This window comes from Pseudophryne corroboree, chromosome 1 (assembly GCF_028390025.1).
Source record: "Pseudophryne corroboree isolate aPseCor3 chromosome 1, aPseCor3.hap2, whole genome shotgun sequence".
NCBI classification, from domain to species: Eukaryota; Metazoa; Chordata; class Amphibia; order Anura; family Myobatrachidae; genus Pseudophryne; species Pseudophryne corroboree.
In genome coordinates, this window is record NC_086444.1 from 1,212,652,025 (window position 1) to 1,212,940,382 (window position 288,358).

General features: G+C 43.4%; 1 protein-coding gene and 1 pseudogene across 1 annotated transcript; both read right to left on the minus strand.

Moving 5' to 3' along the window:
* Positions 1–453: 453 nt before the first annotated feature.
* Positions 454–82,247, minus strand: LOC135051676 (vomeronasal type-2 receptor 26-like; annotated as a pseudogene).
* Positions 82,248–88,803: 6,556 nt separating this feature from the next.
* Positions 88,804–223,285, minus strand: LOC135051692 (vomeronasal type-2 receptor 26-like; the record flags this gene model as incomplete). Its single annotated transcript, XM_063957403.1, has 6 exons — positions 88,804–89,699; positions 174,290–174,413; positions 187,053–187,280; positions 192,742–193,608; positions 211,132–211,423; positions 222,648–223,285. Coding segments are annotated over 6 exons (3,045 nt in total), but the record flags the coding sequence as incomplete, so codon positions are not given.
* Positions 223,286–288,358: the final 65,073 nt, after the last annotated feature.

A 288,358-nucleotide genomic window follows, 5' to 3' on the forward strand; every position in this document is an offset into this window, starting at 1 on the left:
GCAGCTCACAGATCACTGGGTATGCTCCCAAAGTGATGGAAATGAGGGTGTGGCATATGATCGCAGCATTCCCATGAAACCACTCCCACTTTTACATAGGCCATGCCCCTTTTGTAGGCACGCATGGTTCTCCACACGAAGTAGCCCCACGAATAAGGGGTCGTGGATATTGGGAGGGATAATATAGTTGTTTTAACGAACTGTAGAAAGGGAATATCACTTTGTGTTATTTGGTTTGGATCAAGCTGTACAACATTCACCAGCCCACATGCAGCTTTATATACAGCTCACAGAAAGAAACTGAATTTTTTTAATCATTTTATTATTTATTCTTTATCGTACTATATATTTGACACTATATGTAGCTATATATTATATATATATGTATGTATGTATGTATGTATGTATGTATGTATGCGTGTATATATATATATATATATGTATTCACATGTTTCAATGATTACATATTGATATTTTGGTATTTATTTGAGGCTTGAGTAAAATAATATAACATTTTGGGAAAAATATACAGCCTAACAGTCCAGCACTTGAGGTCAATATGGAGAAAATCTCTACAGCCACCATGTTTTTTCCTTTGGTACTCAGATAGGCTGGGATCATTGCAATCCAGACGCTGCAGAACATCAGCATGCTGAAGGTGATAAACTTGGCTTCATTAAAACGATCTGGTAATGATCTGCCTAAATATGCTACAGTAGGGCAAGAAGCCCTAAATAAAAGAGAACAGCATAAAAGCCGATAGTGGAACCTTCATTGCATTGGATAATGGTCTTTCTTTCATAAGATTCTGTGTCCAGCTCCACAAATGGAGGAGAAATAGACAACCAACAAATGCTAATTATAATTTGTACAGATGATGCCAGTAAAACAATATAATAGCACAGTTTGCCTCCAATCAGCTTCCTCCAGGAGCTTCCAGGTTGGGAGGCTTTGAAAGCTATGCAGACCATGATGGTTTTGGCCAAAACAGAAGACACAGCTATGGAGAATATGATGCCAAAAACTATTTGTCGGAACATGCAAGTTCTGTCAGTAGGACGCCCAATAAACAAAAACGAGCAGAGAAAACACATGGATATGGAGACCAGGAGGATGAAGCTCAGGTTCCTGTTATTTGCTTTGACAATTGGTGTATCTTGGTATGTCACAAAAATCACAAATATTAGGACAGAAGTGATCCAAAGTAGACTGGAGAGAGAAGACAGAGCTACAGCAAGGGCATCTGAATAGTCCAGAAATTCTTCCGGTCTCAGGACACATTGATCTTGTCTGTCATTGGGCCATTCTATATCCAGGCATTTTATGCAGTTTTCACTGTCTGTAAAGACACAACTGTATATGTATTACATGCTGAATTCTAGCAAATTCCTGTTTTAGAAGAAGAATAAATAACATAATATCTGCTAATTTTAAAATTCACTAAAAATGGATTACTGTGTTGGTCACTGTAAAGTTTTATATTCACCTACTGAGCCTCCTTCATTATCAGAGAAATGATTAATAATCACTAATCGTAGAGCAACCTATATTACTAAAGACAAATTTAAAAAAATATTATTTTATTACCCGATAAACAGCTAACAAATGAACACGTCTTAAAACTAATATACAGTATATGCCATGGATCACCAAGTTCACCTCAAATTAGCTACATATGTATTGCTCTTCAAGAAGGCCAATAGTCTAATATATAAAAATGAAAATCTGTAATTCTATCCTTCTGTCCTCCTGTCTTTCTATACAAATCCACAGTTTACAAGCAAAGATCGTGAAATTTCACATACAAGTGTACGAAAACATGGCAGAGGCAACTAAAACAATTTGAGATCCCTAGCACCCCTAGGGGGGCAGAGAGAAAAACAAAGTATATCAGGAGATGGCATAGCCCCGGAATTGCAGGAGCAATGTACTCAAAAATTGGCACACATATGCCTTACAATCTGGCAACAAACACTGTGGGAGGAAGATACCCCTAGCACCCTTAGGGGTGAGCCAGCAGCACAGAGTATTTCAGCAGACAGCATAACTCTGGAATGCCTGCAGCAATTTACAACAAACTTGGTACACATATGACTTACACTCTGGAAACAAGCACTGTGGGGGTCAGAGACCACTAGCACCCCTAGGGGTGAGACAGCAGCACAGACTATATCAGGACATGCATGATATGTCAGTGATGACAGGGTTGCATGTGACAGGGCCAGTGACATGATGTGAGGAGGGGAATGCAGGTAGCGCAAACCCACACACTGAGTGTTATATAATGGAAGTAGCACAGTCCCCCAGCATCACAGAGTATATCAGGAGATATATAACGTGCTGCACTATATAAGAAACTGTAAAAAAAATTATAATTTCACTGGGGCACTGACATGATGTGAGGAGAGGAATGGAGGCAGCAGGAAGCCACAGACTGAGTTATAAAGTGGGAAGAGCAGAGTCACTTGGGTGACCAAAAAGGGGTCCGGCCACTACACAAGGTGCGCCAGGGAAGCAAGATATGCCAGTATAAGCTAGATCTCCAACCAACGTAAATTAACGAACAACTATCATTCTAATTTACCATCCTCATCCCGTACAGAAGCATGGGTATTCAGCTATCTACAATGTTATTTATACTGTGTGTTTAATGTTTTAATTTGTTTTTGGAAACAGATATTCTTATAATCACAGGCAAGGCTGGGTACTCCAGCTAGTAAATTAATAAAACTCAGGGTAACTTGGTGCCCAGTACAATGAATTTGTAGCTAAAAATAAAAAAAAATAAAAAAAATTGTATAACATAAAAAAAAAATCACAATCTTTGAATAACTGTCTGTATAACACTTATGTGATGCCAAGTCTTATTGTAGTTTAAAAAAGTTTACATTGTAAATTGTTGAAATATGTTTTCAATTTATTTTGTTACAGAATGAATAAGATAAATAAGACCTATGTGATTTTAAACACCTGTGATTCATTTTGAACTGACCCACTTGCTGTTTTATTGGCTAATGCACAACTGTCTTTGAGTATTTTTATTTCCCTCTGAAGAAACAGTCAGAGAAATATGTTCTTCTACTCGGACTCTTACCATTGAACCTATGGATTACGGTCATTCGGTTGACAAGACTTAGGTTGACAGTCATTAGGTCGACCATTATTGGTTGACATGCACTAGGTCAACATGGAAAAAGGTCGACATGAGCTTTCACTTTTTTAAACATTTTTGAACTTTTTCATACTTTACGATCCACGTGGACTACAAATGGGAACGGTAACCTCTACCGAGCACAGCTAGGCACCTTGCCCGAAGCATGGCGAGTGAAGCGAGCCATGTGAGGTGACACGGTGCACTAATTGGGGTTCCCAGTCACTTTATGAAGAAAGCGACATAAAAAAAACAAAAAAAAAAACTCATGTCCATCTTTTTCCATGTCGACCTTGTTCATATCGGCCTAATGACCATGTCGACATAAATCATCATGTCGACCTATTACCTGTTGACCAATAGTGGTTAGCTTAATGACTGTCAATCTAAATCTTGTCGACCTAATGACCCATACCCGAACCTAAAGTACTAATACAGAACATGATAGCACACTGTAAAGTCCACCTCTAAGGATTGTTCTACTTTACTCTAATTCTCATTTAGTTTATGCATTGGGTCACAAGCAATTATGTTTTATACAGTACCTCATGAGGTACATTTTGATCTTCTGGGTCAGAATGCTTTTATTTTTCATGTTTTTATTAATTTCTCCAAAATAGTATTATTATTCAATTCTGAGGTGCCCTGTTCTTTAAAACAAATGAGAGGTTTACATCAAAATATAAAAGAGAAAGTAACAATACTTTCAGTTATTGATGTGAACACAGGATTATTAATTATTATTAATCTTTTGTGGACCATTATTACCTGAGACAAAAATAAAAATTACTCCTGCTGACTTGAATATTTCCGTTTGGTCCATGCTGCTACATTCTGAAACAATGCTTATATTGCTTATTATAGATTTCTTTTACAGATTGTAACTAGCAGAACAGACCAGGCTTCCTATGAATAATTAACCAATGGTTTATACTGTACAAACCAATATTGTTAAGCCTATTGTTGAAATTGTGCCTCTATAATATGCCACACACAACGGCAATTTGATAAATTGAATTTATTGATTACTTTGTGATGGTTCTATCAAGTTACTTAAAGTTTGATTGACTATACCTGTAAATATTTTCATTGTTCTCTTTCTCAAGAAAATCGTTTTGTTTTGGTTCATCTATCTTTTTGTACCTTTCTTATGATTCCTTACAGTATATACTCTTTCTAAAATATTTGTCTGTGTTTTGCAGGTATACCGTATATAGGCCCTCATTCCGAGTTGTTCGCTCGTTATTTTTTTCTCGCAACGGAGCGATTAGTCGCTAATGCGCATGCGCAATGTCTGCAGTGCGACTGCGCCAAGTAAATTTGCTATGCAGTTAGGTAATTTACTCATGGCATTACGAGGATTTTTCTTCGTTCTGGTGATCGTAATGTGATTGGCAGGAAGTGGGTGTTTCTGGGCGGAAACTGGCCATTTTATGGGAGTGTGCAAAAAAACGTGGGAGTGGCTGGAGAAACAGGGGAGTGTCTGGGCGAACGCTGGGTGTGTTTGTGACGTCAAACCAGGAACGACAAGCACTGAACTGATCGCAGATGCCGAGTTAGTGTGGAGCTACTCAGAAACTGCTAAGAAGTGTCTATTCGCAATTTTGCTAATCTTTCGTTCGCAATTTTGATAAGCTAAGATTCACTCCCAGTAGGCGGCGGCTTAGCGTGTGCAAAGCTGCTAAAAGCAGCTTGCGAGCGAACAACTCGGAATGAGGGCCATAGCTCATTCATCCTTTTTTTGAAAATCACCTTTTTGAATATTTTTTTTTTCATACATACTAATTTAAAGTTGTATCTTAAAACAGAATACAATATATGTAGAGTGCACCTGTAAGAGAGATCTCCTCATATCCTTTCTTGGATAGTTTTATATGACTTTTTTACTGCTGTTGAGATTTGAATTTGGACAATTCCCTCACAACTACAAATCTCTGCACATTTCACCTATGACAAAGTGCAGTGATACAGTACTTGTTCTTTTATCTGCATGCTTCCCTCTGTACCTAGATGTTGTTATCCTTTCCAAGCTTTCAGATGCTAGGCTAGCAGAACAAATCTTAATTTCCCATACAGTATATCCTAGTTTGATAGTTTGATAAGTTTACATTTTTATTTGACAGATGGTCACTCCCCTTGTTGATGGCTCTTATTGTGTCTCCTAAGCCAAGGAAGGATCTCACTGTCTCTTATTCATATCATCCCATTTCCTTATTATAGTCTAATGTAAAACTATGGAATATATTGGCAGCTAGTGTTAGTATAGAGGGGGATTCAACCTGAACAAACTGGGTTAATGCCTAGGAACTTCGCCTGCATAAATGTGCATTTATATACACATCTACAGCTACAGTAGAACATCCACTTACTGACACTGTAGTGTTGGTGTCGCTTGATATGACTAAAGCTGGGTACACACTATAAGAAAATTTGTGCAATATAGTTATTTCCAACTGAAATTGCCAATATTCTTGTTTATATGAAGCACTTTTCCCTAATTATTTGTCAAATACCAGACATCTTTTTTCCTAAAATATTGACATCTTCACTCATTATGTATATTCTTTTTATTTTGACAGAAAAGTGCAGAGTGTACTTTCTTTGGTGAATTTATGCTGTTAGTGGTTTGAAGACACTCATCATATAGACAACTTGGCGGGGGAGGGGGTGTCTAATTAAATGCGATCCATTTTCTGCTGATCAAAACAGGATGATATCGCAACTTTTTTTTATAGAAGGTCCATTTCAATAGCCTGAAAACAGACCTGCGATTGCGCAAAAAAACATGGGATTGGGAATAAGTCCCCATTCCCATGTATTATAGCAGTTCTGGCAGCCGATTATTGCAGATTATGCTTTTGGGGCCTGAGGGACTCAAAGCATAATCAGCAATAAGTGACGGCATTGGGGGGAGGAGCTTGCTGCATCAGGGCTAATAGGATTGCCCCCGGTGATACAATTACCCATGGTCATCTACTGCTGGTAATTGGATACCTCTCTTGGAATAGAAAGGATTGTTTAGAACTAATTAATGCATAGTCTACTGTATATGCTGTACATCAGCCATTTTTAGGATAATTGGATTCAATGCTAATGATCAGAATCCTTTAGTTTGTAAGTATCTTACAGTAAGTCATTCAGTAGAATGGGCCTATCTGTGGTTTGGTGTTGAGAAAACCAAAGTCAGTTTGGTGTTGAGCCCACATATTTGCAGTGGATTACTGTACATTGTTTTACTTGAACCCTGTAACTAGGGTCTGTGTTAATGGTTATGTTACAGACTTTTTATCCATTACTAGGGGAACTAGTCAAGGATGGCAGCTTTTACCTGCCCTGTCCACAATGGCAATGGAACCTCTGACCTTTGCGATTAGGGTTGGCACAGTGTCTGCTGGTCTCTGAGAGGGAGGAGAGAGAAAGTTGCACATCCTGTGGATGACATGCTGTTATTTCTAGCTAATCCTGAGACATTTCTCTCAGATTCATCAACAGATTTGTCTATATCTCTAGTGATAAGATAACCTGTGAAAAGTGTAGCATCTTCATATGATACATGATTTTGTTATCCCAGCCCAGCTTCCTCTTCGCTTGAAGTGGGCAATGCAGTTCTAAAAATTTGGAGATCCAAATTTCTTATAATGCTATGGATTATTTTCTGTGTACTAGAAAAAGTTCATTAAAATTTAGTTACAGTACATCCAAAAAGTATTCACAGTGCTTCACTTTTTCCACATTTTGTTATGTTACAGCCTTATTTCCAAAATGGAATAAATTATTTTTTCCCTCAAAATTCTACATCACAATACCCCATAATGACAATGTGAAAAAAGTTTTTTTTAGATTTTTGAAAATTTAATAAAAATAAAAAACTAAGAAATCACATGTACATAAGTATTCACAGCCTTTGCCATGAAGCTTAAACTTGAGCTCAGGTGCATCCTGTTTCCACTGATCATCCTTGAGATGTTCCTACAGCTTAATTGGAGTCCACCTGTCGTAGATTAGGTTGATTGGATATGGTTTGGAAAGGCACACACCTGTCTATATAAGGTCCCACACTTGACAGTGCATGTCTAAGCTCATACCAAGCATGAAGTGAAAGGAATTGTCTGTAGACCTCCAAAACAGGATTGTCTCGAGGCACAAATCTAGAGAAGGGTACAGAAAAAGATCTGCTGCTTTGAAGGTCCCAATGAGCACAGTGGCCTCCATCATCCATAAATGGAAGAAGTTCGTAACCAGCAAGACTCTTCCTAGAGCTGGCCGGCTGTCTAAACTGAGCAATTGGAGGAGAACGGCCCTAATCAGGGAGGTGACCAAGAATCTGATGGTCACTATGTCAGAGCTACAGCATTCCTCTGAGGAGAGAGTAGAACCTTCCAGAAGGACAACCATCCCAGCAGCAATACACCAATCAGGCCAGTATGGTAGAGTGGAAAGACGGAAAACTCTACTTAGTAAAAAACACATGGCAGCCCATCTGGAGTTTGCCAAAATGCACCTGAAGGACACTCAGATTGAAGTCTTTGGCGTGATGCCAGGTGTTATGTTTGGAGGAAACTAGGCACCACTCATCACCAGTAATACACAGAAACAAATGTACAGATGGCGCTTCAATTCAAAGGTGCTGCAGTCTCCCAGCTGGGATGGTTATCAATTTCCCAAGAAAGTTCAGTCCTAATTCTGTGGTTTTGCTGGGGTGCGCTCCCTGGATCACTACGGGTATTAATCCACACAAAGGACTAATACCCGTAGTGATCCAGGGAGCGCACCCCAGCAAAACCACAGAATTAGGACCACTCATCACCAGGCCAATACCATCCCTACAGTGAAGCATGTTGGTGGCAGCATTATGCTGTGGGGATGTTTTTCAGCGGCAGGAACTGGGAGACTAGTCAGGATAGAGTGAAAGGTGAATGCAGCAATGTACAGAGACAGCCTGGATGAAAACTTGCTCCAGAGCTCTCTTGACCGCAGACTGGTGCGATGGTTCATCTTTCAACAGGACAACAACCCTAAGCACACATCCAAGATATCAAGGGAGTGGCTTCAGGACAACTCTGTGAATGTCCTTGAGTGTCCCAGCCAGAACCCAGACTTGAGTCTGATTGAACATCTCTAGAGAGATCTGAAAATGGCTGTACACCGACACTTCCCATCCAAGCTGATGGAGCTTGAGATGTGTTGCAAAGAGGAATGGGTGAAACTGCCCAAGATAAAGATGGAGCCGCACTCATCTAGTGTGGCTCCACTGCATACGAGCACTCCTGGCGTGACTAGGTGATCCGTCCACCTAGTCACACCAGGAGCGCACAGAGTCACTCCCATTCTAGTGAATGGGGTGCATGTGCATCATGGACGTGCACCTGTTGTAGACGCGGCAGTAGGCATGCCCGGGTGGGTGCGCCCATGCACAGACAGAGCCACGATTAGCGTGGCTCTATCTGTAGGTGTGCCAAGCTTGTGGCATCATATTCAAAAAGACTTGAGGCTGTAATTGCTGCCAAATGTGCATCAACAAAGTATTGAGCAAAGGCTGTGAATAATTATGTACATGTGATTTCTTAGTTTTTTATTTTTAATAAATTTGAAAAAAACTCAAAAAAACTTTTTCACATAGTCATTATGGGGTATTGTGTGTAGAATTTTGAAGGAAAAATGTATTTATTCTAGTTTGGAATAAGGCTGTAACATAACAAAATGTGGACAAAGTGAAGTGCTGTGAATACTTTCTGGATGCACTGTAATTAAAATAAAAAATAAAATTATGCACTGTTTAATTATCACTGTTGTTTTTTCTTGCTTTTTAATTAGATGAAGTGAAAACATTTTCATTTATAAATCATACAAATAAAATACTAATAATGGTATTATTAATAACAATACTATTAAAAATATTATTACTCAGCGCAAAAAAAGATTGCTATATATACCTGCCATATAGTAGGTCGCTAACCATACAATGAAGCTACTCCCATATGAGTTCTCTGAGGTGCTCACTAATAAAGTAAAAAATGGGAAAGGATAAATAAATATTATCACAAGGGAGCGCTATATGTTTTTCAATGGTTCAAATAACAATTTATTATGTAAAATATTTTAAAAGAATGTCTACTGTAAAATAGATCAATATATCCAGCCTCAGGTCTCTGGATCCTTGTAGGTACTCCGGATCACGTAGGTGCAGTGATAAAATCCCTTAAAGCATTTCTCCGTGCTTATTAGGTTTCATCAGGTGTCGGGTAGATGCAGCGGTACGTCTGAGTACACAGACGTACTGCTGCGTCTACCCAACACCAACTAATACATGCAATACAGCCGGCTGTGCTAAAGAAAACTAACAGCACTGGTGAGAGTTCGGTTTCAGCGGTGGGGAGGGCACACAAGAGTGGTATCTCATGGGGTGTTCTACACTGTGCGAGCCGTATCAAGTCACGTCGGCATGTCTGTCCAAAAAGACGATACTTGGCTCATTTCTGACTATCCATTTAACAGTCTCTCATTGGAGTTGCAAATAGCACCTGCAGTGTGCTTAAACAGCCTGTATTGGAGCTCCTATACACACATTGTCTGTGGACTCTACACTAAAGAACTGTGGTAACAGAGATCCTTTTATTTATGTGTATGTGATTATTATTGGTGTAAATTGCATTTTTTATTATATTTATCTATTTTAGACATTCTTTTAAAATATTTTACATAATAAATTGTTATTTGAATCATTGAAAAACATATAGCGCTCCCTTGTGATAATATTTATTTATCCTTTCCCATTTTTCATTGATAAATCAACATTTCTACCTATATATTTAAATGTGTTTTCCTAATATTATAAATATAAAACTATTTCAGCATAATTAAAATAATATATTTTACCAGTTACATTGGAGATTTCTCCTTTGGAACACGGGACACATTCATAGCAGCAGACTGGCTTTAAATTATTCTTAATTTTTCTGCTACCAGGAGGGCAATTTGGAGAACATTGTGATAGTGGCACCTGTTGAGAAAGATAAGATTCTTATACCCATGGTTCTCCTCCAGACACAAAGAATGGATTGCTAGTGTAAATAACAAGGTGCCAAAACATTCAGGGGGTGCAGTGCCGTAACAAAACATTTTGATGCTCTGTGCAAAAAATAGAATTGGTGTCCACCTCCTTCACATATTTAAAATAGGGAAAATTGCATGACAACGGTGTGCACCTAAAATTTATGGCTGTGGCTTCATGGATGCACATTACACTACCCAATAGGGGGCCTAATTCAGACCTGATCACAACAGCAAACTTTTTCTCTAATGGGCAAAAACCATGTGCAGTACAGGTGGAGCAGATATAATGTGCAGAGAGAGTTAGATTTGGGAGGGGTGTGTTCAAACCGAAATCTAAATTGCAGTATAAAAATAAAGCAGCCAGTATTTACCCTGCACAGAAACGATGTAACCCACCCAAATCTACAGTAACTCTCTCTACATGTTATATCTGCCCCACCTGCAGTGCACATGGGCCCTCATTCCGAGTTGTTCGCTCGGTAAATTTCTTCGCATCGCAGCGATTTTCCGCTTAGTGCGCATGCGCAATGTTCGCACTGCGACTGCGCCAAGTAAATTTGCTATGCAGTTAGGAATTTTACTCACGGCTTTTTCATCGTTCTGGTGATCGTAATGTGATTGACAGGAAGTGGGTGTTAGTGGGCGGGAACTGACCGTTTTATGGGTGTGTGCGAAAAAACGCTACCGTTTCCGGAAAAAACGCAGGAGTGGCTGGAGAAACAGGGGAGTGTCTGAGCGAACGCTGGGTGTGTTTGTGACATCAAACCAGGAACGACAAGCACTGAACTGATCGCAGATGTCGAGTAAGTCTGGAGCTACTCAGAAACTGCTAAGAGAGGTCTAATCGCAATTTTGAGAATCTTTCGTTCGCAATTTTAAGAAGCTAAGATTCACTCCCAGTAGGCGGCGGCTTAGCGTGAGTAAATCTGCTAAAAGCAGCTTGCGAGCGAATAACTCGGAATGAGGGCCATGGTTTTTCCCATAAGTGAAAGATTTCGCTTTTGCGATCAGGTCTGAATTAGATTCAGAGTCCGTTAGTCACATTATAATGCACAGTAGAGCCCTTTATACACATTACACCACACAGTGGAGCCTCTTATATCCATTTCACCACAGTCAGGCTCCTCTAATATGTTATGCCACAGAAGAGTCCCTTACACACATTACGACAGGTAGTAATGCGATATCTCATTCATCCATATCATTCCTCTCCCCTTGCAGTGTCAGAGAAAGTGTGTGGGGAAGGGGGTGTGTCTGTCTCTGTTCATCCCCACCTGCCCAAGGAGCAATAGTTCACTTACATTACTGCTGCCGACTCTGACACCTGGAAGTCCACCTTCGTAAGAGCAGGAGGGGGGCCAGAAACACACAGGGAATACACTCTTCATCAACAGTGCTGCAGCTGTCTGCATATACAAATGTGGCCAATCGGTGTGGCTGCAGACGGTGCACGGTGTGCAAAGCACCATCTGCACCACCCTAGTTAGGGTCCTGATTGTCAGTAATACATTCACATACTGTAATGAAATAATGACATCCTTGGGGGTAATTATTAAGGAAGGTCATGTTAAAAGTGAAGCAATGCATAGAGAGGAGAATTGAGGAGTTTTTATGGGCAGGTAAAGTTATTATACATTTACAGAGAGTGATGCATAGGGAGTGGGTTAAGAGGGGATATCCTCTCCCCAATACACCCTCTCTATGCCTCACTCTCTGTAAATTTATATTTACCTTACCTGCCCTTTAATAACCCCTCATGCTCCCTCAGTTTGTCTCTTTTATTTATAACCTAACCTTTCTTGATTATTTTACTCCCCCCTATCAAATTACTGCACTTACAATATGACATTGCATTTCACATATTGCATGGTGGGGATACAGACCGGCTGTCTGACTGGAAGCTGGAGTGAGCCCACAGATCCACTTTGTGATGCTTTTGCCACTGTCTGCTCTGAGCTCAAACACGCTGCCAACGGAGACAGGGCTGCCCATTTCCTTCCCTCCCTGCCTAATTGCTGTGGGAGCTGGCTAGACTGGGAGAGACATCGCACATCTTTCCCTGGAGATGCTGCAGGGCTGTGCGTCTGGAGACAGGGTAAGCCGGGAGAGGGCAAAACATACAGGGGGTAGCTGCCATGCTGCCTACGGTCTTCTATGTAGAGGTGTGCTCAGCAGAGAAGGAGACGAGTGCATGACTACATACATGGCAGCACAGCAGATAGTGGTGACGGTGGTGAGCAGCCCTGCGGGTGCTGCCTGACGGTGCACCCACAGAGCATATGCACCTCCACTGCATATGCGCTGTGTGCAGGGCACCTCAGGCACACACCTAATTAAGGCCCTGGGGGGGAGATGTATCAAACCTTCGAGAGAGATAAAGTGGAGAGTAATACAGTTCTAACCAATCAGCTTCTAACTGTCATTTTAAAGGTTGTGTTTGAAAAATGACAGGAGCTGGTTGGGTGGAACTTTATCTCTGTCCACTTTCTCTCCAAGGCTTAGTACATAGACCATCTCAGTGTCTGAAGTTCAGTATCTGTCTGTCATGCTCTGGAAGTGTGCAACCACGGGGATATTTATGACTGGATCACTGCAGCGGCAGCGATTGCAGTCTGAAGCCCTTTGAGGAGTACACTTCCATAGCTGGCCCAGTGCGCGTGTGCACCCCGGGAGGCCCAATGAGATGCTGACAGCCTCTCAGTGCTGCGATCACCTCTGCCTGATTGACAGGCAGAGGTGGTCGTGGGTTGGGAGGGGGCATGCCAACATTTGTGTCTGGACCTTTTGCGGGGGCGGGCCGCAGTGGCTGCATGACGTCACATGAAGCCACTGCAATCCGTGACACGGAGGGTAGCCGCCTGCCTGTGCAGCTAGGCTGCGCAGGCAGGGAGCTACTCAGTGGATGCAAAAGCTTGGGGGTAGGGCCTGACATGTGGGGTGGACTAGCCCTGTGCTGGGCGTCCCCCCCATGTCATAGTAAATGATCGTAAATGTGCTAAATTTAGCACATCTACGGTCAGATCTGAATCACCCACTTTGGAGAACAGAAAGGTACATGAAAGAAGAAAAGACAATAATGAATCTTCTACTGTATGCTTTCTGTCACACTAGCTTTCTAGAAATGGATTCAGTAACACCCATACTGTAATTAGTATGACCTATCGCTCTGCGAACAGCACAATAAATTATTATCCCTCACTATAATAATAAATGAATAAGCTCTCCCTCCACCTCAGCAAACTGTTAATCCCACCACAGCAATAAATCAATAGCTAAGCCAAGGATGTAGATATAATGGGTCTGACCCTCTCTATGCCCCAGTTATGCACCAAGCGATGTGCTTACCTCCTGATCTCTGCAGGCAAGGTAAAGTTTACCAGAGTGTTGCTACAGGTATACAGTATATACATACTAATAAAAGCAATCTAAATAGAGGTAGCTGTATTACTTCTCTCTCATTCTCCAGTTATCCCCTTAATGTTTGAAGTTCAAAATATATTACTACTCCATATATATATATATATATATATATATATATATAAAATTAGTAACCTTACTATAAGAAAATTTTATTTGATTTTTTCATCCAAAATTGATTCTTATGAAGGGTTATTTGATATGTCTAATACATTTATTTATATACCATTGATTACCCTATGACCTAAAAGTATTAATACTATTAAATTAGATTACGATCTGTTGAGACCTGAGGATGAAAAGCACTTGATATTTTAATGATACGCTTTGCCTGGTATTTATGTATAACAAAAGGTGACCATAATATGATTATTGAAATCTTAAGTATTATTCAAACATTATCTGAATGAATGATTATACTCACCTTATAAATATGAAGACTATATTACTAGTATATGTACCTATCCTCCTGAGAAATGCGTATACCCTATAATATGAATTATATATCATATACAGTATACTTTGTAATATCTATTAGTTTATATTGATTTATGTTTATATACATGTGTATATTTTATTGCATAGGTTCTCAAACTCGGTCCTCAGGACCCCGCACAGTGCATGTTTTGCAGGTAACCCAGCAGGTGCACAGGTGAATTAATTACTCACTGACACATTTTAAAAGGTCCACAGGTGGAACTAATCATTTCACTTGCGATTCTGTGTAGAGACCTGCAAAACATGCACCGTGTGGGGTCCTGAGGACCGAGTTTGAGAACCTGTGTTTTATTGCATAAGGCTTTTATTTTCTAAGATCTATACCCCTGAAGAAGTCCATAATAGAGGACAAAACATGTTGTGTTACTTTTACAACAGCCTGAAAATCCTGAGGGGCAATCCACCTATGAGCTCACAACCGAAAGGGTGAGGTGTATAACATCATACCCCGAGGGAACTAGCAGGTTACCGTATACGTAAATTTGGTGTATTGTGTGTACAGTGTTACTCTATATGTAAAGATTTTACAACCCTCTTTTTATCTATAAGAATAAACATTTTAACAATTGTTATTATTGATATTTCAAATACTTAAGGGTATCTAAGAAAAATCTTGTTAGTAATATTGGTGCACCTAAATTACCTTGTTTGCTGTTTCTGTCATTTGATCCCTACTAGCAGGGTTCACCATCAGGTTGCAGCCTACTTATTCCCAGTGCAACAAATAGGCTATTGTTGTGTATATATGTATATATATATATATATATATATATATAGATCAGAGGGCGCTAAACATAATAGAATATTCTTATAATCCACCATCCATTATATAAAGTTCTAATAAAAGCATTGGCTTAAAAATTTATTAACAGGCTCCAATAAAATCAATTCATTCCATAATAGTACAATGACATAACAGATTTATCTCTTTAACAGCTAATTCCGGGTATGATCCCTTGTTGCTGTAAGTTCAACGTGTAACAGAATGTCAATCAGAAGAACCCAATGCATTTCATCCCATGTGACTTCCTCAGGGGTACAAGATCTGAATGATAAAATAACTAAACAATATAAAATGTAAACATATACAATACAATTGGTAGTCTCATAAAGAGCCATACATACCAATTGGTTAGATAAAACATGATTAAGGTAGCTTGAAAAAAGTGAAAGCATCACTGTGAGTATTGATTCAGGTAAATCGAAAAAGACCAGTAGATGACTTGAAATAAGTGCCAGTATAGAAAAACAGATTGTGGAGGTGGGTGGTGTTGAAGTTAAAAAAAAATATATGTACCAGTATGTGTCTGAGTGATAAACTCTAGACAAGGGACTTTAAAGGGGTCTTAAAAACTAGACCAGATATCTGAATCTGACCCAAGATCTAAATCAGACCTATAATAAAGGATAATGAGTCTCAATTAGGGGGAAAAAAGATCCTCCTTTGATTTAATCCACCATTGTGAAGTGTGAAAAATATATATTATACATACCAAAATGTTGTGCAATAATAAACGGCACTGGACGTTAGAGAATGGTGCAAATTCCTCTTACAGTATAAAGGCTGAAGTGCCTAAAAAAGTTTATACATTGAATTCATTTTACTGAAATCTATTATTAAAATCCAAATGGATAATACACTAATGCTACCAGGATCTCTTGTATCTAAGTCCCAGGAGAGAATGATTACAAACTTATAATGAGCCTTAAAAACCATCATGGTACAAACAGAACAGTTAATAATCTTTTAACAATCATTGAAAAAAATATCCATAATTTAATTGGTCACTTGTACCCGATGCTATCGCTGCCCGTATAGCCGACCTGTGTTGTGTAAGCCTCACTTTCAGTTGACATTCGGTCTTTCCAACATAGTATAGCCCACAAGGGCATACTATGACATATATTACGAACTTTGTAGTGCACGTTAATGGCCACCTTATTTTCAGCCTCTTACCAGTCTGTGGGTGCGGTATGGTGTCACCAATAAGCATAAAGGAACAAGTTGTGCATCCTAAGCATTTGAAACATCCGTTCTTTCTACTTAGAAAATTTCTGGATGCTTTTGGTTGACAGAAACCTGTTGCATCTGTTTTGACAATCATGTCCTTGATGTTTCTGCTACGAGTGTAGCTGGGCATCAATCCATGGTTCTGGAAACATTTCAGATCCGGATCTGAAGTGACCAACCGATAGCCCGTCACTTTGCCTCCTTGCGACATAATCTGGCTAGCCTTAGATATAAAGCGGTAGACCATGTCCCTGCCTCCATACGCGGTGGTGACAGGGGCAAGAAATTGCTCCAATTAGAATCCAAATGGATTTTTAAGCTTGACTGTTTGGCTCCAAGGGGACTTAATGAAACCCTGGGGCTTATCAATTTTCTGTAATGGGGTGTTAGGCAGTACGAAAAATCATCAGGTGTACACATATAAGCTGGGGTCACAACATTTCTTTAATAGAAGGTATAGTCAGAATAGTTACCCAATTGCTTCCTTAGAAAGGCCGAGCTGAAAGGTGTTTTTGCGGCTGGCAAAAGTGCCATATACTATGGCAACCACAGTTCTTTACAAAATAAAAAATTATTTTTCTGTACTAAAAAGGTGAAAGAAGACATTTACATGAAATAGATAAGTGCCATTAGGTCACATTGCAGGTTTTTGTGTCACGCTGTCCAGTGCAGGTATTTTATTTACACATTGCACTTTTTAGGTCTACACATTTTGGTTTTCAGGCATACTCTAGCTCACATTGAGCGCATCTTTGTATGTATGTCTAAGTGTTTCATGTTATTACACAGGATTGTTTTTCACAATGTGTATTATACTTATCTAGTATCTAGATGTTATGAATTTAGGTATTGTTTATGTTTTTTCCTTCCTACATGACAGCTCGCGGCGATTCGTCATGGTAACCGACTGGCCCAGTTACGTCACTTCCTGACCTCTGGTAACGTAGAGACCGGAAGTGCGGGACAAGGGAGGTCTGGAACACCGCGAGGCACGCAGCTGAGTGTCATGGAAAGGGGGTAAGTGGCACTAATTGTTATATGTATTTATACTTGTACTGATGCACTTTATCACTGTCTGAGGAAGGGGATACGTCCCCGAAACGTAACACGCATTAAAACAGCATCCGCACATGGATGTTTTTTTCACTATTTGTGCAAGTCTTTGAGTGCCGCCTTCAACACTGTTTGTATATTTGGGTGGGCATGTCCCACAGGGAAGGCACCCTAGCAAGATAAACACAGCAGGAGTGCCGGAGCCGAGCAGTCGTATATATATATATATATATATATAAATAGAATCCAAGGTCCGGCACTCCCCACTTAGTAGAAAACTTGAGCCGGTGCCCTCACAAATGAAAAATATGAAACAAGCGCAGGTGCGGCACTCAGGCAAAGTAGCAGCAAGAATGACAGGCGGAGACTGTATTAATCAATCAACGTTTCAATATCCGAAAATATTGTCATCAGGATTCAATATTTTCGGATATTGAAATGTTGATTGATTAATACAGTCTCCGCCTGTCATTCTTGCTGCTACTTTGCCTGAGTGCCGCACCTGCGCTTATTTTATATATATATATATATATATATATACATATATATATATATTATTTTTTTAAAGTTGCAGCTTAATTCAAACTGCATGGAGTCACAGGGCTTACAGATGCACATGAACAATGCACAGTAGTGTAAAGAGTTTATTTTTTTTAGATTAGGTTTGTTTGATATTATGTACAGTATGTCCTGACAAAGGAGGCATTGCAGGCCCCTGAAATGTTGACAGTTCAGAATTAAAAGTATCTTTATTGCGAAGTTTCTGCTGAGCGCCATTTTTCTGGATGCTTGATGCTTGGGATATTTATTCCCCTGAATCGGTAACCGGAAGCAGCTATTTTATGGATATGCGAGTGGATTTAGGACTATACATGTATATATATATATATATATATATATATATATATATATATATACAATAGTTGTCCTGCCTGTTCTTCGCATGGCAGTTTCTGATTTTCAGTTATTTATATATATATATATATACATATAAATGAGTGTTAAAAATTATAAAATAATCTCTAGAGATGTACATTTGAGACGTCTTAATGTAAGTAAATATTAATCCATGGTTCTTGGCATTACCTGAGGAGCACCCATAGAAGATACTGTAAAAAGGGACAGGACTATTTTTGTAGTTTATTAAATTCTACACACTGGAGGTGCAATCCAAATTTTGATCTGATTGTCCATTTGGGCGTTATCGTTCATGCAACGCAAGTCATGCATCAGTAATGATGTCATTATGTCAGCCCTCTTTTTATCCCCTTAGGGGGGTTATTAAAATTCAAACTATGTAGTTTTTCTTTTTCCCATCTGAAGCATACAGTACCTATGGTATGTTAAATTTCAGCTTCCTAATATATCGGGAAGTAAAATAATTTGTGATAAGTGAGTGAGTGAGGGCTCTTGCATTTATGTATAAATATATATATATATATATATATATTTTTAAGTGACAGCTCAATTCAAGCTGCATGGAGTCAGAAGGCTTATAAATGCACGTGAACCTAGCAAACAAGGGTGAAGCACACAAAACAGTACAAACAATAGAAGAATATCTTTGCTTTTCACTTTGCAGCTCAACTCCACTGTGGCAATACAAAGTGGTTTTATTTTAATGTGTATGTGAATAATAACTACTTAGAGGTTCAATGCACACAGGTTGTGCAAACTTAAAATAATAATGTTTTTCTTCTTTTTTATTTTTTTACTTTTTTTGTATGTTTTTCTTTTTTTTTCCAAACCTGACAATGAAAATACAAAATGTAGTGCTGCTTGTAAAAAGCCACTTTAGATGGACACAGCACAGTCAAAGCAGCAGACTACAGTTATTTGTATGGTAAAACAAAGCATTGTGAAGTAACAATTTTCTAAGTAAGAAGAAAGAAGAAAAAAAAAGAAAAATAATCAATTGAAAAAAGAAAAGAATTAGAAAGAAAAAGTTAAAATTAAAAATAATGTTTAAGCTCTTTTTAGTGATTCTGCAGCTTTTCCGGTAGGTAGAGAAGCCAATTGCAGGAGTCTGTATTGTGCCGTAAAGGACCTCTCAAGCGAAGGTGTCCCTGCAGTCTAACCTAAGGTCCAGCATCCTGTAGCCGGTTTCTGTGTTGCCGGATGCTTTGTGGAGCTTAATGGTCTGTTTGCAGCTGGTTTCCTTGCAGCTGGATGTATCGTCTCTGTGCTGTATTACTCTACTCCTTCAAGTTTCTGCTGCTAGCTTTCCAACGCGTTTTGTGCATGTGCACTTAATCATGGGTGTCTTTCCTTCCTGTGGGGGCTGTATTTTTATACCAAGTTCCTTAAAAAAAAACTTCTTCTTAAACTTTATTTGTATTGCTAAAAAATGGAAGGTTTCTACAGGAAGTGATTATATAAAATTGGTGGAAACTGCATGGTAATTGTAATTCTTCATTTTTAAGAGGGTATTTTATAAAGAAGGAGGAACAAAAAGTAATTAAACAAAAAGAGAGAATAAAAATAGGAAAGAAAGGAATAAATCAGCATTGTTCTCTATATGTGGTATATTAAATGTAGTCATATAAAATATTTAAAATTCTTAGGTATAACATAATTTAAGTTAAAAGGTTGGAAAGGTAATATTTCTATTTTTATTAATCAGCAATTAGGAATGTCTTAAGGTCAATATCAATATTTAGTCCATTTGGTTGTAATGTATTTAAAAAATATATCCAATGTGTTTAATTTTTAATTAGGTCAGAACTCAGATCTCCTCTCTCCAATTTGCTGTTATTTCTGTATTCCTACGAATTTTACCAGTGATGGATCCTTATTATGATGTTCTGAGTAATATTGCGAGACACTATGTATCACCAATACAGCAGAGTACAGTGCAGCATACAGTAGCGTGCTGAGAGTGGAATGGCACTGAGTACCAGCTGCGACAACCATATATAGATTCAAAAACCCACGAGAATCCGATGCCGGGAGGATGAAGTTTGGCTTAAATTTGAAATATGAGCCTTGCAGTAAAACAAGTGTCAAGATTAGACCCAGATTCCCAAATTCAAAGACATTTGGATTAAAGGTAATCTAAACCGCTCATCTCTAAAATAATCATACTTCAACTGAAGGGGATGGAATTCAATTACCCACGCTCCATTTCCACTGTAAAAAAATTGTGGCAAAATCCTGTTTTACCAGAATTGTTTTTTCAGGATAATTCAATTATCCTATTTTTCTCTTTTTGCTACCATTTTACTGAAAAAGCACACAGGATCTGGGATAAGTACCAAGATCCATGTGTTTTCCAGATCAAGGCCATGAAAATATGGCACTTATTGCTGATTTTGTTTCTCTTTCCCCTGGGCAGGTGAAACAAAATCCCCAATAGTTCAGGCTATCGGATATAATTGAATTACCCCCCATCCCCACCCCAAGATCAATTAGCTACAGTAATTTCCACGGCTAACTAAATTCTTCCCTTAGACCTTTAAACTATTTTTTACTTCTCACCTTGTTTGTGTCCGTTTTCCAGATAATAACACTTGAATCAATGATAAATTGTTTATCTGGTAATTTCCATGGTGTGAAGTAACCCACAGTTATATCGATAGGAATCTTCCTTCGTTTCCCTAACCACATATAAATGTAGTACTCTGTACTCAATTCTCCTTTTTTATCAAAGTAAAACCTCTTCTCTTCTCCAACTTCATACTGAATCGATCTCAGGTATTTGTGTAACTTTCAATAAAACAGACATTTTTAAGTTCACATTGGTCATATATTTTACACGGTCACAATACACTGGTCCTGTAAAAAGAATTTTATCTCACATGATGGCAAGCAAAGCACCAGATCATACAGTATATAATATATATATATATATATATATATATATATATATATATAATATGACATTTTCAACAACTTGGACAGTTTTCTGAAATTCCACTGTATCAGAACTAAAATTTGTTTACAAATAACAGATAGAAAATGCATTGTGACAACGGGTGAGGTTCTGGTGATTACTATAAACAATCACAGAACTGGTTTATAGATCACCTGCCGAATGACTTATGGCTTCTAAGAGGTGAGACAGTCACCAAGTTCAGCTGCTGCACAACCACTAGGAAAACAACCGGCAGGTTAAAATAAACAAGCTCACACAGGAGTGTTATTTTATTTTTGAATTAATGTTTTTATGAACTCATCTTCTCAATTAATCTTTTTGTGATCATTCATAAATGAGTGTAATCTCTTTTTCTTTAACCTGAGAAAACCCTCAGACAGCAGTGGTAGTCCAAATGAGGAAAAGAAAGAAACAAACCTGAAAAATGAACCATCTACAGATGTTCTGTAACAAGCCTCCTCACTGTAATATGAGCATGGCTACATCTGTACATTCTACTGTATGAGTGGCAAAAATACATATTCTTCCTGACTCTTCCCCTCTAATCACATTACAAGATGCCAATAATGGTCACATTGCATTTTGTGTAATATCCACCTCTCTATACAATGTGGATAATAATATTATGACTACACATATAAGGCACCAACTGAAAATCTATTACATAAGAAACAATTACAAAGATGGGTAGAAGCACTAAATACAAATAAAATAAAATGTTCATAATGTATTACATCTTACAATTGTTCTTTGAGAAAGACAATATTTACTGTTTGTTTGAAGTTATTCAGTTTATATTGATAATAATAATAATAACAACAATAATAATACTAATAATAATAATAATAATAATAATAATAATAATAACAACAACCTTGTTTCTATAATCAAATGTTTCCACTTTGTACTCAGAATGCTGGTGTTCCTTAGATAACAGAATATCATCTAAAGCATGAAACATTGTCAGTAAGGCATTGTATAGAATAGGAAAACCAGTGTGAAATAAAAATGAGGTTATAGATTCATATCCTGAGCATCTGTGCAGTTTAATATCATATATCTCTCCAAACAGTGAATTTTTATGTTTATTTGGAGACAAACAGTGGAAACGTATTATCCAGGTATCTTCAAGGAACTTGTCATCTGGGTAATTGGATGGATGGATACTCTGTGTAAACTCTCTCATTGCAATTTTACTATATGGATTAACAAAATGTCTTCTTCTACTATTGTTCACTTCATCAGGTTCCAAATGATGTGTAAACCCTAAAGAAAGGTTAAATACTTTACTAAAACCTGTCTCATATTCATAATTATTGAACCAGGGAGGGGGAAAGATTATAGTCTTATTAGTTGCTACTTCCAATACAAGAAGCAAGTACAAAGATACTGATCCACAGACAACAATGACATTGGCTGAAGATCGTGAAATGATCTGTCGGTTTATGCTATTGTCAACCGTTGTGCCTTTATATCCAATGTCATGTAGACGGTTTTTAATATCAACTTTAGCTGTAAACTCAATACAGATGCCGTGACTCATAAGTAATGAGCTGAGAATGCTGCTTTCTCTGTTTCCACTGTCATCGTCAGTAGTGACAATTCCAATCCAGTTCCATGAAAAATGTTTCAAGAATTTTAAAACAGCAGAAAAGTAAACATGGTCATTATATGCGGTGCTGAAAAGATATGGAAACACATTCCTGTCTCGTAGCTGGGTCTGTAGCACCGTAGCTGATCTAGAAAGAATGGCACATCTATTAGGAAAGCTAAACAATGCTACTATATTTAAGTTTACGTATACATCAGCTGGTTATTTGACTTTTAATATCAAGAACAAATCCATTGTAATTAAAGGTTAATAAGGAGAAAATAATTATTCCAGAATTAAATGATGATTATCTGGTGATCATGAGCATTAAATTGAGTTAGTTATTTAATTTAAAAATTAAATATATCAGAGTACAGATCACAGTCGGAAAATGTAATTGGCTGTATATGCAATATTGGCATATTTACTTTATATTCAGTCCCATCATACATTTGCCCATAGCTATAGTTAAGCTCATTACTCAATAAACAGCAGAATTTATAACCAATAAAAGAGAAAGCTAATTAAACATTTTACATTGTTTCTGAAAAATCTGAAAAGGAACACCACTATGAAGGATTTGCCATAAACATATGGTAAATTAGCCAGCAGTAACCTTTAACATGAAAACACTAGTCCCTAACTCCACTACATAATTATTTATTTGTACATTTATATCCTGTAATTTGTATGATTAATAAGATTATATTACAGTACATGACTGTGCATTTATTTATTTTTTATTGTATTTTAGTCATATTTTTATATACAGTATAATATTAGCGGTATATCTGCACCACAATATCTCTGAAGTTTATACATATATACTGTACATTACTTTTACTTGAAATAGCAAAATGAGGATCATCATCATCATCATCATTATAAACAGTTATTTATACTGCAGCGCTATTATTTTACAAAGTGCCTTACAATTGGGAGCAAAACAGTAACAAAATTAGCAGTGGCATAACAGGTCCTTTGTGGGCCCCATAGCAACATTTTGAGAGGGTCTCCCTGCATTTAGATGCAATGGGAGACCAGTAGTAGGTATAGAAGTCAGCAGGTGTGGCCCCATTAGATCCCAGGTATAGACCCCAGGGGCCAAATGTAATAGAGTGAGAGGGTCTGATGAAGTCACTAATAACTGTACAGGTGGGGAAACATGTTAACATACTAATTACATCTATTGTGGGGAGAGCACAGACCAGCAGTGCAGAGCAGCAGGACCGTAGCACAGACAGATCAGCTTGCAGTCGATCTGTGGAATTGAGAGTGCTCAGCTGCCACTGCAGTGGGAGCACACCAGCCGCCATCTAACTTACTGGAAACTACTAATTTAGGTAGGAGAAGATTGTCCTTAATAGCGCTATCACCCCACTCTCATTAGTTATTGCAGTAACGGAGTGCAACTATTATTGGCAATGGTGAACATTGTCCTATAAAAGGGTATTGTGGAGAGTGGAACACATACCTCTAGAACAAATATTCCTCTGGATATGGCCATTTCTAAAGGACACCAGCACCAGGGGCCGTGAGGGAAATGAGAGACAGCTTTATTCCATGAAAGTGGTAAATACATTTTGGCTTGTATATACTAAAAAATCTTTTGACTCCCACATCATTCTGTGAGCTGTTACCAATTAACTAATTGTGGAAGATAATTTGCAACCTAGACGCCTGATCAATTTTGTTTTTTTCTTAATAGAGTGAGAGTTTCAAAAAGTGAGAGATTTGGTAAGGTTTTGCAGTTTTTTTTTAAGTGGCAATCATTTACACAACAAGATCAACCTGGTTTTGCAGTGTAAATGATTTTCACTTTAAAAAAAACTGCAACACTTTACCAAATCTCTCACTTTCTGAAACGCTCACTGTATTACATTTGGCCCCAGCTCTGTGTGTGTGTGCAGGTGTGGCTCTGGTACTGAAGCAGCTTCACCTGCTGCCAGCGCTCTGTTGCATACATGCAGGGCTGCATGTAGAGGGAGAGGATTATTGTAGTGCTGAAGCTTACTGACTTGGTTTAGGGGGAGTGGCAGTCTCGGGCCCTTGTGACTTCCTGGGCCCCATAGCAGCTGCATCCCCTGCGCCTATAGTAGTCACTCCAGTGAAAACCAGACTGGGTAATAACGGACAAGCAAAAGAGGTAAGTGGGTCCTGCTCACAAGTTTTCAATGTTAAGGGAAATAATAATACATAATAATAATAATAATAATAATAATAATTATTATTGTTATTATTACTACATATTACATATTACACCTGCCAGTTTTTTTGGGTTGTATAACCAATTCACATGGAAATGTTGGTCTAGAGTCAATAGAAAGGGAAAGTGAAAAAAAAAAAGAGAAAGTAGGTAAAGTTATGTGTGGACTGTATAGAGGGGATATAATTGTGTAGGAAAGTTTATGCAGGTGATTCTGGAGTTTGACGAGCTTGTCTGAAGAGATGAGTTTTAATAAACACTTTGAGTTTTTGAGACAATAGAAAAGTCATATTGAGCATGTGAGAGCATTTTACAGTGGTGGTGGTACAGCCCCAAAAAGTCCAGTAACCATGGATGAGAGCAGGTAAATGGTGTAGATGGAAGATGCAGATCTTGTTTAGGTTAAGAAGGTCCACCAGGAAGATATTTTGATATAAGTAAATAGATATAAAGTATGTTGGTGTAGTTTCTTAAGGTGCAAGCAAAAGTATAGTGGTAGAATTAGGTTAGGTGGTGGTAGTGAACAGAAATACTTTTTTCAATCAACACTAATAACAAAATACTGCAAATCTGTGTGTATGTAGTAGGGATGAGTGGGTTTGGTTCCACCCAAGAACTTCAAGCTCCGAGCCCAGATCCGAGTCCGGCTCGGGACTTCCCGCCAGACTCAGAAACAAGAAAAAGGCAAAATGTCATCATCCCTCTGTCTGAATCTTGCAGGTTTTGGATTCCATATAAACAGCCACGCGTCGCCACCATTTTCATTCTGGACTTGGAGAGTGAGTGAGACAGACCTCTGTCTCTCTCTCTCTGTGGGTGGTGGCATCGGGTGTGGTTAGTGTGTGCTTTGTAGGGGTGCTGCTGCAGTCACTGAGGTGTACCTGTGCTGTAATAGTGGTGTTGTCCTTGCTGTCACTGGTTGTCACTGGCTGACATTGGTGTTTCATGTGCTGCAGCTGTACATGGGTGTTGCTGTCCTGGCTATCACTGTGTTGTGCAGGGGCACTGTCCTCCTGTATGCTGGAAAATATAGGGGTGCTGCTGGCCCTGTATGTTGTAAAAAGTAAGGGCTGCAGTTTTAAAATTTAAAAGCACACTGCTCCTATATGCATTCAAATTTACGGGTGCTGCTGGCCCTGTATGTTGTTAAATATTACAAGCACACTGCTCTTTTATGCTGTAAAATATTGGGGGGTTGCTGTTCAAATAACATTACACTGGCCCTGTATGTTGTAAAAATATAGGGGTGCAGTTATTAAACATTTAAACAACACTGCTGTATGCTGTAAAAAATTGGGTACTGCTGGCCCTGTATGTTGTAAAAATTCAGAGGTGCAGTTGTTAAAAATTAAAAGCACACTGCTCTTGTATGATGTAAAATATAGGGGTGTTGCTCTTAAAATAACATTGTTGTAAAAATTCAGGAGTGCAGTGAATATCAATGTACATTGGCCCTGTCTTGTGAGCTGTAATAATTCTAGGGTGCAGTGAAAATCAGTGTACACTGGCCCTGTCTTGTATGCTGTAAAATTGCAGGTGTTGTGAAAATACAGGGGTGCTGGCACTGTCTGCGGTTGCGATGTCTAGGCCTGACCTTCACAACACTGTATAGAAGAGTAGGCTCCTACCACCATTTGCATGCCCCCTGCAAGTGCTGCTATGAGCACCGCCAGCCCAGTTGCTGATATTGAGATTGAGGATGTCACTGTAGAAGTACATCAGGATAAGGAAGATATGGATGTAGCTGGCGCTGTGGAGGAAGTCGGTGAAAAGGATTCTGATGGTGATGTGGTTTGTTTGAATAAGGCACCAGTGGTGACAGTTGTTGGCCATGGGATGAAAAAGCACATTGTTATGCCTGGGCAAAATACCAAAAAAGCCATCTCTTCAGTGTGGAATTATTTCTCCACAAATCCGGACAACAGGTGTCAAGCCATCTGTTGCCTTTGTCAATCCATAATAAGTAGAGGTAAGGACGTTAACCACCTTTGAACATCCTCCCTTATTTGTCACCTGCAGCGCAATCATCATAAGTTATTGTAAAGTTCAGAAACTTTGGGTAATTATATGGTTTTGTTTGAATATTATTTCTCTGTGAGGATGAGGATGTAAACACTGAAGGGGGGGAATCTGAGGATGATATCTTGTCACTGTAGAGCCAGTTTATGCAAGTACAAATTAATTGCTTCTTTTTTGTTGGGGGCCAATCAAGTGTTCATGTCCTGTTTATACAACATAAGGGTGGCTGGGAGGGCCCAAGGACAATTCCATCTGGCACCTCTTTTTTTTCTTTGCATTATGTGCTCTTTGAGGCCTATTTTTTAATCTGCCATCCTGTCGGCCACTGCAGTGCCACTCCTAGATGGGCCAGGTGTTTGTGCCGCCCACTTGTGTCGCTTAGCTTAGTCATCCATTGACCTTGTTGCACATCTTTTTTTTCTTTGCATTATGTGCTCTTTAGGGCCTAGTTTTTAAAACTGACATCCTGTCTGGAACTGCAGTGCCAATCCTAAATATGCCAGGTGTTTGTGCCGTCAACTTCTGTCACTTAGCTTAGTCATCTAGCGACCTTGGTGTAACCTTTTTGTCTAAAAACAATATTGTGAGGTGTGATGTGTTCAGAATAGATGGAAAATGAGTGGAAATGAATGATATTGAGGTTAATAATACCATAGGATCAACATTACCCCCAAATTCTGTGATTTTAGCTATTTTTATGTTTTTTTTTAAAAAATCACCCAGATCCAAAACCAAAACACGAAAGGGTGGTTTTGGCAAAACCAACCCAGATCCAAAACAAGAGCAGGGATCCAGATCTAAAACCAAAACACAAAACACTAAAAGTGTCCGCCCCCTAGTATGTAGTAAATAAAAGATTGGGAATTTTGTTCATATTTTTTGAGCAAAACATTTAAACTTGTAGCCATTGTCAATTACCCCAAAATACATTTTGCAAAGACAACTAAAGGGACAGTTAAAGTGATACATGCTGGTAGTTGTAGTCTTCAGTTTCATGCACATTGGTTGCTGTGTTGACAGGGGTTCAGTATGATTTACAGATTAACACAATACCGATGGTCCATAATCCCGACAGCCATTGACCTACAGTCACAATACCGACATTGTCAAAATACAGACATGTATTATGCTGACATATTTGAAATGCTGACATACTCGGAATACCGACATTTCAAATGCCGGCATGTCAAAATACTGGCAAGAGTGTTTACGGGTTTTTTGTGTCAATGTCGATATAGGTCAACATGAACACTGTCTAAGTGTTCTGCGTCCCCTCATATCTTCGGGCATGGTGCCTCATTGTGCACGGAACACTATTATATTCCCCCTCCAGGTCACTGGGATGGTAACGTATAAACAAGTCTGTTTTGAAACAAAAATTCCTTGAAAATGCATGTCTGCATTTTGACATGTTGGCATTTCAAATGTCGGTTTTCTGACTATGATGGCATTTTGAACATATCGGCATAATGAATGTTGGTATTTTGACTGTCAGTCAATGGCTGATGGGATTATGACCATCTGTATTGTGTCCGTCGGTAGATCAACTGCTAACCGTTGAGGGTACTTTTGACAGCAAAATGTGATAGTGTCAATCAAGAAATGCTGCCCCTGTATGTACTGTATACAGATAAATATGACTTATAAAATGAAACCTGCTACTAGAGGAAGTATTTTGCCTTCAAGTGTTTACTATCAAGTTGTAGATTTGGAAATCCAGAACTGGGTCCCACAGATTGGAAATAAAACAGGCTGAGTTAAAGTGGTTTGAACTCCACTGAAAAAGGATGGAGGATAATTATTTTCAAGATGTTATGTTGCAATGTGATGTTTCAGAAAAAGTGACATCTAAAAACAATAGCAGAATAAAACTAACAATGTGTGTGGTTAGTATATATTGCTGGAACTGCCAAGAAAGTACTATGGGCCCAATTCAGGTGCTGAGGCAAAAGTGCTGAAATCGCAGCTAGGCTGCATAGGCAGGAGGCTACCTTACTCATGCTAGTGTATTGCTGTATAGTGATGCATTCACATGTTAGTGGGAGGGCAGTACCCGGCATGCTGAGCGTCCTAGCCCTGTGCTGGGTGTCACCCCGCATGTTAAAGAAAAGACTGTAGCTTAGCAATTTTTTAAAAAACTACAAATGAAGATGAAATATGGCTTATGTCAACATGGTAGAATGTGTCCATATTTCTACATTTTTCCATTAAAGACGTGTATTATTATGAGCAGATAGATGATTTAAATAAGTTTGCTGAAGAAAAACTGTTGAATGAGCCATTGGTCGAAAAGTAACAGAGTGAATTTTCCTCTTTAAAAATATCAAATAAATACCAAATACATTTGGAAATTAAATATTTTTAAAAGACAGATCTCAAATTGGAGGTCATATCTGAACATCTTCAGGAGGCTGACATGTTCATAGTACATGCTGGAAAAAAAAACATCAATGATATGCTTCTTGCGAAGAAAGCGCAAGACACTTTTAAAATGCAACAAAAGTGAGTAGTAGTTCAGCAGAAAGTGGAAGTATTAAAACACTATGAAGTCATTGCAGAGTGATGCAACACACACACACAAAGAAAAGTAGCAGGTTTGAGGTCTAAAGAAAAATACTCTAGATTGTCCTAATGAGAAGCTCCAAGAATGTTCTTGGAAAATAAAGGAATATATCCACATGCCTAGACTATGTGGGAAAGATACAAAGAGTCAAATGACATGGAGATTGTATTCAATCAATTTTGATCAAATAAGGACATTTCAGTCCAACTTGGCAGCTACCAGAGCAACTATAGAGTGTTGTGCTAAAAGAAATATAGTTTTGGAGGAATTCTGCATGAAACAACAGAACAAATTCACATACACAAATGTGCTCAGGCTCATCATAGCTGCAATATATTTGCAGATGAGTACACGTCGAGGCAGTGATTACATGTGCCAGGGTGCAAACAGCCACACCTGCAATCATACAATGTATTGCCTATTCTCATGCACTCATTGGTGGGCAAGCTAATGGTGGCAAACTAGCCACACCTATGAATAGTGTGGGTGCAATCAGTTTAAACACATCTGTATGTGATTTGATTGTAGAGTTGCAAGAAGATAATATAAAACTTGAAAGGTGCACGTAAATAGTCCATGAGGAAATGAGTGTAAGAGAACAAAAGTATAAGTGTAAAATAAATATTGCAGAATATAAAATATCTGAAGAAAAGTTGGAACTTAATAAACTTGAAAATATGGAGAGCAATCTTGAAATGAAAAAAAAGTCACCTGGCTTCAAGAATGAACCTCTGCAATGGAGAAAAGTGCCATTTGGAAGTGAGAAGAGCAGAAAAGGAAAATAATTTGGACTACATTCTGAAATTTGATTCTGCCCATGTTTTTATGATTGATCCATTTAAAATTATTAAGTCAGAGCTGGAAAACTCCCCAAAATAACATGTCACAAAAATTGAAATGCCTTGCTGTGACCTTCAGCTACTGTACCTGTAATGAATGAAAATGTGCAGGTCTATCAGAGGGTTACAGTTTTCTACAATAAACTCTAATTTAAAGGTAAAAGAGATAGAGAAGAGGACAAAAATATTTATAGCTTCCCAGGATAAAACTGCAATGTTGCCATGTGATGAGAATGATAGTAATATGCCCAAGTCACATTTTTTTTGTAGTTGAAATCAGGAATTTGAATTAAGGTTCATATTAACTGTCATTATGAGAGTTTTGCTCCTTAACATATCACAGCACCTTTATGCAAACATATTGGAACTTTTAATAATAAAAATCAGCAATAAATAATTTTCAGGAGGTACTGTAAAGCATCAGGGGTAGTTGGGGTTTCATTAGAACTATACAAAAAAACAACAAACCCAATAGTTGATGTCCTTCTTATTTTAGATAATTTTAACAGCTTAAACGAGGCTGACTCTTTAACACAATCTATGCTAGAACGGAAGCCTCAAAAATTTAATTTCGTAAGCCAGGGAAGTATCCTTTACTATTTGACTCATATTCCCCAATTTCAATACTCTCAACTAATGTTAAAATTCTGGCAAAATTCTTGGCAACTAGACTTGGAAGCATCATTGCCCAGTTATTCACCTGGACCAAACTGAGTAATGCCAGGTACAGTAAATCAACATTGGTCAATTTAAGACACCATTTCACACAAATGCAGATCTCACATTGGACACCTCCTTTGCAATAATTGCTAAGTGGCAATATGTGTGGGAATAAGATAGATATTGAACCCAGCATTAACTATTTGGAAACTATTGGGTACTGTAGATTGTTTCACATATATACGCAATGTCCAAAACAAGTATTCACTCACCGGGGTCTTTTTCAATAAAGTTTAGTGTTACTTGCAACCTCTTACAGCATAGCAAATGAACGTTTTGGCCAGACACTAGTCTTTTTTGGGACAGAAACAGCACCACAGTATAGAACAAACAAACCTCATCCAGTGTGCTGTAGCTACTTAAATACCAGCAATAGCTCATCTGATGCAGGCTTATGTGGACACCTACAGGAAGTGACCACCTACCAAAAGTTATGCACTCACGGAAGTGATGTCACCCAAAATACATTTCTCTACACTCAGGAAGGAAGTGTGGCAACTGAAAGTATCAAGTGCAAAACATTTATTGGTCCTTCCACTAACTGGCAACTGGAAGTGACCAACAAATCTAGTGTAAAAAAATAAATAATATGCAGGGCAATATGGGAACATTAGCCAGCTTAACGGCACATCCATGCCAATGCCCAATATACTAACATATTTGGGCAAGCTCGCCAAGTGTATAGTAAAATAGCTGTTGCTGCAGGGGGTCAAAATAACGGACAATATAGTTATACAGGTAACCAAAGATGGACAATATAATGGTTACACATCAAGGATAAATGTACCAATCATACCATTGATCCCAGTTAACCGCGGTGGTAAATAATGTAGTAAACACACATAAAAAATACATCAGGCTGCCAGGCATTAACCAACACCTAACAATAAAGAGAAAAATAGAAAAAATGCATAACAATATCACAGACGGAAATGGGTTTTCTGCTCCTGAAATCAATTTCATTAGAGTAGTATTTGCATTAATATATTTCCAAGCAATGGATCCAACTTGCATCCAGATTTAGTAGGGCTAATATCCGATCCCCACCTCTCTTAGGAGGGGGATCCAATCAATCCTCATATAACGGACAGTAAAAATTGCTGGCCTGTTTTGAAGAAATGTGGTGCTACTGACTTTTCCGACTTGCCATCCATGTTTGCCAACTTGATAGATGATCTTTGTAGTGTCATCCATTCATGAAATATGCATGACATTTTCCCAACATACATTAGCCCACATTGGCATTTGATAATGCAGACCTCTTGAGCCATCTGGCACATCACGCGGTTTTCCGTCCTCTGTGTGAATGTGCAAAGTATATGCCTGGGATCAATTTCCTACAGGCTGTGCAGCCAGGCATCTGTAGCTTCCTCTCTGTTTAGTAAGCCAGTTAGTGGGTTGTGGCCTATTGAATTGCCTGTTTGTCCAGTAAAGTTTATCTTTAAGGTTGGGTGTCTCACAGTGAGAAGTGGTTATTCACACAGACTTTTCAAATTGTATCAGTCTCCAGCATTGGCTAAGACTTCTTAATCAATTTTTGTGCAATTCTAATGCTGATGTCATACTAGACACCAAGGATCATCCTGTCACTCTGCACATTTTCCTTTTTCTCTTTGCATATGCTACCTTCTTGCCTTTGTGAGGCATTTGTTTATAGTGTCAGTCTTATATATATGCTCCCCGAAGCATGCTTTCGCTCATTCCAATTTCCCCTTCTGCTACAACAGCTGCAGAATTCTGCAGTACTCTAAGGAACTGTTACACCGTAAGGTTGCTCTTAAATGTATCTGGATGATGACGAGTAGAGCAAAGCCGCTAGTTCCCACGTACCTGGGGAATATATGCATAGTCTCATACTTATGCATGTAGATGCTCACAAAGGCAGGGGCCAGATTGGAACCCATATCCATTCCTGCTAGTTTTAAATAATGGGCATCCTGACATAAACAAATGGTTTAGCTCAAGAAACTTCCTGAGTAGCAATATCATACATTCAATAGGCAGGCTGGAGTAGGGTCCCCTTAGCAATGAGTCACAGACTGTCTCAATAACATCCTTATCCAGTATAATGGTGTTAAGTGAGGAAACATCCATACTGGCCATTAGGCAATCTTTAGGTAAGTCAAGCATTCATAGGATACCAGTCAAAAAATCATATGTCTGATACAGCTACTGATGTTTTAAGCTGTAAGTAAAAATCTGATGCTGGACAGTAGTCTGTAACAGCAACACCTACTTTGAGATAATCAGCCACTCTGGTGGGTCTACTGGGATCCTATGTACCTTGGGCAGCATTAACATACAGATGGGTCCTCAGTTATCTTGGCTGTTTCTGCACCTAGATGGAGGTTTAGTTATGCCTAGGTAATAGCTTATTAAGAATGCCAAATTGATTTCTCACAAATATTTAAAATGCCCGCTCTAATATATATAATGCAGATGCCAGGCACAGCTTATTACCATATATGATAAAAGTGCGCTGTACATTGCAAAACACTGTATCCCATAAGAGAAAATAATACACCCACACATTATCTGAGTTACAAAGCTCATTGATATATATATTTGATATTAAAAAGGATATGGATTCAATATATATTACAAAGTACAGTATACCTATAGTTACATGGTTACACTCACACAGTAAGCAGTTAAAAACATACAATTACATAGAGTTACATGCAGTTACATGCCAGCGATACAATACCATTATCCTTAAGTTATATAGATTTGTCTTTCCATATCACTCTCTCTCTCTGTAAATAAATACAGGAACTGATCTGATAGCAAGTCCTCCATCATCCTCTCAGACCAAAAAGCAAGTCAGTGACCTCCTGTGCGGTCAGCGTATGTCTCATGTAGTTTATGGGGGAGGGGACTCATGATGAGTCACCAGTTCCTTTGTATATTCTGATCAGGTTCAGCCTTGAAGACATCCAAAGGGGCTGGCCTGAGCTTCCTGTCCACTACCTGTTTCTGTAAATGTCTATTGTTCTGATAAAAGTGATTTTAGCTTTTATACATGTAATCATAACTATTTGCTGCAATGTCCCACAACTTCATAACAAGTATCAAATTAATCTACATATTAAGCTGGCTGTTTAAATAGTAAATATGACAGGTCTATCTTGCTTCGTTCAAATAATACACATTCATGACATTAATTCATTAGATAATTTTAAATCATCATGATGTCTGGTGCTTAATATTATTATAGTTATGTACTGTATGAAATAAGTGTTGAATCCATCTCTGTGGCATGTCCGTGTAAATGTGTGTGTTACCATATATTGCTGTGCTCGCTGGGCGTATTTGCAAGTATAGCAACTTATGATGTGTGTAGTTTTTATGTTCTCTTTATGTAATTTTTTTGACTTTGACAGTCCACCCTTTGGCAGCAAACAATAACTACCTAAGAAAAAAATATTTCATACAATAATCGGTAACCTAGACGCAAGTATGTATGCATTTCGCAAATCAGACACTTCACTATATTTGGGGAAGACAGGGAGGAGGACGAGACATCCTCTGTATGCACTCGGCGGTCACGGGACCACTGGTTAGGTGTGGGACAACATTCAACCTATAGAGTATGCTGGGACAGTGCTTTGGCCTATAATGTCTGATTTGCGGTGAACATTTCACACATACATGTACCTACATCTTTGTACACTGATGTTTGGATTCGATTGAGGTTCTGCTGTGTAGATGAAATAGACACAAACAAATCGTGACAGTGACATATAAAATTTTCATGATCTACATATTCCTATCATTTTCTGAACATTGTTTCCATTTCTTGAACGTATGCTATTTCTGTTTAATCATTGAACAAGGGTTATAAGTAGTGTCCTTCCTAAATAACATAAACCTTCGGAGTTCGTGGAAAGCCACTCATAAACCTTTCTTCCACATATATTAATGAGCTCTTTATCTGCAATGTGTGAATAGCAATGTTCCTGATTACCTCTGAACTCCATAACTACTAGACCTTTGATTTTTTTTCTCTGATTTTAACAAACTGATCGGCTAATCCTGGGATCCTATAAGGAGATCACTCCATCTTATAGAAACAGTTCCAGTCCCAAACTCGACTCCTCATAAAAAAACCTCGCAAAAATAGAATATCCTGAAAGAAAATGTTTGTCAGCAGGAAAGAGAGAAAAGAGAAATAGAACAAAACAACTCTTGTTCATAACAAATCAATTACAGTGACTGGTCTTTCTGTAGTCCTTTAGTAAGCTCAGGTAGTGTTCAATAGTGCCTCCTCTCAGTCTTCACGGAACAGAGTCTCTGGTGATACGAGGTTCTCTTTGCCTTGCTCTTTGGACACACAGTTCACTTGGAACACAAAGTTCACTTTGCTCTCCACCTTGCTCTTTGAACACACAGTTCACTTTGAACACACAGTTACCACGAACACACAGTTCATAAACTCGATGAATGTGAGCAATAAACTACTTTGTCACAAGTTTTCTCCGGATCAGCGACCTTCTTGCAGTGGGACGAGTTGACCCAAATCTCTCTTTCAACGAACTTTAGTGCTGTCATCAAATCTTGGTATGGTCCTTCCCACCCATCTATTAGGCAACCTGAGCGTAAGGACAATCACACAATCTCTTGGTTCATAATCAGTTTCAAGTTCTTTTGTCAAATTCTCAAATGCTGGCTCATCTCAACAAGGTACTGTACTGTCACCTCATTGGTGTATTTCTGATCATTGTGCGGATCAATCATGACATGAGGTTGTCTTCCAAAAACAACCCAAAAGAAAGACACAAATACCAAAGCCAAAACAAATTTCGAAGAGGGTGATTCGTCGAGTGAAAATCTGGGAGTGGTTCCGAAGCTACATAATACTAATGGCAGTATCTATGATCACAATAGTACAATTTCAAGCTTTGCTCCTACTTCTAGGGGTACCATTATCTACACACAAATGTATGCGCAATTTTTCTTTGTGGTAAACACAGCAGCATCCATGGCGGCAGGAAATGCCTCTACCGAGTTTGAGAAAACATCAGTGCACACCAGTACATAACAATGATTCCTAAAGGGTGTTAACTGTACAAAGTCGATTTGTATTTCCTGAAAAGATCCGTCTACAGGAGGGATATGGGATGGCTCTGTTGGTATTGCTTTACCAATATTCTTCCTCAAGCAAGTAAGACAGGTCATTGCTCTCTTACCTGCATGAAAATAGAATCCTGGAGCACCCCAGTAGGCTCTCATCAGCCTGCACCTACCCTCTTTGCCTAGAAGAGTCAGACCGTGTGCCACCTCAGCTAGACTTGGAAGGTATGCTCTGGGGGCTACTGGCTTACCGTGTCCACCTGCCCACAGTCCTGAGGACTCCTTGCCATACCCCTTTGTCCTCCAGACTGCCTTTTTCTTCCTGAAGGGAACACATATTTTTGTATCTTAATTTAACTATCGTGTGTTTGTAATGTAGAGTACCATGAGCATAACTCAAAAAAAAAAAGAAACATCTCTAGAGGAGAGAAGGAAGAAGAAAATGAAAAAGAAAATGTCAGGTTTGCCATTTACCAACAGGCATATCAGTGTCTATACAAAATTTCCCTTCACCAGTATTCCCATTCTCCACCTTTTGTGCATGACAAGGCACACTGCAGTAATACTGGTGTCATCGTGCTGTTGAGATATACTGGGTTTGGGCAGAACTCTGAAGGACCTAGGAATGTGGAGTTTGAACTGTACTTGGGTCCATGTATTGTACCACCCTGTGTGAATGCAAAAGATGAAGAGTAAAACTGTAGAGAAACAGAATAGAGGTTGGTGACAGATGAGTTTGTATAGGTGAAGAAGATTTTATAAAAATTTGACAACTGGATTGGGCACTACGGGGAAGTTATTTTCTACTTGGTCTACTCCCCTTAAAAAAAATTCTGTGTGTCTTATCTCTACTGGGACTATCCCAGCCATCAATCCAGTGTCCTGTCTATCCTAAATTCATAGGGAACCTGGTATCTGTGAGATAATTTCCTCTACCTGTGATGGACATGCATCTAGGACAGCGAAATGTAACATTAGTAAGTTGCATTTATTCTGTTCTTCCCAATAACCGAAACGGTGTTTTCTATATGGCTCGTGATTCCTTACTATATGTCCCTTGGTCCCATCTATGTGTTTAATAATGTGACTTGTGTTTTCTATCTACGGGATCTATATTAACTATGTGTCCTACTACTCCTACAATATCTGGCAAAATTCCCTTCCTTCCTACAAGTGTAACATATTATTGACCATTAGGGATCTGGAGTTTGGACTGATGGGTCTTTCCTGTATGTGCCAGTATACTTACCATCCTCAACCTCTCCACCTGTTGGTCTCTGCGCCTAACACTATTCTTGTGATGTTTAATAGCACACTATCTAAAATTAGCTACTGTGACCCCTTTCCAATTTTGCAAGGAAGTCTGCACTCTGACACTCAATGCCTTATTGAGCCCATCCATTTGCACAGAGACAGCCACCTCCCATTTGCCTAATTAGTGTTTACCAGTGATCTTATCCAGATGGAGAGTTTTCTATTTCTGCAAGAGACAAAAAAAAAAGTTTAACAAGCTTCTAGGTCATGCAACGTATTTATTCAATCCTTCTCATCCCGTATTAAGGGTCTGTACATGGTCCAACAAACATTTCCGAGCTCATCTTGACTAGGGGCATTACTAGGAATGAATACTTCTTATATGGTAACTGAAAGAAATACCCTGGGGTTACCTTGTCTCTGACCGCTTTCCTACAGGCAAATACTAATGTGCGGACAGGTTTTTTTTTCTCCATTTCTGACGTTACTTTCTTGATTTCTTTTGTTTAATTTTTGGATTTTACTATATATGTAAACGAATGATACCATACTTACATGTTCGACTGGTCTCAGCCACTTCCCCCACAGCCTACTGCTTTTCTTTTACCGGTTGTATACTCCTCTGGGTACATGAGAAATGGCTGAAAACAATCAGGTCACCTTATCCTCCTAAATAAAACTTCAACATTCATTAGTACATATATAGGTTACAGTCATATTTTTCATATTTTTATTATTTTCTATAGTTTGTATGCTGGCCGTAACTGCTTCCACATCTACATAAGGCGGTGTACTTGCATTCTCTTTTTTTTCTACTTATTTATTGTTGCTACAAGTTCAAACAGTTCTTATATTCCCATTCTTGGCTTATATGATTTTGGTTAGACGTACCACCTGCAATACCTTGGGATTAAACTCACCAACCCCTCTTGCTGTCACAGGTTTAAATAATTTGTATGTCTGATGCTTTATTTTCTGTATTTTATCAGACATATTCTTCTCCTTAAGTTCTGCAATACCTTTGGTTTAAAGCTGCCCACCCTAGGGAATGGTACCCTATCTTTGTCAGTCACACGTTCCAATTCAGACAAAAAGTCTTAAATAATTTTCCTTGAAACTTCGCTGACCCCCTGGGCCGCGGCTCTTCATCCTGAACCCTGGTTAAACGTCCCTTACTTGAGCAACTGGCTCCCATAATTATGGGCCTTTTCCCACAAACACCAAAATATTCAATATAAGGTGATGGTGAAAGTTCTCCGAACGCTCTTCACCCGCTCACCGCCCACATTGGCCAGTACTACCATACACTGTCGATAGCGAAGGCAATGTACCCAACTTAGGGCCCTATGTGACCTATATTTACTGGAAGTTTTTAGGAATAACTTACCCTTTCCAGTAAAGTATCGCCCGTTGGAGATCCTCCTGAGAGAGACCAGCGAAAACTAACTATGCACTTTATTATACACAAATCACGCTTGCGTATGCTCTATACAGCGCTGATGATGCCACGATTTTACGCAAAAGCTCGAAAAAAGGATATCACGTTGCGCTATATATCACACCCACAAACGCACGGTCCAATTGCACAGCGTATAGGTACTTGTTACTTATCTGCCGTACGACCACTGGAATCGAATTTCAAGCTGCGAAACCTCAGCAGGAGCGTATATAAAAAAACTATATGGTTCACAACACAATTCACAATTCCCTACCACGCTCCAGTGTAAGTCCCTCACGACTTACGTATTAAACCTTATACTAATGTGAGTCAGCAGCCTCATGCCACCAAGTCTCCACTCACTTGATATACCAAACGACGGGATCCCGCATTATGGGGTTCGAATTTCACTCACTCCTACGTTCGCTCACTCAGGTATACTTGGTTTTTCTGTACAGAAAATTTGGATTAATTCAAGTTGGCAGCTTTACCCCCAGAGGCAATTGAAAAATATATTTATAAAAAAAATTGTTTTTATACTAAATTTCTTTAGAAACCGGGTAGTTTGGTGCTATTGTAGCATAGCTACTGTCCGTCCTTTAAACTAAACGAACTATTGTGTAATTTGTACTTAGCGACCATATTCTTACTCAATTTGCGTAAACACGCGACCATGCTTACGCCATGTGTGTAGCTCCGTACTTTGTCTGAGGCACGTGTACAAAACCGTACATCTGCAACAGCACAAATCATACAATTTCTATAAATGTGAGCAATACCAACTATAATTGCTCACTTAACACAATACACATTCTTTCTGTATAAACCCTCTTACTACTGGGCCAGAACTGCATTTTGTGATTTTACTCTTACTTCCTTAAATACTTATTTTAGTTTTAACTATATAGCAACAAAATATCTCCGGTTTTACAAAGGTCTATATGAATCTAGCAATGATCAATAATTTAAATGATATGATTCAGATTGGATAGCCATCTTGCAGAACATATATTGATATAAACACACACATAATTATAATATTATATATATGTACACCATTCACTGGTCTCCTATGAGACACCTTACTCATTCAGTGCTTCTAATTTGCATATCAACGCTATGTGCTTTTGGCTGCCTGTAAAAGTTGTTTTTCACTGCTAAGAGAAAGCATTTACACAGGTTAATTTGCATTTCAATGGCTATTTTATAGCAAGCAGAGTTGACTAAATCCTAGAGATAAAAGAAAAAAAAACTTTGTTTTCATCTGTGTGTAATACTTACATCAAGTATTCATCTCACTATTAACTTTCACTAGACCCCATTGAAACTATTTGTAATTGACTATGGCATGGGTTAAATAAATGCATTGGTAACTCAGAAATCATGTTTCATGTGACCAAGTAAAGCTGATTATTCTGAGCAGACTGAAAATCAGCTATTTAGAAAAATGACCTTCCCAAAATGAACGCTAAATGGCAGCTGCTCCTCCCCCTTCCACATCTATGAGGGTTACACAAAATGGTGGACAGGCCATGTGGTTAGTCCAAAATGGAGTACAGACCATGCGGCTTCCTTTGTCACAAAGAAATCACACATCATACAAGCACCCAAAGTTATTTTAGGCCTGAGTTAAAAATGAAAACTATATAAAAGCTATGCAGCAACTTTTAAATAAACTTTGAAACCTACTTAAACAGATAAACAATCCAATCTGAATCAAACACAATATGACTTATTTGAACCTTGTTTTGTAATAATAAAAATAAATTTTAGCATCTTAAATATTATGAGAAATGCATTGTCCCTTGAATTTCATATCAGCGTCTTACTAATACCACAACAATACATTAATGTGGATGTTGTTTTCATCAGCTTCTCAATGCGTCCATTGGAGCCGGTCATTTACAGCCGCATTTGTAATGTACAGTGCATCATTAAGAACGTGATATCCCATGAGAGCCCCATCTAAGAATGCCAAATTGATTTCTCACAAATATTTAAAATGCCCGCTCTAATATATATATTGCAGACGCCAGGCACATCTTATTACCATATACAATAAAAGTGCGCTGTACATCGCAAAACACTGTATCCCATAAGAGAAAACAATACACACACACATTATCTGAGTTCCAAAGCTCATTGATGTATATATTTGATATTAAAAAGGATATGGATTCAATATATATTACAAAGTACAGTATACCTATAGTTACATGGTTACACTCACACAGTAAGCAGTTAAAAACATACAATTACATAGAGTTACATGCAGTTACATGCCAGCGATACAATACCATTATCCTTAAGTTATATAGATTTGTCTTTCCATATCTCTCTCTCTAAATAAATACAGGAATTGATCTGCTAGCAAGTCCTCCATCATCCTCTGAGAACAAAAAGCAAGTCAGTGACCTCCTGTGTGGTCAGCTTATGTGTCATCTAGTTTCTGGGGGAGGGGACTCATGATGAGTCACCAGTTCCTTTGTATATTCTGATCATGTTCAGCATTGAAGACACCCAAATGGGCTGGCCTGAGCTTCCTGTCCACTACCTGTTTCTGTAAATGTCTATTGTTCTGCTAAAAGTGATTTTAGCTTTTATACATGTAATCATAACTATTCGCTGCAATGTCCCACAAGTTCATAACAAGTATCAAATTAATCTACATATTAAGCTGGTTGTTTTAATAGTTAATATGATAGGTCTATCTTGCTTCATTTAAATAATACACATTCATGACATTAATTTATTAGATAATTTTAAATCATCATGATGTCTGGCGCTTAATATTATTATAGTTATGTACTGTATGAAATAAGTGTCGAATCCATCTCTGTGGCATGCCCGTGTAAATGCGTGTGTTACCATATATTGCTGTGCTCGCTGCGCGTATTTGCAAGTATAGCGAATAATGATGTGTGTAGTTTGTATGTTCTCTTTATGTAATATTTTTTACTTGAACATTATATTGCTGTGTTTAATCACGGACATGCGCATTAGGCGCAAGCATGCAATACACATCTCCAGCACTGGGTGGCTAACTCTCACTAATCCAGTACTTTAGTTTGAATAGCGGCGGATTGATCTACAGTACAAGCTCTGGCAAATGGTCAGTGATGTCTGTAATGTTAATATACAGTCCTGTACTGCATAGTGTACACACAGATGGTGACCAATGGTCAGATGGAGAGAGTAAAAAAATAGTTTCTACAGACACAAAAGAACGTGTTAAAACACTTGTGTATGCAGATGCAAATAATGTGTGAAAAGAATAATGTAGCTCATTGACAGTGCACTAAATGAGTGTCCGAGTCCCCTAACGGCATAAACGAACACCAATGGGAAGGAATCACTGCTTACTTTTACACACTGTGGGCTAGCGGTGAAGGCTCCCACCTCCCACGCTGAAAGTCTTGGGTTCGATTCCCAAAGTGCTAATCTATGTTTTTTTTCCCTGACATTCACTTTATTCACTTTTTTTTTCCTGTGTAATCCATTGGAAAACATTCAATTTAAAGGTGCTCACAGGTTTCACATAAATCAGGGTACATCTGCAATAGCGACTCATTCCGCTATCTAAAATACACAGTTGTAATGAGCACACATAGACATACCAGTAAATATAAATTAGTGTATTCTAACGCGACTAACTGTTCGAGCAACACAGTACTATAGATCGTCGGCGTTAGAGAATCTGTGTTGTACTTTATAAGAAGGGATCACTGTACCATCTACACACCTATTAATACGACTGAAGTTCTCAATGTGATTTTCATATACAGTATACTGTAGTATTGTGTTGAACATTTGTTGTAACCTGAATTCCCTCCCTTTCTATAGTATGAACTGTGTCGGCTGGCAGGGGAAAGGGGGATAGGTGTAGTGGGAGGCGGTGGAAAATACAGTATTTGAAATATGAGCGTCCGAGTCCCCTAAAGGCATAAACGAACACCAATGGGAAGGAATCACTGCTTGCATTACTTTTACACATGAACTTTGATATTTTCCATGCAGCAACGTGGGCTAGTGGTGAAGGCTCCAGCCTCCCATGCTGAGAGTCCTGGGTTCAAATTCCAAAGTGCCAATCTACATTTTTTCCCCTGACATTCACTTTATTAATTATTTTTTTCTGTGTAATCTATTGTAATACATTCAATGGAAGGGCGCACACAGGTATCACATAAATCAGGGTACATCTGCATGAGCAACTCATTCTGCTATCTAAAATACACAGCGGTAATGAGCACCCGTAGGCATACCAATAAATATAAATGAGTGTATCCTGATGCAATTAACTGCTCGAGCAACACAGTACTGTAGATCATTGGTGATAGCAAATTTGTGTTGTTCTTTATGAGAAGCGATCACTGCTGTTGTACCATTTGCACATCTATCAAAGCAACTGCAATTCTCTATCTGATTTTCATAAACAGTACAGTATTGTGTTGTACATTTATTGTAACCTGACTTCCATCCCTTTCTACTGTACGAAATGTGCAGGATTCCAGAGGGGAAGGGGAAAGTGGGATGAGGTAAGGGGGAGGTGGTGGCTTAATATTGTGTTCCGCATATGGGCATCAAAGTCCCTTGGGAATAAACTGGAGTAAAGAGACTCTGTCAAAAATATGAATTGTCTGTCGAGACCCAAAAAATGAAACCAATATATTAATAAATAAAAATAATGTATACAGACACTAACAAACGTGTTACAGCAATGGTACATTGACGTTCGGTTTATGTGAGCTATTAAATTAAATTCAAAATAGGCTTAAAGCTTAACATATCCGGTTTTGAATGTCCAACCTGCTGAAAATCAGATTACTATGAAGGGGAGACACTTAGCTACCTTAAGATACCAACCCCAATTTTCTGTGACCCTCACAAGGCTCATGGTAAATGTTGGAACCCATGGTGGGTCTGAATTAATGGGCCCATTATAGTCTATGGGAAAATGGGTCCAATATGCATTCTGATATCTCTGGTATTGGGTGTCCCAGAGACTCGGGTCTAGTACCATACAAAAGAGGAGACTCTTGGCTTTCGGGGCAGACCAACCACTAGGTTATGTGACACTGCAAAGGGAAACAGCAAGCAACCATGATACAGGTCCCCTCCAGTTGTCCGTCCAACTTGCACGGGATGCAGGGTTTCCGGCTAAATAGAAAATAGAACTGTACAGAGATGCTAAGCACGGTAATTTGGCATCCAGGAACTTAAGGATCTTTTATCTCTCCCCATTACACTTATAAAGATAACACTTGCCACTGTAGCCATTACAGCAGAGAACAAGCTGTTCATGCTATTTAGTACTCAAATAGAAAATACTGTACAGATATACTGAGGACAGTGATTTGGCATTCAGGAACTTAGGGAGGAGCTTTGATCTCTCTCCATTATACTTAGAAAGATAACACTTGTCGCTGTACTTTACAAGCTGTTTGTGCTATTTAATACTCAAATAGAAAATACTGTACAGAGACGCTAAGCACAATAATTTGGCATCCAGGAACAAAGGGAGGGGTTTTTATCTCTCCCCATTATACTTAGAAAGATAACACATGTCACTGAATGTTACAAGCTGTTTGAGCTATTCAGTACTCAAATGCAAATAGACAGGAGGGAGGCCAGGTTACAACAAATGTGCAACACAATACTACAGTATACTGTATATGAAAATCACATTGAAAGCTTCAGTTGCATTGATAGGTGTGTAAATTGTACAGTAGCAGTGATCTCTTCTCATAAAGTACAACACAGATTCTCTAATGCTGATGATCTACAGTACTGTGTTGCTCAAACAGTTAGTTGCATCAGAATACACTAATTTATATTTACTGGTATGTCTATAGGTGCTCATTACCGCTGTGTATTTTAGATAACGGAATGAGTTGCTCATGCAGATGTATCCTGATTTATGTGAAACCTGTGAGCACCCTTAAATTGAATGTTTTACAATGGATTACACAGAAAAAAAAGTTAATAAAGTGAATGTCAGGGAAAAAAAACCCATAGATTGGCACTTTGGGAATTGAGTCCATGACTATCAGCATGGGAGGTGGGAGCCTTCACCACTAGCACATGTCGCTGCATGGAGGATGCATGAGTTCATGTGTAAAAGTAATGCAAGCAGCGATTCCTTCCAATTGGTGTTTGTTTATGCCGTTAGGCGACTCGGATGTACATTTAGTGCACTGTACATATTTTAAAGTCAATGAGCTACATTATTCCTTTCACACATTAGCTGCATCTGCATACACAAGTGTTTTAAAATGTTCATTTGCATCTGTATAAACGATTCACATGGGGGGTAATTCCGAGTTGTTTGCTCGCTAGCTGCTCTTAGCAGCATTGCACATGCTAAGCCACCGCCCTCTGGGAGTGTATCTTAGATTAGCAGAATAGCGAACGAAAGATTAGCAGAATTGCAAATAGAAATTTCTTAGCAGTTTCTGAGTAGCTCGAGACTTACTCACAAATAGCGATCAGTTCAGTCAGTTTTGTTCCTGGTTTGAAGTCACACACACGCCCAGCGTTCAGCCAGCCATTCCCCCGTTTCTCCAGACACTCCCGCGTTTTTCCCTGACATGCCTGCGTTTTTCTGCACACTCCCAGAAAACGGCCAGTTTCAACCCAGAAACACCCACTTCCTGTCAATCACACTCTGATCACTTCAACGATGAAAAATCTTGAAAAAGTTTTGTGTTAAAATACTAACCGCATGCGCACTGCGAACCATGTTCATGTGCATTTTTGCCTTAATCGCTCCATTGCGAAAATTGGCAATGAGCGAACAACTCGGAATGAACCCCATGGTGATTTGGCATCCAGGAACTTAGGGAGGAGCTTGTATCTCTCCCAATTATACTTATTACTACTTGATTTGGACATTCACATATCCCTAACTTCAATAGACCACACTGAATCTGTAACACGTTCGTTTGCATCTGTATATGCTGTACTATTTGCGTCTGTACTGTATATACTCTTATATACTGTATGACATACTGTAGCATAATGTAATGCACCAGTAAAGTATAGTAGTTCTTACGCTGTAGTTTAGTATTGTATTTTAATGGAGACCACATGCATGCACATTGGTGATTTTAAAAAGCGACATCTGGTGGATGATCTTAGGTATTATACTCAAAGTTAGCGCCAAACGCTCTGTGCGCCTACCTTCGACTAGGTGCTCCTCCTTGCGCCCAGGCACGCTGCGTATGCCCGATCGCGACTCAGCCAGCCAATAGGGCAGACCAGATATTCAGTCATTAGGAAACTTACAGTTGTCTCATCAATCCAGCTGTTGGTAATCGCCATAGAGGTGATCTGATCTATTTATCTTTTAATTCTTAGCAATGAGTTAAAGGCGACCTTCATAAACATTGTGGTGTCAGACAGCTGTCTGCAAATCTCTGCCATCTGCAGGACAACTACTTCACTCTTGTCTGTCTTTCTGATGACTATGCTGTTTTCCAAGTGTAATGACTTCAGAGCTTAACTCTTTCTCAGATTCAGATTATCAAAATGTCTTGCACCTTTTTGCTTACCCTTCATACCTCCGAATAAATCATTATGAGAATAGTCTTTATGCTCAGTTTATCTGACTGTGTGTCCTTATAAACAGGTTTTTTTATTTAATGGTGGTGTTGATTTTTTTGACCAGACCGTCCTTAAAGAATTCACATAACCTCAGTTTTCTATCAATTTAATTATGGTCAATAGACCAATCAAACTAGTTAAATTTGCAGATGGGAACTATGATCAGGCCCTTTAATTAAAGAGACCTGTCAATATCAGTTAAGCTGTGCTGGGTTAAATTGAAATTTAAGTCCTCAGGGACCGCCTCCTGCCTCTCAGATGATCTTTTATACCTCCTCTTACTTGGGTGCGGCCTGTCTGGGTACTGTTATTTTCCTCCTCTTGGGAGTGGGTTTCTACCCTAAAAAAGCCCCAGATGGTATAGATTATCAGTGCTTTCAGAGTCGAAGAGGGGGCCTGTGAGTGTTTTTAATTCCTGTGTTATTCTTGATGAAAGTTTCTGACTGACAAAAAACATTGACTAAAAGGATATATTTTTCACTTATTGTGAGTGCAACCTACTTATTTTATATATATATATATATATATATATATACATACATACACACACACACACACACACACACACACACACACACACTATATATGTAGCCACGCTCATTATGGCTACATCCAGGCATGTTTGTACCTTCTTTGCCATGACCACATGCATGTCTTAGATGAGCATGTATCCTAGATGCACATGAACAACAGAAGCAGCCCAAAACAAATATTATCAATTAACAAAAATATATGAATGAAAAAGAAAAGAAAATGAACAAACAAAACAGATTGACCGAAATGTAGCAGTATTTACATAGATGCATCTTATAATTAATATAATTAGAAATAACTGGGCTAGGATCTCTGAGATATGATCCACCTGAACTGAAAAAATTCAAGGGGATTCAGACATGCAGCTCGGATCTCCCTGCTAATTCCGGGCTTCACATCAAGGAAAAATATCATCAGCCAGTGTCAGACTCTAATGGAATTGTATTTCTTTATAAGTCCCTGTGGCAGTGATTCTGGTACCAGTTGCTGTAGTTCACGCTGCTGTGCATTGCCCAGCTATGCCTCTGCTAGTGGCTGATCCTTTGTTCACTCCTATATCCATGCTGCTGTGCAATCTGCTCTGCTCAGCTGTGCTGCTGCTAGTGGCTGCTCTTGTGTCCATCAAATCATTGCCTGCTCCTGTGTCCATCCAATGCAGTGGCTGCTCCTGTGCTGCTGTGCTGTGTTGTTCCCATACACTCCAGTAGCTGCTCCTGTGTTTAGTACTGTGCTGTGTACATGCACTCCTTTGCTGCCGATGCACCTGTCCGGTGTCCATCCATTCCATGTCATGCTGACACACTGGTTCTGTGTCCATCTACTCCAGTGCTGCCAATGCACCTGCCATACCCTTAGTGTGTATCCAAAACACAAGTACTATGATGCCGCAGGCCATACCCTTAGTATGTTTCCACAACACAAGTACTGTAACACCTCAGTTCATACCCCAATGTGTACTCATAACACAAGTACTGTGCTGCCTCAGGCAGTACCCTTAGTTTGTTTCCAGATCATAACACACAAGTACTGTGACTCTGCAGGTCATACTTCTCTGTATATCCATAACATACCAGTACTGCGATGATGAAGGCCATACCCCAGTGTGTATTCATAACATACAAGTACTGTGACTCGTATGGCTGTACCACACTGCGTTTACATATACAGTGTGACTCTACAGTGTCATTTGAGAACAAAGCTAAAAAAGTTAATAAAAAGTTTTTTATTAATTGTACAAATCATTGTGTGTGCTGTACCCCACTGCATTGATGTTCACATACATATAAGCACTGTGATACCCCACAGTGTTTGCAATAAAAAAGTAAACAAAATATATTTTATTCTATTGTTTATACTACTTCATGTTTGTCGATATGGATAATGATCAGTCGAGAGAAGAGCAGGAACAACATACTAGTGCTGGGGATGCTGTCTGCAGTCATGACAATACAATTCCTTCAACACCATCTACTAAAGCTGATGACCAAGGGCAAATAGGGCTCAAGTCAGGGCATCTAAAATCCCCTAAAAAATATATAGTGGTAAAGGGAAAAAAAACACTTCTAATAAATGGAAAGATTGGTGCAGAAAACTATATAATTGTCAACATGCCATTCACAACATAGTGGTAAGAAAAGGCTCATGTCTTGGCCTTTATTTATGACTGGTGAATTAAAAAATGTCAATGATATATCTTCTGACTCTCATGATGATGTAAGCCGTTGTAATACAGAGTCTAAAAGACGTGTCAAAAAAGGTAAACCACAAAGGCAGGAGAACAAACTGTGTGTCGAGAAATGTCACAAATCCCTGAGCAGAGTCTAAGTGTGTCCACAAGTGCTATGTGTGAGTCTGAGATGTCTGATATTGTACCCATAGAAAGCCACCTTCCACTATTTCTGTACCCTCTGCAAATGTGGGGGTGAGCAACACAAGTCAACATGCTGACAGAAATTGAGGATGCTTATGTGGAAGTGCAAGAGGATGTGGGGCATATTAGTTGAGCTGATGCCAGCCCTAATGATGATATTCACAATGAGGATGTTATTTGTGTAAGTCAGGCACCAGTGGAAACAGTCGTATTCCATTATAAGATGAATACCAAAAAATCCACCTGTTATGTGTTAAAATATTTTTACCTAAATCTTGAAAATACTTATCTAGCTTGTCTAGCCATCTGTGGTTTTTGTAAAGCCCAAGTAAGTGGAGATAGGAACCTTAACAAACTAGGAAACTCCTCCTTGTCACATTATTTGCAGCAAGTTCATGTTAAGTTCTTGGGAAATCAGAAACTGATGCTAAAAAAATAACAGTTAGCTCTCTTCCCTCAGCTATATCCCTGCATCTGAAATCTCTACTGCCAACACCCCCATCATAAAAATCCTCATTAATGATTGGAGGTAGTTCTACATTCAGGATAAGGCTAAGTGACTACTACCATATCCAGGATTCCTCAGAAGAATCTTCAGTGCTTAGCCTACTGTTTCTGCTGTTGGAGGTGGATCTTCAAACCAGAAGGAGACTAAGAATACTAGTAGTAGAGTTAAACAATAATTGACTTTAAAACAATCCTTTATGAAAGGATGCAAGTATTACAGATTCCACCCAGTTGCACAGCAGATCACTGATGCTATGATGGCTGTGCTGGTATTAGATCTGAATCCAATATCCGCCATTAATAGAGCAGGTTTTAGACAGTTAATTGAGATCTTGTGTCCACACTACCAAATTCCATCCCAGTTCCATTTTACTAGACAAGCAATACTGCATCTTGACTGTACCTGGACATTAAAATAAACAAATTATTGGCCTACCAAATTCCATTGTACCCACTGTCCATTTAACCACATATATGTGGACAAGAGGAACTGGGCAAACTAAAGAATATATAACCGTGACAGCCCACTGGGTGGATGAATTGCCTTCAGCAGCAGGAAGAGCAGCAGCATCTAATAAACGTCAGCTCATACAGAGGCAGGCTACTCTGCATCACCATCTTCATTAAGAGGCATACTGTAACACTTACAACCTATCAGAAAAACTAAGGGATGTCATAGCTAAAATGGCTTACCCCACGTGGACTTTCCTCAGCATTTGCGATTTCTGATAATGCCACAAATATTTGAAAGCATTAAAGCTGAATGAATACCAACAAGGGCCACATTTTGCTCACACACTCAACTTGGTGGTATAGAGTTTTTGTAAAAAATGACAGGGATGTGCAGGAGATGTTTCAGGACATTTTTGGCATTCTGCAGCTGCGTGCAGAAGACTGCAGTGTCTGCAAACTAGACAATTTGCTCTGCCACCGACACAAGAGGTGGTAACAAGGTGGAGTTCCACCATTTACAGTACATGGTTTAACATATGTAGGAACAACTAGAAGTCATCCAAAGCTATACAACAAGCCATGGCATTGGGAGAAGAGGGGGAATGTACAGATTTAGCCACACTCATCATTGCCGTGATGCGTATGCATGGGCATACTCATCATAGCAAGGCATGTACATGCCACACCATGACTAAATGCAGCCAGCGATCACACTATAGAAGTCTATGGCATGCGCATATGCACCCATGCATCATTGAAGCGGGAACACTAGTCACGCCTTTGCTGTGGGCAATGATGTACATACCTTACTGTACCATCTGTACCTTACTCAGTAGAGTGCGTAATGTTTTCCGTGTTGTGCACAGTGCTGAAACCATTTAAAGTAGTCACATGTGAAGTGAGTTCAGACACTGCCAACTTGAGAAAGGTAATTCCCCTAATTAGACTTTTGGAAAAGCAGCTTGAGAAATTGAAGGAGGAGATCAAACAAAGCAATTTTACTAAGTATGTCACACTTGTATATCAAGTTCTTTATTTGCCAAAGGTTTTCAATATCTTAAAATCAGATCACTACAATTTGTCGACCGTACTTGATCCTAGGTTTAAGTCATACACTGTGTCTTTCTTTCCAACTGACCCAGATTTTAATAGATGCAAGATGAGAAAGTTGGCAGTTCAAGTGGCACATGACAGGATAATGTCTCCTCCATCAATGTTTCCGGCAAATGCTGCTGCCAGGAAAAAAAAAAACAGCTTGCACAACAGACCCAGTGGTGATGCAGAGGAGTCAGTACAACTTTTTGACATCTGGTCTGGTCTAAAAGAATTGCTCATAATTAGTGATACTTCTTCCATAACTCCATCTAATATGGTCATCGTCCAAAGAATGGTGGAGGATTACTTAATCAACAGTGTACAAATGGGCATGTCACAGAGTCCCTTTGAGTACTGGAAGGAATAAATAAAAATTTTGAGGCCCTTGTACACACTTGGTTTACAATACTTAAACTGCCCAACCACCAGTGTGTACTTAGAAACAGTTTTCACAGTACAGAGATTTCTGTAAAGGTGGATTCCAGCGGGGATTATTTAATATTGTGTCAGGAAGATGTAAATTCTGAAAAGGGTGAGGATGAGGAGAACTATGACATCTTGCCACTTTAGGGGATGATTATTGACAGCATTGCTATCTTAATTGCCTCAACTGCCTTGGTAGCTTGTTTTGTTAGGCCCAAACAAATCAAGAACTTCAGCAACAAAATTGTCATTCAATGTCGCTGAAGTGCTAGGTTTAATAAACTGTGCATGTCCTTTTTAATATCTAACATAAGAGTGGATGGGATGGCCCAGGGACAATTCCATCTTGCACCACATTTATATTCTGCCACTGCTGTACGGCAATATTTCATAGATGTGCTATAAACAGTCATTTGTTTGTGCTGGTGGTCTGTAGCTAAAATTAGCCAGGCTGCCTTTGTCCATTATTGTTGAAAAATATTGTGATCTGTGAGGTGGTCAACAATGACTGGAAATTACTGTAACACTGTAGGAATAAAAGTATGTGATTTTATCAGTTTTTATCAAAATAAAGAAAAAATACAAATCCAAAACCAAAACACGAGGGTTGGCACACATCTCTAGATTTAATAATACATAACTGAGGACCAGCAATGGTCTCTGTATATAATATATACTAAAATAAATATAAAATTTGTACAAAGTCCCAACATAATAAATTCACATTCAAATCAAAAGCATAAACGCAAAGAATCAGGCAGTATAGAGAAAATAAGATATTAACAATATTTATAGGAAAAATGTAAGCCTAGAGGATCATTTAACCCTTTTGGGGTTACAGAATCTATTTTAAAGAGCCAATTAGACATACATTGTATTAATCGCCTTGAGCGATGACCACCCCTCACTAACATGATCTAACATTCTGTACTGTTTGGAAGACAGACTACTGTGTGCTTGGTAAGAAAATAATGTCTGGCAACAGTAGAATGATAAAACGGATGGGATGCAGCACAGATAGCCAATCCATGCAAAGCCATCCTCTCCTTAAAAGGATGTTCCATTTTGTCCACATAATGTAAACCAAAGTGACAAAATTTGATATAGATTACATTATGTGGAGATCATCTATGTTGGATCTTGAAGCATCTGCCAGATATTAGTTCTTGCCAGTTAATACCTGAATTTGTTTCTTGTAGTGTTAGAAGCGCAGCAAACAAAATTTGTCACCATATCTTTTGTCCCTTTGTTGCTCCTCATGGAATCCCTGGTCATTGTCTCATCATCTGTGTTTATTGCTTCAATCTTTGGCACACTTTCAGCTTCAGGAATATCTAGCATCACACGTCTTTGTGGTGTTACAATATTTTGCTTGTCTCATGAATCACAATGTGCCTTTAATTTAGAAGCCTTTTGTTACTGATGTCACATAATCTGTAAACTTTGCACTGATGACTGTATCCTAGTACAATGCATGTGATGGATTTGGCATCAAACTTGTGTCTTATTTCTTTGGTTATGTGAGCATATGCTGTACATACAAATACACGTAAATGACTGATAATTGTTTTTTTTTCCAGTCCACAATTCCAATGGTGTCTTTTCTTCGACAACCACTGTAGAGTAGGTGTTTAATTTATTAGACAATTGTGTTCTCAGATGGAGGGGTAGTAGGCTTGGTCCATGTGTTCTCATGGCAGAGGTGGGTTGAGGCCAGTGTTTGTGAAACTTGTTTTATTTGAGATTTTAGAGTATTCTAAAGTCCAAATCCAGTTTAACTCTGTTTCTAACTGTATCCTTGAAATACATTCTTTAAATGCATATTTAACAAATGTAGGCCAAGATCTGCCTTCAGGCTTTGACAATAATGTTCTTAAATACTACACCCTATCAGCTGGTGCAGGTGGAGGTGTGTTCAGGATGAGCATCTATCTAATTAACAGGGGGGCATTGAAGGTAGGATCACAGACAGATGCATACAAACTTTCTTGGGGTGCGAAAAGTGTAGCCAGAGAGAAATGGCAAACTCAGATATATAAACGTGAAGATGGTTTTTACCTGTGAAGAAAGGCAAGATGGGATTTTAATTCCGTCAAATGTATCCTTAACAAATGCAAGCCAAGCACTGGCTGAAGGTCTTGACAATAATATTCTAAAATTCTACACTCTATGGCTAGAATGTAATGGGAGCCACTAATGACAAAAAGTGTGATGTTTGTGGCTATAGCTGCAAACATCGGGCAGTTTGCAAAGTCGGCTAATGTATTAGCAGCCGCAAAACAAATTTTTCTGATGCTGCCAACTCTAAAGTAGAGTAGCCGATAAAAAGTCGGATCCAACAGTTTTTCCCATGTAAAAAATACAATGCGGCCTATGTAATGGAGTCCGATATTATAAGTCTGACACAAAAAAAATCTAAAACTCTCTAAAAATGTAGAAGTGTTTTTTGTTTTTGGCCGAGTTGGTAATGAAAATGTAGGAAAACAATTATAAGTACACTTTTCAATCACATTTGCACAAAATAAACACAGTATAAGACATGTTGACACTAAAAAAAAGACAGACTTTGATCTGTAAAAATATTAAGTCGCACAAGCAGATCCAGCTGAATCCAATGATGGCTATATTCTGTGTCTAATTGCAAGTGTTTCTGCAGAAAATGTTATGGTACAATGTTTTTCATAAAAACACTGTGACATTATTTTGGATGATGATACAGTCGCAATTATACACAGAATATAGTCATGCCACATATCATTATATTCAGCTGGATCTGCTTGTGCGTTTTAGTACATATATATGCCTCTAACAAACATTTCCGCATAATGTGGGAAAATAATGTAAAACTGACATGTACTGTCCATGGAGTTTTGGGAAATAACACACAGAATATAGCAATGTTGCCTTTCATAGGCTTCAGCTGGATCTGCTTGTTTGACTCAGTACACCCATTTGCGGTCAAGACCAATTTTCGGGGGGTTAAATGTGCAAAAAGATGAAGATTGCGTCTGTTTAGACTGACTGCAGCAAAATTATCCAGAGCAGAAATGCAATGCATATATGAATTAAAAACACTGATTCCAAAAGGTTTAAACAGTGAATTCAAATTGAAATGCATTCTCACCTGACTATGTTTATTATTATTTTATTTTATATACCTGCATTCCTACTCCTTTAAGTGGAAGGAGTTTTCTTATCTTGCTGTCTTTATATATATGTTTTTATCTGGATGTGTATTACTTTAAATGCCCTCCTATTTCACTGGGTAATGGTGGTGGAATGCATAACTGAAACACAAATTAATATTTCTTGTACTGTATCCTTTTAGAGGAAGTCATATGCTGGAATGCATATTTGGAATGCATGCTAGCCGCATCTGAGTTTTGGACTTCCAATCCGCGTCAATTCCGCTGCGTGGACAGGAAGTGATGCGTCGGAAAGAAGCAGATCTACCGCTTTTAGATTTCTCTCTGGGTGCTTTATAAGGATGGAACGGTGGACTTGTAGCCATGCTTCTGACGAAGGGCCCAATGCGGTCTGAAACGCGTATAGCCTGGCTTTCTGACATCTCTCATTGGGTATCCGTGGCACTTATCACCGGCACAGAGGGAAGATGTGGATTCCGTAAATACACCTGTACTACCATCTCTTATTCCAACTGCAGGACTCTGTGTGATGTATGAAGTGTTCCTGATATTCCATTGAAGATGTATTATTCTGCTTTATTGTTATAAATGCAATCTGTGATTAAATCCTTTCATGTTGTCATAGGTCGCTGCACTACTGCCTTTCTTCTGTTTGTGTCCTCCCTGCACATGCATATGTGAGGGAGACACAATTATTGTTTCAGAAAAAACATCAGAAAATTTACCCCACACCAATGGGACTCTGGGGGGTGAATTGTACATAAGAATATATGTGATCTTCTGACCATTCATGGGAGATTCAAAGTTCAGTATTCAGTTGTTATGTGGTTGTGGCTGCATTCAGTGTGCACTTATTCCTCTCACTCTGGTGTTCAAAATATGTTTAAATAGGAAGCGCTGGTCCATTACAAACTTTTTGTCCTGTTCAGTTTATTTAGGGTGCTGGATGAACACCCCGAATTTTTAACAGCACACATCTGTAACGTATTATCTCTATTATTTGCATACCTTGGCACACCTAGTTGAAGATGATGACAGGTAAAATGTATCTACTTATAGGCTAATTAGTATGTACAGTAATGTCTGATTATATCTACCCATGTTTTAAAAAAAACCTATGGGAATGCATTAAGAGATGTACAGTATACGCACTGGTAGCAGAGGACACACATATAGGGGTCTATTGTGCGGACAAATATTGATATCTATCTATGTTTAGCATTGGGCATTAGTCTAGTGCAGTGGTTCTCAAACTCGGTCCTCAGGACCCCACACGGTTCACGTTTTCCAGGTCACCCGGCAGCTGCTCTGTGTATCACCAACTGTCACATTTTAAAATCCACAGGTGACCTGCAAAACAAGAATTGTGTGGGGTCCTGAGGACTGAGTTTGAGAACCTGTGGTCTAGTGTATATTGAATAGCAGGTGTTTATACTAGCTTTTAACCCTTGCTGGATAACCAAAACCTTGGGGGCTGTACAACCAAACCTTGAGGTCATTGTGACACACTTGGAAGATTACTGATTACCAGGATATGTACACTTGTCTGGATATCACCCACAATTAGTGGTAACTATGGAAATATGTACTGCCTTTACAAAACAAAATCATTCTTTATAATCATATAGCAGGGATTAACTGGAACCTTATACAACAAAGGCTATTGGTATTAGTGCACTGTTATACTTGGTCCATTGCTCTATCATTTATACTTTGATGTGAAAACAAAAAACTTAAATTCAAGACAAACAGTATATACTCATTAATATTTCTGTAAAGTTTCTGTCTACCAAACTAAGGAACTATGGGCCTATTTCAGCATGGATCGCCATTCAGAGAAATTGCAGTTGTCTGCGAATAGAAAGGTGCTTTCCTGACAGGAAGTAAACACACCCCGTGCAAGTTTGTGAATGCATCGCAAATCGCTGTCCTCTCGCAGATGCATTCACAATTTCCTGGAACATCAAAGATTTTTTGCCGTCTGAGCAAATGTAAGTAGGTCTGAGGCTGCCGCTAACTGCAACTGAAATGGCCTGGAAGTGAAGTGCACTTACATCAGAGACCATCCACAAAAACGCCTGGACACGCCTGCACTTTTTCTGACACACCCATAAATGTCAGGTTTCCATCCAGAAATGTTAGCTTCCTTTCAGTCAATCAGCAGATACATTGCAAATACGATCTGTAAGCAATTTCTGTAGCATTCACAGGTGTTCAATGTGAATGCTAGACATGCACAGTCATTCGATAATCACTCAATTTGAGATTTCTCTAAATAGGGATCCATGTAGTATTAGGCCCTATTGTCCTGGACTTGTGTTCCTGTCAGATTCTGTTTTCTTTGCCTGCAAACCTAAGGAACTTCTGACATGCATCAGGATAACTTACACTTGTACTTTCTATAGTTATACAGGACTTTATTTGTATCTGCCTTGCCAAGTAAATCTGCACTGTCAGTGTATCTGCTTTGCCATGTTTTTATGACATGCCACTAATATCTACCTTGTCAAGTATATCTGCTTTGGGTAGTAACTTTCCAATGTCAAGAATATCAACCTTGCCAAGTAAATCTGCACTGTCAAGATATCAGCTTTTTCAAGTTTGTCTATGGTATCAACATTTTCTGCACGCCCCTGTCATTGTACAGTATATCCCCTCAATAAACATCATCCTGAATTTATTCCTACATTTTGTGACATTAGTGAAGTGTAATCTGAGACAAAACTGCAAAATGTCAATGCCATTTGATTGTGTAGGCAAGAAGTTCCCAAATGCAGTCCACAAGGCACCCCAATGGTCCAGGTATATCCATGCTTGGCCACAGGTGATTTAATTAGGACCTCAGTCAATTTAATTCAACCATCTGTGCTGAGATATGGATATAATTAAAAACCTGCTGCGGTGCCTTGAGGACTGCATTTGTGGACATCTGGTGTAGGCATATCTGGATCTGGATGGTCAATCTGGATGTGAGGTCCATCTGGATGTGAAATATGTGTTGTGGAAATTGTGATTGGCTGACAGTCATGCTGATGATGTCCTTGCTCATGTGTAATAGCCAATGAGCTGTGAGCAGCAGTGGATGTCTGGTTTGACATTAAACATAATTGACACTTTAAATATCAATGCTACAGTACATCAGCAATACCTCACTACTGCAAGCTACTCGCAGGCTGTTATACTGTTTTGTAGCCAATGTGTCCAAAACCAGTAATATTAAGGGGGTATTCAATTAATTGCCATTTTTTTCAACTACTAATTGTAAACAGGGTATTCAATTGAAGGTGTTTTTGCCCACTTTTGAATCTATTTTCACCTATGCCATTTCACTTTTTTAAATCAAATTGGCATGGGAGAAAATTGCGCAATAAATTGGGTGAAAACGCCAACAAATTTACCTATTTTGCCAGTGCTGGATTTTACAATCAGTTGAAAAAATGGCATGGGCATTGCATAGGTTACAGGTAAATTTGACCTAAAAACTGGCGAAAAGTGCAGTTTTTTCAACTGGTAAAAAAAAGACACTAATTGAATACCGCCCAAAGTCTCTGGAATTGTTGCTTTATAATATAGACTTTACTAACCTGTGAGTATCCATACACACTCATTAGCTGTGCTATAGGCATAGTTGTTTCTGATACATAATCTCCAATAAATCCTGCAATTTTTCCTTGCCTTGAACATAAGTAATTAGGAACAGTTCTACCCGGTCCAGATAATATTTGTATCACACTTTTTACAGCTTTCTTACAATGGTTGCAAGAATCATATAAGTGATATCCCAAAGTCACATTGGGTAAAATATGAGGATTTTTATTCACCTCTTCAATAGCAAAATGAAAATCCATAAAGTTCCTGTAATTGCTTAATAGGGGTCTGTGGATAAAGAAAATATTTTTAGCTAAATTATTTTTCAACTCACAACTTAAAATATTTGTATACCTACAGATGGGTCCACCGTTATCTTGGCATTAGTCGTGATCAGGCATACGCAGCGTGCCTGGGTGCAAGGAGATGCGCCTAGTCGAAGGGATGCGCACAGAACGTTTGGTGTTACCTTTGAGTGTAATATCTAAGATCATCCACCAGATGTCAATTTTTAAAATAACCAAAGCGCATGTGTGTGTTCTCCATTAAAATTACTACAGCGTAAAAACTACTTTATATGTGCGTCTCATTATGCTACATTATGCTACAGTATGTCATACAGTATATAACAGTATATACAGTACAGATGCAAATAGTACAGCATATACAGATGCAAACAAATATGTTAAAGGTTCAGTATGGTCTATTGATGTAAGGGATATGTGAGCGTCCAAATCCCGTAATATTAAGTATAATAGAGAGAGATAAAAGCTCCTCCCTAAGTTCCTAGATGCCAAATCACTGTGTGAATAGTTTATACAGATGCAAATTAACGTGTTAAAACACTTGTATATGCAGACGCAACTAATGTGTGAAAGGAATAATGTAGCTCATTGACTTTACAGTATGTACAGTGCACAAAATGAGCGTCCAAGTCCCCTAATGGCATAAACAAACACCAATAGAAAGGAATCGCTGCTTGTATTACTTTTACAAATGAACTTGTGTATCTTCCATGCAGTGACATAGACTAGCAGTGAAGACTCCCATCTCCCATGCTGAGGGTACCGGTTCGATTCCCAAAGTACCGATCTATATTTTTCCCCCTGACATTCACTTTATAATTTTTTTTTCTGTGTAATCCATTGTAAAACATTTGATGGAAGGTTGCAGACAGGTTTCACATAAATAAGTGTACATCTGCATGAGCGACTAATTCCGCTATCTAAAATACACAGCGGTAATGAGCAGCTGGAGACAAAGCAGTAAATATAAATTAGTGTATTCTGATGCAACTAACTGTTCGAGCAAAACAGTACTGTAGATCATTGGTGTTAGATAATCTCTGTTGTTCTTTATACAACTCAGTATTTTACTAAGAATTTGTATTCTCAATCACTGCTGACAATAGCCAAACACTGTCAGGAAAGCATAGAATTCATAAAAAAAAGGAGCTTTCAAATAGAATTGCTTTTGCTGGTGTGTTCAGATAGTCATGCACGGATCAGTGAGATCCGTGCATGCTTCTCTGTGGTAAAGGGTCAGAAATAGTTTAAAATGTAAGAAAAAAAATTGCGTGGAGTTCCCCCTCCTAAGCATAAACAGCCTAGGGCTCCTTGAGCCGGTCCTGGTAGTTTAAATACCGGGGGGAAATTGACTGGGATCCCCCTGTATTTAGACAACCAGCACCAGGCTCTTGGGCCAACCCTGGTTCCAAAAATACAGGGGAGATAAGACGTAGGGGTCCCCCATATTTTTAAAGCCAGCACCAGGCTCCACTAGCCAAAAAGATAATGCCACAGTCGGGGGACACATTTATGAAGGTCCCTGCAGCTGTGGCAATACCCCCCTAACTAGTCAACCCTGGTCAGGGTATCCTGGGGGAGTGGGGACCACTTAAATCGAGGGGTCCCCTTACAAGGCACCCATGGGCCTGGGGTAAAGCCAGGGGCTGTCCCCCCATCCCTGGGTGGTGGATGGGGGGCTGATAGCCTTTGTTTGCGTAAAAAAAAGAATATTGTTTTTTGTCGTAGAACTACAAGTTCCAGCAAGCCTCCCCTGCTTGCTGATATTCGGAGAACAACAAGTACCAGCCTGTGGGGAAATAACAGGCCCGCTGGTACGTGTAGTTCTACAACAACAACAAAAAATTTAATAAAAACAGAATGGATCCCCTTTTCCCAGAATGCTGGGATCCCCGTGACTGCTATCACTGGAGATCCCAGCAGTCAATCAGGGACTGCACATCATGGCGCTCTCCTGTTTGGCTGTGCGCTCCTGGCCTGTCAATCAGGCAGAGCACAGCGGCTAGAACGGAGCTTAGCGCAGCTCCATTCTAGCCTATGATTAGAACTTTGCGTTCTGCGGCTTACCACAGAGTTAATTGGGATCACTCTTGTGGGTGACCCCAATTAACTTTGCGGTTAGCCACAAACAGCAAAGTGCCCATCATAGGCTAGAATGGAGGACCACTATCCTCCATTCTAGCCGCTGCGCTCTGCCTGATTGACAGGCTAGTAGCGCACAGCCAAGCAGGAAAGCGCCATGGTGTGTGCTCCCTGATTGGCTGCTGGGATCTCCAGTGACAGGAGTCATGGGGGGTCCCGGCATTCGGGTAAAGGTGTTCCATGTGTCCACATGGAACCCCTTTAGTTGGGTGGAGCGTGATTACGTGTGGTTTTTTTTCCAACCCTTTGGATTACTACAGGACTGAAGAGGACCGAGCTTCCCCGGATGGTCCGTAAGTATAATTTTATTCCTTACAGGTACCCCGTGGATTCTACTGGACAAGTGGTCGTGATTCTCAGTGTGGGATGTAGGTAAGTATGTATGAGTGTGTAAGTGTGTTTGTTTGAATAAAATTATACTTTCAAGGTATGTGTGTTTTGTTTTTATTTGGGTGTTTATTTGTGATAGAACTACTGGTACCAGCGGGCCCGTTATTTCCCCACATGCTGGTACTTGTGGTTCTCTAAGTACCAGCTTGTGGGGAGGCTTACTGGAACTTGTAGTTCTATGACAAAAAACAATATTCTTTTTTTGCAGAAAGGCTGTCAGCCTCCCATCCACCACCCAGGGATGGGGAGGCAGCCTCGGGTTTCACCCCTTGTCCTTGGGTGCCTGGAGGTGGGACCCCTTAATTTAAGGGGTGCCCACTCCCCCAGGGTACCCCGACCAGGGGTTGCTAGTTGGGGGGATAATGCCATGCCCGCAGGGACCAGTATAAAAGTGTCCCCCGACTGTGGGATTATCTCTCTGGATAGTGGAACCTGATGCTAGTTTTAAAAAATAAGGGGGATCCCTACATCTTTTTACCCCCATATTTTTAGAACCAGGCCCAGACGCAGAGCCCGGTGATGGTTGGCTAAATACGGGGAACCCCTGTCCAATTTTTCTTCAGTATTAAAACAACCAGGGCCGGCTTAATTAACATTAAGAGCCCGAGACTGGTTATGCTTAGGAGGAGGGACCCCACACATTTTTTTTAAACACTTTTAAATCTTTTAATACTGTACACAATGAAGCCCTGCATGGATGTCAGTGATGCGGCCGGGCTTCATTGTGTTATGTCTGGCATAATACAATCATGGGGGATGGGGGTAGGGTGAGGCTGTTGAAAATACATTGTTTTGAAATTTGAGTGTCCGAGTCCCCAAACAGCATAAAGGGGAGGGAGAAGGGTGACGGGGGACGTGGGGATTAACCAGCGGAGGTTAGAGACGCTGTTGAAAATATGAATTATCTGTTGGAATCCAAAAAAAGCAACCAATGAATACAAAAATAAAAGTAATGTTGACAGACACAAATGAACGTTTTAAAGCAATGCTCCATTTACGTTCAGTTTACTGTATGTGATCTATTAAATTAGATTAAATTAAAATGGTCTTTAAGTTTAATATCTCCGGTTCTGAGGGTCCAATCAGCACAGAATTAGGTTGGTATAGGCGGGGAGATAATTAGCTACCAGAGGATACTAACCCCAATTTTCTATGACCCCACAAGGCTCATGGCAAGCGTTGGAATCCATGGTGGGTCTGAATTAATGGGCCCATTATAGTCTATGGGAAAATGGGTCCACTTTGCATACTTATATCTCTGGTTCTGGGTGTTCCAGAGACTCGGGAGTGGTACCATACAAAAGAAGAGACTCTTGGCTTTTGGGGCAGACCAACCGCTGTTTTATGTGATACTGCAAAGGGAAACGGCAAGCAACCGTCTGTCGGGTTCCCTCCAGTTGCTGCCCAGCTTGCACAGGATGCAGGGTTTCTGGTTAGATAGGAAATACTGTACAGAAATGCCAAGCACGGTAATTTGGAATCCAGGAACTTAGTCAGGAGTTTTTATCTCTCTTCATTATACTTAGAAAGATTACAATGGAGAAAGAAAAAATCTCCTCCCTAAGTTCCTGGATGCCAAATCACCGTCCTTAGTATCTCTGTACAGTATGTTCTATTAGGGTACTAATTAGCACAAACAGCTTGTAACATACAGCAACAAGTTTAATCTTTCTATGTATAATCGAGAGAGATAAAAGCTTCTCCCCAAGTTCCTGGATGCCAAATCACCGTACTTAGTATCTCTGTACAGTATTTTGTAGAGATGAGCGGGTTCGGTTCCTCTGAATCCGAACCCGCCCGAACTTCAGGTTTTTTTACACGGGTCCGAGCAGGCTCGGATCTTCCCGCCTTGCTCGGCTAACCCGAGCGCGCCCGAACATCATCATCACGCTGTCGGATTCTCGCGAGTTTCGGATTCTATCGCGAGACTCGGATTCTATATAAGTAGCCGCGCGTCGCCGCCATTTTCACACGTGCATTGAGAGTCATAGGGAGAGGATGTGGCTGGCGTCCTCTCCGTTTAGAGAAGAGAGAGACACAGTATTTTGAGGAGCATTATTAGGAGGAGTACTACTATACTGTATACTACTATACTACTTGCTGAAGTGATATTTATAGATTAGATAGTGTGACTGTAAGTGTATTATCTGACTTGTGGGGGAGACACTGACAGTGGGGAGCAGTTAGAGTCTGAGAGCAGGACTCAGGAGTACATATAACGTACAGTGCACACTTTTGCTGCCAGAGTCAGTGCCACACTGCCATTGTTGTGACCACACTGACCACCAGTATAATAATATATTTTGTGATTGTCTGCTTAGGCCTCGGAGTACTAGTTGCAAGTTGCAACGTGACCTGAAGTGACCACCAGTTTAATAATCAATCACCACCAGTTTAATATATATATATATATATATATATATATATATAATTGTATATAATATATATATATATATATATAATATTGTATACCACCTACCCGTGGTTTTTTTTTTTTTCATTCTTCTTTATACATACTACTATAGTAGCTTACTGTAGCAGTCTGCGGTGCTGTGCTGACCTGACAGTGTCCAGCAGGTCCGTCATCAGTCATTACATAATAAATATATATAGTACCTGTCCGGCTGCAGTACTAGTGATATTATATTGATTTCATCTCATTATCAATAATTTATCATCCAGTCTAGACTCTATATTAGCAGCAGACACAGTACGTTAGTCCACGGCTGTAGCTACCTCTGTGTCGGCACTCGGCAGTCCATCCATAATTGTATACCACCTACCCGTGTTTTTTTTCTTTCTTTCTTCTTTGTACATACTACTATAGTATAGTAGCTTACTGTAGCAGTCTGCGGTGCTGCTGAGCTGACAGTGTCCAGCAGGTCCGTCATCAGTCATCATTACCTAATAAATATATTATCTACCTGTCCGGCTGCAGTACTAGTGATATTATATATACATACATATATATATTGATTTCATCTCATTATCAATCATCCAGTCTATATTAGCAGCAGACACAGTACGTTAGTCCACGGCTGTAGCTACCTCTGTGTCGGCACTCGGCAGTCCATCCATAATTGTATACCACCTACCCGTGGTGTTTTTTTTTTTTCTTTCTTCTTTGTACATACTACTATAGTATAGTAGCTTACTGTAGCAGTCTGCGGTGCTGCTGAGCTGACAGTGTCCAGCAGGTCCGTCATCAGTCATCATTACCTAATAAATATATTATCTACCTGTCCGGCTGCAGTACTAGTGATATTATATATACACATACATATATATATTGATTTCATCTCATTATCAATCATCCAGTCTATATTAGCAGCAGACACAGTACGTTAGTCCACGGCTGTAGCTACCTCTGTGTCGGCACTCGGCAGTCCATCCATTATTGTATACCACCTACCCGTGGTTTTTTTTTTTCCTTTCTTATTTGTACATACTACTATAGTATAGTAGCTTACTGTAGCAGTCCGCGGTGATGCTGAGCTGACAGTGTCCAGCAGGTCCGTCATCAGTCATCATTACCTAATAAATATATTATCTACCTGTCCGGCTGCAGTACTAGTGATATTATATATACATACATATATATATATTGATTTCATCTCATTATCATCCAGTCTATATTAGCAGCAGACACAGTACGGTAGTCCACGGCTGTAGCTACCTCTGTGTCGGCACTCGGCAGTCCATCCATAATTGTATACCACCTACCCGTGTTTTTTTTTTTCTTTCTTCTTTGTACATACTACTATAGTATAGTAGCTTACTGTAGCAGTCTGCGGTGCTGCTGAGCTGACAGTGTCCAGCTGGTCCGTCATCAGTCATCATTACCTAATAAATATATTATCTACCTGTACGGCTGCAGTACTAGTGATATTATATATACATACATATATATATATTGATTTCATCTCATTATCATCCAGTCTATATTAGCAGCAGACACAGTACGGTAGTCCACGGCTGTAGCTACCTCTGTGTCGGCACTCGGCAGTCCATCCATAAGTATACTAGTATCCATCCATCTCCATTGTTTACCTGAGGTGCCTTTTAGTTGTGCCTATTAAAATATGGAGAACAAAAATGTTGAGGTTCCAAAATTAGGGAAAGATCAAGATCCACTTCCACCTCGTGCTGACGCTGCTGCCACTAGTCATGGCCGAGACGATGAAATGCCAGCAACGTCGTCTGCCAAGGCCGATGCCCAATGTCATAGTACAGAGCATGTCAAATCCAAAACACCAAATATCAGTAAAAAAAGGACTCCAAAACCTAAAATAAAATTGTCGGAGAAGCGTAAACTTGCCAATATGCCATTTACCACACGGAGTGGCAAGGAACGGCTGAGGCCCTGGCCTATGTTCATGGCTAGTGGTTCAGCTTCACATGAGGATGGAAGCACTCAGCCTCTCGCTAGAAAACTGAAAAGACTCAAGCTGGCAAAAGCACCGCAAAGAACTGTGCGTTCTTCGAAATCCCAAATCCACAAGGAGAGTCCAATTGTGTCGGTTGCGATGCCTGACCTTCCCAACACTGGACATGAAGAGCATGCGCCTTCCACCATTTGCACGCCCCCTGCAAGTGCTGGAAGGAGCACCCGCAGTCCAGTTCCTGATAGTCAGATTGAAGATGTCAGTGTTGAAGTACACCAGGATGAGGAGGATATGGGTGTTGCTGGCGCTGGGGAGGAAATTGACCAGGAGGATTCTGATGGTGAGGTGGTTTGTTTAAGTCAGGCACCCGGGGAGACACCTGTTGTCCGTGGGAGGAATATGGCCGTTGACATGCCTGGTGAAAATACCAAAAAAATCAGCTCTTCAGTGTGGAGGTATTTCAACAGAAAAGCGGACAACAGGTGTCAAGCCGTGTGTTGCCTTTGTCAAGCTGTAATAAGTAGGGGTAAGGACGTTAAGCACCTCGGAACATCCTCCCTTATACGTCACCTGCAGCGCATTCATAATAAGTCAGTGACAAGTTCAAAAACTTTGGGTGACAGCGGAAGCAGTCCACTGACCAGTAAATCCCTTCCTCTTGTAACCAAGCTCACGCAAACCACCCCACCAACTCCCTCAGTGTCAATTTCCTCCTTCCCCAGGAATGCCAATAGTCCTGCAGGCCATGTCACTGGCAATTCTGACGATTCCTCTCCTGCCTGGGATTCCTCCGATGCATCCTTGCATGTAACGCCTACTGCTGCTGGCGCTGCTGTTGTTGCTGCTGGGAGTCGATGGTCATCCCAGAGGGGAAGTCGGAAGACCACTTGTACTACTTCCAGTAAGCAATTGACTGTCCAACAGTCCTTTGCGAGGAAGATGAAATATCACAGCAGTCATCCTGCTGCAAAGCGGATAACTGAGGCCTTGACAACTATGTTGGTGTTAGACGTGCGTCCGGTATCCGCCGTTAGTTCACAGGGAACTACACAATTTCTTGAGGTAGTGTGCCCCCGTTACCAAATACCATCTAGGTTCCACTTCTCTAGGCAGGCGATACCGAAAATGTACACAGACCTCAGAAAAAGACTCACCAGTGTCCTAAAAAATGCAGCTGTACCCAATGTCCACTTAACCACGGACATGTGGACAAGTGGAGCAGGGCAGGGTCAGGACTATATGACTGTGACAGCCCACTGGGTAGATGTATGGACTCCCGCCGCAAGAACAGCAGCGGCGGCACCAGTAGCAGCATCTCGCAAACGCCAACTCTTTCCTAGGCAGGCTACGCTTTGTATCACCGCTTTCCAGAATACGCACACAGCTGAAAACCTCTTACGGCAACTGAGGAAGATCATCGCGGAATGGCTTACCCCAATTGGACTCTCCTGTGGATTTGTGGCATCGGACAACGCCAGCAATATTGTGTGTGCATTAAATATGGGCAAATTCCAGCACGTCCCATGTTTTGCACATACCTTGAATTTGGTGGTGCAGAATTTTTTAAAAAACGACAGGGGCGTGCAAGAGATGCTGTCGGTGGCCATAAGAATTGCGGGACACTTTCGGCGTACAGGCACCACGTACAGAAGACTGGAGCACCACCAAAAACTACTGAACCTGCCCTGCCATCATCTGAAGCAAGAAGTGGTAACGAGGTGGAATTCAACCCTCTATATGCTTCAGAGGTTGGAGGAGCAGCAAAAGGCCATTCAAGCCTATACAATTGAGCACGATATAGGAGGTGGAATGCACCTGTCTCAAGCGCAGTGGAGAATGATTTCAACGTTGTGCAAGGTTCTGATGCCCTTTGAACTTGCCACACGTGAAGTCAGTTCAGACACTGCCAGCCTGAGTCAGGTCATTCCCCTCATCAGGCTTTTGCAGAAGAAGCTGGAGACATTGAAGGAGGAGCTAACACGGAGCGATTCCGCTAGGCATGTGGGACTTGTGGATGGAGCCCTTAATTCGCTTAACAAGGATTCACGGGTAGTCAATCTGTTGAAATCAGAGCACTACATTTTGGCCACCGTGCTCGATCCTAGATTTAAAGCCTACCTTGGATCTCTCTTTCCGGCAGACACAAGTCTGCTGGGGTTGAAAGACCTGCTGGTGAGAAAATTGTCAAGTCAAGCGGAACGCGACCTGTCAACATCTCCTCCTTCACATTCTCCCGCAACTGGGGGTGCGAGGAAAAGGCTCAGAATTCCGAGCCCACCCGCTGGCGGTGATGCAGGGCAGTCTGGAGCGACTGCTGATGCTGACATCTGGTCCGGACTGAAGGACCTGACAACGATTACGGACATGTCGTCTACTGTCACTGCATATGATTCTCTCACCATTGAAAGAATGGTGGAGGATTATATGAGTGACCGCATCCAAGTAGGCACGTCACACAGTCCGTACTTATACTGGCAGGAAAAAGAGGCAATTTGGAGGCCCTTGCACAAACTGGCTTTATTCTACCTAAGTTGCCCTCCCACAAGTGTGTACTCCGAAAGAGTGTTTAGTGCCGCCGCTCACCTTGTCAGCAATCGGCGTACGAGGTTACATCCAGAAAATGTGGAGAAGATGATGTTCATTAAAATGAATTATAATCAATTCCTCCGTGGAGACATTGACCAGCAGCAATTGCCTCCACAAAGTACACAGGGAGCTGAGATGGTGGATTCCAGTGGGGACGAATTGATAATCTGTGAGGAGGGGGATGTACACGGTGATATATCGGAGGATGATGATGAGGTGGACATCTTGCCTCTGTAGAGCCAGTTTGTGCAAGGAGAGATTAATTGCTTCTTTTTTGGTGGGGGTCCAAACCAACCCGTCATTTCAGTCACAGTCGTGTGGCAGACCCTGTCACTGAAATGATGGGTTGGTTAAAGTGTGCATGTCCTGTTTATACAACATAAGGGTGGGTGGGAGGGCCCAAGGACAATTCCATCTTGCACCTCTTTTTTCTTTAATTTTTCTTTGCGTCATGTGCTGTTTGGGGAGGGTTTTTTGGAAGGGACATCCTGCGTGACACTGCAGTGCCACTCCTAGATGGGCCCGGTGTTTGTGTCGGCCACTAGGGTCGCTTATCTTACTCACACAGCTACCTCATTGCGCCTCTTTTTTTCTTTGCGTCATGTGCTGTTTGGGGAGGGTTTTTTGGAAGGGCCATCCTGCGTGACACTGCAGTGCCACTCCTAGATGGGCACGGTGTTTGTGTCGGCCACTAGGGTCGCTTATCTTACTCACACAGCTACCTCATTGCGCCTCTTTTTTTCTTTGCGTCATGTGCTGTTTGGGGAGGGTTTTTTGGAAGGGCCATCCTGCGTGACACTGCAGTGCCACTCCTAGATGGGCCCGGTGTTTGTGTCGGCCACTAGGGTCGCTTATCTTACTCACACAGCTACCTCATTGCGCCTCTTTTTTTCTTTGCGTCATGTGCTGTTTGGGGAGGGTTTTTTGGAAGGGCCATCCTGCGTGACACTGCAGTGCCACTCCTAGATGGGCCCGGTGTTTGTGTCGGCCACTAGGGTCGCTTATCTTACTCACACAGCTACCTCATTGCGCCTCTTTTTTTCTTTGCGTCATGTGCTGTTTGGGGAGGGTTTTTTGGAAGGGCCATCCTGCGTGACACTGCAGTGCCACTCCTAGATGGGCACGGTGTTTGTGTCGGCCACTAGGGTCGCTTATCTTACTCACACAGCTACCTCATTGCGCCTCTTTTTTTCTTTGCGTCATGTGCTGTTTGGGGAGGGTTTTTTGGAAGGGCCATCCTGCGTGACACTGCAGTGACACTCCTAGATGGGCCCGGTGTTTGTGTCAGCCACTAGGGTCGCTTATCTTACTCACACAGCTACCTCATTGCGCCTCTTTTTTTCTTTGCGTCATGTGCTGTTTGGGGAGGGTTTTTTGGAAGGGCCATCCTGCGTGACACTGCAGTGACACTCCTAGATGGGCCCGGTGTTTGTGTCGGCCACTAGGGTCGCTTATCTTACTCACACAGCTACCTCATTGCACCTCTTTTTTTCTTTGCGTCATGTGCTGTTTGGGGAGGGTTTTTTGGAAGGGCCATCCTGCGTGACACTGCAGTGCCACTCCTAGATGGGCCCGGTGTTTGTGTCGGCCACTAGGGTCGCTTATCTTACTCACACAGCTACCTCATTGCGCCTCTTTTTTTCTTTGCGTCATGTGCTGTTTAGGGAGGGTTTTTTGGAAGGGCCATCCTGCGTGACACTGCAGTGCCACTCCTAGATGGGCCCGGTGTTTGTGTCGGCCACTAGGGTCGCTTATCTTACTCGCACAGCTACCTCATTGCGCCTCTTTTTTTCTTTGCGTCATGTGCTGTTTGGGGAGGGTTTTTTGGAAGGGCCATCCTGCGTGACACTGCAGTGCCACTCCTAGATGGGCACGGTGTTTGTGTTGGCCACTAGGGTCGCTTAGCTTAGTCATCCAGCGACCTAGGTGCAAATTTTAGGACTAAAAATAATATTGTGAGGTGTGAGGTATTCAGAATAGACTGAAAATGAGTGGAAATTATGGTTTTTGAGGTTAATAATACTTTGGGATCAAAATGACCCCCAAATTCTATGATTTAAGCTGTTTTTTAGTGTTTTTAAAAAAAAACACCCGAATCCAAAACACACCCGAATCCGTCAAAAAAAATTCGGTGAGGTTTTGCCAAAACGCGGTCGAACCCAAAACACGGCCGCGGAACCGAACCCAAAACCAAAACACAAAACCCGAAAAATTTCAAGTGCACATCTCTAGTATTTTTAGTACAAATTAGAACAAACAGCTAATTAGTACCCTAATAGAACATACTGTACAGAGATACTAAGGACAATGGTTAATCCCCCCCTCCCCCCTCACCCTTCCCCTTTATGCTGTTCGGAGACTCGGATGCTCACATTGCAAAACAGTATTTTCCACAGCCTCTCCCTACCCTCATCCCCCATCATTGTGTTATGCCGGACATAACACAATGAAGCCCGGCCGGATCAGTGAGATCCGTGCAGGGCTTCATTGTGTACTGTTTTAAAAGAGTTAAAAGAGTTAAACAGTGTTAAAAAAAATTGTGTGAGGTCCCCCGTTCTAAGCGTAACCAGCCTTGGGCCCTGGTTGTTTAAATACCGGGGAAAAATTGGACAGGGGTTCCCCGTATTTAGTCAACCAGCAATGGGCTCTGCATCCAGTCCTGGTTCCAAAAATATGGGGGACAAAAGATGTAGGGGTCCCCCACATTTTTAAAACCAGCACCGAGCTCTACTAGCCAGAGAAATAATGCCACAGCCAGGGGAAACTTTTATACTGGTCCCTGTGGCCATGGCATTACCCCCCAACTAATCACCCCTCCAGGCACCCAAGGACCAGGGGTGAAGCCAAAGGATGTCCCCCCATCCCTGGTTGGTGGATGGGGTGCTGATAGCCTTTGTTTGTGTAAAATAAAGAATATTGTTTTGTTGTAGAACTACAAGTTTCAGAAAGCCTCCCCCGCAAGCTGGTACTTGGAATATCACAAGTACCAGCATGCGGGGACATAACGGGCCCGCTGGTACCAGTGGTTCTAACACAAAAAATACCCCCCAAAAAACAAAACACAGACCTTGAAAGTATAATTTTATTCAAACAAACACATTTGCACACTCATACATACTTACCTACATCCCTTTGCTGAGAATCACGTGCACTTGTCCAGTAGAATCCACGGGGTACCTGTAAAGAATAAAATAATACTTATGGACCATCCGGGGAAGCTCGGTCCTCTTCAGTCCTGTAGTAATCCAAAGGGTCGATAAAAAAAACAAAAACAAAATCCCACTCCATGCAACTAAAGGGGTTCCATCTGGACACATGGAACACCTTTTCCCGAATGCCAGGACCCCAGTGACTCCTGTCACTGGAGATCCCAGCAGCCAATCAGGGAGCACACGTCATGGTGCTCTCCTGCTTGGCTGTGCACTACTAGCCTGTTAATCAGGTGGAGCACAGCGGCTAGAATGGAGGATAGTGGTCCTCCATTCTAGCCTATGATGGGAACTTTGTGGTCACCCACAAGAGTGATCCCAATTAACCCTGCGGTTAGCCGCAGACCACAAAGTACCCATCGTAGGCTAGAATGGAGCTGCGCTAAGCTCCATTCTAACTGCTGCGCTCTGCCTGATTGACAGGCGAGGAGTGCACAGCCAAGCAGGAGAGCGCCATGACATGCGCTCCCTGATTGGCTGCTGGTATCTCCAGTGACAGGAGCATCAGGGAGACAGAGAGAGTGTGTAATCGAGAGAGAGACATTGGCAGTGAAGGAGAGACAGTGTCAGGGGGAGATGGAGAAAGAGAGATGGTGTAAGGCATAGAGAGACAGTGTAAGGGAGAGAGAGACCGTGTCAGTGAGAGAAGGGGTCGAAATAATAACAGTCACGGAGAGTAGCCTCCTGCATACAGATCATGTGCAGTAATTTGTGGTCACCCATCATGCATAATCAGGGCTGGCACTAGGCTCACTAGCACCCTGAGCGAGAAAATTTCAAAGTAACCCCCGCCCCCTATGTGATCCTGGAAAAGATGGCATGGCCTCGCAACTTTATATTGTCAAATTAGAAATAAATAAATATATATTTTCACCCCCTCTACAAACACAATTAGAAGCCTTATATATAATGTCCACAGTAGTTCCAGATACACATATGCCCCCAGCAGTGCTAGATACACATATGTCCCCCACAGTGCCAGATACACATATGCCACTAGTAATGCAGTGCCAGATACACAAATGCCCCCACAGTGCCAGATACACATTATCTGCCCCAGTAGTGCAGTGCCAGATACACATTATATGCCCTCACAGTGCCAGATACACATTATATGCCACCACAGTGCCAGATACACATTATATGCCCCCACAGTGCCAAATACACATTATATACCCCCACAGTGCCAGATACACATTATATGCCCTCACAGTGTCAGATACACATTATATGTGCTGCCACAGTGCCAGATACACATTATATGCCCTCACAGTGTCAGATACACATACACCCCGTATCGTAGTGCTCACTGCTACCAGACTCTCCTGCTGTTCCCATTTCTTGTGCTGTCACTGCTTCTGTGTGAGGGGAGGAGAGAACAGTGCATGCCTCTTCTGACCCTCAGTCTGGTCTCCGGTGGCCTGCCCCGCATCTGAAATCAGGCGCTGGTTTGTGAGCCAGACATAGCTCGTGGTCCAGCAGCCAATTAGGAACCGCCTCTTCCGGTCCACGGGCTAAGATTTCTGACAAACCAAATTTGAAATTGCGACTGGCTGACAGCCGCACTTAGGAGTTGGCGCCCAGTGCGGCCGCTCCAAAGGAACATGCCTGGAGCCGGCACTGTGCAAAATAATAACAGTCACTGAGAGATGCCTCCTGCTTACAGATAATGTTCAGCACATTGCAGTCACCCATTATGTAGAATGAGAACAGTCACTGAGAGACGCCTTCTGCATATAGATAATGTGCAGCACATTGCAGTCACCCATCATGCAGAATAATAAGTCACTGAGAGATGCCTCCTGCATACAGATAATGGGCCTAATTCAAGGTTAAACACAAATGCAAAAACATTTGCAGTTGCAGATAACACCGGTCAACACAAGTTTTGAGTCTGGGTTCGACTCTTATTTTTATTTCTTCCACATTACTAATTAAAGAAAAAATAGTTTTACCAGAAAAAGTTTGCTTTTGTAACTATCAGAACGAAATTACGGATTTTAGGAAAAATTCCATATTTGTATAACTTTATTGTATATAAAAATAAAACAAACTTTTGTTATGAATTTGAAATACTTTTATTTACATTTTTTAAACAAACAACTACTGTAACAGAATATATAAAAAAAGTTTAGAATTGAATATGATTCGTATTTCTTCTGTGATTATATGGACTTTCTTGTATTAGCCCACCTAATATAATCCCCTATCATACTCCATTTTTGTTACTACCAGTGGCGGATCCAGCAGGGGGCGATAAGGGTGATCACCCCCATAAGTTAACACTGCTCATTGTGACATAAGCAATCGCTCTCCATGCCCGCTCCCTGATCACCTGGTGTCAGATCTGGTGAGCCGGGGAAGGGCAGTGTGTCCGTATCCTGTACCCACCTCCCCCTGCTGCATTGCTTGCTTCCCAGCACGGTGACTGGTGAGAAGATCCACTCCCCATTCCAGGATCTCAAGCCATCCAAGGAGGTGCTGAAGCCTGGGGAGGACTCGGTATGTGGTACCTTCACCAGCCAGGGAAACAATAGGAAGAGCTGCACTGGCTTCAACAAACCGCTGACTGATCTTACCTCCCTCCCCACTGGCCCTGACCAGTGGCAGTGACCCCATGCACCTTCAATGCAGGGCAGCATCCACCTACTGTCCTCCATCATGTGGAGACACAGCATCAGCCAGAAGGTCAGTGCCTCACACCTCATCTGGTTGTCATGTTTCCAGGGGGAAGATGTTTTGCAGCAGCTGCCAATGATGTGTTTGGGGGCAATGTGTGGCATATAATGTGTTTGGGGCAAAGTGTGGCATATAATGTGTTTGGGGGACACTGTGTGGCATATAATGTGTTTGGGGCAAAGTGTGGCACATAACGTGTTAGGGGGACACTATGTGGCATATAATGTGTTTGTTGGACACTGTGTGGCATATAATGTGTTTGGGGGACACTGTGTGGCATATAATGTGTTTGGGGGCAAAGTGTGGCACATAACGTGTTAGAGGGACACTGTGTGGCATATAATGTGTTTGTTGGACACTGTGTGGCATATAATGTGTTTGGGGGACACTGTGTGGCATATAATGTGTTTGGGGGCAAAGTGTGGCACATAACGTGTTAGAGGGACACTGTGTGGCATATAATGTGTTTGTTGGACACTGTGTGGCATATAATGTGTTTGGGGCAAAGTGTGGCACATAACGTGTTAGAGGGACACTGTGTGGCATATAATGTGTTTGTTGGACACTGTGTGGCATATAATGTGTTTGGGGCAAAGTGTGGCACATAACGTGTTAGGGGGACACTGTGTGGCATATAATTTGTTTGTTGGATACTGTGTGGCATATAATGTGTTTGGGGGACACTGTGTGGCATATAATGTGTTTGGGGGACACTGTGTGGCATATAATGTGTTATGGGGACATCATGTGGCATATACTGTATTGACCGAAAATGGGATGACTAAGTGGGAGGAGCAATGAGTAGAGAGGGGAGGAGTCTGTATTAATTCTTAAACCGCCTCCCCTAAAAGATAAGTCTAGATCCACCACTGGTTACTACTCATTTACCTGTGCATGAGTTGCTTGCAGGCTGTGTTAAGCCTCCTCTACCCCAGAGACATATCTTATTTCTGTGCACTGTTTATTCTCTTATTTGTTTCATGTACAGTGATCTATTCTGCAGAACTACAGCTATATTATATGGACAATCCTTCTGGTCTGTATTGAAAAATGGTTTACAGTTCCAGAAATCTCATTGTCTGTGCATTGAGAGATGGACATGGTTTAGGTACAGTATCTGAATAGTTACACACTGCTTACGTGTAATAAGGGTCAGAATACCACTTGCTTTCCCCCTGCTTGTCCCCTTCATTACTTATTAAAAAACATACTTCTCCTTATATTGTCATACAAAAACTTTAATATTTATTGATCATTGTAAAAGGGACAAAAGCAAAGTTTTTAAAAAATAAACAAAGGTTTTGGTTATTTTTTATATAGAGAATCAGAAAATAGTCATTAAAATAAAGACTTTTGGCCCTCATTCCGAGTTGTTCGCTCGCTAGCTGCTTTTAGAAGCTTTGCACACGCTAAGCCGCCGCCTACTGAGATTGAATCTTAGCTTTGCAGATTAGCGATCGAAAGATTCGCAAAATAGTGAACAGAATAGCGATCAGAAATTTCTTTGCAGTTTCTGAGTAGCTCGATACTTACTCTGCCACTGCGATCAGTTCAGTCCTTTTCATTCCTTGTTTGACGTCACAAACACACCCAGCGTTCGCCCAGACACTCCCCCATTTCTCCAGCCACTCACGCGTTTTTCCCAGAAACGGCAGCGTTTTTTCACACACTCCCATAAAACGGCCAGTTTCCGCCCAGAAACACCCACTTCCTGTCAATCAGCCTCCGATCACCAGAACGAAGAAATTTCTTCGTTAAGCCATGAGTAAAATACCAAACTTCTTAGCAAATTTACTTGGCGCAGGTGCGGTGCGAACATTGCGCATGCGCAGTTTGCGGAAAATCGCTGCAATGCGAAGAAAAATAACGAGCGAACAACTCGGAATGAGGGCCTATATTTTTATGTTGACCAGTGTAATCGATACACTGCACATGCCTAAAATTCACAGAGCGCATGTCAGCCGCTATATTTGTGTATAGAACAGCGTAAAAATTGCCTCCACTGAATTATTCAGCAGACTTGCACGTAAAAACAAACCCGCAAGTAGACAAATTAAAAAAGATGTGGTAGAGGAGTGTCTGTGGGCAGTTTCTGCAAGTTTACAAAATCTGGTCGTGCACAGCGGCGATGCCTTTGCACTTCAAGAGTAGCGCCCGGCCAGCGCAGCTTTAGCGTGCTGACCGGGAGCTATTCATCGCTCCCCGGCCTGCGGCGGCTGCATGTGACGTCACGCAGCCACTGCGGCCCGTCCACAGTTCGGTCCGGCCACGCCTGCATTGGCCTGACCGCATCTACGAAACGGCGGCCAAATGCTGCCATTCTGCCTCCCTGCCCAGCGATCGCCTCTGCATGTCAATCAGGCAGATGCGACCATAGAGGCCCGACGGCCTTTGGCCATCTGGCATGTGCCGGCACATTGTGGCAGCGGCGCATGCACAGTTCTGACCCGATCGCACCGCTCCGATAAACTGCAGCGTGCGATCGGGTCAGAATGACCCCCACTTTGCAAGTCACTATATTGGCACCAGTTACATCCATGATTGACGTGATCACTTCACAATTAGCAAATAATCGCACACAGCTGATTCTGTTTAGTAAAATCACACACAGCTTGTGTGCTGCCTCACTATTTTAGCTGCAGGTTTGTGACCCTTAATAATCCTGAATTTCAGCTTTATTCCTTTCTTTAGCTTATGTTTTAAAATTTATTACATTACAATTAAAGACATTTGTTATATATACACATTACACTGTGTTTTTAGTTTAATTTACTGGAAACACTAAGGCAGAGATTCTCTTAGTGGAAATAAATGCTAACATACAGTACCTCCCAACATGACCCTCTCTAGGAGGGACACAATGCTCTGCTTCTGGATTTTCCTCTTAATGTATGATTGCTGATACCCATGTTCAGTGCTGAAAGTAGGGTGGTATGTGGTGGTATGGAGTACCATTAAGAAATATGGTGGTGGAACTCAGTACCACCAGCCACACTTACCTACTTGACCCTCTCCATGAGGGAGAAAATGCTCTGTTCCTGGACTTTCCTGGTAATGCATGATTGCCATCACCTGTGGTGAGCTAGGTGATGTATAAGAAAGGTGTTTCACCACAGGCGATGGCAATCATACATTACCAGGAATGTCCAGGAACAGAGCATTTTCTCCCTCATGGAGAGGGTCAGGTAGGCAAGTATGCCACCAGCCCACCACTGGGGCATCATTTCTAAGGGGCATAATTGTGTGTGGCACATAAATGGTGTCAGTGGCATAACTGTGTGTGGCATAATATGTAATAGGCATTACGGCGTGTGGTATAATATGTAAGGCATTACAGTTTGTGGCATAATGTGTAATAGGCATAATCATGATAATCATGATAGGCATGATAGGTGTGTGGCATAATGTGTAATAAGCATTACGGTGTGTGGCATAATGTGTAATAAGCATTACGGTGTGTGGCATAATGTATAATGGGCCTTACGGTGTTTGGCATAATGTGTAAGGGGCTTTGCAGTGTGTAGCATAATGTGGCCATGGCCCTATTGTCATGTACCCACTTCCCTAGTTTCATGTGAACCCGCTCATCATGACACGTGACCACACCCATTTTTACTATCAGTGCCACTAAAAAAAATGTTGTACTTGCACCACTGCCCGTGTTGAACAGGTTAATGGATAAGAAAGTTGCTTCAGCACAGGTGGTGGCAATCATACATTAAGAGGAAAGTGCAGGAGCAGAGCATTCTGTCCCTCCTGGGGGTATTTTTACTAAAATTCGTATTTTTCAGAATGAGTTTAAAGTTCAAACACGAATGACATTGAATGTGTAATTATGCAACTTTTTGAATTTATTACATCTCATTTACTAAGCTGCCGTATTTTACATTTTCGTGTTTTCCGATGTCGATGTCATTCGTATGTTTGGCAGTGTTTTACGGGAGTGAATAGTAAAACACTGCCGACATTAAAACAATGAAACTCGGCCGGATCTGTGAGATCCGTGCAGGGTTTCATTGTGCATCTTTAAAAAAAATAAAAATAGTTAAAAGTGGGGAAAAAAATGTGTGGGGTCCCCCCTCCTAAGCAAAACCAGCCTCGTGCTCTTTGAGCCGGTCCTGGTTGAAAAAATATGAGGAAAAAAATGACTAGGGTTCCCCCATATTCAATCAACCAGCACCGGGCTCTGCGCCTGGTCCTGGAGCAAAAAATATGGTGGACAAAAAGCGTAGGGGTCCCCCATATTTTTTACACCAGCATCGGGCTCCACTAATCAGAGAGATAATGCCACAGCCGGGGGACACTTTTATATAGGTCCCTGCGGCCCTGCAATTAAATCACTAACTAGTCACCCCTGGCCGGGGTACCCTGGAGGAGTGGGAACCCCTTAAAGCAAGGGGTCTCCCCCCTCCAGCCACCCAAGGTCCAGGGGTGAAGCCCAAGGCTGTCCCCCCCATCCATGGGCTGCGGATGGGGGGCTGATATTCAAGTGTTAAATACAAGAATATTGTTTTTTGCACAAGAACTACAAGTCCCTGCAAGCCTCCCACGCAAGCTGGTACTTGTCCTTTTTTTCTAATCCACGTACTTGGCAAAAAAACAAACCACATACCCGATCCACGTACTGAAAGGGGTCCCATGTGTGCAGTTGACCGCGAGTAACCTCAACCGCTGACCACAAAGTTCCCACCATTGGATATAATGGAGCGCCTATGCGCTACATTGTATCTTCACTGCACAGCCTCACTGACACTACAGGAGGTCACAGCCAATCAGGAGGGTGCCACGACGTGGCGCTCCCTGATTGGCTGAAGGGACCCTCTTTGACAGGAGTCAGGGGTGGTCCCTGCAGATGGGGAAAGGGGTCCCATGTGTAATCATGGGACCCCTTTCAGTGCATGGATCGGGTATGCGGTTTGTTTTTTTGTCAAGTACGTGGATTATAAAAAAAGGACAGGACACACTGGATTTAGGTGAGTATAATTTTATTTTCAGGTACCCTGGATTCGACGTTGAGACATGGGCCGCGTCGGCAGCTGAACATAGGTAAGTATGTGTGTGTTGGAATGTATGTAATAAATTTGTACTTTCAAGGTGTGTGTGTCCTGTTTTTATTTGAGTATTTTTTTTTCAGAAGAACTATAGGTACCTGCGTGCCCGTTTAACCCCTGCATGCTGGTTCTTGTGGTTCTCCTAGTACCAGCTTGCGGGGGAGGCTTGCAGGGACTTGTAGTTCTTGTGCAAAAAACAATATTCTTTTATTTAACACTTGGCTATCAGCTCCCCATCCACAGTCCATCGATGGCGGGGACAGCCTCGGGCCTCACCCCTGGCCCTTGGGTGTCTGGAGGGGGGACCCTTTGCTTTAAGGGGTTCCCACTCCTCCAGGGTACCCCAGCCAGGGGTGACTAGTTAGTGATTTATTGCCAGGGCCGCAGGGACCTATATAAAAGTGTCCCCCGGCTGTGGCATTATCTCTCTGACTAGTGGAGCCCGGTGCTGGTGTAAAAAATACGGGGGACCCCTACGCTTTTTGTCCCCCGTATTTTTTGGACCAGGCGCAGAGCCCAGTGCTGGTTGATATGGGGGAACCCTAGTCATTTTTTTCCTCATATTTTTTCAACCAGGACCGGCTCGTAGAGCCCGAGGCTGGTTTTGCTTAGGAGGGGGGACCCCACGCATTTTTTTCCTCATTTTACACTATTTCCCACCCCTTCCCACTGATAAACATGCACAGATCTCATGGATCCGTGCATGCCTATCAGAACACGGTAAAAAAAAGCAGGTCTGTTTTAAAACTGCTTTTTTTTACGAATTGTATTTTTTAACGGCAGTGTTTGGCTATTGCCGGCAGTGTTTGAGAAATACAAATGTTAGTAAATTACTGAGTTCTATCAAAAAACAGTCGTATTTGACCGATGGTGTATTCATTCGTATTTTTTTTCTTTGACTTCCAAAAAAATACGAATGCCCTCATCACTGCCGTGATTTGAGTTTAGTAAATTCCCGAGATGACACTTTAAGAAAAAACACCATCTCGGTCAAAATCGGGAGCTTAGTAAATATACCCCCTGGAGAGGGTCAGGTTGGGTGGTATGTGCTAATCTGCAATGAAACTGCAGTACTGTATACTGTAATTGATTTTAGCACTAGTCTTCATGGCTTTCAGTGTTACTCCTATTTTGTGTATTTGGTTTTCTTTTTGTTAGTTTGCACTGTGGGCATGTATTTTTTGCGTGTGCAGGTTTGTGTTAATTTTGCAATTGATTGCTACTTTGCCTTTGCTAATGCATTTGTTTTCAACCTTGAGGGGGGTACTCACGGAGCGATCACTGCTTAAAATCTAAGCAATCTGACTAGATTGCTTAGCTTTTAAGCACTATCGCTCCGTGTGTACCCCTCACACTGATTCTCAGCCTCAACCCTGAGGTTTTGCAAACAGGTCACATTTCTGGAATTTCTGTCTGTGGGAGCAGGTGGGAATTACTAACCCAGCAAAATACACTAACTCACCTGTGCATGATTTAAGATATCAAATAAACATGACCTGTTGGTGGTACATGAGGACGGTGGTTGAGAACCTTTGTTTTAAATACTTTCCCTAGAAGTCCAGGTCATTTGACAACTCCAAAGAAGGATACGTCTTTATACATGTACCTTAGTTTCTGCAATGTGATTGGTTAGTATTGTCAGTGTTTTTGCTTCCTTTCAGATATAATCTAAAGTTCACTTACCCACTACAAAACAAAAATCTCTGGTCTTTATGTGAGATCACAGTCAGCATGCCGTTAAGGGTTATTATTCCCCCAATTATAATGTCCCCATTTTTAAAGTATTTGTAGTCTTCTGTTATGTCTTCGAATTTCAGGTCACAGGCAGGTGATGAGGATAAGGGTTTGCAGAGTGTCTGGAACAGTAACATCACGCAGAGCATTACTGAATGGCAAGTTACCTGTGTTAGCAATATTTCTCTAGCTGGTACAATAACAACAAGGATAAAATGCTCTCTGTGATGCATTGCAGCCTCCAGCCTCTGTATATCAGTGTATGACAAGGCTTCCTCTTTTTATAAAGCATAGAGCATTACGTTATGTAGAAGATTTAATTCAGTCACACACTATTCTTACTTCCACCAAATGTATCTAACCTATAAACACAGTCATGGAAATAGTGGATTCTTTTTTTTTTACTTCTTTCATACTGTAGCCTATGAATAAAGTTTGCTTAGAAGAAAAACAAGTTTGAAAAATTATATTCTGCAGGAAAACATACTCCATATATCCATATACTGTACATCTCTCTCATATCAGGAGAATATATTAAAAAATAAATAAATAAAAATGGACATTCCATATTGTAATGTACATGCACTGAATTTCTATGCATGGAAAACACGGGTTTCTTTTGCACACAAATATTGGGCACATTTGTTTTACACTGCTAGTAAGTGCAGTACCCAGCTCCACTCAGGTGGAAGTCGGTGATAACGGAAGTCGGTTACCTATGCGTCCTTTTAGCTGCTGCACTGTCACAACAAAGGGAAGATTTTCTCCTAGTTATTGTGAAATCTCCACAAAACTGAACCGGTTAAAAAATTATTTAAAGCTCTTTGGCTCAAGGACTGCCAGCTGTAGATAAGAGCAAATTCACCCCTGAAGAAGTTATGCTGGTAGAAACTGTATATGGTAACATGAATATGCTGGTGAGGGCTCTAGCAGCTGTGAATTTGTTTCAGGCGAACCAGGTCAGGATGACTGGTAGGGTGGGGAGTGTGGGAATAGGGGCTGGTAGTGGTCTGGCACCTGAAGGGCTCCCTGTAACTCCCTCTGAGGTTAGGCCGGGTGCCGGTTCATATGCTAATTCTTTGGCGGCTCCTGGTCGGCCAAGTCCTGGTCCTCAGTTCGGGGTGAGTGGGGGTCAGCCCATAAAAAGAAGAAATGTGGTGCAGTTCAGATGGGTAGGGGATGGGGAGGCTCCTTCGAAGTCGGAGTTCTTAGGTATGATCTTCTCGCTGGGGTTTGAGGCTGTAGATCTTTTTGCATGCATTCACCCAGTGAGAAATCCAGATTTCGACCTGAGCTTCCTCTCCCTGAATAGCCTGCAGGCTTTTGTCTCCCGTTGGGAGAAAAATAAGATGAAGGAACCATATTGTTTTTTTCAAAGCCCACCATACCATCATGAGGCAGGACAGGGTTAAGATCACTGTGTTGGTGCCTAATGAATCATTGCCCCCTGCTGATGAAATATATTGTTTGTCTAGGTCTTGTACAGTACTATCTCCTTTGGTAAAGTTTGATCATGCTAGGGGGGTCTGGGGTGGTGCCTATTCGGCCTTTGTTAGGTTATATCAGGAAGGGGCTGAGACTAGACACATACCTTCTGCAGCTTACATTGGCCGTGATCGGCTCCAGTGTTTTTACCATGGGCAACCCAGAACCTGTCATAAGTATGGTGACTTCCGTCACCTCAGTAGCGATTGTGGGGTTATTAAATGTGCTTTGTGTGGCTAGTTGGGGCATGGGTCCCGGGAATTCAGCAAGATCAGGTGTAATCTTTGCGGTGCAGTTGGTCATCCCTACAGTCGATGCCCTGAGGCTTCGCATAATTATAGTGCAGGGGTGGAATAAGTGGTGCCGGAGGTTGGTCCTGGTCTCGAAAGTAGCGTACCAGTAACTATGCAGCATCAGGACATCTCGAAGAGAATAGAAGATGGTGGGAAAGAGAAGGTTTAGCTTGAAAAAGGGGAGGCATCCTTTCAGATTGTCAATAAAGGGAGGAGGAAGCCTAAAAAAAGGAGGCAGATGTTGTTTTCGCAAATAGGTTTGATGTCCTGTCTTCTTCTGATGATGAAGAAGAGGGGGAGGTGGTCATGGTTGGGGTAAAAGAATTATTTTTTGACCCAAATGTCTCAAAAAATAGAAAGCCAAAGCAGGCCTCTAATCTGTCAGTTGCTGGGAAGGAGGTTGTAGCTAAGGATAAACAGGGAAAAATGGGACAAGGTAAATTCCAAAGCAAAACTAAACACTTGGAAAGAAATGGTTCTCAGGGGGAGCTGGAGTGGGACCCTGTGGGGATAGAGTTGAGACAATCTGTAGGATCCCTGATAGATGTGGTTGAAGTAGCTCAGTGTCCAGAAGGGGAAGTCCCTCATTCTTCAGATGAGGTGTTTGTGGTTGATGAAACTCCTGGGTCCCCTGGTGGGGGTGGTCCCGGAGGTGGCTCCTTTATTAGTACCCCAAAGGCTGCTGATCCGGATCCTCCCCCGGACGAGGTGGTAAAGGAGGAGGGGTGTGTTGTTGGGGAGGGGATTGGTAGGAAGGGGTCCGAGAGTCTACTTAGTGAGACTGTGGTCCCAGTTGCTGATAGTGTGAGTGAGGAGGAGGAGGGGGAGGTGGAAGAAATCTCCCTGTCTGACGAGGATGCTATCCCTTTTGGGGTGGCATGTTATAAGTTTATTCCTCGGATGAGGACTCTAAAAGACAAGCAAAGAAAATGTGAATGGTATCCTACTTCTATAATCCAAGAAACATGGATCCCCAACCTATGGGATGTGCCATCATTAATGTGGCTTCCATGTTTTCCGAACATGCTCGTTTCTTGGCCTTTGATTTTTTCAATACGGTTGATGTTGATTTTTTATTTTTGCAGGAGACCAGGATAGGTGACCTGGCCACACTCCATCGGGCCAAGGGCCAGTGGAAGCGTGGGCCTTCCTTCTGGTATCTTGTGGCCGAGCCGTACGGTGGGTTGGCAGTGCTTTTTACTGATATGGTAAACGTGCATAGGAATTATAGAATTACAGGTAGGTAGGTGCATGGTTTTGGATATCAACCTGAGAGGACATGACCTGAGATTAATAAACATCTATGGGCCCCAAAAAGCTTGGGACAGGAAATGTCTTTTCAGGGAAATAAAACCATTTCTCTTCATGGCCCGGCAGATCGTCTTTGGTGGTATTTTAACACCGTCATTAGGTCAAAAGATAGGGAGTCACAAAGATGACCCTGGGCTATGATTCCAATTTTTTAGTTAGCATGATTAGAGAGGCTGGTCTGGTCGATGTGCATGTTCGCCATTTCCCATACCTCACTTGTTTCACCTATCATTGTGGTTGCCGTAGGTTTAGGATAGATAGATTTTTTGTTAAGGAGTCCTTGAAAACTTTGCCTCTTGAGACAAAGCCAGTAGAGTTCGCCGATCACGTTTTTCTGTGTGTTGCTTTGAACGTCTCAGAAAACCCTCAGAAAGGGTGGGGCCTTTGGAGTTTGAATTCTGGGCTCCTGAAGGAGGAGGGAGTTAGACAGTCCTTTAGAAACTTTTTTTTAACTGCAGGAAACACTTCTGGAGGCTGATTGGAGTAGATCTGAGTGGTGGGAGGAGTCTAAAAAGAGAACTCAAAGGTTTTTTTCAAAGTCTGGTAGCCAGGAGAAACTTGATAAAAATATGTATCTACCAGAGCTTGAGAAAGGAATGATATTTCTTGATCTCTGGGCGTGGGGATTGTGGGGAAATCTCCCAGGTGAAGGCTCAGATGAGAGAATATCAGTATAACAATCTGGCTTCTTTGATTTTGGAGAGGGCTTATGGAAAATACCACTCGCCTGACCCCTACCAGAGTTGCAGAAAATCAGTTGATTTGAGGGAGGTCCGGGGCCTGTTTGATGACCAGGATACTCTTCATCGAGACAGGGAGGGTATTTTGGGAGTCATCAGGTCTTATTACTCCGACCTTTTGTCTGAGCAGCCACTCATTAGAGAGAGGATGGATCGGTTCCTGGGGGAGACACCTGGGCTTGAGCAGCTTGATCCTTATTTTGACTCTTTGGGGAATGAAGTGACAGTGGAGGAGGTCAAGAAGGCTATAGACGGTTTGTCTATAAAAAAAATCTCCAGGCCCAGATGGGTTAACATCTGAATTTTTTAAAGTTTTCTCAGACATCTTGACTCCTCGTCTTGTAGAGGTATTTAATGAAAGCCTGGGTGAGGGAGTGCTCCCTTCCTCTATGAGATCCTCTGCTCTCATATTATTGTCTAAAGGTAAGGACCCAGCCCGTATTGAGAATTGGTGCCCCATCGCTCTTCTCAATATGGACAGAAAGATTCTGGCAAAGGTACTCTTTAATCAGCTGATGGAAGTTTCCGGGCTGTTACTTTCCCCGTCTCAGCATTGCACTGTAAAGGGTCAAAGCACCATTAGTGCTGTCCTTGGCATCCGGGAGGCCGTGGAGCCATGTTGTGCTTAAAAATGGGGTAAGTATTTGCTGGCGTTGGACCAGTCCAAGGCTTTTTACCGGGTTAATCATCAGTACCTGTGGGCTGTGCTGGAAAGGTATGGTCTTCCAGTAAGGGTGGTAGATTGGCTACGTGTCATTTACAATCAGGCTGAGAGCTTCCCACTTGTCAACGGTTGGGTTGTGCCCTCATTTTCGGTTGTCTCTATTGTCCGTGGGGTGTCCCCTGAGCCCCCTTCTGTACGTATTCACAATTGACCCCTTTGTGCGGAGGATCGAGTGCGGTACTGTTGCAGGGGTGCAGCTGGACCCTGGGCTACCACTGAGGTTGGCGGCCTACGCGGATGATGTTACTGTGGTCGTGTCATCTGTGGCAGAGACGCGTGACATGGAACGTCTTATCTGTGAGGCTTCATGCTCCAGGATAAATCAGGACAAGTGTGAAGCTTTCTGGACGGGGGAGGAAGGTGAAGAAATACTTTTCTTGTTCATTCTCTGGCTTTCTGTTCTTCACCTCCCCGTAGATTTTCTTTTTCTGTTTTTTTTTGTTGAGACGGTTTACACGTGGCTAAAAGGTTTCATAATTTTTTTCATTGCTTGTGGTTATGATGTGTCTTGTTTGTATAGTAGGTTGGTTTTGTCTAGATGATTTGTGTTAAGCTGTACTGGCAGTGTGTGCAGCCATACAAGCTTTGTTGCTTTCTGTTTGGTTAGCTAGACAACAATTCAGTGTATAATGTGTGTCTTGTTTTATGAATTTTACCATATTTATATAATAGATGTTGCAATTTTCTTATTAAAAAGATACCGACTCAGTTGATTTCAGGTGTCAAAATTGTTGCCCGAGACTCGTTAACCCTTGCAAAACTGCAGTTACTTATTCATAATATAAAATGATAGTATTAAGGTGCCCACTTTGCCAGCGTATTTCATGCCCACCCAGTGTTGGGCAAGGCAAAATACATGTGGGTCATATGCAAGTGACCTTAATCAGTTGATTTCAGGTGTCAAAATTGTTGCCCAAGACTCCTTAACCCTTGCAAAACTACAGCTACTTATTCATAATAGTAAATAATAGTGTTAAGGTGCCTAATTTGCCAGCGTATTTCATGCCAAACCAGTGTTGGGCAAGGCAAAATCCATGTGGGTCATATGCAAGTGACCCGATTCTGTTGATTTCAGGTGTCAATATTGTTGCCCGAGACTCGTTAACCCTTGCAAAATTGCAGCTACTTATTCATAATAGAAAATGATAGTGTGAAGGTGCCCACTTTGCCAGCGTATTTCATGCCCAAACCAGTGTTGGGCAAGGCAAAATCCATGTGGGTCATATGCAAGTAACCCGACTCAGTTGATTTCAGGTGTTAAAATTTTTGCCTGAGTCTTGTTAACCCTTGCAAAACTGCAGCGACTTATTCATAATATAAAATGATAGTATTAAGGTGCCCACATTGCCAGCGTATTTCATGCCCAAACCAGTGTTGGGCAAGCAATATACATGTGGGTCATATGCAGTGACCTGAATCAGTTGATTTCATGTGTCAAAATTGTTGTCCGAGACTCGTTAACCCTTGCAAAACTACAGCTACTTATTCATAATAGTTAATGATAGTGTTAAGGTGCCCACTTTGCCAGCGTATTTCATGCCCAAACCAGTGTTGGGCAAGGCAAAAACCATATGCAAGTGACCCAACTCAGTAGATTTCAGGTGTCAAATTTGTTGCCCGAGACTCGTTAACCTTTGCAAAACTACTGCTGCTAATTCAAAATAGTAATTCATAATATGGTGTATGTGCCCACTTTGCCCTTGTATTTCATGCCCAAACTAGTGTTGGGAAAGGCAAAATCCATGTGGTCCATTTACAAGTGACCCGCCTAAGTTGATTTCAGGTGTCATATTTGTTGCCCGAGACTCGTTAACCCTTGCAAAACTACAGCTACTAATTTAAAATATTAAATTATAATATGGCGCATGTGCCCACTTTGCCAGCGTATTTCATGCCCAAACCAGTGTTGGGCAAGGAAAAGTCCATGTGGGTCATATGCAAGTGACCCAACTCAGTTGATTTCAGGTGTCAAAATTGTTTCCAGAGACTCGTTAACCCTTTCAAAACTGCAGCTACTTATTCATAATAGAAAATGATAGTATTAAGGTGCCTACTTTGCAAGCGTATTTCATGCCCAAACCAGTGTTGGGCAAGACAAAATCCATGTGGGCCATATGCAAGTGACCCGACTCAGTTGATTTCATGTGTCAAAATTGTTGCCCGAGACTCGTTAACCCTTGCAAAACTGCAGCTACTTATTCAAAATAGTACATCATAATATGGTGTATGTGCCCACTTTGCCAGCGTATTTCAATGGAGGATAGAAGATCTTCTTAAAGGAGAAGTAACAGGTCAGTGAGAGCCAGAAATCTTGCTGCTTGGTAGGTGTCCAAATATTTATTTTCCACAAGAATATACAAGTAAATTGTTTAAAAATCATACAATGTGATTTTCTGATATATTTTTTTTCTTCAGATTCTGTCCCTAACAGTTGAAGAGTACCTATGATGGAAGTTACAGACCTATCTTATCTTTTTAAGTGGGTCAACTTGCACAATCGGTGGTTGTCCAAATACTATTTTGCCCCACTGTATACCCCCAGTGCCAGTTACACATGCTCCCGGTGCCAGTTACACATATGCTCCCAGTGCAAGGTACACATATACTCCCAGTGCCAGTTACACATATGCTCCCAATGCCAGATACACATATATGCCCAGTGCCAGTTTGTGCATATGTTCCCAGTGCCAGATACACATTTACCCCCAGTTCCAGTTACACAAATGCTCCCAGTGCCAGATACACACATATGCCCAGTGCCATATACACATATGCTCCCAGTGCCAGGTACACATATGCCACCAGTGCCATATACACATATACACCCAGTGCCAGATACACATATGCTACCAATGCCAGGTACACATATACGCCCAGTGCCAGTTACACGTATGCTCCAAGTGCCAGGTACACATATACCCCCAGTGCCAGTTTATAAATATGCTCCCAGTTCCAGATACACATTTACATCCATTGCCAGATACACAAATGCTCCCATTGTCAGGAACACATATACCCCCAGTGCCAGTTTATAAATATGTTCCAAGTGCCAAATACACATATACGCTCAGTGCCAGATACACATATGCTCCCAGTGTCAGTTAAACATATGCTCCTAATGTCAGGTACATATATACCCACAGTGCCAGTTACACATATGCCCCCAGTGCCAGATACACATATACAACCAGTGCCAGGTACTCAACACTGCTCAGCACCTCCACTGCCGCTGCCTGTGCTGTTCATGGCGCGATGTGAGGGTACGGCCTCCAGCAGGTAACTCAAGTCAGGCACCGGTTCATGAGCCAATAATAGCTTGCAGTCCAGCAGCTAATCAGGAGCCACCAGTCTGTGATCGATAATGAACTGACACCATTTTTATTTAACTGATGGGCCAGCTGGTGGACACCCTTAGGAGTAGGGCTCCCCATGTGGCTGCTCCTAAGGAACGTGCCTCGAGCTGGCCCTGATAGCATGTGATTGACATTCCCATGAAGCCACGCCCCTTTAACATAGGCCATGACCCTCTTTGGGTGTGCAGCTTCAACACGTCAGGGAGCCCCACGTGTTAGGAGTCCTATATGTTGGGAGGTATGGTATAGTTATTTTAATGAGCTATAGAAACGGAATGTTATTTTGTGTTATTTGGTTTAGATCAAACTGTACAATGGTCACAAGCCCACATGCAGATTGATATACAGCTCACAAAAAGAAACTGCATATTATTTATAATTTTATTATTTATTTATGTTTTACTGCACTGTTCATTTGAGACTATATATTTTCACATTTTAGTGATTACAGATGACTATTTTTGCATTCATTTGGGGCTTCAGTAAAATAATATAACATTTTGGGAAAAATATACAGCCTAACAGTCCAGCACTTGAGGTCAATATTGAAAAAATCTCTACAGCCACCATGTTTTTTCCTTTGGTACTCAGATAGGCTGGGATCATTGCAATCCAGACACTGCTGAACACTAGCATGCTGAAGGTGATAAACTTGGCTTCATTAAAACGATCTGGTAATGATCTGCCTAAATATGCTACAGCAAAACTTATCACTGCAAGAAACCCTAAATAAAACAGAACAGCATAAAAGCCAATAGTGGAACCTTCATTGCACTGGATAATGATCTTTCTTTGGTAAGAGTTTGTGTCCAGCTCCACAAATGGAGGAGAAATAGACAACCAACAAATGCTAATTATAGTTTGTACAGATGAGGCCAGTAAAACAATATAATAGCACAGTTTGCCTCCAATCAGCTTCCTCCAGGAGCTTCCAGGTTTGAAGGCTTTGAAAGCTATGCAGACCATGATGGTTTTGGCCAAAACAGAAGACACAGCTATGGAGAATATGATGCCAAAAACTATTTGTCGGAACATGCAGGTCCTGTCAGTAGGACGCCCAATAAACAAAAACGAGCAGAGAAAACACATGGATATGGAGACAAGAAGGATGAAGCTCAGGTTCCTGTTATTTGCTTTGACAATTGGTGTATCTTGGTATGTCACAAAAATCCCTAATATTAGAACAGAAGTGATCCAAAACAGAATGGAGAGAGAAGATAGAGCTACAGCAAGGGCATCTGAATAGTCCAGAAATTCTTCCACTTTCGAAACACATTGATCTTGTCTGTCATTGGGCCATTCTATATCCAGGCATTTTATGCAGTTTTCGCTGTCTGTAAAGAAACAACTGTATATGTATTGCATGCTGAATTCTAGCAAATTCCTGTCTTAAACTGACCAAACACCTAAAGATATATTGTCAAGTCTTGCTGGTTGGAATGAAAATCTGGTAATGTATGGGAGCAAATGACAATTGATCATATGCCCCTAAATGCCGTTAAACTGACGAAAACGGTCGTTCAGACAAATTGGTTAAATTAAATGGATTTAACCAATTTGTCTGATTTACCATTTTTGTCTGTTTTCCAGTGTTTGGGAGTAAATGATCAATTGTCATTTGCTCTTATCCATTACCAGATTGTCATTCCAACCAGCCAGATCGGACAATAACTCTTTAGGTGTATGGCTAGCTTTAGAAGAAAGAATGGATAGCATAATATCTGTTTATTTTAAAAATTACTTACATTGATTACCATGTTGGTAACCATAAAGTTTTATATTCACATACTGAGCTTCCTTCATTATCAGAGAAATGACTAATAATCACTAATAAGAGCGCAAACTATATTACTGAAGACCAATACAAAAAATTGTTCGTTTATTATCTGATAAACATCTAACATAAAATAACACTTCTTAAATGTCAATATACAGTATCTGCAATAGAGCAACAAGTGCACCCCGAATGGGCTACATATTTATTGTTCTTCAAGAAGACCAATAGTAAATTAATAAAACTCGGGGACAACTTGGTGCCCAGTACCATGAATTTGTAGATGAAACTGTGAATCATTTTAAAAAATAACACTTATATGATTCTAAGTATTATTGTAAATAGTTTTAAAAAGTTTTCATTATAAATTACTTAAATATGTTTTCTTACCAGTTATTTATATAGTGCCCACATATTCCGCAGTGCTTTCGAGAGTATTTGACTAGTCACATCAGTCCCTGCCCCAATGAAGCTTGCAATCTATTTTCCCTACCACATGAACATACAATCAAGCTAGGGTTTATTTTGTAGGGATCCAATTAACCTACAGATGGAGACGCGCTCATCTGAGGCGTTTTATCGCATACGAGTGCTCCCTGCATGACTAGGCGATCTGTCCGCCTAGTAACGCCGGGATCACACTGAGATGCTCCCCGAACCCGGTGATAGGAGCACCTTGGCACAGATGGTGCCATGATTAGCATGGCTCCGTCTATACCAGTTTATTTTTGGATTGTGGCAGGAAACTGGAGTATCCGGAGGAAACCCACAACGTATGGGGAGAATATACAAACTCCACACAGTTAGAACCATGGTGACCTCAGTGCTGTGAGGCAATAATGGTAACCATTACAACATCTGTACTGTTTTAAATTTATATTGTTACAGTATGAACATAATAAATTAAATGTCATTTAATGAACAATAAGGTTGTGTGTATTTAAACACCTGTGATTAACTTTTAACTGACCCACTTGCTGTTTTATTGGCTAATGCACAACTGTATTTGAGTATTTTTACTTCCCTCTGAAGAAAGAGAGAAATATGTTCTTCTACTTGGACTCTTACCACTGAATCTAGTAATACAGTACCTGATAGCAGATTGACGTCCACCTCTAAGGATTGTTATAGGATACTATACTCTAATTCTCATTGAGTTTATGCCTTGGAACACAAGCATTAATGTTTTATTGCTCATAAGGTATATTTTTATCTGCTGGGTCATAATTTCTTTTCATGTTTTTATTAATTTCTCCAAAACAGTAATATTGGCTGTACAGTATATGCCCTTCCCAAATTCATTTTTGAGGTGCTTAGAAAGTGTTGTGATTTGGAGGTGTGGCATGCAGGACTAGAATGGCGGATGCACTCTTGAGGAGCTTTTCCGTTGTCTACGTTTATTACCAGGCTTACTGGACATTAAATAACTCTTGCTTTACTTCTGATAGAAGGGAACCCCACTTAGTGTATGTGCCTTGTATTGAGCTGTAGCACATGGGTCCGAGTCATCTCTATAATGGCTGTGGGGTACAGTTGGTGTAGCCATCACTGAATGAGCCATCACTGACTGAGCCATCAAGATTAATTCCCAGGACACCACCATGCCTTCTGATTTTCTGCCTGGCCTCTAACTTCCAGAGGGCAGTACAGAGCCTTTCACTTGAACTTAAACTTCTGTGGTTATTGGATATCTAGACTCATGCTTCTGCTATCCACATCCTTTTCAAACCCCTCCCATCTGCTAGTCTCACCCGGGATTGCTGTGCTCTTCTTCCTGCAGAGTGGGAAATCCCATTGACTGTTATTAGCTCACCTCTTCTCTGGCAGTTTCCCTATCCTTGTGGCTTACTACTACTACTACTACTACTGAAATGGGCCCAATCAACTGCAGCTTGAGCACTCCCAGATTTATTTAATTACAAGTCTTATCTGTGTAGGATATCTTCTCCAGTTAGTACTCCCCTGGCTCCGAGCAAAGGTTGACAGGTGCCCTATCTGGAGTGCCCCTGTTGAAACTCATTTCTGTTAAATGTCTGGGACTTGTAGTACCATAGCTTTGAGAACCTACTAGTTGGGGTATTCATTACCTCATGACCTCTGCCCTAAATAATAACTTGCTCTCAGCTACATTGTTTCTACCCATCCTTAATCAATGTGAATTTCTCTCCCTTGTGCTCTGGTCATTGGTCTTTATAATTCCACAATGTTGCATGTATGATTTTGCCATCTACAGTACACTGAGACCGATTTTACATACAGTAATGAGGAACATTTGAGAACCCATATAATCTCAACAGTATGCCCTGCTAATTTATTCTTTAACCATACCTCTTTGATGACAACTATGCACCCAAAAAGGACTAAACCTGTCCCCTTTATCTTATTTACCACCCACACCTCCCATGACCAGGTGGTAACCAAATAGTCAGAGATATCTCTAGTGGTGGTTTTACACCTGACTCTACCCGCACTTTCTCTCCCATGTCCATTCCACCAGTGGATGTTCCACTTACAATCCACATGTTAGATCACATGCTTTAAGACTTCCTTGCTGACATCACTGTGGACCTCAGTCATTCAAGGGCAAAGTGGCAATACTGGGGGATCATATAAATCATCTAGAGAATAAAGTGAAGGAGCTGGTTGCTTCCCACAGTGATTTTATTTACTCTCAGAAATCAGTCATGGTGGAACTCAGGGCCTGATTTAGATTTGTACTTTATTGTACAGCCACAAAAACGTGGCTATGCAATAACCATAGAAAAGAAATGCAAATTCATCAGAAGGTACTGTATGTATAGGAAATAGTTGGCTTCTGCATGCATCTGTGAGATTCAAGTGCCACGCTCCTCCCCCCAAAATGCTGCATCATGCTATGGATAAGAGAGATGGGGGGCTGCAAGAGATAATGGAGTACCCATTCTCAACATTCCCAGGAGAGGTCTTAAAGTTAAACATGTGCAGACCCTAATCCATCGTATTTGTACATAAACCATTGGGTTTGCATGCAATCCAATTCAGGTCCTCAGTGTGGTTAAGAAAAAGCTTGCTGAATTTAAGGACAGGTCTAGAAGGAACAGCATCAAGTTCCTGAATCTGTATTAAATTATGCTCTCTAGGATTATGTCATGCATCTTTTCCAGAAATGATTTTATTCCATGGACAACCATGATCTGCTCATTGGTTGGTTCCACCAGCATTCAAATTGAAGATCTGCTCCTCAAAATGTGCCCTGAGATACCCTCCTCTGAGTGCATTTCTTTAATGGATGTCTTAATTGTTTACTGCAGGTTCATCGTAAGGCTGTTTCTTTTTGTAGCCCCTATGGTTAAATTACTTACCAGTGGCGAATGCAGGGGAAGTTTCTAAGTACCCAGAAACATGACCTGATATTTTTTTTTCTCCACAATGATTGCAAAGATACCCCCATAAAAATCCTGCATTTTCCTCTGCTTACCTTCAATATAAAAGGATTCACCTCCCCTGGCAAGAGAAGTCTAGATATTGTTGCACTTCAAGAGACATATTTTTATTCCTTGGCTCCCCCTTTTCATTTAGAGATCATCAATACCCTACTAGCTTTATGGATAATAATCCATTTAGGTGTAAAGGCATAGGCATGTTATTTAATGCTAACACACCATATACCCTTTGTCAACAGTCATCAGCATAGAATGGTCAATTCCTTGTATTGACTGGTACTGAGGATGATCATAAATTTACCTTAGCTTCCATATATGCCCCAAGTTCTTGACTGGTTCCTTTTCTTCAAAGTATTTGAGGAAATTCAGAAAATCTGTCAAGGTAGCCTAATTTTACTACTGTAGATGATTTTAAGTTGGTCCCCGATCCAAGACTAGACATCTTTTACCCTGGGGTAAAACTCCTTCCTCTCATGACTTAGGCCCCTTTCTTGCATTTAAAAAAACTTCTAGCTGATTTTTACTTGAATTATGCCTGGCATAGTCATCTTACTGATGAGAAGGATTACACATTGTGTTTGATTCATACTCCAGGATTTACTTATTCCTATTGGGCAAGTTGATACTTTTGCACACCAGCAGGTACAAAGCATAGTTCTACAGGAGTTAGTGCACAGAACGCAAGGCCCCCAGGGGTGCGCCATCACTGTCTGTCATTGCACCTGTTAAACCTGTTCCTGGAACCTGGATTCTGCATCAATGCGAAGTAGTGGCAGCAGGCAGCTACAGCACTTCAAAGAAGTACAGTGCCTAATGGTCACAGATGCAAACTTGGTCACATTAAAACATTTATCATTTTATTAAAACATATAATTTGAGTATATTAAAAAGTAATTGAATAAAGTGCACATAAGTGGCAACTGCCACATAAAATCAGATATAAATCAGAAGTGGTGTTTTTCCCAGTATTGTAAATCCTTATAGGAGGTTAGTAATGCATGGAACCTGTTCCTATAAAAGTCTCCTTGGGTTTAAGGGCCCAATGTCCTATCCGTGAGTTATAGTTACCACCAGTGTCCCTTGAGGTAATTAGGCAAATCTGCATCCGCAAACGGCTGTTCCTCAGAGGGTGGTAGATGTAAATCCTCCACGGTTTAATAGGAAATTCTTTAAGGGTCCAAAGGTTGGAAAACCACAGCGGGGGCTTGGTCCAGGTTCAATCCTTCCAGAGGCTGGGAAAAAACACTGTCAGGCAGGTCCCACCAATGCGTTTCGTTGCATACATGCAACTTTAAAAAAAAAAAAAAAGTTGCATGTATGCAACGAAATGGAAGATAGATTCCTGGCTAGAGGATATCCCTGGGCGTTAATACGATCGGCCCGCTTAAAGGCAGAGGCCACTCAGAGGGAAGCCTCAAAGAAATCCAAACACACCAAAGACATGTCTAAAATCATTCCTTGGGTGTGCGAATATGAGGTGACAAGTAGGGAAAGGCGACGCCAATTAAATCAGCTGTGGCCCATTGTAACAACAGATCAGGAATTAAAGATGTTACATGATAAACGCATTATGCCCAGTTATAAAAAAGGAAGAAGCATCAGGGACATATTAGTTAAAACTGACATGGCAAAATGAAAGCTAATCCCACACATTTTCTCACAAGACGCAACGGTTGCTTTAAGTGCACCGGTTGCACTACCTGTTCCCACATGTCAATAGGAACTACCATAGCTCATCCGTTCTCAGGAAAGTTGTACAAAATCAAATGGCCTCTTACATGCAGTACGAAGTTCGTCATTTACGCCATTATTTGCCCATGCGGGCGATATTATGTTGGCAAAACAGAATGCCAATTTAAAATCAGAATGGCACAGCACAGACTTGCCATTAGGAATGCTTTGGCATCTGGCAGTGGGGAACAGCCCGTGGCCAAGCATTTCGTGACATTCAGACATTCCATGGCCACATTCAAACACCGCATCATCGACCACGTCCCCGAATCAATACGGGGGAGTGATCGGGGACGCAAATTACTACAGTTAGAATCCATGTGGATCCATAGGCTTAACACTTTAAAACCTGGGGGGCTTAACGACAATTTGGGATTAATCAATTTTTTGTGAACGTGGTTGGGCCCAAGCTTGTCGACCCTATGTGTAAGACAAGGCAGCCCTTGTGGGCTCTGTGTTATTGTCACTTATAGTTTATTCCCAAAATATAAAGCAGTATTATGAAAACCTAGCTGCCATATAGATGGTGCCAGTTTTAGAATTTTTTTTCAGCAGGTTCTCTGTGTTTTTTTATAGCAGGGAGACCCACGGGTGCACATTGCTCTGCTTTGCACTTTCAGATGTTTTTAAATTTATGCTCAATAGAGTTTGCACTAACATTTTTAAATAGATGTTTTGTCACAGCATTGACCGTCAGACGTCATCTTAACATGTCACTCTTTATTATTTGTTTGTTTACATTGTTGCACAGTTGACAGCGGCTCCATGGTAACGCAATTGTCTCCCTTGCCAGGACTCGAGATCTCGCGGGATCGTTTGATATGTGAGAGGCAGTGTAAGTGACGCGGCCGTGGTATGACACTCGGGCAGTGTGTAAAGCCTCGAGAGGTAACCACGGTAACGCATCTTGCATTCGTGACATCACTTCCGGTTCCGCGGGGACGCGAGCAGCCGGGCGGAAGTTACGATAGGGCGGCCAGACGGACACGCTGCAGCTGCAGATTGGATGGGGACAGAGGGTAAGTGTTTGTGTTGTCTATTTAAACACCCATGTTTGGCACTTTTTGTTATCCTGAAGAAGGGGAACATGTCCCCGAAACGTTGATATGATTTGCACCATTTGCACAAATACATGATTGCTGTTTCAAGTCTCTGAGTGCCGCCTCAATTCTTTCCCTGCATGCCACCGGTTCTCGGTCGGGGAGGGCACCTGAGCAAGATTAGTCCAGCATTGGACTATATGGAGTGCCGGAGCAGTCGTCGATTCTATATATATATATATATATATATGAACTAAGCCTTCCTGACATACCAAAGATGTATGTGTGTTTGTTTTTTGGCCTTGGTGTTTTGTAAAGATTATGTCTGCTGCTCATGTGTTGTTGAGTACGCCAAGCATGTTTTAGATTGTAGACCACATTTATTGTCAATTTTTCATTGTTCAAAGCCACATGTTTGTGTTGCCAAACCGCAATGTAACAATACAAGTCATTAACTCACACATCCCTTTTTTGGGTTATGAAGAAACAGCGTAATGAGTGTATAAAAACACATAATGTTTACAATTAACATATTCATAATGTGTATACCTGATCATTGTATTTGTGACAAAACATGGCGTACTGAGGGGAAAAACAAAGGTCAAATTTAAATACATGTCAAATGACTCAATGTGACTAATGAATGATGACATTGTCTTAATGAACAAACATTACAGCCTAACAAGGACCTTTCCTTTTGGCACAAACCACACAATCATACTCAGGTATGACTAAACTGTCTTTTGGATGCAAACAATATGGCTAATTACCTCGGATATTGGATTGTAATTAGGACTGCATAATATCTGATTACAGACCTATAATTAATGATTTGTTGTTTTCAATTAGGCCTGTAAAGAAATAGGATGCTGACCAGTAACTAGTTAATGATTTGTTGTTTTCAATTAGGCCTGCAGATTTTATTACTGACCAAGCCATAAGGGCAATAGAATAAGGTCAAAAATCTCTGTGACCAACATTGTCAAAATATAAATATATTAAAAAAACAAGAATGATATGTATAATTGAGGCTGTAAACAATCTAGTTAATCATGAGTGTAATTACAGTATATGATGTTAAATTGTGGAAATAAGTGTCTGAATGGGCCTGTTAGGCTGACAGTGATTCCGACTACCAACATATAACAGAAAGCGTTACTTAAATGATGTACAAAGCTCTATTTCACTGTTGCTCATACACTGGAACTGACACTGTTTTCTCCTCCTACACAGATTGAACCCACAGAAGGGAACTCTATTTTTTGGGGTGCAATTTGGAGGCTGCAGTGGCTTTTCCAATCACATTTCTCCGTGTCCGGCTGGATATCCTTATTGGGAAGGTAACTGGGGTCATGCTCGGAGTTGTGTTTCCTGAGCTGCTGCTTGCTTGTCTAGGTTGGAGTAAACTGATGTTGTTGCTCAGGTTACTCAGAGTAGCATTCAGTTCTGTGGTTGCTGCAGTATGATTTTCTATTATTCTGCTGATGCTTTCTGTAATCATTTGGTTGTTTTCAAAAAATGTTGATGTAGTTTTGCTGCTGTCTGTGTTGTTCATTCATTACTCTTTGGAAAGTGTTCATCATATATGTGTTGTCCGCACACATTAGTTACATAGTATTGGTAATTCTTGTGACTTGAAAATCTAGGTGGCTACTATTCCTACTTATTCGGGAAAGCTGATGTGGCAGACTACCAAGAAATTGCATTTGTTTGCGCAGAAAATCAAGATTATTGGCCTGTTGGGTTGCCCAACTATTCAAAAAGGCCTGATCATGTGTTGTAGCGTGTGGTGATGTAGGACTCATTTGTGGTGCAGGTGTGGTTTGTGTTGGTGGCATACTCACAGGTGGCATTGTTGGTAATGTTGGGTCTATTGGCTGGAGTTGAAGGACAAAGGTTTCCTCCAATTATGTGTCCTGCAGGGTATCCGGGGGCATGTTGTCAGCATCTGTATGTGGTTTAATGGTACATCATTTTAGTTACAGTACACATATATTTGCAGGTTTTTTAAAACTTAATTTGGAGTAGAACATACTGTATATGATAATTAGGACTACAATTTTTTTTTTGTACGTTACCAACAATACTCCATTTACATTAAGGCGAGGCCTATGTGCCGCATTTTTTAAGAATTTTTGGTTTGAGTGTAAAATTTACTTAACTGGCTCAAAAATATACTACTTTCTCAGTAAATCCATTTTTGGTGAATATTTAAACAACACACAAATTTCCTAGGTTGGACTACATATATGAATGGAATGCCAGATCTACACAGTACATGTAAAGATGTAAACACTCAACATTCTTAAAGGATGCTAATCTGGGGAAGCTTGCACTTCTGCTTAGGGTGCCGACTTATTCTTGGAATATGCTACTCTATGCCTCAAGTGTACACACACACACACACACACACACACACACACACACACACACACACACACACACATATATATATATATGGAAAAAAGGGGATTCAGGAGAATACGCCCATAGTGTAAATCCGATTTATTTTTAAAACATATCAGTAGAACCAAATTACAGGTATGGATGTAATAATACCTTTTTGGACCCACACTTTGGGCCAGTTTATACGTAAAAGAAAACTCCACAAGGCTGGTGCATCAACCGCTGTGTCCAGACGCCGGGACCGTACACCGCGCTGCGTTCAGAAGCCCGTCCGGCCACCCGCAGCGATCACAGGGAGATGCAGAGACCGAGTGAGCGAGACGTCTAGCAAGCTCCGCCCCAACGCGTTTCGTAAGCACTTCGTCAGGAGTTGGCTTGCAGACGTCATCCAGACCTTGATATACTACTCCATATATTGTCACCAGCTGTTTGTAATGATTAACGGTGGATGAACAATCCTCAGTCCACCAGCAGTATATACAAGTTTTAAGATCAAACATAGTTTATAACAAATAGGTTAAAAATGTTGCTATTGGATTCATATACACATACATCAGTTTTGATTACACAAAATTTAAAACAATATATATAGAATTTATAAACAGCACATGCACATATATATCTCTGTCCTTAACTTTAAAAACATAATTAAACACATCATAAGCATAATCAAGAGTCACATGAGTGCCTTATTAAAAATCAATACACCCACATTGTGACCAAGTTTAAAACTTAAACATAATTTATAACCAACGATATTAATAATAGATTCCATACATACATAAGTTAGTTATAATTACACTGGGTCTAAAACAATACCTATTGGAGTTATAATACACACACGTGTATATCTATCCTTCACTATTCAGAGAATTACTTGGAACACATGATAGAGCACATCATAAGAATAATCATGTATGTGCCTTAGTACAGATCATCATACTTATAATGAGCAACAGAGGGAGACACAAACCCCTTTCTTGGAGACAACCTTTTTTATATTAAAGATGATTTTTTCTTTTTTTAAAAAGAAATAATAATTCCAACACCCACTCCACATATCAAATAGGGAGATTTTTAGCTATACCGACTATTCATTAGTCACATCAAAAACTAGACCAAATAGAAGATATTAGAGAAACATACATATATGTATAACCGCAATCAGCTCTGGATTTATGCAAAGATATATCAGCGAGATGGATAAACACTTTATCCTCATTTGACAATTGCTGTAGCGCAGGGCAAAGTTAATTCATATAGCATATTTGGTGTACAATACACTTATTATACCCATCAACTACTTAGTACAGAGAAAAATGAAGAAGAAGAAAGAGAAAAGGTACAAGGAGGATAGACATAGAGCTAAACTAGAATAATAATAATAATAACAGAGGTGTCTTATCGATCCCTAATAAAAGGAGTAATTTCATAGTTCTCGTTTAAACCATGTGGGATTAGTGTATTTAGTGTTAGGATCCAGAAAGTCTCCCTCCTGAGCAGTTGTTCGTCTCTATTGCCACCATCTTTACTTGCTGCTATATGTTCAATACCCGCAAATTTTAGGGTGGAAGGGTCAGCATTATGTCGTTCTGAGAAGTGTCGTGGAACGCTGTGATTCATCACACGATTTTTAATATTTCTCGTGTGCTCCAGGATTCTGATTTTTAATACACGTTTAGTTTTTCCCACGTACACGAGTCCACAAGGACACATTAATACATAAATACAGAAACTAGTATTGCAGTTTATAAAAGACTGAATGGTGTTAGGACATTTGCTCACTTTCCCCATTATATTTTTAGCCCCCTTATCAACCAGATTACATACTTTGCAGCAGCCACATTGGAAAAAACCTTTTATAGGACCCAAAAAGTGATCATTTTTTACACCCTGTATCTTTTGCAGTTTACTTTTAGATAATAGTGACTTAACAGTTCTCGCCCTCCTATAAATAATATCAGTTTTTTTCGGTAGTACAGGTCCTAGTATGGGGTCTAGCTGCAAAATGTGCCAATTTTTTTGGGCTATTCTTTCCAGTTCCTTTGTCCCAGAACTAAACTGTGTAACAAATGGGCAAAAAGTTTTTCCCTTTCCCTCATCTTTTTCTTTTTTCTTATACACCAACAGTGAATCTCGTTCTCTCTCTCTTGCCCTAAGCATGGCATTTTTTGTAAGCTCTTCAGGATACCCTCTCTCCACAAACCTATCTTTATACACCCCTGCTTGTTCGTCAAACTTGGAGAGGCGTGTGCAATTTCGCCGTAGTCTGGTAAATTGAGAGTAGGGTATGTTTTCTTTCCATTGTGGGAGATGGCAACTCTTAAAGTCCAGATAGCTATTGCTATCGACTTTCTTAAAGTGCGTATATGTTTCTATCTCCCCTGTCACCTCAAAGTTTTCCGTAGAGATTACCAAATCCAAAAACTCCAACTTATTCACACTAAAGGTGCCCGTGAACTTTAAGTTGTATGTGTTCACATTCAACCTCTCCAAAAAATCAACCCATTCAGTTTCATTGCCATCCCATACGATAATCAAATCATCTATGTATCTTTTATACATTATTATTTTAGACCTCATGTCACCCTTTAGGGTTTCCATTTCCCACTGTCCCATATATATATTAGCCAGGCTAGGGGCACAGATACTCCCCATTGCTGATCCGCACACCTGTTGGTACCATTCTTCCAAAAATGTAAAGTAATTGTACTTAAGCACAAATTCTAGACAGCTGCATATAAATTTGCATTTTGAATCACCCACTTCAGGATCATCCCTAAGTCTAGTCTCTACAGCTGAGACCCCTTTACTATGTGGAATGGACGTGTAAAGTGACTGCACATCTATAGAGCACCACCTATAAGAATCCTTCCATTTTAATTCTTTTAATATATGTAACACTGATGTTGTGTCTTGTATATAAGAATCCAGACTTGGCACATATTTCTTGATATAACAGTCCACAAATTCTGAAACCCTAGATGTTAGGGACCCGATACCACTGATAATTGGTCTACCTGGGGGGTGGGATAAGTTCTTATGGATCTTTGGAATGTGATAAAAGGTGGCCATCCGTGGATGCTTATTAAGCAAATAATTATATTCTATCAACGTAATACTACCAGTTTGTAGACCCTCTTTTAGTATCCCTTCTAATATAGTAAGGAAACTATTAGTTGGATCATCTGATAGCTTTAAATAGGATTCAGAATCATTAAGCAGTCTATATGCTTCTTCCACGTAATAATCGCGATCCATAAGAACTATCCCACCCCCCTTTTCTCTTTCTTCTTCTTCATTTTTCTCTGTACTAAGTAGTTGATGGGTATAATAAGTGTATTGTACACCAAATATGCTATATGAATTAACTTTGCCCTGCGCTACAGCAATTGTCAAATGAGGATAAAGTGTTTATCCATCTCGCTGATATATCTTTGCATAAATCCAGAGCTGATTGCGGTTATACATATATGTATGTTTCTCTAATATCTTCTATTTGGTCTAGTTTTTGATGTGACTAATGAATAGTCGGTATAGCTAAAAATCTCCCTATTTGATATGTGGAGTGGGTGTTGGAATTATTATTTCTTTTTAAAAAAAGAAAAAATCATCTTTAATATAAAAAAGGTTGTCTCCAAGAAAGGGGTTTGTGTCTCCCTCTGTTGCTCATTATAAGTATGATGATCTGTACTAAGGCACATACATGATTATTCTTATGATGTGCTCTATCATGTGTTCCAAGTAATTCTCTGAATAGTGAAGGATAGAGATACACGTGAGTGTATTATAACTCCAATAGGTATTGTTTTAGACCCAGTGTAATTATAACTAACTTATGTATGTATGGAATCTATTATTAATATCGTTGGTTATAAATGATGTTTAAGTTTTAAACTTGGTCACAATGTGGGTGTATTGATTTTTAATAAGGCACTCATGTGACTCTTGATTATGCTTATGATGTGTTTAATTATGTTTTTAAAGTTAAGGACAGAGATATATATGTGCATGTGCTGTTTATAAATTCTATATATATTGTTTTAAATTTTGTGTAATCAAAACTGATGTATGTGTATATGAATCCAATAGCAACATTTTTAACCTATTTGTTATAAACTATGTTTGATCTTAAAACTTGTATATACTGCTGGTGGACTGAGGATTGTTCATCCGCCGTTAATTATTACAAACAGCTGGTGACAATATGTGGAGTAGTATATCATGGTCTGGATGACGTCTGCAAGCCAACCTCCTGACGAAGTGCTTACGAAACGCGTTGGGGCGGAGCTTGCTAGACGTCTCGCTCACTCATCAGTGTTACATATATTAAAAGAATTAAAATGGAAGGATTCTTATAGGTGGTGCTCTATAGATGTGCAGTCACTTTACACGTCCATTCCACATAGTAAAGGGGTCTCAGCTGTAGAGACTAGACTTAGGGATGATCCTGAAGTGGGTGATTCAAAATGCAAATTTATATGCAGCTGTCTAGAATTTGTGCTTAAGTACAATTACTTTACATTTTTGGAAGAATGGTACCAACAGGTGTGCGGATCAGCAATGGGGAGTATCTGTGCCCCTAGCCTGGCTAATATATATATGGGACAGTGGGAAATGGAAACCCTAAAGGGTGACATGAGGTCTAAAATAATAATGTATAAAAGATACATAGATGATTTGATTATCGTATGGGATGGCAATGAAACTGAATGGGTTGATTTTTTGGAGAGGTTGAATGTGAACACATACAACTTAAAGTTCACGGGCACCTTTAGTGTGAATAAGTTGGAGTTTTTGGATTTGGTAATCTCTACGGAAAACTTTGAGGTGACAGGGGAGATAGAAACATATACGCACTTTAAGAAAGTCGATAGCAATAGCTATCTGGACTTTAAGAGTTGCCATCTCCCACAATGGAAAGAAAACATACCCTACTCTCAATTTACCAGACTACGGCGAAATTGCACACGCCTCTCCAAGTTTGACGAACAAGCAGGGGTGTATAAAGATAGGTTTGTGGAGAGAGGGTATCCTGAAGAGCTTACAAAAAATGCCATGCTTAGGGCAAGAGAGAGAGAACGAGATTCACTGTTGGTGTATAAGAAAAAAGAAAAAGATGAGGGAAAGGGAAAAACTTTTTGCCCATTTGTTACACAGTTTAGTTCTGGGACAAAGGAACTGGAAAGAATAGCCCAAAAAAATTGGCACATTTTGCAGCTAGACCCCATACTAGGACCTGTACTACCGAAAAAACCTGATATTATTTATAGGAGGGCGAGAACTGTTAAGTCACTAATATCTAAAAGTAAACTGCAAAAGATACAGGGTGTAAAAAATGATCACTTTTTGGGTCCTATAAAAGGTTTTTTCCAATGTGGCTGCTGCAAAGTATGTAATCTGGTTGATAAGGGGGCTAAAAATATAATGGGGAAAGTGAGCAAACGTCCTAACACCATTCAGTCTTTTATAAACTGCAATACTAGTTTCTGTATTTATGTATTAATGTGTCCTTGTGGACTCGTGTACGTGGGAAAAACTAAACGTGTATTAAAAATCAGAATCCTGGAGCACACGAGAAATATTAAAAATCGTGTGATGAATCACAGCGTTCCACGACACTTCTCAGAACGACATAATGCTGACCCTTCCACCCTAAAATTTGCGGGTATTGAACATATAGCAGCAAGTAAAGATGGTGGCAATAGAGACGAACAACTGCTCAGGAGGGAGACTTTCTGGATCCTAACACTAAATACACTAATCCCACATGGTTTAAACGAGAACTATGAAATTACTCCTTTTATTAGGGATCGATAAGACACCTCTGTTATTATTATTATTATTCTAGTTTAGCTCTATGTCTATCCTCCTTGTACCTTTTCTCTTTCTTCTTCTTCATTTTTCTCTGTACTAAGTAGTTGATGGGTATAATAAGTGTATTGTACACCAAATATGCTATATGAATTAACTTTGCCCTGCGCTACAGCAATTGTCAAATGAGGATAAAGTGTTTATCCATCTCGCAGATATATCTTTGCATAAATCCAGAGCTGATTGCGGTTATACATATATGTATGTTTCTCTAATATCTTCTATTTGGTCTAGTTTTTGATAGAGATGAGCGGGTTCGGTTTCTTTGAATCCGAACCCGCACGAACTTCACTTTTTTTTTCACGGGTCCGAGCGACTCGGATCTTCCCGCCTTGCTCGGTTAACCCGAGCGCGCCCGAACGTCATCATGACGCTGTCGGATTCTCGCGAGACTCGGATTCTATATAAGGAGCCGCGCGTCGCCGCCATTTTCACACGTGCATTGAGATTGATAGGGAGAGGACGTGGCTGGCGTCCTCTCCATTAGAATAGATTAGAAGAGAGAGAGAGAGAGAGAGATTGTGCAGACAGAGTTTACCACAGTGACCAGTGCAGTTGTTGTTAAGTTAACTTTTATTTAATATATCCGTTCTCTGCTATATCCGTTCTCTGCCTGAAAAAAACGATACACAGCAGTCACACAGTGTGACTCAGTCTGTGTGCACTCAGCTCAGCCCAGTGTGCTGCACATCAATGTATAAAAGCTTATAATAATTGTGGGGGAGACTGGGGAGCACTGCAGGTTGTTATAGCAGGAGCCAGGAGTACATAATATTATATTAATTTAAAATTAAACAGTGCACACTTTTGCTGCAGGAGTGCCACTGCCAGTGTGACTAGTGGTGACCAGTGCCTGACCACCAGTATAGTAGTATATTGTTGTATACTATCTCTTTATCAACCAGTCTATATTAGCAGCAGACACAGTACAGTGCGGTAGTTCACGGCTGTGGCTACCTCTGTGTCGGCAGTCGGCACTCGGCAGGCAGTCCGTCCATCCATAATTGTATAATTATATACCACCTAACCGTGGTATTTTTTTTTCTTTCTTTATACCGTCGTCATAGTCATACTAGTTGTTACGAGTATACTACTATCTCTTTATCAACCAGTGTACAGTGCGGTAGTTCACGGCTGTGGCTACCTCTGTGTCGGCACTCGGCAGGCAGTCCGTCCATCCATAATTGTATTATTATAATATATACCACCTAACCGTGGTTTTTTTTTCATTCTTTATACCGTCATAGTGTCATACTAGTTGTTACGAGTATACTACTATCTCTTTATCAACCAGTGTACAGTGCGGTAGTTCACGGCTGTGGCTACCTCTGTGTCGGCAGTCGGCAGGCAGTCCGTCCATCCATAATTGTATTATAATATATACCACCTAACCGTGGTTTTTTTTTCATTCTTTATACCGTCATAGTGTCATACTAGTTGTTACGAGTATACTACTATCTCTTTATCAACCAGTGTACAGTGCGGTAGTTCACGGCTGTGGCTACCTCTGTGTCGGCAGTCGGCAGGCAGTCCGTCCATCCATAATTGTATTATAATATATACCACCTAACCGTGGTTTTTTTTTCATTCTTTATACCGTCATAGTCAGTCATACTAGTTGTTACGAGTATACTACTATCTCTTTATCAACCAGTGTACAGTGCGGTAGTTCACGGCTGTGGCTACCTCTGTGTCGGCACTCGGCAGGCAGTCCGTCCATCCATAATTGTATTATAATATATACCACCTAACCGTGGTTTTTTTTTCATTCTTTATACCGTCATAGTGTCATACTAGTTGTTACGAGTATACTACTATCTCTTTATCAACCAGTGTACAGTGCGGTAGTTCACGGCTGTGGCTACCTCTGTGTCGGCAGTCGGCAGGCAGTCCGTCCATCCATAATTGTATTATAATATATACCACCTAACCGTGGTTTTTTTTTCATTCTTTATACCGTCATAGTGTCATACTAGTTGTTACGAGTATACTACTATCTCTTTATCAACCAGTGTACAGTGCGGTAGTTCACGGCTGTGGCTACCTCTGTGTCGGAACTCGGCAGGCAGTCCGTCCATCCATAATTGTATTACAATATATACCACCTAACCGTGGTTTTTTTTTCATTCTTTATACCGTCATAGTCAGTCATACTAGTTGTTACGAGTATACTACTATCTCTTTATCAACCAGTGTACAGTGCGGTAGTTCACGGCTGTGGCTACCTCTGTGTCGGAACTCGGCAGGCAGTCCGTCCATCCATAATTGTATTACAATATATACCACCTAACCGTGGTTTTTTTTTCATTCTTTATACCGTCATAGTCAGTCATACTAGTTGTTACGAGTATACTACTATCTCTTTATCAACCAGTGTACAGTGCGGTAGTTCACGGCTGTGGCTACCTCTGTGTCGGCACTCGGCAGGCAGTCCGTCCATCCATAATTGTATTACAATATATACCACCTAACCGTGGTTTTTTTATACCACCTAACCGTGGCAGTCCGTCCATAATTGTATACTAGTATCCAATCCATCCATCTCCATTGTTTACCTGAGGTGCCTTTTAGTTCTGCCTATAAAATATGGAGAACAAAAAAGTTGAGGTTCCAAAATTAGGGAAAGATCAAGATCCACTTCCACCTCGTGCTGAAGCTGCTGCCACTAGTCATGGCCGAGACGATGAAATGCCAGCAACGTCGTCTGCCAAGGCCGATGCCCAATGTCATAGTACAGAGCATGTCAAATCCAAAACACCAAATATCAGAAAAAAAAGGACTCCAAAACCTAAAATAAAATTGTCGGAGAAGCGTAAACTTGCCAATATGCCATTTACCACACGGAGTGGCAAGGAACGGCTGAGGCCCTGGCCTATGTTCATGGCTAGTGGTTCAGCTTCACATGAGGATGGAAGCACTCAGCCTCTCGCTAGAAAACTGAAAAGACTCAAGCTGGCAAAAGCACCGCAAAGAACTGTGCGTTCTTTGAAATCCCAAATCCACAAGGAGAGTCCAATTGTGTCGTTTGCGATGCCTGACCTTCCCAACACTGGACGTGAAGAGCATGCGCCTTCCACTATTTGCATGCCCCCTGCAAGTGCTGGAAGGAGCACCCGCAGTCCAGTTCCTGATAGTCAGATTGAAGATGTCAGTGTTGAAGTACACCAGGATGAGGAGGATATGGGTGTTGCTGGCGCTGGGGAGGAAATTGACCAGAAGGATTCTGATGGTGAGGTGGTTTGTTTAAGTCAGGCACCCGGGGAGACACCTGTTGTCCGTGGGAGGAATATGGCCGTTGACATGCCAGGTGAAAATACCAAAAAAATCAGCTCTTCGGTGTGGAGGTATTTCACCAGAAATGCGGACAACAGGTGTCAAGCCGTGTGTTCCCTTTGTCAAGCTGTAATAAGTAGGGGTAAGGACGTTAACCACCTCGGAACATCCTCCCTTATACGTCACCTGCAGCGCATTCATAATAAGTCAGTGACAAGTTCAAAAACTTTGGGTGACAGCGGAAGCAGTCCACTGACCAGTAAATCCCTTCCTCTTGTAACCAAGCTCACGCAAACCACCCCACCAACTCCCTCAGTGTCAATTTCCTCCTTCCCCAGGAATGCCAATAGTCCTGCAGGCCATGTCACTGGCAAGTCTGACGAGTCCTCTCCTGCCTGGGATTCCTCCGATGCATCCTTGCGTGTAACGCCTACTGCTGCTGGCGCTGCTGTTGTTGCCGCTGGGAGTCGATGGTCATCCCAGAGGGGAAGTCGTAAGCCCACTTGTACTACTTCCAGTAAGCAATTGACTGTTCAACAGTCCTTTGCGAGGAAGATGAAATATCACAGCAGTCATCCTACTGCAAAGCGGATAACTGAGGCCTTGGCATCCTGGGTGGTGAGAAACGTGGTTCCGGTATCCATCATTACTGCAGAGCCAACTAGAGACTTGTTGGAGGTACTGTGTCCCCGGTACCAAATACCATCTAGGTTCCATTTCTCTAGGCAGGCGATACCGAAAATGTACACAGACCTCAGAAAAAGAGTCACCAGTGTCCTAAAAAATGCAGCTGTACCCAATGTCCACTTAACCACGGACATGTGGACAAGTGGAGCAGGGCAGGGTCAGGACTATATGACTGTGACAGCCCACTGGGTAGATGTATGGACTCCCGCCGCAAGAACAGCAGCGGCGGCACCAGTAGCAGCATCTCGCAAACGCCAACTTGTGGCATCGGACAACGCCAGCAATATTGTGTGTGCATTAAATCTGGGCCAATTCCAGCACGTCCCATGTTTTGCACATACCTTGAATTTGGTGGTGCAGAATTTTTTAAAAAACGACAGGGGCGTGCAAGAGATGCTGTCGGTGGCCAGAAGAATTGCGGGACACTTTCGGCGTACAGGCACCACGTACAGAAAACTGGAGCACCACCAAAAACTACTGAACCTGCCCTGCCATCATCTGATGCAAGAAGTGGTAACGAGGTGGAATTCAACCCTCTATATGCTTCAGAGGTTGGAGGAGCAGCAAAAGGCCATTCAAGCCTATACAATTGAGCACGATATAGTAGGTGGAATGCACCTGTCTCAAGTGCAGTGGAGAATGATTTCAACGTTGTGCAAGGTTCTGATGACCCTAGTGGCCGACACAAACACCGGGCCCATCTAGGAGTGTCACTGCAGTGTCACGCAGGATGTCCCTTCCAAAAAACCCTCCCCAAACAGCACATGACGCAAAGAAAAAAAGAGGCGCAATGAGGTAGCTGTGTGAGTAAGATAAGCGACCCTAGTGGCCGACACAAACACCGGGCCCATCTAGGAGTGTCACTGCAGTGTCACGCAGGATGTCCCTTCCAAAAAACCCTCCCCAAACAGCACATGACGCAAAGAAAAAAAGAGGCGCAATGAGGTAGCTGTGTGAGTAAGATAAGCGACCCTAGTGGCCGACACAAACACCGGGCCCATCTAGGAGTGGCACTGCAGTGTCACGCTGGATGTCCCTTCCAAAAACCCCTCCCCAAACAGCACATGACGCAAAGAAAAATTAAAGAAAAAAGAGGTGCAAGATGGAATTGTCCTTGGGCCCTCCCACCTACCCTTATGTTATATAAACAGGACATGCATACTTTAACCAACCCATCATTTCAGTGACAGGGTCTGCCACACGACTGTGACTGAAATGACGGGTTGGTTTGGACCCCCACCAAAAAAGAAGCAATTAATCTCTCCTTGCACAAACTGGCTCTACAGAGGCAAGATGTCCACCTCATCATCATCCTCCGATATATCACCGTGTACATCCCCCTCCTCACAGATTATCAATTCGTCCCCACTGGAATCCACCATCTCAGCTCCCTGTGTACTTTGTGGAGGCAATTGCTGCTGGTCAATGTCTCCACGGAGGAATTGATTATAAATCATTTTAATGAACATCATCTTCTCCACATTTTCTGGATGTAACCTCGTACGCCGATTGCTGACAAGGTGAGCGGCGGCACTAAACACTCTTTCGGAGTACACACTTGTGGGAGGGCAACTTAGGTAGAATAAAGCCAGTTTGTGCAAGGGCCTCCAAATTGCCTCTTTTTCCTGCCAGTATAAGTACGGACTGTGTGACGTGCCCACTTGGATGCGGTCACTCATATAATCCTCCACCATTCTTTCAATGGTGAGAGAATCATATGCAGTGACAGTAGACGACATGTCCGTAATCGTTGTCAGGTCCTTCAGTCCGGACCAGATGTCAGCATCAGCAGTCGCTCCAGACTGCCCTGCATCACCGCCAGCGGGTGGGCTCGGAATTCTGAGCCTTTTCCTCGCACCCCCAGTTGCGGGAGAATGTGAAGGAGGAGATGTTGACAGGTCGCGTTCCGCTTGACTTGACAATGTTCTCACCAGCAGGTCTTTCAACCCCAGCAGACTTGTATCTGCCGGAAAGAGAGATCCAAGGTAGGCTTTAAATCTAGGATCGAGCACGGTGGCCAAATTGTAGTGCTCTGATTTCAACAGATTGACCACCCGTGAATCCTTGTTAAGCGAATTAAGGGCTCCATCCACAAGTCCCACATGCCTAGCGGAATCGCTCCGTGTTAGCTCCTCCTTCAATGTCTCCAGCTTCTTCTGCAAAAGCCTGATGAGGGGAATGACCTGACTCAGGCTGGCAGTGTCTGAACTGACTTCACGTGTGGCAAGTTCAAAGGGCATCAGAACCTTGCACAACGTTGAAATCATTCTCCACTGCACTTGAGACAGGTGCATTCCACCTCCTATATCGTGCTCAATTGTATAGGCTTGAATGGCCTTTTGCTGCTCCTCCAACCTCTGAAGCATATAGAGGGTTGAATTCCACCTCGTTACCACTTCTTGCTTCAGATGATGGCAGGGCAGGTTCAGTAGTTTTTGGTGGTGCTCCAGTCTTCTGTACGTGGTGCCTGTACGCCGAAAGTGTCCCGCAATTCTTCTGGCCACCGACAGCATCTCTTGCACGCCCCTGTCGTTTTTTAAAAAATTCTGCACCACCAAATTCAAGGTATGTGCAAAACATGGGACGTGCTGGAATTTGCCCATATTTAATGCACACACAATATTGCTGGCGTTGTCCGATGCCACAAATCCACAGGAGAGTCCAATTGGGGTAAGCCATTCCGCGATGATCTTCCTCAGTTGCCGTAAGAGGTTTTCAGCTGTGTGCGTATTCTGGAAAGCGGTGATACAAAGCATAGCCTGCCTAGGAAAGAGTTGGCGTTTGCGAGATGCTGCTACTGGTGCCGCCGCTGCTGTTCTTGCGGCGGGAGTCCATACATCTACCCAGTGGGCTGTCACAGTCATATAGTCCTGACCCTGCCCTGCTCCACTTGTCCACATGTCCGTGGTTAAGTGGACATTGGGTACAACTGCATTTTTTAGGACACTGGTGAGTCTTTTTCTGACGTCCGTGTACATTCTCGGTATCGCCTGCCTAGAGAAGTGGAACCTAGATGGTATTTGGTAACGGGGGCACACTGCCTCAATAAATTGTCTAGTTCCCTGTGAACTAACGGCGGATACCGGACGCACGTCTAACACCAACATAGTTGTCAAGGCCTCAGTTATCCGCTTTGCAGCAGGATGACTGCTGTGATATTTCATCTTCCTCGCAAAGGACTGTTGGACAGTCAATTGCTTACTGGAAGTAGTACAAGTGGGCTTACGACTTCCCCTCTGGGATGACCATCGACTCCCAGCAGCAACAACAGCAGCAGCGCCAGCAGCAGTAGGCGTTACACGCAAGGATGCATCGGAGGAATCCCAGGCAGGAGAGGACTCGTCAGAATTGCCAGTGACATGGCCTGCAGGACTATTGGCATTCCTGGGGAAGGAGGAAATTGACACTGAGGGAGTTGGTGGGGTGGTTTGCGTGAGCTTGGTTACAAGAGGAAGGGATTTACTGGTCAGTGGACTGCTTCCGCTGTCGCCCAAAGTTTTTGAACTTGTCACTGACTTATTATGAATGCGCTGCAGGTGACGTATAAGGGAGGATGTTCCGAGGTGGTTAACGTCCTTACCCCTACTTATTACAGCTTGACAAAGGCAACACACGGCTTGACACCTGTTGTCCGCTTTTCTGTTGAAATACCTCCACACTGAAGAGCTGATTTTTTTGGTATTTTCACCAGGCATGTCAACGGCCATATTCCTCCCACGGACAACAGGTGTCTCCCCGGGTGCCTGACTTAAACAAACCACCTCACCATCAGAATCCTCCTGGTCAATTTCCTCCCCAGCGCCAGCAACACCCATATCCTCCTCATCCTGGTGTACTTCAACACTGACATCTTCAATCTGACTATCAGGAACTGGACTGCGGGTGCTCCTTCCAGCACTTGCAGGGGGTGTGCAAATGGTGGAAGGCGCATGCTCTTCACGTCCAGTGTTGGGAAGGTCAGGAATCGCAACCGACACAATTGGACTCTCCTTGTGGATTTGGGATTTCGAAGAACGCACAGTTCTTTGCGGTGCTTTTGCCAGCTTGAGTCTTTTCAGTTTTCTAGCGAGAGGCTGAGTGCTTCCATCCTCATGTGAAGCTGAACCACTAGCCATGAACATAGGCCAGGGCCTCAGCCGTTCCTTGCCACTCCGTGTGGTAAATGGCATATTGGCAAGTTTACGCTTCTCCTCCGACAATTTTATTTTAGGTTTTGGAGTCCTTTTTTTACTGATATTTGGTGTTTTGGATTTGACATGCTCTGTACTATGACATTGGGCATCGGCCTTGGCAGACGACGTTGCTGGCATTTCATCGTCTCGGCCATGACTAGTGGCAGCAGCTTCAGCACGAGGTGGAAGTGGATCTTGATCTTTCCCTAATTTTGGAACCTCAACATTTTTGTTCTCCATATTTTAATAGGCACAACTAAAAGGCACCTCAGGTAAACAATGGAGATGGATGGATACTAGTATACTTATGGATGGACTGCCGAGTGCCGACACAGAGGTAGCTACAGCCGTGGACTACCGTACTGTCCTGTGTCTGCTGCTAATATAGACTGGATGATAATGAGATGTAGTATGTATAAAGAAGAAAGAAAAAAAAACCACGGGTAGGTGGTATACAATTATGGATGGACTGCCGAGTGCCGACACAGAGGTAGCTACAGCCGTGAACTACCGTACTGTGTCTGCTGCTAATATAGACTGGATGATAATGAGATGTAGTATGTATAAAGAAGAAAGAAAAAATAAACCACGGGTAGGTGGTATACAATTATGGATGGACTGCCGAGTGCCGACACAGAGGTAGCTACAGCCGTGGACTACCGTACTGTACTGTGTCTGCTGCTAATATAGACTGGTTGATAATGAGATGTAGTATGTATAAAGAAGAAAGAAAAAAAAAAACCACGGGTAGGTGGTATACAATTATGGATGGACTGCCGAGTGCCGAGTGCCGACACAGAGGTAGCTACAGCCGTGGACTACCGTACTGTACTGTGTCTGCTGCTAATATAGACTGGATGATAATGAGATGTAGTATGTATAAAGAAGAAAGAAAAAAAAAACACGGGTAGGTGGTATACAATTATGGATGGACTGCCGAGTGCCGACACAGAGGTAGCTACAGCCGTGGACTACCGTACTGTACTGTGTCTGCTGCTAATATAGACTGGATGATAATGAGATGTAGTATGTATGTATAAAGAAGAAAGAAAAAAAAAACCACGGGTAGGTGGTATACAATTATGGATGGACTGCCGAGTGCCGACACAGAGGTAGCTACAGCCGTGAACTACCGTACTGTGTCTGCTGCTAATATAGACTGGTTGATAATGAGATGTAGTATGTATAAAGAAGAAAGAAAAAAAAAACACGGGTAGGTGGTATACAATTATGGATGGACTGCCGAGTGCCGACACAGAGGTAGCTACAGCCGTGGACTACCGTACTGTACTGTGTCTGCTGCTAATATAGACTGGATGATAATGAGATGTAGTATGTATAAAGAAGAAAGAAAAAAAAAAACACGGGTAGGTGGTATACAATTATGGATGGACTGCCGAGTGCCGACACAGAGGTAGCTACAGCCGTGAACTACCGTACTGTGTCTGCTGCTAGTAGACTGGATGATAAATAATGATATAAAAATATATATATATCACTACTGCAGCCGGACAGGTATATATTATATAATGACGGACCTGCTGGAGTGGACACTGTCTGTCAGCAGAATGAGTTTTTTAATTTTTATAGAATAAAAAAACACCACACAAGTCACACGACGAGTGTACTTTTTCAGGCAGACATTCAATCACAATATACTATACTGGTGGTCAGTGTGGTCAGGTCACTGGTCACAGTGGTCAGTGGTCAGTCACACTGGCAGTGGCACTCTGGCAGCAAAAGTGTGCACTGTTTAATATGTACTCCTGGCTCCTGCTATAACCTATAACTGCTCCCCTGTCTCCCCCACAATTAAGCTGTGTGAGCACAGTCAGATATTATACATAGATGATGCAGCACACTGGGCTGAGCACAGATATGGTATGTGAGTGTGACTGAGTCACTGTGTATCGTTTTTTTCAGGCAGAGAACAAGAACAGAACGGATTATTAAATAATAATAAATTATAAAACTGCACTGGTGGTCAGGTCACTGGTCATCAGTCACTAGTATAACTCCTCCTAAGCTCCAGTAAGTAAATGAAGTGTCTCACTCTCACTCTCCTATCTATTTTAATTTCTAAACGGAGAGGACGCCAGCCACGTCCTCTCCCTATCAATCTCAATGCACGTGTGAAAATGGCCGCGACGCGCGGCTCCTTATATAGAATCCGAGTCTCGCGATAGAATCCGAGCCTCGCGAGAATCCGACAGCGTGATGATGACGTTCGGGCGCGCTCGGGTTAACCGAGCAAGGCGGGAAGATCCGAGTCGCTCGGACCCGTGTAAAAAAACATGAAGTTCGGGCGGGTTCGGATTCAGAGAAACCGAACCCGCTCATCTCTAGATTCTTATAGGTGGTGCTCTATAGATGTGCAGTCACTTTACACGTCCATTCCACATAGTAAAGGGGTCTCAGCTGTAGAGACTAGACTTAGGGATGATCCTGAAGTGGGTGATTCAAAATGCAAATTTATATGCAGCTGTCTAGAATTTGTGCTTAAGTACAATTACTTTACATTTTTGGAAGAATGGTACCAACAGGTGTGCGGATCAGCAATGGGGAGTATCTGTGCCCCTAGCCTGGCTAATATATATATGGGACAGTGGGAAATGGAAACCCTAAAGGGTGACATGAGGTCTAAAATAATAATGTATAAAAGATACATAGATGATTTGATTATCGTATGGGATGGCAATGAAACTGAATGGGTTGATTTTTTGGAGAGGTTGAATGTGAACACATACAACTTAAAGTTCACGGGCACCTTTAGTGTGAATAAGTTGGAGTTTTTGGATTTGGTAATCTCTACGGAAAACTTTGAGGTGACAGGGGAGATAGAAACATATACGCACTTTAAGAAAGTCGATAGCAATAGCTATCTGGACTTTAAGAGTTGCCATCTCCCACAATGGAAAGAAAACATACCCTACTCTCAATTTACCAGACTACGGCGAAATTGCACACGCCTCTCCAAGTTTGACGAACAAGCAGGGGTGTATAAAGATAGGTTTGTGGAGAGAGGGTATCCTGAAGAGCTTACAAAAAATGCCATGCTTAGGGCAAGAGAGAGAGAACGAGATTCACTGTTGGTGTATAAGAAAAAAGAAAAAGATGAGGGAAAGGGAAAAACTTTTTGCCCATTTGTTACACAGTTTAGTTCTGGGACAAAGTAACTGGAAAGAATAGCCCAAAAAAATTGGCACATTTTGCAGCTAGACCCCATACTAGGACCTGTACTACCGAAAAAACCTGATATTATTTATAGGAGGGCGAGAACTGTTAAGTCACTATTATCTAAAAGTAAACTGCAAAAGATACAGGGTGTAAAAAATGATCACTTTTTGGGTCCTATAAAAGGTTTTTTCCAATGTGGCTGCTGCAAAGTATGTAATCTGGTTGATAAGGGGGCTAAAAATATAATGGGGAAAGTGAGCAAACGTCCTAACACCATTCAGTCTTTTATAAACTGCAATACTAGTTTCTGTATTTATGTATTAATGTGTCCTTGTGGACTCGTGTACGTGGGAAAAACTAAACGTGTATTAAAAATCAGAATCCTGGAGCACACGAGAAATATTAAAAATCGTGTGATGAATCACAGCGTTCCACGACACTTCTCAGAACGACATAATGCTGACCCTTCCACCCTAAAATTTGCGGGTATTGAACATATAGCAGCAAGTAAAGATGGTGGCAATAGAGACGAACAACTGCTCAGGAGGGAGACTTTCTGGATCCTAACACTAAATACACTAATCCCACATGGTTTAAACGAGAACTATGAAATTACTCCTTTTATTAGGGATCGATAAGACACCTCTGTTATTATTATTATTATTCTAGTTTAGCTCTATGTCTATCCTCCTTGTACCTTTTCTCTTTCTACTTCTTCATTTTTCTCTGTACTAAGTAGTTGATGGGTATAATAAGTGTATTGTACACCAAATATGCTATATGAATTAACTTTGCCCTGCGCTACAGCAATTGTCAAATGAGGATAAAGTGTTTATCCATCTCGCTGATATATCTTTGCATAAATCCAGAGCTGATTGCGGTTATACATATATGTATGTTTCTCTAATATCTTCTATTTGGTCTAGTTTTTGATGTGATTAATGAATAGTCGGTATAGCTAAAAATCTCCCTATTTGATATGTGGAGTGGGTGTTGGAATTATTATTTCTTTTTAAAAAAAGAAAAAATCATCTTTAATATAAAAAAGGTTGTCTCCAAGAAAGGGGTTTGTGTCTCCCTCTGTTGCTCATTATAAGTATGATGATCTGTACTAAGGCACATACATGATTATGCTTATGATGTGCTCTATCATGTGTTCCAAGTAATTCTCTGAATAGTGAAGGATAGAGATACACGTGAGTGTATTATAACTCCAATAGGTATTGTTTTAGACCCAGTGTAATTATAACTAACTTATGTATGTATGGAATCTATTATTAATATCGTTGGTTATAAATTATGTTTAAGTTTTAAACTTGGTCACAATGTGGGTGTATTGATTTTTAATAAGGCACTCATGTGACTCTTGATTATGCTTATGATGTGTTTAATTATGTTTTTAAAGTTAAGGACAGAGATATATATGTGCATGTGCTGTTTATAAATTCTATATATATTGTTTTAAATTTTGTGTAATCAAAACTGATGTATGTGTATATGAATCCAATAGCAACATTTTTAACCTATTTGTTATAAACTATGTTTGATCTTAAAACTTGTATATACTGCTGGTGGACTGAGGATTGTTCATCCACCGTTAATCATTACAAACAGCTGGTGACAATATGTGGAGTAGTATATCAAGGTCTGGATGACGTCTGCAAGCCAACCTCCTGACGAAGTGCTTACGAAACGCGTTGGGGCGGAGCTTGCTAGACGTCTCGCTCACTCGGTCTCTGCATCTCCCTGTGATCGCTGAGGGTGGCCGGACGGGCTTCTGAACGCAGCGCGGTGTACGGTCCAGGCGTCTGGACACAGCGGTTGATGCACCAGCCTTGTGGAGTTTTCTTTTACGTATAAACTGGCCCAAAGTGTGGGTCCAAAAAGGTATTATTACATCCATACCTGTAATTTGGTTCTACTGATATGTTTTAAAAATAAATCGGATTTACACTATGGGCGCATTCTCCTGAATCCCCTTTTTTCCAGAAATTTGCTCAAGGAGTCCTGAGTGTTTTGGAGAAGTGCAGTGGTGGTGGTTCACCAGTGTAAACAGCCCAGGTGTGGAATCACCTGGGGACTGCAAACCATTAATTAAAGACTGACCAGCGCACCTGTACACCGTTCTTTGCCCAGTATCCTCTTGTTTGGACTCCAAGTACGTGGTTGCGGCAGGTGATACAGAGTTTCTTCTGTTTGAGGATTTTTTGGACTACATATACTGAACTTTTAGGTATCTTAAAAATGTTGCTGTTTTAAGAAAATGTGTGTTTTTTAAATGATTTTGGATCTTTCATTGCATTTAATTTTTGATTCCATATTTAGACATTGTATGACCAGTGAGATACTCGTTTTCATCTGAGTAATTTGTTACTGCTGGGTTTGATAATTTGTCTGGGTTATATTCCTTTGGTAAATATGTTTAGGAACAGTGATTTAAAGTCTAAACGTTTATTGGACTGTGAAAGACTGTTTTCAGAGTCTGTACCTGAGAATCCATCTCAAGCTGTCTCTGAACAAGAGAATGATACTGATATTTATCAAAGATTAGAGAAACTTTTAATTAAAGAAACCAAAACCTGGTGGGATATAGTTAGTTTAGAAAATTATATAAAATGTAAACGGGTACCGAGGGGACTGAGATTGAATAAAAACCCCATAGGATACACTGAAAATAAAGACTTTTTAAATAAGTGGTATAAAATTCAAGATGAGTGTTCGATAGAACTAATGAAATTATTGGTCAGTGAGAAAAAGAAAGGTTTGGAATCAGTGGAAAAGGATCTGAGAGATCTGGATCATGAACTGGCTCCTTTAAAAAGTACAGAAAGATTCAATCATATTAAAAAGGGCATTGACTTAAAAGTCACGGCCATAGAAGAGAAAGTCATTGAGACAAAATCTAAAAAGTATACTAGAGATAAGTTAGACTATCAAAAGGACCAGGTTCGTACCTGGAATATATCAAGAAATCAGATGAGACAGCCTGATCACTCCCTTGTTACCACTACACCTTCTAGGAGGAATAATCCTAATAGATGGAACTTAGAACGAGGGCCCTCCCGAGATCAGCAGGGATACTCAGGGAGTAAAAGAGCATATAATCGTGAACGACAGTGGGAAGTCCCTAAGAAAACTGCAAACTATAGAAAGTATAATGAAAGTCAGCATGATTATTCACACTTTGCTCATGAAATTAGATTTGATAAGTTACAATATACTAGAGAGAGGGAGAATTTTTTAGGACCAAGAACACTCACCAATCGTTATGGTCAAGAAAGAGAGTGGAACAACAGGGAGCAGGGCACACCTATGGGAAAAAAGCGAAGGCTAGGGGAAAGAGAGGAGGGCGATCTTCCAAGAAGGGAGTCAAAATTGAGGAATCCGCACTAGGTGAGACAGATAAAGGTATTTTTAATCTGTCAAAGTACACCCTTAATCCGGTGGAGAAGAGGGTTCTGTCTAAAGGATTATCATATGCCCCTTCTTCTAGTTTAAATAAAGTGAACACCTATATTGATTTAAACCTGTATATAAGGAATCTTACCTTGAAAAGGCACTATCTGAGGAAAAGTGATGCACCAATAAAAAATTGGGATCAGACTAAAAATGGGTCTGGTTTAAAACTAAAATCCACCTATTATCCGTTAGAGTCTAGAGGTCCTTATATGGAGATGTTTAATGAAATGATGAAAAAGGACTTGGAAACACTAGAGATTCCAACTAAGAAAAATAAGAATCTGACCAAAAATGAATATCAGGCTCTTAAAACTCTGGCCGCAAATACTGATGTGGTCATTAAGAACGCTGACAAGGGGGGTGGGATAGTTCTTATGGATCGCGATTATTACGTGGAAGAAGCATATAGACTGCTTAATGATTCTGAATCCTATTTAAAGCTATCAGATGATCCAACTAATAGTTTCCTTACTATATTAGAAGGGATACTAAAAGAGGGTCTACAAACTGGTAGTATTACGTTGATAGAATATAATTATTTGCTTAATAAGCATCCACGGATGGCCACCTTTTATCACATTCCAAAGATCCATAAGAACTTATCCCACCCCCCAGGTAGACCGATTATCAGTGGTATCGGGTCCCTAACATCTAGGGTTTCAGAATTTGTGGACTGTTATATCAAGAAATATGTGCCAAGTCTGGATTCTTATATACAAGACACAACATCAGTGTTACATATATTAAAAGAATTAAAATGGAAGGATTCTTATAGGTGGTGCTCTATAGATGTGCAGTCACTTTACACGTCCATTCCACATAGTAAAGGGGTCTCAGCTGTAGAGACTAGACTTAGGGATGATCCTGAAGTGGGTGATTCAAAATGCAAATTTATATGCAGCTGTCTAGAATTTGTGCTTAAGTACAATTACTTTACATTTTTGGAAGAATGGTACCAACAGGTGTGCGGATCAGCAATGGGGAGTATCTGTGCCCCTAGCCTGGCTAATATATATATGGGACAGTGGGAAATGGAAACCCTAAAGGGTGACATGAGGTCTAAAATAATAATGTATAAAAGATACATAGATGATTTGATTATCGTATGGGATGGCAATGAAACTGAATGGGTTGATTTTTTGGAGAGGTTGAATGTGAACACATACAACTTAAAGTTCACGGGCACCTTTAGTGTGAATAAGTTGGAGTTTTTGGATTTGGTAATCTCTACGGAAAACTTTGAGGTGACAGGGGAGATAGAAACATATACGCACTTTAAGAAAGTCGATAGCAATAGCTATCTGGACTTTAAGAGTTGCCATCTCCCACAATGGAAAGAAAACATACCCTACTCTCAATTTACCAGACTACGGCGAAATTGCACACGCCTCTCCAAGTTTGACGAACAAGCAGGGGTGTATAAAGATAGGTTTGTGGAGAGAGGGTATCCTGAAGAGCTTACAAAAAATGCCATGCTTAGGGCAAGAGAGAGAGAACGAGATTCACTGTTGGTGTATAAGAAAAAAGAAAAAGATGAGGGAAAGGGAAAAACTTTTTGCCCATTTGTTACACAGTTTAGTTCTGGGACAAAGGAACTGGAAAGAATAGCCCCAAAAAATTGGCACATTTTGCAGCTAGACCCCATACTAGGACCTGTACTACCGAAAAAACCTGATATTATTTATAGGAGGGCGAGAACTGTTAAGTCACTATTATCTAAAAGTAAACTGCAAAAGATACAGGGTGTAAAAAATGATCACTTTTTGGGTCCTATAAAAGGTTTTTTCCAATGTGGCTGCTGCAAAGTATGTAATCTGGTTGATAAGGGGGCTAAAAATATAATGGGGAAAGTGAGCAAACGTCCTAACACCATTCAGTCTTTTATAAACTGCAATACTAGTTTCTGTATTTCTGTATTAATGTGTCCTTGTGGACTCGTGTACGTGGGAAAAACTAAACGTGTATTAAAAATCAGAATCCTGGAGCACACGAGAAATATTAAAAATCGTGTGATGAATCACAGCGTTCCACGACACTTCTCAGAACGACATAATGCTGACCCTTCCACCCTAAAATTTGCGGGTATTGAACATATAGCAGCAAGTAAAGATGGTGGCAATAGAGACGAACAACTGCTCAGGAGGGAGACTTTCTGGATCCTAACACTAAATACACTAATCCCACATGGTTTAAACGAGAACTATGAAATTACTCCTTTTATTAGGGATCGATAAGACACCTCTGTTATTATTATTATTATTCTAGTTTAGCTCTATGTCTATCCTCCTTGTACCTTTTCTCTTTCTTCTTCTTCATTTTTCGCTGTACTAAGTAGTTGATGGGTATAATAAGTGTATTGTACACCAAATATGCTATATGAATTAACTTTGCCCTGCGCTACAGCAATTGTCAAATGAGGATAAAGTGTTTATCCATCTCGCTGATATATCTTTGCATAAATCCAGAGCTGATTGCGGTTATACATATATGTATGTTTCTCTAATATCTTCTATTTGGTCTAGTTTTTGATGTGACTAATGAATAGTCGGTATAGCTAAAAATCTCCCTATTTGATATGTGGAGTGGGTGTTGGAATTATTATTTCTTTTTAAAAAAAGAAAAAATCATCTTTAATATAAAAAAGGTTGTCTCCAAGAAAGGGGTTTGTGTCTCCCTCTGTTGCTCATTATAAGTATGATGATCTGTACTAAGGCACATACATGATTATTCTTATGATGTGCTCTATCATGTGTTCCAAGTAATTCTCTGAATAGTGAAGGATAGAGATACACGTGAGTGTATTATAACTCCAATAGGTATTGTTTTAGACCCAGTGTAATTATAACTAACTTATGTATGTATGGAATCTATTATTAATATCGTTGGTTATAAATTATGTTTAAGTTTTAAACTTGGTCACAATGTGGGTGTATTGATTTTTAATAAGGCACTCATGTGACTCTTGATTATGCTTATGATGTGTTTAATTATGTTTTTAAAGTTAAGGACAGAGATATATATGTCCATGTGCTGTTTATAAATTCTATATATATTGTTTTAAATTTTGTGTAATCAAAACTGATGTATGTGTATATGAATCCAATAGCAACATTTTTAACCTATTTGTTATAAACTATGTTTGATCTTAAAACTTGTATATACTGCTGGTGGACTGAGGATTGTTCATCCACCGTTAATCATTACAAACAGCTGGTGACAATATGTGGAGTAGTATATCAAGGTCTGGATGACGTCTGCAAGCCAACCTCCTGACGAAGTGCTTACGAAACGCGTTGGGGCGGAGCTTGCTAGACGTCTCGCTCACTCGGTCTCTGCATCTCCCTGTGATCGCTGCGGGTGGCCGGACGGGCTTCTGAACGCAGCGCGGTGTACGGTCCCGGCGTCTGGACACAGCGGTTGATGCACCAGCCTTGTGGAGTTTTCTTTTACGTATAAACTGGCCCAAAGTGTGGGTCCAAAAAGGTATTATTACATCCATACCTGTAATTTGGTTCTACTGATATGTTTTAAAAATAAATCGGATTTACACTATGGGCGCATTCTCCTGAATCCCCTTTTTTCCAGAAATTTGCTCAAGGAGTCCTGAGTGTTTTGGAGAAGTGCAGCGGTGGTGGTTCACCAGTGTAAACAGCCCAGGTGTGGAATCACCTGGGGACTGCAAACCATTAATTAAAGACTGACCAGCGCACCTGTACACCGTTCTTTGCCCACATATATATATATATATATATTTATTTATTTAGTGTGTAACCCATAACATTTGGTATGCATGTGGTTGCTGGTGTTGATCCATACGAGGATTAGTGGGTGGTATTGTTCTATGCTAATTATGTGTAAAGTGGGTTTAGTCAGTGTGGGGTATACTTTTTTTGATTTTCTACTCACCAGGCAGCTGAGGGGATTGCGGTTCCCGTTGTGGCGGACTCTCCAAAAGTTGGACTGGTAGCCTTGAGGACACATTGGATATGCATCGTTGTGGTGGAGATGCGGCTTGTCTAGTTGGGACATCAGGCCGGTGTCTCTTGTGGCCCTTGGGTTTCTGAGTGGCAGATCCCTGGGGAGTGCGCCTTCGGGAAATGTCCCATTGTCTGGATGTTCCTATGGAAAATGAAAAACATTAATGTTTCTCTGACGTCCTAGTGGATGCTGGGGACTCCGTAAGGACCATGGGGAATAGACGGCTCCGCAGGAGACTGGGCACATCTAAAGAAAGCTTTAGGACTATCTGGTGTGCACTGGCTCCTCCCCTTATGACCCTCCTCCAAGCCTCAGTTAGATTTCTGTGCCCGGCTGAGCTGGATGCACACTAGGGGCTCTCCTGAGCTCCTAGGAAGAAAGTATATGTTAGGTTTTTTATTTTCAGTGAGACCTGCTGGCAACAGGCTCACTGCACCGAGGGACTAAGGGGAGAAGAAGCGAACCTACCTAAGTGGTGGTAGCTTGGGCTTCTTAGGCTACTGGACACCATTAGCTCCAGAGGGATCGAACACAGGACCCGACCTCGTCGTCCGTTCCCGGAGCCGCGCCGCCGTCCCCCTTACAGAGCAAGAAGGTGGTCCGGAAAATCGGCGGCTGAAGACTTCTGTCTTCTCCAAGGTAGCGCACAGCACTGCAGCTGTGCCCCATGCTCCTCATGCACACCACACACTGCGGTCACTGATGGGTGCAGGGCGCTGGGGGGGGCGCCCTGAGCAGCAATATTAACACCTTGGCTGGCGAACTGACACCATATATAGCCCCAGGGGCTATATAGGTGTTTATTAACCCCTGCCAGAACTTTTACAATAGCGGGAGAAAGCCCGCCGAAAAAGGGGCGGAGCCATCTCCCTCAGCACACTGGCGCCATTTTCCCTCACAGCTCTGCTGGAGGGATCGCTCCCTGGCTCTCCCCTGCAGTCCAGCACTACAGAAAAGGGTTAAAAAGAGAGGGGGGGCACAAATTAGGCGCAGTATAAATATATTATGCAGCTATAAGGGAAAACACTCTCTATAGGTGATATCCCTGTGATATATAGCGCTCTGGTGTGTGCTGGCATACTCTCCCTCTGTCTCCCCAAAGGGCTTTGTGGGGTCCTGTCCTCTGTCAGAGCATTCCCTGTGTGTGTGCTGTGTGTCGGTACTGCTGTGTCGACATGTATGATGAGGATAATGATGTGGAGGCGGAGCAAATGCCTGTGAATAGGATGTCACCCCCTGCGGGGTCGACACCGGTGTGGATGGACTTATGGAAGGAATTACGTGACAGTGTCAACTCCTTACATAAAAGGTTTGACGACATAGGACAGCCGGCTGCTTAGCTTGTGCCTGATCAAGCGTCTCTCACATGTCATCAGGTGTCTAAAACGCCAGCTACCTCAGATGGCACACACAGATGTTGACACGGATACCGACTCCAGTGTCGACGACGATGAGACTAGTGTACCTTCCAATAGGGCCACCCGTTACATGATTGAGGCAATGAAAAATGTATTACACATTTCTGATAATACCCCAGATACCACAAAAAAGGGTATTATGGCCCTCATTCCGAGTTGATCGGTCGCAAGGCGAATTTAGCAGAGTTACACACGCTAAGCCGCCGCCTACTGGGAGTGAATCTTAGCTTCTTAAAATTGCGACCGATGTATTCGCAATATTGCGATTACTAACTACTTAGCAGTTTCAGAGTAGCTCCAGACTTACTCTGCCTGTGCGATCAGTTCAGTGCTTGTCGTTCCTGGTTGACGTCACAAACACACCCAGCGTTCGCCCAGGCACTCCCACCGTTTCTCCGGCAACTCCTGCGTTTTTTCCGGAAACGGTAGCGTTTTCAGCCACACGCCCCTGAAACGCCGTGTTTCCGCCCAGTAACACCCATTTCCTGTCAATCACATTACGTTCGCCGGAGCGAAGAAAAAGCCGTGAGTAAAAATACTTTCTTCATAGTAAAGTTACTTGGCGCAGTCGCAGTGCGAACTTTGCGCATGCGTACTAAGCGGATTTTCACTGCGATGCGATGAAAAATACCGAGCGAACAACTCGGAATGAGGGCCCATGTTTGGTGACAGAAAACTGCCAGTAGTTTTCCTGCATCTGAGGAATTGATATGAGGTGTGTGAGGAAGCGTGGACTTCCCCCGATAAGAAATTGATAATTTCTAAGCAGCATACCCTTTTCCGCCAGAGGATAGGTCACGTTGGGAAATACCCCCTAGGGTAGAAAAAGCGGTTACACGCTTATTAAAAAAAAAAAAAAAAAGTGGCACTACCGTCTCCGGATACTGCCGCCCTGAAGGACCTGCTGATAGAAAGCAGAAAACTACCCTTAAAGCTATATACACACACACACGGGCATTATATTGAGACCTGCTATTGCCTCGGCATGGATGTGCAGTGCGGCAGCTGCGTGGTCAGATTCCCTGTCGGATAATATTTATACTATAGATAGGGACAATATTTTGCTGAAAACAGAGCATATAAAAGATGCTGTCTTATACATGCGTGATGCACAGAGGGATATTTGCCGACTGGCATCACTAATAAGCGCTATGTAAAACCATTGCCGCCAGACGGGGGTTATGGACTCGGCATTGGTCGGGCGATGCCGATTCAAAATAGCACATGGAAGTTTGCCCTAGAAGGGGGTGGAACTGTTTGGGGATGGTCTTTCAGACCTCGTTTCCACAGCTACGGCTGGGAAATCAAAACTTTTGCCACAAGCTACCCCACAGCAAAAGTAAGCACTGTATTATCAGGTACAGTCCCTTCGGCCCCAGAAAAGTAGAGGGCTAGAGGCTCGTCTTTTCTGCCAAGAGGAAAAGGTAGAGGGAAAAAGCATCAGCACACAGCTAGTTCCCAAGAGCAGAAGTCCTCCCCTGCTTCCGGTAAGTCCACAGCATGACGCTGGGGCTGCTCAGGCGGACCCGGGTACGGTGGGGGCCCGTCTCAGAAATTTCAGCGCACAGTGGGCTCTCTCACAGGTGGATCCCTGGGTTCTTCAAACAGTATCTCAGAGGTACAGGCTGGAATTCGAGACGTCCCCCCCCCGCCGTTTCCTAAAATATGCCTTACCGGCAACTCCCTCTGCCAGGGAGGCAGTGTTGGTGGCTATCCAAAAAACTGTATTCACAGCAAGTGATTATCAAGGTACCCCTCCTTCAACAGGAAAAGGGTTACTTTTCCACAATGTTTGTGGTACCGAAACCGGACGGTTCGGTGAGACCCATCTTAAATTTAAAATCCTTGAACACATATAACAAAAGATTCAAGTTCAAGATGGAATCGCTCAGGGCGATTATTGCGAACCTGGACAAGGGGGATTACAGGGTCTCTCTGGACATCAAGGATACTTACCTGCATGTCCCCATTTACCCTCCTCACCAGGAGTACCTCAAGGTTGTGGTACAGGACTGTCACTATCAGTTCCAGACGCTGCCGTTTGGATTATCCACGGCACCGAGGGTCTTTGCCATGGGCGAGATCCAAGGAACAGTTGGTAAGGGGGTAGCACTTTCTCGGGAAGTGCTGCAACAGCAGGACTGGATTCTCAATTCCAAAGTCACAGCTGGTCCCGACGACACGTCTTCTGTTCCTGGGAATGATTCTGGAAACAGACCAGAAAAAAAAAAAAAAGTGTTTCTTCCAATGGAAAAAGCTGAGGAGTTGTCATCTCTAGTCAGAAACCTCCTAAGGCCTGGACAGGTGTCGGTACATCAATGCACACGAGTCCTGGGAAAAATGGTAGCTTCGTACGAAGCAATTCCATTCGGAGAGTTCCACGCAAGGATTTTCCAGTGGGACCTGTTGGACAAATGGTCCGGGTCCCATCTCCAGATACAGCAGCGGATAACCCGGTCGGCAAGAACAAGGGTGTCGCTGCGGTGGTGGCTGCAGAGGGCTCATCTACTAGAGGGCCGCAGATTCGGAATACAGGACTGGGTCCTGGTGACCACGGATGCCAGCCTTCGGGGCTGGGGTACAGTCACACAGGGAATAAAATTCCAAGGACTATGGTCCAAACAGGAGTTTTCACTTAACATAAATTTTCTGGAGATAAGAGCCATTTACAATGCCCTAAGCAAAACAAGGCCCCTGCTTCACCAGCCGTACTGATCCAATCAGACAACATCACGGCGCTCGCCCATGTAAACAGGCAGGGCGGCACAAGAAGCAGGAGGGCAATGGCAGAAGCCACAAGGATTCCCCGTTGGGCGGAAAATCATGTGGTAGCACTGGCAGCAGTGTTCATTCCGGGAGTGGACAACTGGGAAGCAGACTTCCGCAGCAGACTCCACCCGGGAGAATAGGGACTTCATCCAGAAGTCTTCCAAATGCTGGTAAACCGTTGGGAAAGACCACAGGTGGACATGATGGCGTCCCGCCTCAATAAAAAAGATATTGCGCCAGGTCAAGGGAATCTCAGGCGATCGCTGTGGACGCTCTAGTGACACCGCGGGTGTACCAGTCGGTTTATGTGTTCCCTCCTCTCCCTCTCATACCCAAGGTACTGAGGATAATAAGAAAAAGATGAGTAAGAACTATACTCATTGTTCCGGATGGGCCAAGAAGGGCTTGGTACCTGGAACTTCAAGAGATGATCTCAGAGGACCCATGGCCTCTGCCACTCAGACAGGATCTGCTGCAGCAGGGGCCATGTCTGTTCAAAGACTTACCGCGGCTGCGTTGACGGCATGGCGGTTAAACACCGGATCCTGAGTGAAAAAGGCATTCCGGAGGTAGTCATTCTTATCCTGATCAAAGCCAGGAAGGATGTCAGCCTGAAGTTCAGACGTTGTAAGGGAGTGCTGCATATTCAGCCCTTTTTTTGTGCCCCAGTGGCACCTTGGGATCTCAATGTGGTTTTGGAGTTCCTGGAATCACATTGGTTTGAGCCACTTAAAACCGTGGATTTGAAATATCTCACATGAAAAGTGGTCATGTGTTGGCTCTGGCTTCGGCCAGGCATGTGTCAGAATTGGCGGCTTTGTCATAAAAAAGCCCTTACCTGACTTTCCATATGGATAGGGCAGAGTTGAGGACTCGTCCTCACTTTCTCCCGAAGGTGGTATCAGGTTTTCACTTGTACCAACCTATTGTGGTGCCTGCGGCTACTAGGGACCTGGAGGATTCCAAGTTACTGGACGTAGTCAGGGCCCTGAAAAATTATATTTCCAGGACGGCTGGAGTCAGGAAAACTGACTCGCTGTTTATCCTAGATGCACCCAACAAGCTGGGTGCTCCTGCTTCTAAGCAGACTATAGCGCGCTGGATTTGTAGCACTATTCAGCTTGCGCATTCTGCGGTGGGACTACCGCAACCTAAATCTGTAAAAGCCCGTTCCACAAGGAAGGGGTCTCATCTTGGGCGGCTGCCCGAGGGGTCTCGGCTTACAACTTGGCCGAGCTGCTACTTGGTCAGGGGCAAACACGTTGCAAAATTCTACAAATTTGATACCCTGGCTGAGAAGGACCTTGAGTTCTCTCATTCGGTGCTGCAGAGTCATCCGCACTCTCCCGCCCGTTTGGGAGCTTTGGTATAATCCCCATGGTCCTTACGGAGTCCCCAGCATCCACTAGGACGTCAGAGAAAATAAGATTTTACTCACCGGTAAATCTATTTCTCGTAGTCCGTAGTGGATGCTGGGCGCCCATCCCAAGTGAGGATTGTCTACAATACTTGTAAATAGTTATTGTTACACAAATCGGGTTGTTATTGCGAACCATCTATTCAGAGGTTCCATTGTTATCATACTGTTAACCGGGGTTCCTATCACGAGTTATATGGTGTGATTGGTGTGGCTGGTATGAGTCTTACCCGGGATTCAAAATCCTTCCTTATTGTGTCAGCTCTTCCGGGCACAGTGTCCTAACTGTGGCTTGGAGGAGGGACATAGGGGGAGGAGCCAGTGCACACCAGATAGTCCTAAAGCTTTCTTTAGATGTGCCCAGTCTCCTGCGGAGCCGTCTATTCCCCATGGTCCTTACGGAGTCCCCAGCATCCACTACGGACTACGAGAAATAGATTTACCGGTGAGTAAAATCTTATTTTTTGTTGCACTTTTGCACTCAGAATAGATACTTGAAATGATACTTAAGTGGCACCGACCACTTCAGGAGGAATTAGGCTCCTCACGGGCTCCTCCCACTCAAAATATGCAGCAATAAAGGGATGGCCACCACTGGCTTGATGAGCAGACTTCGCCTCCTTGGCCATATTCGCATTGACATGGCGCTTGATGTCATAAAAGCGCTTGCGACACGTGTCCTCAGTCCGCTTGACAACACCCTCGCTGTTGACTGTCGCAACCACTTTTCCCCACGACACACTTGTCAAAGTCGAAAAATATCGTTATTCTCATTGCCTTGTACTAACCCCATGCACATGCCTGCTGCTCGTGCATTTAGTCTGCTGTACGTGCACATGTCCGCAAATTGCGTACGCTCGCTCTATGCGTATTTACGCTAGAGTTTATGAGCTTGTAGCGGGCGACTCGTTTTATAGTATATTTAACCAATATAATGTGTTATATAGGTAATAGTCCCCTTAATAATATCTGTAAGTATGTTTAGTGTAACTGGTTCATGGACAGAGAGAGTCCTCTTTGCATGATACAAAGGGTCAGACAGGGTCTGAGCGGTGGTGTTTAGTACCTAACTGAAGAGTATTTTATTAGAAACAATCCGGTGCTGGTTAGGTAGAGATTAATTACTCCTGCGTATAGTTATGTCTGTGAGTAGTTTATGGACATTTACTGTATTTGCGGTTCATTATCCATGCGGCGGGAATCCTGAGGATACCTCCCATCAGAGCAGTTTGAAATAGTCACAGCCCATTTGTTCAAACCAACCTATGACCTTTTGTTATAATGCGAAGACAGGTTCCTGTGTCCAATGAACAATGAGATTGAAGGACCATTGTACTGTTACTGTATGTTGTGTATATAAGGCAGCCAGCCTGGGCCAGCTCACTCACTTCTCTCCACAAGGTTTTCATCATTGATTAACTGAGAGCTGGTTTCCAGGACTGCGCTAGCGATCATTTCCACGTGTGTAAGTTTCTCTGTGACCATCTTATCCTCCTTCTGTGTTTTGCCATTTACTCTTTCTCTCTCTCTCACTGTTATTGTTTATGATTATGCCGCTATTGTATATTCATGTCTAGTTATTCTGTTTAGGTATTAATGTTAGTTTTGTAGTGTATAAGCTGTTAACTGTACTTTTTCCTTTTTACATACTAAGTATCGTCAGTAAAGGTGTTGGATCCTTAGCAAAGAGTGTGTGTTTCATTAGTTAGTACAGAGGGTATTCTGAGCGTCTCAATCGCCCACACAGCTTTTATATTACTAAGGTCAATAAGCGTTACGTCATTACAGTGTTACAGTACTAAGGTTTACAGTGTAAGCATATTCTGTGTTTAAAGTTTACAAAGGTTACTGTTTGTGTGTGCGCTCGCTGTGTGTATTCCGTACACCCAGTGCAGCATGTGTACGTAACTTGCGTACCACGTGTGAGGTCTTCATACGCAAATAGCGTACGAAGTGCGTAGCACGTGCACGTGGTTTAGCGGCCATTATGGCTACACGGTATTAGTAAATAGCTTATGTTATAAGATAAATAGTTAGCTTTATCAATTGGGGCCTTGTCCGTCCTCCACATATCCACACTAGCGAAAATACGCAGACTTTATCTATCAGCAAAGGGTGGGGGTATCCCCTGATACGGTAGTGCTGATTAGATAAGCATCTGCATCGCTTAATTGTAGGAGTGCTGGTGGAATCCGGAACCGGAAGGTAAGAACAGTACGCTATTGTCTTTTAAAACTGTTTATTTCTGTTTAATACACATTGCATACGCAACACACGCACACACCTGCATTTATTTTTCATTTGTGTACTTTCACATATCTCGCCTTCCTGTTTGCCATTTATCATTGATAACGTGCTGATAAAGATTTGTTGCTATTGGTAGTTAAAAATAAAATTTATACTTAAAGGAGTAATTATAAAGACACGCACACAGCCTGGCCTAATTAAAGGTTGATTAAGTGGAATCTGTGTGGTGTTCAGTAAATGATTATAGCTGTATATCATTTGCATTGATAAACACGTGATATTTGTATTACTGTGGACGTGTCGGGCCTGTGTACACATGTCCCTAACAAAGGGCGGGACAAGCGTACGCGACGCAAGGGCTTACACACGTAGCTTATATTACGCAACGGAGCGTACGGGTACGCCCACTTAATACAAAACACACGATAACATTGTTCTAGTAAGGCGATACGGAAGCAACGCGATAATAGCGCAAGTTAATCTCAGTGTACAAAATTTTAAAATCCTTCTCTTGTTGCAACTCCTCTGGGACTAGCCTGTGTTACCTGAGTGAAAGGAATTTTCTGTACAGAAAAAGTAAAGAGTATATGAGGTGAAAGAGTGTGTGTGTATATATATATATATATATATATAAGTTTCTCATTTTGTTTGGAACCCCCGGAAGTCGAGTTCTCGTGAGGTACATCCGTGAAAGTGATAGCGCGTGGTGGCTTGGGCGGCATCCCTTGTTAAATATTGAAGTAAGAACATTAGAAGCACAGTAGATTAGGAAGTCTACTGTAGATACAGACCAGGAGGTCCAGGTACAGCTGACTAGGAAGTCTGCTAGAGATAAAGTCAATACCCATATAGGCCATTACGCTCTGGCTGAAAGGAATTTGCAGCCGCAATTATCGATTCCGTTGGTCGCAAGGCGCATAAGTATAGATAATCATACGCAGTGCGATTGTACCGCATGTAAGTGTGTGCATTAGTTTGGAACTTGATACCCAGTACCAATTGCGTGCGCTCTGTGGGATCATAAACGCTATTTGTACATTCTAACGTGATTTGTGTAAAAAAAAAATATTTTAAGGGAGGTTCGCTGTTCACTCAGGAATTCTCTAACCACCGATACTTGCTGGGGAGGGTAACCTACTCCCACACGCCCCATTAAATAAAGGCGCATAGGGGCCCTAGGTTGGATACACAGCGCTGAGTCAGTGATTGCAGTATTGGCCAACGTGGGCGAGAGTGGGTGGAAGCACTCGGTTGACTTTCACCGTCGGCTTACCCCGGGCAACTTGGTTTTTGTAAGGGTTCGCTGAAGACCCTGATTTGAAGGTCAGGGGTAGTGAAAGCAACACCTGCAAAGATGGGGGCCAGTTGTTCAGGTAAGGGACGATCAACCCAGGTTCATGTTGATTTAGTAATCCGGCCAATAGGGTCGGCAAGGTATATCATGTGTGAAAAATACGGATCACACACAGAGGTTTTGTGCAATGAATGGGAAAGAGACTGTACATGATGTACGAGTAGGCAGTTTTAGTCCTGAGGTGTTACAAAATCTAAGGAGAAGGATATGTCTAATAAAATCCGCGAAGAGACGGATCAGACATTATGATTATTTACAATTATGGCAACAGGAAGGTAAAATACAGAGAGGATTGGCTCAAGCGGCTAGTTCAAACCCTATCAGGAAACTGATAGCCACCGCACCACCACCACCATACATGACTGGAGAGAAAGTGGTTACAGAGAATGGCACACTGGTGTATGATAAACATGCACTTAGTAAATGTATAGATGTTAAGAATAACGTAACTAAGATTGTTGATGCTAATACTAACCCGTGCAAGCTGTACCCTGTTTTAAACTTTCCCCAGGATTGCGACCAAGAAGATGAGCCCACCACAATATCGGCACTCTCTCTAGCAGCCACCATACAAGAGACTACAGTGGGCGTGTCCCAACCAGTAAGAGCAGTATCAAAGGCCCCTAGTGGAGGGACAGGTGAGGTTGTGTCGGCAGGTAAGTACGGTACAGTACACTATGCAGAAACCATTACACCACATGTTGTAGAATCAACTCAGAATGATGTTATTGAACTTAATCCCGTCAGGGTAATTGCGGTCCCAAATGGGAAAAACTGACACTTCAGGAGTCACTCCTGTCAGGAACATCGCCATGCACTGTCCCTTTTCCCGAACGGAATTAAGATCAATGATGTCTGAATTCCCTGATCCTAGGAAAGATCTAGTTGCAAGCCAGAAGTACATTAGAGAGCTAGGAAATTCTGTAGAGCCCAAAAACAAAGATTGGCGGACATTGCTGAGGGCATGTTTACCCCCCAATGTCGACTCAGTGAAATTTATCGCTGACTGTAGATTAGATGAAGAGGTACCCCTTACTGAGGAGTACAATCAAGATAATGTAAGAAGAATCAATTTGCAGCTAGGAGTATATTTCCCTGCTGTTGTTAAGTGGAACAATTTTTTTTCCATAAAACAAAAAGAGTGGGAAACTGCTTCTGAGTATTTCCATAGGGCACTGCAGGAAATGGCTAAGTACACTGGTATAGTAGACATCAAGACAAATGTACATCATAGGGAAGTAGCTGTTTCTGTGTTAATGGATGGTTTAAAAGAAACTTTGAGGACTAGGGTACAGACCACTAGACCAGATTGGAGAGGAATGTCAGTGGCTGCTTTGGGAGAGGCCGCTATTGGGCATGATCGGAACATCACCAGACACAGGGAGTTGCAGAGCGATAAGCTGATGGCCATAAGTATACAGGCACTTACCACAAGTCCACTTCAGCATACAGTAAGTCTCAGACCCCTGTGGGTAAGTCAAATGTGGTAACTTGTTATTACTGTCACAAAGAGGGACATTTTGCATGAGACTGTAGATTGAAAAATACATAAAAATCATATCAAACCCCTAGACAACGACATGACACACGAAATTGGGATCAAGGACCGCAGAGACGGAGTTATGAGCCATACGCAGGGGAAACAAGAAGGTATCCCCCAAGAAGAGACTGGCAAGTCTCTGACAATTCTCATTTACCCCCTTCACAGGTAATAGCTGGCAGCAAAATGCAGGGAGGTCACCACACACCATAGGGGTGGGGCCACACCTGTAGTCTGCAGCCAGTAAAATTGATTGCGAGCCTTGGAAGTGAACCCGAGGTCACAATTGATGTAGCTGGTAGATCTATACCTTTCCTTGTAGACACGGGTCGGCCAAGTCAGGGATAAATTCGACCGTGGGCATGAGAACCACTGGTAAAACAATTCCAGCCATGGGAGTAACAGGAGTAGTACAGCACTATCCTGTAAGCAAACCCGCAGAGATTACGATAGGGCCTTTGCATACCAAGCATTCCTTTTTGCTGGCTGCATCGGCTCCGACTAATCTACAGATGTAGCCACCTTTATCTTGAGTGGCCGCGGCGGTTGGCCCGTTCGACCATACGCAGCGTACTGTGGCGTAGCGAGGCGCGCCTAGCCACAGAGAGGCTATCTAATCGCACGGAGACAGACATTTGACGTTTGGCGTTACCTTTACGTGTAATACCTGCGATCAGCCACCAGATGTCGCTTTTTACAATCACCACTGCGCATGCGTGTGGTCTCCCGTAAAATACAATACTGACATACATAATAAGGACTACTTTACTAAGGCGTCTCATTACGCTGCATACAGCAAATACTGTACTCATTACGCTGCATTATTTAATACAGTACTGTACAGTATATACAGTACGACACCGACGCAAATACAGTAGTACAGCATACAGTATATGATCCATCTACAATACTTTATGAATACTGTATGTGAGCGTGCAAGTCCCGCAGACAAAACACAGTACTGTAAAACCAGTAGTGTACACTGTCGCAAATGGATGTGTGTTACAAGTTCACTATTGCCTCTCAAGATTAGGAATTTTCTACAGTGTTATCGTCCTAATCCCGTAGCCATTACAGCATAATCAAAACCAACGGATTTATACATTTGTCTGCGGCGAAGTGGTGAAGTGTTTCGCTTCCTATACTCAGAGTCCAGGGTTCGATTCCTTAAGTACTGTACGAATGCATGTTACTGTAGTTTTTTTCAGACACTTTATTATTTTTTTTATTCACATACTGCAAACCAGGGCATACAGTAGCTGCATGAGCGGTTCTATGCGATCGAGTCCGGTGTACCATAATCTGCAGGTTCTATGCAGGTTAAGGTACTATGCTCCGTACACAGTACACATACAATTCTGTAGCTGGGCAGACTGAATAGAAATGGCTACCACCTATGACTCCTTGCCCCACAGAGGCCCTAGGCTACGGAGCAAGTAATAGTCCAGATTGTACAGACTATGGGGCAATGCTGAATGAGCGTCACAATCCCCTAGCTAAAATACACAGTATGCATATTATGGTACACCGGACTCGATGACATACTGTAGCACACTGGCAAAATGGCCGCCGCCCCTGAACCCTTGTGCAGGTTATGGGGCTATGCTGAAGGAGCGTCACAATCCCCTAGCCAAAATACACAGGGGAGGGATAAGCTACTGTAGGATTGCATACAGTATTACGGTACACCGGACTCAATCGCATAGCACACTGTCAAAACGACCACTACCCATGAACCCCCACCTCCTGAACCCCCACCTCGTGGCAGGCAGCAGTTGGGTATGGAATGAGAAATGGCATAAGCTGTGCAGGCTACGGGGCGATGCTGAAGGAGCGTCACAATCCCCTAGCCAAAATACACAGAGATACTGTAAGCGAGGTCTATGCACATTACAGTACTGTACAGTACGTTACACCGGGCTCGGTCGCATAGCAAACTGACAAAACACAAGTTTTACAGTACATACAGTAAAGCAGGCCAAAGCTGCAGGAGAGTTTCTACTGTAAAGGTTCTATGCACCGTACGGTAATGTACACATACCTGTACAATTCTATAGCAGGGCAGACTCAATTGAAATGGCTACCGCCTGTGACTCCTACAGTAGCTCCTAGGAGGCACTCAGCTATGGAGCAAATAACAGCACAGATTTTGCAGGCTACGGGGCAATGCTGAAGGAGCGTCACAATCCCCTAGCTACAATACACAGGGGTGATAGAGATAATCGAGTGGCTGGAGGGGGGTCCCCTTGATTTAAGGGGCCCCCACTCCTCCAGGGTACTCCGGCCAGGTGTGACTAGTTGGGTATTTAATTCCATGGCCGCAGGGACCTGTATAAAAGTCTCCCCCGGCTGTGCATTATCTGTCCAGCTAGTGGAGCCCAGTGCTGATTCAAAAAATATGGGGAACCCCTACGCTTTTTTTGTCCCCCTTATTTTTTGCACCAGGACCAGGCGCAGAGCCCGGTGCTGGTTCTAAAAAGATGGGGGATCCCGTGTCCATTTTTTCCGTATTCCTTCCGGAATTCGACTGCAATTGCATATACAGTACTGTACCCCTTAATGTCACTGCTTACAGTATACAGTATTTAGACATGAGCTTGTGTACAGTATCTGTCATGAGGTGCTTTTTTCACTGACACTATAACTTTTTTCTATTGTGATATACTGTACTGTACAGAGGCGGCAAACTAGCCAAACGGGAATAATCAGCTTCTGCAGAATAAAATGAGATGCTACAGTACATGCCTATATTCTGTGAGTGACTGCGGCTCTATGAAATTAAATCAGAAAATTTAAATATGAAATGCATTACTAATGTGTGGCATTACTGTACTGTATGTGTATAAGGTGTACTACAATATTTTCTGGTGTAACATAAGGAAAGGGCACTACTGCATGGTCTAATGCAGTGGTTCTCAAACTTGGTCCTCAGGACCCCACACAGTGCATGTTTTGCAGGTAAACCAGCAAGTGCACAGATGTATTCATTACTAACTGACACATTTTAGAAGGTCCATACAGTAGGTGGAGCTAATTTTTTCACTTGTGATTCTGTGAGACCTGCAAAACCTGCACTGTGTGGGGTCCTGAGGACTGAGTTTGAGAACCTGTGGTCTAATGTAAATAAAGATGAATGTGGTGGGGTGTAATGTGAATAAGGGGCATTACTGTTAGGAGTAATGTGGTACTATGATATGATGTCATGAGAATAAGAGACACCACTGCATGATATAATGTGAATAAAGTTGCAGTACTGTGTTGTGTCATTTCATCTTCGGGTATTATTGTGTTACCATGCCCCTTCCCAGCAAGAACATACTGTACACTGTTTTGGGCTGGCACTAAATGTGCACATTGTTCTTATTTAGATTATAGGGGGTAGGAGCGCCAAAATGGGTGATGGTGCTGGGAAAGGGGTGCAGGGTTAGAGGCGGAACTACGTAGCATCTGTGCAAGAGGGCATCAGCCAAAATCTAGCCTAGGGCATCATGTTGGTCAGGTTTGGCTCTGATAATACTGTATACTGTACTCTTACTGTACTTTGCATTCAATACAGATACTGTTTGCACACAGGTTTTACATGAATCATTGGCAATGCTGCAGGAGTGTCTCATTAGGCAATCTAAAATATACCACGACTATGGGTGGGGCTACAGTAGGGAAGTTCTGTCACCATAAGCTGTCTGCTGTGTATAGCATATTTCCATCTGAGATGCATTTGTGTGTTTGTAATAAGAAAAAAACATTTTACTGTACATTTAGTGGATACAGTATTTCTCCCCCATAATGACGTATCATACTGTACAGGTACCCTCATGTACTGTACCGTACCATACTGTAAAATTGAATATTTATTGGAAAAACATCAATATTAATGTAAAAATAAAGTATTACAACATCCGATTCCATGTACTGCACTGATCAAAATGTACAGTACTCTTATTCAGGACTTATAAAACTGAAAATAACTGTTCATACAGTACACATCAATAACATTACTACTGTATAATATTCTACATTAGTTTATGCAATAATCAGACAAAGGCAATTTTATCATTTTTTTTAATAATGCACCAATTTAAAATTTTAAACAGAAAATACAGAACTACATATTTGTGGCTTGACCATTTCTTTCAACTACAACAGGTAATACTTTATACAGGTGATTTATATAATTATTACAATGTTCAGGTGTGAGTACTTCTAGCCAAAATTTCTTTATCCCATCCACCAGTTGCTGTTTTGTTGTTGGCTTTGCAACACTCCTAACGTACCTCTTCAATTGAGCCCACACTAATTCGATTGGGTTCATGTCTGGTGATCTAATTAAAAAAAAAAAAAAAGCGTATAGAAAAAATTAATTACAGTACATTACAGTAAATAGAGAAAATTAAACATACAATATTGTACTGTTTATTAAACAAAATTTTTTTTTACAGTACTAGAGTGCTATCCAAAACTTTACTTGTACACTGTTGAAAGAATACTCACTCTGGTGGTGTGCGTTCCCAATTCATACCTTTCTCTTCCATAAATTTGGCTGAGGCGGAGTGTTTAGGATCATTGTCTTGGAATATCCTATGGTGAGTTGGGTAATATTTATTCACAAATGGCACCATACATTTCTCTACTATTGTTTCTTGGAAATATTTCTTATCCATGATTCCTACAGAAATCAAAAAATGTTGTTCATTAATAAGCAACTCCTTTTATTGTGCAGTTACACGTACTCTACAGTACAACATGTATTTTTACAGAACACAGGCACAGAATAAAGTATAGTACTGTACTGTACCTTCGAAAAATAATAGGGGACCAGCTCCTAATCGTGATATGCCTCCCCATACATGGATTTTCAATGGATGCTTTGGGCGTGGTTTTAAAGAGATATGGTTACGTTTCCTGAATGACATTCTGGAGAACCGCTCAAGGGCAACAGACGATTCATCTGTGAAAATGACATCATCAAATGTTTCACCACTCTCAATCCATCGCCGTGCCTGTTCCACTCTCTTTTCTTTATTCACATCTCTTATCATTGGAGATATCCTGTGAAGAGCCAAAAATAATGAAATCAGATACAGTTATGAAATTACAGATTTACAGATTACTGTATATACAGTAGACTGTATGTGCAGTATACTGTATTATATACCTACTGTATACATTAAACTGTACATACAGTACATTAAGTTACATACAGAGTAATATATATATACATACTGTACATACACACAAACACACACACACAGTATACAGTATGTAATCATCACAATAAGCCGGCAATGCTTCATTGCTGTCTCTGAGTGCCTATACAGTAGGTATCTCTTTTGGGATAGAATACTGTATATACAGTATATACACACACACATACTGTATATAGTATAAAGTACACACTCTGTATAATGATTTATGGCATTATTATATCACGTATCAAGGGATTATTAACAGTGCATTTACTGTATGGTTTATACTGCTTTCAGTATTTTACCTTGTTGCGCCAAAGGTCCATCCCATTTTCCGTCGCATCCTTCTGATGCTGGTGGCCGATATGTCCAGGTCATACTTGGAATGGAGAATTCGTTTTATTTGCAGAGCAGTACGCTCATCATCCTCACGAGTTAGTTCCTCCACAATTTGTTGCACTCTCCTACAGTACAATACAGTATGAAAAATATGAATTCATGAACAGCACAATCACAGTTACAATTGATGAAGTTTTAATTTTATTTCAAAAAAATTGTTTATGGTATAAAGCAAGTCATTTAAACATTACAGTAGTGTACAGTACGTACCATGTGCATTTTGTAGGAAATACAAATCTGGGCGTTGTTCTCTCGAATGCATGATAGCGCACCGTTTCTAAAGTGACTATAATGCCACTTTCCTTGAGCCATGCATGGATCTCTTTGATGGTTTTATTTTCTTTTTTCATGTTGGCGATTATCTTGCTCATCGTTTTGTTGATAGTTACTGGCATGTTGTCCAACTATAATTCCTGTATGGAGAGAAAACATTTGTGAATACTGTAGTCTAAAATTTACACATCTGAAAATGCATAAGAGTTTTATGATAGAAGTTAATACTGTACATGTTTACTATCCAGTACCTGATGTTCAAATTTAAGTATTGTATACTGTACAGTACTGAAAATACAACTTCAGTGTTATGGACTGCAATTAGTTTCCTGTATGAAACAGATACAGTACAGTAAATAACCCTCCTTGGAAGTGCATGGGCCCTGTGAGACTTACAGTAGTGTACAGCATAAGGGTCGACTGACATGATGTACAAGCATTACATACAGTACATGTCAGTACTGTATGTAAATTCTTCAATTATTGCCTAACAACAATGCTGCTTACTGTATATTAAATACTGTAGGCCTAGAAATGTGCATCTCAATATAGTAGTTAAAAACACAGGGGCCTATGTGGATAAGCGAGTTCTATGCACACAAAAAATGGCCACCGACCGTGAACCCCCAGCACGTGGCAGCGCTCGGATATGTAGTGAGATACAGTATGGCATACATTTCACAGTTCAGGGGGCAATGCTGAAGGAGCGTCACAATCCCCTAGCTCAATTACATTGGGATAAGCGAGGTCTACTGTATGCACATTACGGTATACCGAGCTGGATCGCTTAGCAACCTGACAAAATGGCCGCCGACCGTGAACTCCCAGCACGTGGCAGCGCTCGGATATGTAGTGAGATACAATATGGCATACATTTCACAGTTCAGGGGGCAATGCTGAAGGAGCGTCACAATCCCCTAGCTCAATTACATTGGGATAAGCGAGGTCTATGCACATTACGGTATGCCGAGCTGGATCGCTTAGCAACCTGACAACATGGCCGCCGACCGTGAACTCCCAGCACGTGGCAGCGCTCGGATATGTAGTGAGATACAATATGGCATACATTTCACAGTTCAGGGGGCAATGCTGAAGGAGCGTCACAATCCCCTAGCTCAATTACATTGGGATAAGCGAGGTCTACTGTATGCACATTACGGTATACCGAGCTGGATCGCTTAGCAACCTGACAAAATGGCCGCCGACCGTGAACTCCCAGCACGTGGCATGCAGGTCATGTGCAATACACAAACGCCCACTGTAGTACTATTTTGCTCACTTACAGTACCGTACTGTAGGTTGCATTTAGCGTAAAGAATCGCTCCTGCAGATGTACTTTGATTTATGTGAAACCTGTGTGCATCCTTCCATTGGATGTACTGTATTAGAGAGAATTTTTTTTTTTTTAAAGTGAATGTCACGGGAACACATTAAAAATAAGGTTGGCACTTCCTTCCCATTGGTGTTGGTTTACAGTATGCCGTAGTGTACTCGGACGCTCATGTAATTGCATTTCAAAGGCACAGTATTTTCCATCGTCTCCCCCCTACCCCCATCGCCCTTCCCCCCTGGGGGCCTGCACAGGGAGGAAATTCAGGTCCTGTGCAATACACAAACGCTGAAGATCTACAGTACTGTTTTGCTCAGTTGGTAGCGTCAGAATACACTCATTTCATTCCCGCTGTTTAGGTGCATTTAGCGTAAAGAATCGCTCCTGCAGATGTACTTTGATTTATGTGAAACCTGTGTGCATCCTTCCATTGACTGTCTTACAATGTAAATAAAATAATACAGTGCATTATTACAGAAAAAAAAAAAAAAAAGAAAGAAAGCACATCAGGTCTCGAACCCTGGACTCCCAGCGAGGGAGGTGGGAGCCTTCACCCCTAGCCCACGACGCCTCATGAGAGATTTCCAATTTCATGTGTGAAAGTACTGCAAACAGCGCCCGGCCCCCGCCCCATTGCTGTTGGTTTATGCCTTAGAGGACTCGGACGCTCGCATTTGTAAAGCACGGTGTTTTCCTCCGCCTCCTGCTAGCCTGTTGCCCTTCCCCCATGGGAGCCTGCACAGATCATGCAGTAGACAGGGAGGGAATGCAGGTCATGTGCAATACACAAACGCCCACTGTAGTACTATTTTGCTCACTTACAGTACCGTACTGTAGGTTGCATTTAGCGTAAAGAATCGCTCCTGCAGATGTACTTTGATTTATGTGAAACCTGTGTGCATCCTTCCATTGGATGTACTGTATTGGAGAGAATTTTTTTTTTTTTAAAGTGAATGTCACGGGAACACATTAAAAATAAGGTTGGCACTTCCTTCCCATTGGTGTTGGTTTACAGTATGCCGTAGTGTACTCGGACGCTCATGTACTGTAATTGCATTTCAAAGGCACAGTATTTTCCATCGTCTCCCCCCTACCCCCATCGCCCTTCCCCCCTGGGGGCCTGCACAGGGAGGAAATTCAGGTCCTGTGCAATACACAAACGCTGAAGATCTACAGTACTGTTTTGCTCAGTTGGTAGCGTCAGAATACACTCATTTCATTCCCGCTGTTTAGGTGCATTTAGCGTAAAGAATCGCTCCTGCAGATGTACTTTGATTTATGTGAAACCTGTGTGCATCCTTCCATTGACTGTCTTACAATGTAAATAAAATAATACAGTGCATTATTACAGAAAAAAAAAAAAAAAAAGAAAGAAAGCACATCAGGTCTCGAACCCTGGACTCCCAGCGAGGGAGGTGGGAGCCTTCACCCCTAGCCCACGACGCCTCATGAGAGATTTCCAATTTCATGTGTGAAAGTACTGCAAACAGCGCCCGGCCCCCGCCCCATTGCTGTTGGTTTATGCCTTAGAGGACTCGGACGCTCGCATTTGTAAAGCACGGTGTTTTCCTCCGCCTCCTGCTAGCCTGTTGCCCTTCCCCCATGGGAGCCTGCACAGATCATGCAGTAGACAGGGAGGGAATGCAGGTCATGTGCAATACACAAACGCCCACTGTAGTACTATTTTGCTCACTTACAGTACCGTACTGTAGGTTGCATTTAGCGTAAAGAATCGCTCCTGCAGATGTACTTTGATTTATGTGAAACCTGTGTGCATCCTTCCATTGGATGTACTGTATTGGAGAGAATTTTTTTTTTTTTAAAGTGAATGTCACGGGAACACATTAAAAATAAGGTTGGCACTTCCTTCCCATTGGTGTTGGTTTACAGTATGCCGTAGTGTACTCGGACGCTCATGTACTGTAATTGCATTTCAAAGGCACAGTATTTTCCATCGTCTCCCCCCTACCCCCATCGCCCTTCCCCCCTGGGGGCCTGCACAGGGAGGAAATTCAGGTCCTGTGCAATACACAAACGCTGAAGATCTACAGTACTGTTTTGCTCAGTTGGTAGCGTCAGAATACACTCATTTCATTCCCGCTGTTTAGGTGCATTTAGCGTAAAGAATCGCTCCTGCAGATGTACTTTGATTTATGTGAAACCTGTGTGCATCCTTCCATTGACTGTCTTACAATGTAAATAAAATAATACAGTGCATTATTACAGAAAAAAAAAAAAAAAAGAAAGAAAGCACATCAGGTCTCGAACCCTGGACTCCCAGCGAGGGAGGTGGGAGCCTTCACCCCTAGCCCACGACGCCTCATGAGAGATTTCCAATTTCATGTGTGAAAGTACTGCAAACAGCGCCCGGCCCCCGCCCCATTGCTGTTGGTTTATGCCTTAGAGGACTCGGACGCTCGCATTTGTAAAGCACGGTGTTTTCCTCCGCCTCCTGCTAGCCTGTTGCCCTTCCCCCATGGGAGCCTGCACAGATCATGCAGTAGACAGGGAGGGAATGCAGGTCATGTGCAATACACAAACGCCCACTGTAGTACTATTTTGCTCACTTACAGTACCGTACTGTAGGTTGCATTTAGCGTAAAGAATCGCTCCTGCAGATGTACTTTGATTTATGTGAAACCTGTGTGCATCCTTCCATTGGATGTACTGTATTGGAGAGAATTTTTTTTTTTTAAAGTGAATGTCACGGGAACACATTAAAAATAAGGTTGGCACTTCCTTCCCATTGGTGTTGGTTTACAGTATGCCGTAGTGTACTCGGACGCTCATGTACTGTAATTGCATTTCAAAGGCACAGTATTTTCCATCGTCTCCCCCCTACCCCCATCGCCCTTCCCCCCTGGGGGCCTGCACAGGGAGGAAATTCAGGTCCTGTGCAATACACAAACGCTGAAGATCTACAGTACTGTTTTGCTCAGTTGGTAGCGTCAGAATACACTCATTTCATTCCCGCTGTTTAGGTGCATTTAGCATAAAGAATCGCTCCTGCAGATGTACTTTGATTTATGTGAAACCTGTGTGCATCCTTCCATTGACTGTCTTACAATGTAAATAAAATAATACAGTGCATTATTACAGAAAAAAAAAAAAAAAAGAAAGAAAGCACATCAGGTCTCGAACCCTGGACTCCCAGCGAGGGAGGTGGGAGCCTTCACCCCTAGCCCACGACGCCTCATGAGAGATTTCCAATTTCATGTGTGAAAGTACTGCAAACAGCGCCCGGCCCCCGCCCCATTGCTGTTGGTTTATGCCTTAGAGGACTCGGACGCTCGCATTTGTAAAGCACGGTGTTTTCCTCCGCCTCCTGCTAGTCCTCCATTCCCATTATGCATTAGCGAACTCAGACGCTCATATATTTTAAAAGCACGGTGTTTATGCATTGTACTGTACATTCTTCCTTTTACACAATTACTGTAGTTGCGTCTCCATACACATACTGTACTGTACAATACTCCATACTTTTTCCACCGCCTCCCGTTACGCCTACAGTATTGCCAGAGCTGTAGATCAATCCGCCGCTATACTGTACGATCGAAAGTACTGGATTAGTGGAGCATTAGCGACACAGTGGTGGAGATGTGTAATGCATGATGAGTATCTAGATCGTCTCAACGCGCCTGCCTGTGATGAAACTCAGCTATCGCATTAGCGTGGCTAGACGCCCGTCTCGGCGGAGAAACAGTCAAGATAAAGTTGGCTACATCTGTACTTGGGAGAGATTTACTGTGCAAAATGGGATGTGTCATATATTGTACTCCTGGTGGTGTATTCTTAGATATACCTGAGAATCACGCTCAGGAAGTGCAGGATATGTTAGACACCCAACAAAGGTTAATGACGCATATCTTTCTGTCACAAATAAGTGTCTGTCCGAGGTAGAGGAAATGATTTCCCAGATACCGGAATCACTTTGGACCAAGGATGGACAAGACACTGGATTAATGGCAAATGTATCCCCAGTAGTTGTACAAGTAAAAGCTGGTAGGATAGCTCCAAAAATCCCACAATACCCTCTGAAGCCAGAGGTGGAGTTAGGAGTTTACCCTGTAATAGAACGCTTGCTACAACAGGGCATTCTGGTAAGGATGTACAGCACTGCCAATAGACCCATCTTCCCTGTTAAAAAGAGTGGGGGGAGGGGTTACAGGCTAGTGCAGGATCTAAGGGGGATCAACAAAATAGTTGAGAGTCAATTCCCCGTAGTGCCAAATCCAGCTGTCATCCTTATGCAAATCCCTCCCACTGCCAAATCTTTCACTGTGATTGACCTCTGCTCCGCTTTCTTCTCGGTACCTCTGCACCCTGACAGTCAATACTTATTCGCATTTACATATAGAGGAGTTCAGTACACCTTGACTCGATTACCACAAGGTTTCATTGACAGTCCAAGTATTTTCTCACAGGCCTTGCATGATTGTTTACAGTCTTTTCAACCTGAGAGCGGATCAATATTAATACAGTACGTAGATGACTTGCTGCTGTGTTCTGATTCGCTCGAATCATCCTTGAAAGATACAAAACAACTTCTGTTTCATCTTTCAGACACAGGACACAAGGTTTCCAAAGATAAGTTACAATTATGCCAGATCAAGGTAAAATATTTGGGACACTGTCTGACACAAGGACTGAAACACCTCACCGCTGATAGAATTCAAGCAATTCATGACATGACTCTGCCACAAACCCAGCAACAGATTAGAACATTTTTAGGAATGTGTGGGTATTGCCGTAACTGGATCCCAGGGTTTTCCATACTAGCCCTACCTTTGCAGGAGATGGTCTCATCAAACAAACAGATCGGATTTCGCACACAGACGAGTCTGAGATGGCATTTGAAAGACTTAAACAGTGCCTAACGCAGGCACCAGCATTAGGTATGCCAGATTATGGAAACCCCTTTGAGCTGTACGGAACAGAGAGTGCTGGGTGCGCGGCATGTGTCTTAACCCAAAAGCATGGTGATGCCAGCAGGCCGGTAGCCTACTATAGCGCCCAGCTAGACACGGTAACGCGATCCCTCCCCACATGCTTGCGAAGTGTTGCAGCGATAGCATTGCTAGTAAGTAAAAGCGAAGATGTAGTGCTAGGACACAACCTCACAATTCATACACCACATGCAGTGTCAGCCTTACTGAATTCTGCCCAAACCAGACACGTCTCATCAGCACGGTTTACAAGATGGGAATTGGCATTGATGGCCCGTGTAAACATCACCATAAAGAGATGCAGCGCACTAAATCCTGCAACATATCTCCCAGGTGTGCCGGGACAGGCACAAAGGGTGGAGGATGAGAGTGATGGCGAAGGAGGATTTAGTAAAGACAATGACACACATGATTGTATGGAATATTTGACCCAAAATTTCACGGCAAGGCCTGACATCAGTAACAACCCACTGGAAGGTGTAGATTTTACTTTCTACACTGACGGTAGTTGTCACAGACAGACGGACTCGGGAGACCTGTGTACTGGATACGCAGTCATAGATGACCAAGGCATCATAGAAGCGGAACTCCTAGGCCCAACACACTCAGCACAAGTTGCTGAGCTGGTTGCCCTAACCAGAGCATGCAATCTGGCTAAAGGTAAAGCGGCCAATATCTACACGGATTCTAGATATGCCTTCAGAGTAGTCCATGATTTTGGGGCCCTATGGCGCCTCAGAAATTTCATGACGGCAGCTGGCACACCCGTAGCACATGCAGCCCACATCAAAAGACTTCTAACAGCGATACAGGAACCCGACAGAGTGGCTGTTATCAAGTGTAAAGCTCACACGTATAGCCAAGACCCGATAACACTTGGTAACAGCCGAGCAGACGAAGCTGCTAAATCAGCAGCCAGTACCCCCATACAGACAGACATCACACAACTGATGGTATTCAATACTGTCAACACACAGAAATTGTGTGAAATGCAACATTTGTGTTCACCACAAGAAAAGGCAGTCTGGAGGTCAAAAGGATATGGCCAGGAGTCCTCAGGACTCTGGACAGATGGACAGGGTAAGCCAGTGGCACCCAGAGCATACCTTCCAAGTCTAGCGGAAGCGGCACATGGGCGGACTCATCTAGGCAAAGAAGGAATGTGTAAGTTGGTAAGAGCTTATTGGTGGGCCCCAGGATTTTCTTCCCATGCGGGTAAAAGAGCGATGACATGTCTCACCTGCTTGAGGAAGAATATCGGAAAGGCAATACCAACAGAGCCATCCCGCATCCCTCCTACAGATGGCCCTTTCCAGGTAATACAAATTGATTTCATACAATTGCCACCTTGTAGAAATTTAAAATATGTATTGGTTTGTATTGACGTGTTCTCAAATTGGGTTGAAGCATTTCCCGCGGCCACAAATACCGCTGTGTTTACTGCAAAGAAAATTGTGCAAGAATTTGTGTGCAGGTATGGTATCCCTAGAATCATTGAAAGTGATAGGGGTACCCATTTTACAGGTGAAGTTTTTCAAGCAATGTGTAAGTTAATGGGAATTAATAGTAAGCTGCATACTCCGTACTGCCCCCAGGCGAGTGCGATAGTGGAAAGAGTAAACAGCACTATTAAAAACAAATTAAGCAAGGTAATGGCTGAAACAGGATTGTTATGGCCGGAAGCTTTGCCACTTGTACTATATAGCATCAGAACCACTCCCAGGTCCCCTCTAAATCTGTCCCCCTTTGAAATTCTGTTTGGTCGACAACCCCATGTTATGATTAACCCCCAGGATGATTTGAAGTGTAACAATGTAGTAACCGTAAAGTATTTGGTTAAGATGAGTAAGCAATTGAGGAATCAGAATGATAATCTAAAGTTGGTGATTCCTGATCTGCCAGACAGTAATTGTCATGACATTGAACCTGGGGATTATGTAATGATACAGAATTTTCTACGCTCAGGTTGCCTTATTGACAGATGGGAAGGACCATATCAAGTCTTATTAACCAGCACAACAGCATTGAAGGTTGCCGAGAGGGAGACTTGGGTCCATTCGTCTCATTGTAAGAAGGTCACTGACCCAGAGAGGTCCTGTGATAAAGAACAGACGGTAGATGTTGTATCACTGGAGTGTCTGTTCTGGGAAGGTTGAGACAACACCTGAGCGCTGAGAATAATAAGACCAGAGGCGGTTGTCGAGCCAGATTTCTTGTTCCCTTTTGTTATTTTCTCCAGTTCCCATCTCCCTCCTATTCTCCTCCCCCCTTCTTATTTTTCTCCTTTCCCTCCTCTAAGATGGACTTGCCACAAGAGACTGTGATCCGGATCTTCCTGTTGACCAGAGCAGTCTGTTTCGGTGAGAGTACCATGGAGGTCGAGAAAGGTTCTGGAATGGGTTCTGACGACAAGGATGGAGGCGTAGATTTCCAAGAGCAACACAATCACCGAGTAAAGGCGAGTATCAGAAAGCGATCTGGTAGCATTGACAATAGAAGAAATTGTGAAGGATTGCTAGCTAAAGAGAACTGCATCTGTAGGCACTGTGACAATATAGTTGAGGATGGGTGCATCAAGAAATGTCAGTCCAGTTTTAATATCCACATGGACCGGCATCCATTGAGTGACTATTACTCTTTAGTGGGTAAAGTGTTAAACCAGACAGACTGTTGGGTGTGCACTCAAGTACCTCAAGGTCATAGCAAATCAGGACTAGTAACATTCCCTTAAAAGACGGGAGAGGTACTTGAGTTAAATGGTGGGAGGCCGGTGGACAATAGGTTTAATATCGCTAGTCCTCCTAGTTTGAAGCTCCACCAGTATCATGTGGATAGGTCCTTAGTAAGCTTTAACATTTCCAATCCCCGAAAGCCGGGAAATTGGGAAGTGTCATGGAGTAATCAAACCATGACATTTTCACATAGAGCCGATAGAATGCCCATAGACACAGAACTTATACGCCAGATAGCCAACAGTGGAAAATATATCCGGTATAGATACACTCTAGGAAGTAGGACCATGCGAGTTGGAGAAGTATCACTAGGATACTGTGCACATATCATACAACCAGATACGTGTACTATACAGATGGGAGAATTAGTGTTAGGAGATTTCACATGGAAAGTTTGTAACATGGTAATGTCATACTCCGTCCCATATGTTCTCCCCGATGACGCATATTTCATATGCGGGAGAAAGGCGTATAAGTGGCTTGCCCCAAACTCAGAGGGATTGTGCTACATTGGAAAGGTACTGCCTGAAGTAATGACCCTGACTCATAACAATATGAAAGACATTCACCGCGGTGCCCAAGCTCCTTATACTCACACTCATTACGAGCACATCGTTAAAAGGCACCTGATAGAGAGGACAGAGCATCCGACTTCTGATCTGGTCCATGAATCCACCGGGATTCAATTCCTACTCGCGTTAGATATCACTCGTACCGCCAGAGGAGTGATACATTTTAGGTATAGAAACGCACTTGCGAATCTGATAGACAATATCACTGAAATGTATGACGACATGTTCGGGTATACTGGGAGAGAGTTACAAGCCTACAAAACAGAGCTGGTTCAGCATAGGATGATTCTCAATTTCCTCACAGCAGTGACAGGCGGGTATTGTGTCACCCTAGCAACTCAGTATGGTGTGAAGTGCTGCAAGTATATTACCAACAGCACTGAGGATCCGATCGAGGTCATAGACCAAAAGATGGATGACATTTTGCAATTGAAGTGGGAGTTCCGAAGGAGGCACAATCTCACACTCGCTGCTGTGAGTAATGAGCTGACCAGTTGGGTGTCATGGTTGAACCCACGAAATTGGTTCTCTGGTTTAGGAGAATGGGCCCAAGGCATTATCATGGATGTAGGGAAATTTATCTTGTGTATCCTGGGAGTCGTTATATTGATTGGTCTGATATTTAGATGCGTACGGACTCTAACGAAGTGTAAACGTAATACCAGAGTAATGAGTCTGAGGAGCGAGGACACTGTAATACCAATTGGTGTGATTTATGACCCAACGATAGAGACAATGTTGTGATGAAAATGTGATTCCACGGTCCGTTTCACCCGTTTCTCCTTTGTTTTCCTCCAAGGTACAAAGATATCCACTTGGAAGAAGAATTTGACAACCTCTTTTATACAGACCATTGATGAACTGTGTCACAGACACCCAATACTTTTAGTGACTTTTAACTACCTACTGGAAACCCGATACTTTAGAGACTGTAATTTTATGGACACTGAAAAAGCTTTTGTTCACCACTTACAGCAAAAGCATCGCGAGACATCAGACAACATGTACATCAGACAAGACATCAACAAGACCTCAATCGGCGACTGTATATTAAAACTCACATAGTTTTATGACTGCATTTATAACGATTGTTTCTTAACTTCATCTCTACAACCTCCAGGTAGTATCCCACATAAACAACAGGTCATTTTCACATACTAGCATCCACATACTCTCCCCCCTTCATGTATCATCAACTAATGTGCACCCCATTTGTTGCAACCAAAAGCCGAAAAGAGCTTTGACAGCCCATCCACAGACCCTTAATACGGGATAAGTAGGATTCAAATGTATACTTCGCAATACCTCGAAGCTTGATTTAGAACACATACGGCACAATGATAAATGACCCCTCTGACATGGATTCATACACACTTGCTTTTCTATTTCACTAGGTCATATCTTTCCCACCTTCTCCTCTCCTCCCTTTACCCAATCATAAAAAATGTATTTACATGATGACATATATTTTTCTGTTTGAATTGTTTAGGAAGTGGCAGTTATTGGTGACTGATAAAGGGTGGACTGTCAAAGTCGAAAAATATCGTTATTCTCATTGCCTTATACTAACCCCATGCACATACCCGCTGCTCGTGCATTTAGTCTGCTATACGTGCACATGTCCGCAAATTGCAAACACTCGCTCCGGCGAGTACGCACGGTATATGTGTATTTACGCTAGAGTTTATGAGCTTGTAGTGGGTGACTCGTTTATAGTATATTTAACCAATATAATGTGTTATATAGGCAATAGTCCCCTTAATAATATCTGTAAGTATGTTTAGTGTAACTGGTTCATGGACAGAGATATTCCTCTTTGCATGATACAAAGGGTCAGACAGGGTCTGAGCGGTGGTGTTTAGTACCTAACTGAAGAGTATTTTATTAGAAACAATCCGGTGCTGGTTAGGTAGAGATTAATTACTCCTGCGTATAGTTATGTCTGTGAGTAGTTTATGGACATTTACTGTATTTGCGGTACATTATCCATGCGGCGGGAATCCTGAGGATACCTCCCATCTGAGCAGTTTGAAATAGTCACAGCCCACCTGTTCAAACCAACCTATGACCTTTTGTTATAATGCGAAGACAGGTTCCTGTGTCCAATGAACAATGAGATTGTAGGACCATTGTACTGTTACTGTATGTTGTGTATATAAGGTGTCACGATCCGGGTATCTGGACGCCATTTCTTACCCATCAGATGCCTCCTAAGGCTGGCTCAGCGCTCCAGGACCGGATCCCATCTGTTATCCTAATGTTCACATTCCTGCATCCTCTCCTGTCTCTCTGAGACGCTGTCACAGTAACGCCTTATTACATCTGGCATGGCGTCTCCCGCGGCCTCCGCCGCCGTCCCTGAGCTTCTGCATGCAGAGTGTCAGAGTGGCGATTACGTCAGCCGCGGCCTCCGCTGTGTCCGCGTGGTTGGATGTGCACTTGTCAGCCTGGCGTCTCCTGTCTCCAGTGGCCGGCGCCGCCATTACTGTTTTCATTACCACATGGATTACAAACCAAACTTCCCTCCAAGTGTCTGCATGGGCGCAGCCATCTTGGATTCTGTCAGCTGATCATTTCCTCCAATCTGTTGTCAGTATTGTTAATCTGCATAATTGCCTAGCCAATCCCTTCCTTGCTGCAGGTATAAATACACTGTGCCTGAGCAAGGAAGGCGTCAGTGCTTTGGTTGTCAAACCTAGTTCCTGTTTGTCTCTCTCCTGTGATTGTCTTCCAGGTTCCAGCTCCTGTCTCAAGACTTCCACCATAGAGATCCGCACCAGCATTCCACCTGCGGTGTAGCCTGACTCTCCAATCCATTGTGGATTCATCTGTTTCCAGCTACAACATTACCTGCTTCCAGCTCAGCTTCCAGCAGAGTACAGCTTCCCTTAAAGGGCCGGTGTCCTTTCTACACTTTACCACTCTCCACCGGTATTATTATTTCTCCGCTCTCAAGTTCTACATTTCAGTTCATATTTCATCGCTCCCAAGTTCATTTATTATTTAACTGGTTCCAGCCAGTATCCACTCCGTGCTAACAACAGTCTGGTTCCAGCCAGTATCCACAGCAGCTGTTTTACCTTCAGCAACCCAGCTTTTCCTGGAACACCAGCTGGCACAATCCTGGGTTATCTCCATTGCTACAGTCGGGCCTGGTAAGGACTTTCCATCTAGAAGATCATAAGAACTATCTCACACTACCAGTGCCCTGTGGCTCCTGCCATCCTGTAGTACCCAGGAACTGTATTTATTATTTGCTGACTTTTACGTTTTCTTTTACTGCTGCTGTGTTGCGGAGTTGTCATAATAAACATCATTGACTTTTATCTAAGTTGTCGTGGTCACGCCTTCGGGCAGTTATTATTCATGTTACTTACATGTCCAGGGGTCTGATACAACCTCCCAGGTTCCGGTACATCTCAGCCCCTACAACTGAGGCTGCCTCCCGTCAGCTCAGGCCCTCAGTTGTGACAGTAAGCACTGACCTAATGAATCCAGCCGGAGACCAGGATCAAGCGGCCAGGCCGATGCAAGAACTGGCAGCCCGACTAGAACATCAGGAGGCTGCACAGGGCCACATCATCCGCTGTCTCCAGGATCTCTCTACTCGACTGGATGGGATTCAGACAACTCTCCGTGGATCAGGCGCATCTGGTGCGTCAACCACAGTGACTCCAGCTATAACCCCACCCACCTTACCCATTTCTGCTCCACGTCTTCATCTTCCAACGCCAGCAAAATTTGACGGATCTCCAAGATTCTGCAGGGGATTTCTCAACCAGTGTGAGATTCAGTTTGAGCTACAACCTGGCAATTTTCCCAGTGACCGTACAAAAATTGCCTACATTATTTCTCTTCTCAGTGGCTCAGCCCTTGATTGGGCATCACCGTTATGGGAGAGGTCCGACACCCTGCTATCTTCCTACACTGCCTTCGTGTCAACATTCAGGCGCATCTTCGACGAGCCAGGCCGGGTAACCTCAGCTTCATCCGAGATTCTCCGTTTACGCCAGGGGTCACGTACTGTAGGACAATATCTGATACAGTTCCAGATCCTGGCATCTGAACTGGCATGGAACGACGAGGCCCTGTATGCTGCATTCTGGCATGGCTTATCTGAGCGTATTAAAGATGAGTTAGCTACCAGAGACTTACCTTCTAAGTTAGATGAGCTAATCTCACTCTGCACGAAAGTTGATTTACGTTTCAGAGAGAGAGCAACTGAGCGTGGAAGATCATCTGCTCCAAAATCTTCTGCTCCTCCTCCTCGTCAACTGTCACCATCTAAAGATGAGCCCATGCAACTTGGCCGTTCCCGTTTAACTCCTGCTGAGCGCCGAAGACGTCTCTCCGAGTTTCTCTGTCTCTATTGTGCAGCTCCGTCTCACACCATTAATGCCTGTCCCAAACGTCCGGGAAACTCCAAATCCTAGCTCGCCAAGGAGAGGGCCGGCTAGGAGTAATGATCTCCTCTCCATCTCCTCAAGATTGTAATCTCCCAGTCTCGCTTCAAGTTGCTCAACGTTATCGGAACGTCATTGCCCTCCTTGATTCCGGAGCAGCTGGGAACTTTATTACCGAAGCCTATGTTAAACGGTGGTCCCTACCCACCGAGAGACTTCCTTCGTCCATTTCTTTAACTGCCGTGGATGGCAGCAAAATTTTTGATGCAGTCATTTCTTTAAGGACTCTACCAGTTCGTCTGAGAGTGGGAGTTCTTCATTCCGAACTTATTTCTTTTTTAGTGATTCCAAGAGCCACACATCCTGTGGTCCTGGGCCTTCCATGGCTCCGTCTTCACAATCCTACAATTGATTGGACGACTACGCAAATCCTGGCATGGGGTTCCTCCTGTGCTGAGACATGTTTGTTTAAAGTATTGCCTGTCTGTTCTTCCTCCCCCAGGTCGTCTGATGTTCCACCTCCTCCATATCAAGATTTCACGGATGTGTTCAGTAAAGCTTCTGCTGATATCCTTCCTCCTCATAGAGAATGGGACTGTCCGATTGATCTCGTTCCAGGGAAGGTTCCACCTCGAGGCCGAACTTATCCGTTGTCTCTGCCTGAGACGCATTCTATGGAGGAATATATTAAAGAGAACCTAGCAAAGGGGTTCATTCGACCTTCTTCTTCTCCAGCCGGCGCAGGCTTCTTTTTTGTAAAAAAGAAAGATGGTGGTCTGCGGCCGTGCATCGACTACAGAGGTTTGAACGACATTACCATCAAGAACCGTTATCCTTTACCCCTGATTACTGAGCTCTTTGACAGAGTTAGCGGAGCTACCATCTTTACAAAGCTGGACTTGCGAGGTGCATACAATCTCATCCGGATCCGTGAGGGTGACGAGTGGAAGACCGCCTTTAACACCCGTGACGGACATTATGAGTACCTCGTCATGCCCTTCGGATTGAGCAATGCTCCAGCTGTCTTCCAGCATTTTGTCAATGAGATCTTCAGAGACATTCTATACCATCATGTCGTGGTCTATCTAGACGATATCCTCATTTTTGCCAACGATTTAGAGGAACATCGTTTTTGGGTTAAAGAGGTTCTGTCCCGTCTCCGTGTCAATCATCTCTATTGCAAATTAGAAAAATGCGTCTTTGAAGTCAAGTCCATTCCGTTTCTAGGGTACATTGTGTCCGGTTCCGGACTAGAGATGGATCCTGAGAAACTACAAGCAATCCAAAATTGGCCGGTACCCTTAACCCTCAAAGGGGTCCAGAGGTTCTTAGGGTTCGCCACCTATTACCGAAAGTTTATACGAGACTTTTCCACCATTGTGGCGCCTATTACTGCTTTCACTAAGAAGGGTGCTAACCCGTCCAAGTGGTCTGAAGAAGCCATGCAAGCATTTCATCTTTTAAAACAAAGGTTCATCTCTGCGCCTGTTCTGAAACAGCCTGACATCGACTCTCCTTTCATCTTAGAGGTGGATGCCTCCTCCGTTGGAGTAGGAGCGGTGTTATCTCAGAGGGCTAAAGATGGCCATTTACACCCTTGCAGTTTCTTCTCCCGGAAGTTCTCCCCAGCTGAGCGCAACTATGCCATTGGCGACCAGGAGTTGCTAGCCATCAAGCTCGCTCTAGAAGAGTGGAGATATCTGTTGGAGGGAGCTTCTCATTCAATCACCATACTTACAGACCACAAGAACCTTTTATACCTGAAGGGCGCACAATGTCTCAACCCTCGTCAGGCCAGATGGGCACTTTTCTTTTCCAGGTTCGACTTTAAACTCCAGTTCTGTCCAGGCTCTCAGAATCGCAAGGCCGATGCCCTTTCCCGCTCATGGGAGCAAGAAAATGAGTCAGAGTCTTCAGACAAGCATCCTATTATAAATCCGTTGGCATTCTCCACGGTAGGGATGGACTCTACGCTCCCATCAGGGAAAAGTTTTGTGAAGCCGATGCTAAGGAAGAAGCTCATGCATTGGGCCCATGCTTCCCGTTTTGCCGGACATACAGGTATCCAAAAAACCCTGGAGTTTATCTCTAGGTCCTATTGGTGGCCAACTCTGAAAAAGGACATCTTGGAGTTTATTGCATCTTGCCCAAAGTGTGCCCAACATAAAGTATCCCGCCAGTCGCCTGCGGGGCAACTGGTTCCACTATCCGTTCCCCGTCGACCATGGACCCACTTGTCGATGGATTTCATTACAGACTTACCCACGTGCAACAAGTTCAATACCATCTGGGTGGTAGTTGACCGGTTCACCAAGATGGCACACTTCATTCCTCTCACCGGTCTTCCGTCAGCTTCCAAGTTGGCTCAAGTATTCATACAAGAGATCTTCCGACTCCACGGTCTTCCTGAAGAAATTATCTCAGATCGAGGAGTTCAATTCACAGCCAAATTCTGGCGAAGTTTATGTCAAGTCCTCCAAGTCAAGCTAAAGTTTTCCACGGCTTACCATCCTCAGACCAATGGTCAAACCGAGAGGGTGAATCAGGACTTGGAGGCCTTCCTCCGCATCTATGTGTCCTCCTCTCAAGATGACTGGGTTCAATTACTTCCCTGGGCCGAGTTCTGTCATAACAACCAGTATCATTCTTCATCTGCTTCAACACCATTCTTCACTAACTTTGGATTCCACCCTAAAGTTCTTGAGTTCCAACCGCTTCCAGCAACTTCTGTTCCCGCAGTGGATATCACCTTGCATCAGTTTGCCAATATCTGGAAGAGCGTACGATCAGCTCTGCTCAAGGCATCGTTCAGGTACAAGAAGTTTGCGGATAAGAAGCGTCGAGCAGTTCCTGCTCTCAAGGTGGGTGATCGGGTATGGTTATCCACGAAGAATTTGAGGTTAAGAGTTCCCAGTATGAAGTTTGCACCTCGCTATATCGGTCCTTTCAAGATTGAACAAGTCATCAATCCTGTTGCTTACAGACTCCAGTTGCCTCCCTTCTTAAAAATACCCAGGACATTCCATGTTTCCCTGTTGAAACCGCTGATCTTGAATCGGTTTCATTCCTCACTTCCTCCAACTCCGAAAGTCCAAACTCAACGAGGCGTTGAGTATGAAGTGGCCAAGATCCTGGACTCACGTCACCGTTACGGTCAACTACAGTATCTTATTGACTGGAAGGGTTACGGCCCTGAGGAACGTTCATGGACCAATGCTTCTGATGTCCATGCTCCTGCCTTGGTCCGGAGATTCCATTCCAAGTTTCCTCAAAAGCCAAAGAAGTGTCCTGGGGCCACTCCTAAAGGGGGGGGTGCTGTCACGATCCGGGTATCTGGACGCCATTTCTTACCCATCAGATGCCTCCTAAGGCTGGCTCAGCGCTCCAGGACCGGATCCCATCTGTTATCCTAATGTTCACATTCCTGCATCCTCTCCTGTCTCTCTGAGACGCTGTCACAGTAACGCCTTATTACATCTGGCATGGCGTCTCCCGCGGCCTCCGCCGCCGTCCCTGAGCTTCTGCATGCAGAGTGTCAGAGTGGCGATTACGTCAGCCGCGGCCTCCGCTGTGTCCGCGTGGTTGGATGTGCACTTGTCAGCCTGGCGTCTCCTGTCTCCAGTGGCCGGCGCCGCCATTACTGTTTTCATTACCACATTGATTACAAACCAAACTTCCCTCCAAGTGTCTGCATGGGCGCAGCCATCTTGGATTCTGTCAGCTGATCATTTCCTCCAATCTGTTGTCAGTATTGTTAATCTGCATAATTGCCTAGCCAATCCCTTCCTTGCTGCAGGTATAAATACACTGTGCCTGAGCAAGGAAGGCGTCAGTGCTTTGGTTGTCAAACCTAGTTCCTGTTTGTCTCTCTCCTGTGATTGTCTTCCAGGTTCCAGCTCCTGTCTCAAGACTTCCACCATAGAGATCCGCACAGGCATTCCACCTGCGGTGTAGCCTGACTCTCCAATCCATTGTGGATTCATCTGTTTCCAGCTACAACATTACCTGCTTCCAGCTCAGCTTCCAGCAGAGTACAGCTTCCCTTAAAGGGCCGGTGTCCTTTCTACACTTTACCACTCTCCACCGGTATTATTATTTCTCCGCTCTCAAGTTCTACATTTCAGTTCATATTTCATCGCTCCCAAGTTCATTTATTATTTAACTGGTTCCAGCCAGTATCCACTCCGTGCTAACAACAGTCTGGTTCCAGCCAGTATCCACAGCAGCTGTTTTACCTTCAGCAACCCAGCTTTTCCTGGAACACCAGCTGGCACAATCCTGGGTTATCTCCATTGCTACAGTCGGGCCTGGTAAGGACTTTCCATCTAGAAGATCATAAGAACTATCTCACACTACCAGTGCCCTGTGGCTCCTGCCATCCTGTAGTACCCAGGAACTGTATTTATTATTTGCTGACTTTTACGTTTTCTTTTACTGCTGCTGTGTTGCGGAGTTGTCATAATAAACATCATTGACTTTTATCCAAGTTGTCGTGGTCACGCCTTCGGGCAGTTATTATTCATGTTACTTACATGTCCAGGGGTCTGATACAACCTCCCAGGTTCCGGTACATCTCAGCCCCTACAACTGAGGCTGCCTCCCGTCAGCTCAGGCCCTCAGTTGTGACAGCAGCCAGCCTGGGCCAGCTCACTCACTTCTCTCCACAAGGTTTTCATCATTGATTAACTGAGAGCTGGTTTCCAGGACTGCGCTAGCGATCATTTCCACGTGTGTAAGTTTCTCTGTGACCATCTTATCCTCCTTCTGTGTTTTGCCATTTACTCTCTCTCTCTCACTGTTATTGTTTATGATTATGCCGCTATTGTATATTCATGTCTAGTTACTCTGTTTAGGTATTAATGTTAGTTTTGTAGTGTATAAGCTGTTAACTGTACTTTTTCCTTTTTACATACTAAGTATCGTCAGTAAAGGTGTTGGATCCTTAGCAAAGAGTGTGTGTTTCATTAGTTAGTACAGAGGGTATTCTGAGCGTCTCAATCGCCCACACAGCTTTTATATTACTAAGGTCACTAAGCGTTACATCATTACAGTGTTACAGTACTAAGGTTTACAGTGTAAGCATATTCTGTGTTTAAAGATTACAAAGGTTACTGTTTGTGTGTGCGCTCGCTGTGTGTATTCCGTACACCCAGCGCAGCGTGTGTACGTAACTTGCGTACCACGTGTGAGGTCTTCATACGCAAATAGCGTACGAAGTGCGTAGCACGTGCACGTGGTTTAGCGGCCATTACGGCTACACGGTATTAATAAATAGCTTATGTTATAAGATAAATAGTTAGCTTTATCACACTCTTCTTGCGAGATGTGACCTTTGCGGACTCACGGCCAAACAGCTGCCGATGATGTTGCATCAGCTCACGCACCAAAGCCACATTCTCTGCATTACTGAACTTAACATTGTGGCCAGTCTTAGTAGTGGGGCGTGGCTGTGGAGCTGCGGAACCATTACTGTCACTAGAGGCCGCAGCAGCAACCTCACCCAACTCCTCCACCTCACTAACCTCCTCCCTCTCACTCAGCCCCTTCATCTCACTCGCCACCTCCCTCTCACTCACCCCTGCCACTTCACTCATCTCCTTCCTCTCACTCACCCCCCCCCCCCCTCACCTCACTCACCTCCTCCACCTCACTCACCTTGACTGGGACATTGTACAGACAAACAGCAATTAACACTGAGAAGAAAAAACACCACAAAACACACTGCTCCACTACCACTGCACACCAACCACACACACACACACACACACACACACACACACACACACACACGCACACACGCACACACACACACACACACACACACGATGACAATAGACTTCAAACAAAAATGACAAGCACAAAAAATATGACAAATTCCAAACAAACTAGACAACAAGAATACCAAGACTACTTTCAAACACAATACAGCACTCAGAAACCACTAACCAACTCTCCAACACCACAGACCATTAACTCCCACCTCTCCACTAGCTAAACCCACAAGGTTCGGATGGTTTGGGGCATATTTATATGACGCCGCACAGACACTCCTCCATCTGAAACACAACCAATCACATTCTAGTGACAAAAATGAAAGTACGTAGATATGCGGCCGTGAAGGACAAAAAACACTGACGCAACTGAAAAATACGATTCTGTAAAAAAAATACAAAAATCCTCGGCCACAAATATACAAATCGGCCGCAAAATGAAGGAGAAAATTACAAATGACATCAACATCGGAAAACACGAAAGACTTTAACTCGGAAGCTTAGTAAATTACATGAACTAAATTAAAAAATTTGCAAAAAAACCACAAATGATACAAATCGAGATTAAACTCCCACCAAATTACCACAAATATGACTCTTAGTAAATATACCCCTAGGTCTGAGATGAAAGACAGCTGTGGAGCTATACTGTTTTTCTAACTGGTACCTATATGTCTGCAAAAGCACTTATCCTAATAAAAAGTACATATTTAAAGCAATGAAGTTATACATACTGTATACAAAATGAAGTTACACATGAACAAAAATGGCATCAATAAGTAGTTAAAAATATCAACCCATACAAGGGTGCATACCATCGATGTTGCAGCTGCCTATACCTTCTAACCTTCCTTTCATACTGTGTATCATGTTATCCCATTCAGTATTGCTCACCCATTGTCACTGTGATTATAGCATACAATGAGAAGCAGCATCTGATGGCAATACAGACTGATGTGTAATTGGTATTTTCTCTTCAATGTACAGAGGGAAAAAGGTGCAGGTGCACTATCTCACACTAGCTCAACCTGTAATAACCAGAGGTACTGTATTTAACATAATCCTGGTCAGGGCTATGAGCATATATGATTCCACCGGCTCTCTCAATGAGTAGTGTGTCCAGTAGTAGCTCTTGCCTAGGGCAAAAAGGATTTTTGCCTGCAGTGCTGCAGTTCTGAGGGGGCTGCTTCCACCACCTGATCCTCCCACTGGTGCCGTGTGGTGCGCCTGATGTCATTGTGCACCGCACGGCATTGTGGGAGCAGCCGCAGAGGCTAGAGGTCATAATTGACCTCTAGTGTCTGTGCAGTGTGTGGCGCTATGGGAGAGACATCATGACATTTCTCCCATAGATCCGAGGAGCAGCAGCCGGAGACAGAGGACAGCAACAGCGGTCGGGAAGCAGGAGCGTGGCTGGTGAGTATTTTTTTTTGTGTGTGTGTAAGTGCCGCTACTAGGGGCACAGCAACAGGGGGCACTACTACTGAGGGCACAGCAACAGGGGGCAATACTGCAGGGGCACAACTATTTAGGGCACAGCAACAGGGGGCAAAACTACAGGGGCACAATTACAGGGGGCACAGCAACAGGGGGCAAAACTACAGGGGCACAACTACTGAGGGCACAGCAACAGGGGGCAAAACTACAGTGGCACAACTACTGAGGGCACAGCAACAGGGGGTGAAACTACAGGGGCACAACTACTGAGGGCACAGAAACAGGGGGCAAAACTACAGTGGCACAACTACTGAGGGCACAGCAACAGGGGGCAAAACTACAGGGGCACTACTACTTAGGGCACAGCAACAGGGGGGCAATACTGCAGGGGCACAACTATTGAGGGCACAGCAAAAGGGGGCAAAACTACAGGGGCACAATTACAGGGGGCACAGCAACAGGGGGCAAAACTACAGGGGGCACAAGTACTGAGGCCACAGCTACAGGTGGCAAAGCTACTGGGGGCAAAGTTACAGCGGGCACAACTCTACTGGAGGCACAACTCGACAGGAGCAAAACTACAGGTGGCACAACTACTGAGGGCACAGCTACAGGGCTCAAATCTACTGGGGGCACAGGTACAGGGGGCACAACTCTACAAGGAGTACAAGTACAGGGGGCATAACTGTGGCCATGCCCCTTCCCTATGAAGCCACGTCCCTATTTATTGCTGCACGCCTACGGCTTGCACTAACCCTGTTTTACCTATCGGGGGGGGGGAAGCAAAGGAATCTTTCATCCTGGGTGCCACAAAGTCTAGAACCGGCCCTGAGTTTGTCTATCACCTATCACTGATCTCAACAGGACAAGTGGGACAACACACATAAGCAGAAACCAGCATTTACTACTTAACCCACTGGGAAGCACTGGAATTTAATCACCCATTTATTCACTTTGCAAGCAAATTAGTGGACCACACCCCTTAACCAATTTATTTTAGACGCAATTCACTTTATATTAAAACTGAACTATTTCACGTTTAATGGTGATTATTATTTACAGACACATGGAACCGCCATGGGCACCAGGTTCGCCCCTAGTTTTGCAAACCTATATATGGGACGTCTCGAGGATCAATACATCTGGGACGGACCCTATCGGGCGAACCTGGTGCTCTATGGCAGGTACATAGATGATCTTTTTATTATTTGGAATGGGGATTCTTCTTCTGTTACTGAATTTGTTGATTTTTATTAACTCTAACACGTATGGCCTCACTTTCACTAGCACACTACATAATACAGAGATCACGTTCCTGGATATTGCACTACACGCCAAGCATGATACGGGTGAACTATTGACAAAAACCTATAAGAAAAAGGTAGATTGCAGTTCCTTTTTAAATTTCTCAAGCTGCCACTATCGCCCTTGGCTAATGAATATCCCCAAAAGTCAGTATCTAAGGTTGAAGAGAAACTGCTCGAGTGACTCTGATTTCAAAGTACAGAGCGATGAGCTCACACAATCATTTAGGGAACAGGGTTATCCCCATGAGGTTTTGGATGATGCTCTCTCTCAGACTCTCATGAGAGATAGAGAAGAACTTATTTCAATGAGCGATTCTGCTACTCCCCCCTTGCCAACTCAAACTAGCGGGAGTAACATCAGGACTTTGCCATCTGTCCATCCCGCTACGAGCCGTGACATCCCGTGACGGAATCAGCACCAGCAAAAAAAGTCAGTCTCTACCTTCCCTCCTGCGGAATAACCTGCTCCTACAGACAGTGAAAAGTTAAGGCAACCCCCGTGGACAAACTTTCTATTGCCGAGGACGCTCGGCACCGGGGGCAGGACCACACCGCTGTATCTTGAAAGGAGGTAATTGGATATTTCAAAACGCTATTTACAGCCATCACATCTCTATACTCCTCACGTGCAACAGTTACTTCACTGACTGATACTAAGTTTCAAACGCTGATATTGTAACAGTGCAGCTTCTGAAGTTCAAGACTCCTCATAGAGGACAGCTGAATTTTTATAATTGCCTTAATGAAACTGCTGGCCAGCAACCAAATATTTATTATATAAAGTGCAATTTGTTATTTTAAGATATAACAACCTTGATGTTATTTTTAGTATTAATAAATTCTGAATACAATTACCGGCTCTGTACATGTTTATTGACATAATATGAACCCATGAGCGCTTGCCTCTTCCTTCTTTTGTTGTTTATTTATTGACTGCTGAGTTTAATCTTTCCCTGGTTGGTCCGTGCTGCTATAGTCTGAAACAATGTTTATATTACTTATTGTAGATTTCTTTTACAGATTGTAGCTAGCAGCACAGCCCAGGCTTCCTATGAATGTCTAACCAATGGTTCACACTGTACAAATCAATATTGTTAAGCCTATTGCAGAAATTAAGCCTGTATGATATGTCACACACAACGGCAATTTGATAAATGGAATTTATTGATTACATTGTGATGATTATATGAAGATACTTAAACTTTGACTATATCTGTAAATATTTTCATTGTTCTCTTTCTCAAGAAAATAGTTTTGTTTTGGTAAATCCATCTTTTTGTACCCCTCTTATGATTCCTTATATATTCTTTCCAAAATATTTGTCTGTGTTTTGCACGTGTATATAGGTCACTCTTAATTTTTTTTTACAATCGTCTTTTTTTGCTAAAAAAAATCTTTTCATGCATACTAATTAAAAGATATATCTTAAAACGGAATACAATATATGAAGGGATGATCAAAGGCGCCACCAAAAAAGACAAACTATCAAATACAATGTAATTTTGTGAACATTAATAAAAAATATGTAAATTACTGATTCATCATGTATCCAATGCATTCTAGAATCAGTCGTTAATGTCCAGGAACTCCCAAGATTATATGAAAAAAATAAAAATAAATACAACGTGTAATATTGTTTAAAATGAAAAATTCTTCATCAAGTGTCCAGAAAAGGAACCCTGATGTGCTGTGATACTTGATAGAAGAAAGTATAGGGTCTCACCACCACTTCAAATATATATCGAAGCATACCAAGAACTCACTGAATAAGTAATCAGAGAATCAGGGCCGTAACTATATGTGTGCCAGCGGTGCTTGGCACACTGCACAGTCGCCTTGAGGGAACAACTGACCGCATCCCCAAAGTCTGCGGAGGGCAATGTAATGAGTCAGACTGACTCATTACAAGCCATCTATACAGTGTGCTGCAGCCGGAGCAAGCATCCAAAGTGGATGTTTGCAGTGTGCACATGTCCTGACCCCCATGCCTGACTCCTGCCTCCTGTGTAATGCTACCTGGTTGCCGACTCCTGTTCCCTGCTGCCTGGCTCCCGGCTACCGCCTACTATCCCCTGCGGCCTGCTGCCTGACCACCCTCTGTCCGGCTGCCTGGATCCCGCATTATGGCACCCCAGGTGCATGGATCCCACACCCACTTTCCGGCTCCTGCCTCCTGACACACTGACAGAGGCAGGTCCAGCAGCGGTGGCTACATGAGGAGGAACTGGTGAGCAGAGAGGGGACTGACAGAGGAGAGTGCCAGGGTGGGGATAAAGAGAGTGAGAACATATGTGGCTTTGCCTGTATATGAGTACATGTGGCTGTGTGTGTTTTTATATGTGGCTGGGTGTGTGTGTGTGTGTGTGTATGTATGTGTGTACTGTATGTGTGTGTATATATGTGACTCGGTGTGTGTGTGTGTGTGTGTGTGTGTGTATATATATATATATATATGTAGCTGTGTGCACTGTGCATATATGTGATTGTGTGTATATATGTACATATGTGGCTGTGTGCATATATGTGGTTCTGTGTGTGGGGGAGAGGGGCACCATTGTCTCTTTCACCTCCGGGCATCTGGTATGTACTTACAGTATACCCCTGGCCTACCGTAATGTGTAAAAGGGGGACTCTGCCTGCTGTAATGTGTTAAAGGGGGACTCTGCCTGTCGTAATTTATAAAAAGGGGACTCTGCCGTACTGTGTAAAAAGGGGACTCTGCCTGCCATTATGTGTAAAATAGGGACTCTGCCTGCTGTAATGTGTAAAAGGGGCTCTACCTGATGTAGTGGCACTACTGTGCGGGGTAATTTTGAATAATGGAGACTACTGTGCAGCGTAATATGAATTGATATTATTTTGTGGCCACACCCCTTCACCATGAAGCCGCACCCCTATTGACCCTATTGTGAATAAGGGGGTCGCCAATGCTGTTTCTTGCACACAGCGCTAAAATGTCTAGTTACGGTGCTGCAGAGAATACACAAAAAGGTATCTTTTATCGGAATCAGGCACAACCCACAACTTTGATATATATGATTTTCATGCGTACCCACTCACATGTTAGTGAGATTAATTCCACATATAAAGGTATCTTTAAAACAAACTCCGACTTTGCTTGTTTATCTAAAGGTTTTTTATTTCTTCAAAATGTTAAAAAAGTTCAATACCAGTAACAATAAAAAAGAAACCGTATACACTGTTGGATGACAGTGATTGAATCCACAATGATCACTGGAGTCCTTTAAGTCAGATGTACAAGACTGTAGCACAAGTTGACATCTGGAATAACACTCATGTCAGACCCCCAGTTAACCTTGCAAACAACCAAAGACAATCCTTACTGTAAATAAAAAAGGATCCACTCTCTGCAAGCACCAACGCCGTTTCGACCTATTGTGGTCTTTTTCAAGGTGTGAGTGCAGAGTGTGGGCTACAGGTTATTTATACATATGTCACAGGAAGTTGGAAATTGTGATGCATGATGGGACAATAAAATGAAAACTTTATTTTAGATACACAGACGATTTTTAAGCAACTAGTAAACAAAACATATACTAAAAGATAGTGTAAACTGAAAAGAACAATTTGTGCAAGAAAATGAGATTATAGGGGTTCAATAAAGCACATTCCTGCTGGACCTGAAGTGTCCGCAGTTCACAGTGTGTTACACAATCCCAGAAGTTCGCACTGCGAATGTGTGACCAGATGTAGCGGTAAAATTAAAGAAGTGGAGACCGCAGCGTTCCACGCTGCATTCCACTCCTAAAGAAAGCCCTAATGCAAATGCGTGGTAAGCACTGAGCAACTGTACTATACATTTAAAACTCTCAAAGAGAAACAAAACATTGAAAAAAGGCTACCATAAATGCTACATTACACACTACATAAAAAGGATATGAATCTAGAACATGAATACAATATCATAAAAAGTATATTAAAAATGGTAGCATAATTAATATAATTAAAACAGATTAAATATTATCAAAGCTTTACACTGGTATATCAATAATGTTGTGGAAGGAAATCTCACTATTATATATCAAAGTACAGGAGATTGGGTCCAAAGATTTTTTTTTTGTTCTACACTACATTCTGTAAATGGTAAATGGTAAAAACATTTTGATTCAAACATTGTATTTCTTTTTTTTTTTCATATAATCTTGGGAGTTTCTGGACATTAATGATTGATTCAAGGATACATCGGATACATGATGAATCAGTAATTTATGTATTTTTATTAATGTTCACAAAATTTCATTGCATTTGATAGTTTGTCTTTTTTGGTGGTGCCTTTGATCATTCATTCATTTTCTTTGTTATTGTTTTCATCCATTACTTGTTTGGGCAGGTATCAAAGGGTTTTCATTGTGTATATACACTATTTGCACCAAAGTTTACCCTTTTCTTTAATTTCTTTATGGAATACAAATATATAGAGTGTAAGAGAGTTCTTCTCATGTCCTTTCTTGGATAGTTCTGTCTGACTTTGAATTTGGACATTTCCCTGACAACTATTAATCTCTGCACATTTTACCTCTGCCAAAGTGCAGTGATACAGTACTTGCTCTTTATCTCAGTACCGGGATTTTGTTATCCTTTCCAGGCTTTCAGATCCTAGCAGAACATATCTTCATTTCCCATATGTCACAACTGAGGGCCTGAGCTGACGGGAGGCAGCCTCAGTTGTAGGGGCTGAGATGTACCGGAACCTGGGAGGTTGTATCAGACCCCTGGACATGTAAGTAACATGAATAATAACTGCCCGAAGGCGTGACCACGACAACTTGGATAAAAGTCAATGATGTTTATTATGACAACTCCGCAACACAGCAGCAGTAAAAGAAAACGTAAAAGTCAGCAAATAATAAATACAGTTCCTGGGTACTACAGGATGGCAGGAGCCACAGGGCACTGGTAGTGTGAGATAGTTCTTATGATCTTCTAGATGGAAAGTCCTTACCAGGCCCGACTGTAGCAATGGAGATAACCCAGGATTGTGCCAGCTGGTGTTCCAGGAAAAGCTGGGTTGCTGAAGGTAAAACAGCTGCTGTGGATACTGGCTGGAACCAGACTGTTGTTAGCACGGAGTGGATACTGGCTGGAACCAGTTAAATAATAGATGAACTTGGGAGCGATGAAATATGAACTGAAATGTAGAACTTGAGAGCGGAGAAATAATAATACCGGTGGAGAGTGGTAAAGTGTAGAAAGGACACCGGCCCTTTAAGGGAAGCTGTACTCTGCTGAAAGCTGAGCTGGAAGCAGGTAATGTTGTAGCTGGAAACAGATGAATCCACAATGGATTGGAGAGTCAGGCTACACCGCAGGTGGAATGCTGGTGCGGGTCTCTATGGTGGAAGTCTTGAGACAGGAGCTGGAACCTGGAAGACAATCACAGGAGAGAGACAAACAGGAACTAGGTTTGACAACCAAAGCACTGACGCCTTCCTTGCTCAGGCACAGTGTATTTATACCTGCAGCAAGGAAGGGATTGGCTAGGCAATTATGCAGATTAACAATACTGACAACAGATTGGAGGAAATGATCAGCTGACAGAATCCAAGATGGCTGCGCCCATGCAGACACTTGGAGGGAAGTTTGGTTTGTAATCCATGTGGTAATGAAAACAGTAATGGCGGCGCCGGCCACTGGAGACAGGAGACGCCAGGCTGACAAGTGCACATCCAACCACGCGGACACAGCGGAGGCCGCGGCTGACGTAATCGCCACTCTGACACTCTGCATGCAGAAGCTCAGGGACGGCGGCGGAGGCCGCGGGAGACGCCATGCCAGATGTAATAAGGCGTTACTGTGACAGCGTCTCAGAGAGACAGGAGAGGATGCAGGAATGTGAACATTAGGATAACAGATGGGATCCGGTCCTGGAGCGCTGAGCCAGCCTTAGGAGGCATCTGATGGGTAAGAAATGGCGTCCAGATACCCGGATCGTGACAGCACCCCCCCCTTTAGGAGTGGCCCCAGGACACTTCTTTGGCTTTTGAGGAAACTTGGAATGGAATCTCCGGACCAAGGCAGGAGCATGGACATCAGAAGCATTGGTCCATGAACGTTCCTCAGGGCCGTAACCCTTCCAGTCAATAAGATACTGTAGTTGACCGTAACGGTGACGTGAGTCCAGGATCTTGGCCACTTCATACTCAACGCCTCGTTGAGTTTGGACTTTCGGAGTTGGAGGAAGTGAGGAATGAAACCGATTCAAGATCAGCGGTTTCAACAGGGAAACATGGAATGTCCTGGGTATTTTTAAGAAGGGAGGCAACTGGAGTCTGTAAGCAACAGGATTGATGACTTGTTCAATCTTGAAAGGACCGATATAGCGAGGTGCAAACTTCATACTGGGAACTCTTAACCTCAAATTCTTCGTGGATAACCATACCCGATCACCCACCTTGAGAGCAGGAACTGCTCGACGCTTCTTATCCGCAAACTTCTTGTACCTGAACGATGCCTTGAGCAGAGCTGATCGTACGCTCTTCCAGATATTGGCAAACTGATGCAAGGTGATATCCACTGCGGGAACAGAAGTTGCTGGAAGCGGTTGGAACTCAGGGACTTTAGGGTGGAATCCAAAGTTAGTGAAGAATGGTGTTGAAGCAGATGAAGAATGATACTGGTTGTTATGACAGAACTCGGCCCAGGGAAGTAATTGAACCCAGTCATCTTGAGAGGAGGACACATAGATGCGGAGGAAGGCCTCCAAGTCCTGATTCACCCTTTCGGTTTGACCATTGGTCTGAGGATGGTAAGCCGTGGAAAACTTTAGCTTGACTTGGAGGACTTGACATAAACTTCGCCAGAATTTGGCTGTGAATTGAACTCCTCGATCTGAGATAATTTCTTCAGGAAGACCGTGGAGTCGAAAGATCTCTTGTATGAATACTTGAGCCAACTTGGAAGCTGACGGAAGACCGGTGAGAGGAATGAAGTGTGCCATCTTGGTGAACCGGTCAACTACCACCCAGATGGTATTGAACTTGTTGCACATGGGTAAGTCTGTAATGAAATCCATCGACAAGTGGGTCCATGGTCGACGGGGAACGGATAGTGGAACCAGTTGCCCCGCAGGCGACTGGCGGGATACTTTATGTTGAGCACACTTTGGGCAAGATGCAATAAACTCCAAGACGTCTTTTTTCAGAGTTGGCCACCAATAGGACCTAGAGATAAACTCCAGGGTTTTTTGGATACCTGTATGTCCGGCAAAACGGGAAGCATGGGCCCAATGCATGAGCTTCTTCCTTAGCATCGGCTTCACAAAACTTTTCCCTGATGGGGGCGTAGAGTCCATCCCTACCGTGGAGAATGCCAACGGATTTATAATAGGATGCTTGTCTGAAGACTCTGACTCATTTTCTTGCTCCCATGAGCGGGAAAGGGCATCGGCCTTGCGATTCTGAGAGCCCGGACAGAACTGGAGTTTAAAGTCGAACCTGGAAAAGAAAAGTGCCCATCTGGCCTGACGAGGGTTGAGACATTGTGCGCCCTTCAGGTATAAAAGGTTCTTGTGGTCTGTAAGTATGGTGATTAAATGAGAAGCTCCCTCCAACAGATACCTCCACTCTTCTAGAGCGAGCTTGATGGCTAGCAACTCCTGGTCGCCAATGGCATAGTTGCGCTCAGCTGGGGAGAACTTCCGGGAGAAGAAACTGCAAGGATGTAAATGGCCATCTTTAGCCCTCTGAGATAACACCGCTCCTACTCCAACGGAGGAGGCATCCACCTCTAGGATGAAAGGAGAGTCGATGTCAGGCTGTTTCAGGACAGGCGCAGAGATGAACCTCTGTTTTAAAAGATGAAAAGCTTGCATGGCTTCTTCAGACCACTTGGACGGGTTAGCACCCTTCTTGGTGAAAGCAGTAATAGGCGCCACAATGGTGGAAAAGTCTCGTATAAACTTTCGGTAATAATTGGCGAACCCTAAGAACCTCTGGACCCCTTTGAGGGTTAAGGGTACCGGCCAATTCTGAATTGCTTGTAGTTTCTCAGGATCCATCTCTAGTCCGGAACCGGACACAATGTACCCTAGAAACGGAATGGACTTGACTTCAAAGACGCATTTTTCTAATTTGCAATAGAGATGATAGACACGGAGACGGGACAGAACCTCTTTAACCCAAAAACGATGTTCCTCTAAATCGTTGGCAAAAATGAGGATATCGTCTAGATAGACCACGACATGACGGTATAGAATGTCTCTGAAGATCTCATTGACAAAATGCTGGAAGACAGCTGGAGCATTGCTCAATCCGAAGGGCATGACGAGGTACTCATAATGTCCGTCACGGGTGTTAAAGGCGGTCTTCCACTCGTCACCCTCACGGATCCGGATGAGATTGTATGCACCTCGCAAGTCCAGCTTTGTAAAGATGGTAGCTCCGCTAACTCTGTCAAAGAGCTCAGTAATCAGGGGTAAAGGATAACGGTTCTTGATGGTAATGTCGTTCAAACCTCTGTAGTCGATGCACGGCCGCAGACCACCATCTTTCTTTTTTACAAAAAAGAAGCCTGCGCCGGCTGGGGAAGAAGAAGGTCGAATGAACCCCTTTGCTAGGTTCTCTTTAATGTATTCCTCCATAGAATGCGTCTCAGGCAGAGACAACGGATAAGTTCGGCCTCGAGGTGGAACCTTCCCTGGAACGAGATCAATCGGGCAGTCCCATTCTCTATGAGGAGGAAGGATATCAGCAGAAGCTTTACTGAACACATCCGTGAAATCTTGATATGGAGGAGGTGGAACATCAGACGACCTGGGGGAGGAAGAACAGACAGGCAATACTTTAAACAAACATGTCTCTGCACAGGAGGAACCCCATGCCAGGATTTGCGTAGTCGTCCAATCAATTGTAGGATTGTGAAGACGGAGCCATGGAAGGCCCAGGACCACAGGATGTGTGGCTCTTGGAATCACTAAAAGTGAAATAAGTTCGGAATGAAGAACTCCCACTCTCAGACGAACTGGTAGAGTCCTTAGAGCAATAACAGTATCAAAAATTTTACTGCCATCCACGGCAGTTAAGGAAAAGGAGGAAGGAAGTCTCTCGGTGGGTAGGGACCACCGTTTAACATAGGCTTCAGTAATAAAGTTCCCAGCTGCTCCGGAATCAAGGAGGGCAATGACGTTCCGATAACGTTGAGCATCTTGAAGCGAGACTGGGAGATTACAATCATGAGGAGATGGAGAGGAGATCATTACTCCTAGCCGGCCCTCTCCTGGGCGAGCTAGGGTTTGGAGTTTTCCCGGACGTTCGGGACAGGCATTGATGGTGTGAGACGGAGCTGCACAGTAAAGACAAAGAGACTCAGAGAGGCGTCTTCGGCGCTCAGCAGGAGTTAAACGGGAACGGCCAATTTGCATGGGCTCATCTTTAGATGGTGACAGTTGACGAGGAGGAGCAGAAGATTTTGGAGCAGATGATCTTCCACGCTCAGTTGCTCTCTCTCTGAAACGTAAATCAACTTTCGTGCAGAGTGAGATTAGCTCATCTAACTTAGAAGGTAAGTCTCTGGTAGCTAACTCATCTTTAATAAGCTCAGATAAGCCATGCCAGAATGCAGCATACAGGGCCTCGTCGTTCCATGCCAGTTCGGATGCCAGGATCTGGAACTGTATCAGATATTGTCCTATAGTACGTGACCCCTGGCGTAAACGGAGAATCTCGGATGAAGCTGAGGTTACCCGGCCTGGCTCGTCGAAGATGCGCCTGAATGTTGACATGAATGCGGTGTAAGAAGATAGCAGGGTGTCGGACCTCTCCCATAACGGTGATGCCCAGTCAAGGGCAGAGCCACTGAGAAGAGAGATAATGTAGGCAATTTTTGTACGGTCACTGGGAAAATTGCCAGGTTGTAGCTCAAACTGAATCTCACACTGGTTGAGAAATCCCCTGCAGAATCTTGGAGATCCGTCAAATTTTGCTGGCGTTGGAAGATGAAGACGTGGAGCAGAAATGGGTAAGGTGGGTGGGGTTATAGCTGGAGTCACTGTGGTTGACGCACCAGATGCGCCTGATCCACGGAGAGTTGTCTGAATCCCATCCAGCTGAGTAGAGAGATCCTGGAGACAGCGGATGATGTGGCCCTGTGCAGCCTCCTGATGTTCTAGTCGGGCTGCCAGTTCTTGCATCGGCCTGGCCGCTTGATCCTGGTCTCCGGCTGGATTCATTAGGTCAGTGCTTACTGTCACAACTGAGGGCCTGAGCTGACGGGAGGCAGCCTCAGTTGTAGGGGCTGAGATGTACCGGAACCTGGGAGGTTGTATCAGACCCCTGGACATGTAAGTAACATGAATAATAACTGCCCGAAGGCGTGACCACGACAACTTGGCTAAAAGTCAATGATGTTTATTATGACAACTCCGCAACACAGCAGCAGTAAAAGAAAATGTAAAAGTCAGCAAATAATAAATACAGTTCCTGGGTACTACAGGATGGCAGGAGCAACAGGGCACTGGTAGTGTGAGATAGTTCTTATGATCTTCTAGATGGAAAGTCCTTACCAGGCCCGACTGTAGCAATGGAGATAACCCAGGATTGTGCCAGCTGGTGTTCCAGGAAAAGCTGGGTTGCTGAAGGTAAAACAGCTGCTGTGGATACTGGCTGGAACCAGACTGTTGTTAGCACGGAGTGGATACTGGCTGGAACCAGTTAAATAATAGATGAACTTGGGAGCGATGAAATATGAACTGAAATGTAGAACTTGAGAGCGGAGAAATAATAATACCGGTGGAGAGTGGTAAAGTGTAGAAAGGACACCGGCCCTATAAGGGAAGCTGTACTCTGCTGAAAGCTGAGCTGGAAGCAGGTAATGTTGTAGCTGGAAACAGATGAATCCACAATGGATTGGAGAGTCAGGCTACACCGCAGGTGGAATGCTGGTGCGGGTCTCTATGGTGGAAGTCTTGAGACAGGAGCTGGAACCTGGAAGACAATCACAGGAGAGAGACAAACAGGAACTAGGTTTGACAACCAAAGCACTGACGCCTTCCTTGCTCAGGCACAGTGTATTTATACCTGCAGCAAGGAAGGGATTGGCTAGGCAATTATGCAGATTAACAATACTGACAACAGATTGGAGGAAATGATCAGCTGACAGAATCCAAGATGGCTGCGCCCATGCAGACACTTGGAGGGAAGTTTGGTTTGTAATCCATGTGGTAATGAAAACAGTAATGGCGGCGCCGGCCATTGGAGACAGGAGACGCCAGGCTGACAAGTGCACATCCAACCACGCGGACACAGCGGAGGCCGCGGCTGACGTAATCGCCACTCTGACACTCTGCATGCAGAAGCTCAGGGACGGCGGCGGAGGCCGCGGGAGACGCCATGCCAGATGTAATAAGGCGTTACTGTGACAGCGTCTCAGAGAGACAGGAGAGGATGCAGGAATGTGAACATTAGGATAACAGATGGGATCCGGTCCTGGAGCGCTGAGCCAGCCTTAAGAGGCATCTGATGGGTAAGAAATGGCGTCCAGATACCCGGATCGTGACACCATATATCCTATAACAAATTGCCTAAGACACGTCAAACCTTGTTTAATTCATAAAAGTTAGATACATTTAAATGTTTATTTGTAGGATATTCACTCCCCTTGTTGCTAAATCTCAATAAAATGTAGTTTATTAAAAAAAAAATATTAAAGCAATTATGTACTATTTTATTATCACTGTGTTTTATTACTATTTAGTTAGATAAAGCTAATACATCATCATTTATAAATCAACATTTCTACCTGGATATTTAAATGTGTTTTCCTAATATTATAACTATAAAACTAATTTATCATAATTGAAAAAAATATATTTTACCAGTTACATTGGAGATTTCTCCTTTGGAACACGGGACACATTCATAGCAGCAGACTGGTTTTATATTATTCTTAATTTTGCGGTTACCAGGAGGGCAATTTGGAGAACATTGTGATCGTGGTACCTGTTGATAAAGATAAGATTCTTAAACCCATGGTTCTCCTCCAGACACAAAAAATGGATTGTTATTGTAAATTACTAAGGTGCCAAAATATTCAGGGGGAACATTGCCATAACTAAACATTTTGGTGCCCTGTGCCAGAAAAAAGAATTGGTGACACCCCCCACATTTAAAAAAGGGACAATGCGTGCTGAAGACGTGCATCCAAAATTTAGGGTGTGGCTTTGTGGGGAAGTGGTGTGGCCACAGAATAGACCAATTCACATTACACTGTGCATTAGAGTCTGTTAGTCACATTACAGTGCACAGTAGAGCCCCTAATACACATTACATCACACATTGGAGCCTCTTATACCTCTTACACCACAGTCAGGCCCCTTAACATGTTATACCACAGACGAGTCCCTTATACACATTATGCCAGGTTAAACCCCTATATTTATTCCTCCTTATAATTCCTCTCCCCCTGTAGTGTCAGTGAAAAGTGTATGGAAAAGGGGTGTGTGTCTGTCTCTATCCATCCCTGCCTGCCATTGGAGCAACAGTTCACTTACATTACTGCTGCCGGCTCTGAAACCCGGTAGTCCACCTTACCAAGAGCAGGCGGGGGGGCAGAAACACACAGGTAATACAATCTTCCTCATCAGTACTCAGATATCCTCTCCAAAACCCCCTCTCTATGCCTCACTCACTGTAAATTTATATTTACCTTACCTGTCCATTAATAACCCCTCATGCTCTCTCCGATTGCCTCTTTAATGTATAACCTAACCTTTCTTGATCATTTTACTCCCCCTCAATGAAATACATGCACTTACAGTATGACATTGCATTTCACATATTGCACGGTGGGGTTACAGACTGACTGTCTGACTGGATGCTGGAGTGAGTCCATAGATCCACTTTGTGATGCTGGTGCCACTGTCTGTGCAGAGCTCACACACGCTGCCACCAGAGACAGGACTGCCCACTTACTCCATTCCCTGCTCAAACACAGCAGTAGGGCACCTAATACACTGGGAGAGACATCACACATCTCTCCCAGGAGATGTTACAGGCCTGTGCGGCTGGAGACAGGGTAAGGGCAGAACATACAGGGGGTAGCTGCAAAGCTGCCCGCGGTCTTGTATGTAGTGGTGGACTTGGCAGAGAAGGAGCCGAGTGTACCACTACATACATGACAGCAGGCAGCACAGCAGATAGTGGCAGCAGTAATGAGCAGCCATAGTGTGCTTACAGAGCATATACACTGCATATGCGCTGTGTGCAGGGCACCTCAGGCACACTCCTAGTTATCCTCCTTAGAAGGAGATGTATCAAACCTTGGAGAGAGATAAAGTGGAGAGAAATACTATACTAACCAATCGGCTTCTAACTGTCATTTTACAGGTTGTGTTTGAAAAATTTAATGTAGGAGCTTGTAGGAGCTGATTGGTTGGTACGTTATCTTTCTCCTTTTTATCTCTCTCCAAGGTACAATACATATCCCACTTAGGGGCCTATGTACTAAGCTTTGAGGAGAGATAAAGTACCATCCAATCAGGTCCTATCTACCATGTTACAGGCTGTATTTGAAAAATTACAGTTAGGAGCTGGTTGGGTGGAACTTTACCCCGTCCACGTTCTCTCTCTCCAAGGCTTAGTACTTAGAACCCAACAATGTGTGAAGTTTAGTAGCTGTCTGGATCTGGAAATGTTGGAACCCTGTATGGAGAACAGAGAGGTCCATGAAACAAGGAAAGACTAACAATGACTCTTCTACTGCATGCTTTCTGTCACACTAGCTAGCTAAAAATGGATTCAGTAACACCCATACTGTAATTAGTATGATGACATCTCACTCTGCAATCAGCACTTTAAATTATTATCCCTCACTATAATAATAAATGAATAAGCTCTCCCTCCACCTCAGCAAACTATTAATCCCACCACAGCAATAAATCAATAGCCCAGCCAAGGATGTATATATAATGGGTCTTACCCTCCCTATGCCCCAGTTATACTCCCAGCAATGTGCTTACCTCCTGATCTCTGCAGGCAATGTCTCCTTTAACAGTGTGTTACTGCAGGCATGGCTGCTGCCCAAGCCAGCTTCATCTCCCCTTACTGGAGCTGAAATAGTTGAAAACCATTGATGGTCACTTGTCATATCACCATCGATGGCAACTGTTGATACTAACTACAATGATGGTAATTCCTAGTGTGGCCGTGTTAAGCCTGCTGGGATGTCTCCAGACCATGACCCTGCCCAGCATCAGTCATTGAGGAGAGATGGTGCTGGAGAAGACAGCAGATGTGCCTACAGTAGCACAATGCTAAAGGAGCAGTCATCCTTGGGGATAAGCAGAGCAGCTGGGAGTGTTTGCAATGTTGCTATTGGGACCTTCTAGTTTAGCTATGCCCCTGAACCCAGCCATTCACTCTCAGTGAATTAATTGATTAGCTCTTACTTTACAAATAAGTAGAGATGTGCGCCAGACCATTTTTGCTAGTTTTGGGTTAAATTTGTCATCTGGTTTTGTTTTTTGTTTTTATTTAAATTGACAAAATAAAGCTAAAATCACAGAATTTCTTCCTAGAGTATCATTAACGTTAATAACATTTATTTCCACTCCAGCCAATTTTGACAACCTCACAGCTCACAATAAGGTGTCATATTCTTTAGGCCAAAGACTGCAGCAAGCTATCTGGTTACTGTTAGGTTTCAGACTAGAGTCTGCAGTTTTTCACCTTTGTGCCGGTTTCCGCAGCTCAGGGTGCTCTCGGTCGTCGGCTGCGGCGCCGGCCAGAAACCGTGATGCATGCTCCTGTTTTCTGTATAGATCACACTGTTTGGGAATGCATGGAGTCTACAGATGCTGGCAGCCATGTTCAATGTCAGCTGACTGCAAAAATGTCCAGTAGGAACCCCGGAGTACTCAGCTGACCACTCTGTCCAATGGCAGTCTGTCTATGGGTATATCTATAATATCCTGGAAACAGGAACTCATGTACATCTTCTTCTCTTTACAGTGTATGCTGAAGGCTCCAGGTTCAGGCTCCATCCTGTCTCTCCACGTGCTTCGCTATTGCATCTCTTCATGTGTAGCATTCATTTCTTCAAGTATCTCAAGTTCATCTGTTCACAAGTACCGTGTGCCATCAGTTAAACTTCATTAATTTCTTCAGTATCTCAAGTTTACCTGTTCAGAAGTACCGTGTGCCATCGGTAAAGCTTCATTCATTTATTCAAGTATCACAAGTTCACCTGTTCACAAGTACTGTGTGCCATTGGTCAAACTTAATTTATTTCTTCAAGTATCACAAGTTCACCTGTTTGCAAGTACCATGTGCCATCAGTCAAGCTTCATTCATTTCTTCAAGTATCCCAAGTCCACCTGTTCGCAAGTACCATGTGCCATCGGTCAAGCTGCATTCATTTCTTCAAGTGTCCCAAGTTCACCTGTTCACAAGTACCGTGTGCTATTGGTCAAGTATCATTAATTTCTTCAAGTGTTTCAAGTTCACTCATTTGCAAGTACTGTGTGCTAACAGTCAAGTATCATTCATTTCTCCTAGTGTCCTAAGTTCTCCTATTCTCAAGTATCATTTACCTTTTCAAGCATTTCAAGTTTATCAACTCTCAAGCACTGAGTATTCTATTTCAGTTTCAAGTGTGGTGTGCTTCAACCTATCCAGAGACTCTCTCACTGTTCAGTCTGCCACTAGTCAACTCCTTTAAGATTCCTCAGCTATTTTGAGTGCCTGTCCAGGGGGCCTCGACCTGCCTACCAGAATCAGCAAAACCCAAATCCCCATCGGAGGGAGTTACTGGTAAAAACCTTTTGGAGGTTTAGACTCTGCGCCTCTGGATAGGTCTCGCCAACACTCGGTATAGCAACACATGAGGAAGTCTTGCATTAATCTTCCTCATTTACTGTGGCAGCCTGATTCCGTAATCACATCCCATAAACCATTAGCTGAGTACACAGGGACCCAGGACGTGATAGTTACTAGGTGCAAAACACAGAACAGTTGACAGGCAAAGGCAGTCACAGGGTCGGAGGGGGTGTGCCAATGGGGTTAGAATGCCTTTGGTGGGCCGCAGGCGGGCAATGGAGGCATGTCTAGACCGTTGGGAGGGTGGGCCGCGGTGGCTGTGTGATTTCACATGCAGCTGCTGTGACCAGGAATGCAGCGGGTATCTCCATTCCAGTGCGCAGAAGCGGCGCAGGCAGGGAGCTACTCACAGATACAAAAGCATCACCATGGTTTTGTACCTGTGGAGTGGGGGCAGGGCCTGACATGCAGGGCAGACTAGCCCTGTGCTGGGTGTCCCCCCGCATGTCAGAGTAAATTATCGTAGATGTGCTAAAGCACATCTACGATCAACTCTGAATTAACCCCAAAGATCACTAGGTTAAAGTACACTAAACAGTACAAACAACAGAACTTAATTAAATATACAGATTTAGCCATGCTAACTTTTGCTATGATGTGACATGCAGCAACTTGGCTTGCTGTATTGCATGCCAGGCTGCGAATAGTCACAGCTCGATGCAGTATGCAGCAAGCCATGTTTCAGTGTGCCACGTCTCATCAAAGATGAGCATGGCAACATCTGTATATGTACAGTATATATATATATATATATATATATATATATATATGGAATTTAGAAATAAAAAAGTTATTGCGCCACTTGTGTTCACCAACGTTGAACCTGAATATAAATGTAAACAATAACACTCTGACACTCCCTTTAAAGGGCGTCTGCTTAACCCCTGACAGGGATGGCGGTTCCCTGTATAAGAGAATTCAAGGTAGATGGGGGGAAGGGGGTTTAGCGACCAATGGTGTCTAAAAGAATTATACTTTAGGTAAATAAATTAAAATACAATTTATTAGTATGTAAAATATAAAAATGACAAAAATTTTTCTAAAAAATGGGATAAAAACTATACATGCAAAATATAATACCAGTTAAAAATGAATAAATAGTAAAAAGATTCCTTAACTTGGTATGTAGTCACTGCCAGATAGCCCAACGCGTTTCGTCCTTAAGACTTCATCAAGGGGTGTTGGCAGACTGGGACCAGGCTTCTATTTATACCAATACTAATCTGATGCCAATTATGACATCATTTCCTGTTGATATCACATGATATTTTTTAACAGACTATGAGCTAATAATTTACATTAGTGAGTGATATAGTTATATAGTATAGGGGTTCTAAATGTGGGTTAGTTGATTAAATAGCAGGTTTGGGGTTCAGAAAACCATATAGAATCCATCAGAAGTTGCGCCGATGCGCTTTCCGCCCCACTTCCGGTTTTTCGGCGTCGCGTCACTTCCGCCCCACTTCCGGAAGCCGGACTGCGCATGCGCCCGCGACCTTCCGTTCTTCAGTTATCAAGGGAGCTGAGTGTAAGGTGCTTTGTTTTCCTCAGCGGCGGCCATCTTTGTAGAGACTTTTTGCTCATTTTCTCTATGCGGCGGCCATCTTAGTGGAGAACAGCAGTATTGACATTTATGGTATTTCTTGGCATAGAAGTGAAAAAATAGAGAAGGGGGATTAATAACAGAGACAGTACAGCGTTTCTTCTTTAAAATGAAAGAGCAACATGTAACCAAAAAGGATTTACCCATATGTTTTTAAGTGTATTATATGCATAAATACTTAAATAATAAATGTAGTAATAAAAACAATTGACTATATATATTCGGTGTTAATATGCATAATGCTTGCTGCAGGTTAAGGTGCAAATTAGGGCAGTGCAACCAGTGCTTATTGCATATTGTAGTGCTTAATGCAGTTTCAGAAAAGGGCAGTGAAATAATGAATCAGTTAATTATGCATAATGCTTGCTACAATTTAAGGTGTAAATTAGGGCAGTGCAGCCAGTGCTTATTTCATATTGCAATGCTTGGTGCAGGTTCAGATAGTGAGGAAAGGGGTAGTGTTCATGTGATTAAGGTCGTGCTTCGTGAAAAGTGATAAAATAATACAGCTGTTTTAGCTAATTAGTCAAGGTATCAACACTGACATGATCAGGTACTGTAACCTAACTAATTAAAAAAGCCTACATGAGCATGTCAGTGCTGATACCTTGACTAATTAGCTAAAACAGCTGTATTATTAAATTGTAGCAAGCATTATGCATAATTAACTGATTATGCATAATCCTTTTTGGTTACATGTTGCTCTTTCATTTTAAAGAAGAAACGCTGTACTGTCTCTGTTATTAATCCCCCTTCTCTATTTTTTCACTTCTATGCCAAGAAATACCATAAATGTCAATACTGCTGTTCTCCACTAAGATGGCCGCCGCATAGAGAAAATGAACAAAAAGTCTCTACAAAGATGGCCGCCGCTGAGGAAAACAAAGCACCTTACACTCAGCTCCCTTGATAACTGAAGAACGGAAGGTCGCGGGCGCATGCGCAGTCCGGCTTCCGGAAGTGGGGCGGAAGTGACGCGACGCCGAAAAACCGGAAGTGGGGCGGAAAGCGCATCGGCGCAACTTCTGATGGATTCTATATGGTTTTCTGAACCCCAAACCTGCTATTTAATCAACTAACCCACATTTAGAACCCCTATACTATATAACTATATCACTCACTAATGTAAATTATTAGCTCATAGTCTGTTAAAAAATATCATGTGATATCAACAGGAAATGATGTCATAATTGGCATCAGATTAGTATTGGTATAAATAGAAGCCTGGTCCCAGTCTGCCAACACCCCTTGATGAAGTCTTAAGGACGAAACGCGTTGGGCTATCTGGCAGTGACTACATACCAAGTTAAGGAATCTTTTTACTATTTATTCATTTTTAACTGGTATTATATTTTGCATGTATAGTTTTTATCCCATTTTTTAGAAAAAATTTTGTCATTTTTATATTTTACATACTAATAAATTGTATTTTAATTTATTTACCTAAAGTATAATTCTTTTAGACACCATTGGTCGCTAAACCCCCTTCCCCCCATCTACCATATATATATATATATATATATATAATATATATATATATATATATATATAACATTTATTTTTTAAAGTCACAGCTCATTTCAGACTGCATGGATTCAAATGGCTTATAGCATCACATGAATAAAGTGCACTAGGATGAAGTGCACCAAACAGAACAAAAAATAGTACCTCACTGTACTTTTTTTAATACTTTTTTTTAAAGTCACAGTTCATTTCAAACTGAATAAAGGCACAGGGCTTATAGATGCCCATGAACAACGCACAATAGGGAAAGGCACACAAAACAACTCAAAGAACTTATAAATATATATATATATATATATATATGTATAGATATAGATATATACTCACCCCTTGATGAAGTCAGACAGATGAAATGCATTGGGTGTACCTCATGTGACTCTCCATACTAAGATAAGCAGGAATCTCTCATGTTTAATTATTTTTAATTTTTTTGTACATCTATGGTTTTAGCTCTCTATTTATATTTAATGTCTTGCTATTTCCTTCCCTTTACTATAGTCCATCTCATTTTATTGTTGTATCCTTATATTTATTATTATATGTGGAAATAAATTACTTGTCAAAAATGTATCCCATTATTACCTATTGTTTAATGCCATTTCTTCATAGATATTTATATTTTAAGACATTGTAGGTCGCTGATACCGCTATCACCCCATTCCTATTTACTTTTAAAAGGCGTCTTACCTATGCCACATACTTAGGGGCTAGCTGACACCTTATAATAATAAGGAGTGTTTGTATTGTGTCATTAGCGACCATTTATTTGAATTTATCCATACTCACCTGTGACGCCGTACTTCTATTGCGCAATATATATATATATATATATATATATATATATACTGTAAGTCTATGCCCAGGGTGCTGCTGCCGCCATGGCATGAGGTGCTGCCACCGGCTCCAGTGACAGACACTAGAGGTCATAATTGACCTCTAGTGTCTGTGCAGCGCTGCTATTGGAAAAACATCATGAAATCTCTCCCATAGAGAGGACGGGCGGCCAGAGACAGAGGTCAGGGCAGCAGTTTTCCGGTAGCAGGAGCCGGGCTGGTAAGTATTGGGTTTTTTTGGGGGTGTTTGCAAGCAGCGCTACTACAGGGGTAACAACTACTGGGGGCACTACTACATGGGGCACGGCTACAGGGGTCACAGCTACTGGGGCAAATCAACTGGGGGCACAGCTACTGGGGCACAACTACAGGGGTCACAACTACTGGGGCACTTTTACAGTTGACAAAGCTACTGGGACAAATCTACTGTGTGCACAGCTACAGGGTGCACAGCTACAGGGGGCAAAACTGCTGAGGGCACAGCTACTGGGGGCACATCTACTGGGGGCACAGCTACAGGGGGGCACAAGTACAGTGGGATAATTGTGGCCATGCCCCTTCCCTATGAAGAAGTCACATCCCTATTTTTGGGCACGCACCAACTCTATTTTATCTGTGGGGAGGGCACCACAGGAAACTTTTGTCCTGGGCGCCACAAGGTCTAGAACCGTCCCTGTGTAAGTCTCAGCTCAATTCAAACTGTGTGGAGTCATAGGGTTTGTAAATGCATGTGAGTGAAGCACACTAATCAGTACAAACAATAGAAAAATATCTTTGCTTTTCACCTTGCAGCTTAACTCCACTGTGGCAATTCAAATGGGTTTTATTTTATTATGTGAATAATAACTACACCGGGGTACAATGCACACAGGTTGTGCATACTTGAAATAATCAATTTTTTTTACTTTTTTATTTTTTAACATTCTTTGTACATGTTTTTTATTATTTTTCACAACTGATAATTACAGCACACAATGTACAGTAGTGCTGTTTGTGAAAAGCCACTTTAGATGGACACAGCATATGCAGAAGAGTACAGTGCAGCATACAGCAGTGTGCCCCAATACAAACTGACTATACAGAGTACAGCTTGTAAATCTGGACACAGCGCAGCCAATACAGCAGAGTACAGTGCAGCTTACAGCAGCATGCTCCTATACACACTGTCTATACAGAGCACAGCTTGTGAGCCTGGACACAGTTCAGCCAATTTACGGCAGAGTACAGCAGCATGCCTCAATACACACTGACTATAGAGCACAGCTTGTGAGTCTGGACACAGTACAGCTAATAAAGTGGAGTAGAGCATAGTATACGGCAGTGTGAGACTATACACACTGACTATGGAGCACAGCTTGTGAGCAGTGGTGCCGAGAGGGTAGGGGTAGGTACTATTTACTCAGGCCCAGTCCTGATAAAGGGGCCCAGAGTGGGCCAAAGTCCCCCTCCCTTTCCTGGCAGCAGCACTTTCAGCTCTTTTCCACACCCCACCACACGCTGCTGTGTCCTGGGCTGCGGTGTGGTCAGGGAGTACTTTAAGTACTATTTTTTCTGTATTTTTTTCTAAGTGTGCAGGGCCATGCCTCCCATAATTAATTATGCCACATACCCTAAAAAAAGTACCTGGGACCAGGCAGTCTCGTTACTGCCCTGCTTTTTAATCTGGATACAGCAGAGTACAGTGCAGTACACAGAAGTGTGCTAAGAGTGGAATGGCACTGAGTAACAGCCACAACACCCTTATATCGCTACCAAAACCCACAAGAATCCAATGCCAGGAGGATGAAATTTGGCCTCGATTTGAAATATGAGCCTGGCAGTGTAGCTAAAACTCGGAATTGACCAGGATTCTCAAATTGGGAGAAGTTTGGAATAAAGGTAATCTAAACTGCTCATCACTACAAATAAGATCCCAAACCCTCACCACCATTACATTAAATTCTTGCACCCACCATAATACTACATTTATAGCCCAACACCTACCTCATTAAATGAAATGATTAACTTCCCCCACCCCATTCACTTCACCCTAGGATACACTACATGATTAACCCTTTACAACATAAATAAATAAAAAATCCAGCCCCTAAACAATACTAAATTAAATTATTTACCCCCACCACTTCAATAACTATCTCAGCACCCAACTTTATAATTATTAAACCTTGCTACAGTAATAAATGATTAGTGCAGCCCCCATCCACTTTACAATAAGAGATCCCTCACTTCCCCCTATCTGCACTAACTTACTTCAATCCATTTCCAGCATTACAGATGTCAGCAGTGGTGTATGACTGGTCCTGCAGACCAGAAGCATTTTGACTTATGATTGTACTCATGTGCTGAGGGCCCTCACATCATGCATTGGGGCCTCCCTTACCGATGCTGGCATCTAGTGGCCAGAGTCCATACAGCAGAACCCCCTATAAGTGCTCTCATTTGGAGCTACCATCTTTCCATTGACATTCTGAATGATGGTGCATGTGTGGTAGAGAACCAAGGCTGTGGCACAGTGTCAGAGTCTTTGTTATCTGTTGTACTGGTGCCATGTATCTGAATACATCATGGAAAGATGTCACTGCTGGTAGCACTTATCGTAGGGTCTGAAGCATAGACACAGTGGTGGATATCTCCTGATTGCAGGGAGTAGAGTGCAGGCTCCCCTGGAACCATGGTTCCCTGTGCTCTGTAAATCATTCAGCCATTATAGATACATCACTGCTGCAGGCAACCATAAAATCATGGTCAGAGTCTGTGGTCTTTGAGGAGAGGAGCAGCAGTGTCTGTGTTACTAGGGTAGATCACAGACAGCTCAGGAAAGTAGGGCAATATTAACAATGGGGCAGATGAAGCTCCAGCTCCAGGTCTCCACATAACTATAGGCCCACCATAATGGCAGCATAGCTAGCTGTCCACACAGTTTTAAAAGTCTTCTTGGTTTCTCAGAAAATTATGCAGTTTTTCTATTGTTATGTATTATGAGAGACAGTGAGGGGAGAGGAGTAACTATTGGAGGCAATGGAGTCAGCTGCCGCCGGGCTCCTGCTCTGAAAGGGGTAACACCTCTGCTCATTTTCTGTGTGTTCAGCAACATTAATCAATTAAGTTAATTGACAGCAGCCGGTATCTCTTATGTAGCCTACTCCCCCACTAGTCACTACATCTTACAAATCACACCATCTTTATTATAGATATACTGTTAGCAGACACCTTACTGATGAAGCTAGTTGCTTCTATAAATGAAGAATGAGAATTCTAGATATAGGAAGGAATTTTTACTGACAATTACAGGTATCTTCATATAGTTAGAATTCTCATACTTCCTATGCAAGAGCAAATATCTCCATCAGTAAGGTGCATGCTTCAAGTGTAATATGTTGTGGTTTCCAATCCTAGATATGACACTTGCAAATTAATTGTCAGAGAAATATTCAGCATTGTGATTAACTGAGCAGATCTATGTAGTGTGCAGTTGAACCCTATATAGATCTGCCTAGTTTCAATGGTTTTGAACTGACAATTAGAAATAGTAGATTCATATAGTTAGAATCTGCAGGCTTGCTATGCAGGAGCAAATAGCTCTATCAGTAAGGCATGGGCTCTAATCCTGGGTATGACTGTTAAAAAATGTGTGATTTAAATGACAATGAAATACAGGTTGAATATCCCTTATCCAAAATTCAAAATCTCACATTTTTGTGTCCCCTACTGAGATAATGACATATGTACTATATAAATTATCTATAAATATATATATATATATATATATATATATATATATATACATACACACATATATATAATTATATATATATATATATATATATATATTTATTTATAAATAATATAATATATATATATAATATTTATGCTATTTTCTCAGTAGGGGACCCACAAATTTTGGATTTTGAATCTTGGATAAGGGATACTTAACCTGTATATATATATATATATATATATATATATATATATATATGTATATATATATATATATGTATATATATATATAAAAACATACATAAATTTTTTTCCGAATGCTCCACATACACACACACACTCACACACACACACACATACATAAATATATAGTGTATATAAGGGGGGGCACCGATATTTAACTTGCCTCCGGGCAACTGGAACGAACAAATGCCACTGTGTGGGGGTTATAGTGCAGTGGTTAAGGCCACACCCACACAGCTTCTCCCCTTCTTATTATAGGCCAATTAAAATTTTAAGCATCTGCCTTTGTGGCCTTTAATCAGTTCCTGTGGATGGCTGTCCATTAAAATGGGCTCCTTCTATCCTCTTCTGTGCAGTGGTCGCTATTGCTGCAATGAAGTTCAGCAGCATCAATCATGTGTGGGTTGGTTCAAGGAACACAAGTCCTCTGCCACCCAACTCAGACTGGGGTACTGGTCATGTCCATAATCATGCAACTAAGACACACATACTGAAACTGAGGGGGGAATTCAATCACCTGCGATATATTTCCACTTTAAAAAAAAAAAAATTTCAGGCTAATGCAATCATCCCATTCTTTTTTTTTATCACCATTTTTCTGAGAAAAAACAGAATCTGGGATAGGTCCCAAGAGCCATGTGTTTTCATGATCATGGCCATGAAAACATGGAGCTTATTGCTTTTATTTATTCTGCACCTAAGCAGGTGAAACAAAATCCCCAATAGTGACAGCTATCGGGTATATCTGAATCACCCCCCATCCCCAAGATCAATTAGCTACGGTATTTTTAACGGTTAATTAAATTCCTCCTTTAGACCTTTAAACTAATTTTTACTTCTCACCTCGTTTGTGTCAGTTTTCCAGATAATCAATGTTGAATCGATAAAAAATTGTTTATCTGGTAATTCCCATGGTGTGAAGTGACCCACGCCTATATATTCAGGAAACCTCCATCCTTTCCTTAACCACATATAAATGAAGTACTCTGTACTCATTTCTCCTTTTTCATCAAAGTAAAATCTCTTCTCTTCTCCAACTTCATACTGAATCTTTCTCAGGTATCGGTGTAACTTTCAACAAAACAGACATTTTTAAGTTCACATATGTCACATATTTTACACAGTCACAATACACTGGTCTTGTAAAAAGACTACTTTGTAAAATAATCTATGGACCTTTGGGGTCATTCTGAGTTAATCGTAGCTGTGCTAAATTTATCACAGCTACGATCATTCACACAGACATGCGGGGGGATGCCCAGCACAGGGCTAGTCCGCCCCGCATGTCAGTGCGCACAGCGGCGATGCCTTTGCACTTCAAGAGTAGCTCCCGAACAGCGCAGCATTAGCGTGCTGGCCGGGAGCTACTTGTCGCTCCCCAGCCCGCAGCGGTTGCGTGTGTCATCATGCAACCGCCGCGGCCTGACCCCCAATAGTCTGGCCATGCCTGCATTGGCTGGAACGCATCCCCTAAACGGCAGATTAACGCTACCGTCCAGCCCCCTCCCGCCCAGTGACCGCCTCTGTCTCAGAAGCGATCGCTAGGCAGTGACGGCTGCCATGCGCCGGCACACTGCGTCGCCAACGCATGCGCAGTCAGATCCAATCAGTGCGCTGCAACAAACTGCCGTGAGTGGTCGGGTCGAAATTACCCCCTTTATCTCATAGGATGGCAAGCAAAGCACCAAATCATACTGTATATTGTATTATAATAAAACAATAGAGAACAGCGCTCGTATATATGAATACTCAGATATTAAATTCATATAACAATATATATTTAGTAGTTTAAAAAAATACATATGCAATAGTTTAAAAAAGCAATCATAGATAAATATATTCCTAGAAAACAAGATCTCACCCACTAAGTTGTATATATTATAGTCCAATAAAGTTTACAACCTGTTCCTTTTGTGCTGCCGGTATCATGAATGCATCAGGTTATGTCCATGAAAGTTTAACTGGATGCTGATCATGTGACCTTGTTTTTTCTTGAAATAAAACTACAACTCCTAAAATGCATCAGACGAAATCCACGGGAGATTGGCTGGGTGCCGATCATGTGATTCAGTTCACTCTTACATATTGATTAAATTTGATCACAGGGTGCTGATCACGTGACTAGATAAATTAATATAAAAACAATATACTAACTGTATAGTGACACCATATACCATGTGCTAAGCATCCTACGTGGTGCCAAACACGTGGTTGCTACAAAACAAATAGACACACTGAGCACTCAATTGGTAACCTTGTACCAGCTGATCAGAAATCCCAATGGAAGGGGAGGAGTACATGATCACATGGGCATGATGCAGGTGCGTGACGCGTCCTTAAGTCCCTGCAATGCCGATCACGTGATATGCGTTTTCCAACACTCAGTTGGGTAGTTCGTCCCACGTGATGAATATACCCAATGGAGAAAAAGCATTCACAATCATGTGATCGCTGTGTATGTTACATGTCCGGAAATAAACTGAATGGCCAGACTGTCAATTATAGAAGGTATTACTGTTCATAATGTTTACACGATTTTGATACTGAACATAAAAATAATTATTATATATAGGTCTGCCTCCTGATATATAGATTTGCTTTGTTGTTACTTAAAATCGCTAATGAGTTAATTATTAATTAATGATATGCTAATGAGAAGGGGTATATATATGTCCATTTGGACACAGTAGCATTACTTTGAAAAAGCTGCCACACAGAGCAGCAAAATGCGTTGGATGTGTACCCCACTCACCCACAAGGAACCTGAACCAGCTCCGGATTCGGCCCATCAAAAAGTGCATCAAGTGTCATAACTGAACAAAAACCTGCCTTTGATTGATGAGGATCTAATGACACAGAGGAAAAACACCACACACTACGTGAGGCTTAATTATCATCAACAGGCCTTTGGGAAGCTATTCCTGGAATGGGAAGCAAAAACCCGCATGTGAGAAGTTCTCCTGCACTAGGCACAATATTCCTCAACAACAGGCACTCAATATAGGGTCATCACCCTTGGACATCTAACAGCACCTTATGAGACCTAAGGACTGAGCCTCTCATGATACCGGAGCACAAAAGGAACAGGTTGTTAAATTTTTTGGACTAACATATATACACCTTAGTAGGTGAGATCTTGTTTTCTAGGAATATATTTATATAGATTTTTTTTTTAAACTCTTGCATATGTATTTTATAAGCAAACCATTTTAGCGCCTGTAAAACCAATTGGTAACCTGTTTCTGTATACTGTAATAGTTTACACTACATATGGGCAAAGTGATTAAGCAGACTTATCTCTAGATATGACATTTTCAACAACTTGGACAGTTTTCTGAAATTCTACTGATTCAGGGACTAAAATGTGCTTACAAATAACAGATAGAAAATGCTTTGTGAAAGCATGTGAGGTTTTGGTGAGAACTGTAAACAATCACAGAACTGGTTTAGAGATCACCTGCCAAATGACTTATTGCTTTTAAAATGTGAGACAGTCACCAAGCACAGCTGCTACAAAACCACTAGGAAAACAGTCAGCAGGTTAAAACAAATGAGCTTACACAGGAGTGATATTGTTTTTTTTTTCAATTAATGTTTTTATGATCTCATCTTCTCAATTATTCTTTTTTGTGATCACTCATAAACAAGTCTAAGCTCTTTTTTTTTTACCTGAAAAATTGCTCAGAGAGCAGTGGTCGACCAAATGAGGAAAATTAAGAAAAAACATTCAAAATGAACCATCTACAGATCTTTTGCAACTAGGGGTGTGCACCGGTCCATTTTTCAGGTTTTGTCTTTTGGTTTTGGATCTTTATCTCCTTTGTGTTTTGGATATGTATTGGTTTTGCCAGAACCTCCCTTGTGAGTTCTGGTTTTGGATCTGTATTTAAAAAAAATAAATTAAAAACACTTAAAATAACAGAATTTGTGGGTGTTTTTGTTCCTGTAGTATTATTAACCTCAATAACATTCATTTCCACTAATTTCCAGAAAATTTGACCACCTCAGAGCTCACAATATTGTTTCCACCCAGTTTAGGCCAAAAATAATCTTTCCATTTCAACTCCTCATTCACTTTCTCCAGCTGCTTTTGCAAAAGCCTGATGAAGGGAATGACCTGACTCAAGCTGACAGTGTCCTAACTAACTTCACATGCTGCAACTTCATAGGGTTTGAAAACCTTGCACAACACAAAAATTATTCTCCACTGCCCTTGACTCAGTTGCATTCCCACTCTATTCCCTATGCCATAGGTGAATTTGTAGGCTTGCATGGCCTTTTGATGCTACTCCATTTGCTGAGGCATACAAAGGATATACTTCCACCTCGTTACTACTGCTTCTTTTGATGGCAAGGCAAATTCAAGAGTGTTTGCTGGCACTCCAGTCTTCGACATGCAATTGCTGAATGTTCAAAAATGTCCACAAATTTTTCAGGCCACTGACAGCTTCTCCTGCATGACCCTGAAAAAATGTCTGCACCACCAAATGAATTGTGTGAGCAAAACATGGGATATGTTGGAAATTGCCCAGATATGAAGCTCTCACAAATTTGGTGGCATTGTCAGGTATCACAAAACCCTAGAAGAGTCCAAGTGGGGTAAGCCATTGTGCAATTAATTCCCTTTGTTTTTCTAAGAGGTTCTCAGCGATGTGCCTCTTACTGAAACCGGTGATGCACAGCATAGCCTGCCTCTGAATGAGTTGGCGTTTGTGAGATGCTACTGGTGGTGCTACTGCTGTTGTTGTTGCTGTGGAAGGCAATACATCTACTAAGTGGGCCATCATAGTCATATACTGTAGTCTTTAGTTTGCCCTGTTTCACTTGTCCCCATATTCATGGTTAAGTGGCCAGTGGATACAGCGGTATTTCTGAGGACACTAATAACACTTTTCTGAATGCTCTTGTACAGGTTGCGAATTGCTTGTCTAGTGAAGTGGAATCTAGATGGGATTTGGTACCAGGGACACAGTACATCAATCAACTGTCTAAATCCCACTGCACTAATGGCAGATACTGGATGCATGTCTAACACCAGAATAGTTGTTATGACCTCAGTAATTTGGTTTGAAACTGGGTGACTGCTGTCATAGTTCATCTTTCTTGCAATGGATTTTTGAACAGTCAATTGTTTTGTTAAACTACAAGTAGTCTTCCTGGTCCCCTTCTATATTTTTTAGAATTATAATTTTAGGCTTTTTGTTTTTAGCTTTTATTATTTTAATTTTACACGGGGGTGGAGCCCCCAGATGGATGGACATATTGCCCCTTTCAGATACAGCAGACAGAGCGCCCCTTTTTCTGATACAGCAGGCATAGAGAGCAACCCTTTTCAGATACAGCAGACAGAGTGCCCCTTTTTCAGATACAGCAGACAGAGCACCTCTTTTTCAGATTCAGCAGGAGAGAACCCCTTTTTTACATACAGCAGAGAGAGCACCACTTTAAGATAGAGCTGACAAAGAGAGCACCTGTTTTTCAGCTAAAGCAGACAGAGCACCCCTTTCACATACAGCAGACAGAGAGAGCACCTCTTTTTCAGATACAGCAGACAGAGCACCCCTTTCACATACAGCAGACAGAGAGAGCACCTCTTTTTCAGATACAGCAGACAGAGCACCCCTTTCACATACAGCAGACAGAGAGAGCACCTTTTTCAGATACAGCAGACAGAGCACCCCTTTCACATACAGCAGACAGAGAGAGCACCTCTTTTTCAGATACAGCAGACAGAGAGAGCACCTCTTTTTCAGATACAGCAGACAGAGCAGCCCTTTCACATACAGCAGACAGAGAGAGCACCTCTTTTTCAAAAACAGCAGACAGAGAGAGCACCTCTTTTTCAGATACAGCAGACAGACAGAGCACCCCTTTCACATACAACAGACAACACAGTACTGGAGATGGCCATGTCCATCCAGTACACTCTCCACAGAAGATGGCGCTGATGCACGGGGACTTTTATAGAATCCAAAACCCACGAGAATCCAACAGTAGAAAGATGGCATTCAGCCTCGCTTTGGGATCTGAGTAAGGTAAGGATGTCCCGAGCCAGACTCGGATCCCGGCTCAGATCGCAATGTCCCATTGGGTTTAGTTCCCAAGAACCAAACCTGCTCATCCCTTACTGCAACATGCCGCATCGCAGTAAGATGATCATGGCTGCACCTATACATACTACTGTGTGAGTGGCAAAAATATATATTCTTCCAGACTCTTCCCCTATAATCACATTATAAGATGACAATAATGGTTACATTGTATTTTCTGTAATATCCACCTCTCTGCAATCTTGATAATAATGTTAGGACTACACATATCAGGCACCAACTGAAAAGCTACAAACTGGTTACAAAGATACTGTAGGTGGAAGCAATAAATGCATCCAAAATAAAATGTCCATAAGATATTACATTTTAGAACCATTCTTTTGAATAAGACAATCTTTACTGTTTGTTTGATGTTATTCAGTTTATTTTGTTAATAATAATAATGATAATAATAATAATAATAATGATAATAGTATAATAACCTTGTTTCTATAATCAATTTGTTCCACTTTGTACTCAGAGTCCCGGTGTTCCTTAGATAACAGCATCTCATCTAGTGCATGAAACATTGTCAGTAAGGCATTGTATACAATAGGAGAACCAGTGTGAGATAAAGCTTTGGCTATAGATTCATTTCCTGAGCATTTGTGCAGTTTAATATCATATAACTCTCCAAACAGTGAGTTTTTATTTTCATTTGGTGACAAACAGTGGAAACGTATTATCCAGGTATCTTCAAGGAACTTGTCATCTGGGTAATTGTATGGATGGATATTCCGTGTAAACTCTTTCATTGCAATTTTACTATATGGATTAACGAAATGTCTTCTTCTACTATTGTTCTCTTCATCAGGTTCCAAATAATGTGTAAACCCTAAAGATCGGTTAAATATATTACTAAAACGTACCTGCATTTCATAATTATTGAACCAGGGAGGGGGAAAGATTAAAGTCTTTTTATTTGCTACTTGCAATGTCTCAACCAAGTACAAAGATACTGATCCACAGACAATAATGACATTGGCTGAAGATCTTAAAATGATCTGCCAGTTTATGTTATTGTCAACCATTGTGCCTTTATATCCAATGTCATGTATACGGTATTGAATATCAATTTTAGCTGTAAACTCAATACAGATGCCGTGACTCATAAGTAATGAGCTGAGAATGCCGCTTTCTCTGTTTCCACTGTCATCATCAGTAGTGACAATTCCAATCCAGTTCCATGAAAAATGTTTCAATAATTTTAAAACAACAGAAAAGTAAACATGGTCATTATATGCGGTGCTGAAGAGATATGGAAACACATTCCTGTCTCGTAGCAGTGGGTCTGTAGCTCCATAGCTGATCTAGAAAGAATGGCACATCTATTAGGAAAGCTATACAATACTATTTAAGTTTACATATAAATCCCCTTGGTGTTTGACTTTAAATAACAAGAACAAATCCATTGTATTTAAAGATTCATAAGGAGGGAAGAATTATTCCAAAATAAAATGATGATTATCTGGTGATCATGAGCATCAAATTGAGTTATTTGTTTTATTTAAAAATGAAATATTTCAGAGAACAGATCACAGGTGGAAAATGTCATTGGCTATATAAACACTATTGGCATATTTACTTACTATTCAGTACCATCATGCATGCTCATTACTCACTAAACAGCATAGTTTATAACCAATAAAACAAAAAGCTAATTAAACATTTTCAATTAAAATATTTTTTTCTTCTAATTTTAGTTTCCTAACATATATCTATGAACATATCATTGAGCTTTTACCAAGTCACACATCTTTCTGAAAAGTGAAACCACTATGAATTATTTACCATCAACATATGGCAAATTAGCCATCAGTAACCTCTAACATGGAAACACTAGTCCCTAAATCCACTGCACTTATGTTATTTGTACATTTATAACCTGTAATATATATGATTAATATTATATTATAGCACATGATTTTAGTTATACCTTATATATAATATTAGAGTTATATCTGCACCACAATATTATTGAGTTTTATACATATATACTGTACATTGCTTTTACGTGAAATAACACAATGATGATGATCATTATCATCATTATCAACAGTTACTTATACTGTAGCGCTATCATTTTACAACGTGTCTTACAATTGGGAGAAAAACAGTTACAAAACTAGACTGGATAATAACAGACAGGTAAAAGATGTAAGAGGGTCCTGCTCACAAGCTTAAGGGAAATAAGCATACATAAACAAATAAATACATAAATTAAAAAACACAGAGTGATATAAGTGTTAAAAATGTATGTAAGATGGTGATGCACCAAATTGGCTAATTTTATGAGCCTGCCCACCAATTGTCAAGGAGACCTCACTGGGCAGGTCCCTAACATTATAAGTTTTTGTCTCTGGGGTGTAAGGCATCCCTCAAACCACCCTAGGGCACCACACAAATAAAGGATAGCAGTGAAAAATCAGAGTGTTAGGAGCTGCTCAGTGTTAGAAAGAAGACAGCAGTGAAGTATCAGTGTTAAAAAAGTGAATGTAGCTGATCAGTGTTAGGAGTATTCAAAACTGATTCTGATCATGACTGAGAAGAGTGTGTTTAAAGTTACTGTCAAAGTTGAAAAATATTGTGATCCACAATGCCTTGTACTAACCCTATGCACATTCCCGCTGTGCGTGCACCCAGTCTGCCGTGCGTGCACATGTCCGCAACTTGTGTACAATCGCACCGGCGATTACGCGTGTGATATGCGTATTTACGGTAGAGTTTGTGACCTTGTAGTGGGCGACTCGTTCATAACATATTTGACCAATATAGTGTGTTTTGTAGATTATATTCCCCTTAACAATGTCAGCAAGTATGTTTAGTGTAAATGGTTCGAGGACAGAGGGATTCCTCTTTGCATGATATGAAGGGTCAGACACAGGTTGAACGGTGGTGTTTAGTATTCCGCTGAAGTGTATTTTAATAGTAACATTTTGGTGTTGGTTAGGAAGAGATTGCTCGCTCGTGCGTATAGTTGTGTGTAAAAGAAGTTTATAGACATTTACTATATTTGCTGTTCATTATCCATGCGGCGGGAATCCTGAGGATACCTCCCACCTGAGCAGTTGGAGAAAGGCACATCCCACCTGTTCGAACCCACCTATGACCTTTTGTTATAATGCGGAGACACATTCCTGTGTCCAATGAACAATGAGATTGTAGGGACCATTGTATTGTTACAGTATGTTGTGTATATAAGGACCCCCATAGCTGGACCAGCACTCACTTCTCTCTGCAAGGTTTTCGTCGTTGAAGGCTGAGAGCTGGTTTCCAGGACTGCGCTTGCGATTCATTCCCATGTGTGTAAGTTCTCTGTGGCCATTTTGTTATCCGTTTATGTTTGCCAATTATTCTCTTTCTGTTTACTTGTATTTTGCGATCGTTCGCTATTGTTCATTTTATGTCTAGTTATTCTGTTAGATATTGATGTTAGGTTTGTAGTGTATAAGCTGTAACTATTTTCCCCTTTTCATACTAAAGCTTCTTCTAAGAAGGTGTTGGAACCTTACCAGGTCTTGTGTATTCACCATTTATTATAATGGGTCTCTCTTAGGGGGAGATGTACTAAGCCTGAAAAGTGATAAATATCACTGTGATAAAGCACCAGCCAATCGGCTCCTAACTGCCATGTCACAGGCTGTGTTTGAAAAATGACAGTTAGGAGCCGATTGGCTGGTGCTTTATCACAGTGATATTTATCACTTTTCAAGCTTAGTACATCTGGCCCTTAGCGTGTTAACCGCTAATACCGTATACACATAGTTAAAGGTTTAAGCATTACACCGTTGTAATACATTGCAAAGGTTTTACAGTATAAGCATACCCTTACAGAGTTCATTTAAAAGGTTTAAAGGTTATTGACTGTGTGCACACTCGCTGTGTGTATTCCGTACACTCAGCGCAGCGTGTGTACGTTACGTGCGTACCACGTGCGAAGTCTTTGTACGCAAATAGCATACGAAGTGCGTAGCTCGTGCACGTGGTCTGGCGGCCATTACGGCTCCACTGTATTAGGACATAGCTTAATGTTTTTAGTATAGATTTGACTTTATCATTACCCACCATGGAACATGTCCAAAGCTGCCATCACCACACAGACTCAGGTAAACCATTGGATTTTTTGCTCTGCTTTCTGAATATAGATACAAAAAAATATCAGTATGCTCAGTCTGTAAAAATCAATACAATCCTGCCACTAAATATTTGAATTTCAGTTTAATAAATGAATTACCTTACTGGCCTTATATTTATTAAAACACTCACTAATATTATTGCTAATCTATGATAAAACATTTATAAAATGTGTGATAAAAGCACTTGGGAATAGTTATTAATGGGAGATATGTTTGGCCCAGGTTTCTGATTTATATTATTTAAATCCCCAGGAAAGTGTATGTGTCTGCGAAACAGGCTTGGTTAAAGTTTGGACTTTAGTGAAAGCTGGTTAAGGGTTCCTGGGAGTATGGATGGAGAAAGATGACAGGCTGCATTTTGATTATTCAGCTTAAGAGCAGGCTAATTAGTATCTGCACCTGTAAGAGGCTGATCTAAGGTGTATCAGGGCTTCGGGTAGTGTCTCACTACCTGGGGAAAAAGGCTGCAGGCTTGTTATGAGACACTGAGATATACTGACCATGAACCACGTGCCTATATTTGTGGTAGGGGCATTAGGTAAAACCACTCCAAGAGATGGAATCTGAATAAATTTATTTTGTGCCCAGATAGGCTAGGATTTATTTTTATGTTTTTCATTTTTTTGTACTGCACAATAAAACTATGTTTGGCTAGAATGCACAAAAACACTTGACTGGTGTACTGTTTCCTGGCTGCTGTGTGTTTGAAAGTGCCCATATTTTCAAGGAGAGGGCACTCCTACCTTGATCTTCTCACAAATTATATTATTATGTGTGATTTATACTATGCGTGGTTATTATGCTGTATATTATGGATCGGAGCAGCCCCAGAAGTGAGTGCAGTCTGTTTCAGAACTCTGTTATGTCATGTTACCTGGCAGAATCCATTCCCCACCACAAGGGGTCACAAGGCCTCCTGTTTGTAAGCTTCAGTTCTGGTCCCCTAACCAGGGGTGCTGCTTAGTTGACTCTGTTCTGTGGCAGATGTCAGGTGATTGATGATACAATTATCAGCATGAATCACACCTGATACCTGTGTATTTAGTCTGTCTGTTCCTAGCAGTCAGGGCAGGGTCATTAATATTTCCAAAAAATTCAAAAAGGTGAGAGGGGAAAGGGGAAAATGGTAAACATTAGGTCTAAAAATGGAGTAAAGGGAGAATACAGAGTATGTATATTCCAATCACTAAACCAACCACCTGTTCCTTTTTCTAAGGCCACCTGCTTGTAAAATACCTTAGGCATGGGTTGGTGGCAGTGCCGTAACTAGACATTTTAGTTCTGTGTGCAAGTAACGGCTTTGGCATCCCCCTTTATGTAAAATAGGGGCAGTGTGTGCCGTAGGCATATTCAAATTATGCCGCACAGTAGCACCACTACACCAGGTAGAGCCCCTTTTACACATTATGGCGGACAGATTCCCCTTCTTACACATTACGACAGACATCATCCCCTTTTAACACATTATGACAGAGTCCACCTTTTACACATTACGGCAGACAGCATCCCCTTATTACACATTACGGCAGACAGCGTCCCCTTATTACACATTATGGCAGACAGCGTCCCCTTATTACACATTACGGCAGACAGCGTCCCCTTATTACACGTTACGGCAGACAGTGTTCCCTTATTACACATTACGGCAGGCAGCGTCCCCTTATTACACATTATAGCAGACAGCATTCCCTTATTACACATTACGGCAGACAGAATCCCCTTATTACACATTATGGCAGACAGCATAGATAGATAGACAGACAGACAGACAGTCAGAATAGATTATACTTACTGTCTCCGCTGGCTAAGGCAGTCAGGCTCCTTGGTACAGCTGGTGGCAGATCACTGGCATGGAAGGAGGAGGAGGGACAGTGACTCAGGAGCTGCAGCAGCTCAATGTAATTGGTGGTGGTGCTGCTGCAGCTGTCCCTCTCCTCCACATTGGCTGGATGCCACCACTGTGAATGCTGGGATGAGGGAAGTGCATCCCAGCATTCACAGCGGTGGTGGCCAGCCTATGTGGAAGGAGAGGACAGCTGCTGGTGTGCCGCCACCAATTACAGTGCGCTGCCGCAGCTCCTTCCTCTTCCCTCCTCTTCCTTCTCACCTGCCCCCGGAGCTGCTCCTCTCTTCGATTCGGCACACACAGGTGGGTTGTAATAAATCAGTTTGACTCATTACAATGCCGCTGACTTTAGGGAATGCAGGCAGTTGCGCCCTCAGGGTGACTGCGCTGTGTGCCAGGCACACCTGTAGTTACAGCCCTGGTTGGTGGTGCTCCCCTGAGTCAGAAGCATAAACTGCTACTGTTAGAAGTAAAAATATTTTATTCACTCTTAATCTTTGTAAATTAAATAGAAATTTACTACTATTTGGTATGTATTAAAAGTAGAGATGAACTGTTTTCAATATTCTGCCTAGCAATTTACTGTAAATGTACAATATTATATATACATCAAATGTAATCATATTTGCATATACAAATGCACTAATGTGCAGATACATTTATTTTGCTATTTTTTTCTCAATTAAGCCCTCTTCTATAAGTATATATTGGTTGTAGCGAATATTTTTTTTTCACATCAAAGCATAATTGGCAGAAAAATGGACCAAGTATAACAGTGAACTAATAAAGGATATCAATATCATTTTATTAAATTAGGTTTCTGCTTAATCCCAGCTATATGATTATGAAGAATCAATTTATTTAGTAAATGCAGAACATGTTTCCATAGTTACCACTAATTGTTGTTAATATACTGCCAAGTGTATTCATCCTTGTAATCTGTAATCTTCCAAGTGTATCACAATGATCTTAATGTCTGGTCATACAGTCCCTTAAAGGATCTTAGATATTGAAAAACATTTCTATTGCATTACATTTGAATTGGGAAATACAGTACCTTAGGGAATTCAGCAAGGGTTAATAGCTACAGTAGTATAAACACCTGTTATTCAATATAGAGACAAACCCTACACAGATACAGTAGATGACAATATTTGTTTGCACAATAGACCCCTATATGTGGTCACACAAGTGTGTCCTCTGCTACCATGAGTATACAGCTCGTCATGCATTTCCATGTCTTTTTTTAAAACATGGGTAGGTATAATCAGATATTACATACTAATTAGCACCTTAAGCAGATACATTTTACCTGTCATCAAGGTAAAAAATTAAGCTTGCTTAGGGACACAAAATAAGTTCAATTGTAACACAGTGCAAGAACTACATATAGATGTCAGTGTATCTTCCAAATGAAGGTGCTGTGAAAGAAATGCAGACCAGCATTTTTGGATTAGTCTGTTTTTGCTGCCTGTAGTGATGTGACCAAGCTTGTTGGGTGAAACGTACATGTCCTCACAGGGTGTTATTTGCACACATTGCACATATGGCCCTAAGATTACTAGCTTATCCCCACAGTGACAACTATCCAGGTACACTCTTCTAAGGCTCTCTCTCACCAGTGATTGTAGTACTGCACTCTGCAATGTCAGCTTGATACCAGGGTGCAGGCACCGCTCTAACACTGGGGGTGATTCAGACTTGATCGTAGATGTGCTAAATTTAGCACATCTCCAATCACTTTCACAGACATGCGGGGGGATGCCCAGCACAGGGCTAGTCCACCCCACATGTCATTTTCGCCCCTTCCCCCACAGAAGTGCAAAGGCATCACACAGCGGTGATGCCTTTACACTTCAAGAGTAGCTCTCGACCAGCGCAGCTTTAGCGTTCTGGCCGGTAGCTACTCATTGCTCCTCGGCCCGCAGCGGCTGTGTGTGACATCATGCAGCCATTGTGGCCCCCCCCAGAGGCGATCACTAGACAATGATGGCTGGCATGCGCCGGCGCACTGCGGCGCTGGTGTATGCGCAGTTCTGACCCGATCACTGCGCTGCAAGAAACTGCAGTGAGTGATCGGGTTGGAATAACCCCCAATGTTGTGCTGCTAGTGAAAAGCCACTTTAGATTGACACAGCACAGCATATGTAGAAGAGTACAGTGCAGCATACAGCAGTGTGACCCTATAAACACTAACTATACAGAGTACAGCTTGTAAATCTGGACACAGTGCAGCCAATATAGCAGAGTACAGTGCAGCATTCAGCAGCATGCTTCTATACACACTGACTATACAGAGCACAGCTGGTGAGCCTGGACACAGATCATCCAATTTACAGCAGAGTACCCCACCCTCGCACAAGTACAAAAGCATCACAAAGCAGCAATGCTTTTGTACCTGAAGAGTAGCTCCCTACCGGCGCCGCTCCTGTGCGCTGGCAGGGAGCTACCCATTGATCTCTGGGTCGCAGCAGCTGCGTGTCACATCACGCAGCGGAGGCAGCCCTATCCCCTGCACGGTCTGGGCACGCCTGCATTGCTCAGATCGCATCCCTAAAACGGCAGCCCAACACCACCAGACCACCCCCTACTGCCCAGCGAATGCCTTTGCCTGTCAATCAAGCGGAGACAATCGCTGGGCAGGGATGTCGATCGCATTTCTGGCATGCACCGGCACACTGTGGTGCCTGCGCATGCACAGTTCAGACCTGATTGCCCGCTGTGTGAAAACGCATATCAGCAATCAGGTCAGAATTAGCCCCACTGCCAGCAAAAAATTCCTCTATTACTCCTTCAACCAGAGCCGACCTTAGGCATAGGCAAACTAGGCAATTGCCTAGGGCATTTGGTATGCTTAGGGGCACCAAGAGCTTCTGCTGATTAAAATGATATGCAGCATGCCTATATTCTGTGTGTGACTGCGGCTGTATCTGCATATGAAATGCTACGTTGCGTGGATTCCTGGAAACTACTGTAATGTAGCATTTCGTATGCAGATACAGCCACAGTCGCACACAGAATATAGGCATGCTGCATATCATTTTAATCAGCAGAAGCTGCTTGTGCATCCTAACCACATAGCAGTGCAAATAAGATGCATTTTCATAAACAAAAGGCGCCCAACGTTAGCAGAGCTGCCAGCTGACTCATGCCAGGCATCTCCTGCAGAACTAGCGGTGGTGCTAGGGGGCACCAGCCAATATCTTGCCTAGGGCATCATATTGGTTAGGGCCGGCTCTGCCTTCAACCCTAGCACTACTCATCGTCTTCTCATCCACTTTCTCTCAATATTATCCAGTTTTGCCAAGTATACTGTATCTGCCTTGCCAAGTACCTTTCTAATGTCAAAAATATCTGCCTTGCCAAGTACTGTAATTATGCACTGTAGAGAATATCTGCCTTGCCAAGTAAAAACTTTTTCTGCACTCCCCTTTCATTGTATGTCTCCACAATAAACACCATTCTGATTGTTTTCCTACATTTTGTGACTTTAGTGAAGTGTAATCTGAGACAAAACTGCAAAAATGTTAATGCCATTTGGTTATGTAGGTTAGAGGTTCCCAAACACGTTCCTCAAAGCTCCCCAATGCAGGGGTGGACTGGCCTACAGGGGTACAGGGGAAACCACCGGTGGGCCCCACTGCTCGGGGGCCCACATCCTCCTCTAGGGATCAGGTTCCAGACACTCAGCACTTGAATTATACACTATACATAGGTTACCTTATACTGCACAGGACTATGTATTACTCTATATATTTATCAAGGGGCCCAGACCATACACAATAAGTTGGCCAAGCCTCTAAACATGGGACCCAACCTCTGCATTTCCCTGGTGGGCCATTCACACCCCAGGCCAACACTGCCCCAACGGTCTAGGTTTTAAGTATATCCATGCTTGGTAACAGGTGACTTAATTAGTACAGATCTAGCCACACTCATCGTATTTTCATCTGTGCCTAACCGCGTCGAGCTGTGGCATTTGCTGCGCCCATTCATGTGACTGGGGAAGGTCGTGACTAACAAGGGGGGTAATTCAGACCTGATTGCTAGGCTGCGTTTTCGTACAGCGGGCGATCAGGTCTAAACTACGCATCCATATGCACCGCAATGCGCAGGCACATCACACGGGTACAAAGTGGATCGCCACTCAGTGATGGGTTTGCGCAAAAGATCCATTTGCACGGGCGTTTGCAAGGAGATTGACAGGAAGATGGCGTATGTGGGTGGCAACTGACCTTTTTTTGGGAGTGTTTGGAAAAACACAGGCCTGTCCAAACGTTGGAAGGGAGGGTGTCTCATGTTAATTCCGGTCCTGAACAGTCTGAAGTAACCGCAGCGGCTGAGTAAGTCCTGGGCTGCGCAGAGACTGCACAAAATCTGTACAGCTCTGCTACACATGAGTTCGCACACTTGCACAGCTAAAATACACTCCTCCTGTAGGCGGCGACTATCTGATCGCAGGGCTGCAAAAATCACTTGCTAGCGATCATGTCTGAATTGGACCCAAGGTGCGATCACAGCATGATATAGCCACGATGAGCATGGCTACATCTTTATCCTAGTCAATTTAATTTAACCAGCTGTGCTGAGCCATGGATATACTTAAAACCTGGACTGTTGAGGTCCCTTGAGGACTGCATTTGTGAACCTCTGGTGTAGGAATAAAGATGTCAAATGTGTTTTGTGGAAATTGTGATTGGCTGACAGGCATGCAAATGATGTCCTTGTTCAAATGTAATAGCCTACAGAGCCAATATTTACTAAGAATTCGAGTTTGTCCGTTTTGTGTTTTTTTTTTCTAAGTCCCAATCCGGTAATTCACTGAGCACCAATCTCGGCAGTGTTTGGGCTATTCGTAATGGTTTGAATGACAATGTTCAGAAATACGAATTAATAGACCATCGGCCAAACGCGGCTGTTATTTTATACAATACGGGTATTCACTATTCATTCGTATTTGGGTGTTAGTTTTTGAGTGCTCAATTGCGGTCGTATTTTTTTGCAAATCGGTAAAAAAAGCGGCAAAAAAAATAGGCCTGCTTTTTTCAATCGTGTTTACATGTGTTGCAACTCAAAAATCAATCACACCTGAATTAGGATGCCTATAAAAGGATCTTAGGCCCATTTCAATACACCTACACTCAGAAATGGCAGCAGGACTGTGGGCCAGTGATCTTTTGTGTGCTGTGGGATTCCTCAGACTCAGACATCAGCCTGTAAGTACCCAGGGCCAAGAAACTGAACATGGTCAGCAGGTTGTACAGGTTCCGTGGAGGCTGCGCAGGCCTCGTTTTTTTAGGGGGCGTTTAAACTTGAAGGCATTGTCCGATGATAAGGTCATACAGATGTTCCGTCTAAATCGTAACAACATTTTCCGTCTGTATGACCTTGTCAAACTGGGCCTAGACCCTGAGACAGCACGCTCTCGCTCTGTCTCAGACCTGCACAAACTCCTGGCTGTGTTGCACTTTCTGGCTATTGGCAGCTTTCAGGCTGTGTCTGGGGATGTCATAGGAATCTCACAGCTCTCATTTTCCAGAATCTTAACACAGGTGATGTATACCTAACTACCTCTTCTGTTTTATGTTTGTTTTAATTTCTCGGTGGCCAGTTCTGTCCTAAAATCTCATGTGTATTGTTCTTTAAAATATACACACAGGTGTTGGCTGTTTTGCAGCCCCACATCGAGGCCTCAATCTGCTTCCCTACCCAGGAGTCTCAGTAGCATGCCGTCAGGGTAGATTTCTATGAGCTGGCTGGCATGCCCAAAATGCTTGGAACCATAGATTGCACACACATTCAGCTGAGACCACCTAGGGGCAGGCAGCACATATATATACGAATCGCCATTTCGAACACTCCACAAATGTGCAGTTGGTTTGTGATGCAAATCTCAAAATAATGAGTGTTGTTGCTGGTTACCCTGGGGGCTGCCATGACTCCTTCATCCTCAGTCAGTCATCCCTCTTTGATAAGTTTGAGGACAGACAAATGCCAGATGGATGGCTGCTGGTTATGTAATTTGATATGTGTATGCCTGCGTATACTTTGTCCAAATACAGGTGCACATGTATTAACTTGTAGAAGGCATAAGGAAGTGAGAAACCAGTGATCTGTGCAAGGTGATAAAGGCACCAGCCAATCAGCTCCAATATGTAAATTAACATTTAAGAACAGATTGTCTGCTGCCTTTATTACCTTGCACATATCACTGGTTTTTCACTTCCTTATGCCTTCTACAGGTTAATACACAGTGTGTTACATATGTGTTGCTGTAGCTTAACATGAATCACGTTACTATATCTGTCTTTTAGGTGATGGAGGATATGGCTGTTTCTCTTGGCTTCTAACTCCATTGTCCCGACCTGATACACAATTACAATCATGCACATAAGTCCACACGGAATGTGATTGAAAGATGTTTTGGTGTGCTGAAATCTAGGTTTCGGTGTCTGGATAAGTCTGGTGGCCTTTTGTTGTATAGTCCCTCCAAGGTGACTCAAATTGTGTTCTGCTGCTGCTTTCTTTATAACATGTGTTTGCAACAACATCTGCCACATGTGGAGGAGGAGGAGGAGGAGGAGGAGGAGGAGGAGGAGGAGGAGGAGGAGGAAGAAATCAGCCAGCAAGCAGAGGAATTAGAGACATCTGGTGATACTTGGAGTACAGATGTAGGGAGGCAGGTTAGGCAAGAGATCATCACTCGCTATTTCTAAGGTAAGTTTGGTTTGCTTATTTCATTTGTTGTGTAATCATAAATAGATGTTTTGCCATTTGTATTGCCAAAACCATTACTCAGAATGTGTCTGTCTCCTGACGCTTTATGAAAAACAAATGTTGCATGTGTATTTTGTATATTTTTAAACTCAAAACAACAGATTATGAGTGGCATGCATTAAGTCTGGATAAGTGATCGTAAACTTGCAGTGCTAATTTCTTACAAGCCCACATAATCCAATTAGTATTTCACTTTATCATTGTGTGTAACATCCTAATGCACAGGTTCACAACCTCGGCCCTCAGGACCACACACAGTGCATGTTTTTCACGTAACCCAGTAGAAGCACAGGTGTATGAATTACTCACAGACATATGTTAAAAGGTTCACAGGTGGAGCTAATTATGTCACTTGTGATTCTGTGAGGTGACCTCCAAAACATGCACAGGGTGGGTTCCTGAGGGCCGAGTTTGAGAACCTGTGTTCCCAAAAAACACTCCTCAACATATAATATGTTAGCTTTGAGGAATACATGTGTCCCTATGTGTGTTTCACCATCATATTTAAGACACACAAACTTACTGTAATCAGGAATAATTTCTTTCCTAATGTTTGATGCAGTAAACTTGATGATGTGTAAGTAAATACAGTTTGCCACATGTATACATTATTATACACATTCTTTGATGTTTGTTTAAAAAGTACATATTTGTTTGTTTCAGCATCATGTGTAATAACATTCTTACTAATCTTTAACACACGCAAACATGTCCCAACAATACTGACATTCATTTTGTCAATGTTTATAAAAAATTCAAAGCCAACATATTAAAAGCTTTTTACGCAACTCAATTGTGTTCTTCTTGTAATGTTGTATAGAGAAGACAGGTAAAATATGTATCAATAACATTGTAATTTGGATTGTCTGCAGGAAAAGAGAATGATTGGAATCTAGAAAGAGTAATGATTAGAAAAAAATCAAGTGGTCAGTTTACTTCCTGCTAAAGACAATCTGCCTGGCTGGCAATTATTGTGTCTGCAGGAAAAGAGAATTATTGGAATCTAGAAAGAGTAATGATTAGAAAAAAATCAAGTGGTCAGTTTACTTCCTGCTAACATGTATGTGTGGCTCCATCAACATTTCCCTCCTCCAATACCAAAAAAAAAAATAGTAAAGAATAAATGTGCGTACAAATTTTATGTTGTTGTTTGTACAACTAATAATTAATGATGTTGTAAAAATTGTCAAGGAGCTAAGTGTTATATATTTTTAGCCAAACATACACTTACTAACTATTTTGAGTTACTTATCACAAATGTCTAACTTGTATTTTTTAACGTTTTTTTTTGGTGGCTGCTTGTCTTGCCCTTTCCCTTTAGCACTGTCATGTTGGCGTGCTCTGGTGGAGCGTCTTGGTGGTGATGAGACTGGCGTGATATTTGGAGTAGTCATACCAGAACTGCTGCTTGTTTGCTGTTGGTGCATGCATCTGAGTGTTTCATTCCGGTTAGTGAGGGTGGCATTGATTTCACGTGTAGCAGCATTTTGATTGTCTACTTTTCAGAATAAACTTTCATTCATCTTTTGATTGTTTTGAAAAATGTTCATATAACTTTGCTGTTGTCTGTGCTGTTCTTCCATTAGTCTGTGCTGTTCTTCCATTAGTCTGTGCTGTTTTTCCATTATGCGCTGTAAGTTGCCCATGACCTGTGTAATGTCTGTACGCATGAGTTCCATGGAATTGCCTATTCTGGTTGTTTGTTCATTTTGTCTACTCAGATTTCTTGATATTCTTCTGAGGTGAGATGGTAGGCTTGTAAACATTTGTGTCTGCCTACACAGGCAATCTTCATTAGTGGCCTGCTGTCTAGCCCAAATGGACCAAAACACCTGATCAGGGCCTTGTGTTCCTGGTGTTGTTGGGCTGTGTTGTGGTGGTGGTGTGCTTTGCTGTGGTGGTGTACTCACAGGTGCTGGGGGGCTCATTCCTTGCCTTAATGGCTGCATTTCTAAGATGTTTGTCTCCTCCATGTCACTGTGTTGCTGTTGTTGCGGAGGGATGCTGTTCCCAGGACTAGAAGCTGAAATGTTAAACAAATCTCCGTTAGCTATCCATATGTTTGAGAAATGTAAACAAATCACTACACATGGAACACATGTCATTCACTGTTGCTTTCAACTATTCTGCCTAGCAACATCATCACTCATAGCTTAAATACATACATATGCCTGTTTGTGGCAAATGTGTCTGGTTACTTAATTGTGAAAGCAAACACTTTAGTTTTATTGTAGCTCACACATACTCCACCATAAAAACACATTGGAATACATAATGTGTTACCTTATAGCTTTGATCAAACACACATAGTAATGTTTTTATATGTATTTTGCAATGTTACCTCAAACACACATGTGAAATTTGGAAAAACAACCTTACACACAATGTCATACTGTATGGGTCAAGTGGACATACATATCTTTACTGGATGTGGACAAGGCCATTTAGCTTGGATTCCATTTCAGCTTTTACTTACTGCGGTAAGTATTTAAGTTTTTGATGTGTTTTGACTTAATGCGGTTATGAAATATTTTGATTACGTTCTGAAATTTATCTCATTTATTTCAGTTTGATACTCACAATCAAGATGAGGGGAGTGTGGATGACATCTTGGAGGTGTGTCCAAAACTTGGAGTGGGGGGACAGAACATACGGGCGATAATCTTCATGGCGGGGTAGCCTGCTGTGTTTGGGCCGGGACATACGACCTTGCTTTCTTTTCGGCCACAGGTTTTTTGTGGTGATGTCTTACAGAAGTGCCACTTCTGCTGCTCCATACTTCTTTTGATGGACCTTTTAATGAAAGTGCAATTTTGTTATGGCCATTACTTTACAAGCATACCCTATACTACAATGGACACTTTACCTGCTTCCGCAGCGTCAACATCATCAGATGTGATAGGAGTTACAGGCCGACGAGTAGTACTGCTTTTTTCTAACACTGTATAAAATAAAATAAAATAAAATTTCATGCTATTGGGTATACATCCACCCATTATGCTTATAAACATTTATTCTTTTAGAAATGCTTGGTTTGTATAATAAAAAAACATAAGGACCGGAAAAACAAAAATAAAAAACATAAAACAATAAACATTGTCCAATAGACATATGCACTATGGCAAAATCAACACAGGAACACATGTACAGGACACTGACATAGGCCACAAGTAAAAAAAACAAAAAAAAAAACAACCAAAAACACACACATCTTAATTTTTTATTGAAAGGAAAAATATTACAGATGCAATATATAAATTGTTCTGTGATGTGGCACTCCAAAGACACATTACCACTATATGAGCCAAAAAAAATGTAGCAATTTTTTTAAAATTACACTGGAGTGTCGTGTCAGGGTACAAATACAAGCAAAAAATTATCAAAGAAATAGTGTTATTTGATTAAAAATGTAACATTATCTAATAATGACATTACACATGTAAGTGGTTTCCAAACCACTTTCCACTACTCCAGCCTCTAACATGACAACCACTGTTTTTTAAACATTGCACATGGACCACTTAAATATAAAACATAGTCACAATTTTTGTTCAAAAAACGCCCAAAAGGAAAACATTATTGCAGGACAATTCAGAGACACACCAAGTCCAAACTACACATGCAAAATATCTTTCAGAAAAACACATGACATACAATAAAGTAAGATGTTACATTGGCTTTTGTATAAAACATTAACCAAAACAATGTATTGGCTGACACACAGTTGAAGATGGAAGTAATATGCAATGCCATATGACACACATTTAAAAAAACAAAACAAACATAGAATGTAAATGCAAATACACATGCTCACCATTCTTCCTGGGCCGATCTGAATCCCGGACATGGGTTGCAGAGACAACTTCAGGCGGTATTACACTCCGCATGGGCTCCTCATACTCCAGATATCTTGCAATATAGGGCTGCCCACCACCGGTTTTCTGAGCCGATTTGGCCTCCTTGGTCATTTTGGACTTGACACGTCACTTTATGTCATAGTACCGTTTGCGGCACGTGTCCTCCGTCCGCTTGACCACCCCTTCACTATTGACAGCAGCAACAACTTTCTCCCACAACACTGTCTTCCTCAGTGTTGGCACCTTGGCGGACTCAGGGCCAAATATTTGCCTCTGATACTTCATCAGCTCACGCAGCAACGCCACATTTTCAGCAAAACTAAACTTTACATTCCGCCCAGTCTTAGTAGTGGTGCGTGGTTGCGGAGCACTCTGACTGTCACTATCACTTGAGGCTGCTGCAGCAACCTCACCCACCTCACTAACCTCACTAACACTCACCTCCTCCACCTGACCGACCTCCTCCCCCTCACTCACACCCTCCACCTCACCCACCTCTGAGTCACACATAATTGTGTGTCTAAACAGTTAACACAGGGAAAAAAAAAGACAAACAACACACTCATTCACTACCACTACACAACTCACACACCCACACACACCCACCCCCACACCCACCCCACACACACACACACACACACACACACACACACACACACACACACACACACACACAGACAAGGGACTATAAAGAAAAATAACTTGGACTAAAAATGAGACAAAACCACAAAATACAAGACAACAAGAATGACAAAACGACTTTCAAACACAATACCACACTCAGAAATCGCTACCACCACTCCTCTTCAAACCACAAAATCACCTACCTCCACAGCACAACCTCCCTCCTCCTCACCACTAACTAAACCCACGAGGTGCGGACGGTTTGGGGCATATTTATATGGTTGCGCACAGACACTCCTACCATCTGAAACACACCCAATCACGAACGGGGATGAAAATCGAAACTAAAGGTGAAAATGCGTCCGCGGAAAAAAAAAAACCCTGCCGCGTTTAACTTAGTGAAAAAAACAGCAAATCCAACAAAAACACGTACGCAAACGACAATGACGGCCGTAAATGTGCCAAAAAAACCGACTGGCATCGACATCGGAAAACACGACAACCATAAAGTCGACTGCTTCGTAACTTTGCGTATATGGATTCAAAAAGTTGCATGAAAATGCACCCGATACAAAACGAGTTTAAACACTACACAAACCGACTCAAACACGAATATTAGTAAATATTGCCCCAGGTGTGTACACAGGGTGAGATCCTTGCTATATCCGATTTTGACTGTGCAATTTCCCTTGAATTCCCCCAGAGCCCAGATAGCACAGATAGTACAGATTTTCACTATCTTTACTTGAGATTTTGTCTATGGCCCTCATTCCGAGTTGATCGCTCGCTAGCTGCTTTTAGCAGCAGTGCACATTCTAGGCCACCGCCTACTGGGAGTGTATCTTAGCTTAGCAGAAGTGCGAATGAAAGATTAGCAGAACTGCACAGGAAAAATGTCATGCTGTTTCTGAGTAGCTCCAGACCTACTCCTATCTTGCTATGACTGCAGTCTGTTTAGTTCCTCGATTGACGTCACAAACACGCCCTGCGTTCAGCCAGCCACTCACCCGTTTCTCCAGCCTCTCCTGCGTTTTTGCCTGGAACGCCTGCGGTTTTTTAGCACACTCCCTGTAAACGCCGAGTTGCCGCCCAGAAACACCCACTTCCTGTCAATCATACTACGAACACTCGAGCGACTGAAAAACGTTGCTTGAGCTTGGTTAAAACTACAAAGTTTTGTGTAAAAGTAATTAACGCATGCGCGCTGCGTACCATGCGCATGCGTAGAATTGCCGCTTTTTCACTTGATCGCTGTGCTGCGAAAAACGGCAGCGAGCGATCAACTCGGAATGAGGGCCTATGTACGATTTTGATTAAGTGCCAATTTTGACTATAATTTATACTAGATAGTACACTAGATAGTCAAGATTTATCTGACAGTGTGTACACACCTTAAGAGTTGAGAGCAGCAGTGGTTGTCTGGTTTGACATGAAAAACAATTAACACATTAAATATTAATGCTACAGTACATCAGCAATACCTCACTACTGCAAGCTACTCGCAGGCTGTTATACGGAATTTGAGCCACTGTGACCACAACCAGTAATATTCTGTCTCTGGAACTGTTGCTTTATAATATAGACTTTACTCACCTGTGAGTATCCATACACACTCAGTAGTTGTGCTATGGGCAAAGTTGTTTCTGATACAAAATCTCCAATAAATCCTGCAATTTTTCCTTGCCTTGAACATGAGTAATTAGGAACAGTTCTACCCGGTCCGGATAATATTTGTATCACACTTTTTACAGCTTTCTTACAATGGTTGCAGGAATCATATATGTGATATCCCAAAGTCACATTGGGTAAAATATAAGGATCATTATTCACCTCTTCAATGGCAAAATGAAAATCCACAAAGTTCCTGTAATTACTTACTAGGGGTCTGTGGATAAAGAAAATATTTTTAGCAAAATCATTTTTCAACTCACAACTTTTATTTTTGTATACTCATATTAACATGCATGGAAATTGAATTCAGCTGTATGACCTGATTCAGAGCAAGCTGGCCAGAAGTTCAATGCTGCATGGAAGCAACATTGAATTTCCGTCCAAATTCTAGGGGGGACATTCAGCAGAAGAGACGCCTCAGTAGAAGACATGCCTCGTGCATGTAATGTAACTGTGATCCCAGCACTGCAAATGACATTGCAAACTGGGATCCAACATCATGACCATCGGTTCTACAGAGTCAGCCTGTTGAGTAGGCCTCAGTTTGTGCAGCCGGCCAACGGAAATAGGAGGCCAGGAAGGTTGCGTGGTGACACACAGACCCTGGACTCTCCCCTCTCAGAAAATGGGGTGAGATGACCCCATTTACTGGAATGTAGCTCTCCCTCCACCCACTGCCCACCCCTCATCATCACTGCCTTTAAATCAGGCAGTTGCAGAGAGGGACTATGGGCAACATTGCAAGGATCTTTCTGCACTTTCACAGAACGGGCCTTGTGTAATACCCTGCTAAGTCTCTGCGTGCATGATACACACTATAATTTATAGTTATGGTGCTATTGAAAGTGATTATATGTATATTCAAATGCCCTCACAGAAGGGATACTAGAGTGCTACTATAATTGGAGAGAAATACCCCTAATTAATATGAAGGGGAGTTGACACTGGCCCCACCACCGGGACCATAGCTAATAAGTTCCCAGGCACGTGGCAGATGGCTGCATGCAGCTGGAAAAAAGAACAGACTTACAGACAGCAGCTTTCCGGAGTAGGGCTTGCAGGCTGGCAGTGGGCGCGAGGAGAAGAATGGAGAACCACTCGCTATAGGTTGAAGTCCCGCTGTGAGGCCTGGGAAGAGGCCTGAATAGAGAGTAGGGAGCAAGAGCAGGGTCCAGAGTAGCAGATAGGAAGGACGAAGGTGGTTGGTGAAGGACTGCATTGGTAATCTCCGGTGTGCGGTGTGTCCCAGCAGAGCAGGGGCTTTGCGGAGGTGCCAGCGACGTCAGCGGGAGGCGTGATTGACCCTTCCCGGTAGGCGGGAATAGGCGGCGCTACTCTTTCAGAGAGGCATCAGAGGAGGCACTGCAGCAGTGGAAGGCGGGCCTGACCGCAGCAGGTGGAGGCAGTAAACTACAGCAGGGCCAGCCCCAGGAGAAGGTGATAGCAGCAGGAGTGACAGCAGAAGGCATGGCTGGAGCTCCTTGAAAGGTACAACCTATTGATCTATAGCAGCTGCCGTCAGGAGAGGTGTATTGAGGCATTCGATTAATTGTATTCACCCCAGCTGCAGAATCTTCTCAAACACCCTTCTGTCAGTGACACCCGCACCTTAAAGACTTATGCACATAATAGTGCCGTATTCATGTTAAGCCGAAGACTGCAAGGTTGATACCTAGTGGACCTGCCTGAGGGATAACATTCACTGTAGCACTGGTGCCATCACTGAACTTATACAGCCCTACATCTGTCTATACCACTAAATATAGCTTGTAACAAAAGAAGTTTAACGGAGGCGCTTATAGCGACAGAGTCTCAGCTACAGCGTTCTTAAACTCTATGTATTCTTCTAAGAAATAGCTATTAACATTACAAGACAGGAATCTATTAATTATTGCTGCCAGCCAGGAAGCTATTAATTATTGCTGCCAGACAAGAAACTACTAATTGCGCCACTGCCAGCTACGAAGTTATGCACTACATATTTCCTTTTGGCTCCATCAGAGGACAGATAGAACCAGAGCACGATTATAAAGTACTATGGTGGTCATTCCGAGTTGTTCGCTCTGTAATTTTTTTCGCATTGCAGCGATTTTCCGCTTAGAAATACGGGGACCTCTACGCTTTTTGTCCCCCGTATTTTTGGAACCAGGACCAGGCGCAGAGCCCGGTGCTGGTTGTTTAAATGTGGGGGAACCTCTATCATTTTTATTCCCATATTTTTGCATTCAGGACCGGCTCAAAGAGCCCGAGGCTGGTTTTGCTTAGGAGGGGGGACCCCACGCAATTTTTTTCCAAAAAATGAACACTTTCCCATCCCCTTCCCACTGATAAACATGCACGGATCTCATGGATCCCTGCATGCCTATCCAAACACGGGATAAAAAGCAGGTCTGGTTTTTTTTAGCACTTTTTTTACGAATTGTATTTCTGCACGGCAGTGTTTGGCTATTGTCGGCAGTGTTTGTGATTTGCACTTTTTAGTAAATTCCCAATTTCTACCAAATTGCAGGCGTATTTGACCGATGGTGTATTGATTCGTGATTTTTTCCAAGGACTTCCAAAATATTACGAATGCCCTCATCACTGCCGAGATTTTTGCTTAGTAAATTACCGAAATGACACTTTGAAGAAAAAACGGCATCTCGGTCAAAATCGGGACCTTAGTAAATATACCCCACTGAATGAGCCGACATCACATTGTAGCACACTGAATGAGCCGACATTCACATAGTAGAACACTGAATGAGCCGACATTCACATTGTAGTACACTGACTGAGCCGAAATTCACATTCTAGCACACTGAATGAGCCGAAATTGTGATAGCATGGACAGCCAGAGTGACGACAGGGAGAGAGAGTGACGACAGTGACAGCAGGGAGAGAGAGTGACAGCAGGGAGAGAGAGAGAGTGCTGATAGTGACAGCAAGGAGAGAGAAGACAGTGACAGCAGGGAGAGAGATGAAAGTGACAGCAGGGAGAGAGAGAGAGTGACAACAGTGACAGCAGGGAGAGAGATTGACGACAGGGAGAGAGAGTGTGACAGTAGGGACAGGGACAGTAACGACAGGGACAGAGGGTGATAGCAGGTGAACATTACCTGACTCATTTGTTGCGGCTGGTGGCGGTGAGTGGCTGGCGGCGGTGGGCGGCTGGCGGCAGTGAGCGGCTGGCGGCGGTGAGCGGCTGTGCGCTCTACACAGCCGCTGGCCGTCAAGCAGGGGCTTCTGTCTGAGAGAGGGAGGAGGAGGGCGCCGCTCAATTCACGCTGGGTCTGTGGCTTCCCGCCACTGTCGCCGTGCACATTAGCCAGCGTTTGGGACAGCGGGGGACATGGAACACACTTTAGCTAGTAGGGGGAGGGGGGTACATGGCACACACACATTAGCTAGTAGGGGGAGGGAGGGGACATGGAACACACACATTAGCTAGTAGGGGGGGAACATGGCACACACACATTAGCTAGTAGGGGGAGGGGGGGACATGGAACACACACATTAGCTAGTAGGGGTAGGGGGGACATGGAACACACACATTAGCTAGTAGGGGGAGGGGGGGACATGGAACACACACATTAGCTAGTAGGGGGAGGGGGGGACATGGCACACACACATTAGCTAGTAGGGGGAGGGGGGGACATGGAACACACACATTAGCTAGTAGGGGGAGGGGGGGACATGGCACACACACATTAGCTAGTAGGGGGAGGGGGGACATGGAACACACACATTAGCTAGTAGGGGGAAGGGGGGACATGGAACACACACATTAGCTATTAGGGGGAGGAAGGGACATGGAACACACACATTAGCTAGTAGGGGGAGGGGGGGACATGGCACACACACATTAGCAAGTAGGGGGAGGGGGAGACATGGAACACACACATTAGCTAGTAGGGGGAGGGGGGCACATGGCACACACACATTAGCTAGTAGGGGGAGGGGGGACATGGCACACACACATTAGCTAGTAGGGGGAGGGGGGGGACATGAAACAAACACATTAGCTAGTAGGGGGAGGGGGGGACATGGAACACACACATTAGCTAGTAGGGGGAGGGGGGGACATGGAACACACACATTAGCTAGTAGGGGAGGGGGGGACATGGAACACACACATTAGCTAGTAGGCGGAGGGGGGGGACATGGAACACACACATTAGCTAGTAGGGGGAGGGGGGACATGGAACACACACATTAGCTAGTAGGGGGAGGGGGGGACATGGAACACACTTTACCTAGATTACAGTAGGAAGATCTGCCGTTCCGCTCTCCCCCTCCTCCCTGTACCACTGCTGGTGCACTCCTGTCTTCCGCTCTCCCCCTCCTCCATGTACCGCTGCTGCTGCTGCACTGTCTTCAGGCTCTGCCTGTGTGTGACAGGCGCCGGACCAGCAGCGGCAGCAACAGCAAGAACCGTACTATGAAGTCAGCCCTGCATGGACTCCTGGGCATCCCAGCGCCGCCGCAGCTGGAGCAGTATGACTGGTCCCGGCGCCGCTTCTCCCGGCCGCGTCTATGTGATTGGACCAGCGGATCCAGCACTGGATCCGCTGTCCAATCACAGGTGCCTCGCTAGCAGGGGCGTGCTTCCCCTGCCAGCGAGGCACTTGTATAAGTGCCGTATTCTAGTCTTTTTGTAATGGGCTTTTCCAGCCCAGCACATGCCCCCCCCCCGCTTTGTCCCGTTATCACTAGCTACGGGAGGCACTAGCTGTCAGTGCCTCCCAAACGTATTAGATGGGCTAAAATGATTATATTAATATAAAGAGGGTACATATGACACAGAATATGTCTTATGTATCTTCTTTCTATTATTTTAATCATAATGACAGGGGAGGCACTGCCTCCCCTGCCTCCCCTGACTGCACGTCCCTGCAGGAGCTGATTGGTTGATATTTTATCTCTGCTATAAGCATACAACAGTAAAATCCATCTTCACGTTTAAATATCTGAGTTTTTAATCTCTCCCTGGCTACACTTTGCACACCCCAAGAAAGTTTGTCTGCAACTTTGCTCCTTTCTGCCATGCAACACTCCTTCTGCTAATTAGATTACTGAAAATACTGATGAACACACCTCCCCCTGAGCCAGACAATGGAGTGTGTACTATTTAGAAACATTTTTGACAAAGCCTGCAGTCAGGGTCTTAACCAGCATGTGTTAAGAATGCATTTTAAGAAGAAGCATAACTATGGTCTATGGCACCCAAGGCAACATGAAGAATTGTGACCCCAATGTTTATAAAAAAAATAACTAAATCCCTGTGTGCACTAATTTCACTTTTTGGATAAGTAGTTGTGAGAGACCAGGGGCAGAGAGAAAAAGAGAGAGAGAGAGGCAAAGAGACAAGTGACAGAAAGAGAGAGATACATGGGAAAAGAAAGAGAGAGACATGGGGAGAGAGTAGAGGTAGAGAGAGAGACCAGAGACAGAGAGAGAAGAGACATGGGGTTGGAGAGAGAGACCAGGGTCACAGTTGAGGGAGACATAGGAGAGAGTAAGAGAGACACATCATGGACATAGAGAGAGACACAGAGACCAGGGGCAGAGAGAGATGGAGACATGGGGAGAGAGAGACCAAGAGCGGAAAGAAATGGAGCCATGGGAGACAGAGACCAGAGGCAGAGAGAGATGGAGACAAGGTGGTAGAGAGAGACAAGGGTCAGAGAGAGGGAGACATAGATGGGAGAGAGAACAGAGTCAGAGACAGAGGGAGACATGGGAGAGAGAAAGTAAGACATACCATGTGCAGAGAGAAAGACACAGAGAGACTAGGGGCAGAGAGAGAGGGAGAGACATGGGGGACAGAGACCAGAAGCAGAGATAGAGAGGTACATGGGGGTAGAGAGAGACCTGGGGCAGAGAGAGAGGGCAACATGGGGTAGAGAGAGACAATGAGAAAAGTTATGCGACAGAGGGAGACATGGGGGCATAAAGTGACAAGGATCAGATAGAGAGGGCAACATGGGGAAAGAGAGACAATGAGACCAGGGATAAAGAAAGGGAGACGTGGAGAGAGAGACAATGGGTAGAGTGAGAGGGAAACATTGGGGAGAGAGACCAGGGCCAGAGAGAGATCAGAGGCATAGAGAGAGAGAGAGAGACATGAGAGAGAGAGACCACAGGCAGAGAGAGAGAGGGAGAGAGAGAGACAAAGGCAAAGGGAGAGAGTTACATGTGGAGATAGAGACCATGGGCAGAGAGAGAGGAATACATGCGAGATACAGAAAGAGCCCAGGGGCAGAGAGATAGGATGACAATGGGGGGAATGAGAAAACAGGGGCTGAGAAAATAGGCCATGGGAGCAGAGAAAGAGGAAAGCATGGGGTAGAGAGAGACCAGAAGTAGAGAGAGAGAGGACGACATGAAGAGATAGAGAGAGACCAGGGGCATAGAGAGATGAAGACATGGGGGAGAGAGACAGGGGCAGAGAGAGAGGAAAACATGATACAGACAAAGGGCAGAGAGAGAGGGAGACATGAGAGAGAGAGAGAGAGAGAGAGAGAGCAATGAGAGATAGGGAAAGATATGAGAGAGAGACCAGGGTCAGAGAGAGAGGGATAGAGACCAGGAGTTGGGTGAAACAAAGAGAAAATGGGAGAGAGAGACCAGGGGCAGAGAGAGAGAGATGAAGACATGGGGGAGATAGAGAAAATATAGACACCAGGGAGAGTGAAAGAGGGAGACATGGGAGAGAGGAATAGAGAGATACCACGGGCAGAGAGAGGCAGTGAGATGGAGACTGGGATAGAAAGACAAAGACATGGGAGTGAGAGAGAGACCGGGGTAGAGAGAGGGAGAGGGGAGGACATGTTCCCAGGTCACTATGTTCTGCTTAACTGCTTCAATGATGGTCATACAGACTGCAGTGTCCCTGCTGGTCTCCAGCTGGTTAGCAAATGGTGGTGCTGTTACAGGTAACCTCATAATTTCTTCTCTATGCCGCTCACCTCATGTGTCAGTCTGGAAACACACTTGTCGGAATACAGGAAGCAGGACTCACTGGGGAAAGGGAATGGTGCGGTAATAAAATAAAGTAGACCAAAGGTAGATGAAGGTGACAATGAGAGGTAAATAGGGAAAGACAGAGGGTGACAGCAGAAGGCAAAGGGTGACAGGGAGAGGCAGAGGATGATGGAGCTGGTGACTAGGAGATAGTGGGTGATGGGGACATAGTGGTTGACAGGGATATAGTGGCTGACTGGGAAGGAAAGGGGTGACAAGGAGGCAAGGGTGGCATGGAGTTGGGTGATATGGAGATAGTGTGGGACTGATGTGACAGGGGTGACCGGGAGATAGTTGGTGATCGCTGCAAGGTGGTTGCATCCAGAAACATTCATAAACTTACTTACTGTACTTCTGGGGCTAGGTCCAAATCAGCATGGCTTGATTGGCTGTAAGATTGGCTGGCTATACAGGCATGGGAGCCCTGTTATTCCTAAATGCCTGGCTGTGATCTCTGGAGGCACTGCCTCCCCATCACTATTAGCCAGCCCTCCCCCGGCACTCAGGAAGCAGAGGGGAGCAGCTGGTATCGGAACCTCTATATGCGGCCCACGAAGCAGTGCAGCGATGGATTGGGGAGTATGAGAGCACAGCTGGAACAGTGAGACAGAAAAAGAGGGAAGAAACACTATCAACATAGAACATTGCATCCATGGCCATGAACCAAATTGCACAACAGCACTGAGCCATTAACACTACAGGTACTGGCCGGGCAAGGAAGTCCTGGGAGGCCTGGTCCGACCGCTCCACCACTTAACTTTCGTGCACGTACGTGTACTCTTGTAGGTATAAATAAACAATGGTCGAGCATGATGGAGCCTTGGGACACGTGTCAGCGTGTGTATGTCAGTGTTTGCATAGGTGTCAGCATGTTTCTGTCGGTACATATATAGGTGTCAGCATGTGTTTCTTGGTGTGTGTATATATATATATATATATATATATATATATATATATACTGTATATACACACACCAACCATGCTGACACCTATATATATATATATATATATATATAGTGACAGGAGAGGTACTTTGCCACCTGTAAACTACACACAGGGTCCTGGGGGTGGATGGGAAGTGTGGATGGACCAGGTTCCCATCCATTTGGCCCAGATGAGGTCTTATAGGCTTTTTAGCCCAAGAAGCTGCTTCATCAGCCAGCACCAGGGTGTTGGGTTTAAACAGAGCCTTTCCCATGAGTCGGGGCTCATGAAGGCAGTTAGTGTCCAGGTGATATGACTGCTATGGACAGTGGGATCCGGAGAGCTGGGCCACTAGTTTCAGGATGCCAGGACCTGAAGGGTTCCTTATTAAGTAAGAGGGAGTGAGTGTTATGCACACCAGTGCCTGCAGGAAAGTACTGGTGTCAGAACTGTTATGCACTCCAGTGTCTGCAGGAATGTACTGGTGTTTGAACTGTTATGCAAAACAAATGGACTCACAGACAAACTGGGGAATATGACATAACGTACACAGAAGGTGATAGGGTAACAAAATACACACAAAGTGAACAGAGAAGCCCAGAGGCTAAGGAACTGGGTATCTCCCTTGTATTAGAACTGCTCAGATGGAAAAAGCAAGATGTTGTGTTTTAATACGTAGAGAACCCGAAATGCTGTTGTTAAGGGCAACAGCAAAACCCTAAAGGGTTACCAACGGGTGTGGCAGTAAACTCCTTGGTCAGAGATGGAATGATAGACACAAGGAGAGTCTCCACAATCCTAATTCTCACTTGCAGTGCACAGGTTTTAGCTTACTGCCACTAAACTGACCCCTGACACCTAGCACAGTGAGACAGGATTAGACAGGCAAGTCTTAGAATACAGCCGCAAACTTGCTAAGTTCACAGAGTAGTAACAGAACCCCAGCAAGCTAAACGACTGACTCCAGTCTTACTGCTAGGTCTGGATTGGCAGAGTGTAATACCAAATCCCCAGGCCTATTTGCAGTAAGCAACAAACAAATACAAAGCTACACAGTACTGGCTAACTTTCATGAACTGACTAACCAACAAAGATTCAGCAGCATCTGCTTACTCTGAAAAGAGGCCTTATAAAGCAGGTGCTGTCCACGCCCCACTCAGACCTCACAGACTGTGAGCACAAAAACCAGCACCGGATCCCCTGCCGTGCACAGAGCCTATAACCACTGCACAGCAAAAGACCCGAACCGGAGTATCAGCTGCGCTCAGGTTACTCCACTAGCACTTGTCTCCCGGTTGCCATGACGACGTGGCAGCACAGGGCAGGAGACCCTAACAGTACCCCCCCTCTGACGAGGGGTCAAAGAACCCCTACCACCGGGTTTATCGGGGAACTGCGAGAAGAAAGAGCGTATCAGTCTGGGGGCATGAAGATCACAACTGCGCACCCACGACCGCTCCTCCGGGCCATACCCCTTCCAGTGCACCAAAAATGACAGCCGACCCCGAACCACCTTGGAGTCAAGAATCCTTTCAACAACAAACTCCCTCTGACCACGTATCAGAAGAGGGGAAGGTCTTCCACTGGAAGAAGGATTACTAATCGCCCGTTTTAAAAGGGAACAATGAAATGTTTTATTGATACCCAAAGAACGGGGCAGATCTAACTGAAATGCCACCGGATTGATAACCCTGGTGATCTTATAAGGGCCGATGAACCGGGGGCCTAACTTATGAGATGGCTGTCTCAACTTCAAATTCTTGGTAGACAACCAGACGAAGTCTCCTAATTTGAAGCTGCAGGGTCTTTTCCGCTTATCAAAAACCCTTTTGGTCACTAATGACACAGACACAAGGGCTTTCTTCACTTTCCGCCAAATACCTCTAAGGACCGAAACCATAGAGGAACCACCAGGCGTGGAGTCCAGGGGGTCAAAAGAATTGGCCTTAGGATGATGCCCATACACACAAAGGAAGGGAGAGATCCCTGTAGCAGAGTGAGCCGCGTTGTTATAGGCAAACTCCGCCATGGACAGATGAGCAACCCAGTCAGTCTGACACTTGGAGACATAACACCTGAGGAACTGCTCCAAGGACTGGTTCACCCTTTCAGTCTGCCCATTAGACTGCGGATGGTAGCCTGACGACAAGCTGACAGAAATCTGGAGATCGGAACAAAATGCCCTCCAGAATTTGGCCACAAACTGGGATCCGCGGTCAGAGACCACATCAAGTGGCAACCCGTGGAGACGCACAACATGCAGCATAAATAATTCAGACAGGCGTCTGGCTGATGGCAGCCCAACCAGTGGAACGAAGTGCGCCATCTTCGAAAACCTGTCAACGACAACCCAGATGGCTGTCATCCCCGAGGATTTGGGCAAGTCCACCACAAAATCCATTGAAATGTGGGTCCATGGCTTAGATGGAATAGAGAGTGGATGTAATGGGCCAACAGGAACCCCTCTAGGAGTCTTATTTTGGGCACAGATGTCACATGCCCGAACCCACTGATCCACATCCTTAGCCACAGAGGGCCACCACACCGCCCTAGATAGCAACTCCCGAGTTCTGGCAATACCCGGGTGACCTGCCGACTTCTTGGCATGGAATTCCAGGAACACTCGCTGTCTTAACCTAGGAGGCACAAACAAAAGACCTACCGGAAGGTCTGGAGGAGCCTGCTCCTGTGCTCTAAGGACTAATGATAAGAGGTCCTGGGTAATGCCCACTTTAATACATGATGGGGAAACAATGGGCAACGGCTCCTCGGTGGTCTCCTGGATTGGAGCAAAACTCCGCGAGAGCGCATCAGCCTTGATGTTTTTTGACCCAGGGCGATATGTTATCAAAAAATTAAAGCGAGCAAAAAACAAAGCCCATCGTGCCTGCCTGGCATTGAGACGCTTCGCTGACTCTAAATATGCCAGATTCTTATGGTCAGTGAGAATTGAGACCACAAACTTAGCCCCCTCAAGCCAGTGTCTCCACTCCTCGAGTGCATCCTTAATAGCCAACAATTCCCGGTTACCCACGTCATAATTCATCTCGGCAGGCGAAAATTTACGGGAAAAGTAAGCACAGGGATGAAGGCGATTATCAGACACTCCCATCTGAGAAAGCACTGCCCCAATACCCATCTCAGAGGCACCCACCTCCACCACAAAAGGACGCTCTGGATCTGGGTGTCGCAGCACCTTGGCCGAAACAAATGCCCTTTTGAGACGGGCAAAAGCCGCTTTAGCCTCACAAGACCAGTGAGCAACATCCGCCCCTTTCTTAGTGAGTGCCACCAAGGGCGCCACTATAGACGAAAATCCAGCGATAAATCGTCTATAAAAATTCGCAAAGCCCAGGAAACGCTGAAGCGCCTTCAAACTAGTGGGCTGCACCCAATCCAGGACAGCCTGTACCTTGGAACCCTCCATTTGGAAACCTTCTGGGGAGATAATATATCCTAGAAATGCGATTTGCTGAACTTCAAATTCGCACTTCTCCAGCTTCGCCCCAAGCCGGTGGTCTCTGAGTTTCTGGAGGACTAAGCGTACATGCTTCCGATGTTCCTCCAGGGAATGGGAGAAGATTAGGATGTCATCTAAGTATACAACCAAGAATCTATCCAAATATTCCCTGAGCACATCATTCATGAAATCCTGGAAGACTGCCGGGGCATTACAGAGCCCAAAAGGCATCACCAAATATTCATAATGCCCTGAGTGGGTATTAAAGGCAGTCTTCCATTCATCCCCCTCTCTTATTCGGATTAGATTGTACGCACCGCGTAGGTCAATCTTAGAAAAAATGGTGGCAGTACGAAGCTGGTCAAACAAGACCGAAATGAGAGGCAGTGGGTATGAGTTTTTAATCGTGATACGGTTCAATTCCCTGAAGTCGATGCAGGGTCGCAACGAACCGTCCTTTTTACCCACGAAGAAGAACCCCGACCCAACTGGAGACTGTGAAGGTCTGATAAATCCCTTAGCCAAGTTCTCCTGAATGTACTCTGCCATAGCCTGAGTCTCAGGACGTGACAGGGAGTACAACCTGCTCTTGGGAAGCTTAGCATTTGGCAACAAATCAATGGCACAGTCATAGGGGCGATGGGGAGGTAGTACCTCTGCAACTTTTTTGGAGAACACGTCCGCAAAATCTGCATAACACCCTGGCAATCCTGGCAAACTTAGCTGCGAGAGCCTGACTGGAAGGCTCAAGCAACTCCTGAAACAATCAGTACCCCAACTAAGAATCTCCCCAGAGACCCAGTCAAATTGAGGATTGTGGGCCCTTAACCAGGGTAACCCCAACACCAATGGGGCAAAAGTACAGACAGTCACATAAAAGGACAATTTTTCAGAGTGTGTGGCTCCAATAAACAAAGAAATCTGGCTAGTGCAAGAGGTAATTTTACCTTGGGATAATGGTTCCCCATTTAACCCACAAATCTCAATTTCCGATGCCAAGGGTACTAAGGGAACAGAGTGTTTCAGGGCGAATTGGCGGTCCATAAAAACCCCGTCGGCCCCACTGTCCACAAAGGCCTCAGTCTTGACAGTTTGACCGAGGATCTTCAAGGTCACCGGAATGATAAAAGTCTTCTTGGGAAATTCTGACTTCTGGCCTGACAGGATATTTCCCATCACCCTTAGGCCCTGAAGTTTTCCGGCTTTTCTGGGCATGATACTACCACATGACCTTTATTCCCACAGTACAAACACAACCCCTGCTGTCTCCTCCGCGTCTTCTCACGCGAGGAGAGGCGGGTAGCCCCAATCTGCATAGGCTCCTCAGAAAATTCCTCAGAGTCTGAGGTTCCCTTGGGAAGGAAGGAAATCTCAGTCTCCCTTTCAAGCCTACGCTCTCTCAGCCGTCTATCCACCCGGATGGATAACTGCATGAGCTGATCCAAGCTATCAGGCAAGGGATATTGTACCAGTTGGTCCTTTATCTGGTTAGAAAGACCTCTTCGGTACTGGTGTCTCAGGGCTGGGTCATTCCACTGGGTATCATGGGCCAACCTCCGAAACTCCGTACAGTAAACCTCAACTGGCCTTCGCCCTTGCTTAAGGATCGAAATCTGAGCCTCGGCTGAGGCCGTCTTGTCAGGGTCATCATACAACATGCCCAGTGCCGTAAAAAAAGCATCAACACTTTTAAGCGACTTACAGTCAGGCTGCAACCCATATGCCCAGACCTGTGGGTCTCCTTGTAGCAAGGAAATCACTATGCCCACCCGCTGAATCTCCGACCCAGAAGACTGAGGCCTAAGCCGGAAGTATAGCTTGCAGCTCTCCTTGAAACAAAAGAACTGCGAGCGATCTCCAGAAAAACGATCCGGGAGATTTACTTTCGGCTCCTTAACCCCTGCAGGTGCTGCTGCTGTGGGAGCTCCGCCAGCAGCCTGGGAGGTGTGCATTTTAATGGACAAATCATTAAATTGTCGAGTCAGGACCTGCACCTGATCGACCACCTGTTGCAACGTATTTTGAGGGGTATGCTCCATATTCCCTCAAAATTTCAACAGGAGTATCAGGCTGCTGAATATGTTATGCACACCAGTGCCTGCAGGAAAGTACTGGTGTCAGAACTGTTATGCACTCCAGTGTCTGCAGGAATGTACGGGTGTTTGAACTGTTATGCAAAACAAATGGACTCACAGACAAACTGGGGAATATGACATAACATACACAGAAGGTGATAGGGTAACAAAATACACACAAAGTGAACAGAGAAGTCCAGAGGCTAAGGAACTGGGTATATCCCTTGTATTAGAACTGCTCAGATGGAAAAAGCAAGATGTTGTGTTTTAATACGTAGAGAACCCGAAATGCTGTTGCTAAGGGCAACAGCAAAACCCTAAAGGGTTACCAACGGGTGTGGCAGTAAACTCCTTGGTCAGAGATGGAATGATAGACACAAGGAGAGTCTCCACAATCCTAATTCTCACTTGCAGTGCACAGGTTTTAGCTTACTGCCACTAAACTGACCCCTGACACCTAGCACAGTGAGACAGGATTAGACAGGCAAGTCTTAGAATACAGCCGCAAACTTGCTAAGTTCACAGAGTAGTAACAGAACCCCAGCAAGCTAAACGACTGACTCCAGTCTTACTGCTAGGTCTGGATTGGCAGAGTGTAATACCAAATCCCCAGGCCTATTTGCAGTAAGCAACAAACAAATACAAAGCTACACAGTACTGGCTAACTTTCATGAACTGACTAACCAACAAAGATTCAGCAGCATCTGCTTACTCTGAAAAGAGGCCTTATAAAGCAGGTGCTGTCCACGCCCCACTCAGACCTCACAGACTGTGAGCACAAAAACCAGCACCGGATCCCCTGCCGTGCACAGAGCCTATAACCACTGCACAGCAAAAGACCCGAACCGGAGTATCAGCTGCGCTCAGGTTACTCCACCAGCACTTGTCTCCCGGTTGCCATGACGACGTGGCAGCACAGGGCAGGAGACCCTAACAGTGAGGCAGGGCCTAACCTCCCTGGTAGTTTATACTAAAGACAGTGGTCCTTGTTTTATGTATATCTTTTTTTTTGAGCTACTTGAATAAAAGGTATTTGTTGTTTTTGCACAAGCCTGGAGTCAGTCGCTGGGGGAATTTTTTGTAGCAGCACATTCTAGCAAGACTCCTATTACAAATGGCACCTGAACAGGGACCCTTCTGCTAGTCGTGTCACACGTGGCAGAGGACCCAACACCCACAAGGTAGCAGCACACATACTAGCGAACTCCAGACCAAGCTGAACTCATGGGCATCAGTACCAGATCATTGGTGTTGTAAGTATTGGTTAAACCCAACCCCACGGGGTAAAAATAATGATATATTTTGTTTAAACTGAATGTGTTTGATTTTGGTGCAAAGGTTTGCATTGGCAGCAAAGAGGTTAAACAGGGGTCATTGCCTATTCTGTCTTTTATGCTTTGCACAATTCATTGAAAATAGCTGTGCTGATTTGCTCTAAGGGGTTGCAAGCAGCTGATAATTTATGACTGAATTTCTTTTCCAAGCTTTTTTTTACCTGTGCCTGTATAATCTGGTAATAGGAGTCTGGTGTCCCTGTAAATTAGCTCATTAAGACCAATCAAGCAAAGTTGAAACCTTTTATAAATGTTGTTCTATTTAAATAGAGAAATGTTGTGGCACTATGTGTCCCAGCAATCCCTGAGTTCTAGTTTTAAAAACCTGAAGGGAGAAGTTGTTTATTTGCACTACTAGTGTAAGGTATTTGTGACCACTATGTACATGTTACATTTCAGTGCTTTGCTAAAAGCTTAACCTGGGCTTAAAAAAAAGGGAATTTTTATTTTCCCTTTCACTTAGTATTCAAAGGTAACAGGGTGAATAAAGATTTTCAGATATACAGCATATTCTGAAGTGTCTCTTCAAATGGTTAACAAAAAGAGAATTCATGCTAAAAAAACAAAAGGGGTGACAGCTCTAATACCATAACATTTGTGACCCTATTAAAGCACCACAGTTGGAGAGTGAAGTGGAGAGCTTATTGGGGAGTAATCCAGATCTTGGGGAAGATTTTAGCATGGATCCTTTTTTTTGGTGTCACACGATAAGTGACCTTGAAAATAATGTCCAATTAAAGGACCAGGAGCTAGAAGAGCTTAAGGAAAAATTTGATTTTCTTCAAGAGCAGGTGAACACCTTAACGCAAAAGCTGAAGAAGAAGGAATCTCTTTTGTCTGACTCTCTGACCAAACAGGGAAAGAGTAGAAAAGAGATTGCCAAGCTCTCAGGCCAGGTGTCAGAGTTGCAGAAAACCTTGGCAAAGGCTAAACCCAGATCTGAAAACTTTGTAGTACATAGCCATGGACTATTAGAAAAAATCTCCTGTGACCAGATATTTGATGGAAGTCTGGTGCTGGCCAATGAGGCTCTGTCGCAAGGCTGGGCGGAGCTTCAGGAGGAGGTTTCTCAGCTAAAACCATTGGCTATGCCTAGTTTCACTTCAGAGACAGGCCTAGCTACACTAATTGCTGAAGACGTTATCCCGAATGTTGGGTCAGAGACATTATCAGCCGAAATGGAGATGCCATCTTTGGGGGAAATGACGCCAACAGTGGTGCAGGCTGCGGAGGAATGGTACCATACTGTAGTGGTACCCGGCTATACTGAATTCCCTGTTCCAGCCAGAAGGAACAGTACAGTTGAGACAGAACTGCCAGTGCCTAAGTCCCAGAAGTCTCCCTGCTATGCCACTAGTAAGGCCATCTGCCTGGAAAGTGGAAATGAGGGCCCTTCCTCAGAGGTAGAACATTTACAGGCACTAATGTCCATTTACTTGGTATTGCCATTCCAGACTACTGATAAAGCTGCAGCCATTATTTCGCAGCACACAGAAAATCCATGGGAATTATTCAAGCAGCAAGAGAGAGCCACATCAGATGGCAGTGTTTTGTTGTTAACCCCTATGATGGCAGTGAGAAGTTCCTCCGAAGCAGTACCACCTCATTCTCCGGAAAAAGAATGTTGTAGCTTGGGTGAAGAGTGGAACAAAGCCCTGAGTTCAGTGGAACCTGTTCAAGATGGAGCATGGCAGCCGCAGGGGCTCACAGAAGATGTGTTTATGGAGACACAAGATGAGGATGTGCGATTCCAAGCTGCTCCTCCATTGACAGGGAGTGAGGAGGAAGCGGTAATGGAGCTGGGAGAGGTTGACATGATGTCAAGTGATCATCCACCTCCAAAACAAGAATCCTCTTATCTGCTGGATCTGTGGCAGAATGATGAACCCCAGGAATCTACCTGGACAGATGGCAATTTGATGGCTACTCAAGAGCCCATCCTAGAGCAGGAAGGCTTATCTGAGCCAGAGGTTGATTCTGTTAAGGTCTTGGAAACCCAGGATTCTTCTCCTGTTGACACGATGTATGTTCAGAAGTTAATCCCTGATGGGACGTCACAGGTTCAGAAGCCTCCGGTTCTGGATATCCAGTACACATGTGAGACTTTCTCTGCTAGTTGCAATACAGGAGTCCACTTCCAAAGTCATCCAGGAACCTGCTTCTGAAGGGGTTCCCCTCATGTATGAGGAGGATAAGGTGCAAGATTTTCGATCTTGGGGTTGTTGCTCCCCAACATGATCCACCATGAGAGACTCAAGATCCAATTGTTGAACTGGGACAGTTTATAAAGGACACACTAAGTAAGGAGCTAGAACTTGTCTCAGAGGAATCGGTGTAGTTTCCCATTTCTGAGGTTGCTCTACCCAGGGAGAGTTCTCTATATGAGACACGAGAGCTGGAAAACTTGAGGGGAAAGTTCCAAAAGCTGGCCCTAAGTAACAGCCAGCTAAAAGAAACAGTGAAGGAGATTCCTAAACTACGTAGTCTAATAAGAGACCTGGACAAGAGACTCAAAATGCGTTATGTGCCAGTCATAGAACGGCAGGATTCAGTGACTAGGGTCAAAGATGGGAGATCAGAGGATGAAGCAGTCACGTTAATAAAGAAAATGTTACCAAAGCTGTAAAGACTGAAGGAAGCACTAAAAGTTCAACAAATGAAAGGACTTTCTGAGACTCAGGACCAGTTCCTCACTCTGAGGGAAAGGGTTGAGGCAAAGTTGGACCATGACCTCAGAACAATTAAAATCAGGGCAGAGACTAGGTGTTACCGGTGCCAAGAGCTTGGCCATAAAATGTGGAATTGTCCATATAGGCCAAGACCAGTGAGGGGCGGGGTGACTACTTGGCCCAGTGTGAACTTAAACCTTCCCCAGTCCAGAGTTGGTTAATGTCAGGTGTCACAAACAGTCAGACAAGAGTGAAGCGACTTCCTCAGTAGCCAGTAAATCCAAGCCCGATAAGGGAAACACTCATAAAGGTGGAAAGGTGAAGAGGAGGGGAAGTTTAGTGGGCAACAGGAAGTTGTCCATTAAAGCGACCACTTTGGCAACTATGGCAAAGTGGAGGGAAAGGGAAGGTGGCACAGTGGAGTCGGTGCCACCAACCTTTAATGGAAATAGATTCCAAGGCCAGTTAAAAGGGCCTCGGATGTGTACTTGGAAGAGGAACTTGGGATCCAGGTGTATGGGCATAAGTTATGTCCCAAAGATTTGTCAGCCCGAAATAATTGTCGAAGGTGAAACCTTGCCAATGTCACATGCCGCTTTTAAGAACCATGAAAAGCTGAGGGAAAGGGTATGTGGCAGGAGAGGTATTTTGCCACCTGTAAGCTACACACAGGGTCCTGGGGGTGGATGGAAAGTGTGGATGGACCAGGTTTCCATCCATTTGACCCAGACCAGGTCTTATAGGCTTTTTAGCCCAAGAAGCTGCTTCATCAGTCAGCACCAGGGTGCTGGGTTTAAAGCAGAGTCTCTCCCATGAGTCAGAGCTCCTGAAGGCAGTTAGTGTCCAGGTGATAGGCTTGCTAGGGACAGTGGGATCTGGAGGGCTGGGCCACTAGTGTCAGGATGCCGGTACCTGAAGGGTTCCTTATTAAGTAAGAGGAAGTGAGGCAGGGCCTAACCTCCCTGGTAGTTTATACTAAAGATAGTGATCTTTGTTTTATGTATATCTTTGTTTTTGAGCTACCATAATAAAAGGTATTTGTTGTTTTTGCACAAGCCTGGAGTCAGTCGCTGGTGGAATTTTGTAGCAGAGCACATTCTAGCAAGACTTTTGTTATAATATATATACAATCATTACCATCACACTCCTGAGGAAGTCCAGGCCGTGGGCATAGGACAAAACGCATTGAGTGTTTACACATATGGACGACTAACTGACAGATAAGCTGTTTTTAATTTTTTATATGGTACGGGCAATGTTTTAATTGTTGGACTAGTTCTAAATAAATGTGTGTTTTATGTAAAACGTATTGCACCATCGGTCCTTTTTCTGCTCTTGTCTCTACTATGTGAGTTAAAACGAAGGAGGAATATCACCAGGTTACTACTGATGACATCGCTCATTTTGAAATTGTGACATTGTGCCACTGAGAAAGGTGGTTGGAATTCCACCATATACGGTACACCTTTACTTCACAGGGTAATACTAAGGGTGACGGTTACATCCTTTATACACAATACACTAGGAGGCGCCTATTCTCACTTTTTGTTTTCCATATATATATATAAATATATATATATTTATATGTATATATATATATATATATATAACATAGAAACATAGAAACATAGAATTTGATGGCAGATAAGAACCACTTGGCCCATCTAGTCTGCCCCTTTTTATCCTTTAGGTAATCTGAACTCTTTTTGAACCTTAATTCTTTGTAAGGATATTCAGATCCCTATCCTAAGAATGTTTAAATTGCTCTACAGTATTAGCCTCTACCATATACATAGGTGTCACCATGTGTATGTTGGTGTATGTATAGGTGCCAGCATGTGCATGCTGGTGTATCTGTAGGTTTCAGTGTGTCTTTGTCAGTGTATGCATAGGTGTCAGCATGTGTACAGTATGGGGTAAATTTACTAAGATTCGTATTTTCCCGTTTCAGGTCAAAGTTCAATCACGAATGACATTGAAAGTGTAAAACTGCAACTTTTTGAATTTGTTACGATGGATTTACTAAGCTGTCGTATTCGGGTTTTTCTTTTCTTCCGATGTCGATGTCATTCGTGTTTTTTTTGTGTTTTTTACGGCAGTGATTAGCAAAACACTGCCGACTTTTTTACAATTAATCTCGGCCGGATCTGTGTGATCCGTGCTGGGGTTCTATTTGTTTTTTTTTTTAATTAAACACTGTAAAATGTAAAAAAGAAATTGCGTGGGGTCCCCCCTCCTAAGCATAACCAGCCTCGGGCTCTTTGAGCCGATCCTGGTTGCCGAAATATGGGAAAAAAATTGACAGGGGTTCCCCCATATTTAAGCAACCAGCATCGGGCTCTGCGCCTGGTCCTGGTTCCAAAAATACGGGGGACAAAAAGAGTAGGGGTCCCCCGTATTTTTAAAACCAGCACCGGGCTCCACTAGCTGGACAGATAATGCCACAGCCGGGGGTCACTTTTATATAGTGCCCTGCGGCCGTGGCATCAAAAATCCAACTAGTCACCCCTGGCCGGGGTACCCTGGGGGAGTGGGGACCCCTTCAATCAAGGGGTCCCCCCCCCAGCCACCCAAGGGCCAGGGGTGAAGCCCGAGGCTGTCCCCCCCCATCCAATGGGCTGCGGATGGGGGGGCTGATAGCCTTTGTTGTAAAAGAAAAGATATTGTTTTTAGTAGCAGTACTACAAGTCCCAGCAAGCCTCCCCCGCATGCTGGTACTTGGAGAACCACAAGTACCAGCATGCGGCGGAAAAACGGGCCCGCTGGTACCTGTAGTATTACTACTAAAAAAATACCCAAAAAAACACAAGACACACACACCGTGAAAGTATAATTTTATTACATACATACACACATACATACATACTTACCTTATGTTCCCACGCAGGTCGGTCCTCTTCTCCAGTAGAATCCAAGGGGTACCTGTTGAAGAAATTATACTCACGAGATCCAGGGGTCCAGGGTCCTCGGGGAATCCAGGTGTAATCCACGTACTTGAAAAAAATAACAAAACGGACACTCGAGCCACGCACTAAAAGGGGACCCATGTTTGCACATGGATCCCCTTTTCCCGACTGCCAGAAACCCACTCTGACTGATGTCTAAGTGGGTTTCTTCAGCCAATCAGGGAGTGCCACGTTGTAGCACTCTCCTGATCGGCTGTGTGCTCCTGTCCTAACTGACAGGCAGCACACGGCAGTGTTACAATGTAGCGCCTATGCGCTCCATTGTAACCAATGCTGGGAACTTTCTTGCTCAGCGGTGACGTCACTTTAGGTCAACCGCAGGGCAGAAAGTTCCCATCATTGGTTACAATGTAGCGCATAGGCGCTACATTGTAACACTGCCGTGTGCTGCCTGTCAGTGAGGTGACAATGCTAAATTCCTTTGTCGTATAAACAACCCTTTATGAAGTCTAAGAACACTGTACGCTGTTTGCTTAAGAAGTACCGTAAGGGTACGCTATCTGCGTAACGATCGCTCAGCCGTAGGCGAGACGCTCAAGCGTCACGTTCGCTCGCGGCCCAGTGATCACAGGACACGTTATTGGTTATGACTAGAGTAATGATTCGCTATGGCGTAGCATACGCTCGAGACCACGAGGAGGTCACCAGCGGCGCAGACGCTCACAATGCTATACCTTTATGTCTAAACCTTATACCAATGAAATACACAGAATACCTTACTGTGAATACAGGGTGTAAGTGCAACCTTGTGTAACCTGACTAACTACAAAGCTGCTTGAGCGTCACCGACGCTCAAGTGAACACTTAACACTATAGAAAATACACAGATACTGGTTTAGGGTCCGAAGCCTATTAACTGTATTATATCTAATATACTTGTAAAAAGGGGATAACAGTACAAATGATACACTACAATATAACAAAGACTTCCTAACCACAGAACTAAACAATAAATACAAAAAGACAATACTACTCTGACCTAAATGCAATACAATACAATACTATGAGAGATATAAGAGAAAAGAGGAGAGAGAGAGAGAGAGAGAGAGACGGAGAGAGATGAGAGAAATTGGCTCACAGTAAGACAATGATTACGGAGAGAAAACTTACGCACAAAGGGTATGATCGCATGCGCCTCGATATCCAGCTCCCGGCTATCAGCAGATAACCGTTGGTGAGAGAGTGAAGTTGGATATGGTCGGCCTGCCTATTTATGCCCCACACACAATGCAATCTCATAGTCCCTACAATCCCATTGTCCATTGGATGAAGGAATTCGACCCTGTATCACAACAAAAGGTCATAGGGTGATTCATACAGGTGGGCTGTGACGATTTCCAACAGCTCAGGTGGGTGGGAAACTGGGTTTCCCGCCGCATACCTAAGTATGAGTAAATAATAGAAATGGACATAAACTTCTTATGTCCATAACTATTCGCACGAGCGATTAATACGCTCCAAACCAACACCGGAATATTGCTAATTAAATACTCTTCCGATGGGTACCAAACACTGCTGTATGATTCCTGTTAGACCCTTCGTACAATACAAAGAGGGACTCCTTTAAACAGGGACCTTCTATATTAACCAAACTTTCAGAAACTATCAAAGGGATCATAATCTATAAACTACATTAATTGTGAAAATATGTAACGAATGAGTCGCACGCTACGACTACATAAACTCTACCGTAAATACGCATACCGCGCCTGCGAGTGCACGCTATTGCGGGTATGCGCCTTCACGGGAGAGCGTACGCATGCGCAGCGCGGACCAGTGTGCGGTGCAAATATGGCAACGTGCATAGAGACATTTTTCTGACTTTGACAGTCCACCCTTTGGCAGTCAATAATAACTGCCACCTTCTAAAATATTTAAGGAGAAAAATGTAAGTCAGGGGTTAATTGATTTCCATGGTGGGGTAAGGAAGAAGAGAGGAGTAGGTGTGAAAAGGGTATGACCTAGTGAGAAAGTAGAAGCATGTGTGTATGAGTCCATGTTTGGAGGGTCATGTATCATCGTGCCGTACGTGTGGTAAATCAAGCTTCGAGGTATTGCGAAGTATACATTTGAATTCCTTCTTATCCCGTACTAAGGGTCTGTGGATGGGCTGTCAAACTCTACCGAGCTCATTTCGGCTTTCAGTTGTAACAAAATGGGGATGCACATTTTAGTTGATGATACATGAATGGGGGAGGTATGTGGTTGCTGATATCTGTGCCTGTGTTCCCTATCGTCTATGTGTGTCATTACCTGAGGGTTGTAGAGATGAAGATAAAGAACACTTATGGAAAATGCAATGATATTCTATGTCAGGGAAATGTACATCTGTCGTCGAAGTTGTGTTCGGTATCTGTTGAGAGTCGTCTTCTTTGCGCTGTATTGCTCCTTGGGCATGAGCAAATAGCTTTGTCTGAGCCATCAGATTTACAAAAATGTTGGGCTAGCGTGAGTTTAAAAGTACTAGGGAAACTGGGGATCCATGGCAAAGTTCATCAAGTGTCCATATCATAGGTTGTCAAAACTTCATCTTTGGTGCTTGTCTGTTGTCTGTATAGCGTCTCATCAACTTCCTCGTCCAAGGGGGTCTTTGTATCTTGGAGAAAAGCAGAAAAACAGGTGAAAGAAACGGACCGTATAATCGCATTTTCATCACATCCTGGTTTCTATCATTGGGTCATAAATCAAATCCAGGTTAATTACAGTTTCCTCGCTCCTCAAGCTCATCACTCTTGTACTTTGTTTGCACCTCATTAAAGCCTGCCCGCATCTAAATATCAATCCAATCGATATAACGACACCCAAGATACATAGTAGAAACTTTCCAACATCCATTATGACTCCTTGAGCCCAGTCTCCAAAACCGGAGAACCAATTTCGCGGGTTCAACCATGACACCCAACCAGTCAGCTCATTTCCTACAGCAGCAAGGGTGAGATTGTGTTTCCGACGAAATTCCCACTTCAATTGGAGAATATCATCCATCTTTTGGTCTATGACCTCTACCGGATCCTCGGTGCTATTTGTGATATACGTGCAACACTTTATGCCGTACTGTGTTGCCAATGTAACACAATATCCGCCTGTTACTGCTGTAAGATAATTAAGAACCATCCTATGCTGAACTAGTTCTGTTTTGTAAGCTTGAAGTTCTCTTCCAGTGTATCTAAACGTGTCATCATACATTTCAGTGATATTATCTAACAAATTGGCGAGTGCGGAAATGTATCTATAATTCATCACTCCCCGAGCGGTACGAGTGAAATCTAACGCTACCAGAACCTGAATCCCGGTGGATTCATGGATAAGATCGGAGGCCGGATGCTCTAACCTTTCTGACAGTTGTCTTTTAACTCGGTGCTCGTAATGAGTGTGAGTATAAGGAGCTTGGGCACCACGGTGTATGTCCTTCATTTTGTCATGTGTAACAGTCATCACTTCAGGCAATACTTTTCCAATATAACACAATCCTTCAGAGTTTGGGGCAAGCCACTTGTACGCCTTTCTCCCGCATATGAAATATGCGTCATCGGGGAGAACATATGGGACGGAGAAGGACATGACCATGTTACAAACCTTCCAGGTGAAATCTCCTGACCCTAATTCTTCCATCTGCTTAATGCACGTATCAGTTTGTACGATATGTGCACAGTATCATGGTGATACCTCTCCAACTCTAGTAATCCTATTTCCTAAGGTATATCGATACCGAAAAGATTTTCCTCTACTGGCTATGTGGCGTACCAGCTCTGTATCTGTAGGCATTCTATCTGCTCTGTGTGAAAAGGTCATGGTAAGGTTGCTCCATGACACTTCCCAATTTCCCGGTTTTCTGGGATTGGAGATATTGAAACATAAGAGGGACCTATCCACATGGTATTGGTGGAGCTTCAAACTAGGAGGGCTGGAGATGTTAAACCTCCGGTCCACCGGTCTCCCACCACTTAGCTCAAGTACCTCCCCTAGCGTTAAAGGAAATGGTACTAGCCCTGATTTGCTATGACCCTGAGGTACTTGAGAGCATACCCAACAATCTGTTTGGTTTAGCACGTTACCCACTAAGGAGTGATAGTCACTCAATGGATGCCGGTCCATATGGATATTAAAACTGGATTGGCATTTCTTTATGCATCCATCTTCAACCAGATTATCACAGAGCCTACAGATACAATTTTCTTCAGCTAACAATCCATCACAATTTCTTCTATCGGATCGTTTTCTGATACTCGCCTTTGCTTGTTGGTTTGGTTGATCTTGGAAAACTACGCCTCCATCATCATAATCGGAACCCATTCCAGAACCTCTCTCGACCTCTATGGTACTCTCGCCGGAACAGACTGCTCTGGTCAACATCATGGTTAACATCAAAATCCGGATCACAGTCTCTTGGGGCAAGTCCATCTTTGAGGAGGAAATGGAGAAGAATGAGAAGGGGGAAGAAGAAATTTTAAGGGAGAGGGGATGGGAAGTGGAGAAAAACAATAAAAGGGAGAGGGAAGTCGACAGCTGCTTTTGGTCTTCAAGGCTCAGGTGCCGCCTCAGTCCTCCTGGAACAGACACTCCAGTGATACAACCTCTACCGTCTGTTCCTTATCACGGGACTTCTCTGGATCAGCAACCTTCTTGCAGTGGGATGAATGGACCCAAGTCTCTCTCTCAGCAACCTTCAATGCTGTGGTGCTAGTCAATAAGACCTGGTATGGTCCTTCCCATCTATCAATAAGACAACCTGAGCGTAGAAAATTTCGTATCATTACATAATCCCCAGGTTCAATGTCATGACAATTACTATCTGGTAAATCAGGAATCACCAACTTCAGATTATCATTTTGATTCCTCAACTGTTTACTCATGTTAATCAAGTACTTTACAGTTACTTCATTGTTACATTTCAAATCTTCCTGAGGGTTAATCATGACATGCGGTTGTCGACCAAACAGAATTTCAAAAGGGGACAGATTAAGAGGGGACCTGGGAGTGGTTCTGATGCTATACAAAACAATGGGTAAAGCTTCTAGCCACGTCAATCCTGTCTCTGCCATTACTTTACTCAATTTATTTTTAATAGTGCTGTTCACTCTTTCGACCTTCGCGCTCGCCTGTGGACGGTACGGAGTGTGCAGCTTACTATCAATTCCCATCAACTTACACATTCCTTGAAAGACATCACCGGTAAAATGGGTACCCCTATCACTTTCAATGATTCTAGGGATACCATATCTACATACAAATTCCTGCACAATTTTCTTAGCTGTAAACATAGCGGTATTTGTAGCTGCTGGAAAAGCTTCGACCCAATTCGAGAAAACATCTATACAAACAAGTACATATTTCAAATTTCGACATGGGGGTAATTGAATGAAGTCAATTTGTATTACCTGGAAAGGGCCGCCGGCAGGTGGGATATGGGATGGTTCTGTAGGTATTGCTTTTCCAATATTCTTTCTCAGACAGGTAAGGCATGACATTGCTCTTTTACTCGCATGAGAGGAGAATCCTGGGGCGCACCAGTATGCTCTTACCAATTTGCACATCCCCTCCTTGCCTAGATGAGTCAGCCCGTGAGCTGCTTCAGCCAGACATGGAAGGTATGCCCTGGGGGCCACTGGTTTACCATGTCCATCCGTCCAGAGCCCTGAGGACTCCTGGCCATATCCCTTTGCCTTCCAGACTGCTCTTTCCTGTGTGGAACACAAATTCTGCATCTCACACAACTTTTGTGTGTTGATGGTATTAAATACCATCAGTTGTGTGGTGTCTGTCTGTATGGGGGTAGCAGCTGCAAGCTTTGCGGCTTCGTCTGCTCGGCTGTTACCAAGTGACACTGGGTCTTGACTATATGTATGTGCTTTACATTTGATAACAGCCACTCTGTCGGGTTCCTGTATCGCTGTTAGAAGCCTTTTTATATACGCTGCATGCGCTATCGGTGTACCAGCTGCCGTCATGAAATTTCTGAGACGCCATAGCGCTCCGAAATCATGTACTACCCCGAAGGCGTATCTAGAATCGGTGTAGATATTGGCTGACTTGCCCTTAGCCAATTCACATGCTCTGGTTAGGGCGACCAGTTCAGCAACCTGGGCTGAGTGAGGTGGGCCTAGCGGTTCCGCTTCTATGGTGTCTTGGTCATCTACGACTGCGTATCCAGTACACAAGTCTCCCGAGTCTGACTGTCTATGACAACTACCGTCCGTGTAGAACGTGAGTTCTGCATCTTCCAGTGGGTTGTCACTGATGTCAGGCCTTGCGGTAAAATTTTGGGTCAAATATTCCATACAATCATGTGTATCTCCCTTTGCATTAAATCCTCCTTCCCCATCACTCTCACCTTCCACCCTTTGTGTCTGACCAGGCACACCTGGGAGAAATGTTGCAGGATTTAATGCACTGCATCTCCTTATGGTGATGTTTACTGGGGCCATTAATGCCAATTCCCATCTTGTAAACCTTGCTGATGAGACGTGTCTGGTTTGGGCAGAATTCAATAAGGCAGATACCGCATGCGGTGTATGGATTGTGAGGTTGTGGCCTAGCACGACATCTTCGCTTTTTGTCACTAGCAATGCTATCGCCGCAACGCTACGCAAGCATGTGGGGAGGGATCGCGCTACCGTGTCTAGCTGGGCGCTGTAGTATGCAACTGGCCTGCTGGCGTCACCGTGTTTTTGGGTTAGTACACCTGCTGCGCACCCAGCACTTTCTGTTCCGTATAGTTCAAAGGGTTTCCCATAGTCTGGCATACCTAGTGCTGGTGCCAGCGTTAGGCATTGCTTAAGTCTCTCAAATGCTGTTTCGGATTCGTCTGTATGCGAAATCCTATCAGGTTTGTTTGAAGAGACCATTTCCTGCAAAGGTAACGCCAATATGGAAAACCCTGGGATCCAATTACGGCAATACCCACACATTCCTAAAAACGTTCTAATCTGTTGCTGGGTTTGTGGCAGTGTCATGTCTCTAATGGCTTGGATTCTATCAGCGGTCAGGTGTCTCAGTCCTTGTGTTAGACAGTGTCCCAAATATTTTACCTTAGTCTGGCATAATTGTAACTTGTCTTTGGAAACCTTGTGTCCTGTGTCTGAAAGATGAAACAGGAGCTGTTTCGTATCCTTCAGGGAAGCTTCCAGTGAATCTGAACACAGCAGTAAATCATCCACATACTGTATCAATACTGATCCACTCTCTGGTTGGAAAGACTGTAAACAATCATGCAAAGCCTGAGAAAATATACTTGGACTATCTATGAAACCTTGGGGTAACCGAGTCCACGTGTATTGGACTCCTCTGTATGTGAATGCAAACAAATATTGGCTGTCAGGGTGCAGAGGTACCGAAAAGAAAGCAGAGCAGAGGTCAATAACAGTGAAAAATTTGGCAGTGGGAGGAATTTGCATTAGGATGACAGCTGGATTAGGCACTACGGGGAACTGACTCTCAACTATTTTGTTAATCCCCCTTAGATCCTGCACTAGCCTGTAACCCCTCCCCCCACTCTTTTTAACAGGGAAGATGGGACTATTGGCTGTGCTGGACGTTCTTACCAGAATGCCCTGTTGCAGCAAGCGTTCTATTACTGGGAAAACTCCTAACTCCACCTCTGGCTTCAGAGGATACTGTGGGATTTTTGGAGCTATCCTACCATCTTTTACTTGTACAACTACTGGAGCTACGTTTGCCATTAATCCAGTGTCCTGTCCATCTTTTGTCCAAAGTGACTCTGGTATCTGAGATGTCATCTCTTCTACTTGGGATGGATTCCTATTTGTCATAATGGAATGTGACATTAATTTTGATGGGGAGTCTAACATGTCTCGTACCTCCTGAGCGTGATTCTCAGGTATGTCCAAGAATACACCTTCAGGAGTACAATAAATGACGCAACCCATTTTACATAGTAAGTCTCTACCCAGGAGATTAGTTGGTGCCGATGCAGCCAGCAAAAAGGAATGCTTGGTATGCAAAGGCCCTATTGTAATCTCGGCTGGTTTGCTAACAGGGTAGTGCTGGACTACCCCTGTTACTCCCATGGCTGGAATTGTCCTACCAGTGGTTCTCATGCCCACTGTCGAATTTATCACTGACTTGGCCGCCCCTGTGTCTACAAGAAAGTTTAAAGTTTTACCAGCTACATTGATTGCAATCTCTGGTTCGCTTCCAAGACTGGCAATCAATTTAACTGGGTGCAGATTACAGGTATGGCCACACCCCTATTGGGTATGCTGACCTCCCTGAATCCCGCTGGCAGCGACTACTTGTGCGGGGGTTAGCTGGGAACTACCAGAGGCATGCCAATCTCTGTTCGGGGGATATCTTTTTGTTTCCCCTGTATGTGGCTCAAAACTCCGCCTCTGTGGACCCTGCTCCCAATGTCGTGTGTCGTGTCGTTGTCTAGGGGGTTGAAAAGATCTTTGTACACTCTTTGTTCTACATTCTCGTGCATAGTGTCCCGGTCTGTTACAAGAAAAACATGTTATTACACTTGCCTTACCCACAGGATTCGGTGGTACATACGCAGGCTGCCTTGTGGTCAGCGCCTGTATACTTACGGACATCAACTTATCACTTTGCGACTCCCTGTGCCTAGTGATGTTTCTGTCGTGATCAATAGCAGCCTCTCTCAATGTGGACACTGACAGACCTCGCCAACATGGTTGTGTGGTCTGTACCCTAGCTTTTAATGTTTCTTTCAAACCATCCATCAGTACAGATACTGCTACTTCACGATGGTTTGGGTTGGTCTTAATGTCTTCTATACCAGTGTACTTTGCCATTTCTAATAGTGCCCGGTGAAAATATTCTGTTGCCGTTTCGGACTCCTTTTGCTTAATGGAAAATATTTTATTCCATTTAACAACGGCTGGGAAATACTCTTTTAGCTGTAAATTTATCCTTTTTACATTATCCTTGTTGTACACGTCTGTAAGCGGTACATCTTTATCTAATGCGCAGTCAACTAAAAATTGAGTTGCATCGACATTGGAAGGTAAACAAGCTCTTAGCAGTATCTGCCAATCCTTGTTGTTGGGTTCTACAGTGTTACCTAGATCCCTGATGTATTTTTGGCTAGCAACTAAGTCTTTCCTGGGGTCAGGAAATTCGGACACTATTGTTCTTAATTCCATTCGGGAAAATGGAGTGTACATGGCAATGTTCCTTATGGGAGTGGCTCCAGACACATCTGTTTTTCCATTGGGAACTGCTATTACCCTTACAGGAGCAATTCTAACAGCCTCATTCTGCGTAGATTCTACAACTTGTGGTACAATTGTTTCAGTGTAGTGCATGGTGCCGTACTTACCCGTTGACACGACCTCACCTATCCCTCCGCTAGGGGCTTTCACTAATCTCGTGGGTGTCGCTGTGCCTACTGTGGTCTCTGCTATGGTGGCCGCAAGAGAGAGAGCTGAAATTGTTGCCGAATCGTCTTCTTGATCACACTCCTGAGGAAGGTTCAAAACAGGGTACATCTTGCACGGGTTAATAATTGCATGAGTTACTTGGTTAACATCAGTTACATTTACAGGGTTACTAAGTGTTTGTGGTTTACAACCCAGTGCGTTTCTCTCCGCAATCAACTTCTCTCCTGCAATGTATGGTGGAGGAGGAGCTGTGGCTATCAGCTTCCTGACTGCCCCAGATCCTGCCGCCAGAGCCAAACCTCTCTGTATCTCACCTTCCTGGTGCCATAACTGTATATAATCATGATGTTGAATTCGTCTCTTTGTTGATTTTACGAGACATATCCTCCTCCTTAAATTTTGTAACACTTCTGGACTGAAGCTACCTATTCTTGGGAATTTGTCCCTGTCTTGTACAGTCATTCTCTCCCATTCATCACATAAAACCTCTGTGTGACTACCGTATTTTTCACACATGATGTATCTTGCCGACCCGACTGGTCGGTTCTCTGAATCAACCCGAACCGAGGTTGATCGCCCCCTACCTGAACAACTGGCCCCCATAATCTGCAGGTGTTGCTTATTCCTCCTTGGATCTTTATATCAAGGTTTTCAGCGAACCCTTACAGCAAACCAAATTATTCAAAAATAGGCCGGCGGTGGCGGTTTACCGAGTACCCCACTCACTCGCCCACCTCGACCAATACGACCTGATCACACCGACGTGGTGCTGGCGTACTCGATACAGGGCCCTACCAAAAGAACCTTCGGTTTACTGGAACATATGAGGGTTACCCGCAGGACACTTACTCTTTCCAGTAAAGGTGGGGTTGTTAGATAGTTCCTGAGTGACCAGCGAACTTCCCTTTAAAAATAAAAAATTACACAAATCACGTCAGAATGTACAAATAGCGTTTGTGACCACTTTACTCTAATGGTATTAGGTCAGATTACTAACTACTGCACACAATTACGTGCGGTCCAATCGTTCAGTACATAAGCACTACCTGTTATGTACCGAGAGATTTAATGGAATCGATGTTTCCGGCCGCGATTCCTTCAGCAAGAGCTTATGGCCTATATGGGTTCTGCACCAACACCCCAGGCGTTGTGCCTCTAGTACCTTTATAGCGGACCTTTTAGTACCTTACGACCTCCTGGTCTTGTTACCTTCTGTTAATGACCTCCTGGTCTGTTACCTTATGGTCCGCTATACTCTAATGCTCAAATATTATTTAACCAGGGATGCCTCCCTAGCCACCGTATATGTCACTTACACGTATGTCCTTTGATGAGTACCCGACTTTCCTTTTGGTTCAACCTCTAAGTTATATAAACTTATGTGATAAAAACACACTCACTCAACACATGTACACTTTGTTTCTATATCTATTTCTGCGCAGAAATTGTCTTCAGTCCAACAGTGTTACCAATTAGGAGCAGGATCTGTTAAACTAAATTTCAGTTTTTTTCCAAAAATAGATTTGCGTTATTTACCGCGTCGCGTTATCTACCGCTGTGCGTTACTTATCGCCTTTGCGCTAATTATCGCTTTGCGCTAATTCAACTTTTCGTGACTTGAGCTACGTGGGCGTAACCGGACGCTACGTTGCGTAATGTACGCTGCGTGCGTCTGCCTTTTGGATTGCGTACGCTAGTCTTTGTTAGCGACACGTGCACGCAATGCAAAGATCCACCGTAACACAATATATACTTTTATCAATGTAAATGATCACTGATCATCTACCGCAATCCACACTGACTGCCTTATCTCCCAGGCAAACCGTGTGTTGTTCTATACTTTAACTATTACCTCTACTATGAACTAACAGCAAATCTCTTTTAGCACTTTCTATCAACTATAAAACTTGGCAAACAGGAATAGTGATATACGAAATTTGAAAAAAGAAATGCAGATAAATGTATGCGTGCGTGTATACGCAAGACAGAAGAGAAATAAAACAGTTTTAAAAGACACAAGCGTTTTGTTCTTACTTCCGGTTCCCGGATTCCTTCAGCACTCTTTATCTAAGCGAAGCAGACGCTTATCCCGTCAGCACTGCGAGACAACCTCCCACCCTTTGCTGGAGGGATAATGTCTGCTGATCTACCTAGTGCAGATATGAGAAGGATCGGACGAGTCCCCAATTGACAATGCTAAATTCCTTTGTCGTATAAACAACCCTTTATGAAGTCTAAGAACACTGTACGCTGTTTGCTTAAGAAGTACCGTAAGGGTACGCTATCTGCGTAACGATCGCTCAGCCGTAGGCGAGACGCTCAAGCGTCACGTTCGCTCGCGGCCCAGTGATCACAGGACACGTTATTGGTTATGACTAGAGTAATGATTCGCTATGGCGTAGCATACGCTCGAGACCACGAGGAGGTCACCAGCGGCGCAGACGCTCACAATGCTATACCTTTATGTCTAAACCTTATACCAATGAAATACACAGAATACCTTAATGTGAATACAGGGTGTAAGTGCAACCTTGTGTAACCTGACTAACTACAAAGCTGCTTGAGCGTCACCGACGCTCAAGTGAACACTTAACACTATAGAAAATACACAGATACTGGTTTAGGGTCCGAAGCCTATTAACTGTATTATATCTAATATACTTGTAAAAAGGGGATAACAGTACAAATGATACACTACAATATAACAAAGACTTCCTAACCACAGAACTAAACAATAAATACAAAAAGACAATACTACTCTGACCTAAATGCAATACAATACAATACTATGAGAGATATAAGAGAAAAGAGAGAGAGAGAGAGAGAGAGAGAGAGAGAGAGAGAGAGAGAGACGGAGAGAGATGAGAGAAATTGGCTCACAGTAAGACAATGATTACGGAGAGAAAACTTACGCACAAAGGGTATGATCGCATGCGCCTCGATATCCAGCTCCCGGCTATCAGCAGATAACCGTTGGTGAGAGAGTGAAGTTGGATATGGTCGGCCTGCCTATTTATGCCCCACACACAATGCAATCTCATAGTCCCTACAATCCCATTGTCCATTGGATGAAGGAATTCGACCCTGTATCACAACAAAAGGTCATAGGGTGATTCATACAGGTGGGCTGTGACGATTTCCAACAGCTCAGGTGGGTGGGAAACTGGGTTTCCCGCCGCATACCTAAGTATGAGTAAATAATAGAAATGGACATAAACTTCTTATGTCCATAACTATTCGCACGAGCGATTAATACGCTCCAAACCAACACCGGAATATTGCTAATTAAATACTCTTCCGATGGGTACCAAACACTGCTGTATGATTCCTGTTAGACCCTTCGTACAATACAAAGAGGGACTCCTTTAAACAGGGACCTTCTATATTAACCAAACTTTCAGAAACTATCAAAGGGATCATAATCTATAAACTACATTAATTGTGAAAATATGTAACGAATGAGTCGCACGCTACGACTACATAAACTCTACCGTAAATACGCATACCGCGCCTGCGAGTGCACGCTATTGCGGGTATGCGCCTTCACGGGAGAGCGTACGCATGCGCAGCGCGGACCAGTGTGCGGTGCAAATATGGCAACGTGCATAGAGACATTTTTCTGACTTTGACAGAGGACAGGAGCACACAGCTGATCAGGAGAGTGCTACAACGTGGCGCTCCCTGATTGGCTGAAGAAACCCACTTAGACAGAAGTCAAAGTGGGTTTCTGGCATTCGTGGAAAGGTGACCCATGTGCAAACATGGGTCCCCTTTCAGTTCGTGGTCGGGACACCGTTTTGTTATTTTTTTCAAGTACGTGGATTACCCCTGGATTTCCCGAGGAGCCTGGACCCCTGGATCTCGTGAGTATAATTTCTTCAACAGGTACCCCTTGGATTCTACTGGAGAAGAGGACCGACCTGCGTGGGAACTTAAGGTAAGTATGTATGTATGTGTGTATGTATGTAATAAAATTATACTTTCACGGTGTGTGTGTCTTGTCTTTTTTTGGGTATTTTTTTAGTAGTAGTACTACAGGTACCAGCGGGCCCGTTTTTCCGTCGCATGCTGGTACTTGTGGTTCTCCAAGTACCAGCATGCGGGGGAGGCTTGCTGGGCCTTGTAGTACTGCTACTAAAAACAATATCTTTTCTTTTACAACAAAGGCTATCAGCCTCCCCATCCGCAGCCCATTGGATGGGGGGGGACAGCCTCGGGCTTCACCCCTGGCCCTTGGGTGGCTGGGGGGGGGACCCCTTGATTGAAGGGGTCCCCACTCCCCCAGGGTACCCCGGCCAGGAGTGACTAGTTGGATTTTTGATGCCACGGCCGCAGGGCACTATATAAAAGTGACCCCCGGCTGTGGCATTATCTGTCCAGCTAGTGGAGCCCGGTGCTGGTTTTAAAAATACGGGGGACCCCTACTCTTTTTGTCCCCCGTATTTTTGGGACCAGGACCAGGCGCAGAGCCCGATGCTGGTTGCTTAAATATGGGGGAACCCCTGTCATTTTTTTCCCCATATTTCTGCAACCAGGATCGGCTCAAAGAGCCCGAGGCTGGTTATGCTTAGGAGGGGGGACCCCACGCAATTTTTTTTTCAAAAATAAGCACTTTCCCACCCCTTCCCACTGATATACATGCACGGATCTCATGGATCCGTGCATGCCTATCCAATCACGAATATAAAAAAAAGGTCTGGTTTTTTTTAGCACTTTTTTACGAGTTGTAATTTTTCACGGCAGTGTTTGTTTGTTTTTTGCTTTGCACTTCTTAGTAAATGACCGAGATTCATACTTAAACAGCCGCGTTTTGACCGATGGTGTATTCATTCGTAATTTTTTACTTGGACTTGCAAAAAATTACGAATGCCCTCATCTCTGCCGTGATTAGTGTTTAGTAAATTACCGAGATGACACTTTGATGAAAAAACGGCATCTCGGTCAAAATCGGGAGCTTAGTAAATTTCCCCCTATGTTGGAATATATATATATATATATATATATATGTGTGTGTCAGCATGTGTATGTCAATATGTCAGCGTGTGTATTTTGATGTAAATAGGTGTCAGCATGTGTATGTCTGTGTGTCATCCTTTGTATTTTGGTGTATGTATTAGTGTCAGCATGTGTATATCTTTGTGTTGGCGTGTGTATCTATAGGTGTTGGCGTGTGTATGTTGGTGTGTCAGCTTGAGTATGCCGGTGTATTTATTGGTGTCAGTATGTGTACAGATGGAGCCATCTTTATCTTGGCCTTTAATAGGATTAACTGAGCCAGGGCAGTCTGACTTAGGGGGTCATTCCAACCCGTTCGCACGCAGCGGTTTTTCGCTGTGGTGCAAATGGGTGTGGAATGCGCATGCACGGAGGGCGCAGTGCACGCGCATGACGTTGCCCGGCGACAGGGGTCACCGGGTTATGTCACGGCTACCGACGGGAGCGGTCTCAGCGGCGACCGCTAACGAGATTGACCGCAAGGAGGCATGGATTGGCAGATCCGGACCGTTGGAGAGCGTTTTCGGGGAGTGGTGATTAAAACGCAGGCATGTCCAGGACAACGGAGGGCGGAGGTGTGACGTCAAAGCCGGGCCCATCATCGCTGGATCCATCACACAGGTTATGTCCAGGGCTGCTCTACTTCTGCTTGTGTATGTAAAGCTGTCAGTTTGTGTATGTCGGTGTATATATAGGTGTCAGCGTGTGTATGTCAATGTGTCTGTAAGTTTATATCTTGTGAGCCTCAGAGATCCTTTCATGCATGAGTGTTACAGGTAAGTTACAGAAGACCAGTGAAGTCAGAGGTATTGCAACAAGTAAGCTTTATTTCCAGCTGACAAGCATCGCCACTGCAATACCTTCTTACAAAAGGTAGCATCAGCAATTCAAATATAATAGTAAGACAGTAGTGCAAACAGGCAGAGTATTCACAGCAGTTTCAGCGTGCAGATTTCTCTAGGATAGAGAGCCTAATTCAGACCTGTGCTGCTGTTCGCTTTCGCACAGCGGACGATCAGGTCTGAACTGTGCATGCACCGGCGCCAGAGATGCGATCTCTGCCCAGCGATCGCCTTCTGATTGACAGGCAGAGGCGTTCGCTGGACTGGAGGGGGCGGACTGGTTTCCATAGGCTGCCATTTTAGGGGTGTGGTCCGGGCAATGCAGGCGTGCCTGGACTCTGCTAGGTGTGGGCCGTGGTGGCTGTGTGACATCACACACAGCCACTGCAACCCAGAAAGCGACGGGTAGCTCCCTGCCAGTGCACAGGAGCTGCACTGGTAGAGAGCTACTCTTCAGGTACAAAAGCATTGCCGCCAAGCAATACTTTTGTACCTGTGTGGCGGGGGGTGGGTCAGACATGCGGGACGGACTAGCCTAGTGCTGGGCATCCCGCCGCATGTCAGGGTGGCTGATCGTAGCTATGCAAAATTTTGCACGGCTACGATCAGGTCTGAATCAGCCCCATGATAAAGGTACAGCCTCTCCCACACCTTCCCCGCTACTAAATCATCTGACCTGATTTTTATACCTTAAATTGTCTTAAGGAAAGGGTGTGGTTCCTCCCTGAGCTGAGGGTATTTAACCCTGTCCTCAAAATGTTGGAAAGACCCTCTCTGCTACATACCTCTCCAATTAAAAGGCACAGCTTTCCAGCCATGTACGGGACAAAAAATAAATCAGCATTCATATGTAGACGTCGATGCCGGACTTCAAAAGAAAAAGGCTGGAGAGCCAGGTACCACCTTGCCAGTCTTGCATTAGAATCTTTCATTGAATGCAACCATTTTAACGGTGCATGATCTGTAACCACGGTAAATTTGACCCCACATATATAATATCTCACAGCCTCAATAGCCCATTTTATAGCATGGCTTTCTTTTTCTACTACAGAATACTTAGTCTCACGTGGAAACTATTTTCTACTGAAATATAGAATGGGGTGGTCAATGCCATCAAACTCTTGACACAAAACTGTCCCCAAACCTACAACTGAAGCATCTGTTTGTACCACGAATGGCTGTGCACAATCAGGAAACCTTGTAGAACCCCTTGGCTTTGGGACCAACACAATTGGGCTACACCAGTTGCTAAATGACTCCTCAATTACCCCTAACTTCAACATCTCATGTCCTTTATTGATTACTTGTAGCCAAAAAAAAAGGCCGGCCTGAAGCAGGAAAAAGTTTATTACCGGACATAGCGTTTGTAGGCATTGGATTTCCGTCAACCAAGCGATTTAATCTCAATCTCAGAAAAACCCAATGAAGCAGCTGTTGTCACAGCCCCAATACAAAAGGAATGTGTGCCATACAGTGATGGCGACAATCCCAATGCAAGGATGCATTGCTTAAATACCGGAATTGGTACACCGTCAAAGGAGACCCATCGAGGTATACGAGCCAGGCTCCGCCACCACGTGGCCAAGAGTCACCATATGCGTGTGCTAAGATTACAGGACAGACGCTGGTGTTAGGGCAGGTAGGCAAGATAACCCAAAGCTCATGCCCCAACTTATCCGTCTTAGAACGGCTCAATTTGCACAGTAACACATCCACCAGAAACACCTGTGACTTAAGCAAAGGGGGGTCTGCTGACCTGGAGAGCGCCACCAACTCTCCGATCCAAAAGGCTCCGTGAAAAGCCAAAGCAAAGGCAAGCCGGAAGAGCAACACCTCATACTGAGAACCGCAAACGGACAGTAAGACATCCATCAAGCTACCCAGCATCGCAACCGATAAAGGGTGCCTGCTGTCCACAGACACAGGAGTGCCACGAGCCCAGCCCTGCAAACAGCATCTCACCAAAAAGCTTTTAGTGAAATTGTGTCTACCCTGTAAAGGCAGAAAAAGGGAGATTCCTGCCAGCATCTGCCCGACAACAGCGCACGACCTCCCAGCTACATACATACGCCAGACAAAATCTAACAATAGTTGAAAGGAACGCTTACCTTCATTCCACCTGTGCGCAATAAATGCCTCCCACCGATCGAACGCTGCCCAATATTTCACCAGCGTGGCTGGAGCCACCGACTGGCAAGCCAAAGCAGTTATCCCTGCCATATAACCTGCCAGCAATGAGAAGGGCAAACGTCACCTGTAAGCACTGCAGCAGGAGCCAAGGCACAAAACCTATCCCACTGTTGCCTAGAAAGAGCGTCAGCAATCCCGTTGTCTACCCCTGGGACATGCCACGCAACGAAGTGTGCATTAAGACACAAACGGCGCAAGACCAAGTGGGCCAACAAGCGAAGAACTGGAAGCAAGGAAGATCGCTGCCCATTGATCGCCTGTACCACGCCCAGATTGTCACACTAGAAGACCATATGCCAGTCTCTGACCCGCTCCCCTCACAGCTCCAACGCAACAACAATGGGAAACAGTTCCAGCAACAAAAGGTTGCGGGTTAAGCCCCACTGGAACCAGGAATCCGGCCAAGTGGCAGCGGGCCATACACCATCGAGATACGCGCCATATCCCCAGGAACCCGACGCATCAGTGAACAACTGGATAACTGGGCTGTATACCTTATCAGACAGCCAAATGGATACACCATTGAACTCATGTAGAAAGGCATCCTAAACTCGCAGATCCCTGCAAATCTCGGATGACAATCTAATGAAGTAATGCGGCCTACGAGCGCCTGCCGTCGCCTGCTCCAATTTGCAACAAAAGATTCTACCCATGGGAATGACCCTGCATGCAAAATTGAAAAGGGATTGGCACTGGTTCAAGGTAACCTTGCCACCTGCCAATGTCTTCTCAATCCCCGCACGCAGTTTTGCAACTTTGTCTAAGGGCAAACGGGAGCATCCCGCCTCAGTATCCATTTCAATGCCTAGATACGAGAGGCAAGTGCAAGGACCCTCACATTTATCTGGAGTGATCGGCACCCCAAACTCAGAAAAGAGTGCTTTCAAGGAGAATAGCAGCCATGCACACCTGTCTGAGTTGGAAGGCCCTATGCACAGGAAATTGTCCAGGTAGTAAGCGAATCCCTGTTTGCCCATCCCAGCGCAAACGCACCAATGAAAAAATGAACTAAAAGCCTTGAAAAAAGCACAGGAGACCGAGCAACCCATGTTTAGGCATTTGTCAATGTGAAATCCGTCGTCCAGCCTAAAGCCCATGAAACTAAACGAATCAGGGTGGTATGGCAAAAGATGAAATGCAGATTCCACATCAACTTTACCCAATAACGCATGGGGGCCCGCTGCTCTGACTACTTTCAAAGTGTCATCAAATGACTGATACGTAACCGAGGACATCGCCTCGGGGATTGCATCGTTAACTGACACGCCATGCGGGTTAGACAGGTGCTGGCTTAGCCTAAATTTGCCAGGAGTTTTCTTAGGGACCACTCTGACCAGGGATAATACCAAATTCGGCAAAGGGGGTGCAGCAAAGGGGCCGGCCATGCGCCGCAGCTGCACCTCCTTGGCCACTTTCCCTTTCAGAACGTGGGGAAGATCTCTGGCCGAGCACAAGGGACCTCTCCGCTAATGGGAAGGCGAAATCCCTCGGTAAAACCCTCCAGCAAAAATTGGGCCTGAGGGCGAAATGGGTACCAATTGAGCCATTTGCGCATGGAATTCAGCCTGACGGGGGAGGAAGCTTTACTTAGCGCTACTAATGCCGGAGGATCTGCCACCCGATCATGCACCGGCAGGCTTGGGACATTCCTTAGCTGGGTGGGACGCACCGCAGCGCAGGCAGCAGTGTCGAAAACGACATTTGGAGCCGGATCCGCAATTGCCGTTGTTAAAGGCAAAACAATGACCTTTGGACCTTCTTCCCTTGTTGGCCCGAATGGAACCCCTATCGTACGGGCCTAACAGGCTTGACCGGAGAGGCTTCTATAAGCTCGAGGGAGCTCTCTATAACCTCAAGCCACACCTCAATGTCCTTCACTCCGAAGGCCATGATGTGCAGTCCGTGTTGTTTGCACCTGAACTCCATGTCATACCATAGCCATGCGAGAGGCCTGTTAGAAATGAATAGACCATGAATCATGTACAGATAGCGCACAATGTAAAAGGCCTCTTCCAGGTGCCACGATACCACCGGGGGAAGCACACGTGAGTGCGCCCATGGCAGCAGGTAAGACAGGAGGGCTGGGGGACTGGCGGTGGCACTGAGCAGGAGGCTCCGCTGAAGCCGCCCCAGCCGCAGCATTTAGGTAGCAGGCAGGGGGGAGCGCCCTTCTGTGTGGGCAAGCGGCCATGTCAGGAGGAGAGAGAAGAGGGGAGGACAGAAAGGGAAAGAATAGGGAATAGCAAAGAATGCATAGGAATGATAGAGGATAGAGAAGAATAAGAAAAAAATACAGTAAAGAAGAGCAAAGAATTGTAATAGAAGAGACAAGTGAAGAATAAGTAAGATCACAGTGGACACTCACAGGCACAACCTTCTCTGGAAAAATTCTAAGAGAAAGAGACAGAATGTCCGCTAGCTCCTCCCTAACACTCCCAGTATTCTAATTAAATCCAACCCCCCAAGCCTATTAACTGTTTGATAACCTACTCATTGTGCAAAGCCCATGCAGTCCTAACAGCCTTGAAGTTTTCACTCGCTTGTGCTATTTGCACTCGCTCTTTATAACAGTCACTGAGAGATGCCTCCTGCATACAGACAATGGGGGTCATTTTGAGTTGATCGCTAGCTGCCATTGTTCGCAGCGCAGTGATCAGGCTAAAAATTGGCATTTCTGCGCATGCGTATGCTCTGCAATGCACACGTGCGACATACGGGTACAAAGTCCTTTGTGGTTTTGCACAGGTTCTAGCGAAGCTTTCAGTCTCATGACACAACGCAGGGAGATTGACTTGAAGTGGGCGTTTCTGTGTGTCAACCGACCGTTTTCAGGGACTGCTTATAAAAACGCAGGCATGTCAGGGAAAATGCAGGCGTGGCTGGGTGAATGCTGGGCGGGTGTGTGAAATCAAAAGCCAACCCACCATCGTTAGAATCAACGCACACGAAGTGTATCTACAGGGCTGGTCTTGTTTTGCACAAAAAGATTTTGCAGGCGTTCTGCTGCACAAGTGTTTGCACTTGTGCAAAGCGAAAATAACTCTGCAGTGGGCGGCGGCAATGCATTTGCACTGCTGCTAAAAACTGCTAGCGAGCGATCAACTCGGAATGACCCCCAATGTGCAGCACTTTGCAGTCACCCATCATGCAGAGTAATAACAGTCACTGAGAGATGCCTCCTGCATACAGATAATGTGCAGCACTTTGCAGTCACCCATCATGCAGAGTAATAACAGTCACTGAGAGATGCCTCCTGCATACAGATAATGTGCAGCACTTTGCAGTCACACATCATGCAGAATAATAACAGTCACTGAGAGATGCCTCCTGCATACAGATAATGTGCAGCACTTTGCAGTCACACATCATGCAGAATAATAACAGTCACTGAGAGATGCCTCCTGCATACAGGTAATGTGCAGCACTTTACAGTCACCCATCATGCAGAATAATAACAGTCACTGAGAGATGCCTCCTGCATACAGATAATGTGCAGCACATTGCAGTCACCCATCATGCAGAATAATAACAGTCACTGAGAGATGCCTCCTGCATACAGATAATGTGCAGCACTTTGCAGTCACACATCATGCAGAATAATAACAGTCACTCAGAGATGCCTCCTGCATACAGATAATGTGCAGCACTTTGCCCATCATGCAGAATAATAACAGTCACTGAGAGATGCCTCCTGCATACAGATAATGTGCAGCACTTTGCAGTCACCCATCATGCAGAATAATAACAGTCACTGAGAGATGCCTCCTGCATACAGATAATGTGCAGCACATTACAGTCACCCATCATGCAGAGTAATAACAGTCACTGAGAGATGCCTCCTGCATACAGATAATGTGCAGCACTTTACAGTCACTCATCATGCAGAATAATAACAGTCACTGAGAGATCACTCCTGCATACAGATAATGTGCAGCACATTGCAGTCACCCATCATGCAGAATAATAACAGTCCCTGAGAGATGCCTCCTGCATACAGATAATGTGCAGCACATTGCAGTCACCCATCATGCAGAATAATAACAGTCACTGAGAGATGCCTCCTGCATACAGATAATGTGCAGCACTTTGCCCATCATGCAGAATAATAACAGTCACTGAGAGATGCCTCCTGCATACAGATAATGTGCAGCACATTACAGTCACCCATCATGCAGAGTAATAACAGTCACTGAGAGATGCCTCCTGCATACAGATAAGGGCCCTCATTCCGAGTTGTTCGCTCGGTATTTTTCATCGCATCGCAGTGAAAATCCGCTTAGTACGCATGCGCAAAGTTCGCACTGCGACTGCGCCAAGTAACTTTACTATGAAGAAAGTATTTTTACTCACGGCTTTTTCTTCGCTCCGGCGATCGTAATGTGATTGACAGGAAATGGGTGTTACTGGGCGGAAACACGGCGTTTCAGGGGCGTGTGGCTGAAAACGCTACCGTTTCCGGAAAAAACGCAGGAGTGGCCGGAGAAACGGTGGGAGTGCCTGGGCGAACGCTGGGTGTGTTTGTGACGTCAACCAGGAACGACAAGCACTGAACTGATCGCACAGGCAGAGTAAGTCTGAAGCTACTCTGAAACTGCTAAGTAGTTAGTAATCGCAATATTGCGCATACATCGGTCGCAATTTTAAGAAGCTAAGATTCACTCCCAGTAGGCGGCGGCTTAGCGTGTGTAACTCTGCTAAATTCGCCTTGCGACCGATCAACTCGGAATGAGGGCCAATGTGCAGCACTTTGCGGCATCACAATTCCAGATACAATGAGAATTGTTGTAATGTGCAGTTTCTCAAAACAAAGTAAAAAAAGAAACAAAAATATGAATAATTGCATTTCTACAGTAATTATAAAAATGGTGTAGACGCAGGGTTGGACTGGCCCACAGGGGAACAGGGGAAACCACTGGTGGGCCCCACTGCCTGTGGGCCCACCTCCTCCTCTAGGGATTAGGTTCCAAATTGTATCCTAGTGCACTTTAATTATACTTTATACATATATACCTTATACTGCACAGGACTATGGGCCCAGCCCATGCACTCTCTTACAGTTAGCAGGGCCTCATTGTGGTTGGCCACACCCAGTGCCGGCGCTAACCGCTCAGCAGAGCCTGCAATGCAGGGAGGCGCCGAGCATGAAAGGCGCACTCCCCGCTCTGCTACTCTGCTGTCTTCCGCATGTCCCGCCGGGTGGCGCTGCCCCTGTCAAACAGTCTGACAGGCAGCGGCGCCGTTAGCGTGAAGCAGCGCTTCACGGAACCACCCCCAATAGCGTCCCAGCTGCTTCCAGCTGGGACACACACTCTGCCCGCTGACATTCGCTACCCGCGGCGGGAGAGACAGCATCTACCTCCGCGCCTGGAGCTGCGGCATGCCTCTTCCCCACCCGGTAAGTGTAGAAGCCGGGCATCCCTCATCCCCGTCCTCAAAACGGCTGGGGGGGGGGGGGGGGGGGGGGGCAGACGAGAAATGGGGTAGTGACTACCTGCTGTAGTGAACACCCTAGTTCACCAGGAAAAACATAAGGAAATGTACACTGTTCTCATTTTAAAAGCAAACTGATATGCATAAATATGTAACCACGCAAATTGCATATATGTGTGTGTGTGTGTGTGTGTGTGTGTGTGTGTGTGTGTGTGTGTGAATATATATATATATATATATGTATGTGTGTATATATATATATATATATATATATATATATTCACACATATATATATATATATATATATATATATATATATATATAGGGTTTTTTCTTGTAAACTGTAAGCCGGCACTCGTGCTTGCCTTGTGGCCACTTTGTGCTGGTGCCCTCGTAATACCGAACTACTGCTGGAGTACGGTCAATACATGTACGAGGTTTACGCGGAGGCGGGACTCCAATCGACTTATAGTGAAAAGACTCTCAGTCACATTGTGATCAACATTTCAGAGCTCTTTTGTTCTTTCGTTAGGAACAAAAGTAAAAGTTCTGAAACGATCACAACAGGACTGAGAATCTTTTCATTGTAAGTCGATTGGAGTCTCGCCTCGATGTATACATGTGTTGACCGTCCTCCAGCAGGAGTGCCGTCTTACAGCTTACTATATACATATATATATATATATATTTAATGTTCATTTGTAAGCAGCACTCACTTGTCACCACAAGTATTTATTCTAACATTTTGACGGTTCGTGGCCAGTTGTCCTTTTCTGAAGGCCCCGAAACATTGATTTGTTAGAATAAACATCTTCTCCATCTTCTGTATATACACTGTGTGTATATATATTTCTCTAACGTCCTAGTGGATGCTGGGGACTCCGAAAGGACCATGGGGAATAGCGGCTCCGCAGGAGACTGGGCACAAAGTAAAAGCTTTAGGACTAGCTGGTGTGCACTGGCTCCTCCCCCTATGACCCTCCTCCAAGCCTCAGTTAAGATTTTGTGCCCGAACGAGAAGGGTGCAATCTAGGTGGTTCTCCTGAGCTGCTTAGAGTAAAAGTTTAAATAGTTTTTTTTTATTTTCAGTGAGACCTGCTGGCAACAGGCTCACTGCATCGAGGGACTAAGGGGAGAAGAAGCGAACTCACCTGCGTGCAGAGTGGATTGGGCTTCTTAGGCTACTGGACATTAGCTCCAGAGGGACGATCACAGGCCCAGCCATGGATGGGTCCCGGAGCCGCGCCGCCGGCCCCCTTACAGAGCCAGAAGAGTGAAGAGGTCCGGAAAATCGGCGGCAGAAGACGTCCTGTCTTCAATAAGGTAGCGCACAGCACCGCAGCTGTGCGCCATTGCTCTCAGCACACTTCACACTCCGGTCACTGAGGGTGCAGGGCGCTGGGGGGGGGCCGCCCTGGGACGCAATGAAAATACCTTAAATGGCTAAAAATACATCACATATAGCTCCTGGGCTATATGGATGTATTTAACCCCTGCCAGTTTTCCACAAAAAAGCGGGAGAAAGGCTGCCGAAAAAGGGGCGGAGCCTATCTCCTCAGCACACAAGCGCCATTTTTTCCTCACAGCTCCGTTGGAGGAAGGCTCCCTGACTCTCCCCTGCAGTCCTGCACAACAGAAACAGGGTAAAACAAGAGAGGGGGGGCACTAAATTGGCATATTAAACTATACAGCAGCTATATTAGGGAAAAACACTTATATAAGGTTATCCCTATATATATATATATATATATATATATATAGCGCTCTGGTGTGTGCTGGCAAACTCTCCCTCTGTCTCCCCAAAGGGCTAGTGGGGTCCTGTCCTCTATCAGAGCATTCCCTGTGTGTGTGCTGTGTGTCGGTACGCTGTGTCGACATGTATGAGGAGGAAAATGGTGTGGAGGCGGAGCAATTGCCTCTGTTAGTGATGTCACCCCCTAGGGAGTCGACACCTGACTGGATGGTCTTATGGAAAGAATTACGTGATAGTGTCGGCACTTTACAAAAGACTGTTGACGACATGAGACAGCCGGCAAATCAGTTGATACCTGTACAGGCGTCTCAAACACCGTCAGGGGCTATAAAACGCCCATTACCTCAGGTCGATACAGACACTGACACGGACACTGACTCCAGTGTCGACGGTGAGGAAACAAACGTATTTTCCAATAGGGCCACACGTTACATGATCACGGCAATGAAGGAGGTTTTGAACATTTCTGATACTACAAGTACCACAAAAAAGGGTATTATGTGGGGTGTGAAAAAACTACCCGTAGTTTTTCCCGAATCAGATGAATTGAATGAGGTGTGTGATGAAGCGTGGGTTTCCCCCGATAAGAAACTGCTAATTTCTAAAAAATTATTGGCATTATACCCTTTCCCGCCAGAGGTTAGGGCGTGTTGGGAAACACCCCCTAGAGTGGATAAGGCGCTCACACGCTTATCAAAACAAGTGGCGTTACCGTCTCCTGATACGGCCGCCCTAAAGGAACCAGCTGATAGAAAGCTGGAAAATATACTTAAGAGTATATACACACATACTGGTATTATACTACGACCAGCAATCGCCTCAGCCTGGATGTGCAGTGCTGGGGTGGCTTGGTCGGATTCCCAGACTGAAAATATTGATACCCTGGACAGGGACAATATATTATTGACTATAGAGCATTTAAAGGATGCATTCCTATATATGCGAGATGCACAGAGAGACATTTGCACTCTGGCATCAAGAGTAAGTGCGATGTCCATTTCTGCCAGAAGAGGATTATGGACGCGACAGTGGTCAGGGGATGCGGATTCCAAACGGCATATGGAAGTATTGCCGTATAAAGGGGAGGAGTTATTTGGGGGCGGTCTATCGGACCTGGTGGCCACGGCAACGGCTGGGAAATCCACCGTTTTACCCCAAGTCACCTCGCAGCAGAAAAAGATACCATCTTTTCAGGCTCAGTCCTTTCGTCCCCATAAGGGCAAGCGGGCAAAAGGCCACTCATATCTGCCCCGGGGCAGAGGAAGGGGAAAAAGACTGCAACAGACAGCTTCTTCCCACGAACAGAAGCCCTCCCCCGCTTCTGCCAAGTCCTCAGCATGACGCTGGGGCCCTACAAGCGGACTCAGGCACGGTGGGGGCCCGTCTCAAGATTTTCAGCGCGCAGTGGGCTCACTCGCAAGTGGACCCCTGGATCCTGCAGGTAGTATCTCAGGGGTACAAATTGGAATTCGAGACGTCTCCCCCTCGCCGGTTCCTGAAGTCTGCTTTACCAACGTCTACCCCCGACAGGGAGGCGGTATTGGAAGCCATTCACAAGCTGTATTCCCAGCAAGTGATAATCAAGGTACCCCTCCTACAACAGGGAAAGGGGTATTACTCCACGCTGTTTGTGGTACCGAAGCCGGACGGCTCGGTGAGACCCATTTTAAATCTGAAAGCCTTGAACACTTACATAAAAAGGTTCAAGTTCAAGATGGAGTCACTCAGAGCAGTGATAGCGAACCTGGAAGAAGGGGACTACATGGTGTCTCTGGACATCAAGGATGCTTACCTCCATGTCCCAATTTGCCCTTCTCACCAAGGGTACCTCAGGTTTGTGGTACAGAACTGTCACTATCATTTTCAGATGCTGCCGTTTGGATTGTCCACGGCACCCCGGGTCTATACCAAGGTAATGGCCGAAATGATGATTCTTCTTCGAAGAAAAGGCGTCTTAATTATCCCTTACTTGGACGATCTCCTGATAAGGGCAAGGTCCAGAGAACAGTTAGAGGTCGGAGTAGCACTATCTCAAATAGTACTACGACAGCACGGATGGATTCTAAATATTCCAAAATCGCAGCTGATTCCGACGACACGTCTGCTGTTCCTAGGGATGATTCTGGACACAGTACAGAAAAAGGTGTTTCTCCCGGAAGAGAAAGCCAGGGAGTTATCCGACCTAGTCAGGAAACTCCTAAGACCAGGCCAGGTGTCAGTGCATCAGTGCACAAGGGTCCTGGGAAAGATGGTGGCTTCTTACGAAGCGATTCCATTCGGCAGATTCCACGCAAGAACTTTTCAGTTGGATCTGCTAGACAAATGGTCCGGATCGCATCTTCAAATGCATCAGCGGATAACCCTGTCTCCAAGGACAAGGGTGTCTCTCCTGTGGTGGTTACAGAGTGCTCATCTCCTAGAGGGCCGCAGATTCGGCATTCAGGATTGGGTCCTGGTGACCACGGATGCCAGCCTGAGAGGCTGGGGAGCAGTCACACAGGGAAAAATTTTTCCAGGGCTTGTGGTCAAGCATGGAAACGTCACTTCACATAAATATCCTGGAACTAAGGGCCATTTACAATGCCCTAAGTCAGGCAAGGCCTCTGCTTCAGGGTCAGCCAGTATTGATCCAGTCGGACAACATCACGGCAGTCGCCCACGTAAACAGACAGGGCGGCACAAGAAGCAGGAGGGCAATGACGGAAGTGGCAAGGATTCTTCGCTGGGCGGAAAATCATGTGATAGCACTGTCAGCAGTGTTCATTCCGGGAGTGGACAACTGGGAAGCAGACTTCCTCAGCAGACACGATCTTCACCCGGGGGAGTGGGGACTTCACCCAGAAGTCTTCCACATGATTGTAAACCGTTGGGAAAAACCAAAGGTGGACATGATGGCGTCTCGCCTCAACAAAAAACTGGACAGATATTGCTCCAGGTCAAGGAACCCTCAGGCAATAGCTGTGGACGCTCTGGTAACACCGTGGGTGTACCGGTCAGTGTATGTGTTCCCTCCTCTTCCTCTCATACCAAAAGTACTGAGAATCATAAGAAGGAGAGGAGTAAAGACTATACTCGTGGCTCCGGATTGGCCAAGAAGGACTTGGTACCTGGAAATTCAAGAGATGCTCACGGAAGACCCGTGGCCTCTACCTCTAAGACAGAACCTGCTCCAGCAGGGACCATGTCTGTTCCAAGACTTACCGCGGCTGCGTTTGACGGCATGGCGGTTGAACGCCGGATCCTGAAGGAAAAAGGCATTCCGGATGAAGTCATCCCTACCCTGATCAAAGCCAGGAAGGATGTAACTGTGCAACATTATCACCGTATTTGGCGTAAATATGTTGCGTGGTGCGAGGCCAGGAAGGCCCCTACAGAGGAATTTCAACTGGGTCGATTCCTGCATTTCCTGCAAACAGGACTGTCTATGGGCCTCAAATTAGGGTCCATTAAGGTTCAAATTTCGGCCCTGTCGATATTCTTCCAAAAAGAACTAGCTTCTGTTCCTGAAGTTCAGACGTTTGTCAAGGGAGTACTGCATATACAGCCTCCTTTTGTGCCTCCAGTGGCACCTTGGGATCTCAATGTAGTGTTGGGATTCCTAAAATCACATTGGTTTGAACCACTCACCACTGTGGACTTGAAATATCTCACATGGAAAGTGGTAATGCTGTTAGCCCTGGCTTCAGCCAGGCGTGTATCAGAATTGGCGGCTTTATCCTATAAAAGCCCTTACCTAATTTTTCATACGGACAGGGCAGAATTGAGGACTCGTCCTCAATTTCTCCCTAAGGTGGTTTCAGCATTTCACTTAAACCAACCTATTGTGGTGCCTGCGCCTACTAGGGACTTGGAGGATTCCAAGTTGCTGGACGTAGTCAGGGCCCTGAAAATATATGTTTCCAGGACGGCTGGAGTCAGAAAATCTGACTTGCTGTTTATCCTGTATGCACCCAACAAGCTGGGTGCTCCTGCTTCTAAGCAGACGATTGCTCGTTGGATTTGTAGTACAATTCAGCTTGCACATTCTGTGGCAGGCCTGCCACAGCCAAAATCTGTAAAAGCCCATTCCACACGGAAAGTGGGCTCATCTTGGGCGGCTGCCCGAGGGGTCTCGGCTTTACAACTTTGCCGAGCAGCTACTTGGTCAGGGGCAAACACGTTTGTTAAATTCTACAAATTTGATACCCTGGCTGAGGAGGACCTGGAGTTCTCTCATTCGGTGCTGCAGAGTCATCCGCACTCTCCCGCCCGTTTGGGAGCTTTGGTATAATCCCCATGGTCCTTTCGGAGTCCCCAGCATCCACTAGGACGTTAGAGAAAATAAGAATTTACTTACCGATAATTCTATTTCTCGTAGTCCGTAGTGGATGCTGGGCGCCCATCCCAAGTGCGGATTGTCTGCATTACTTGTACATAGTTATTGTTACAAAAATCGGGTTATTGTTGTTGTGAGCCATCTTTTCAGAGGCTCCTTCTGTTATCATGCTGTTAACTGGGTTCAGATCACAAGTTGTACGGTGTGATTGGTGTGGCTGGTATGAGTTTTACCCGGGATTCAAAATCCTTCCTTATTGTGTACGCTCGTCCGGGCACAGTATCCTAACTGAGGCTTGGAGGAGGGTCATGGGGGGAGGAGCCAGTGCACACCAGCTAGTCCTAAAGCTTTTACTTTGTGCCCAGTCTCCTGCGGAGCCGCTATTCCCCATGGTCCTTTCGGAGTCCCCAGCATCCACTACGGACTATGAGAAATAGAATTATCGGTAAGTAAATTCTTATTATATATATATATATATATATATATATATATATATATATATAGCAATACATCAGGCAGCACTCTGAGTAAATAGTATTGTAACACAGGATTCACTACTGTGTAACATAACGTGAATAAGGGACACTACTATGTGGTGTAATATGAATCAGGGGCTCTATGTGCAGTGTAATGTGAATAAGATTGTGCTGCTGTATGGAGTAATTAGAATTGCTACTGTTGTGTGGCCATGCCCCTTCCTTGTGAGACCACACCCTGAGCGGCATATGCTATCCCTTTATTAAATATGGGAGGGAGGGCGCAAATTTATAGTTTGCAGGGGGGCGCCGAACACCCTAGCACCGGCCCTGGCCACACCTCCACTATTGCCTGGCCACACCATTAAGCATGGGCCCCTACCACGGCATTACCCCGGTGGGCCCTTCTTGCCCCAGTCCTACACTGTGCAGACATAATAGGAGCAGATACTGAAAATGATATCCACCATACAGGAGTTGTACTATGAAATTACTCATACACAAGGGTGGATTGGGATGGAAAACCAGCCCAGGAAAATTCTGTAAGCAGCCCTAATAGAGACATTGTACGCTGAGGGGGTGGAATCTGCTGAAGGGGGCAGGATCTCTCCTCATTGGGTCTGATTCTGAGTTGGACCAAGTCACTGCCTTCCTTCCGCCTTTTGCTGCAGTCACATCTGCAACTTTATTGTAATGCTGCACTGCTACAGAACCTTTCCCTGGTATACAACTGTGCTTCTGAGTATGCAAGGATGCCCACTGTCAATATCTAGAGATGGTGCAATCGTGCTTTGTGCGTCATAGGACGCCACCATTAGTCACCAGTGTGAGCAATGCCCAATGTTGGACTCTGGAAAGGTAAGCATTTAAAAATGGGTGCGGTGTGAGCCCCCCTGGATTCAGGGGGTCATGTGCACCACCAACATTGCATCCATTATAGAAACGTCAATGGGTAATAGGGACATGCATGGTAAGGGAAAGGAGGTGTCAGAGAGACAGAAGGTGATAGAGACATGGCGAGGGAAAGGAGGTGTCAGAGAGACAGAAGGTGATAGGGACATGGCGAGGGAAAGGAGGTGTCAGAAAGACAGGGGGTGATAGAGACAGACACAGAGTGGGGGGAGGTGTCAGAGAGACAGAGGGGTGATAGAGACAGATATGAGGTGGGGGTGTGGGAGGTGTCAGAGAGACAGAGGGGTGATAGGGACAGATATGAGGTGGGGGTGTGGGAGGTGTCAGAGAGACAGAGGGGTGATAGAGACAGATATGAGGTGGGGGTGTGGGAGGTGTCAGAGAGACAGAGGGATGATAGAGACAGGCATGAGTGAGTGGAGATATCAGAGAGACAGAGGTATGATAGAGACAGGCATGGGTGGGTGGAGATATCAGAGAGACAGAGGGGTGATAGAGACAGAGACGGGGGAGGTGTCAGAAAGACAGAGGGGATGATAGAGAAACAGATGCTGAGGGAAAGGAGGTGTCAAAGAGACAGACGTGAAACAAACATGGGGAGAGTAAGAAGTCAGGGCTGGGCAGGAGAAAAAGCAGACAAACTGGTATCTCATCACTTACCCCCTTGTCTACTGCCACTTGCCATTTCCAGTGCAGTTCACATGGGCTCCACATCACACATTTGCATGGTAGTGCTGGTAGAGTCCATGGCTGTGCTGTAGTTTCAGTGCTTGAAACAGGCAGGGCCAGGGAGGAGCGAGGCAAGTGTAGAGTGCCCCTGCTTAATCTTCCAACAGGTGCGCCACAACTCTTGAAGATCCATCTGGCCACACCCAGCCAGGAATCGCACCTTGCACGCTGCCTTGCTTGTCCCTCCATGCTCCAGCATCATCCCAATCCCCGATTGCTGCCCACTGAACTCGGAGATTACCTAGAGCAGGGCTGGCCAAACCGGTCCTCGAGATCTACCAACAGTTCATGTTTTCCAGGCCTCCTGGAGATCTGTAGAATTGTCAGTTAGGAATGAATGCAGCACATCTTAATTAGTAATGACTACACCTGTGCACCAGCTAGGTGGTCTGGAAAATGTGAACTGTTGGTAGATCTCGAGGACTGGTTTGGCCAGCCCTGACCTAGAGGCTGTAGCTGGCTGCACAGGGAGACTAGTGAAATTATGTTATCATCATCTTGCGAGACCACAGCACCACACTACACAGCCCAATGAGTCACCCCCAGTGACTGTCCAGTCCCGCTGCAGTGCCGCTGCAAATGCCTCCCTACCTTTATCCCCTGTGAGCGGGAGCCGACATGCAGCCACCTGTTCGCCCGCTGCCAGCAAAGAAAATATAAACTAAAAAAAAATCCAGTTAAAAAAATATCAAATTGCCTGTGCTCCAACCCGGGCCTAGGAAAATAGTACACGCTCTGCCTCCCCCCCACCCAACTTGACGTCTCTGCTTGGGACCAGCCTACCAGGGACTTGCATGGTACCCCGGTGGCTCAATTCACCCCTGCCCATACATGATGACTAAGAGCACATACTGCAGTGACTACAGTAAATCTATCATACAAAACACAACACTGCATTATTGCTTTAATACACTGATTCTCTGCCTCAACCCTGAGGTTTTCCAAACATGTCACATTTTGGGGATTTCTGTCTGTGGGAGCAGGTGGGAATTACTAACACAGCAAAATACACTAACTCACCTGAGCATGATTAAAGAAATCCAAATAAACATGACCTGTTGGTGGTACATGAGGACGGGGGATGAGAACCTTTAAAATACTTTCCCTAGAAGTCCAGGTCATTTGACAACTCCATAGAAGGATACGTTTATTTATCTGTACATTGGTTTCTGCAATGTGATTGGTTAGTATGTCAGTGTTTTTGCTTCCTTTCAGATATAATCTAAAGTTCACTTACCCACTACAAAACAAAAATCTCTGGTCTTTATGTGAGAGCACAGTCAGCATGCCGTTAAGGGTTATTATTCCCCCAATTATAATGTCCCCATTTTTAAAGTATTTGTAGTCCTCTGTTATGTCTTCGAATTTCAGGTCACAGGCAGGTGATGAGGATAAGGGTTTGTAGAGAGTCTGGAACAGTAACATCACGCACAGCATCACTGAATGGCAAGTTACCTGTGTTAGCAATATTTCTCTAGCTGGTACAATAACAACAAGGATAAAATGCTCTCTGTGATGCATTGCAGCCTCCAGCCTCTGTATATCAGTGTATGACAAGGCTTCCTCTTTTTATAAAGCATAGAGCATTACGTTAGGTAGAAGATTTAATTCAGTCACACACTATTCTTACTACCAACAGATGTGTCTAACCTATAAACACAGTCATGAAAATAGTGGATTACTTATTTTGTCACTCCTTTCATACTGTAGCCTATGAATAAAGTTTGCTTAGAAGAAAAAACAAGTTTGAAAAATTATATTCTGCAAGAAAACAAACTTTCAAACAAAAGCAATTTACAAGCACTGAGGGTCTATGCATGTAAACCACATGGTTTTTTTTTTTTGGGGGGGGGGGGTTTGCACACAAATATTGGGTAAGTATGTTTTATACTGATAGTAACTGCAGTACCCAGCTCCACTCAGGTGGAAGTCAGTGATATTGTAAGTCGGTTACCTAGGCGTCCTTTTAGCCACAGCACTGTCACGACCACGAGATGATTTTCTCCAAGTTATTGTGAAATCTCCACAAAACTAATCTAGTTAAAAACATTTTTTTAAAGCTCTTTGACCTACATTTATAAATGTTAGTACAAAGAAGTACTAATTAACAATGCTTACCTATGAATAAGTCTATCACGGTACACAGTACACAATGGTCTGATCAGTTGCTTTTGTGGCACGTATGCATGTGTCTGCCGACTTACCGAAAGTAGTGCAGGGAACTGGCTTTCCATTGAAACCTCACCCACAGCCCCCTGTTGACCAATTGGTTGCTATTGATGCACATATGCCTGTTGCTGCCATTTTACTAAGAGCAGTGCAGGGTAACCCTCCCCATGGAGGGCCGCCCATAGCCCCCTTATGACCAATCAGTTGCTATTTAGGCACGTACGTCTGTTGCTGCTAACTTGCCAAGAGTAGTGCATGGGCACTTTCCTGCAGAGCCCCGCCCACAGCCCCCTGATAACCAGGCGTGATGATAGCCTAAGACCTGCCTGGGAAAATAACCTACACAGTGGTAAAAACTGTATCACAATCTGTGCAGTGGTTTTAGAGTTTATAGCAATCAGACAAACAAACAACAAACAGAAATTCTCATTTCTAAGATGTAAACATAGATAGATTTTGAAAAGAACTGGAGAATTCCCGTTCCCAAACCTATTTCTGCTAATATAAGGGCCTGATAGAGGATTGCACAAAATTCTAGAAAAAAAAAGGCGTATAAGTAGCACATAGTGTATGCAGAATGGTGCAGTTGTGACTGATACACACGGTATAAGAAATGTTCAGGTATTAACTGGGAGGTGGCTGTACAGACACAAGGAGATGGTCCATCTTATGGGTGTATTATGGGAGCGTTGTGGGCATGTTGCTAATGTTTTTCTTACACAGACACTTTATCATTCATATTGGAGAACATACTCAGAAAATCTGCACCTACCATGGGGCTGGAGCAAGATTAAATTTTGCAGCCAATCACGATGTCTACAGAAGCAGAAGGCTGAATGCCAGCATCCACATATGCTCAGTCCTTGCACATTTGTGCATGCAGATGTACACCAGAGAGGGACTTTGTTGCAGCATTTGCATAATTGCCATATAAAAACAAAGCTGTGCAACATTTACAAAAGGGGCTACATTTTTTTCAATCAGTCCCATTGTGTCTAACGTATTCCAGCAGCTTAATATATGGGCCGAAACGAGTTTAATCGTGAAGTGACTATAAAATAAATACATTTTAACATTGAACATACTGTATCTTTCTGATTCTCTGTCTACTTTCTAGAGTACTACATACTGTGTCTGTAGCAATATGGGGCAGATTTATCAAACTAGGAAAGTGATAAAGTACCAACCAATCAATGTCATATTACAGGCTGTGGTTGAAACATGACAGGAGCTGATTGGTTGATATTTTATCTCTGCTATAAGCATACAACAGTAAAATCCATCTTCACGTTTAAATATCTGAGTTTTTAATCTCTCTCTGGCTACACTTTGCACACCCTAAGAAAGTTTGTATGCAACTTTGCTCCTTTCTGCCATGCAACACCCCCTCTGCTAATTAGATTACTGAACATACTGATGAACACACCTCCCCCTGAGCCAGACAATGGAGTGTGTACTATTTAGAAACATTATTGACAAAGCCTGCAGTCAGGGCCTTGGCCTGCATGTGTTAAGAATGCATTTTAAGAAGAAGCATAAATATGGTCTATGGCACCCAAGGCAACATGAAGAATTGTGACCCGAATGTTTATAAAAAAAATAACTAAATCCCTGCGTGCACTAATTTCACTTTTTGGATAAGTAGTTGTGAGAGACCAGGGGCAGAGAGAAAAAGAGAGAGAGAGAGAGGCAAAGAGACAAGTGGCAGAAAGAGAGATATACATGGGAAGAGAAAGAGAGAGACATGGGGAGAGACTAGAGGCAGAGAGAGAGAGAGAGACCAGAGACAGAGAGAGAGGGAGACATGGGGTTGGAGAGAGAGACCAGGGTCACAGTTGAGGGAGACATAGGAGAGAGTAAGAGAGACACATCATGGACATAGAGAGAGACACAGAGACCAGGGGCAAAGAGAGATGGAGACATGGGGAGAGAGAGACCAAGAGCGGAAATAAATGGAGCCATGGGAGACAGAGACCAGAGGCAGAGAGAGATGGGGACAAGGTGGTAGAAAGAGACAAGGGTCAGAGAGTGGGAGACATAGATGGGAGAGAGAACAGAGTCAGAGACAGAGGGAAACATGGGAGAGAGAAAGTAAGACACACCATGTGCAGAGACAAAGACACAGAGAGACTAGGGGCAGAGAGAGAGGGAGTCAAGGGGATAGAGAAAGACCAAGAGCAGACGGAGACATGGGGGACAGAGACCAGAAGCAGAGATAGAGAGGTACATGGGGGTAGAGAGAGACCTGGGGCAGAGAGAGAGGGCAACATGGGGTAGAGAGAGACAAGGGTCAGAGAGAGGGAGACATAGATGGGAGAGAGAACAGAGTCAGAGACAGAGGGAGACATGGGAGAGAGAAAGTAAGACACACCATGTGCAGAGAGAAAGACACAGAGAGACTAGGGGCAGAGAGAGAGGGAGTCAAGGGGATAGAGAAAGACCAAGAGCAGATGGAGACATGGGGGACAGAGACCAGAAGCAGAGATAGAGAGGTACATGGGGGTAGAGAGAGACCTGGGGCAGAGAGAGAGGGCAACATGGGGTAGAGAGAGACAAGGGTCAGAGAGAGGGAGACATAGATGGGAGAGAGAACAGAGTCAGAGACAGAGGGAGACATGGGAGAGAGAAAGTAAGACACACCATGTGCAGAGAGAAAGACACAGAGAGACTAGGGGCAGAGAGAGAGGGAGTAAAGGGGATAGAGAAAGACCAAGAGCAGATGGAGACATGGGGGACAGAGACCAGAAGCAGAGATAGAGAGGTACATGGGGGTAGAGAGAGACCTGGGGCAGAGAGAGAGGGCAACATGGGGTAGAGAGAGACAATGAGAAAAGTTATGCGACAGAGGGAGACATGGGGGCATAAAGTGACAAGGATCAGACAGAGAGGGCAACATGGGGAAAGAGAGACAATGAGACCAGGGATAAAGAAAGGGAGACGTGGAGAGAGAGACAATGGGTAGAGTGAGAGGGAAACATTGGGGAGAGAGACCAGGGCAAGAGAGAGACCAGAGGCATAGAGAGAGAGAGAGACATGAGGGAGAGAGACCACATGCAGAGAAAGAGAGGGAGAGAGACAAAGGCAAAGGGAGAGAGTTACATGTGGAGATAGAGACATGGGGCACAGAAATAGGAATACAATGGGGAGAGAGAACAGGGGTAGAGACTGAGGAAGAAATGAGGATGAGAGAGAGACCATGGGCAGAGAGAGAGGAATACATGCGAGAGACAGAAAGAGCCCAGGGGCAGAGAGATAGGATGACAATGGGGGGAATGAGAAAACAGGGGCTGAGAAAATAGAAGGCCATGGGAGCAGAGAAAGAGGAAAGCATGGGGTAGAGAGAGACCAGAAGTAGAGAGAGAGAGGACGACATGAAGAGATAGAGAGAGACCAGGGGCATAGAGAGATGAAGACGTGTTTACTCATATGGACGACTAACTGACAGATAAGCTGTTTTTAATTTTTTATATGGTACGGGCAATGTTTTTACTGTTGGACTAGTTCTAAATAAATGTGTGTTTTATGTAAACGTATTGCACCATCGGTCCTTTTTCTGCTCTTGTCTCTACTATGTGAGTTAAAACGAAGGAGGAATATCACCAGGTTACTACTGATGACATCGCTCATTTTGAAATTGTGACATTGTGCCATTGAGAAAGGTGGTTGGAATTCCACCATATACGGTACACCTTTACTTCACAGGGTGATACTAAGGGTGACGGTTACATCCTTTATACACAATACACTAGGAGGCGCCTATTCTCACTTTTTGTTTTCCATATATATATAAATATATATATATATATATATATATATATATACATAACATAGAAACATAGAATTTGATGGCAGATAAGAACCACTTGGCCCATCTAGTCTGCCCTTTTTTATCCTTTAGGTAATCTGAACTCTTTTTGAACCTTAATTCTTTGTAAGGATATTCAGATCCCTATCCTAAGAATGTTTAAATTGCTCTACAGTATTAGCCTCTACCATATACATAGGTGTCACCATGTGTATGTTGGTGTATGTATAGGTGCCAGCATGTGCGTGCTGGTGTATCTGTAGGTTTCAGTGCGTCTTTGTCAGTGTATGCATAGATGTCAGCATGTGTACAGTATGTTGGAATATATATATATATATATGTGTGTGTGTGTGTCAGCATGTGTATGTCCATGTTGGTATACAGTAGGTGTTAGTGTATGCAGAGGTGCCAGGATGTGTATGTCAATATGTCAGCGTGTGTATTTTGATGTAAATAGGTGTCAGCATGTGTATGTCTGTGTGTCATCCTTTGTATTTTGGTGTATGTATTAGTGTCAGCATGTGTATATCTTTGTGTTGGCGTGTGTATCTATAGGTGTCGGCGTGTGTATGTTGGTGTGTCAGCGTGAGTATGCCGGTGTATTTATTGGTGTCAGTATGTGTACAGATGGAGCCATCTTTATCTTGGCCTTTAATAGGATTAACTGAGCCAGGGCAGTCGGACTTAGGGGGTCATTCCAACCCGTTCGCATGCAGCGGTTTTTCGCTGCGGTGCAAATGGGTGTGGAATGCGCATGCGCGGCGGGCGCAGTGCACGCGCATGACGTTGCCCGGCGACAGGGGTCACCGGGTTACGTCACGGCTACCGACGGGAGCGGTCTCAGCGGCGACCGCTAACGAGATTGACCGCAAGGAGGCATGGATTGGCAGATCCGGACCATTGGAGAGCGTTTTCTGGGAGTTGTGAGTAAAACGCAGGCGTGTCCAGGACAACGGAGGGCGGAGGTGTGACGTCAAAGCCGGGCCCATCATCGCTGGATCCATCGCACCGGTTATGTCCAGGGCTGCTCTACTTCTGCTTGTGTATGTATAGCTGTCAGTTTGTGTATGTCGGTGTATATATAGGTGTCAGCGTGTGTATGTCAATGTGTCTGTAAGTTTATGTCTTGTGAGCCTCAGAGATCCTTTCATGCATGAGTGTTACAGGTAAGTTACAGAAGACCAGAGGTATTGCAACAAGTAAGCTTTATTTCCAGCTGACAGGCATAGCCACTAGAGATGTGCACTTGAAATTTTTCGGGTTTTGTGTTTTGGTTTTGGGTTCGGTTCCGCGGCCGTGTTTTGGGTTCGACCGCGTTTTGGCAAAACCTCACCGAATTTTTTTTGTCGGATTCGGGTGTGTTTTGGATTCGGGTGTTTTTTTCAAAAAACACTAAAAAACAGCTTAAATCATAGAATTTGGGGGTCATTTTGATCCCAAAGTATTATTAACCTCAAAAACCATAATTTCCACTCATTTTCAGTCTATTCTGAACACCTCACACCTCACAATATTATTTTTAGTCCTAAAATTTGCACCGAGGTCGCTGGATGACTAAGCTAAGCGACCCTAGTGGCCGACACAAACACCTGGCCCATCTAGGAGTGGCACTGCAGTGTCACGCAGGATGGCCCTTCCAAAAAACACTCCCCAAACAGCACATGACGCAAAGAAGAAAAAAAGAGGCGCAATGAGGTAGCTGTGTGAGTAAGCTAAGCGACCCTAGTGGCCAACACAAACACCTGGCCCATCTAGGAGTGGCACTGCAGTGTCACGCAGGATGGCCCTTCCAAAAAACACTCCCCAAACAGCACATGACGCAAAGAAGAAAAAAAGAGGCGCAATGAGGTAGCTGTGTGAGTAAGATAAGCGACCCTAGTGGCCGACACAAACACCTGGCCCATCTAGGAGTGGCACTGCAGTGTCACGCAGGATGGCCCTTCCATAAAACACTCCCCAAACAGCACATGACGCAAAGAAGAAAAAAAGAGGCGCAATGAGGTAGCTGTGTGAGTAAGATAAGCGACCCTAGTGGCCGACACAAACACCTGGCCCATCTAGGAGTGGCACTGCAGTGTCACGCAGGATGGCCCTTCCAAAAAACACTCCCCAAACAGCACATGACGCAAAGAAAAAAAGAGGCGCAATGAGGTAGCTGTGTGAGTAAGATAAGCGACCCTAGTGGCCGACACAAACACCTGGCCCATCTAGGAGTGGCACTGCAGTGTCACGCAGGATGGCCCTTCCAAAAAACACTCCCCAAACAGCACATGACGCAAAGAAGAAAAAAAGAGGCGCAATGAGGTAGCTGTGTGAGTAAGCTAAGCGACCCTAGTGGCCGACACAAACACCTGGCCCATCTAGGAGTGGCACTGCAGTGTCACGCAGGATGGCCCTTCCAAAAAACACTCCCCAAACAGCACATGACGCAAATAAAAATGAAAGAAAAAAGAGGTGCAAGATGGAATTGTCCTTGGGCCCTCCCACCCACCCTTATGTTGTATAAACAGGACATGCACACTTTAACCAACCCATCATTTCAGTGACAGGGTCTGCCACACGACTGTGACTGAAATGACGGGTTGGTTTGGACCCCCACCGAAAAAGAAGCAATTAATCTCTCCTTGCACAAACTGGCTCTACAGAGGCAAGATGTCCACCTCATCATCATCCTCCGATATATCACCGTGTACATCCCGCTCCTCACAGATTATCAATTCGTCCCCACTGGAATCAACCATCTCAGCTCCCTGTGTACTTTGTGGAGGCAATTGCTGCTGGTCAATGTCTCCGCGGAGGAATTGATTATAATTCATTTTAATGAACATCATCTTCTCCACATTTTCTGGAAGTAACCTCGTACGCCGATTGCTGACAAGGTGAGCGGCGGCACTAAACACTCTTTCGGAGTACACACTTGTGGGAGGGCAACTTAGGTAGAATAAAGCCAGTTTGTGCAAGGGCCTCCAAATTGCCTCTTTTTCCTGCCAGTATAAGTACGGACTGTCTGACGTGCCTACTTGGATGCGGTCACTCATATAATCCTCCACCATTCTTTCAATGGTGAGAGAATCATATGCAGTGACAGTAGACGACATGTCCGTAATCGTTGTCAGGTCCTTCAGTCCGGACCAGATGTCAGCATCAGCAGTCGCTCCAGACTGCCCTGCATCACCGCCAGCGGGTGGGCTCGGAATTCTGAGCCTTTTCCTCGCACCCCCAGTTGCGGGAGAATGTGAAGGAGGAGATGTTGACAGGTCGCGTTCCGCTTGACTTGACAATTTTGTCACCAGCAGGTCTTTGAACCCCAGCAGACTTGTGTCTGCCGGAAAAAGAGATCCAAGGTAGGTTTTAAATCTAGGATCGAGCACGGTGGCCAAAATGTAGTGCTCTGATTTCAACAGATTGACCACCCGTGAATCCTTGTTAAGCGAATTAAGGGCTCCATCCACAAGTCCCACATGCCAAGCGGAATCGCTCCCTTTTAGCTCCTCCTTCAATGCCTCCAGCTTCTTCTGCAAAAGCCTGATGAGGGGAATGACCTGACTCAGGCTGGCAGTGTCTGAACTGACTTCACGTGTGGCAAGTTCAAAAGGTTGCAGAACCTTGCACAACGTTGAAATCATTCTCCACTGCGCTTGAGACAGGTACATTCCACCTCCTATATCGTGCTCAATTGTATAGGCTTGAATGGCCTTTTGCTGCTCCTCCAACCTCTGAAGCATATAGAGGGTTGAATTCCACCTCGTTACCACTTCTTGCTTCAGATGATGGCAGGGCAGGTTCAGGCGTTTTTGGTGGTGCTCCAGTCTTCTGTACGTGGTGCCTGTACGCCGAAAGTGTCCCGCAATTCTTCTGGCCACCGACAGCATCTCTTGCACGCCCCTGTCGTTTTTTAAAAAATTCTGCACCACCAAATTCAAGGTATGTGCAAAACATGGGACGTGCTGGAATTTGCCCATATTTAATGCACACACAATATTGCTGGCGTTGTCCGATGCCACAAATCCACAGGAGAGTCCAATTGGGGTAAGCCATTCCGCGATGATCTTCCTCAGTTGCCGTAAGAGGTTTTCAGCTGTGTGCGTATTCTGGAAACCGGTGATACAAAGCGTAGCCTGCCTAGGAAAGAGTTGGCGTTTGCGAGATGCTGCTACTGGTGCCGCCGCTGCTGTTCTTGCGGCGGGAGTCCATACATCTACCCAGTGGGCTGTCACAGTCATATAGTCCTGACCCTGCCCTGCTCCACTTGTCCACATGTCCGTGGTTAAGTGGACATTGGGTACAACTGCATTTTTTAGGACACTGGTGAGTCTTTTTCTGACGTCCGTGTACATTCTCGGTATCGCCTGCCTAGAGAAGTGGAACCTAGATGGTATTTGGTAACAGGGGCACACTACCTCAAGAAATTGTCTAGTTCCCTGTGAACTAACGGCGGATACCGGACGCACGTCTAACACCAACATAGTTGTCAAGGCCTCAGTTATCCGCTTTGCAACAGGATGACTGCTGTGATATTTCATCTTCCTCGCAAAGGACTGTTGGACAGTCAATTGCTTGGTGGAAGTAGTAAAAGTGGGCTTACGACTTCCCCTCTGGGATGACCATCGACTCCCAGCAGCAACAACAGCAGCGCCAGCAGCAGTAGGCGTTACACGCAAGGATGCATCGGAGGAATCCCAGGCAGGAGAGGACTCGTCAGAATTGCCAGTGACATGGCCTGCAGGACTTTTGGCATTCCTGGGGAAGGAGGAAATTGACACTGAGGGAGTTGGTGGGGTGGTTTGCGTGAGCTTGGTTACAAGAGGAAGGGATTTACTGGTCAGTGGACTGCTTCCGCTGTCGCCCAAAGTTTTTGAACTTGTCACTGACTTATTATGAATGCGCTGCAGGTGACGTATAAGGGAGGATGTTCCGAGGTGGTTAACATCCTTACCCCTACTTATTACAGCTTGACAAAGGCAACACACGGCTTGACAAATGTTGTCCGCATTTCTGTTGAAATACTTCCACACCGAAGAGCTGATTTTTTTGGTATTTTCACCAGGCATGTCAACGGCCCTATTCCTCCCACGGACAACAGGTGTCTCCCCGGGTGCCTGACTTAAACAAACCACCTCACCATCAGAATCCTCCTTGTCAATTTCCTCCCCAGCGCCAGCAACACCCATATCCTCCTCATCCTGGTGTACTTCAACACTGACATCTTCAATCTGACTATCAGGAACTGGACTGCGGGTGCTCCTTCCAGCACTTGCAGGGGGCGTGCAAATGGTGGAAGGCGCATGCTTTTCACGTCCAGTGTTGGGAAGGTCAGGCATCGCAACCGACACAATTGGACTCTCCTTGTGGATTTGGGATTTCGAAGAACGCACAGTTCTTTGCGGTGCTTTTGCCAGCTTGAGTCTTTTCATTTTTCTAGCGAGAGGCTGAGTGCTTCCATCCTCATGTGAAGCTGAACCACTAGCCATGAACATAGGCCAGGGCCTCAGCCGTTCCTTGCCACTCCGTGTGGTAAATGGCATATTGGCAAGTTTACGCTTCTCCTCCGACAATTTTATTTTAGATTTTGGAGTCCTTTTTTTACTGATATTTGGTGTTTTGGATTTTACATGCTCTGTACTATGACATTGGGCATCGGCCTTGGCAGACGACGTTGCTGGCATTTCATCGTCTCGGCCATGACTAGTGGCAGCAGCTTCAGCACGAGGTGGAAGTGGATCTTGATCTTTCCCTAATTTTGGAACCTCAACATTTTTGTTCTCCATATTTTAATAGGCACAACTAAAAGTCACCTCAGGTAAACAATGGAGATGGATGGATACTAGTATACTTATGGATGGACGAGCGACTGCCGACACAGAGGTAGCTACAGCCGTGGACTACCGTACTGTGTCTGCTGCTAATATAGACTGGATGATAATGAGATGAAATTAATATATATATATATATATATAATATCACTAGTACTGCAGCCGGACAGGTATATATATTTATTATGTAATGACTGATGACGGACCTGCTGGACACTGTCAGCTCAGCAGCACCGCAGACTGCTACAGTAAGCTACTATAGTAGTATGTATCAAGAAGAAAGAGAAAAAAAAAAAACACGGGTAGGTGGTATACAATTATGGATGGACCAGCGACTGCCGACACAGAGGTAGCTACAGCCGTGGACTACCGTACTGTGTCTGCTGCTAATATAGACTGGATGATAATGAGATGAAATTAATATATATATATATATAATATCACTAGTACTGCAGCCGGACAGGTATATATATTTATTATGTAATGACTGATGACGGACCTGCTGGACACTGTCAGCTCAGCAGCACCGCAGACTGCTACAGTAAGCTACTATAGTAGTATGTATCAAGAAGAAAGAGAAAAAAAAAACACGGGTAGGTGGTATACAATTATGGATGGACCAGCGACTGCCGACACAGAGGTAGCTACAGCCGTGGACTACCGTACTGTGTCTGCTGCTAATATAGACTGGATGATAATGAGATGAAATTAATATATATATATATAATATCACTAGTACTGCAGCCGGACAGGTATATATATTTATTATGTAATGACTGATGACGGACCTGCTGGACACTGTCAGCTCAGCAGCACCGCAGACTGCTACAGTAAGCTACTATAGTAGTATGTATCAAGAAGAAAGAAAAAAAAAAAACCACGGGTAGTTGGTATACAATTATGGATGGACCAGCGACTGCCGACACAGAGGTAGCTACAGCCGTGGACTACCGTACTGTGTCTGCTGCTAATATAGACTGGATGATAATGAGATGAAATTAATATATATATATATATATAATATCACTAGTACTGCAGCCGGACAGGTATATATATTTATTATGTAATGACTGATGACGGACCTGCTGGACACTGTCAGCTCAGCAGCACCGCAGACTGCTACAGTAAGCTACTATAGTAGTATGTATCAAGAAGAAAGAGAAAAAAAAAACCACGGGTAGGTGGTATACAATTATGGATGGACCAGCGACTGCCGACACAGAGGTAGCTACAGCCGTGGACTACCGTACTGTGTCTGCTGCTAATATAGACTGGATGATAATGAGATGAAATTAATATATATATATATATATATATATAATATCACTAGTACTGCAGCCGGACAGGTATATATATTTATTATGTAATGACTGATGACGGACCTACTGGACACTGTCAGCTCAGCAGCACCGCAGACTGCTACAGTAAGCTACTATAGTAGTATGTATCAAGAAGAAAGAGAAAAAAAAAAACCACGGGTAGGTGGTATACAATTATGGATGGACCAGCGACTGCCGACACAGAGGTAGCTACAGCCGTGGACTACCGTACTGTGTCTGCTGCTAATATAGACTGGATGATAATGAGATGAAATTAATATATATATATATAATATCACTAGTACTGCAGCCGGACAGGTATATATATTTATTATGTAATGACTGATGACGGACCTGCTGGACACTGTCAGCTCAGCAGCACCGCAGACTGCTACAGTAAGCTACTATAGTAGTATGTATCAAGAAGAAAGAAAAAGAAAAAAAAACACGGGTAGGTGGTATACATATACAATTATATATATATTATATACAATTATATATATATATATATATATATATATATATATATATATATATATATATTAAACTGGTGGTGATTAATTAAACTGGTGGTCAGGTCACTGGTCACACTATCAGCAACTTGCAAGTAGTACTCCTAAGCAGACAATCACAATATATACTGGTGGTCAGTGTGGTCACAATGGCAGTGTGGCACTCTGGCAGCAGAGTGCCAGCAAAAGTGTGCACTGTACGTTAAAATATGTACTCCTGCTCTCAGACTCTAACTGCTCCCCACTGTCTCCCCCACAAGTCAGATATACAGTCACACTATCACTTCAGCAAGTAGTAGTACTCCTCCTAATGCTCCCCAAAATTACTAAAGTAAATAATACTGTGTCTCTCTCTACTCTAGTCTCACTCTCTATAAACGGAGAGGACGCCAGCCACGTCCTCTCCCTATCAATCTCAATGCACGTGTGAAAATGGCGGCGACGCGCGGCTCCTTATATAGAATCCGAGTCTCGCAATAGAATCCGAGCCTCGCGAGAATCCGACAGCGGGATGATGACGTTCGGGCGCGCTCGGGTTAACCGAGCAAGGCGGGAAGATCCGAGTCGCTCGGACCCGTGTAAAAAAAACTGAAGTTCGGGCGGGTTCGGTTTCCGAGGAACCGAACCCGCTCATCTCTAATAGCCACTGCAATACCTTCTTACAAAAGGTAGCATCAACAATTCAAATATAATAGTAAGACAGTAGTGCAAACAGGCAGAGTATTCACAGCAGTTTCAGCGTGCAGATTTCTCTAGGATAGAGAGCCTAATTCAGACCTGTGCTGCTGTGCATTTTCGCACAGCGGACGATCAAGTCTGAACTGTGCATGCACCTGCGCCAGAGATGCAATCTCTGCCCAGCGATCGCCTCTGATTGACAGGCAGAGGCGTTCGCTGGACTGGAGGGGGCGGACTGGTTTAAATAGGCTGCCATTTTAGGGGTGTGGTCCGGGAAATGCAGGCGTGCATGGACTCTGCGAGGTGTGGTCCGTGGTGGCTGTGTGACATCACACACAGCCACTGCAACCCAGAGAGTGACGGGTAGCTCCCTGCCAGTGCACAGGAGCTGTACTGGTAGAGAGCTACTCTTCAGGTACAAAAGCATTGCCGCCATGCAATACTTTTGTACCTGTGTGGCAGGGGGTGGGTCAGACATGCGGGACGGACTAGCCTAGTGCTGGGCATCCTGCCGCATGTCAGGGTGGCTGATCGTAGCTATGCAAAATTTTGCACGGCTACGATCAGGTCTGAATCAGCCCCAGGGAGCGCTGATAAAGGTACAGCCTCTCCCACACCTTCCCCACTACTAAATCATCTGACCTGATTTTTATACCTTAAATTGTCTTAAGGAAAGGGTGTGGTTCCTCCCTAAGCTGAGGGTATTTAACCCTGTCCTCAAAATGTTGGAAAGACCCTCTCTGCTACATACCTCTCCAATTAAAAGACACAGCTTTCCAGCCATGTACGGGACAAAAAAAAAATCAGCATTCATATGTAGACGTCGATGCCGGACTTCAAAAGAAAAAGGCTGGAGAGCCAGGTACCACCTTGCCAGTCTTGCATTAGAATCTTTCATTGAATGCAACCATTTTAACGGTGCATGATCTGTAACCACAGTTAACTTGACCCCACATATATAATATCTCACAGCCTCAATAGCCCATTTTATAGCAATGCTTTCATTTTCTACTACAGAATACTTAGTCTCACGTGGAAACTATTTTCTACTGAAATATAGAATGGGGTGTTCAATGCCATCAAGCTCCTGACACAAAACTGTCCCCAAACCTACAAATGAAGCATCTGTTTGTACCACGAATGGCTGTGCACAATCAGGAGACTTTAAAACTGGGCCTTCAATTTTGGAGAAAGCAGACTGACTCTCCTTAGACCCCTCAAGTTTTGGGGCAGGATATTTAAAACGACCTGTTTATGGAGCTGCTAGGGTAGAAAACTCAGGAAAAAACCTTCTGTAATAACCTACCAAACCCAAGAAGGATCTTAACTCTGTTTTGGTAGTTGTAATCTGTACCTTACTCACAAGAGGCTTCAGACACCCATTACCCACTACATAGCCTAAGTACTTACTTTCATTTTTACCCAGAACACATTCTTTAAAGTAGCAGTTAAACCTGCTTTGCACAAAGACTGAAGAAAAGCCCTAAGCCCGTTAACATCTGCATTCCAATGCGGACTATACATGGCAATATTATCAAAATAGGCTGCAGCATAATTTTGATGAGGATGAAGCATTACCTCAGGTTCATTAACCTCTTAAAACAGGCTGGGCACCATTCAAGTCGAAGGGCATTGTTTTTAATTGAAAGAGGCCTAAAAGAGTGGAAAAAGCAGTCTACTTCTTAGCTCCCTCCGACAACTCAATCTGCCATTACCCCTTTGTAAGGTCAAGAGTAGAAATATATTTGTCCAAATCTGATCTTTTAAGCAGGTTGTTGACCCTTGGCATTGGGTAGGCATCATATTTTGAGACTGCATTAACTTTTCAGAAGTCTACACAAAAACCTTGTAGAACCCCTTGGCTTTGGGACCAACACAATTGGGCTACACCAGTTGCTAAATGACTCCTCAATTACCCCTAACTTCAACATCTCATGTCCTTTATTGATTACTTGTTTTCCCTTTGGAAGCCTAAAATGTCTTTGCCTAACAACTACCCCTGGTTGGGTTATGATGACATGAAAAACTTAATTGGTCCTCCCTGGTCTATCGGAAAAAAAAAAAAATCTGAGAGCTCTTTAAGAAGGTTCCCCAAGAGAGGTTTAAAATTGTCTGAAACTAGAAGTTCAAGGGGAAAAGAGACCCCTTCCAACTAAGGACCTATAGACCAAGGTCAGTACAGACACTAGCAGGGTCTACAAAAGAAAACTCTTGGTCCTTCCTTGCGTTCAACAAATTAACATAGTGAGATATGCCTACCTCTATGGGAGTCAGGTCATGAGACCTCATAATTAACATCCCCAACCCTACTAATCACTTCAAATGGCCCCTCCCACTTTGCCAGTAATTTACATGGTGTAGGCAGCAACAAAAAAAATCACATGGTGAGAAAAACCTAGTTTGGGCATTGCCATTATAGAGAAACTTTTGAGCCTACTCGGCATTTGCCAAATTCTTCCGGGCCAATTGACCTAGTAGTTCTATACGATTACGCATCTGGACCACATATTGAAGCACACTTTCCCCCTCTATTGGCTGTTTTTCCCATACCTCATGCAAAAAAGTGAGGAATCCACTTGGTTTCCCCCCCATACATGAGCTCAAAAGGGGCAAAGCATGAAGACGCCTGAGAAACTTCCCTGATTGCAAACAACTAATAGGATTTTAATGTACTGTATGATTTAATCTTTCCACGAAGCCATGAGTTTGGCACTGATATACTGAGGTTCTGACAGATTTATTTTTTAACCACTTCAACACCCCCTGCATTAATTTGTACAAAAGTTTGTCCCTTGGTCGGTAAGGATTTCCTTAGGTAACCCTATCCTGGAAAACAGCTCCAACAATTTAGCTGCGACTTGTTGCCACCCTCAAGGGAAATGCCTCCGGATAATGTGTGGCGTAACCAACCACAACTAAAATGAATTTATAACCTTTAGGAGGTGATTCGATTATACCCACTAAATCAATCCAATATTTTTTCAAAAGGGACCCCTACAATTGGGAGAGGGATCAGTGGAGCAGACTTCAGCATATACACTAGAAGTATAGAACCGGGAGCTTATTCTCTCCACCGTCTTATCTCATCCCAAATGACCACCCCAGGGAACTGCAAGGTCCAAAACTAATACCTGTTTTTTTAAAGGGCTTGGGACCACCAACTGTAACGCCATCTCCCCTGGTTGTTTGTGTTTGTCCAGATAATATAAAGTATTTCCAAGCAACACAAAATGGGGATATTCTAACTCTGTTACATGGGACAACATGACACCATCCACTGATAGAACATTTTAAAAGGCCCTTTTTAAACCAGTATCATCCTGTTGAGCCTTTCTTAAATCAGGCTGAGGTGCAAGGGGAAGCAATAAGAGCTCTTCATTAATACTACTTAGATGGATCTCAGCATGTCTAGGAACATTAGTATTGAAAGGTCTTTCAGAATTAATAGGCACATTAGCATAAGCAGGCACATCAACATTTACATTCACTTTATTATTAGTATTGTTATAGGAAAGGATCTTTTGTCCCACCAAAATATGACGATTAAACCAGTCTATGTGATCCCTTCTCCTTTGTTTCTTAGATTTATGAGTCTGGAAACAAATCTGCGGGAAAGAATAATGTCTCTTCAAGGGTAACTGCAGGCACCTGCTCCTCTGGCAAAACAATAGCATAGAAGTCAGGCCAGTCATGACCTATTAACACAGGGCTGGTAATCATGGACAAACCCCCAAACGCAAATTGTCAGTCTTTCCCCTGATTGACTAAGGGACCATGGCGGCAGGGAAGGCCCAAACAATTCCATGAACACAACAAATGCAAACTGGTTCATGGGGCAACAACAACTCTTGGGACAACAGATCCCTTTGTATCAGGGTAGTAGCAGATCTAAAGTCGACCAAGCCCTCAACCAGTCTATTCCAGACTTGTTGTTATGATTCCAGTACTCCTGACCGGAGGAGATCTTATGACAATGGCCTGAGTACTGGAAGGGAATGCTGGTTACGGGAGCAGGAAAGACTAGTTGCCCCTGGCGCCCTAACTCTATTGTCTCACCCGTGCTATCGGAAATCCCTTGCGAGACTATGGTTTCTTGAGCCCCTGGCAGCCACGTTTGAAAGGCGGATTATGTCTGCCCAACTCCGGTGCCCCCCGGTCTTAGTGAGAGACAAAGGGAAATCTGAGGCAGGATGATGACAAGAGGACCTCTGACTACAACAGGCCAAGGGCAACAAGCTAACTAACCAAACTTGAAGTATGCGCGGAAAAACCGCCAGATAAAAGGACAACCAAAATCCACTAGTCCATTACTCCTACCCAGCACCGCTGGATACCAGAGTGGATCTGTGGGAGCGGAATCCTCCGCAAAAGCTCCGAAACACAAATAATAAATAATAAAGCGGCCAAGCCGCAACACACGGCTACGCCGCGACTCACGAACACCACTGGATGTTTAACGGTGCTCAGTCAGGACTCTAGGAACAGATGACGACTTCCGAGTGCAGGACAACTGAGGACATGAACGACCGGATACAGCAGGACTGGAAACACTCTCAGCAAACAGATACAGCATGCAGGAAGCTATTACCGGCGTCTGTGTGAGGCACTGCAAGAGCATATAAACCGAAGCCCTCCAATCAACTGCTGCCAGTGCTGATTGCATGAATGCCGTGCAGCTGCCTTGCTGCACGGCCAGGAAACAGGTGCCCTTACTAATTTAAATGGACCCAGCAACGGGGAACGCGGTCCGCCAGTGGCGTCCCCGTTGCTAGGGTCCGTGCGGCTCCGTGCGCCCGGCGTCTAGCGTTGCCAGGGAGCCGGCGGCTGTACGCGCACGGCGTCCCTGGTTGCTAGGCGCCGGGCCGCACCGACGAGCGGACCCCGGCGCCTAACAGTACCCCCCTTGAGGAGGGGTCAAGGAACCCCTAAAGCCAGGTTTCCAAGGAAATTCCCGAAAAAATGCCCTCTTGAGCCTTGGGGCATGGAGATCCTTATCCAGGACCCAAGACCTTTCCTCTGGACCATAGCCTCTCCAGTGCACCAGAAAATAAAGCCGACCCCGGGTCAATTTGGAATCGAGAACCTTCTCCACCAAGAACTCCTGTTGTCCCTGTACATCTACTGGTGATTTCCCCTGAGAGATCTTCCGAGGAAATCTACTGGAAGAAACGTATGGTTTCAACAGGGAGCAATGGAACGTATTTCCGATCCGGAGAGCTCTTGGTAAACGTAACCGGAAAGCAACTGGGTTGATTTTTTTAATAATATGAAATGGTCCAATAAATTTGGGGCCCAATCTAGCTGAGGTTTGTCGAAGTCTAATGTTACGAGTCGACAACCATACCCTGTCTCCCACCTTAAAAGTGCAAGGACGTCGGAGCCTGTCCGAAAAATTTTTCTCTCGAAATGCCGCTTTTCTGAGGGCAAGATGCACTTTTTTCCAAATGACTCTGAGATGAGAGGTTAAGGTTAGCGAGAAAACAGAAGAATGTTGAAAAAAAGAATTAGCTCTGGGGTGAAAACCAAAAACTGAAAAGAATGGAGACACATTAGTGGAGGAATGACAAGAATTATTGTAAGCAAACTCCGCCAAAGGAAGAAACTCGGACCAATCATTCTGGAGTTTGGCTGAGTACAAACGCAAATACTGTTTTAATGATTGATTAACTCGCTCGGTCTGCCCGTTGGATTGGGGATGGTAACCGGATGTTAAAGACAATTTCATCTTTAATGAGGCACAAAAGGACTTCCAGAATTGTGCAATGAATTGTGGACCCCGATCAGAAACAATATCAGTGGGCAACCCATGAAGTCTGAAAACATGGCGGAGAAACAAAACAACCAATCCCTGGGCAGATGGCAGTCGGGGAAGAGCAATGAAATGAGCCATCTTGCTAAAACGGTCCACTACCACCCATATGACTCGGAATCCGGCTGACAGAGGGAGGTCTACCACAAAATCCATGGAAATGTGAGACCATGGCCTGAGAGGAACATTTAAGGGCATAAGTTGCCCGATAGGCAAGGAACGGGGAACCTTATGCTGTGCACAGACCTGACAAGAAAAAACAAACTCCTTAATGTCTTTAGAAAGACCAGGCCACCATACTGAGCGGGAGACTAATTCCAAAGTCTTAGAGATCCCCGGATGCCCGGCAACTTTGCTATCATGAAATTCAGTCAAAACAGTAGCTCTCAAAAACTCAGGGACGTAAAGACGACCAGCAGGAGTATTTCCAGGAGCTTGATGTTGAAGCTGCTTTAACTGGGTAAATAAATCTTGTGTGAGGCCTGCCCAAATGACTGAAGACGGAAGTATGGGAGTAACAGGACTGTTATTATGAACTGGAAGAAAACTGCGTGACAGGGCATCCGCCTTGGTATTCTTGGAACCTGGCCTAAAGGTGATAATAAACTTGAAACGAGTAAAAAATAAAGCCCAACGAGCCTGCCGGGCATTCAGCCGCTTAGATGATTCGATGTACTGAAGATTTTTGTGGTCAGTCAATACTGAAATGGTATGTGTTGCTCCCTCAAGCCAATGTCTCCACTCCTCGAAAGCCCATTTAATAGCCAGTAACTCCCGGTTACCAACATCGTAGTTGGATTCAGCGGATGAGAATTTCCTGGACATGAAGGCACAAGGATGTAGTTCCAGAGACTCCGGATCCTTTTGAGATAGGATAGCCCCCACTCCAACCTCCGAGGCATCAACCTCAACAATGAAGGGCAATTCTGGGTTGGGATGTCTGAGGACTGGAGCTGAGACAAAAGCTTGTTTCAAGGCCTGAAAGGATAACTCAGCTTCACGTGACCAGTTGGTAGGATCCGCTCCCTTCTTAGTCAGTGCCACCATGGGAGCAACCAGGTCAGAAAAAGAATGAATAAATCTTCTATAATAATTCACAAACCCTAAAAAGCGCTGAATTGCTTTTAAGTTGGTGGGTTGCACCCAACTAAGGATGGCTTGGAGCTTCTTAGGTTCCATGTAGAATCCCCGAGGGGAAATAATGTACCCTAAAAAGGATACCTCCGTGACATGAAACTCACACTTCTCCAGCTTGGCATATAGATGATTTTCACGTAATTTTTGAAGAACCTGACGCACCTGGGTAACATGTTGTTCAATTGAGTCAGAATAGATCAGGATGTCGTCTAAGTAAACGACCACGAATCTTCCTAGAAAGTCACGGAGCACATCGTTAATGAGATCCTGGAAAACTGCCGGAGCGTTAGACAAGCCAAACGGCATCACCAGATACTCATAGTGACCCGACTGAGTACTGAAAGCCGTCTTCCACTCATCTCCAGACTTGATTCGGATGAGGTTATATGCTCCCCTCAGGTCAATTTTAGAAAAAATCACAGCCGAACGCAGCTGATCAAAGAGGACAGAAATCAGCGGCAGAGGATAAGTATTTTTAACTGAGATCTTATTCAGGGCTCTAAAGTCAATGCAAGGTCTAAGTGATCCATCTTTTTTCTCCACAAAGAAGAAGCCTGCACTTAAAGGGGATTTAGATGGCCTGATAAATCCTTTCCCTAGACTTTCCTTAACATACTCATTCATGGCCGCAGTTTCTGGCCCGGATAAAGCATATAACCTTCCCTTTGGCAATGTGGCACCGGGAATTAGCTCAATAGCACAATCATTAGGCCGATGGGGAGGCAGAATGTCCGCATTGCCCTTGGAAAACACATCAACAAAGTCCTGGTATTCCACGGGAATGAGTTCGGGGATGGCAGCAGCTATTCTAACGGGAAACGTAATACATTCCTTATTACAGATGGTACCCCATTGTGAAATCTCCCCCGACTGCCAATCAATGGTGGGATTATGAAAGGCCAGCCAAGGGTGACCCAGAACCACTGGAACTGCTGGGCAATGGGTAAGGAAGAACTCGATCTTTTCGGAATGAAGAGCTCCTACCGTAAGTAGTACAGGAGGTGTACAGAGGGAAATAACCTCATTGGACAAGGGACTCCCATCTAAACCATGCATGGTGATACACCTACCCAAGGCTAACTGAGGAATACCTAAGGCCTTGGCCCAAGTTAAGTCCATAAAGTTCCCTGCAGCTCCACTGTCGACAAAAGCCGACACCGAAGAACTGAGGCTGCCAAAGGAAACTTTATCTGGGACTAAAAGGGAGTTATTCGAGGAGATAAGCTGCAGACCAAAGTGAACCCCCTCACAATTCACTTGGTCGAGGCGTTTCCCGACTTGTTCGGACAATTACGGGCAAAATGTCCCTTACCCCCACAGTACAAACAAAGACCAGAGTTTTGCCTTCTGGCTCTTTCTTCTGGAGACAGTCGGGAGAGACCCATCTGCATGGGCTCCTCTACTTCCTCAGGAATGGAAAATACACATGGAGTAGTCCTGACTGGTGCTCCTTTTTCAGCCCTCCGCTCTCTGAAACGTCGATCAATCTTAATAGAAAGCTCCATGAGTTTATCGAGTGTCTCAGGAGCGGGATACTGAAGGAGACTGTCCTTTATAGACTCAGATAAGCCGAGGCGAAACTGACTGCGCAGGGCTGGGTCATTCCAGCCACAGTCGTTCGACCAACGGCGAAACTCTGTACAATAAACCTCTGCAGGATTTCTACCCTGTCTGAGAGCGCGTAACTGACTCTCAGCGGATGCCTCTCTATCAGGGTCATCATACAAAAGCCCTAAAGACCCCAAAAAAGCGTCGACTGACAACAATGCCGGATCCTCTGCTTTTAAACCAAATGCCCAGGTCTGAGGATCCCCCTGGAGCAAAGAAATAATGATTCCAACCCGCTGAGATTCAGTACCTGAGGAGATTGGTCTTAAACGAAAATAAAGTTTACAGGATTCTTTAAAATTAAAAAACTCCTTCCTATCACCAGAAAAACGGTCAGGCAAGTGCATTTTTGGTTCAGGGACTACCCTCTGGGAAGTTCGTAAAAGATCTTCCTGCGACTTCACCCGCAGGGAAAGATCCTGAACCATCTGAGTAAGTTCTTGAGTCTGGCTGACTAGGAGCTGACCAGGATTTAGCCCTAAACCTGTGGGATTCATGAGGCCGATAACTCTTACAAAACTGAATAAGGAAAAAATCAAACCCTGTTTAATTTTAAGTTTTGGTTTGGCCGGTAATAATGTTATGATTCCAGTACTCCTGACCGGAGGAGATCTTATGACAATGGCCTGAGTACTGGAAGGGAATGCTGGTTACGGGAGCAGGAAAGACTAGTTGCCCCTGGCGCCCTAACTCTATTGTCTCACCCGTGCTATCGGAAATCCCTTGCGAGACTATGGTTTCTTGAGCCCCTGGCAGCCACGTTTGAAAGGCGGATTATGTCTGCCCAACTCCGGTGCCCCCCGGTCTTAGTGAGAGACAAAGGGAAATCCGAGGCAGGATGATGACAAGAGGACCTCTGACTACAACAGGCCAAGGGCAACAAGCTAACTATCCAAACTTGAAGTATGCGCGGAAAAACCGCCAGATAAAAGGACAACCAAAATCCACTAGTCCATTACTCCTACCCAGCACCGCTGGATACCAGAGTGGATCTGTGGGAGCGGAATCCTCCGCAAAAGCTCCGAAACACAAATAATAAATAATAAAGCGGCCAAGCCGCAACACACGGCTACGCCGCGACTCACGAACACCACTGGATGTTTAACGGTGCTCAGTCAGGACTCTAGGAACAGATGACGACTTCCGAGTGCAGGACAACTGAGGACAGGAACGACCGGATACAGCAGGACTGGAAACACTCTCAGCAAACAGATACAGCATGCAGGAAGCTATTACCGGCGTCTGTGTGAGGCACTGCAAGAGCATATAAACCGAAGCCCTCCAATCAACTGCTGCCAGTGCTGATTGCATGAATGCCGTGCAGCTGCCTTGCTGCACGGCCAGGAAACAGGTGCCCTTACTAATTTAAATGGACCCAGCAACGGGGAACGCGGTCCGCCAGTGGCGTCCCCGTTGCTAGGGTCCGTGCGGCTCCGTGCGCCCGGCGTCTAGCATTGCCAGGGAGCCGGCGGCTGTACGCGCACGGCGTCCCTGGTTGCTAGGCGCCGGGCCGCACCGACGAGCGGACCCCGGCGCCTAACACTTGTACACGTACCTGTATCCTAGATGGGAGAGGATAGGTCTCTAAGGCTGTAAAGACACTGGAGAAAGATCAATCCATCTGCGGACATACCCACTCTTGACACGCATCCACACAAGGAACAAACTTGCACTAAATATGTTAGGGAATTTGCAAGCTCTTCACCTCCAACTTCCGGGAATGAATGGCCAATGAAAGGAGGAATTTTGGGCCTCAATTTCTCCAATGTTGGAACCTGCGAGAGAGTCTGGCATCTATCCACATCCTGATGCAGGGGCACCTTAACCCGAGACAAGGGTCACTGCGGGTCCTGACGTGGAGACTCTGGCACAATTTAAGTAGAAAGGTTCTCCACTGCTTCCTGCACCAGCAATGCATTTTCCAGTAGCCGGACTGTGGATTCTAAAGTGTCAAATTGATGCAGCTGGACCCAGCAAGCAATCTTAGCAGGAGATCAATTCCACTAGACGGGCACAATTATTGCAGCTAGAGCCACTTAACAGCAGGGCTGGCCTGCTTCAGGGACACAACACACAGCCTCACATTAGGGTCATCGTAGACAGACCTGAATTTCTGCCAGTAGCCTTTAGAAAGAGGCCAACTTGGTCGGCTACAGCAGCCTTTACTTGGTCATAATCTTGTGCATCTTCCAGTGAGAGGGTAGCACATGCAGACTGGGCATCCCCTGTTAGCAGAGGGGCAATCTCTATGGCCCAGGATTCTTTGGGACATGCATGCAAGTTAACAACCTTTTCAAAGTGGTAAGAAAGGGCTACACATCTTCTGAGACCTGCATTTTGGGGAGTACTGGAGCATTCACTACTGCTTGCCTCTGTTTAAAGAAGTCCAACATCTGTTGCATAACGGATTCCATGTTCGTGTATTTATGATCCTCTGCACAGGATGCACTGTTTTCCACTACTGACACCACAATGTAGTGGGTAAGTTCCATACGACCAATGGTAAACAGAGGTATTGCAAACAAGTAAGCTTTGTTCCCGGCTGATAGGCATAGCCACTGTAACAGCTTCTTACAAAGGAACCATAAACAATTCAAATATAACATTTCAGCTTACTTGAAGACAGTAGTGCAAATAGACCCATTCTACCACAATGAGGCACATGATTCATACATGAGGCACATACAGTACAAACAGTATACATTCATGAGACACACATACTGTACATGACACACACATACATACAGGACATACATACATACATACATACATACATCACACCATATAAACAGTACACAATTCATACATAAAGTACACACCTGAAACAGACCTGGTAATTGTGAGGCCACTAGCCCCCAGACAAT